Source organism: Schistocerca serialis, chromosome 6 (genome assembly GCF_023864345.2).
Source record: "Schistocerca serialis cubense isolate TAMUIC-IGC-003099 chromosome 6, iqSchSeri2.2, whole genome shotgun sequence".
Lineage (NCBI taxonomy): Eukaryota > Metazoa > Arthropoda > Insecta > Orthoptera > Acrididae > Schistocerca > Schistocerca serialis.
This window is the reverse complement of record NC_064643.1, coordinates 728,748,447-729,036,804: the sequence shown is the minus strand read 5'-3', so window position 1 is coordinate 729,036,804 and position 288,358 is coordinate 728,748,447. Positions and strand designations below refer to the sequence as shown.

The 288,358-nt window shown below is 41.4% G+C and overlaps 2 protein-coding genes across 4 annotated transcripts in view; both read right to left on the bottom strand.

Annotated features, from left to right (window-relative positions):
• Positions 1–21,433, bottom strand: part of LOC126483941 (S1 RNA-binding domain-containing protein 1) — a 265,993-nt gene extending 244,560 nt beyond the window's left edge. For both annotated transcript variants that reach the window (XM_050107228.1, XM_050107227.1), the window contains exon 1: positions 21,250–21,433. The gene's annotated coding sequence lies outside the window, so the exon portion shown is untranslated. The remainder of the gene's footprint in view (positions 1–21,249) is intronic.
• A 76,857-nt stretch (positions 21,434–98,290) lies between these two features.
• Positions 98,291–211,603, bottom strand: LOC126484178 (phosphorylated adapter RNA export protein). 2 transcript variants are annotated; one of them, XM_050107588.1, is made up of 6 exons: positions 211,249–211,603; positions 194,845–195,155; positions 166,299–166,603; positions 130,364–130,455; positions 120,933–121,107; positions 98,291–98,757 (listed from the first exon to the last, which is right to left on the bottom strand). In XM_050107588.1, exons 1-6 carry the CDS (start codon positions 211,285–211,287, stop codon positions 98,414–98,416), a joined length of 1,266 nt encoding a protein of 421 aa, XP_049963545.1. In that variant the 5' UTR covers positions 211,288–211,603; the 3' UTR covers positions 98,291–98,413. The 2 variants fall into 2 exon arrangements, with proteins under 2 accessions (XP_049963545.1, XP_049963544.1); XM_050107587.1 differs by lacking the exon at positions 211,249–211,603 and adding an exon at positions 210,172–210,439.
• Positions 211,604–288,358: the final 76,755 nt, after the last annotated feature.

Here is a 288,358-nt window from a genome sequence, read left to right as displayed (position 1 = left end):
CAGCAGAGATGGAGGCTTCCCAGTCTGCCTTCTTTAAAGCCCATCTGGGTAGGCGTCCGTGAGCATGACACTGGGGGAGAGACAGGAAGATGGGGAAGTGGTCACTACCACACAGGTCATCATGTGCTCTCCAGTGGACTGATGGGAGAAGTCCTGGGCTGCAGAAGGATAAATCAATGGCCGAGTAAGTGCCGTGAGCCACACTGAAATTTGTGGGGCCCCAGTATTTAAGAGGCGGAGGTCGAACTGAGACAGTAAAGTTTCAAAATCTCTGCCTCGGCCAGTAAGCACCCCACAAGGGGTTATGAGCATTAAAATCTCCCAAAAGTAGGAAAGGTGTAGGGAGTTGATCAATCAGTGCAGCCACTGTGTTCTGGGGTACAGCACCATCTGGAGGAAAATATATGTTGCAGACAGTTATTACCTGTGTCATCCTTAGCCTGACAGCCACAGCTTTAAGAGAGGTTTGAAGGGGCACAGGTTCACTAAATACCAATTTCAGGACAGACACAAATTCCACCTGACACTCGATTATAGTCGCTACAGTTCTTGTAATATCCCCTATAGCCACAAAGGGCACGGGTCCGCATTGCCAGGAACCAGGTTTCCTGGAGGGCAATGCAGGAATCTGGTGTAAAGCTTAACAATTGCCGTAGCTCAGCCAGGTGGTGGAAGTAACTGCAGGAATTCCACTGGAGGATGACATTATCATGAGGCAGGGAAGGCATGAAATGCTCATTGAGGCAGTTTACTCTTCAGGTTCACCTGTTGCCACCGACTTATTCCCTGAGCAGTATATATCCATTCTGTCTGAGGGTCCTGCAAGATCTAGGTCCTCAGCGGGCACCAGAATCTCCATCTTATCCCCAGACGCAGAGCTTGTAGGTAGTGGTGGTATGGGTGCCACAGCAAGGTCTAGGTTCTTGGGGGTCGTCTTCTTTTTGGTTTGCTCTCACTGCTCCTTTAGTTTTTCCAGCTGGGAGGGCTTCACTGAGTCAGTCTCAGGGACTGAGAAGGATTGTGAAAGCCTACGGTCCTGTGATTACTTCAACCACTAGTGGGTTTCTGCTTTGCCACTGGTAGGAACCTACGAAGAGAGTGACCCGAGGGACCCCTCCCTAGAGAGAGGAGCCGAAGAATACGTACGCTTCACCGACTGAGAAGTGGGGACTGATGTCACTGATGGTTGTGGAGATGTTGCTCCCGAAGTAGGTGCCGCAGGAGCCCCCCCTCACCATCAAGGGGGCAGGTGGAGTCTGACGGTTCTGAGAGCCAACTGCATGTGGCGGAATGGAAGGTGCTAGAACTGTTGTCATAGCAGTGGCGTAAGTGGATGTCATATGCACGGGACGTATGCCTCTCATACTTGCTCTTAGCCTCAGTGTAGGTCAGTCGGTTCAGGGTCTTGTATTCCATCATTTTCCTCTCTTTCTGTAAAATCCTGCAGTCTTGCGAGCATGGTGAATCATAGTCGACACAGATGGGAGGCGGGGCACATGGAGTATTGGGATGTGATGGACGTCCACAATCTCAACATGTGCCGCTGGAAGGAAAACGGAAACGCACATGGCTGAACTTCCAGCACCGAATTGGGGAGGGATATGTGGCTTGACATCACAGCAGTACACCATCACCTTGACCTTCTCGGGTAATGTGTCACCCTCTAAGGCCAAGATGAAGGCACCTGTGGCAACCTGGTTATCCGTCAAACCCAATGGGCATGCTGCACGAAATGAACACCTTGCCAACTAAATTGGCGTGCGGCTTGTCGTCAGACTGCAAAAGCAGGTCCCTGTGGAATATAATATCCTGGACCATATTTAAGCTCTTATGAGGCATGATGGTAACAGAAACATCCTCCAACTTGTCACAAGCGAGTAATGCCCGTGACTGGGCAGAGGATGCTGTTTTTATCAAGACTGACCCTGACCCCATTTTGGACACACCTCCCCAAACTTGTCCTCTAAATGCCCCACAAAAAACTGAGGCTTCATTGAGATGAAAGATTCCTCATCAACTCTCGTACATACGAGGTACCAGGGTGAAATAGCTTCGCTGTCATCCTTAGCCTGGCGTTCCTCCCATGGCGTGGTCAGGTAGAGGGGTCATATTTCTTGACACTGAAGATGGATCTCGATCGCTTATAGACTGGTGGACCACCAGCAAGAGACGATGTACTACGCTTCATCAAGTGTCATCTGCCCTGATGCCACCCACTCTGACCAGAGGCCTTCTCCACAGGTGCCACCCAGGTGGGGAGTTAACAGCGCAGGCATCAGCAGAGCGATCCCTGTGTAGTCAAGGGGCTACAACCAACAGGGTACATGGCGGCCCCACCACAATGGATTGGCTACCATGCTGGATATCAGATGCAAACAAGCCCATTATCATTGTCTGCGCAGAAAACAATATTGCACAGCGGATGGAAGAAAATGCACTCAGGAGGGTGACCTCGCCCAACAGCTGGAGAATGAGCGAAAGTGCAAATCCACATCGACGAAGGATGCGAAAGGTCTCAGCACACGATGGATATGATGCACCATGTAATGCGCCCTTCCCTAATTGGCTCGCTCTTTGGGAAAATTTTGAAAAATGGTGGTCAAACCTTCCAGGGGACCATCACATAAAGGCCGAAATGTGTGAGACTACTGTTAGTTGCCTCTCTCGGGGACTATTCTAACCCCCAGACCTGCAGGGGGGTGTACAGTGTGGTAAATATGTGGTAACATCATGAGACACACAGGCCTTCCTTAAGTCAAAGAAAACAACAGTGATGTGTTGGCAGCAGGCAGCAGGCAGAAGCGTGAGTCGTGCAGGCTCCAGGTGTAGTAAGTGCTTAAATTTGTATTAGCTCTGCCTACAACCACAATGGCTACTGGGCATAAAGCCCTTATCCCAAGAGAGCAACACAGCCACCTGTTCACCATTCATTCAACCAACTTACACAGAACATTTGAAAGGTAGACGGATCAATAGGTGGCCATGTAACACACGGTTTTACCAGACAGCACAATTGGGACAGTTGTGCTTTCAGTTCACTAGGTGGAAATACACCCATACACCAGATACAAATGAATACCAAGCGGGCAAGTGCTCTACCAGCAAAGGTCCCGAGTTCGAGTCTCGGTTGGGCACACAGTTTTAATCTGCCAGGAAGTTTCATATCAGCGCACACTCCGCTGCAGAGTGAAAATCTCATTCTGGAAACATCCCCCAGGCTGTGGCTAAGCCATGTCTCCGCTATATCCTTTCTTTCAGGAGTGCTAGTTCTGCAAGGTTCGCAGGAGAGCTTCTGTAAAGTTTGGAAGGTAGGAGACGAGGTACTGGCAGAAGTGAAGCTGTGAGTACCGGGCGTGAGTCGTGCTTCGGTAGCTCAGGTGGTAGAGCACTTGCCCGCGAAAGGCAAAGGTCCCGAGTTCGAGTCTCGGTCGGGCACACAGTTTTAATCTGCCAGGAAGTTTCATATCAGCACACACTCCGCTGCAGAGTGAAAATCTCATTCTGAATACCAAAGTATTTGGGGTCAGTAATCCACATTTAGATGTTGTTGGCATGTCTCTCGGCTTCACTTTCAAAGCCACTGACCCGCAATGCATCTATTCCTAGCAGCTTATCGTCAGCTCAATCCCTGCATTCAAGCTGGTTTCCATGGTATGCACCTCAGTCCCCAGAGGTCATAGAAGATAGAAACAGAGGTCGCTCCACACATGCACCTACTGCTGTATCCACCACAACTTCGATAGCCAACAGAAAAGTTGTAGCCTTCTGCTGCATGAGCATTTCTGTCCACGTAGAGCCGGCTCGAGTCAGTTCAGTATTTGCCAGCCAGAAACTGATATACCATCAGCATTTGGACACCACTTCAGACCGGACGTCGCCATCGCCACCCAGATGGCAGCACTCCTGCGACCTATGCTTTGAAGCATTGAACCTTGGTGTTCTTTGCCGTGGACAAGTTGTGCCACTCATGAGATAGAAATATGAATATGTACTTTGTTTTTAAGATAGCCTTTTCATTGGTCAAGAGAATATAACCTATGCTCTCAAGAATCTATTTTCATTTCACTGGAGAACAATTATTTCTGATAAACTTTTCCTTCACATTAATAAGAAGAGTTCTGAAGAATGTTTATTTTCTTTTTTTGTACTGCATCAGAAAGAGAACATTTGTGTGGGAAGTTTATTTGTTCAAAAAAACAAAGTTTAATGATATCTACTTGCGATCTTGAGGAAGTATTCTGAGTGAGAAATACTTCAGTTGTAGCATTAGATTTTGAATTCCATCAGCTGCCAATGCTATGTCGTGGCCCACGTCTAGAGGGTTACGGTTCCAGATGTTAAGTAGCGAAGGATAGATTCTTATGCTCTACCTGTCTTTTGTGTAGTGGTAGTTGTTGGATGAAGTGCTTGAGCGAAATTTGTCACAAAGTATTCTGTGAGAACAATAGAGGCAGAATGAATGTTGCTTTCTACGAAGATAATAGAAATAATGGTTGCTGACTCCTGACCACAGAAACAATGCAACTTGGCTTACACCTGTGAAGAATAGGTGTGGATATCTATGGTAGCAGTATACCTTTACCAAATTCTTTTTTCTGGTGTTTTATAAGGTAGCAAGTACAGGCATGCAGCCTTTTAAAGAATATAAAGTTTCCTCCTTATGGGTGACACCTACGTCTTTGAAGTGCCCACTTGCAATGTTTGATCACTTTATCATTTTCCCCTGGCCACCATGGGACTGGTTTCCAAGGGGATGTTCCCAAAGAAAGGGGAATCATCAATTCTGCAGCTTTAAGTATTGAAGAAGTTGGGTCCTGTATTAAGTTGTTGATATCCCCTTGTAGGCACTGGAATGCAGGCGGCACTGAAATTGGTGTGTTTATTCACGGCTATTGACTGTTGTGTTTAGCTTGTGTGGTGATGTTTTGACTGCTTGGACAATGTCTCTTCTGGACTTATTACTCCATGCAGTTACACCTAACACTGCTGCCTTAACACTCCCTTATTAGACTGGTGTGGAGATTCAGCCTTGCAACTCTTGGGATTTACCTCAGAGCCCAGCTATGCTGTGCCCTGTTCTTTCTTGGCATCGAACTTCTTTCTTCCATGCAGATTTCTATAAATGAAGTGGCTATAAAAAAAATAAATAAATAAATAAATAAATAAAAAATAAAAAAAACACTGCTTCTCTACTTAAATAAAGTGTAGATTGCTTCCAATTAACTCTCTATATTGTCACAAACTTTCACGTGGAAAGTTACCATTCCCAGAACCAACTAATAACTGCTGTCTCAAAGACATCTCGTTAACATTCTGTGAAGAACTTAAAACAACAATCTCTTATATACATCATATTTGTCGTCTTTGTTGCCGGAGATCTTCCATGGTACCAGAGCTCCTTGATTCCTCCTTGCTCCAAGGAGATTACAAATGCTCTACAGCAAGTAGACTCTGCACCTGTTGAGTAACACTTTCCAATAATAAGTGGCCCGATCTTTACATATTAATAGTGATCATGCACTTCTTTACTCTGAGCTCTATATTTGACGTACATGATATACACCCTTCAATGAATGGAATGGATCACTACAAAAGCATGTCAGTCAGCTTTCTCGAGGGCCATCACTGAGGGCAGTTGGTTGGGGACTGTGAGAGGATCACGACAAATGGGAAATGACTTCTCTCTTCGAGTTTGTCATATATTCTGCATTAGTTCGACAGGAGAAGGCTGGGGGGGGGGGGGGGGGGGGGGTGGATGTACAGACTGAGATATTGATGGCTTATATGTTGCATATGCCACGCTGAAATGAACTGCTGTGCCACTGTTTAGTAAATATGGGTAAACAGGGTGTATACGCGGACAAGGAAAAAAAATTTTCGGATTTCCCGGTTAAAAATACACTTTCTCCCGGTTGGAGACATAGTTATTCGCTGTTAATTGACAATATATTTTCTCTCGGAACTGTATAACTTATCAATCCTTTGAATGGTTATACATGGACGTAGAATTTCCCGGCGCTTTAGAAAACGAAACACCTTTTGGGTAGATGTTTGATGTGCAGTAAAGTGTACGCTGCATATTTTCGTATTACGAAAGTATAAATTCAAATTCCACCAAACACCGTATGTTACTTTCCGAAGCATTGAAATCGAGATTGCGATGCGTATTTGTAAGCCAGTCATAGCTCATGTTGTGGTGTCACCGCCAGACACCACACTTGTTAGGTGGTAGCCTTTAAATCGGCCGCGGTCTGTCAGTATACGTCGGACCCGCGTGTCGCCACTATCAGTGATTGCAGACCGAGCGCCGCCACACGGCAGGTCTAGAGAGACTTCCTAGCACTCGCCCCAGTTGTACAGCCGACTTTGCTAGCGATGGTTCACTGACAAATTACGCCCTCATTTGCCGAGACGATAGTTAGCATAGCCTTCAGCTACGTCATTTGCTACGACCTAGCAAAGCGCCATTACCAGTTACTATTGATGCTGTAAAACATGTACCGTCAAGAGCGATGTTCACCATTTACAGATTAAAATTAAGTATTCCAACAGCTACGTCCTTTTTTGCTAAAGTCTCACCTCCTTGTCCTGTTCCAGACCTCACGCCAGCCTGCGTGAGCTAAAACACGTTCCTTTCGGCTGCCTCTCATAGTGGGTTGGCTCTCCTGCCAATCCACAACACATGTCACGTGATCTCATCAGCCAATGACAGCGGATATTCAGAGCTTCGGACACATGGTGTAGTCAGCCAATAGCAACATCACTGTTGTTGTTGTGGTCTTCAGTCCTGAGACTGGTTTGATGCAGCTCTCCATGCTATTCTATCCTGTGCAAGCTTCTTCATCTCCCAGTACCTACTGCAACCTACATGCTTCTGAATCTGCTTAGTATATTCATCTCATGGTATCCCTCTACGATTTTTACCCTCCACGGTGCCCTCCAATGCTAAATTTGTGATCCCTTGATGCCTCAAAACATGTCCTACCAACCGATCCCTTCTTCTAGCCAAGTTGTGCCACAAACTTCTCTTCTCCCCAATCCTATTCAATACCTCCTCATTAGTTACGTGATCTACCCACCTTATCTTCAGCATTCTTCTGTAGCACCACATTTCGAAAGCTTCTATTCTCCTCTTGTCCAAACTAGTTATCGTCCATGTTTCACTTCCATACATGGCTACACTCCATACAAATACTTTCAGAAATGACTTCCTGACACTTAAATCTATACTCGATGTTAACAAATTTATCTTCTTCAGAAAAGCTTTCCTTGCCATTGCCAGTCTACATTTTATATCCTCTCTACTCCGACCCTCATCAGTTATTTTACTCCCTAAATAGCAAAACTCCTTAACTACTTTAAGTGTCTCATTTCCTAATCTAATTCCCTCAGCATCATCCGACTTAATTTGACTACCTTCCATTATCCTCGTTTTGCTTTTGTTGATGTTCAACTTATATCCTCCTTTCAAGACACTGTCCATTCCGTTCAGCTGCTCTTCCAAGTCCATTACTGTCTCTGACAGAATTACAATGTCATCGGCGAACCTCAAAGTTTTTACTTCTTCTCCATGAATTTTAATACCTACTCCGAATTTTTCTTTTGTTTCCTTTACTGCTTGCTCAATATACAGATTGAATAACATCGGGGAGAGGCTACAACCCTGTCTCACTACTTTCCGAACCACTGCTTCCCTTTCATGCCCCTCGACTCTTGTAACTGCCATCTGGTTTCTGTACAAATTGTAAATAGCCTTTCGCTCCCTGTATTTTACCCCTGCCACCTTCAGAATTTGAAATAGAGTATTCCAGTTAACATTGTCAAAAGCTTTCTCTAAGTCTACAAATGCTAGAAACGTAGGTTTGCCTTTTCTTAATCTTTCTTCTAAGATAAGTCGTAAGGTCAGTATTGCCTCACGTGTTCCAACATTTCTACGGAATCCAAACTGATCTTCCCCGAGGTCGGCTTCTACCAGTTTTTCCATTCGTCTGTAAAGAATTCGCGTTAGTATTTTGCAGCTGTGACTTATTAAACTGATAGTTCAGTAATTTTCACATCTGTCAACACCTGCTTTCTTTGGGATTGGAATTATTATATTCTTCTTCAAGTCTGAGGGTATTTCGCCGGTCTCATACATCGTGCTCACCAGATGGTAGAGTTTTGTCATGACTGGCTCTCCCGAGGCCATCAGTAGTTCTAATGGAATGTTGTCTACACCCGGGGCCTTGTTTCGACTAAGGTCTTTCAGTGCTCTGTCAAACTCTTCACGCAGTATCTTATCTCCCATTTCATCTTCATCTACATCCTCTTCCATTTCCATAATATTGTCCCCAAGTACATCGCCCTTGTATAAACCCTCTATATACTCCTTCCACCTTTCTGCCTTCCCTTCTTTGCTTAGAACTGGGTTTCCATCTGAGCTCTTGATATTCATACAAGTGGTTCTCTTCTCTCCAAGGGTCTCTTTAATTTTCCTGTAGGCAGTATCTATCTTACCCCTAGTGAGACAAGCCTCTACATCCTTACATTTGTCCTCTAGCCATCCCTGCTTAGCCATTTTGCACTTCCTGTCGATATCATTTTTGAGATGTTTGTATTCCTTTTTGCCTGCTTAATTTACTGCATTTTTATATTTTCTCCTTTCATCAATTAAATACAATATTTCTTCTGTTACCCAAGGATTTCTATTAGCCCTCGTCTTTTTACCTACTTGATCGTCTGCTGCCTTCACTACTTCATCCCTCAGAGCTACCCATTCTTCTTCTATTGTATTTCTTTCCCCCATTCCTGTTAATTATTCCCTTATGCTCTCCCTGAAACTCTCTACAACCTCTGGTTCTCTCAGTTTATCCAGGTCCCATCTCCTTAAATTCCCACCTTTTTGCAGTTTCTTCAGTTTCAATCTGCAGTTCATAACCAATAGATTGTGGTCAGAATCCACATCTGCCCCAGGAAATGTCTTACAATTTAAAACCTGGTTCCTAAATCTCTGTCTTACCATTATATAATCTATCTGATACCTTTTAGTATCTCCAGAATTCTTCCAGGTATACAACCTTCCTTTATAATTCTTGAACCAAGTGTTAGCTATGATTAAGTTATGCTCTTTGCAAAATTCTACAAAGCGGCTTCCTCTTTCATTCCTTCCCCCCAATCCATATTCACCTACTATGTTTCCTTCTCTCCCTTTTCCAATTGACGAATTCCAGTCACCCATGACTATTAAATTTTCGTCTCCCTTCACTACCTGAATAATTTTTTTATCTCGTCATACATTTCATCTATTTCTTCATCATCTGCAGAGCTAGTTGTCATATAAACTTGTACTACTGTAGTAGGCATGGGCTTTGTGTCTATCTTGGCCACAATAATGCGTTCACTATGCTGTTTGTAGTAGCTAACCCGCACCTATCCATTTCGCTTTTTAAATTTTCTAACCTACCTGCCCGATTAAGGGATCTGACATTCCACGCTCCAATCCCTAGAACGCCAGTTTTCTTTCTCCTGATAACAACGTCCTCCTGAGTAGTCCCCGCCCGGAGATCCGAATGGGGGACTATTTTACCTCCGGAATATTTTACCCAAGAGGACGCCATCATCATTTAATCATACAGTAAAGCTGCATGTCCTCGGGAAAAATGTTAAGTAGCAAGAAAAACAAAGCTTCCACATATAATACTGCTCTCTAAGGCCAATACGCTGTAAGAGAAGCTAAGCTTTCACATATAATGTTGGCCTTTTATGCACGTATTACATTTTAAGATGTATCACACAAATGTGCTAGTAAATTTTTTAATAACGACATAAATGTGTGATCTTCTGGGCTCATCATCAAAGAGCTGAGTTTTAAATGAGTCCCAGATCCCCAGTGAAGTAGGCATCGACCTGATGTTAAGCTTTTCAATGTGGTTTCGGGATGTAAATTTCCTTGGGTACCAGTACTTTGTTATCTCATATCTGGTTCTTTGTTATGGCATAATGCCATACGTGCTAGAAGATGAAAACGTACACTTGAAATGCTCCGAACAGTTGAAACTAGCCAATAGTTTGAAATTAAAACCCTTTGTTTCAAATATATTGACTGTCTCAGCAGAAAAGATTAATAAAAGAAAATTTCTTCAGCAAACTGACAAAAATAACTTCATTGTTCTGCATGGCAATTAATGCTTGACTGTCAGAAAGGTGGAAATAAAATAAAATCTGCAACTAATAACGTATTTTAGCCTTCCATAATTATGTGAATGTATTTTAATTCACATGATAGCACCAAGCCAAAGAAATCAATTTCTTTTTTTTCATTTGACGTGAGTGCAGTAGACAAAGCGGAAGCAGCAAAATCACTAAATGTAAACACGGGTCACATGGAGACTAACCGCTTCCCTATTATAACTCAGACTGCTCTGTGCATCAGACCCGTATCTACGATATTTCCGAACCGGGGCAATAGTAGATAGTGGCATCCCTCGAGTGTTTGGAATAGGACGTCAAAAACTTAAAAAAGAAATCGAATTTTCAAAAGTACGTTCATTTTGTAGCGCACATCATTCTGAAGACTCTAATACATAAAACATACGTGTCCGAGGAATTGTGAGACATGTTACCTGATCTTAAGTGTGCCAAAGTGCAGAGCCAGACCTCTTCACACAGCATTCTTCTATCGCACGTCACTGTATTTCGGTCTGTGGAATTGAAACGTTTATATTTTGTACTGGAAGACACCAAACTATATTCAGGACAGTGGAAATTAAAATGTCCTATGGTGCCTCTCCTGCTTCCAGTCGACTGGTTTGACATCCTACCCCTCTCTCTTATTATTATTATTATTATTTTTAAACTCTTCAGAAAATTTGTGCTCTTTATTCCCTATTAGCCAACAACTTGCTGCTTTGTGTGACATAAAATTAAGCATAGGATACATAAAACTAGTAAAGAGAAGAGACAAGCAAGACAGTACACATTTCCTCAACCCTTAGCTCCCAGAACTTTTTTCTCTCTAATCTTGCTACAGCTTTACATGGCGCGCTTTCCTTTCTGCAAAAGAATCTGTTACCTCATCAAAGTTCGTCAAACAGTTCGGTACATGAAAAATCGAAATGTCGTTGTCTGCTACTGAAAAAGTTGTTAATAGAAATAGTACTAACGACTGGTGTGGTTTCTCGATCTGATTACGTCTGTTGTCTCTGTCTGGTAGACAAAAGAAAATAGGCTCAAATGGCTCTGAGCACTATGCGACTTAACTTCCGAGGTCATCAGTCGCCTAGAACTTGGAACTAATTAAACCTAACTAACCTAAGGACATCACACACATCCATGCCCGAGGCAGGATTCGAACCCGCGACCGTAGCGGTCGCTCGGCTCCAGACTGTAGTGCCTAGAACCGCACGGCCACTCTGGCCGGCAGAGAATAGGCCTTTCTACTATTGCAGCAACTGTAACACACACCAAATAAACGAGACTGTTTTGGCAGAAATGGTCATTTTTAGAAACACGGCAGATTATAATTCACAAAGTACCAACATCAAATGCCTACCACAAGCAAAAAGCTTCACGTTAGGAAATAGTTTTACACGTCATTCATAGGCTCCAGTTTCTCAAGCATGAGATCGAAAAGTGGTAGTGCGAAATTTTTATAGAAATTTGGAATCGTCTTATTCTTCGATAATTTGTGTGATGTCCCCGTTTCTTCTCCTTCCTCGTTCTAACAAACAATGTTGTCATCACTAATTCTGTATCTATTCCTTCCAATGTCAAAGCTTATTCGGCGGTTAACTTCACTAACTCTGCCAGAATCACCAGTTTAGTTATCTCATGTTTAATCTCCAGTTAGGCATTGTTACGTGTTCGTACAACGTGTTTTCCGTGCTACTTCCAGAATAGACCTTAAATCGGCTGCTAGCCGGAGACTGTACAACTGGCCCTTGCTAGTATAGCGATCTGGTCAAAAATTTTCTGTCAAAATTTCATTTTCTTGGATACACCGAGAAGATAATACGTAATCTTTCTTACCTGTTATTCCTGTTAGTCGTTTATTCGCACTTCGGTAGTCTGAATCTATGGATTTCGCTGGTAGTCGTAACAACGCTCATCATTTGCAAACCCTATCAACCACATAATCAGACAGTGGTTGGCTTTCTTTTGTTCGGCTATACTCTCCTCAGCTCGTATAGACACTTTTGTCTGCAGGAAACTTTATTTATAGACGTGATGAGGATTCCACCGACAGAGACATCACGTACACTATGCACGCATTAACAAATCAACATACGATTCATGCTGAAATCATATTTAGAATGTGCTCAACAACGTTCAAAAACCGACAGGGACATGTTTCAAAGTCATACGAATAAAAGATAGACCAATGTGCGCTGGATGCTAGGTGCTTTGTGAAACAAGGTTTATATGAATTTGCCCCCCCCCCCCCCTCCCCCCCCGCACTCCTATATCCAGGCCGCTTGTTGGTCGCACCAGTAGAATTTTTCCTGGTAGCACCTAGCTGCCCCCCCCCCCCCCCCCACCCTTTTTTTTTTCTGCGACTACTTACACAGCCAACAGCCACGTTTCTGTAGCCAGAAGCGGAAGAAGATACTACTCAACTGCGCATGCATATGCTCATCGGAGACAGGAGGCAATTTGTTGTTACGAAGCATTGCATAGTCTTCCTAAAGCCTTTGACACATTTCGCTGTTGGCAGACGCTTGTATGAGCACTGTGTTTTGTTACTGTATATGGCGCATTTCCTTTGCAATTTAAGTTTTATTTTAGTTTTTTTTTCTCTCGTTCATGTTTTATGGCTGCAGTATTATTCTGCAGTAGCAGAATACAGTAATATCCTTTGTTAGAGGATTGGTTCTTATCAGTCAAAATTATGAACATTTAACTGAGAACAAAAACAATGAAAAATTCCCGGATTTTTCCCGGTTTTCTGCCAGGTGAAAAAATTCCCGGGTTTTTCCCGGATCTCCCGGTTGTCTCAGGTCGTAGACACCATGGTAAAGTATGTTACTACTTGATCCATTCAAGTACCTCGGTAACAGGTTGTGTAGCTACCCCACAATGTGTTGTAGGTACTGGAATCACCTTCTAGGAGAAAAGGTGGAGGCAGGTGACATCAGGTGAACAATCTACTGGAATGTCAGATCCCTGTCTGTAGAAAGATAGGTGTTGTTGTTGTTGTTGTTGTTGTTGTTGCTGCTGCAGCAGCAGCAGCTGTGGTCTTCAAGGGCCCTACACATGCACCAACCAACCGACGGACATAAAAATTGGTCACGTATAGGCATTTTGACTGACCATCAAACTTGTCTTGTCGGGATGTCGGGCGGGTAGGACCATCCAACAGTCGTCCCTCCCAACACTCCACCCAACAAACTGTGTCTTGTGTAGCTCTGTAGTTTCAGCTGCCTGACAAAAGTTTGTCTTTTTCAGTGCATGCGGGATTAAACGCAGGCATTCATGCAAGGAGTACAGCAATATGGATGCAAAAAATGAAGTACTTTTTAAATCAATCCATAATGGCACTACGGAATTAATGCCATTAACTGCCAGTGGGCATTGATTTATATCAATGCTTATGTGGTATCAACACGATGGGTGTCCAGCATGTAATGCTGGGATTTGCTGCCTGGTTTTCTGCTCACTAGATAGATGCACTGACCTCTACACCATCCGGACACAGTGGCAATCACAACTGCGTGGATACCCTAACATGCTTCCTGTCACACGCAAATACTCAACTTATACCAAACACTTCTAATGTAGTGCCCCTGCTCATTAACCTCATTACTCACAGCACCTTACCAATTCCCATAAAATTTTTAGCCTGGTGTGCATCTGCACTGAAGGGATCATTGTCTGTCGGCACCTTGGTGTGTCCCATTTATCTTGACCTCCCTAAATAACTGATTGTCGAGATGCAAATTACAAAATGTTTCAAGCAAATGTTCTTTGGACATCACGGGGACATCAATCAGCACGATTGCCTTCATTGCAGTTTTGTTATTTTACAAAGATATGAACAATTGTATGACTTTTTAAATGGCACCCTATATTTTTTATTCGGTAATTCATTTACTCTCCTAAAGACCTATTCAAAAATGTATCACAGTGTACCATTACTGAAACACAACGTTATTAATAACATAACACCACATTGATTTTGAGCCCGGGATCACAAACTCGTCCACTTGCTGGAGTTGTCAGAAAACAAGTAAAAACATAACACAAAATTAACTCTGACTCTCCTGTACCACTGCCCAGGAGGAGAACATTCAAAGGTGCTCAAAGAGGTGACCCTGGACACCAATACACTGGAGCACTCGTTCAATGAAAGAATTATTTACTGCTTCCAGTGTTGCCTGCTGAATTGAATTACAAGCAAGTGCGATACGTTCCTGCACGTCCTCTGGAGTTGTTGGAATAACACGGCAGACAACGTTCAAAGAAAAAAAGTCCAGAGGATTTAAATCAGGAGACCTAGCAGACCAAGTAACTATTCCTCCTCGACCAATCCATCTGGCAGGATACCTTTGGTTCAGAACACATGTGAACGCAAGGCATTACATGCTGGACACCCATCGTGTTGATACCACATAAGCATTCTGGTTCTTAGCAGCACTTCATCCAGAGGAGGAGGAAGAATTCGTCTGAGGAAGTTGGGAAGTTGGCATTTGCTGTGCTGTTTAGACTACCATTGATGAATAAGGGCCAATAATTGTAGTACCAATCATCCCACACCAGACTAACTCTCCACCTGTGTAAGCCATCATGAGTTGTCGCTGGACCACTAATGCATGGTCCTTGTATTTACCCGTCCTTTGTCTGAGAAGGAACATTCATCGGTAAATAGAACATTGGAGAAGAAGTTTGGGTTGGTGAGGATTTGCTGCTGTGCCCACTGACACAACTGTACACAATTTTGGAAACCATTTCCATGCAATTCTTGATGTAGGTGTACATGGTAAGGGTGGAACTGATAACATGTAAGAATACGACACTCACTAGTTTTAGGAATACCAATCGCATGTTCAAGCTGTCATGTGCTCACATGTGGAGTCATAGCAACAGAAGTGAGAACAGTAACTTTGGCAGCTTCGTGTGTGGGAGTGCTACAACAATTGCGTTGTCGCTGCTTGAAACTTCGCGTTTCCGGAAGCGTCACAACAAGACAAGAAAACATCCATTGAGAAGGTGGGTTCTTGTCAGGATATCGCTCTCTGTACAGTTCCGCTGCCTGCATAGCATTTCGCCTACTTTCAACAACAACATAAAAGAAACGTTATGTTGATGCAGTTTATAGGAAGGGCAGCCTTTACTTATGCATACTCTACACAACAGTATTTAAAAGGACTTAACTACTGTGCTAAATGCACCCGTACATAAGAAAACAGTATCGCAATTACTGTTCTGCTAACTTACATTCCCCATAGATGAGTAGCATTTCTACTTTCTCTTCGCCGGTGTACATTCTACTAACACAACTCTTCAACTGACAACGGCTGATGGAATCACGGGTGTGCATTCTACTTATGTTTACATTTGTCCTCCGTTAATGTCAGCACATGGATGTGTTCCATTACCCCAAGTACCTGCACTACGCGCTGGGAGCATCAACATCACTGTTGTGTTATGTAATTAATAACGTTGTGTTTCACTGATTGGTACACTGTGATACATTTTTGAATACGTCTTTAAGAGAGAAAATGAACTGTTGAATAAAAAATACACGGTGCCATTTAAAAAAGTCATACCACTGCTCGTATCATTGTAAAAAACAAAGCTACAATGAAGGCAATCATGCTGATTGATGTCCCCTGATGACTAAAGAACATTTGCTTGAGACATTTTGTAATTTTCATCTGGACAAACAGTTATTTATGGTGGTCAAGATAAATGGGACAATATATATATGCTGTCTGTTCTTTCAGACATGTCCAACCTGAGTTTGAATCCTGGTCTGGCACAAATTTTCAACATGACATTGTGATACAAATCAATTACCAATGGCAGATGTCATTAATTCCTTTGTGTCTTGATTCACAGTAGCTGCAGTATCAAAATGGTGTCTTTCTTTCTTCTTCAATTTTGAAACGAGTTTCTTAAACTTACAGATCAGCCTTCATCCTGTGCATATAAATAAATTAATAATGATCACATGAACATCTTTTGTTTTATTTATTTTGCTTTATCATAATGTATTTCCTCAGTTAACTATAAATCACGCTGCAAGTTTCAGGAATCATTTCAATTAATAACTGAAGGGACACATCACCAATTCTTAGACAATTACAAAAACCATCAGTTCCCAGGAGCTTAAGTGGCAGAACATGGGCACATTTCATTTCTTGCATTAGCCACTTCTTCGCCCAAAGCTTTCTCCCCCCCCCCTTTTTTTTTTACCCCTAAAACAGTCAAGGCAAACCTATGTTTTTGTTTCTGTGTAAAACCAAGTGGGCTCTCGTAGAGCATAAACAATGAACTTCGGATAAACAAATCACAACAAGATGACAGCACTTTAGTCACTGAGAGCAATCAGTTGGGATGTGTGTAGGCTGCTACGAAATTGGTTGGTCAATCAATAAGTTGGTGTGTGTAGAGGCCTTCAGTCCTACAACTGGTTTGATGCAGCTCTCCACTCATGTTACTGCATCCAGGGCAAGCCTCTTAAGTCGCTGGATATTACTGCAACCTAAAAGCTATTTTAGCCTGCATAATGTAGTCATCTCTCTTGTTAAAGGATTGTAAATAATATTACAAGTTCACATTTGTTTCTGTTACATGTGTGCAAGTATCTTTGATGTATTTGTTCTTTGTATTAGAGATGTGTGAAGTTTAAAAAAATATGTAGTTCTTCTGTTGTTGATCTTACGTTAAGTTCTGGCACTTAAATAAATCTTTGTGCAATCATTTAGAGGTTGGATATATTTATATTTTTATTCTAACATGGTAGCAGAGGAGCATGGTTCCGATTAGCATTGATTTGATATATAATTGAGACGTGTTTAATAGTGTCAGAATCGATTAATTCAAGCAGGTGGCTTGTGACACGATCACCCTTTCTGCAGACAGTTCACGAAGTTATTCGACATGTTTGTAAGCGTAAACAGAAAATAAGGACAAAACATCATAACTGAAGAAAATCAACAGGTTGAAAAATTAAATGGCGAAGAAAATTGGGCTACCTGGCGTATTCTCATGAGGGCTGTCTTGGAATGTGATGCTCTTTACAATGTTGTATGTGGATTTTTGTGAAACCGGAAACAAATGTTGAAGATTATGTAACGAAATTAAGTGCTTGGATGAAAGCGAATTCAAAAGCGAAGAAACGTCTCGTTTTGTCACTGGAAATAAAACCACTACTTCGAGTAGCTACATGTGAAACTGCAAAACATGTTTGGGATAAATTACACCAGATTTATGATATTCATTCTGCTGAAAATATCGACTTGTTACGACATAAGTTTCACAATATCGAATTGGAATGGTCAGGCGGTATACAAGGACGAAGTACAAGTCTTATGTCTATGCTAAATAAACCGATAGAGGAAGCTGATGTGTGTGCATGTTTGCTTCAGACACTGCCAAAAGAATTTGATCACATTTACGTAACTTGGCGTGATCTACCACAAGCTGACAAAATGTGGCATAAACTACAGAAAAGGTGTTTGAATTATGAGTTGCGAATTTAAGACAGAGAAGAAACAAATGTAGCTGCTGCAATGTTTTCAAGAACCAAGGGAAGTGTATCTACACAGCAATGAAGCAAAATTAAATTGGGTAATGTGAAAAAGGTGCAAAATTCAAGCAACCACGATGTGAAGAAATGTTTCACATGTGGTAAGATTGGACACATATAGAAAGACTGCAAAACGGGTATAGCGGGTTTTAAATGCAAAAGCAAAGGTCATATCTCCCGGAACTGTCCTAGTGGTGGTGGTTATTCTGCAATGTTACCAGCTGTGAAAACACTGTCACGGGAAATTCCAGAAGAAACTTTGTTGAAAGTATGTAATTTACCTACAAATGTAGATGTATCAGAATGTGACAAGTGGTATATTGATAGTGGCGTGACACATCACATTACAAACCATCAAGAGTGGTATGTTTTATACATTCCTTTTGATGTACCACAGAAAATGTAAGGTGGTAAAAATAATGTGCATATCAAAGCATTTGGGAGTGGTCATATTGATGTTGAAACTTTTAATGGAAGAGAGTGGACTAAACGATATGATGTATGGTATTGTCCAGATGGTGCTTGTAATTTATTTTCTGTTAAAAAGGCCAGAGAAAAAGGTATTGATAGAAGTATCAAAAATGTGGTCATTTTATAGAGACAATATTGCAATTGTGATTGCTCTATCTAAAACCAATAATGAACTTTATCGTTTGGCAGTGAAAGTGATTAAGCAAGGAAAGTCCTGTGTAGTAAAGGAAGCTCCTGATACTCTTCAATTGTGGCATGAAAGATTTGGGCATCAGAACAAACAACATGTACAATCATTTTTGACTGCTCATGATATCGATGTAAGGTTAGACAATGAATTATGTGAAGGTTGTATGCTAGGTAAACATCGTAGGCTAGTGTTTGGTTCACAAGTTGACAAGTCAAGTAGCCCACATGAATTAATCTTCGCTGATGTCTGTGGTCCAATGGAAGAAAACGATTTAGCTGGCCATTCATATTTTATTGTTTTTCAAGATGACTTCTCAAGCTTCAGTGTGACATATCTTTTGCGGAAAAAGGATGAGGTAAAGGAGAAGTTGCCAATATTTATTGAGCTGGTGAAAACACAAGCTCAATGTACCATTAAAGAACTGTGGCCTAATGGTGGCAAGGAGTTTGACAATAATGATGTGAGAAGATATGCTGAGTTAATTGGATTGAAACATTCTTTGACTGTGCCATATACACCACAGCAAAATGGAGTTGCTGAGCGTGAAAACAGGATTATCTGTGATATGGCACGTTCATGGCTTCAGTCAGCAAAGCATATTCGAAAAGCTTTATGAGGAGAAGCTGGGCAAACAAAGGTTTAAGGAAAGACACCAATAGAATTACTTTGAGAAGGAAGAGTCAGTTTAATCATCTAAAAGTATTTGGGAGAGAATGTTTTGTCTGGATTCCAGGACAGAAACAGAGAAAGTTTACTGCCAAATCTCTGAAAGGTTATATAGTTGGCTATCGTGTATACCTTCCTGAGAGGCATTCAGTTATTGTTCTGTTGTTGATTTTACATTAAATTCTGGCACTTAAATAAATCTTTGTGCAATCATTTAGAGGTTGAATAATATCTCTATACAATTTTTATCCTCCACACTTCCCTCCAATACTAAGTTGATGATTCCTTGACATCTCAAAATGTGTCCAGTCAATCAAATCCTTTTTTTTAAAAACCTGTTGTGTCTTAAGTTTGTTTTCTCCCCAATTTTATTCTTAGTCATCTAATCTACTCATCTAATTTATAGTGTTCTTCTGTAGCATCTCATATCAAAGCTACTACTCCCGCCTTGTAAGAACAGCTTATCTTACACATTTCACTTCTGTACAAGACTACACTCCAGACAAATACCTTCAGGAAAGAACTCCTGATACCTACATTTATATTCAAACTTAACAAATTTGTCTACTTCAGAAATGCTTTTCTTTCCATTTTCAGCCTGCATCATATATCATCTGTGCTTTGGCCACCATCAGTTACTTTACTGCCCAAATATCAAGACACATCTGCTACTTTTACTGTCTCATTAACTAATCTACTTCTCTCAGTAGTGCCTGATTTAATTAGAATACATTCCATGACAATGTTGATTGGAATACTCTCTTTCAAATTCTGAAGGTGGCAGGTGTAAAATATAGGGAGCGAAAGGCTATTAACAATTTGTACAGAAATCAAATGGCACTTATAAGAGTTGAGGGGCATGAAAGGGAAGCAGTGGTTGGGAAGGGAGTGAAACAGGGTTGTAGCCTATCCCCGATGTTATTCAATCTGTATATTGAGCAAGCAATAAAGGAAACAAAAGAAAAGTTCGGAATAGGAATTAAAATCCATAGAGAAGAAATAAAAACTTTGAGGTTAGTCGATGACATTGTAATTCTGTCAGAGACAGCAAAAGACTTGGAAGAGAAGTTGAACAGAATGGACAGTGTCTTGAAAGGAGGGTATAAGATGATCATCAACAAAAGCAAAACGAGGATAATGGAATGTAGTCGAATTAAGTCGGATGATGCTGAGGGAATCAGATTAGGAAATGAGACACTTAAAGTAGTAAAGGAGTTTTGTTATTTGGGGAGCAAAATAACTGATGATGGTCGAAGTAGGGAGGATACAAAATGTAGACTGGCAATGGCAAGGAAAGCGTTTCTCAAGAAGAGAAATTTGTTAACATCGAGTATAGATTTAAATGTCAGGAAGTCGTTTCTGAAAGTATTTGTATGGAGTGTAGCCATGTATGGAAGTGAAACATGGACGATAAATAGTCTAGACAAGAAGAGAATAGAAGCTTTCGAAATGTGGTGCTACAGAAGAATGCTGAAGATTAGATGGGTAGATCACATAACTAATGAGGAGGTATTGAATAGAATTGGGGAGAAGAGGAGCTTGTGGCACAACTTGACTATTGACTATTGAGGAGGGATGATGTCACTTTACAATATTTTATACGAACATTTAAATTCCCAACTAAAACCATATATTTGTTGACGACAATGATAATAAAACGAGACTATGTGAAATTGTTTGTGAATGTGGTATTTTAATTGCAATCAAATAATAAAATTGAACCACAACCAAACATATGTCGTAATAATGGTACATATTGTGCATTCATCAACTGTTGCATACAAAGCGACCTTTATCACTAAATATGTAGTTTTCTGTTGATAAAATATTGTACAGTCCGTTATGCGTTAGCAAGATAGTTTATTTTAATCAACAACAAAACAATTTATGTACCTATAAAGGAAAATTTCATGTGCCCCAATTCAGTGCACTCATTCTATAATCTTCGAAGAAAAGGGAATGTGAAGTTAAAACAGTTTAAGCAAACCAGAACCTTTTTTTAAACGGGATAAATCGGTTTGTTGATGCTGTAATGCGAGTGATGCAAACCATGTATTTTATTTAATGAACGTCTGCGACATAGCACCTAAGTGAGGCATACTGTAAAAATAATGCTGCAATTCTGAACGCACCACATTTTTTTTCGCCTAGATTTTGTATAATAAATTCCACGATTAATACAAAAGTTACTTACAATTACCGGCTTTTCTTTCTTGTTCGCTTTCTTAGGCATTGCAGAAGACCTATGGAAGTTGTCACACAATACATTTCGCCATGTCCTTAAACCTTTGCATAATGCATAACAGTTTAACATAAATAAACTGTCTTGATTTCTAATTACCCACGACACAAACTTTTTTGTCTGTTGGAGACACACAAATTCGATACGTAAGATCTTTGGTAAACAAAGTAAATAACTACTTTGACTAAATTATCAGTGATCTCTGGCAGGTGGAAACAACGCTGCAGTAAAAAAATATCTTCCGTGCCCGTGACAGTTGTTAATTGTTATAGTAGTGTTGTTTACGTATTAGCATTTGGATTCTTGGAAATGGAAAACGTCTGTGGATTTACTGATACATTTGTCAACGTATGTCATAGGAGAACCACTACTGCAGACGCTTTTATAACGGAAGAATTACGAAATAAAAGTTATATGTTCCATTTCCGATTACGGATTTCTAAATTATAATATTTATACTTGATGATCAAAAGATGACGTGCAAAATTTTAGATGTTGTGATGGTTAGTTGAAACCTTAAGTTCAAAAAATAACCGAAAGTTACGTTTTGCAATTGTTTCAGGAACAAGTGCTTGAAATTATAAAACTTCACTTTAAAGATGATAAAACAAAAGTTAGGGAAGAAACTGCATGTATGGTTTCTGAAATAATACACAAGTTCGTAATTGAGGGTCTCCTAAGGGCAAAATACGTTGCCTGGCTTGATGGAGAAAGTGAAATAACGTACGATCATGTGAAAGCAATTCTCCCTACACTGGTATGTTGTTGACTTATTAAATACTTTGAAATATTTTCGTTTTATACTGTGTAAATCAAATTTCTTTCAGTTACTAGATTTCAGCTAAAAGCGAGGGCTAAGATCCATGGATGCAAGTGCTTAAAGATGCCGAGGAATAGATAACTATATTACATTTCTGATCGTGGCATGCATCACTCAATTGCCAAATAAACCATTTTTCAGAATAACATTGGATACGGGTCGCGTTTCGTGTCTCATGACGTGTACAAATATAATGAAACGTTGAAAGGCCCAGCTACGGAAATTGAATCTGTTCAAAACAGCAAACATTGAATGAGTAAAATAATTAATACGAATATGTAAAAATATAATGAATATGTGTAAATAGTAATTTGTGTAATTGATACAATTTTTTTCACTTTCTTTTAATACAAAAATGAGAAGTTGTAGAAATGTAGTCCTTACATTAAAAAGAGTCTTGTACTAGTAGTTATTTTCTCTTTTTTAAAATATTTCCTGTCTTTGAAATTTCCATTTTTATATCACTTTGTTTTGTAGGCTGTTAAATATATAGGTACCACTTTGTGAGTAAACGGTATTTATATGAATAAGATTGTCTTGTATCATATATTCATAGCTAATAATGATTGTTTCAATCCAGTTATTTATTTCTTGTATCATTAAGTTTTTAATGGTATGCAACTTGTATGTGGGCTATACTACTGTGCTTTGGAACAAAGAACTAGTTTTCTTGTATAATGTAAATTACTCAAAGTCACTGCAAAGTTTCAGAACGGCTGTTTTTATCAGTTTTGTGCAAGGACCAGTCATTTTGTCTTCATGTACACTCTGCTAACCAGGCCACAGCTGAAGCTGCTTTTACAACTGTTGGTGACAATCCAGCCAGGATAACATACTGTGACTTTGCTAACAAGAAATCCTCACTCTAGTCACAAATATTGTTTACCCCACATTACTGCACTTACTTTAATAAGTATATAGTAATAAGTATTTAGACTTATGCTGTTTCGAAGTCAACAAACACTACTACAATCTGATTGGCGTGAACCATGGGTGTCAAGAACAAACTGCCAGTTGGGCTTAACATGATAACTCAATAACTGTGGCTTCTAACAGAAATGCTTCTCAGTACAAAATTAAACTACACTAAATTTCATACAATAAAAGATCCTATTCACTATTTTCTCTAAGGCTAACAGTTTTTGTGTTGCAGAAAGTAAAAAAAATGCAGGTTCTTTAATATAGGCCTAGTGGTTTAATGTTATAAAATTACTGTTATGTTTATTTTTAAACGAAGGGTTAAGAAGTATGTTCCTCCCTCATAGGTCTGCAAATGAAGATAGCACATTCTCTCCCTCCCTCCCTCCCTCCCTCCCTCCCCCCCGCTCCCCCTCCCCCTCCCTCCCTCCCTCCCTCCCCCCCCCGCTCCCTCTCCCCCTCCCTCCCTCCCTCCCTCCTCCCTTCTCTCACCCTCTCCCTCTCACCCCCCCCCCCCCCCCCAATTATGTCCAAAGAGGTAACTACAGGGTGTCTCACAAAGTTATATCAACATTTCCACTGGCACCTTATGAATCACTCATGACACAGTCTGTAAAAAAAAATGCCTGGGTGGTGTTTATTTTCCACAAAGTGAGTTAACACAACATGAAATATAGATACAAGTTGCTAATATATCAACACAAGAAATGTGTACGGACTGACACTCTATGTAAATCTCTGCAAACTGTTCTACACTACTAGAGGGGACATCGATTCTTAGTCATCCTGTATGACAGCATTGATGGTCTTCCGGGAAAGGAAACTTCCTTCAGCATGAATGCTGCCTGCTCTTCAGTTTATATATTTTACCTTCCCAGCATTTTCTGTCCAGTTCTCTTATGTTAATAAACAAAATAACTTCACCAAACACGTGTTAATATTGTGGAGTTATTTTCAGTTTATTAAATGAGTACTTATTTGCAGTTGTTATGTGAGATATCATGTAAAAAGCACAACAGCTGCAGCTGTCTACTACACTGATGAGTTTGCTGCAAGTGTAACATGCTGTCAATTTGTATTCAACAGTACCAGTTTCATTACCTGCACTATAAATAAATTGGCTCCCTCTTCAACAGAAGTAGGTCATTAAGGTGTTGCAGAACTTTCATCGTAAGTCAAGCAGTGAATTACAGCAAATCACTGCAGTGGTCTTGAACATGACCAGTTTCACTCCATCAGACATTCACATCCATCTTGGAAGAGGTACGTGGCCCCATTCACTGCAGCCCACTCTACAAGTGCCAGGAATTTCTGAATAAAGGAGATTTATGCAGTCTACCAGTAACACAGTTAATGGTGAGAGAAGTGCAGTAGTCATTCATTAATTAACCACCAAGTGACTACAACACAACTCCACTACTTTACAATCCATTAGCAATGATACCGAGCAAGGTGGCGCAGCGGTTAGCACACTGGACTCGCATTCGGGAGGACGACGGTTCAATCCCGTCTCCGGCCATCCTGATTTACGTTTTCCGTGATTTCCCTAAATCGTTTCAGGCAAATGCCGGGATGGTTCCTTTGAAAGGGCACGGCCGATTTCCTTCCCAATCCTTCCCTAACCCGAGCTTGCACTCCGTCTCTAATGACCTCGTTGTCGATGGGACGTTAAACACTAACCACCACCACCGTTAGCAATGATAGACAGCAGCAAGGTTCCATGTTTACCAGTCAAATTCCTTTTCTACCAACACTACAAAGGTCACTGATAACACCACACTTACAAATTAAACACTTCTCAAATAATTACTTATTAATTAAACTAAAAGTAACTCAGTGTACATGGTGTAGCTAAATTCCCTTTACAGACAGTGAGGACTTTTAGTGGCGCCCAAAATGGCTAAGTTTAGCAGAAAGACTCGTGTCTGGAAACATGCAAAATACCACAAAATGCATTCAAATCTCCTCCATTTTCCCCCCTGCAGGTTTGGGGCTTAGAATAGGCCCGCGGTATTCCTGCCTGTCGTAAGAGGTGACTAAAAGGAGTCTCAAACATATAGGCCTATATGTGATGATCCCCTCTTGGGTTTGACCTCCATATTTCCAAATTTTTCCAAAGAGCGTGCCAGTTGGGGAAGGGCGCCTTACATGGTGCATTGTGTCCATCGTGCATTGAGACCTTGCCTTCCCGCTCTTTCTCCATCTCTTGGGTGAGGATACATTCCTGGGTGCGATTTCCACCATGCACTGTGCAGTGTTGCTTTTTGCGGAGACGATGACCATGGACTTCCTTTCACCTAATATCCAGCACGGTAGCCAGTCCATTGTGGTGGGGCTGCCATATACGCTGTTGGTTGTATCCCCCCGACAACACAGGTGGCCCTTGCTGAGGCTGCGTGGCGCCCGTGGGGGAGGGCCCTTGGTCGGAGTGGGTGGCATCAGGGCAGATGACCCCTAATGAAGCGTGGTACATCATCTCTTGCTGGTGGCCAGCAGTCTCTAAGCGTTCTCGGGCTGAATTCAACAATCAGAAATACGATCCCAAATCGTTCCCCTCCCTGGCCACACTGCTCAGGATGGCAGTGACACTTATTCACCCCGGTTCCTAGTTTGTACAAGAGCTGATGGGGAGTCTATCATGTCAACAAAGCCTCAATTCTTCATAGAGCATTTAGAGGACAAGTTTGAGGAGGCGGAGGGCTTGTCCAAAAGTGCTCTGGGTCAGTACTGATAAAAACTGCATCCTCTGCCCAGTCACAAAGGTTACTTGCTTGTGACAAGAGTTTAAATATGGTCCAGGTTATTATTTTCCATGGGGACCTTCTTTTGCAGTCTGATGACAAGCTGCGCACCAGTTTAGAGCATTAAGGTGTTCATTTCGTCCGACGCGTTCATTGGGGTCCAAAGGATAGTGAGATTGCTACCAGTGCCTTCATCTTGGTCTTCGAGGGTGATACATTACGGGAGAAGATCAAGGTGATAGTCTACCACTGTGATGTCAAGCCCTATATCGCTCCCCCGGTGCGGTGCTTCAAGTGCTGGAAGTTCGGCCATATGTCTTCCCGCTGTACTTCCAGCCTCACATGTCGAGATTGTGGATGCCCATCACATCCCAATACTCCATCTGCCCCACCTCCCATCTGTGTCAACTGCAGAGAGCATCATTCACCTTGTTCACCAGATTACAGGATCTTACAGAAAGAGCGGAAAATCATGGAATATAAGACCCTGGACTGACTGATCTATACTGAGGCTAAGAGGAAATATGAACTACTCCATCCCGTGCGAATGACTTCCTCATATGTCGGCACTACGACAACTGTGATAGCCCCATCAGTTCAATAAATTCCAGTCAGCTCGCCAAAATGTACAATTCCACATGCCCCCATGTCCATGGGGGGCACTACCCACCCTGTTGCTCCTGCGCCACCTACCTCAGGAACAACACCTCCCCACCCATCGGGGATATCTGTCTCCACTTCTAAGTCAGAGAAGCGTCCTACTTCTTCGACTCCTATCGCTCGCAAGGGGTCTCTTGGGTTCCTTCCTTCCCAGGTTTCCACAAGAGGGAAGGATGACGCCCGGCAGTGGCATAAGCGCCCACAGGCTGCTGGTCATAGGACTTGGCGATCCTCCTCCGTCCTGGAGACTGAATCGGTGAAGCCCTCCCAGCCCGTGAAACCCAAGGAGCAGCGAGGGTAGTGCAGGAAGAAGACCTCTAAGATGAAGGAATTTGCAGTGGCACCCACCCCACCGCAACCTACAAGCTCTACGTCTGAGGGCGAGGTAGAGATTCTGGCATGCGCTAGGACGCAATGGATGTCACTCGGTGGTAGCAGGTGACTCAGCAGCGTAATCTTGCCTCCTGGTCCCTTCATACCTTTCTCGGCCATGGACAATGTCATCCTCCAGTGGAACTGCAGCGGTTTTTTCCACCATCTTGCTGAGCTCCGACAACTTCTCAGCCTTCACCCTTTCTTCTGCAGTGTTCTTCAGGAAACTTGGTTTCCGGCGGTGCGAACCCCCGCCCTCTGTTGCTATCGGGGTCATTATAGGAACCGGGCAGCTTATGAGAGGGTATCTGGTGGCGTCTGCATCTACATCCTTCATTCCCTTTACAGCGAGTCTGTCCCTCTACAAACACCTCTAGAGGCTGTCGCTGTTCGGGTGTGGATGCCTCAGGCTGTTACTGTCTGCAGTCTCTATCTTCCACCGGATCGTGATGTCACGCTGCATGTCCTGGCTGCGCTGATAGCCCAATTGCCACCACCTTTTCTTTTACTGGGCGACTTCAACGCCGATAAACCTCTGTAGGGTGGATCAGTGGCAACAGGCAGAGGCAGCATCGTTGAGCAAGTATTGGCACAGCTCGACCTTTCTCTTTCAAATATTGGTGCCTTCACACATTTCAGTGTGGCGCATGACACATACTCAGCCATCGACCTTTCAATCTGTAGCCCTAGCCTATTACCATCTGTCCAATGGAGTGTGCATGACGACTTGTGCGGTAGTGACCACTTTCCAATCTTTCTGTCACTGCCACGGCGTCATTCTTCTGGGCGCCCCTGCAGATGGGCTATAAATAAGGCTAACTGGGACTTGTTCACCTCTATTGCCACTATTGAGCCGCTTTCCAATGACGCCATTGATGCAGTAGTTTACTCGGTCACCACCGGCATTGTTACTGCCGCAGAATCTGCCATTCCTTGTTCTTCTGGCTCCCCTCAGTGGAGGACTGTGCCTTGGTGGTCGTCTGAGATTGCTGAGGCGATTAAAGATCGCAGGCGGGCACTCCAGCGTCACAAGCGGCATCCCTCGTTGGAACACTTCATCGCCTTTAAACGGCTCCGTGCATGAGCCCACTGCCTCATTCACCAATGCAAGCAGGAGTGCTGGGAAAGGTATGTCTCCACCATTGACCTCTGTACCTCTCCAGTGCAGGTTTGGCCCAAGATAGGCAACTCTATGGCTATCAGATCCCTGTCGGCGTACCTGCGCATTCACTGAATGGAGCAGTGTGTACTGACTGACACAATTGCAAACCGCTTAGCGGAGCATTTTGCTCAGAATTCCGCTTCTGCGAATTACCTACTGGCCTTTCGCTCCCTGAAAGAGCGGTTGGAACGTCGGAGCCTTTCATTTCACACGCGCCACCCTGAATCGTACAATGCTCCGTTCAGCGAGTGGGAATTCCAAAGTGCCCTAGCCACTTGCCCTGATACGGCTCCCGGGCCAGATCGCATCCACTGTCACATGCTCAAACACCTCTCGGAGGACTGCCAGTGACACCTCCTAGACCTTTTCAACCGTATCTGGGCTGAGGGTGAATTCCCGTCGCAATGGCGGGAAAGCGTCATAATGCCCATGTTGAGACCTGGCAAGAACCCACTGGAGGTGGACAGCTACTGCCCCATTAGCCTCAACAATGTTCTTTGCAAGTTGCTCGAACGCATGGTGAGCCGGAGGTTGAGTTGGCTACTTGAGTCTCGGGGCCTTCTGGCTCCATCTCAGGGTGAGTTCCGTAAGGGCCGCTCTGCCATCGATAATCAGGTGTGCCTGGAGTCTGCCATTCATGCAGCCTTTGCCCGCCATCAGCATCTGGTCACCGTCTTTTTTGACATGCGAAAGGCATACGATACGACATGGCGACATCACATCCTCTCTACGCTTCATGGTTGGGGTCTTCGGAGTCCGCTCCCGATTTTCATACAAAATTTTCTGTCGCTTTGTTCCTTCCGTGTGCAAGTTGTGGCCTCCCATAGTTCCTCCCGAGTTCAGAAGAATGGGGTACCGCAAGGATCTGCCTTAAGTGTCTGCCTCTTTTTGATTGCAATTAATGGGCTTACTGCGGCGGTGGGATCGTCTGTCTCATCTTTCTTGTATGCTGACAACTTCTGCCTATACTATAGCTCCACCGGCATTGCAGCTGCTGAATGGCAGCTGCAGGGCGCTATCCGAAAGGCGCAGTCTTGGGGTGTAGCGCATGGCTTCCAGTTTCCGGCTGCCAAGACCTGCGTTATGCATTTCTGCCAGCGACGCACTGTTCACCCTGAGCCACAGCTTTATCTTGACGGCAAACGTCTTGCTGTGGTGGAGACGCATCAGTTTTTGGGAATGGTTTTCGATACCCAGTTGGCTGCCTCATATTCGGCAGCTTGAACAAACATGCTGGCGCCATCTTAACGCTCTTCGTTCCTTGAGTCACACCAGCTGGGGTGCCGATCGGTCTACCCTTCTGTGCCTATACCAGGCATTAATTCAGTCCCGTCTAGATTATGGGAGCCTAGCTTACGGCTCGGCATCCCCTTCTGCATTCCGGTTGCTGGACCCCCATCCTTCACAGCAGGATCCGACTCGCCACTGGAGCTTTCCGAACAAGCCCTGTCAACAGCATACTTGTGGAGGCAGGTGTCCCTCCATTGTGGTTCCGGTGCCAATGATTAGTGTCCGCTTATGCTACACACATTTGTTGCTTGCCCGGGCATCCCAGTTATTGTCTCCTGTTCCCTCAGTCAGTTGTCCACCTTCTGGAACGGCAGCTCTGGTTAGGGTATACGATCGCGGTTCGCGTCAGAGCTCCTCTCTCTGGGCTTGAGGTTTTCCGTCTTCCACCTCTTTTCTGGGCCCCTCTGCCCCCGTGGTGTGTGCCCCACCCGTGCCTTCGGCTCGATTTGGCACAGGGCCCAAAGGACTCAGTCCCCCCTGAGGCCCTCCACCGCCGCTTTCTTTCATTCCTTGCCGCGTTTCAAGGCTCGACATTGTCTATACTGACAGTTTGATGGTTGTTGGCCATGTCGTTTATGCTCTTACTCTAGGAGATCATTATAAACAACACTCATTGCCGGCTCGCTGCAGTGTTTTCACTGCCAAGCTGGTCGCCATCTCTCACGCCCTAGAGTATATACGTTCCTGCTCAGGTGAGTCCTTCATTATCTGTAATGACTCCCTGAGCGGTTTACAAGCTATCGACCAGAGTTTCCTTCACTCTCATCTGGTGATGGCTATCCGGGAGTCCCTCCATACTCTTGCCCGTTCCGGCCGCTCTGTGGTCTTTGTGTGGACCCCGGGTCATTTAGGCATCCTAGGAAATGAATGTGTTGACACACTGGCCAAACAGGCTGTCGGTGCACCAGCCTTGGAGATTTGCGTTTCGGAGAGTGACCTCAGGTCAGTTTTGTGGCAGAAGGTACTTTGCAACTGGGGTGAAGAATGGCACGCCCTTCCTTCACCCAACAAACTTCAGGTCATCAAGGAGGCTACTGGGGGCGTGGTGCTCCTCCTTGCGGGTCTCTCGCAAGGACTCTGTTGTCCTCTGCAGGCTGTGCATTTGCCACACCTGGATAACGCACAACTATTTATTGCTCCTTGAGGACCCCACCTTTATGTCGCCGCAGGTCAGCTTTGACTGTGGTCCACATCTTGTTGGACTGCCCTCTTTTAACTCCGCTCAGGCAGATGTTTGCGCTGCCTGATACGCTTCCTGCACTTTTATCAGATGACATTGTGATGGCAGATTTAGTTTTGAGTTTTATTCATGCAGGGGTTTTTTTATCACTTGGTCTAAGTGTTTGTCCTTTTTTGTGTTGAGTCTGGCCTTTAGCCTACGATTTTAGACTAGGGTTTTTAGTTTGTTTCTTGGTTATTGGCTTTTCCGTTTTTGTTTCTATGGTCGGCCAACCACTGTCACACTCGGTGTGATTTTAATTCCTTTTGTCTGGTCTCTGTCTGTGTCTTTCTTGTCCTGTGTCGTCTCTTGCCATCTCCATTGTTTGTTTTTATTCCTTGTGGGGTTTCGAGTTCCTGGAAAAACGGACCGATGGCCTTAGTAGTCTGGTCCCTTCAATCCCACTAACCAACCAACCATCTCCTCCATTTTTGGCGTCACTCATTAGTGTATTATGTGTGACATTCACCGATCGACTGAAGACCCACACCCACTACTGCTTTGTTTATATAACATTAGTTGACTTTATCTGCTATAGTGCTTGTGGTCTTTGTTCAGACTGTACAATAGTTGCCCGTGAAAGGCAAAGGTCCTGAGTTCGAGTCTCTGTCCGGCACACAGTTTTAATCTGCCAAGAAGTTTCATATCAGCGCACACTCCGCTGCAGAGTGAAAATCTCATTCTGTACAATAGTTATCATCACTACAGTACAAAATGTGAGCTGTAGGTCCATTTCATTTTTAGTGTGTTGTTGACCATGGTGAACTTCACCTTTGCGGAATATGCCAACATGATGTCATCATATGGCAAAGCTTAGTGCAATGAGAATGCTGCTGATCAGTGGTATGCGGAGCATTGTCCACACCACTAGATTTCTTCAAACTCCCTCTCTGCTATGGTGTGCCAGCGAACCTCGGAGATGGGTACATTCAGCACCAACTGTGGTCAGAGTTGAGAAAAACCAGGATTTTTTTTAAGTGAAAAAAAGTCATTTGGTGAAATTCTGGTTTTTGGGATCTTTTCCACATTGACAAATATAGCAATTTAAATTATTGTGATTGATTTATTCAAAACAGTGACCAATTCTTGTACTACTTTATTAGAGGGAAAAAACTGATAAATTAAACATGTAAAAACTAGCAAATTAAATTCTTGTGTTGGCAGCCAGAGCACTGCACAATTATCACAACCTATTGTTTAAGCACATGGTTGTAAAGACCATGTAGTTTTGAAAATTTTTCTTTGTTCCAATTGCACCAAAACAGATTGTGGAAGAGAATGGAGCTGAAAACAGCAAAAGAAAAAACTTACAAATAGGATTTATTGCTTTTTTTGAAAACCCTCATTTGTTGCCATCCAGCACTACATCCATTTAGAGGAATTTCTCCACCTGTTGACTCGTTCAGTCAAAATTAAGAAAAGTTTTAATTACTTCCAGTAAATATTGTAGCACGTTTTAATCTGTGTAGGTCTAACTATGTAACTTTGAGTATTAATTAAATTTTCATAGTTAAATATAGCTGGGTTTTATTGCTGTTTTTGGCATTTTGAATGGTTGTTTAAAAAAAAATGGGTCAGGTTAAATTACAGCAACACAGACTATGGTACTTTGCAGCAGCGCCACACACCCGAGTAAAGGCTGTACCCCATGTAGTTGAAGAGGTTGCGGGGGTGAGATCCAGAAACGTAGCAGGTAGACTGAATGTGGATCATCATACTATCTGGCAAGTTCAGTACCTGTACCACGTGGGAGGTACAGGCAGTGCAGTTACAGCGTATTGTGTCAAATCCATCTTCTCCAGGTGGTTTTTGCACTATTGTGGGGTCATGCCCGACTTCCCACAGTGAATCCTTTTTGTGGGTGAAGCCTAGTTCACCAGCGAAGGTGTTCTCAAATCACAGAATAGTCATGTGGGCTGGTAAAAGCCCCCTTGCTGATCCTAGTTGCACCCCTGATGTGCCATGTCAGTTTGTAAAAACCTTTTTGAAGCACATTATAGAGCAAGACTTCCTAACCCCTCCATGCAAACTCTGAGTGATAGCTGGAGAGTAACAAGCCAATATAGCGAATAGACAATGTGAAATCTTAGACACTACGTCAGGTCAGGGGCTGGCAAGGCCTAAGGGGAAAGGTGAGCAAAATGCTAGAACTGAGGGGGGGGGGGGGGGCAGTAATTGTTTAGCTATCATGTCGGCTACCGTGTTGGTAAATCGTGTTATTAGGATCTGATAGGTTTGCTGCTACAGGGACTGTAGCACCTGCAAGAAGTTCTTGTAACTTGCAACTTTCTAAATATATCGAGGATAGTGCAACAGAGGCCTGTTACTGCAACAGAAATTGGTGCAGGATGGCAACATTGTAAGGAGACAGCCCAGACGTCTCCTGACTGAGTGCAGTGATGTGCTGATACCAGTCAGCACTGGCAGCAGCAGACAGGGGGTATCTCTGCATGTTCCAGGGTTTGAGGCCAGGCCGGGGCCCCTAATTTCATAGCAGCAGCAACAAATATCATGGTTAGTGCGGTTTGGGAGGGACAATGGCTGACCCACTGCAGTTGGTTCCTGTCAGCATCCAGGGCCAGGGGCTGGCCCTCACAGCAGTGGCAGCAAGAGATGCGGTTGGTGCAGTCCGGGGGGTACAGTACTGATGCGCCATTGCACAGCAGAATGCAGCCAACACAACTCGTCCCAACGTAATTCAACAATGAGGTACATTAAGAATGTAATTTGTGAGAAAAAAATTGTATAGATTAATTGGTGTGGTTAAAGTTACTTCTAGTAGTGATACAGGATAATTGGAAGTGATAAGATACGTGCTAAGGAAGCTTTGTTTATTATAGAGAAATTTTTCGATGGTAACAAGGCTTGAAGGAATTTATTCAAAATTTTGATTGTCTATTTGAGATAGTAAAGCTGGAGGATCATAAAATTTTGCTTATTTTATAAAAGTGAAAATTACCAGAGAAGCAAGGCCAAGATAACAAGGAAAAGGACCGGTACTTGGAATGAAGTGAAACTTGTTCTAGAAGAGAGTATTTCTAGTAAGAAAATAATTATTACAATTATAAGGTGTCCCAAGACAGGCAAGGGGAACATGGGCAAATAGGATTGATGAAATGTAAAAGGGATTCAGAGAAACTATCAGTAGAGTGACCAGCAGGGGAAGTCTGAAGGGAGTGATTGAATTGGTTTATTCCCTGAGCAGGGTGTGCCTTACAAGGACTCAGTAATGACAAGATCCAGACAGTTTTTAGAAGCTGAGATGATGAAACTGGGCTAACAGCAGCAGTAGAACTCGCTTTTTAAGAAGGTGCATTACTCTCTATAAGAGGCAGGGGAATAATACTGTGAACAAGAATAGGGCACACAAATGAGATGATGAAAGCCCTTAGAGATTTAAAAAAAAATAAAGTGCTTTGCATGTGGAATGCTAGGAGACACTGCTGGTAAATGCAGAAAGAATGAGGCAGATATGAGTAATGAGAACCAAAGAATTGAACAATGCATAATTAAACTGTAGTACCAAAAAGAAAGAATTGTTGGCTGTAATACCATATTTACCTTATTATAAGACTAGGCTTTTTTCCAGATTCATCATTCGAAGAATACAGGATCATCTTATATTTGCATATTATGCAATTGCTGCTGATGTCAACTTTTTTACATTATTGGATAGATTAATATGGGGATCATCTTACATTTACAGATGAAGCTTTGACTATTAAGGTTTCATACACATTTATTTTGAACAATCCTGAAGGGTAGGGCGTAGAAATTAGGCTCGAGATTTCCCGATACACCAAAGTGCTCGATATAGTATCGACCTTGCTCGACCAGTCACACGACGTGGTGCTGGCGCAAGGGATGCATATAGCAAGGGCTATATACTAGCCACTACAAAAGCCTAAAGCTGTGCTTAAAAATTGAGAATTTTGTGAAATACCAGAGGAAATAACATTAAATTCTATCAACTTACAAACTTCTGTTTTATTTGAACAAGTTTGTAATACAATTTCTCATACATATGAATACCTTACACACACATCTATGCTGCTTTTTAAGTAAAGGTGAAAATCTCATCCTTCAGAAACCATTACTTGATTCTGAACCCAAGGCAATGTTTTATTTGTTAACAAGAAACTTGAATGATTTGCCACTTGGGTTGCAAATTAAAAATTTGGTCACTGTTCACATATTAGAATAACACAAAAAAGTTAAGAGCATTTAATCAGCTTTGGACCAAGCTGATGAGATTAAACAAGAAAGAAAATTAATTCAGAATTAAATGTCTATAAAAACAAAATAAATCACATTAAATTGACTGCGGTTGTTATCGCATGAATGAATTACAGCAGAAAGACCCATTTCGGATATAGTATTAAGAGATGTAAGTAAATGGTGGGTTCGAAAATTGGACTGAATTGTGGTTGCAATCTTTTATTTAGTATGTGTTTGTTGTTATATATGACCTGCACCCAGGAAGATATTACCGTCCACGTTTCATTGTTGCTCAAGAACAGCACTACGAAAAGTTGGATGGAGCACAGTGAAACAAGCTTAACAAGGATCGAGCAGAAATTACATTGTGTTGCCAATCAAGGGAAGCTTTTTAGGAACATCTAAACCATTTAAACTGCAGTTTGTCAGTATCCATTTGCATTTGGAATTGACTTCGAATTGGCTTTAAAATTGGACAAATAATAAACAACAGCATACATTTCTGCAGGATATGCTAACAGTCTAGATTGGGGGCAGCAATGTTGTCGACACTCACTGTGAGGTAGGTAGGAACAATTGGGTACGTGCCTGCTGCTGGTTCTACACCGCCAATGAGAGAGCAGTGGGCAGACGATATGTTTGGAAGCAAGAAACACTGTAACATTCTCTCGTCAGTATAGTAGCAAAATTCAGTATGTTTTCAGGGGAAAAATAGCTCTGTTCTCATATCCCTCTAGAATCACTACCTCATAAATCGCAACATATTCAAAAGAAACAGAGAAATATTTGTGACAATGAGGATATAAATTTTACAGCTGTTCTGAGGATGACAACAACAACGATGATGAAAAATTGTGATACCATAGATGAGCAGTCTAAGTAAATGGAAAGGGCAGTGAAGGCTGGACATCTGGCGACAGCAACCACAGAGTTTCACAAGAAAAATGTTGACAGATTGATTCAGAACGACCTTCGTATCACTCAGAGAGAAATTGCAAGAACAATCAGCATTTCAAAAAAACGTGTGGGACAGATTATTGCTTTGCTTGGCTATCGGAAGATCTGTGCACTATGGTACCCTGGATTCTGATTCCCGAAATGAAAGCGCACAGACTTGAAATATGCCAAGAACTCCCCTCGCATTACGAGAATGAAGATGGTGCCTTTCTCCATTAAATTGTGACAGGAGATGAAACTTGGTTTACCATTACGACCTGGAGATGAAATGTGAGTCTATGGAATATCGACACACAGACTCGCCCCAGAAAAAGAAATTCAAGACACAGCCCTCAGCTAGAAAAATCATAGCCACAGTGTTCTGGGACGCAGATGGTACTATCCATGTTGATTTCCTTGATCGTGGAACAATAATAAACTCACAGCATTATATCACAATGCTGCGAACTCTGAAACGACGGCTAAAAAGGGTCCGAAAGGAAAAGGGAAATGTTTTCCTGCAGCATGATAATGCCAAACCACACACTTAACGTGCCACCACACCAGAACTACAGAGACTGAATCTCACCACCGTACGACATCCTCCACACAGTTCATATTTATCAGCGTCTGACTTCCATCTGTTCCTGACAATGAAAGATGATCTGCTGGGACATCATTGTGCTTCTGATGTAGATGTTGAGAGAACTGTGAGGCCGTGGTTGCGAAAACACAGTGTCAACTTCTTCGGTGACGGCTTCAGAAAACTTGTTCATCATTGGCAGAAATGCATCCAATTGGCTGGTGATTATGTGGAAAAGTGAATATTGGTAATTAAAGATCACATCCTAAGGACAATTTCTGCATTTGATTTATTAAAATATTCCCATCCAAACCCAATTAACGAAGAGGGAGGCATTACTTTTCATTGAACCCTCATATTACTAAAGTATGGAATTCCATCAGCTCTTTTAACATACTGAAGTTTGAACTTTTTGAGTGATATTTTCAAAAGAGTGTGTAAATTGATTGTTTAGATACAAACTACAATTTATCACTCAGAATCCAATGGTACACTGGAAAGAAGTCATAATACACCTGTCAAATTTATCTAGAACACACTGAAACAGAGGGCAAAGTTCTTGGGACAAGTGGGTACCATATCCAGCTTTTGTGTTTAATACTACACCAAACAGCAGCACAGGGTACACACCATGTTAACTACTATATAGAAGAAAAGCAAACATACCAGCAATACTGCAGGAGGAATCAATGGGGGTAAGTTATGATTATGAATCATAAGTGAATAAAGTAAGAGCAAGAATGCAGGAAGCACACAGAGTAGCAAGAGATTTGATAGTAAAGAATAAAAAAACAAATAACGAACAACATGATAAGAAGCAGAACACAAAGGAATTTATGCTCAGTGACAAAGTATTGCTCTTCAATAAGTCAGATACAGAAAGCTAGTGTCACAGTGGCAAGGGTCATATGAATTAGGGTTTTACTCCAAATGTAATGATAAAGAATAAAAGAAACAAAAGCATGTGCAAACAGATTAAAACATTAGAAGCTTATAAATGGCTGAAGCAATTTCACATATTTGCTCTAGCTACATTGTTTGACATATTGTAATAGGGCTTTGCCCACACAGAAAAACTTAAACAAGTTTTTTTGTATATTACAAGTGTTCCATGTGTGTCCCCATACCGATTCTGGAGATATCTGGTTCTTTCCATATTCAATGCAGCATGTCCATATCAATTTGTTCAAAAGTACTGTTGATGTGAGCTCACTGTTCTGGTAAGTTTGTTGGTAAAGGCGGCATAAACACAATCTTTCACATAACTCCACACAAAAAAATTGCATGGGGTTAGGTCGGGAAAGAGCGGAGGTCATGACATGAATTGCTGATCATCAACCCCACCACGACCAATCCATCGGTTTCTCAACAGGGTAGCCACAAGTTCTGGAAATCAGAGAATTTCAGACGTGTCAGGGGCAAGAAAGAAACAACATGGGAAACACCGTTTTTTTGTCTCAGTAGATGAACGGTTTGTTTATTGAGATGTCGTGCATTGTCAATGGCTGGGTGCAGCTGAGTACGTGCATTGATTCCCTACTCCCTCATTCTTACTGCTTCTCCCCTTCCCACCCCTCCCCTCAGCTTGCAGTCAGTGCTGCCACCACTTCTTGCCCCTAGCCTAGCAGTTGCAGATGAGAGGCAGGGAGGCCTGATGAGAGGTTTGTTTGGATCTGATTCTCAGAGAGTATAGACAACGCAGATGGAGACGGCAGTCATGTGCGCCTGAGCTGTGTCTGAGTGATGTGTGAATATGTGTCCTCTCATTTTCTGGCATAGGCTGTGGCTGAAAATTAAGTTGTGAGAATGTGATTGTCTTTTCTACGTGCCTGTCTGCAGCTCACCGATCATCTTCATGGTGAGTTGCTACCTATTCTCAATAGTATTGATTCTCAAGAGTATTTGCACAAGTTATCTGTTGCTTGGATTGATCACCACAGTTTCATTTCATCAACATGATGTCTGTTACTCGTGAACAGGTGGCAACACGAGTGGATTTCCGGGATGGGCCAAAACAGCAGGCTGTTTCTGTGAGTATCTCTAATGGCTCGGGCCTGCCGATCTGAAGCCCATTGTTTCCCAGTAATGTGCAGGCCCTGCCTGTTGGATGTAGTCTCACCAATCCGTTCACAGGCCATGTCTGTTTGTGTGTGGTGTAATGTGGTGGATTTTCATCACAGACCTAGGACTACAGTGCTCCTCAGCAGGCCAGAGGCCCTGAGCAATGGATTTCAGGAATTATTGTCTCACCGCAAATCCATTGTACAGTGCAGCATTTTATAGACATTTTATTTATCCTCGTACCTTTCGGAACTTTGAAAGTACTTCAAAGATTAGAAAGTCTGGACGAGAAGAAGAAGAAAATTGTGGCAGCCATTGGCGGTTTGTACACTATGTACTCATACACCATGTGATCAAAAGTATCTGGACACCTGGCTGAAAATGACTTACAAGTTTGTGGGCGCCCTCCATCGGTAATGCTGGAATTCAGTATGGTGTTGGCCCACCCTTAGCCTTGATGACAGCTTCCACTCTCGCAGGCATACATTTAGTCAGGTGCTGAAAGGTTTCTTGGGGAATGGCAGCCCATTCTTCACGGAGTGCTACACTGAGGAGCGGTATCGCTGTCGGTCAGTGAGGCCTGGCACAAAGTCGGTGTTGCAAAACATTCCACAGGTGTTTGTGCAGGCCAGTCCATTACAGGGATGTTATTCTCCTGTAACCACTCCACTACAGGCCGTGCATTACGAACAGGTGCTCAATCGTGTTGAAAGATGCAATCGCCACCCCTGAATTGCTCTTCAACAGTGGGAAGCAAGAAGGGCCTAAAACATCAATGTAGACCTGTGATGTGATAGTACCATGCAAAACAACAAGGGGTGCAAGCCCCCTCTATGAAAAACACAACCACTCCATAGCACCACCACCTCCAAATTTTACTATTGGCACTACACATGCTGGCAGATGACATTCACCGGGCATTTGCCATACCCACACCCTCCCATCGGATTGCCACATTGTGTACAGTGATTCGTCACTCCACACAATGTTTTCCCACTGTTCAATCGTCCAATGTTTATGCTCCTTACACCAAATGAGGCGTCGTTTGGCATTTACTGGCATGATGTGCGGCTTATGAGCAGCTGCTCAACCATGAAACCCAAGTTTTCTCACCTTCCGCCTAACTGTCATAGTACTTGCAGTAGATCCTGATGCAGTTTGGAATTCCTGTGTGATGATCTGGATAGATGTTTGCCTATTACACATTACGACCCTCTTCAACTGTCGGTAATCTCTGTCAGTCAACAGACAAGGTCGTCCTGCATGCTTTTGTGCCATATGTGTCCATTAACATTTCCACTTTACTATCACATTGGAAACAGTGGACCTAGGGAGTGTGGAAATCTCACATACAGACGTATGACACAAGTCACACCCAGTCACCTGACCATGTTCGAAGCCCATGAGTTCCGCGTAGCGCCCCATTCTGCTCTCTCACGATGTCTAATGACTACTGAGGTCACTGATATCGAGTACCTGGCAGGAGGCGGCAGTGCAGTGCACCTAATATGAAAAATGTAAGTTTTTCGGGGTGTCTGGATACTTTTGATCACATAGTGTATATTTTTCAAAAGAAAAATCACACATTACCTTTAAAATGAAGTGATCATGTGGCATAGATGACCAGGAGGCTCCATCCAGGGTAGTTCGGCATTCAGGTTGCAATTATTCGTTCAGGTGATGCCACATTGGCTGAATTGCGTGTCGGTGATCGTGAAATGATTATGAGGACAACACAACACCAAGTCCAACATCAATGGAGAAAATCAACACGGTCGGGAATAACGCCCGGGCCCACTGCATGGTAGGCAAACATGTTACCACTCAGCTAAGCAGGCGGACACGCAATACTACTAAAATGGTAGACATAACACAGTGGGTATTAACTGACAACAATGAACATAGTAGAACCAACATTTTATTGGTGGTCACCTAAAGTGTTGGTTTATGTAAGTCTTACACACGCCTTTAAAGAGGCCTACATTTCTCAGAGGTTATTTCTGAAATCAGTGAAGGTTTTTAAATCTGTCTTGTGACTCCAAGGAAAGCAGATTTTTGTCACTAAATGTGTTTCGTTTTATTGAAATAAAATACCATCAGTAGTCTTAATGAAACACATATACCATTTGGCTTGCTTCCTCCATCTAAATACTGTTCATTACAATAGATGCTGATGTTAGTACTTAAGATTTTTGCTCAGTCGCGTAGAAATATGGAAGTCCGTACATTTTTTTGTCAACTTAAGTCTTTAGTCACACTTGAGGTCTCAGAATTTGTCAGAGAAAAATGCTAAAACTTGTCTGGAAATCAAGGAAATATCAGGGTATTTCACTTGAGGAAACATGTGGCAACACTGCTCAATTTCCTGTTTAAGAATTCGCAAAAATCATGATGGAAATCTATGCTCAGCTCTCTGCTTGCTATGTTCATTGACTTGCCGGCAAACAGTCAACTATTTCTTCGCTCACTGCAGGCCAACCCATCAATTTCCCCTTGCAGGGGCATCCAGAAGCTATAAACTGTGCATACCATTGCCAAATTGAGTTAGCAGTTGGTGGACCTTTCTTGACTTTCGTTCTGAAGTATCGCTGCCCTATTACTGCAGACTGATATGAAGGCATTTCTGGCACAACTTTCAATTTCTTGGTGCCTCTAGCCATCGTGTCTAAGTGCTCACTGATGCATTCTTGTGGGAAAAATCTGAAGTGCAGCTGCAACAATACAAAACTTTTTTAAAGTTTTTCTTTATGAGTGTTGAGTCTTGTGACAATATGTCAATATATCAGTCACTATGGTGAATTTATGAAATTGCCTTAATCATTTATAATAAACTTGTACTTTTAATTTACTACAGTTATTACAGCACTACATACAGGTTCCAAATCAGAACGAACGACCACAGATTTCAAAGTAACTAACATAGATAAGTCTTCAGGAATGTATTACGATAATTTATGGGAAGCTGAAACTTACAATACCTCTTTGAGAATTGTAAATTTAGATGGGGTAACAGATAGTTTTCAGGAGGTTGAAAGATAAGAAAAATTAGCAGTGCAGAGATGTGAAGGCAAACGGAAAGAACTGAATGTAGGATTAAATAGTGTCACCTATTAGACTAACAAGTTAACACAACATATAAAGAAAGTCACAAGCATACAGAAATTGAAAATTGGTGCAGCAGCTAACAAGGCACGAAAACAGAAGAAAGTGAGGTGTGATTAACTTTGTTGAGCAGGCAAATATAATGGGACATCATCCTCTAGCATTACTTTTCCTCAACAGTTGTTGTCGATACCAGTATTATTTTTCGAATTTTGGACAGGTCAGTATTATCTCAGTTGTTTTTCTGAAAACTTTCATATAATTTTATACACAATATGTTGTATTTCAAGCTAAAATTTATAAAAAGGAATTACTTTATAAAATATTTTAGTTTTGATGTTATAATCGATAAGTACTAGTTCTGAATGTACAGTTAAAATTATTTTTTTAGAAACATTTGAAATTATGAATTGTTTGCACACTTAAAATTTCTATTATTAATTATGCAATCCTGTACTGTTTACTATGTTTATTTCTGGATTCATTTATGAAATAATAATCGAAATTAATAATGCAAAGGAAACTAATAGAAATTCATGTGTTAAGAACAATTGTAAACACTTTGGAATATTGTTATTTCCACAGTGTGGGAGTCATAAGTATGCCACTGATGTGATCGGACATATTTTTGTGTGAACAATGTAATTTCGGCTTTGTTGATGTGAAAAATCGAAAGACTGTATGATAAACTAAAAAGTGAGAAAATATATTTACATAGAAATGAAAATTCTGCAATAACAATTTTCAAATTTATTTAGTTCAATACAATCATGAGGACCTAAAATGTGAGATTTTCAGCTTCATGAAACAGACCCCTAGACAAGAAGAACTGGAGCCATATCAACATGACAAGCTAAGTAAACTTGAACGTTTATTGTAATCTTCGCTCCCCTCAAATCCTCATAAAAGACTTTAATGTGGACAATAGATGGAAGTAGGAATGAGGGGATAGATTATACAAGTAAAATATTATTTGGTACATTAGATGAAGCTAATGCTATGCAATATAAGGAACACACAGACACTGCAAAGAAACTCAGGAGGACTTAAGGTTAACCAAGGAACAAGTGGTAGTAGTAGGAGCAACAATGTCTGGAGTGTACAGAACAAAGTGCAATAAAGGAAAATGAAAACATCTTAGAGGAAACAGAAGTGGGATTTAAAAGCACAGCAACATTTTTAACAATATGTGAAAAGGTGGTGCAACTCTCAGATGTAATTAGGGCCATAGAAGCAGGATATGAACAAACGCTAAATGCAGTTCTTAATGAACAGAAGGGCATACTGCAGCCATGCATAATAAATCCCATTCAATTTGTGAAATTTCTCAATTAAATAAGAGATGAGTTAAAAGATGTGAAGTGTCTTGTTTCTATAGCAGAATCATCAAGATACTTCTTGTTAAAGACGGTTGATGTAGATGTATTCACAGCTGGAAGCATATTAGTTTATGTAATAACTGTTTTCTTTAGTTGATAATAATTTGTATAAGATGTTTCCATTATCAAAAAGACTCCTCATTCATGTTTGTACTGTTGTTGGGTGGGCAGCCGGGTGTAGATGTTTTCATTACATGATATACCTTGCTGTCATCTTTAGGTGATACCTGTAGAATAAGCATCTTTGCTACATTTCACTTCCTTAATACTCTTAGTACCCTCCACCCCTTCCTCCACTGCTGGTTGCACGCTGTGACAAGTGGAATGGTGTGGGGGATGGTGCCACTAGATGCTGGGCATGAACTCTGGTCCCTCAGTACTCCTGTGGCCTGCATCAGATGCATAAGTTGCTCTCAGCCAACACAGGCCACAGAGTTCACACCCAGATCTGGCAGTGCTGCTCCTCCCCCCCCCCCCCCCCCCCTCACCCCCAACACTCCATGCACCATGCACCACAGCGTCCAACTGACAATGGAGGAAGAGGTGGGGGTGATTATAGTATAAAGGTGGAACGTAGCAAAGATGACGCTGTCAAAATGTTGTGTTATGGAAATCACTGCAGCCAGTTGGACACCCAACATGAGTACAAACAGTTGATTTGCCGAGAAAGCCTAAAATCACACTGGAAAGTGCATACTTATCCAGTCTGATAAAGAATTTTTGTTAATTTATAAAGCAAAGAGATTTGATCAGAAAGAATGTGAAGCAGAATTGCTTGAGACCGTACACAAACTTCCAAAAAATTGTGTAAGTAGAATAGTATTTTTAAATCAGAGTATTTGGACACAAATAATAATGAGTGGTTATATGTAGCTCCAAAATAGGAAGTTCTGACAAACATTATGCGGAAAGCAGGCTCCGGTGGGCGTATTGTTGAAAGGAATTGGAAAGGTAAGATTTTACAGTAAATGTAAGTGATATGAAACAAGAGTGTTCAGACACTATACACATAAATATGAGTAAGAACAATATAATACCACAAGTAGATTTAGAATTTGACTGTTGTATAGTAAATAATGAAAAGGCAAACATTTCCTTTTTGAATTTAGAATTATCTTTAGATCATGATGTCACAATACTTGATGATTTGAAAGTTGCAGGGAATAGATTAGATGATCTAGAAGTAATGGTCGATGAACAACAGGAGATGAGTCATTCCAGATACTTAACGCATTTTTCTGTTGTGACTAATGTAAGCATAACATTTATTATACTGGTTATATTAACATGCTGTTCTGAACACTGTAAATGGTGTAGGTACTGGTGTAGAATTCTGTGGTACTTTGATGAAGATGACTATGATGATGATTATAATTGTTGTGGGAAAATGAGAATTAGACTACCATAGTAAACCAGGGTCCAGACAATACATTTCAATGATCTCCAAACATAGGCACATTGAAGGTAGTAATCTATGAAAAGAGTCCTAAAGACCAAGACAAAACAGTAGCTTTTAGAAGTAGTCATTGTGTTCAAAAGAAAAAAAATTGTAAATGAGTGAATACTGTAAAGCAATATACTATTTTCAGAAAAATAAAGTAATGCTTGAATAGTGTAACCCAATATAATCATAGCAGGCTGAGATGAAGTCATGTATTCTCTTCCACAAAATTATAATGGAATGTAATTGTTGTACCTATGGGAACTATATAGAAGACAAAATAAGATTTGAATGTATTTGTAGTACCCATGTAAAATATGTACAAGACAAGAAAAATACAAAAAAAAAGGGGTCGAAAATGACAACCAAAGAAATTGATACCACTCTGAAGAATAACACCAATTTTCCCAAGGGAGGGGGGGGGGGGGGGGAGATGTAACCTCCTTAGATAAAAGATAAATCCTGTGAACAATATTGAAAGTTAGTTAATGATGGAACTTTGGGTGTGGCAGAAGAAACCCTAAGGGGCACACGTGGTGGGCTACAGGGTCCAATTTGGAAAGCTTATAGAGAGAAGTCACTTGCCTGGGCTACAGGAACACAGGAGGGTTACTCAGGTGGTCTATAGAGATAAAGGATATTTGATAGAATTCATAAGACAAAGGCCTTAGACAGTAAAGATAAATTACGTGACAGAATTGATGAAGCATGATCCTTAGGCAACAAGTGCAAGACAGAGAGTGCCAGCTGTAGAAGAAAAAGAGAGAGGAATTTGTGGTAGGAGGTATAATATGTCAAGAGAAGCCAATGGAAGGCTTAAGACAAATTCAATGGCCATATGGGGGAGGATTTCCTATCCTCCACACACAGCCTCTGAAAGATAACTAAAGAATAACAGACCAATATAGCCAACAGGCAATGTGAAGCCTTGAACACTACTGTAAGTCAGGAACTGGTGGAGGTTTAATTGGGAAGTTGAACAAAATACTAGGACAATGGGTTCAACAGACAGTAGCAGACAGATCCAGTGGAAAGAGGCATGAGAAGGGATTGCAGGCAGAGGCAGCCAGTGTTTTAGGCTGATGTTGCAGGACCGGGATTATCAAGTTTCGGGGCTCTGTTGATCTTAGATTCTGACAACGATTTCAGTTATCAGTTGGAAAAGTGATAGACAGTAACTGTCTCTGTGCAAGGACTCGACTTTAGCAAGGAGGCAACTCATAGATGAAGACCAATTTTTACTAAAGATTTTGGAATAAACTTCAAGGTTAATTATTTCTTTTGAGTGCCTGTTTTCCTCTTCATCCTCCCATCTCCTACATCCACATCAGGGAACTTATGTCAATCATCTCCCTCTCAATTTGGTCAACCAACTGAATTTGCTATAGCATGACCCATGTCACTCGGTCCCTGACAAAACCCACTCTCAAGATGTAGAAATGTGATTTAGGAGGAGATGGGATCAGGCAAAGCATCTGCCAGTCAAGTTTGTCATACAACTGTAGAAGAAAGTCCAACTGGGGAAGTGAACACCAGCTTTGCTGTGGGTCAACTACTAATATGATGAGTCAATGAAAGATGTAGTAACTGAAAAGAAAATAAGTCAGAGCAAGCTAGAAGGAGAAATGAAGACAGGGCAAAGTACAATAGAAACAAACCAAAGCCAAATTGAACATAAAATTGTAAAAAGTCAGAGAAAATTCAAATAAGCCATAGCTGAATTTGAGGCTGGCTTAAAGGATTAACTGAATAATCTGAGACAGGAAGCAGAAGGAAAAATCAGAGCTGTCATTAAGATGGCGAATAGGCTGTTGATAAATAGACTTCAGGTGTCGTAGATCAAGTACAAGCTAAAATATCTGAAAAAATTTAATTGTGAATGTAGTGTGAAAGAAGTTGTCAAAAAACAAGACAACACCAAAGCTAAAGCACAAACCTTACAAGAACAAACTACAGCGGTAAAAGAAAAGAGAATTAAGATGAGTCAGTAATTATAGAATGGTTCAAGGAATGTTGTTATGTGTGGAGTGCCACATAAAAACTTTGAACGGCATTGTGAGAAAGCATAATTTGCTAATCTGCAGTTTGAAAGAGATCAGTAAACACTATGGATTTCATACATGGACTGCAAAGGAACATACCCACATTGATGTCAGGTCAAGAAAATAGAAGCAGCTTGCATCAACGAGCATATGAAGCTCAAAATCCATGTCAAACCTTTAGAGAATTTTTCAAGAAGTTTTGGTCCCATGTGATTCTACAAATGCTGTGAGAGAACTTATGTAGAACCCAGATTATAGCAGGAGCACCATTTCAGCCTACTGCCATAGAATGATAAACAAACTTCCCCACACACAGATGTTTTCAAATGATCAGTTGAAGGTTTTGGAACTGTGAAGGGCACTACCAAAAGCAGTACAAAGATTAGTGGGAGGAGGACCATGAAATAACTTTGATAATTATATAAGGAGAGTGGAATGGGTGGAAACTAACTTCAGTAATAATAGAGAACCTGAACCACATACAAATGTTTCAGCAAGAAACAATGTGCATGGAAGACTCGACAGAGGTGACTGGAAGACAAAACAATGGAGTAAGCAACAGAACAATGGAGGAAGAACACCACAGGAAAAGAAACAATGAACGACATAATCCAGAAAATGAAGGAGCACACATGGGGTGGTCTGTACAAATGCAAATAGTCAGTCAGGACCAGTAAATCAGTACCTGCCAAGAAGACTACCAAAATTTATGTCCAATCAGGAAACCAGCAATGAAACAGGAACTATAGATACTGTTGAGAAAATGGTTTAAGAAGTTTCAAGGAATCATCGGAAGTAATCCTGTGAGGTAAAGCAAGCAGCAGGTGCACTGATAGAAGTGATGTCACACTGAACAATGTGGCATGAGAGGAATATTATTAGGGTTGTCACAATTCTGGAAATCAGGGAATTTCAAAAGTATTAGGGAAATTTTAAAAAACACTGTAAAAATCTCGTTTTTGTCTCAGTATCATTAAATTGTTCATTTACTGAGATATCATGCTTTGTCACAGGCTGGGCGCAGTTGAGTAGGTGCGTCACTTCCCCAGTCAGTGCTGCCACCACTACTTGCTGCTAGCCTAGCAGCTGCCAATGAGGGGCATGAGGAATGGTTTGTTTGGATCTGATTCTCAGAGATTGTTGACCCAGTGGCTGGAGACAATGGTCATGCATGCATGAGTTGTGTCTGAGTGGTTGTGTGAATGTGTGTGCGCTCTCACTTTCTGACAAATGCTATGGCCAAAAATTTAGTTGTGACAGTGTGATTGTCTTTTCTATACGCCTGTCTGTGGCTCAGAGATCATCTTTATGGTGACGTGTTGCCTACCCTCCATGGTATTGATTCTCGGAGTATTTGCACAAGTTGTCAGTTGCATGGATGATCACCGTGGTCTCATTTTATCAAGATAAGATCCTGTTGCATCAACTATTCTAACTGTAGTGCTCGTTTCATTCTCACTGGTCTCTCTTCTCGTTGTTGTAAACATTGCTATGGGAAATCGTCACATATACAAATACAAAATAAATAACATATTTGCCATTGTGGCGCCAATGAAATCGACACCAACGTAGATATCCATTCATGTTTGGACTCTAAGCATTATCTTTGGCTGTTCCGCCATGTTCAGTTCAGTTCTTTGTGATCCTTGTATGTGTTAAGGTTAATAAATGAACTATTGCTAAATGGGTGTGATTATTGGTGCAACAAACCCGGTAATCCTCCTCACTGGTGACCCCGAGTTGTAACGTCTTCCGTTTTTGCCGTTTTACTGTGTCCGCGACCCCCGCGTCGGTTATTTTTGCGTGTATTACATTGACACAGCATTCGAACAATGACTTCGGCCCAGCGCCTAACGCTGGATTTTATGATCAACATGCATCGTGTTGCGGGCGATGTACAACCGCCACGACTGCAACACGATGCCTCTCACTCAATGATTCTGCCGATTTTGCCAGGCGTTTTCAAGCCTGCAACAATAAATGAGGTTAAGAGTGCGCATGACTCCGGCTATCAAATGCCTTTGTTCCCGCCACATGTGCCCTCCCTCACTGACTGTGTAGTTACCTCTTACGGATCTCCATGCAGTGCGGGACCAATGCCGATTTCTGCAAATGCTTCGTCGGACAACCTACTAACGCCAGGACAACGATTTGCCATGCCACAATCCATGCAGTACCACACGGATACCTGCCATGTGGCCGGAACTGCTTCGTTCACAGGTCTACCTCAGCATCCCACCATGCCCGCGCCTGCCTCAGTTCATCATCAGCACATGCCTTCCTACTTCGATACCTCGGCCTGCAACAGGAACAATAACTTGTCGCTATTTTGTCGAAAGTCGACATGTTGAGAAACGTGGCTGTTGTACTTAAGGTTTATAATTTATATAAAAAACAGCCACCAACCACAATAACTTGTTATCTGTACCTGACCTCCACCTCCGTCCCGCTGCTATGCCTCAGTGTTTTGTGCCACAACATTCACCTTATCTGCACACCGTTTTGAGTGGAGTGACTATGAAAAGTCAACATTCACACATTCCGTCCCACGTTCGATATCATTTCCCACACTGTGCTTCTGGACAGCCCGCATCTCCGCAGCCTCCCTGCAACACAGGTGGCCCCGGCTCTGATCATACGTCGAGCTTTCCGCAAACTAACACGCGTTCTCAAACTTTGAACTTTTTCTCATCTGTTGCCTCCGCGCCGGCTCCACTCGAGCTTCCGCTACCGTTCTCGGCACATCTCGGTGCCTCATCTGCTTCAGTCTTGCGCGAAGTGTCAAACCGAACACACCCGCAACGTGTTGAGCTTCCGCAACTGCAATCGACACATTACGGTGTCTCACCCGCGTCAGTTTTCCGCGTCGCGACGGATCGCACTCAACCACAATGTGTTACCTTCACGCTGCCACCCAAACAGCCGTCGTTGTCACATCCCCCGGAGGCACACTCTCCTGGAATACTACAGCAACAGCAGCTTGATTCAGGCAGTGCCCTGACGAACTCAACTCAACCTGTTCTTCCGAACAGTCTACGAAGCCTACTGACACTGCCGCCATTTAATCCCGACAGAGCAACAACCTGGTTCAAAATTGTGGACAAAGTGTTCGACCATTACAAACTCGACGAGTCAACCAGGTTTCTGTGCCTCATCACCCACCTGCACGACCAGGAGGACTTGATTGCTGACCTGGTCAACACCCCGGACTCATCTACCCGGTACACTCTAACCAAAAAGACAGTTTTACGTCGGCTTGCACGCTCAACTGAGGCAGCAAAATAGCACAAGCTCCATGTCGAGCAACTAGGCAACGACAAACCTTCCCAGCTCTGGAGACGGCTACGTGACCTGGTCAAAACCTTCTTGAAGACTGGGACTACCTGTGCTCTTTTCCAATCATTTGGAACCTTCCGTTCCTCTAGAGACTTGCGGTACACGGCTGTTAGAAGGGGGGCAAGTTCTTTTGCGTACTCTGTGTAGAATCGAATTGGTATCCCGTCAGGTCCAGTGGACTTTCCTCTGTTGAGTGATTCCAGTTGCTTTTCTATTCCTTGGACACTTATTTCGATGTCAGCCATTTTTTTGTTTGTGCGAGGATTTAGAGAAGGGACTGCAGTACTGTCTTCCTCTGTGAAACAGCTTTGGAAAAAGATGTTTAGTATTTCAGCTTTACACGTGTCATCCTCTGTTTCAATGCCATCGTCATCCCGGAGTGTCTGGATACGCTGTTTCGAGTCACTTACTGATTTAACGTAAGACCAGAACTTCCTAGGATTTTCTGTCAAGTCGGTACATAGAATTTTACTTTCGAATTCACTGAACGCTTCACGCATAGCCCTCCTTACGCTAACTTTGACATCGTTTAGCTTCTGTTTGTCTGAGAGGTTTTGGCTGCGTTTAAACTTGGAGTGAAGCTCTCTTTGCTTTCGCAGTAGTTTCCTAACTTTGTTGTTGTACCACGGTGGGTTTTTCCCATCCCTCACAGTTTTACTCGGCACGTACCTGTGTAAAACGCATTTTACGATTGCCTTGAACTTTTTCCATAAACACTCAACATTGTCAGTGTCGGAACAGAAATTTTCGTTTTGATCTGTTAGGTAGTCTGAAATCTGCCTTCTATTACTCTTGCTAAACAGATAAACCTTCCTCCCTTTATTTATATTCCTATTAACTTCCATATTCAGGGATGCTGCAACGGCCTTATGATCACTGATTCCCTGTTCTGCACATACAGAGTCGAAAAGTTCAGGTCTGTTTGTTATCAGTAGGTCCAAGATGTTATCTCCACGAGTCGGTTATCTGTTTAATTGCTCGAGGTAATTTTTGGATAGTGCACTCAGTATAATGTCACTCGATGCTCTGTCCCTACCACCCGTCCTAAACATCTGAGTGTCCCAGTCTAAATCTGGTAAATTGAAATCTCCACCTAAGACTATAACATGCTGAGAAAATTTATGTGAAATGTATTCCAAATTTTCTCTCAGTTGTTCTGCCACTAATGCTGCTGAGTCGGGAGGTCGGTTAAAGGAGCCAATTATTAACCTAGCTCGGTTGTTGAGTGTAACCTCCACCCATAATAATTCACAGGAACTATCCACTTCTACTTCACTACAGGATAAACTACTACTAACAGCGACGAACACTCCACCACCGGTTGCATGCAATCTATCCTTTCTAAACACCGCCTGTACCTTTGTAAAAATTTCGGCAGAATTTATCTCTGGCTTCAGCCAGCTTTCTGTACCTATAACGATTTCAGCTTCGGTGCTTTCTATCAGCGCTTGAAGTTCCAGTACTTTACCAACGCAGCTTCGACAGTTTACAATTACAATACCGATTGCTGCTTGGTCCCCGCATGTCCTGACTTTGCCCCGCACCCGTTGAGGCTGTTGCCCTTTCTGTACTTGCCCAAGGCCATCTAACCTAAAAAACCGCCCAGCCCACGCCACACAACCCCTGCTACCCGTGTAGCCGCTTGTTGCGTGTAGTGGACTCCTGACCTATCCAGCGGAATCCGAAACCCCACCACCCTATGGCGCAAGTCGAGGAATCTCGTGGACAGCACCTCAAACTATGCAACTGCGGCTCCTGCACGCCACTGTGCAACTGCCACTGAAAACACAAACAGTGCACTCATGCCAAGCATTTCGTCCGCCACCGTGGTGCCACAGGCTGTGCCCTAGGACAATGGACTCACTAACGGCTCACAAGCTCTACCGAGCTCGCCTGACCACGGTGCCACTGCTTCGGGCCGGCGGCCATCTTGTCACGTTGACTCCTGGGACACTTTGCCGCCTTGGCTCCCGTCGGATCTGCCGAGTGGCTCCAAACACCACGACCACGCCTTGCCTGCCACACACTGTAAACAAACCGCCGCCGGCTACATTTCTGTCGTCACCAACGGCATGGTTCACAAGCTTCGCCTCACGGCAGGTCCCCTGATCCCCAGCAAACCACGCCGACTCTGTCTCGAGTGCCTCTCCGACGTTAAAAATCAGATTTCTGAACTACTAAGCTCTGGCGTCATTGAGCCCTCTGCCAGTAGCTGGTCTACGCCAATACATATGACACCCAAGAAAGACGGGGCCTGGCACATGTGCGGAGACTACCGTCGACTAAATGCATGAACAATTATGGACACCTACCCCATACTCAACATTGCTGACTTTACCAGTTCCCTCACAAGGTGCGACCACATTCTCTATCATTGATTGCAAACGGGCCTACCACCAGATTCCCATGGCACCTGAAGACATTGAGAAGACAGCAAGCACCACCCCAATCGGGTTATTTCAGTTTCGATTCATGCCTTTCGGTGTGAATAACGCAACCCAGCTCTGGCAATGCTTCATCAACAAAGTGCTATTCGACCTAAAATTCTTCTTTGCATATCTTGATGACATTCTTGTGTTCAGCTCCTCCGTATGAACACTCTCGCGGCAATAGACATCGAGACCAACCAGGACAAATTGGAGCTATATCAACCTGCTGTCACTTTTCTTGGTTTTCGGGTCTCTGCCGACGGCATTTCACCGCCACCTGAGAAAGTACAAACAATACTAAACCAACGCAGACCTTCGTCATTCAAAGAGCTCTGGCGCTTTCTGGGGACGGTTAATTATTATCGCCGACATCTACCTCGGGCTGCGGAGATTCAGGCTCCACTTTTGGACGCCTTGGCAGGCACCAACACTTCTGGATCTCGGCCCGTTCCATGGACCGCTGCTGTGACTGACTCTTTCACTTCCCTCAAAAATCTTCTTGCCGAGGCCTGCACCATCGCGCATCCTCATCCCAATGCGCAGCTTTTCGTAACCACAGATGTGAGCGATACTGCCATCAGCACTGTCCTTAGCCAGACAATCGACGGCCAAACTTCGCCTCTGCAGTTCTTCTCGTTCAAGCTCACCAGTGCACAATGGAAATATTCTGCATTTGACAGGGAGTTGCTCGCGGTCTACGAAGCAATCAAGCATTTTAAGACTGACGCTGACGGACGCCCTTTCTAAGTTTTAACAGACCGCAAACCCCTGGCTGCGGCCATTACAAACCTTCCTGCTGACCCATCTCCTCGCCGCTTCAGATACATGGACTTCATATCTCAGTTCACCACCAATGTCAAACACATAAAGGGTGCTGAGAATATAGTTGCTGATTTTCTTTCATGAGTTGAAGCCGTCCATTCGCTGTTAGACCTCTCTGAACTGCCTAACCTCCAACCCGCTGACGAGGAAACACAAAACCTGATTTCAGAGTCTACTTCTTCACTACACTTCGTCCGCACCACCTTCCCTGGAAATTCTGGTGAGATCTGGTGTGACGACAGTACAGGCACGTTACGCCCCCTCATCCCAACCACACTCTGTCGAGCTGTCTTCAACGCATTGCATAATTTAGCCCACCCCGGTGTTCGTGCGTCCGCCCACCTTGTAGCAGAGCGCTTTGTGCGGAGAAATGTCAACAAGGACTGCCAGCAATGGGCACACTCCTGCATCGCGTGCCAATGCTGCAAAGTGCACAACCACACTTCAGCCCCCCTCGGCACTTTTTCGATCCCTCCTGGGTGTTTCTAGCATATTCACATTGACATTGTCGGCCCTCTCTGCCCCCTCTAACGGCTTTCGTTATGTTCTCTCTTCTATCGACCGAACAACTCACTGGGTCGAGGCTGTCCCCCTCCCTAATATTACAGCAGAAACTGTTGCTCGAGCTTTCGTTGAGTCATGGGTTCACGTTTCAGATGTCCAGCTATCATCGTGACTGAGCAGGGCAGACAGTTTGAGTTGGCCCTGTTCAACAGGATTTGTAACATTTACGGCATCCGGCACATCGGTACCACAGCATATCACCCGCAAAGTAATGGGCTAGTCGAGCGCTGGTACCGCACTTTCAAGGCGGCTTTTCAATGCCACGACACTCTATGGACGGAGGCCCTTCCCCTTGCGATTTATAAGGAAGACCTCAAAGGCACAGTAGCCGAGTTCGTATATGGCCAGAACATTGTTCTCCCTGGCGAACTTGTGAGCCCTTCCGCTTCTCTCCCTCAGTCTGACTTACCTTCCTTCATGGAACGCGTCAGACGCCACTTCATCAACCTCCATATCCCTCCGCCTGCCAGCCATTCCCGCGCTAAGGTTCACATCCCGAAATCTCTGGACAATTGTGAGTACGTCATGCTCCGAGATGACACCAACATCAATATGCATTCATCTTTGGACTCTAACCATTATCTTTGGCTATTCTGCCATGTTCAGTTCAGTTCAGTTCAGTTCTTTGTGATCCTTGTATGTGTTAAGGTTAATAAATGAACTATCGCTAAATGGGTGTGATTATTGGTGCAACCAACCCAGTAGTCCTCCTCACCATAAACCACTTCCTCTTTTGGGTCTTCTTTTAGAAAACAGTCTCCAGCCTTCGATTGACACGTGTAGCTGACACGTTCTCACATGCTGGCTCTACTTGTTTTTTCCCATGGTTTTTCATTTTATTGTTTCACTATAAGTTCCAGCATGTAGCTTTCCAAAATGCTTCCATCTTCACCCTCTTCTAGTTTGACCAGAAAATAAATTTTTGTGAATATTCATACTAATTTTTTCTTCGCAAATAACAATCTGTGTTCGCATGCATCAATTGACTTAGTTTGCTGTGTATCAACAAAATTCTGCTTTTTTCAGATTTATGTCAGTCCTAATCACAAAGATGGCTGTTGCCAATTCTTTCCATTTTGGCTCTGGTCCTATGCTGTTTTCTCTTGTAAAAAGGAAAATAGTATTCTGACTTGTATTGTAACAACAACAACAACGCTGTACTATTATACAAATAATATTTTTTTGTGATTTTCGATAAATTAGTGTAATCGATGTTCCGATTTTTTTTTTTTTTTTTTTTTTTTTTTTTTTTTTTTTTTTTTTTTTTTCATGCCATTATGTTAAAGAAACTGTAAACAATTTTCAATGTGAATATTAATGTTTATGTCAAATGTCAAGCAATATTGTAATAGAATTGAAATGTAACAAATGTTGAGACTGTTGTAAGATATTTAAAATTGTAACTGTGCATCTGGTCCATACGTAGGCAATGTGTTAGAATATGTAGAATGCAAAACCTCTGGTGAATACCCTGTCTGTAGGGGAGCGGTAAAAGGTGGATGACAGGCGAGCGCGGGAAAACGCACACGGGCGCTGCATGGCATAACGGGCTCAGCAGTAGTAGTCGGAGTTGGGCGTTGGCCTGAGCAACACGTTCTGGTTCGAGGAGGCTCTCCTGGAAGACGTAGTTTCATTGAGCCTCGGATATGCCATTCCGACGCCTATACAGCATGGCAAAATTCCATAGGCACTAAATGGAAAAGTATTGCGACGCTATGAAGAAGTAAAGTGCCGATACATCAAGAGCCATTGCTGTGGTTGTATGTGTGCTCCGTGCCTCGCCATCTCGCCGCCCGCCGCATCGATACGAACAGGTTGAAACTTTTAGTACTGTATTCGTGTGGACCAGTGTTACTTTTGTTCCATACTGTTCAATAACAACTTAAATTTTACCAGAACTGTCCTATCATTTAATTATCCTCACAACTAACCTAGCCAGGGTCCTTTCCAAATGTTGTGCAATCTGAGTGTCCCGAAATGAAGAATTAAAGTTTATGTTAATAATAATTACCTGCAGACCTAGCTATGTTAGAATGATGTTTAAAGAACTTTGTTGTTAATGAACTAATAGACGAATAACAAAGGTCTGACAAAGTTGGAAGATAATTTTGAAATTGGTTTAGTAATGGAGTTTAATTATTTCGAGACAGATATAATGGTATTTAAATGAGCAGGAAATAAGATGAAAAGAGTAGTAACTAATATATTGGAAATCTTGAGCACATGACGATTTCAGTAATCAAATTTTTTAATACAGTGATCATAACTGTTTCAGGGTCCCCTCCCCCCCCTCTTTTTTATTCATTTGAATTCTGAAGTGTTCTATTCTGATTTGATCAGCAAAGTTAAAGTCAATATAAAAAACCAAAATTTATCAGTGTTTTACCTTTATCAAAATTGACATTGTGTGTGTGATTCGAAAGTGCTATTTCTAGGGTAACCTATGCCCGATTTTAATCAGATCAATAGACAGTACGAAGTTTTGTAGTAAACATTATAGTGTAGTGTTATGTATTTATGGTTTATCCCTATCAGTACAGAAAGTGAAATTATCAGTTCAATAGATTTTCTGGTTCTAAAATTTACCATGTTATGCTGTGTTACTACGCGTTGTTTTGCTTGAACGTACATCAACTTGTACAGGGAAGAAACGCAGTTAATGCCTAATTAGGCTGGCGACCGTATTATTAACAAATTGGTAGCATCTTCTGTGTTGTTTCTTGTCTGTCCTGACGTGTAGTTGCATTTCGGACTTGCTTGAAGTATCATTGTTATTACAGAGTGGGTGTAAGTCTGATTTGCCTCCATTCAGGTACACGCAGTCAATTTTTATACAAAAATCCTTTCTCATAAGGTGAAGCCCATCAACTTACCATAGTACAGGCTTTGTGTGCACAAAGCGCAGCGTTACAGTATTTCTTCATTCATCACAGCTACTGTCTTTGTCTGTTTCTTTTCTTCTCTCTTCATTACATACTCTGCTTGTCTAATAGCTGATTACAGTGACTGAACTTCCCTCCATTGCTACCATTCTGTTGTCCATTTTCTGTCTCTTCCTTGTTTCTTTCCTTTCTTTTCCCCATCATACTTAATGTTTTCTAAAATGTTGAAATTCACTGAATCATAATGCCACATATTTATACATGGGTTGCCATAAAGGTCAAGTTCCATACAATCTGCCTCTCACATCACATTGCTGCATCACCCATGTCTGTGTTGACCATCAAGTTCTGCATAATCACGGTTGCCACAAGTTTCCCCAAGTGAAATTCCCTGATATTTCCCTGATTTCCAGACAAGTTTTAGCACTTTTCCCTGACAAATTTTGAGATCTCAAGGATAAGTAAAGACATAAGTTGACAAAAAATTTAAGGACTTCTGTTTTTCTATGTGTTTGAGCAAAACCGTTAAGTACTATCATCAGCAAATTTATTTAACTGTTTTTACATGGAGAAAACAAGCCTCATGGTATGTGTGTTTCATTTAGACCACTAATGTTATTTTATTTCAATAAAGCTAAACACATTTGATGGCAAAAATATGCATTTTGTTGGAGTTGCAAGGCAGATTTAAAATACTTTCACTGCTTTCAGAAATAAACTCAGAAAAAGTAGACATCTTGAAAGAGATGTATAAGGTGGGGAAGAGCTGTGTAAACCGACACTGTAGGTGACCACCAATAAAATGTTGCTCCTACTATATTCATTATTGTCCGTTATTACCCAATGTGTTATCTCTATTATTCTACAGGTATTGTGTGATTTTTCTTTCAAGCAATACACAAGTACATAGCGTACAAACTGCCAGTGACTGTCACGATTTTCTTCTTCTTATCATCCATACTTTTTAATATACAAACTACTTTTGAAGTGCCAATATGTACTAAAATAAATAAAATATCTATAAAATGCTGCACTGTACAATATACTTGCGATGATATAATTTCAATTCCTGAAATCCGTCGCCCATGGCCTCTGGCCTGCCAAGGAGCACCACAGTCATGGGTTCATGGACAAACCACAAAAATCTGCTACATCACGCCACACACAGACAGACCCGGTCCGCGGACCCATCAGTGAGACTAGATCCAACAGGCAAAGCCTGCACATTAGTCAGAAGCTATGAGCTTGAGATCGACAGGCCCCATTCATTAGAGATACCCACAGAAATGGCCTGCAGTTTTGCCCCATCATGGAAGTCCACTCATGTCCACACATGTCACAGACACCATGTTGATAAAATGAGACCACAGTGATCACCCATGCAACTGATAACTTGTGCAAATACTCATGAGAATCAATACTAAGGAAGGTAGGTAGCACTTCACCATAAAGATGATTGCTGAGCCACAACTAAATTTTTGGCCATAGCATTTGTCAGAAAATTAGAGCGCACACACATTCACACAACCACTCAGACACAACTCACACACGCATGACCGTTGTCAACAATCTTTGAGAATCAGATCCAAACAAACCATTTCTCATTGGCAGCTGCTAGGCTAGCAGCAGGTAGCAGTGGCAGCACTGACAGCAAGCTGAGGGGAGGGGTGGGAAGGGGAGAAGCAGTAAGAATGAGAGAGTAGCGAAGAAGCGCACGTACTCAGCTGTGCCCAGCCAGTGACAAAGCATGACATCTCAGTAAATGAACAATTTTCCCAGTGTTTTTTTTTTTTTTTTAATTTTCCTGGTACTTTTGAAATTCCCTGATTTCCAGAATTGTGACAACCCTAATAATATTCCTCTCGTGCCACATTGTTCATTGTGACATCACTTCTATCAGTGCAGCTGCTGCTTACTTTACCTCACAGGATTACTTCCGATGATTCCTTAAAACTTCTTAAACCATTTTCTCAACAATATCTATAGTTCCTGTTTCATTGCTGGTTTCCTGATTGGACATAAATTTTGGTAGTCTTCTTGGCAGGTACTGATTTACTGGTCCTGACTATCTATTTGCATTTGTATAGACCACCCCATATGTGCTCCTTCATTTTCTGGATTATGTCGTTCATTGTTTCTTCTCCTGTGGTATTCTTTCTCCATTGTTCTGTTGCTTACTCCATTGTTTTGTCTTCCAGTCACCTCTGTTGAGTCTTCCACACACATTGTTTCTTGTTGAAACATTTGTATGTGGTTCAGGTTCTCTCTTCTTATTGAAGTTAGTTTCCACCCATTCCACTCTCCGTATATAAGTATCAAAGCTATTTCATGTCATCCTCAAACTAATCTTTGTACTGCTTTTGGCAGTGCCCTTCACAGTTCCAAAACCTTCAGCTCACCATTTGAAAACGTGTGTGTGGGGAAGTTTGTTTATCATTCTGTGGCAGTAGGCTGAATAGCTGCCCTGGTAAATTTGGGATCTACAGTAGTTCTCTCACAGCATTTGCAGATCCACATGGGACCAAAACTTCTTGAAAAATTCTCTAAAGGTTTGACACGGATTTTGAGCTTCATATGCTCATTGATGCAAGCTGCTTCTATTTTCTTGACCTGACATCAATGTGGGTATGTTCCTTTGTAGTCCACATATGAATTCCATAGCGTTTACTGATCTCTTTCAAACTGCAGATTAGTAAATTCTTTCACTCTATATTCACAGTTAAATCTTTTCAGATATTTTATCTTGCACCTGATCTGCAACACACATTTCTTCCTTTACCCTCTCCCTATCCATCTCCTCCCTTTCCCTGCCCCTTCCTCCTTCTGCTCTCAACCAACTGGTGTCTTCCTGCACTAGCTTCTTATGCATCTCTTCCTTCCCCTTCCTCTGTATGCCCATTCCTGGCCCCCATCTGCCCCTTCTCTCTGTCCATCCCATCTTCCGTCCATCTCAACCATCCCCCACCCGTGACCATCAGAACATGTTAGCCCCCATGAAACAGGTCAATAAAGCAGGCAGATACTTCTCCCACAATATGCATGGCAGTTTACTCGTGAGGATTTTGAGCACCGTTATTTACCTCTGACATGTAGGTTGCCCCATAAAGGAGTCAATAAGGCAAGTCAATATTACTGCGAAACAACACACCTGTCATGCAGGAAGACTACATATCGGGGGACTAGAAAAACAATTTCTCACTTCTGACATGTAGGCTGCCCAGTGGAGCAGGTTGATAAGGTGGGCTGATATTGTTTCCACACAATACACAGGACGGCCTACATGGCAGGGGCTCAAAAAACATGATTTCCCCGTATCTCCGCTTTTGCTGGAGCTAGGAGGTTATAAATCCCACAGTGCAGTGGAGTTCCAGGTGTTTGAGAGGAGATCCTGTATGTACAGACATAAGTCTACTTTATTATATATCAGCCTTTCTCATATGGTTTAACCCACATACTTGTTCGACATATGTACTGCACACATTTCTTCCTCCCCCGTCTTGGACCATCCCCCCACTCTGCCCATCACCTCATCCCTCACAGTCCATCTCCTCCTCATACTCTCTCTGACCAATCTCCTCCTCACCCCTATTTCCTCCTCCCCTCCTTCTGTCTCTCTCTTCTTTCCCTTATGTCTGGCCATCTCTTGCTGCCCCCCCCCCCCTTCTGACCATTTCCAACCTCTCCATCTCTTCCTCCCCCTCCCCCTTCCCTCTCTGTCCACATCCTCCTGTTTCTCTCTCCCTATCCATCTCCTCCTACCTCCTTTCACCACGTCAACTTCTTCCCGCCTCGTGCTATGCATCTCCTCCTTCCCCTCTTCCCGTATCCCTGCCCCCTCTCTGTGTCCATTCCCTCCTCTATATACCTCTGGCTTCCCCAACAATAACCGTCTGCATGTATAGCCCTGAAAAATGGTTCAATAAAGAAGGCTGGTACCATTGCCACAACACACCTGTCGTGCCAGGAAGCCTATACATTCTTTTGCTTCTGATGTACAGGCTGCCCTGCTAAGCAGGTCAATAAGGCAGGCCCATACTACTCCAGCACAACACACCTATTACACTGGGCAGCCTACCTGTCAGGGGCTGGAAAACAGTTTCTTGCCCCTGACATGTAGGCCAGACTGCAAAGCAGGCCGATACTATTCCCACACAACATGTCTGTCATGCAGGACAGCCTACATAGCAGGGGCTTAAAACATGCATTCTATATCACTGTACAGCTAGTGTTATAAACCTCCCTAAATTGGTCCTCTCAGGGCAAGTGGTTTGTGTGTCAGATTTGGCCCACTTCAGTCCAGGGGCCTTATACATAGATATACATATGCTCAGCTTTATTCATAGATATATACAGTGTATCCTTCTCTTTAGATTTTCCGTACGGTTAAAAAGAGAGAGAGAGAGATTTCAGTTTATTGTAGACAAATCATGAAAGACAGAAATATATTGTGCATGTCACTGAATAGAGGAATGCTCAAAGCTTTATGTTTGCATTGAACACCATACACTCAACATGAGGATCATGTATTGCTCAAGAAACAATGAAATGGTGTCTATTGCATTCCACACACGAATCAACAGTTCTCTGTTCACTGAATTGACAGCTTCATAAATTTGATTTCTCAGCTCTTGCAGACTAGCTGCTATAGGTGGGACAAAGACTATGTGTTTTATGTAGGCTAACCCTACCCCCAAGAAAAAATCACAAGTCTGGTGTTCTAGTAGGCCAAAAGTAATCGAGATTTTGTTGTACACTCTTACAATAAGATGATGTGGGACAGTGGTGTTAATCTAACATACACCTCAGTTGCCATCATGCAGAAAAATGAAATCATTGGACTCTTTGTGAAGTAAAGGAAACAACCAATTTTGCAGCATTTCCAGATATGACATTGCTGTTAGTTTCCTCTGCAAAAAAAGAAACCTCCATAAACTTTGTGGACAGAAGTGGAATAGAACACATTTAGTTTTGGTGAGTCTCTTTCTCATTCAGTGATGATGCCAGGATTTTGTGACACTCAGATTCTTAAATTGTGGCAGTTTATTTAACCTGATACATGAAATGTCAATTCAGCCAGAAAGATGGGTCACTCAGAAAGTGTCATCCGCCACATCCTGGAGAACTGAAATACAAAACTCTTACCTTCTGTTATGATCGCAGGGACATAATTGCTGCAGCAACTGCAGTTTGTAAGGCTCATATGCAGGCATTTTTTTCAGAACACATGACACCATTGTTTGAGAAAAGCTGAAGTTCCAGGCCTGCCCGTCTTGTGGACTTCCAAGGGCTCTAAGTAAATGCATCCTGAATACACCCAATACTTTCATCATATGTGTGTGGCCAACCAGTGCTCTCCCCTTCGCATATGCAAGAATTTTGTATGGCGGTCATAAGTCTGCTTGTGCAGAGGTGGCCTCTTGCTGAATCGAAGATGGAATCCACAATGTGTTTGAACAATGGATTGACGTCATGCAAATTCCAATACACAAAATGATCCCTCTTGTGATGTAGTCGCAATGTTGCTACTAACAAACAACAAGCTGTGTCAAAACTTTGAAGTTTGCTCAATCCAGTGTGATGTGATTCTGTCTTTTATAGTTTGTCTGTAATAAACTATAGAAATCTTTTTTTAAAAAAAATCACCTGCTATATTGAATAGACCTCCTCGTCTCCCTCTCTGTGTCCACCGCATTCTCCCACCTCTATCTCCTCCTCCCCACTCTCTCTATATCTTTACCTCCTCCTCCCCTTGTCTTTTTCCATTTCCTCCACCGCACTCTCTGTTCATGTCTTCCTCCCCCCCTCTCTCTGAGCATATCATTCTCCTCCCTCTTTCCAACTCCCCTCCCCCTCTTCCTTTACCACCTGCCCACTACTGCCTATACCTTCCACCTGCCTCATCCATTCACCCCTCTGCCCATTTCCTCTTCCCCTAGCTCTGTCCATCTCCTCCTCTATCCAACATGATCTGTCCCCAGTCGTGATCACTGGCACATGTAGCCCATGCAATACAGTTCAATGAAGCAGGCCGACAGTACTCCCACAACACACCTGTCATGCAATGCAGGGTGCACATCAGGAGCTTGAAAATCATTTATTTGCCCGACTTACAGGCCACCATGAAAAGTAGATCGATAAAGGAGATCAATAATACGAGGGCTATCCACAAAGTACATTACGTTTTGGAATTAAAAATAAATAAAGCATTGTAAATTTTTTTTATTATATACAGATGAAAGCCACACTTAAATACTACTTTTCTACATAGTTGCCATTTAAATTAAGGCACTTATCGTAGCGATGGACGAACTTGGAAATTCCTTCATCGTAAAATTCAGCCGCCTGCGCCTTCAACCACGTGGTTACCTCTTCTTGAAGCTGTGCGTCGTCATCAAAACGCTGCGTAGCCAATCACTTCTTCATTGCTGGGAATAAGTGGAAGTCGCTCGGTGCCAGGTCGGCAGATGTACGGCAGATGAGGAAACAACTCCCACTTAAAAGATTCGAGAACTTCACGAGTGGCATTTGCCATGTGGGCCCGGGCATTGTTGTGAATCAGCTAGATCTTTGAGCCCAACTTTCCCCTGCACTTGTTTTGTATTGCTCTTCTGAGGTTGTGCAGAGTTTGGCAATACCTTTGAGAGTTTATTGTAGTGCCTCTTTCCAGGAAATCCACAAAAATCATACCTTTTCTGTCCTGAAAGATAGTCGCCATCACCTTCCTTGCCGACATTGTCTGCATGCATTTCTTGGCTTTTTGGGGGGAATTTGGGTACCCCCACTGCATTGACTGCAATTTTGTCTCGCAGTTCACATGCTTAACCCATTTTTCGTCACTAGTAACGATGCGATCGAGTAATGAGTCGCCATCTTTCTCGTAAGCATCCAAAAACTTTAACGCTGCAGCCATTCGCTGATTTTTGTGAATCTCTGTCAAGATTTTTGGTATCCATCTTGCACAAAACTTGTGGTAACCAAGCTTTTCGGTAATGATTTCGTGCAACAAACTTCGTGAAATTTGTGGAAAACTCATAGAGAGTTACGTTATTGTGAAATTACGGTTTTCACGGACCGCAGCATCGACTTTTTCGACAAGTTCGGCAGTCACTATGCTGGGTCTTCCACTTGGCTCTTCGTCATGAACATTAGTTTGGCCATTTTTAAATTTTATGACCCATTGACGCACTCCACCTTCAGTGATTATGTTGTCCCCATACACTTCACAAAGCTGCCGATAGATTTCTATTGGTGTACAGTTTTTTGCAGTCAGAAACCTTATTACAGCATGCACTTCACACTTCGCGGCATTTTCAATTAACGCTGACATTTCAAACTGTCACAGTAACTCAACGGAGTACTGCACGAACCTCTCACTAGCACGGCAGGATGCCGACTGAGCGGCGGAATGCCATGACACCAAGATGGCTGTGCTAGCCCCGCCCCTAATGGACACAAACGAAAAGATAATGTACTTTGTGGATAGCCCTCGTACTCCAAACAAAACCTGCCTGTCATTCAGAACAGCGTACATGTTGGGGCCCGGGAAACGTTTCTTGTCCCTAAAATGTATGCTGCCCTGCAAAGCACATTGATGTGACAGGTCCACACAACATGTTGGTTGTGCAAAGCAGCCTGTATATTAGAGGCTTTGGGGGGGGGGGGAGGGAGGGGGGGGAGTTTCTGCCCATATCTCAGGTTCCATCAGAGCTAGGAGGTTAAAAACCCCACCCTGATGATACTCCTGGGGCCTGCTGTTTCTGTGCTAAATTTGATTGAAATCAGTCCAGGGGTTTGGGAGGAGATCCCAGACACACACACTTATATATATATATATAACAGGTATGGTTACAGACTAACATTCCCCATGGCTTTACCCACGTGTGCATTTGAGACATATATTGCATACATCTCCCCCTCCCTGCTGTGTTTACCTGTTTCCCCTCAGCTCTGTCCACTTCATTCTCCCACCTCTATATGTCCATCCCTTCCTCCCCCTCTCTTTGTCTATCTCCTCTTTCTCCTCCCTCTGTCCACATCTACCTCACCCTCTTCCTTTTCCCCAACCCACTACCACTCTCACCTTCTACCCCCCTCCTGCTCCTCCCACTCACTCTGTCCATCTCCTCATTTCTCTCTCTGTATAACTTCCCCTCCCCCTCTCTGTACATCTCCTTCTCCCCTTCAGCCTGTCTATTCCCTTATCACCCTCCTTGCTGTCCATCATTTTCTCTATCCATGTCAGCCTTCCCCCAGAAGGCTGCTGCAAAATAGGTTGATAAAGCAGATCAATACTACTCTTGTAACATGTCTACTTTGCAGGACAGACTACATGTAAAGTGCTTGAAAACAGTTTTTTGTCCCTCATGTGTAGGCTGCCGTGCACAGCAGGTCAATAATGTAGGTAGATTCTACTCCAACATAAAAAACACACTTTTGTAGTGCGGCCGACATGTTGAGGGCTGGAAAACCATTTCTGGCCTGAGATGTCTAGGCTGGGGGAAAAGGAGAAGAAGAAGAAGGTTTTTGACAGTACCTCTGCTCCTGGTGGAGCTACGAGATTATAATCCCCACAGTGCTAATGACGCCAAATTTGGTTGAAATCAATCAATAGGTTTTGGAGGAAAAACACACACACACACACACACACACACACACACACACACACACACACACACACACACACACACACAGCATGTGTGGTATGCCCAGTTCAGTTGAATACAATCTGTGTTGTAAAATGGAAGGATGAGAAAGCTGATAAATGAGAGCTGAACTCTGAGTTGGAAATGGTAGTACGTTAGAGTTTGAAGTTCTTAGTACAGGGAGTGTAGTGAAAATGTGCAGCAGTAATCTGAAGTGTAGGTGAATTGTGCATTAAACAAAATGTATGTCAGTGCTGTGCAACATGAAATTCACTTGGAAACTCTCACATACTTTAAACTGTCAAAAGGTTGGCACATAATGGTGGTGCTGTACAATAGTTTGATGAAACCTACCTGGCACCTTCAGTTATTTATTGTACACAAGGATGGTGGATGGTTAAAGAAAATCAGATTACAGAAATGAGAACTGGATAGTGGGTAAATGTGTTTTCCTTGTGAAGATCTGCAGGCAATAAACAACAAAATATTCAGAAAAGCTTTAATGACAGACAATGCATACATGAAATTCAGGAAGCTCCACAGCTGATGGACACTGCTGCATGAAGTATGAGCAGGAGAAGTGTGAAGAAACTGTTAATATCAAACATTAATACTCTTGTTATAAAAGTAAGTAATGTGCTGTGGCTGTCAGATAAACTGTGTACGTGGTTATTTACTATATTATGTGAATGTTCGAAGTAACAACTTAATCAGAATGATCAGAGAATTGTGAAAGTACAGTTTGAAGTTTTAAATGATGTGAATTTGGTAATAAAAGTGTATGTCCTCAAACATATAGGGTGACAATTATTGAACTATATGAAATATAATCATCATAACTTCTGAACAGTTTGCATTAGTATGTTCAAACTGCATGGTTGCCTGCAGGGCATGATGGGATCTAGTATGTACTTGTATGGTTTGGTTTAGTGACAAAGCCCACTTTCATTTGGATGGGTCCATCAATAAGCGAAATTGGCACATTTGGGCGACTGAGAATCTGTATTTAGCAATTGAGAAGTCTCTTCACCCTCCAGTGGGTGACTGTGTGGTGTGCAATGTCCAGTCGTGAAATAACCGGAGTGACTTTCCTTGATGGCACGGTGACTACCGAATGGTACATGAAGGTTTTGGAAGATCATTTCATCCCCATTATCCAAAGTGGCAAAATGTGGTTCATGCAAGACGGAGCTCAACAGGCAGGAGAGTGTTTGATGTCCTGGAGGAGCACTTTGGGGACTGCATTCTGTTTCTGGGGTACCCAGGGGCCACTGGCATGGGTCTCAATTAGCCGCCATATTCTCCAGATCTGAACACACACGACTCCTTTTCATGGGGCTATATTAAAGACAAGGTGTACAGCAATAACCCCAAAACTGTTGCTGAGCTGAAAACAACCATGCAGGAGGTCATCAACAGCAATGATGTTCCGACACTTCAGCACGTCATGCAGAATTTCACAATTTGCGCCACATCAGTGCCAGTGATGGCAGGCTTATAACCTAAATCTTAATATCTGGACTGGTGTTTGCGTGTTGAATAAAGTGTGCGCACACTGTAGTTTCAAACTAATTAACCTTTTTTGTGTGTGTGTGAGTGGGGGGGGGGGGGGGGGAGGGAGTTGCGTTCAATAACTGTTACCCTCTATATAGCCAATCAGGCATGTGATCTTTGTCATTTTAATATTGTTTCTTCTTCAAAATCACAGAGCAAATCCCACGTAGCAGTTTCCTGGAATCATTTAAAATCTTATTTTGCACTAAATTTGTGGTTGGACTACTTTCAAGAGCAAGAGGTTAGTGACTTTAGTTTTTGAGACAATTTTTTGTAAAGTGGTTGCTAATGGGTGCCATTTGCAGTTAACAATGGCATTCAGCTAGTACGACAAGAGGAGCAGAACAAACAGCAAATCACTGCAGTAACTGGTGTTGTGAGCAAAGTAAGAAGACACATTGTTGATCACAATTTGAAAACAATAATGAAAACATTATGGATGAAAAGCAAACTGTCATGGTACAGTCACAAACTATGCTGTTGATGTTGCTAGTGGAAGTTACTATTAATGTATTAGAAACCACAAGCTGACTGTAAGCTAACAGAAATGTTGGGTAGTTTGTTAACTATCAGAGAGACATGACAGTGGGAGGTGTTATAAGTGCCAGCAAAAAAATGATCCTGTCACAGCACAAAAAATGTGAATATTATCCTCTTTAAAATAATCTGAGAGAAAAGTGGGGAACCAGTTGCCTCAGTTGTCATTCTACCTTCCATTCCTAACACAACATTCTACATCCTTTTACCCACTCTCGGTACTGAAGCCCTCAAAGTCAGCATCTTCCTCTCACTGTTACTGTCTATATATGTCTCTTTCTGGCACTCTTCTGTTTCTCCTATTGGCATTTTCTTCTGTCTGTCTCTCCCAATGTCACCAGTACAGATTTAGAAATAGCTGCTAATCAAATTTTCACTGACATTAATAAGTGGTTTAAAGCTAATTCTTTGTCATTACACTTTGAGAAGACCCACTACATGCAGTTCAGAACTTGTAAGAGATTTCCTTCCAGCATGAGTATAACGTATGAAGATATGCAGATCAAAGAGGTTGACAGTGTTAAATTTCTGGGATTACAACTCAATAATAAATTCAGTTGGGAAGGGCATACCACAGGATTGCTTAAGCACCTAAACAAGTCTGTATTTGCCGTGATAATGATGTCAGATATAGGAGATATAAATATAAAAAAACTTCCATACTTTGCTTACTTTCATTCTATTATGTCGTATGGGATCATATTCGGGGGCAACTCATCAAACTGAGCAAAAGTTTTTAGGCTGCAAAAACATGTGATAAGAATCATCTGTGGTGTAAATTCGAGAACATCTTGTAGAAACCTGTTCAAGGAAATTGAAACAATGGAAAATCCAGGATTGAATGTAACAATACCAGAGAAGTAAAGTTGCTACTCACCATATAGCGGAGATGCTGAGTCGCGATAGGCACAACAAAAAGATACACACAATTATAGCTTTCGGCCATTAAGGCCTTTGTCAGCAGTAGACACACATACACACACACACACACACGCACATGCACACACACTCGCGCACGCACGCACACACACACACACACACACACACACACACACACACACAAACACAACTTGCACACACGTCTGCAGTCTCAGAGAAACTACCAGAGTTTCAGCTCTCTGAGACTGCAGACGTGTGTGCAAGCTGTGTTTTGAGTGTGAGTGTGTGTGTGTGTGTGTGTGTGTGTGTGTGTGTGTGTACTGCTGACAAAGGCCTTAATGGCCGACAGCTATAACTGTGTGAATCTTTTATGGTTGTGCCTACCGCGACTCAGCATCTCCGCTATATGGTGAGTAGCAATTTTCCTTCTATGGTATTGTTCAAGGAACGTTGTATTCTAACCACTACTTCTCAGTATATTTATTCCTTAATGAAATTTGTTGCAAGTAATACATCTCTATTTCCAACCAATAGCTCAGTACACAGTATAAATACTAGGATGAAGAAGAATCTACATAAAGGCCTAAAATCACTTACCTCGGACCAAAAAGGGGTCCAATATTCAGGAACACACATTTTTAATAAATTGCCAGCAACCATTAAAAACTTGGTTTCAGATAAAGCACAGTTTAAACAGAGTTTGAAAGACTTTTTGAAAGGCAACTCCTACTACTCCATAGATGAATATCTTAACAGAGACTGTTAAGTCAGCTTAAGTAGAAACATCTGTTAGATTTCAGTTTTGACAATACTTGGTCACAACAGTCAAGATTAGGTATTTTGCATGTGATAAATTCATTAATAGTGCATAACAGTGTTTCATTCTGACAGTGTATTAATTCTGTAAATATTAGCTGTCCCCGTTTACTGCATTGTATTAACTTATTTTTGACCATCTCCTGACAAATGATCAGGGTAGTAAGTATTATATTCAAATGTTTTATGTCATACTTTCTGACATGTTCCACACCCATGAGAATCATCTCGTTTTTTGGGTCTATGGACCAAAAACTGAATATAATCTAATCTAACCATCTTCATCACTTTCTATCACTGTTTCTTACCACTGTCTCCTTTTCTGTCACTTTCAATGTCTCTCTGTCCCACTGCCATTGTCTTTGTCCCATGCTTTTTCTCCACAATTGGCCCTGTCTCTTTCTTTTTCATTTACAGACTGCTGTCTTTGTCTTCAACCAGTATTGTCTCCTCTCCACACGTGTCCTTGGAGATGGTTTGCCTGGGCTTTTGACCCCAAGTCTGGAAAACTTTAACATGTGGCTATAGGGATTTGAGGAAAATGGGCAAATTTTTTCATGTTGTAGTTAACAGGCCTGGGGAAGTGGGGCGGGGCGGGGCGGGGCGGGGCGGGGCGGGGCAGGGTGGGGGGGGGGGGGGGCTGTTGCATTCAGATCTGCCAAGCCTTCATATGGACTCCACTCATCTCTCTTTTTCATTTCCACTATCTCCTCTCTCTTCCCACTGCTACAATCTCCATCCATCTTTCTTTCTCTTTTACTGTCACTGTATCTCACTGACCACCACTAGCTCCTTCTCTTTGGCTCACACTGTTATTGTCTTCATTCATCCCCCTTTCTCTTTCACTGCCACTATCACTCTCTCTCACCATCACTACCTCCCCTGTCATTCTCTCTCTTCCACCATCATTCTCTCTGCTACTCTCTTTCAACACAAGAAAACGTGAATATGTTCTCATGCCAAAATGTTTGGTGAGGAAGGCAGATTGAGGATTGAGGCAGCAAGTTCCCCATTTTTCTGTAAGTCTTTTAAAGTGGAACATATTAAGTCTTTCTTGTACTCAATCAGGAGCATTTTTCAGAGGGTCCCCTTCTTTTCCCTGTTACAGCAGGGTGTACTGGTTGTATAAAAGGAATCCTATATGTCACTAAAGTTTTGACAGTTTAATTATTTTATAAACTTCAATCCATTTACATACTTTGGCATATAAATGACAAATCAAGTATGCATATAAACCGTCTCCCATACAATGCAAGGTCACTTTACACTGCTTTACATATAAATGCACAACATTCTTAAGGTACACTTATAATCCATCAAAAGATGTGGCATTTGATTTGCAAGTAAAAGAAATTTCATGTGGCAAGGTAACTTTTTGTAAGGCACTTATGCCCAGGTGGCACCATCAAATAATTTCCATTTCAAGACAGCCTATATACATGTGAAGCACCCATTATACACAGACAGTGTGCCATAAGTTTCAGTGGTGAAAAAATGGTGACTATAAACATAGTTTGGTGATCTTAGAACCCTTGCCATGTGCTCGCTACACGAGTTGAAACTACTTACGCATCAGACTGGGTGTTACATGCATAATCACTCTTACTTCGAACTGGATCTCGGTAACAGATAACGATATCGAAAAAGTTCAAAGGTTCTCACAGATTATCATCTTAAAAACATATGGTAAATATTTCGATGTTCTGCTGTGAATAGAAATCAAAGAAGTGGCAATCACCATAGCTATACTTTTAGTACCCAAAAATCACGATTTTTTGGTACTTCTGGTACCCAAAAATCTTGGTTTTTCGTTTTTGTCTTAGGAACCACCCATGAGCAAATAGTGCTATAAGCTGTCTTAAGGCCCATCCTAGACCACATCTAATACAAAAAAACCAACCGACTTGCTCAATTTGCCTGGGCTGGAGGAAATGGTAGTGTTTTAATTTTGACATTAGACTGTAGGATAGCTACAGTATGTATGTTCTTCCGATATATATGCAAATGGTTGCTTGGCCAATGACATTCCAAAACACTTGACCCTATCTCCATGATCATTTGATCCTGAGATATGATGCCCTAACATTAGAATTTTTTGCATGGTTCAAAAATGAACATAGTGGTGTATACCATGCACTGTCTTGTATGGATCAATAAATAGCATAATCCTTTGGTCAGGTACAAAAAGAACATAAAGATTTCTCGCATGCAGAAATTGGTCAGCCCACTATACAGATATAGTTGAATTGACATATTGCAACCGTACTTCTTTATCTTTGAGGAAGTCGCAAGTCCAAGTTTATTACTACTTTTCAATAAATTCTATCCATCGCAGATTTGATCAAAGACTTTTTCCTCACTCGAAGGCATAATTGTCAATTATTTTGTTTGAGCAGTAGCTGCCAGGTAGCAATGGACTTTAATACTTGTCTTGTAGTAATGGATGGAGAAAGCAAGTAATTTACATAAATTTTGCCTCACTCTTGTCTGCCATGTGTGGAACAATAAACTGTTAGGGTTGATTTACAAATGTCATCAAAACCATGATATTTTATTGTGCAATGGTCAATTCCCTGTGATACAGTTTGACATGTACTGCACGTCACATATTCACCCGTTGCAGGTGAAAATCTTACTAAATGTTATTTTGAATCAGACAGGGTTCACTTTCTTTATCTGTCACGGGGATAACTATGGAATGTGGAAAGCAACCCTGGTTAAAACTGGTGACTTATTACAACAACCAACACTGCATATGAGAGGAGCATGAATTGATATCATTCCAATAGTAAAATCGTACAGTCCCTTACTTGCATGGTAACCATTCACAAACAAAATTACACAGGGGAAAAGCAGTGTGAGTGACTTCAGAGGGAATGATGTGAAAATTGATAACCTATTCAGAAAAAGGAGAACAATCCTGGATTGGCATAAACATAATCACACACAGCATAGTGACTAAAACAGAGGGCCTTCTCCACCACTACTGAACCACATAGGTCAGAGAGATTGAGCTACAACGTGTCTAAAGCCAATGTCAGAACCTACCCACTAAAAACAATACATTCTGTAACTGTCAGTATATTTGTAGAACATTACGCAAATTTAGGTTCATTCTGTGTAGAATCACTTATGCAACTCAATGAGAAAGCCTGTGCTCACAATATTTTTTTGTTTGTTCACATGTTGAAACGTAGCAGGCTTAGTGGTATATTGGAAAATATTTATTAATCCCACCTTACTACCACTGTAACTGGAAGAATGATTTTCTGTAAACAAAATCTAAATCTGAAAGTCTTTGTATGTTCATCTCTGCAGAAGATGGTGGTTGGGATGTTGGGTGGTCAATTTGAAGTAAACAGCAGTACACTTTAAGCCGTAAATTTTGAACTCTTATTATGCTATTGGTTTCAATGTTACATTACATTGTCACCACTCTCCTTGATAAAAGTAGACTGGATAAAACCCAATTGTGTGTAGACATTGTAGGAGTTACAATAAGATAACCTGTGTCTAGAGATCTCTGATATAAACTTCATGATCCATCCAGGCATCTACCTACAACTGTTCAAACAGTTGTTACTAGATACATGGTGTAATCATGTCATTTATATCACAGACTGTGGATACCGGTTATCTTATTGTGGCGTCTGCAATGACTACATGCAATTGGATTTTATTGAGTCTACCTTTGTCGTGAGTCCTGGTGACAATGTGATGTAACACTGAAACCAGTAACATATTAACGAGTTCAGAATTTACAGCTGTTTACTTTAATCCTGATGATGATGATCGTATGGCATTGTTGGCAGGGAGGCCCCATGCAGGGAAGTTCGGCCCCCATATTGCAAGTTCTTTTTAGTTGACACCACTTCGGCGACTTGCGAGTCAACGATGATGATGAAATGATGATGAAGGACACACAACACCCAGTCATCATGAGGCAGAGAAAATGCCAAGCCCCGCCGGGAATCGAACCCGGGACCCTGTGTGCAGGAAGCGAGAATGTTACCTCAAGACCACGAGCTGCGGGCACTTTAATCCTGAAACGGTTAGATGTCAGTGCCGTATCACTAGACTGCATAGGTGCCATGCTATTAATTATTCAGGACACGTCGCATCCCAAAAGTGGTCTCACATTTGTAAGATGCTGCATGTGCCTCAGACCCTGATACTTTAGTGCCTTGTTGATTTGGCACTGAATGATAGTCATGCTCTCCCACTCTCGCTACTGCACATTGTAATTATTGAAAAGCAATCTTATTAAACTGAGGTGGCTTGGGATGTAGAAGGTTAGTCACAATAAAAAAAAAATTTAACTACAATAAAGCATCAAATTTAATCAGTAGGCACACTGTACTCTTAGGATCTGTATCTTACATTAGCAAGTGAAGTTACACTGAAGAGCCAAAGAAACTGGTACACTTGCCTAATATCATGTAGGGCCCCCGTGAGCACTCAGAACTGCCGCAACATGACATGGCACGGATTCGACTAATATCTGAAGTAGCGCTGGAGGGAACTGACAACATGAATCCTGCAGGGCTGTCCACAGAACTGTAAGAGTACGAGGGATGGAGATATCTTCTGAATAGCACATTACAAGGCATTGCAGATATGCTAAATAATGTTTGCATCTGGGCAGTTTGCGGCCAGCGGAAGTGTTTAAACTCAGAAGAGTGTTCCTGGAGCCACGTTGTAGCAATTCTGCACGTTGTAGCAATTCTGAATGTGTGGGGTGTCACACTGTCCTGCTAGAATTTCCCAAGTCCTTTGGAATGCACAATGGACATGAATGGATGCAGGTGATCAGACAGGATGCTTACGTACGTGCCACCTGTCTGAGTCGTGTCTAGACGTATCCAATAGATGTGCCCTACACCATTACAGAGCCTCCACCAGCTTGAAGAGTCCCCTGCTGACATGCAGGGTCCATGGATTCATGAGGTTGTCTCAATACCCATACACATACATCCACTCGACACAATTTGAAACAAGACTTGTCCAACCAGGCATTAACAGTCCAATGTCAGTGTTGACAGGTCCAGGTGAGGCATAAAGCTTTGAGTCATGCAGTCATTACGGGTACACGAGTGGGCCTTCGGCTCTAAAAGCCCATATTGATGATGTTTCATTCAATGGTTCACACGCTGACACTTGTTGATGGCCCAGCATTGAAATCTGCAGCAATTTGCAGAAGGGTTGCACTTCTGTCACACCGAATGGTTCTCTTCAGTCGTCATTGGTCCCGGTCTAGCAGGATTTTTTTCTGGGCGCAGTGATGTCAGAGATTTGATGTTTTACCAGATTTCTGATATTCATGGTACATTCATGAAATGGTTGTGCAGGAAAATCCCCATTTCATTGCTACCTTGGAGATGCTTTCATCGCTCATGTGCTGACTATAACGCCACATTCAAACTCACTTAAATCTTGATATCCTGTCATTGTAGCATCGGTAACTGATCTAACAACGGAATCAGACACTTGTTATCAGATACAGGCATTGCTGACCACAGCGCCATATTCTGCCTGTTTATATATCTCTTTATTTGAATATGCATGCCAATACTAGTTTCTTGGTGCATCACAGTAATTACAGTAGTGTCCGACACTTACTGGTTTAGATGAGAGTACACAAAAGACATCTGTACCTAGTGAATCCCTTCCCTTACATGATACTTCTGACAATCATATTAATTGTTGTCCTTCCATGAATCAGGTACTCTTCGGAGAGAGAAATTAGTCATATTTTAGATATTTACAGAACCCAAGAAAACTACTGCAAGGAGTTAGGAAAGTTATGTGGACTGAGCAAAAAAATATGGAAATACCATGTTAAATGCATCACTGAACATAAATGTAGATGCTAGCCAAGCCTGCAGATTGCACTACTGCATTTGACCATAAACAGCACATGTGCAATTTCCTCAATATGTTTCAAGTGTCAGTCATGGTCAGTACAGAGTTCTATGTAACTGCGAATTCTTGATGTCGGTGCTAAGTTAATTCGAACCTGGGCAAATTGTTGGTGCTCGTATGGTGGGTACTTCCATAATCAAGGTAGCCAAAGTGTTTGGTGTTTCTACAGGCACCGCATAGAAAATTTATACCACATACAGGGATAGTGGAGAAACATCTGCTAAGTCACAACACAGATGAAAGTGCGTATTGAATGATGCTCACTGAAAAGCTTGTGGAAAAAAAAAAAAAAAAACAGGCAACAGTGGTAAAAGTCACTGCAGAACTGAAAGTTGCATTTGCATATCCTGTCTGCACCAAAACAACATGAAGAGAGCTCCAGAAACAGGAAACTGCACGGCAAGCTGGAATTCCAAAACCACTCATGAGTGATGCAAATGCCCGTAATTGGAAAACGTGGTGTTGAAGGCACAAAAGCTGATCTTTTTAACAGTGGGAGAACGTCATTTGGTCAGATGAGTTTTGTTTCACACTGTTTCAAACTCCTGGCCAAGTTAATGTCCCAAGAGCAAGACACGGTGGGGGGTTCATCAATGATTTGGGCAGCTGTAATGTGATACTCCATGGACCCCAATGGTTACTCTGCAAGGTCGCATTATTGCCAAGGACAATATGATCATTCTGACTAATCAGGTCCACCACATAGCACAATATTTGTTCCCTAATGATGATGCTGTGTTCCAAGACAGGAAGGCCCCTGTTTACACAACTTGCACCGTCCAAGACTGGTTTTATGAGGATGAATTGCTGCATCATCCCTGGCCACCACAGTTACCAGATCTCAATATTGTTGAGCCTCTGTGGTCTATGTTGTGCATGATTGCTGTCCACCTCCATAAACCATTACCTAACAATGGTGTAAGATTTCCATGAAAACCATACAGGACCAGTATTTAACCATTCGGGATGACGAAAAGCTATTTTGAATGTCAAAGGGTTTTCTACATCGTATTATAAAAATAACATTATTCAGCACTCAGGTCATATCATTTCACTAATTATTTCAGTTAGTATTGTAAATAACAGTGATTGTAATTTGTCCTAAAGTGATTTTTATTTAAATTTTGTGAAATGTGCTTATGTGATAAGTTTCTGAACTCACAGTCCATATGGAAAAGTCCACTAAATTGTGTTAACAATTTTCGCTATGACAGAGGGAAATTGATATTTGCTTATGAAAAACAAGACATCACACAATGAATGAAACTATGGATATTTTGGCTATAACACTAGTGCTCAAAATAAAACCTGGACATCATATCTGCAACACTTGTGCCAACAATCTCTGGAATTAGATTACGCACTATTTAGCAGGGAATTTCAAAGGAAAAGAAACTGGTAGTGACTCAACCTAATACTCCGTTTCCCACATGTCAAATTCCACTCATAGAAGGGCTAGGTGTGCCCGAATCACCAATAGAATACAATGTTCATTCTGAAGAAAAGGAGAAGATCCTTCTTTTGAGCCAGATTATAAGTCATCCTGAAAAAACCAAAATCAGTTGAGTAGTCACATAAGAGATGTGGATCTTTCAAAAAATAAAACTGAACATGTAGTATCACACCTTCAAGATTGGAGCGTCCTACAACAAAATGTAAATATTTCAATTTATTGGATTATGGAGAAAAATTCATACCCTGTGATTCTTAGGTTGTTGCACTTTTATTAAGGATGAAATTAGATTATACTAAATGTTATTTCATTTGTGAGAGGGACAGAAAGGCTCATGCATCTCACTATAACAAAACTGACTGGCTTTGATGAAATTCACTACATTCAAGTAAAAGGCTATTATGCATGGGCCATTACTAACAAAAATCTCTTGTGGATTCCAGGAAATACTTGTTTTGACAAGCAGATGACATTGTTTCTGAGCTGTTAAACCCTCATTTCCTACCTTCTTTTCAGAAACAAAAGGAGTACTCTGCTGAGAAAACTTATATTACAGTGAGACAGAATGATTAGCCAGTACTTTCCAATGTATCCTCCTTGCCTGCCTGTGACAGTGTCAAAAATGTCCAACCAAAAATTTTATGATGGATGGTTTTCAAGTTTAAGAATTTGAACACACACAACTTTACAATACAGAAAAATGTGCTGTATGTAAAATTGACATCTGAATCCCCTCAATAAGCAACATAACAAAAACATCTCACATAAATTTTAATGTTTAAACAACTAAAGATGCCTATCCAATTTTGAATGTACCAAGACAATCATAATACAAACAACATTTGTTATATTGTCATGTAGAATAAGGTGTAATTAGGTGAATGACAAACACTAACTTCACTTAACAAAGGTTTATTTAGCACTTGCACATACAAGAGCGTGGAGCGAACTGCCTCTGGCCAGTATATACAGTATATATACAGTTACAGAACATTCCAGTACAATGATTCTTGACATTTGTGGATACTTCTAGAATGTACTCGAACCAAATATAGAAATTAAAATTTTACAGTTCAGGTGAGTTTTGAACTCACAACCCTCCAAACAACAGTCCAGTATCATAACCCCTACACCACAGTGACAGTGCTACTCAGCTTCTGCGGCATTGCTCCCTCCTTAAGAGAGCAGCGTCTCTCAGTGTTATGTCCTCCTAGTCCGGGCACGAGTCATCTGTCCTGCATACTTCGACTCCCGATGACTGATGTTCACCGTGGTGGTGATCTTCTTAGAACTTTCTTTGCCGCTACACTCTTCATCACCTTTTTGCTTGTTGCCTGTCGCTGAAGCTTCAAATTTACCCTGGGTTGCAGGATCCTTATAGGGCTTCATTCAAAGGACATGGACCGTATCTCTGATCTTTCGTCGTCTTGTGTTGGGGTCGAAATCTTCAACTTCATAAGTAACATCAGACAACTGTTTTACAACCTTATAAGGTCCAAAGTAGCGCCTGAGGAGCTTCTCAGAGAGACCAACCTTCGGAAAAGGAGTGAAGATCCACACAAGGTCACCAGGCTGGTAGACAACAGGGCGGTGGCTCGCGCCATACCTTCGGCGATCGTTTTCTTGAGCCTGCATCGTGCGGAGTCGAGCTAACTGCCGAGCTTCCTCAGCTCTGGTTAACACCTGGCTGATGTTGTCATTGTCCACGTCATCAGGATGTAACGGAAACACAGTGTCCATCGTCATAGTCGCCTCATGCCCATGCACCACGAAAAACGGCGTAAATCCTTGGTGTCTTGTTTGGCGGTGTTGTAGGCAAATGTCATGAAAGGTAGCACCTCATCCCAGTTGCTCTGTTCAACATTGATGAACATTGATAGCATGTCGGCCAAGGTCTTATTAAGGCATTCAGCAAGCCCGTTAGTTTGTGAATAGTAGGCAGTCGTCACGTGATGAGGAGTAATGTTGCACCGACGGTTTATCTCTGTCACAAGATTCGATTGAAAAACTTCCCTTGATCTGTAATTAACGACCTTGGAGCACCGTGATTTAATACGAGGTGCATTCAAGTTCTAAGGCCTCCGATTTTTTTTCTAATTAGCTACTCACCCAAAATCGATGAAACTGGCGTTACTTCTCGACTTAATCACCCTGCAGATGTACAAATTTTTCACAATGCTGACGCCATGATTCCATGGCAGCGGCGAAGGCTTCTTTAGGAGTCTATTTTGACCACTGGAAAATCGCTGAGGTAATAGCAGCACGGCTGGTGAATGTGCGGCCACGGAGAGTGTCTTTCATTGTTGGAAAAAGCCAAAAGTCACTAGGAGCCAGGTCAGGTGAGTAGGGAGCATGAGGAATCACTTCAAAGTTGTTATCACGAAGAAACTATTGCGTAACGTTAGCTCAATGTGCGGGTGCGTTGTCTTGGTGAAACAGCACACGCGCAGCCCTTCTCGGACGTTTTTGTTGCAGTGCAGGAAGGAATTTGTTCTTCAAAACATTTTTGTAGGATGCACCTGTTACCGTAGTGCCCTTTGGAACGCAATGGGTAACGATTACGCCCTCGCTGTCCCAGAACATGGACACCATCATTTTTTCAGCACTGGCGGTTACCCGAAATTTTTTTGGTGGCGGTGAATCCGTGTGCTTCCATTGAGCTGACTGGCGCTTTGTTTCTGGATTGAAAAATGGCATCCACGTCTCATCCATTGTCACAACCGACGAAAAGAAAGTCCCATTCATGCTGTCGTTGCACGTCAACATTGCTTGGCAACATGCCACACGGGCAGCCATGTGGTCATCTGTCAGCATTCGTGGCACCCACCTGGATGACACTTTTCGCATTTTCAGGTCGTCATGCAGGATTGTGGGCACAGAACCCACAGAAATGCCAACTCTGGGGGCGATCTGTTCAACAGTCATTCGGCGATCCCCCAAAACAATTCTCTCCATTTTCTCGATCATGTCGTCAGACTGGCTTGTGCGAGCCCGAGATTGTTTCGGTTTGTTGTCACACGATGTTCTGCCTTCATTAAACTGTCACACCCACGAACGCACTTTCGACACATCCATAACTCCATCACCACATGTCTCCTTCAACTGTTGATGAATTTCAATTGGTTTCACACCACGCAAATTCAGAAAACGAATGATTGCACACTGTTCAAGTAAGGAAAACGTCGCCATTTTAAGTATTTAAAACAGTTCTCATTCTTGCCACTGGCGGTAAAATTCCATCTGCCGTACGGTGCTGCCATCTCTGGGACATATTGACAATGAACGCGGCCTCATTTTAAAACAATGCGCATGTTTCTATCTCTTTCCAGTCCGGAGAAAAAAAATCGGAGGCCTTAGAACTTGAATGCACCTCGTACAAATGTCTTCCACTACAAATTTCGCTACCTCGAAGGCTTCGGCTGTTTGCAAGGCTTTTGTAATGGCATAGCATGTCAGATAATCAGTGCAAACAATAACCCATCTGTTGCCACTAGAAGACGTTTGAAATCATCTAAGGAGGTCAATCCCAACATGCTGGAAAGGTGTTTCAGCTGGTGAAATTGGTATGAGTCGACCAGGTGGTTTCTGAGGAACTGCCTTTCTCCTCTGGCACTCTCGACAGTGCGACACATAGTGACGGACACTCCTAAATAAATGGGCCAGAAAAATCTCTTGCGGATTCTATCGTATACCTTAATAAATCCTAAATGTCCGGCCGTAGGTGTGTCATGGAATTTATGTGGAGTATCTAAGCGCATGTGTTTAGGAATCACTGGTAGCCACGTCTTTCCAAACGGATCTAAGTTTTTCTAGCAAAGTAATCCATTAACTACTTTAAACTGTCCTTTCACATCCTCTGACCGATTTAAGGCAAGCATAATTTGAGATAACATGGTGTCCTCCTCCTGATCAGCAGAGAGATCCTGGAGTGCAGCGAGACAGTCACTATCTTCATCAAAGTCTTGATGGTCTTGCACAGGGTTTCTTGAGAGACAGTCAGCATCTTGATGTTTTCTTCCACTTTTGTACAATATGGTAATGTCATACTCTTGAAGACATAGTGCCCACCTGGTGAGTCATCCTGTTGGATCCTTAAGACTTGTCAACCAGCAAAGTGAATGATGGTCTGTAACAACTGCGAATGGCCTTCCATAGAGATACTGTTGAAATTTGCACATGACCCAGATCACAGCAAGACATTCCCTTTCTGTAGTTGGGTAGTTTCTCTCAGCTTTTGTAAGTGTCCTAGAAGCATAGGCTATAACCTTCTCTTTTCCATCCGAAATTTGTACCAGAACAGCACCGATCGCATACCCACTGGCATCTGTGTGTAGTTCTGTAGGTGCTCTCTCATCATACACACCACGTACAGGGTCAGTTGTAAGAGCTTTTTGCAGCACATCTAAAGAACCTCGTTGAGCACCACCCCAGATAAATTTAGCAATGGATTTTAACAGCTCTTGGAGAGGCCTGGCTTTGTTACAAAAGTCTTTGATAAAACGACAGTAATAAGAACATAATCCGAGGAAGCTTCTCACATCTCTTAACACTTTTAGGAATAGAAAATTCCGTTATAGATCTTACCTTTTCTGGGTCTGGCTGCACACCTTCATTTGACACAAGGTGTCAAAGTACTTTGATTTCTTTTACTCCAAAGAGACACTTTCTTGGACCAAGTTCCAGTCCACCTTGTTGGAGACACTTAAGAACGGCCCACAGTCTTTTTACATGTTCATCAAATGTCTCAGAGAACACTATAATGTCATCTAAATAACAAAGACACATCATCCATTTCAGGTGACTTAGAAGATTATCCATCATCCGTTCAAAAGTTGCTGGTGCATTACACAAACCAAACGGCATTAGCTTAAACTCATACAGGCCCTCAGGGGTGATGAATGCAGTTTTCTCACGATCAGCCTCATCTACTTTGATTTGCCAGTACCCCGAGTACATGTCCATGGTTGAGAAAAACTTTGCCCCCTTGAGACAATCTAGTGTATCATCAATTCGTGAAAGGGGTAAATGTCCTTTTTAGTTATCTTATTAAGCTTCCTGTAATCAACACAAAAGTGCCAACTGCCATCCTTCTTCCTGACGAGAATCACTGATGATGACCATGGGCTCTGCAAAGGCTAGATGATGTCATTCCTCATCATTTTCTCTACCTCATCGCGAATTATTCAATGTTCCGTTGCTGATACATGGTATGCTCTCTGGCTTATAGGTTGATGGTCTCCAGTGCTAATCCGGTGCTCCACCGTCGATTTGTCTAATTTGTTCTTCACCTGTGGAATGAAGCATTCAGAGAACTCTTGAAGAATGGCAAGTAGCTTCTTCTGTTATTCCTAAAAGAGATCTGGTGATAGTTGAGCTAGAAGATCTTGTCTCGTAGCGGTTGCGCCAATTTTCGCCCACAGACTCGGCATTGCAGGTGTCTATGACGCTCAGCTGTTTGGCAATTAACGGCTCAGCATTTGCTATGCTCATGTGTCTTGGAAGGATCTGCGGTTCTCGGCGACAGTTAACTATCCACAATTCACGGAATCTGTTCTTAAACGAGACGACAGAGGCTGGTATGACCAAGTTATTCTTCAGTGGTATGTTTCTCTTACATTCCACTACAAGATCCATAGGCTGATGCTTGGCATGACACATGACAGTTACCTTTCTAGTGCTGACTACGGTAATGATCACTTCATCCAGCACACACAGTCATCACACACTCGGATGCGCATCTTCCTGTCCACAGTATGCATCTCATCTCATCTAGCATAATATTCAAGTGATCACAATCTATAATAAAGCTTTCAGAAAGTCTCATCTGAGAATAACGTCATGACTACAATCTTGTAAGATGATGAATTCTAAGGGCTGTGTGTGGCCACTTACACCCACACGAATGACACAGCTTCCTGTAGGTTTTACATATTTCCCATTAGCCACCTTCAACAGACATGTTTTATTGTCGACGAATACGATTTTCTGCAACTGGGCGACGGTACTTCTACAAAATGACTGAATGTGATATTCCAGAGTCCACAAGAGCTTGGGCTGGTCGGCCATCCATTAGGACATCAACGTAATTTCCTATCATTTTTGTAGTGATCGACGGCAGAGGATTTTTCTCTTTAGCGGCCTCACCTCCAAGGCAGGTCGCACCCTTTAGTTTTCCAGGTTGCGGCGGCTAGGTGATTGGCTGGAGCTTCTAAACGGCTTGATCGGCTTGCTGAGGAGCGTACTCTCCACCAGCTAGCTTGGGGCGATATTGACATACGTCGTCCTGCAACCACATCTTCTTGTTCATCTTCGTCATCCCGGAGTTGGCGTTGGCTAAGATCGATCTGCTGTATTCTGGCACAGGCGTCATCAAATATCCGCCGCCTTTCTCGACAATAGCGCACCATATGTCCTGGTCGTCCGCAGTGGAAACATATACTGGTTGGTTATCCTGGGTCTTCCAGAGGTCAGTCTTCCTTGGTGCCCATACAGGTTCCTCATGCGGCATTGTAGGAATGTAACTTCGACTGGGTCTCAACTTTTTCACTGTTTTAAAGGGAAATGAAGGACGAGAGATTGGGTTCAATGTCTGTTCCACTTCCTCCCTTATGACCTCTTAAAGCGTCTCAGTTTTTTGCGCGCCATGCAATCCAAGTGCCTTCTGAACTTCCTCTCTCACTATCTGACAAAGAACGCTTGTGAAATCAGTTCCTTCCTCCATCACAGACATCGATATGACATTTGGAAGCCATTCAGACTTCTTGCATGTAATTCTTTTTTTATGGATTGTCTCGATATACTGGCATAATTTTATGAAGTCATCTGCTGTTGAAACCTGAATGTAGGATGCTGTCATTTCTCCTGGACGCTGGGTCCTGTCTTTAATTTATATTCAGCCTTGCAATTCATTTTTCATTGTGTGTCGCCGAAATACTTTCCAGCTTCTGAACTTCTCCTCGTTGTTCTCATACCATTGCTTGGCAGTGCCCTTCAAAGTAGAAAAATACATTAGCCGAACACACGGTGTCATCTCATTTGTTAAATTTGGCTATATGCTAGTATACCTTCAGCCACTTTTTTGGATCTTGGCCATCGTCACCAGAGAACCCGGAAGGATGTCTCATATGGTGGCACACAGTTGCTGTCATCGTAACGTCCTCTTCTCCTTCTGTCTTGGATAGATTGTGATCTGTTGGATATGGCTCAAACCCGGGTTTCTCGTCTCATAAACGGTGGCTCTGTCGTGGGCTGATGGGAGCCTCTGTGTCATCGATAATGTGCGCTATCACAAATTCTAATACCCGGTGCCTCCACCAGAATAATGTCACATGGAAGAAGGTGTAATTAGATGAATGACGAACACTAACTTTGCTTAACGAAGGTTTGTTCAACACTTGCACATACAAGAGTGCAGAGCAAACTGCCTCCGGCCAGAACACATACAGTATATATACAGTTACAGAACATTCCAGTACAATGATTCTTGACATATGTGGATACTTCTAGAATGTACTCGAACCGAATATGGAAATTAAAATTTTACAGTTCATGTGAGTTTTGAAATCAACGACCCTCTATGCAACAGTTTACTATCATAACCACTACACCACAGTTCTACTTAGCTTCTGCGACATTGCTCCCTCCTTAAGAGAACAGCGTCTCTGTATTACGTCCTCTTAGTCCGGGAACAAGTCATCGTAACCACTACACCACAGTGACGGTGCTACTCAGCTTCTGCGACAATACTGATTGGATGTAAAAACCATGGAGGATATGCAGTACAGATATGATGAGAATAGAAGCTTTTGAAATGTAGTGCTACAGAACAATGCTGAAGATTAGATGGGTAAATCAGATAACAATGAAGCAGTACTGTATCAAATCAGGGATAAAAGAAATTAATGCCACAACTTGACTAAATGAACAAATTGATTGATAGGACAAATTCTGAGGTATCGTTGAATAATTAATTTCGTAATGGAGGGAAGTGAGGTATAAGCAATTACAGGGAGACAAACAGAGACTTGGCACTCTTCAAGCAGATTAAGTGGCTGTAGGAAGAAATGTCTTGCACATGATTGACTAGTGGGGAGAGCTGCATCAAACCTGTCTTCAGGCCTGAAGACCAAATCGACAATATTTCTGTACCTACATGGTCTATGGCCCACATTGAGAAGTTTTCGTGTTGTCCTCCAGTGTGCTTTCCACAGTAATTCCAAAGTGATGGAATGCTCTCCTCATCTTTCAAGTGGCCAGAGTGAATTAATAAAAATTAGAATGATTCCATGATTACATTTTTCACTCTTTTGGTAAATTGCAGGCTCTTTTGAAACTTTGTAACAGATAAAATTCTGTGCCACATTCAGATTTGAAGCCAGAATTTCACCTTACTGACTGAGTTATCCAGCCATGATATCTGAGCTGCTCTCACAGCTTCAATCCTGCAGGACCTCTCTCCTCTACTGTTCCAACTCTCAGGAAGTGCTATCCCAGCACAGTAGGCAAGGGACCATCCGCAAAAATTCTAGATAACAAGAGATGTACTGGCAGAAGTAGAACTGTGAAGGTAGGTTGTGAGTCATGAGTGGATAGCTTAGTCAGAGAGGTTGCAAGCTTGAATACTGGTCTGTCACACAGTTTTAATTATTTATGTTGACTATACTCATTTCCTTAATTGCATTTTGAAATAAGAGTTGGATCCCCTCTCTTGTTGATGCATTTCTCTTAGCCATGAAAAACTCAATCCTTTCTTCCCATGTTTATCACTTGGTTAAAGAATGAAATTAATATGAAAGCCCATTATTGGATATTTCATGTTGTTTTGGATTTCAAATTACGTGCTGCATGAAGTCACAGTTTTAGGACTTCTTGCTTCCTGAGCTCCAGCGGTTGTAAGAATGTTCCCGAAGTAAATAACACACAAAAACATGCCATCAAAAATTTATGCAGTAAATTTGTGCACAGTTTAATGTGGTATTGCTAATATCACCACCTATTTTCTTTATTTTCTAATAAAATGATTTTTTGTTTTGTTTTAGAGACATTCTGGAAAAGATTTTTAAAACTGAACTTGATGATCCTACTGTCAAACATTACAACCTCTTATATTTAAGGTTTGATAGATTTTTGTTGTTTATGATACTGTAATTTTCCACATTTTCAAAATTTTTACTTTGTCTCTATATTTCATCACAGCGAAGAACTTATTATTGCAAATGAATAAAGAACAACAAGCTACTCCCACCTATAGATGACTGTACAAATATACTATTTCAAGTGTGAGAGACACATATTTTCACTCCCAAAAATAGATTGCCTTATGCACAATGTGTTTTAATGTGACTTGAAGCCATCAACAATCATCCCAATACCACACTGCCAACAGTAATTAAAACACAGCATGATTTAGGCAGTGTGTCTCTGGAAATGACTCTGCACAGGTATGTCTAGTATCAGAACTACATTTTTACAATCATCTGTAGGTGAATGGTAGCCATGTCTCCTGTTTCAGTTAGTTCTATCTCAAATTTTCATTGTCACAATACATTCCCCTTTATGATTGTACATTAAAAATTTTTTTTTTGGAAATATAAAAAAATACGTCACCATCAAGAACAGGCTATGAAGGACTCTGCCCCCCCCCCCCCTCTACCCCCTACCAAACTGAACAACTTAGCCATATCTTTTGCCAGGACTCTGCTTATCATCATACCCGGGAATGAGGAACACATTACTCACGATCCTTCCTACCCCTTCCAAAACGGGGTTCTGCAGCCCACCCAATCTATGAAATATCCCAGTCCATCTTTATGACACACCTACTCCTAACCTCTTGCCATGCAGGTCTCACCCTTGTGGTAGGTGCAGAGGCAAGGCTTGTCTGATGCACCCATCCAGCACATCCTACTTCACTCCAATCACAAGCCAGTCCTATCCTATCTGAGGTAGGGCCACCTGTGACAGCAGTCATATCCTAGTCCATCCTATCGACAAACTTACTCTTAACCCCTTTCTCTGCTACAACTTCTATGTAACATTCTATGTGATCATGACCAACAACCAACTCAAATGAATGGCCAACACAAAACTATGACTGAGTGCAGAGTTTACAACATAGTGGCAGAATGTCTTGTTAAGCACTACATGCTCAATTTCAATGGCTACTTCACAGTCTGTGCTATCTAGAAGCCCCACCACCAGCACCTTAATGTAGACGAGTCGTCGTACCACACAGTTCAATCCTGTTCTAATCGTGGTCTCAACCTTCACTAACACCTGCCACACACCAACTTTAACCCATGATCCAACTCATCCTCACATTTGTCTCTTCACAGCCTTCCTCCCGCTCCTCTCTATGTCAAATCTAACCCATCCACGTCATTATGTAATTGGATGTCTCTATAGGCCCCCTGGCTCAGCAGCTGTTGTGGCTGAGCACCTGAAGGATAATTTGGAAAATATTTCGAGTAGATTTCCCCACCATGTTATAGTTTTGGGTGGAGATTTTAATTTGCCGGATATAGACTGGGAGACTCAAACGTTCATAATGGGTGGCAGGGACAAAGAATCCAGTGAAATTTTTTAAGTGCTTTATCTGAAAACTACCTTGAGCAGTTAAACAGAGAACTGACTCGTGGCGATAACATATTAGACCTTCTGGTGACAAACAGACCCAAACTATTTGAAACAGTTAACGCAGAACAGGGAATCAGCGATCATAAAGCGGTTACTGTATCGATGATTTCATCCGTAAATAGAAATATTAAAAAAGGTAGGAAGATTTTTCTGTTTAGCAAAAGTGACAAAAAGCAGACTACAGAGTACCTGACGGCTCAACACAAAAGTTTTGTCTCAAGTACAGATAGTGTTGAGGATCAGTGGACAAAGTTCAAAACCATCGTACAATATGCGTTAGATGAGTATGTGCCAAGCAAGATCGTAAGAGATGGAAAAGAGCCATCGTGGTACAACAACCAAGTTCGAAATCTGCTGCGGAAGCAAAGGGAACTTCACAGCAATCATAAACATAGCCAAAGCCTTGCAGACAAACAAAAATTACGCGAAGCGAAATGTAGTGTGAGGAGGGCTATGTGAGAGGCGTTCAATTAATTTGAAAGTAAAGTTCTATGTACTGACTTCGCAGACAATCCTAAGAAATTTTGGTCTTATGTCAAAGCGGTAGGTGGATCAAAACAAAATGTCCAGACACACTGTGACCAAAATGGTACTGAAACAGAGGATGACAGACTAAAGGCCGAAATATTACATGTCTTTTTCCAAAGCTGTTTTACAGAGGAAGACTGCACTGTAGTTCCTTCTCTAGATTGTCGCACAGATGACAAAATGGTAGATATCGAAATAGACGACAGAGGGATAGAGAAACAATTAAAATCGCTCAAAAGAGGAAAGGCCGCTGGACCTGATGGGATACCAGTTCGATTTTACACAGAGTATGTGAAGGAACTTGCCCCTCTTCCTGCAGCGGTGTACCGTAGTTCTCTACATGAGTGTAGCGTTCCAAAGGATTGCAAAAGGGCACAGGTCATCCCCTTTTTCAAGACGGGACGTCGAACAGATGTGCAGAACTATAGACCTACATCTCTAACGTCGATCAGTTGTAGAATTTTGGAACACGTATTATGTTCGAGTATACTGACTTTTCTGGAGACTAGAAATCTACTCTGTAGGAATACGCATGGGTTTCGAAAAAGACGGTCGTGCGAAACCCAGCTCGCGCTATTCGTCCACGAGACTCAGTGAGCCGTAGACACGGGTTCACAGGTAGATGCCGTGTTTCTTGACTTCCGCAAGGCGTTCTATACAGTTCCCCACAGTCGTTTAATGAACAAAGTAAGAGCATATGGACTATCAGACCAATTGTGTGATTGGGTTGAAGAGTTCCTAGATAACAGAACACAGCTTGTCATTCTCAATGGAGAGAAGTCTTCGGAAGTGAGAGTGATTTCAGGTGTGCCGCAGGGGAGTGTCGTAGGACCGTTGCTATTCACAATATACATAAATGAGCTTGTGGATGACATTGGAAGTTCACTGAGGCTTTTTGCAGATGATGCTGTGGTGTATCGAGAGGTTGTAACAATGGAAAATTGTACTGAAATGCAGGAGGATCTGCAGCGAATTGACGCATGGTGCAGGGAATGGCAATTGAATATCAATGTAGACAAGTGTAATGTGCTGCGCATACACAGAATGATTGATCCCTTATCATTTAGCTACGAAATAGCGGGTCAGCAACTGGAAGCAGTTAATTCCATAAATTATCTGGGAGTACGCATTAGGAGTGATTTAAAATGGAATGATCATATAAAGTTGATCGTCGGTAAAGCAGATGCCAGACTGAGATTCATTGGAAGAATCCTAAGGAAATGCAATCCGAAAACAAAGGAAGTAGGTTACAGTACGCTTGTTCACCCACTGGTTGAATACTGCTCAGCAGTGTGGGATCCATAGCAGATAGGGTTGATAGAAGAGATAGAGAAGGTCCAATGGAGAGCAGCGCACTTCGTTACAGGATCATTTAGTAATCGAAAAAGCGTTACGGAGATGATAGATAAACTCCAGTGGAAGACTCTGCAGGAGAGACGCTCAGTAGCTCGGTACGGGCTTTTGTTTAAGTTTCAAGAACATACCTCCACCGAGGAGTCAAGCAGTATATTGCTCCCCCCTACATATATCTCACGAAGAGACCATGAGGATAAAATCAGAGAGATTAGAGCCCACACAGAAGCATACCGACAATCCTTCTTTCCACAAACAATACGAGACTGGAATAGAAGGGAGAACCGATAGAGGTACTCAGGGTACCCTCCGCCACAAACCGTCAGGTGGCTTGCGGAGTATGGATGTAGACGTAGATTATGTGCTGCACACAACTACCTCTAACTGCTGCTAGAAGAGGTCACTGGTGCTACATTCCTATCCTGTGCATCTGCTGCCCCTCCCTTCTAGCTGTCAGCCAATCTTCCCCAACCCCCTCTCATACTCCTTTCTCCCATTCCCAACCCCACCGAACACAACCTCCCACCCGAGTCAAGCTGTAGTGGTAGAACATTGCAGCCAGCTGTGCATATGTACACATAGGTCAAACTGCAAGTCCCGCTATAACCTAGTAAACCATTGTGGCGTTCAACTTAATCTTCTGGTTGGGAACAATGTTACCCAATTTTTTCAAGTCACTGGAACCATCTGAAATAATGTGTGAAGCTGACCGACGATGATATACCTTCAAATAGAATGGTAGGTCTTCTAAGCTTTTTAAAAAACTATAAATTGCTATCTACATAGCAAAACCTATTGTGGAGTCAGTCACAACAAGGCAAGGTTATCAAAAATGGAATGGTATCAATATCTCCCAAACCCACACTAAAAGCAACTAACATTCTGTCTTCATTTTGAGATTCAGGCAAAGTGACAACAGATATTTCCCCCACAGCTGTTGAAGGCTAGACAATAATAGCTATTTGAACATACACAATCTTTCTAGGTTTAGGGAAAGAAGTTAAAACGTCTTGTTTCCATGTGTCAGAAAATATTAAATTAAAAAGATAGGAGGTTACATAAAGGACTTTGTTGTAGTGCAGTGAACTGTTATGCACTGCAGACAAATGCTGAATTCAAACCCCATTTGGAGGAGCAGTCATTGTGAACTTAATAACTTGCAGAACTAGAATATGACCCACCACTCTTACTCTGCAACAGTGGTGTCCTGGATTCTAGGTGGCAGTAATTTAAGTGAACTGCTTCACCACTGTACAGACAACGATTCCTTTGCTGGTCTGGAGAATTCCAGTCTTGATTATAATAGTAATAGGACACTTCCTAATACCTCCTATACATAATCTCACCTGACAAAATATTAGTCACTCCCTTAAAAACACATGATCACTCTGGAGCACTTCATAGAAGCAAAGTGGTGTGTGCCAGTTGGTTATATAGAATGAACGCAGTAAGATAGGTCAACATGGAGACATGACAGAATGGTAGAAAGGAAATATTGTGTTTGGATGTGCCTATGACCACACTGTGAATAAAGCTGTCCAATTTGTTGGTGCAGCAACACACGCTGATGTGTCTATAAGTAGTAATGTGCCACTCACAGCCATACAAGAAAATGTTAGAAAACTGGTTGTAAAAAGATTTAAATCAGACATACCCTGAAAATGAGTATCATGCCTGTACTCTAATGTTTCCTTAAGCCAATATCTAATTTTTCACTCTTCAACTATCTGTCTTTTCCTGTTCATGATTCTGGGTGGATGTATTGTGCACCTGTCTGACAACAATATATATTTGTGTAAAAGTTTTTACAATATATCTTCTGGAAAGGGAGGCTGTTTCTTTCATTTATAAATTGCTCATCTTAAAAATGATGCCTGGATACACCGTAGTCAGCAAACTTTGGAAAACAAGGCGATATTATTTGTGATTGTATTATACTGCTTTCTTTATCAAGGAGCTGGAAGGTTCATCTTTTATTCAAGAAAGATGAGGTAAATATCACTCTCTTCAATGGACAGTTAATATACAGGGTGTTACAAAAAGGTACGGCCAAACTTTCAGGTAACATTCCTCACACACAAATAAAGAAAAGATGTTACGTGGACATGTGTCTGGAAACGCTTAATTTCCATGTTCAGAGCTCATTTTAGTTTAGTCAGTATGTACTGTACTTCCTCGATTCACTGCCAGTTGGCCCAATTGAAGGAAGGTAATGTTGACTTCAGTGCTTGTGTTGACAAGTGACTCATTGCTCTACAGTACTAGCATCAAGCACATCAGTATGTAGCATCAACAGGTTAGTGTTCATCACGAACGTGGTTTTGCAGTCAGTGCAATGTTTACAAATGCGGAGTTGGCAGATGCCCATTTGATGTATGGATTAGCACGGGGCAATAGCCGTGGTGCGGTACGTTTGTATCGAGACAGATTTCCAGAACGAAGGTGTCCCGACAGGAAGACGTTCGAAGCAATTGATCGGCGTCTTAGGGAGCACGGAATGTTCCATTCCAGCCTATGACTGGCAACTGGGGAAGACCTAGAACGACGAGGACACCTGCAATTCTTCGTGCAGTTGACGATAATCCTAATGTCAGCGTCAGAGAAGTTGCTGCTGTACAAGGTGACATTGACCACGTCACTGTATGGAGAGTGCTATGGGAGAACCAGTTGTTTCCGTACCATGTACAGCGTGTGCAGGCACTATCAGCAGCTGATTGGCCTCCACGGGTACACTTCTGTGAATGGTTCATCCAACAATGTGTCAATCCTCATTTCAGTGCAAATGTTCTCTTTATGGATGAGGCTTCATTCCAATGTGATCAAATTGTAAATTTTCACAATCAACGTGTGTGGGCTGACAAGAATCCGCATGCAATTGTGAAATCATGTCATAAACACAGATTTTCTGTGAATATTTGGGCAGACATTGTTGGTGATGTCTTGATTGGGCCCCATGTTCTTCCACCTACGCTCAATGGAGCACGTTATCATGATTTCATATGGGATACTCTACCTGTGCTGCTAGAACATGTGCCTTTACAAGTACAATACGACATGTGGTTCATGCACGATGGAGCTCCTGCACATTTCAGTCGAAGTGTTCGTATGCTTCTCAACAACAGATTCGGTGACCGATCGATTGGTATGGGTGGACCAATTCCATGGCCTCCACGCTGTCCTGACCTCAACCCTCTCAACTTTCATTTATGGTGGCATTTGGAAGCTCTTGTCTACGCAACCACAGTAACAAATGTAGAGACTCTTCGTGCTCGTATTGTGGACGGCTGTGATACAATACGCCATTCTCCAGGGCTGCATCAGCGCATCTGGCATTCCATGCGACGGAGGGTGGATGCATGTATCCTCGCTAACGGAGGACATTTTGAACATTTCCAGTAACAAAGTGTTTGAAGTTACGCTGGTACGTTCTGTTGCTGTGTGTTTCCATTCCATGATTAATGTGATTTGAAGAGAAGTAATAAAATGAGCTCTAACATGGAAAGTAAGCGTTTCCGGACACATGTCCACATAACATATTTTCTTTCTTTGTGTGTGAGGAATGTTTCCTGAAAGTTGGGCCGTACCTTTTTGTAACATCCTGTATAAATCAATTTAGACTGCTACAGTGGTAATCATAGCAAAGGACTGTAGAGTTGCGAACTTAAGACGCATGAATTGCTGCTGCTGACAGTATCCACCAGCCAAACACTTTGAAACAATTCACATTATTTGCACCTTCTTATGGCAACTGTACTTAAACGCCAGTATAAGTGGCATGTACTGCAGACATGCCTATTATTATTATTATTATTATTATTATTATTATGTGCGATTGGACCCATACGGATCACGCAAAGCTTTTCCAATTCAATTTTTTAATTCTCCAAACTTCTCTCATTCTTTCCCCATGAATTCTCTTTCTTTCCTCTGTCCATTTTGTCCCCTGTCTCTTGCAAACTTCATTCTCGGGTTGTACTTTCCAACTATTGATTTTTTGCCTGTATACATTTCTATTTATAACTTCTGAAGAATTTATTTGTGCATTTGCTAGATCTGTTTTGGTTTCTTGTATCCAGGGTATGGTTTTCAATTTTTCAATGTATATTAAAAGTTTGTGGGAGAGTCTGGGTGTTGGGAGTCTGTGGATATGACCGTAAAATTTTAGTCTTCTTTTCCGGATGTCTGCGGCGAGGTTAGATAATTTTTCTGTAGTTTTCCGAGACTGTATCCTGTATCCATCTACCGTTCTTTTTGGGCCAAGAATCTTTCTGATAATTTTGCATTCCTCTTTCAGGATGCCTTCCAGGTCGCCTTTTCTATGGAGTGTGAGTGTTTCGCTGGCATATAGTGCTTCGGGCTTGATTACTGTATTGTAGTGTCGTATTTTTGAGTGAATGGAGAGACACTTTTTATTGTAGATGTTGTGGGTTTTCCAGTATGCTCTTTTCAGTTTTTGCAGTCGAACTTTTTGTGCAGTTTTCTCTCCCCCTGTGGGTTCTAGGACCTCGCCTAAGTATTTAAAGAATGGAACTCTCTCAATTTGTCCATATTTTGTAGTCAGTTTTTGAGTTTCAAATTTTGAGCAGATGAATTTGGTTTTTTGGAAGGAAATTTGTAGCCCAACTTTTTCGGCGCATTCTTTGAGAATGTCTATCTGTTTAATTGCTGTGGTCTCGTTTTCTGCTAGAATGGCCACGTCATCTGCAAATGCCAAGCATGAAATTTTAATACCATCTTTAGATCTTCCTAGTTATATAGGCTTCCAGTAATTTTGATTATTCAGTTCTTTTTCCCATTCTCGGATGACTTTGTCTAAGACAAGGTTGAAGAGGAGTGGAGACAAGCCGTCACCTTGTCTGACGCCGGTTTTGATCAGGAAGGGCTCTGATATTTCACCCAGGAATTTTATCTTAGAAGTTGTGTTTGTGAGCGTTTCTTTGATAAGGTTTAGGGTTTTCGGATCGAGTCCTAGCTCCTCAAGGATAATAAAGAGAGATTGCCTAACGATTGAATCATAAGCCTTTGCAAAATCAACAAAGGAACAAATGATCGGACTGTTTCTGACTGCTTTGTATTTTAGTGTTGTCTTCAAATTGAAAATTTGTTCTGCACAGGATCGGTGAGGGTGAAAGCCAGCTTGGTATTCACCAATACTGTGTTCGAGTTGTTCTTGTGTTCGTTGAAGAAGACAAGCTGAGAGGATTTTATAAGTGACTTGGAGAAGGGAGATTCCTTGATAGTTGTTTATATCTGCCATGTCTCCCTTTTTATGCAGTGGATGAATTAGGGCGCATTTCCAATCTTCTGGTAGTTTTTCTGTCTGCCAAATGTCTGTGATGATTTGAGTGAGTTCTTTGAGGGAATTTGGTCCAAGATTTTTAAGTAGTTCTGCAGTGATATTATCTTCTCCGGATGCCTTGTTGTTTTTCAGTCTATGAATATGTCTTTGGATCTCCTCTAGTGTAGGTGGTGGCTATTATTATTATTATTATTATTATTACAAAAAATTAAGGACTTTTGAAAAAATTCTTTTTTACAGGAGTTTTTTTTTATGCATTTAGCTTCTTAGCACTGTTACTTATAAGTCATTTTTAATTCCTAAATATATTTTGAACATGAGATTTCCATTCATGAAACATTCAGTGAGCTATGCTCCAAAAAGGTTTTGGTACGTTTAGTGTTCGAAGTCCCTGATCTACGAGATCACAATGGAAGAGATGAGACTTTGGGAACTGCAGACTATTTAGTTCCAAGTAGACACTGAGGCTATAAACTCAAGTAGGGACATGCATAATTCAGCCAAACAAATTAACTACGGCAGAGGAAGTATCCCAGGCGTTGTTCACTATAGACGGTTTTGGTTTCACAGTTCTCCATCCCAATGGCACACATTAAGGTTAACTTCTTCACATAGAAGCTTGTACCATTATCAAGGTCGGACACTGAAGTCGTAGTGAATGTTCTGTTAACAATATATGTAATACAGAGCTTAGCAATTGGTGCCATTTGCTATTCTGAGATGTAAAACTTGTAACCATTTCCTGTCATGTCTACATATTTATGAAATCTTGGCCAATTGCATCAAAAGAAAAATTCAAATGACAAGACTATAAAATTAAAAGGAGCTAATGACCAGTAATTACTTACCTACACGAGGCAAAATCCCCGTATATAGATAACCAGAAAGACTTAAAAATGGATTGTTTCCTTAATCGATGGAATTTCATTATTTACTCAATTAATTTTTGTTTCCGTCCTTTCCTCTCCCCTTTCTGCTAGCTATCAACTACACTAATTATTCCACCTTTCATTTTTCGTCCTCCTTGATCCACCTCTACTTCCCTCCCAGTCTTTTAAACATATAACTGGACTGAAACTTATCAACGTGTTATCCTATACAGTATGTATATGCCACAGGACAACCTGGAAATCCAGGAAAAATACAGAAATGTTTTCACCTGGGTAAAATCTGGGAAAAACCAGGGAATTTTTTAGAATCCCAGGAATTTTTCGCTGTTTTAGTTTTCTGTAAAATTTTTGTAATTTTGACTGGTAAGAACTGATATTCTAACAAAGAATAATACTTCAGCTCACTACTGCAGAATAATACTGTACCAATCAAACACAAACAAGATAATAACACCAAAATACAACTTTAGCTGCAAAGAAGCTGCATCATTTACAACAACAAAATACAGTGCACACGCAAGCGTCTGTTGACAGCAAAATGTGTCGGAGGTTTTAGGACGAAGACTATGCCATACTTCGTAACAATAAACTGCTTTCAATGGCTGACATTACAACTGTTTACATTTCTAACAGGTTGTGAGAAAATATTGCAAATGATGGTTTGAGAAGTGTTATTTTCAATGTAAATTTCCTTTTACACAAGATGAATTGCGTTATGTGTGAGAATGTGTGATGAATTTCTTACATTACAGAGTGTCTGACTCTCATTCAGAACTTATCACATTTTAAGGATCAGGCACTTAGAAAAATTTTGGGCCCAGAAGACCCATCCATTTATGCTTTGGGCCCAGAAGACCATCCATTTATGCCATTATTTAAAATTTTACTGGCACGTGTGTGTGTGTGTGTGTGTGTGTGTGTGTGTGTGTGTGTGTGTGTGTGTGTCTGATGTATCTAAATGTGTAAAATGCGCTAAAAGGGACCAAACTTCAAGGTTAGTTTTACATATTTATTTTAGTTCTTTTGTAGATTACAATTTATGCAGTAATGAGAGCAAAAAGCACAATTATCCTTCAAAAAGAAAGTGTGAGGTGAGTTATTGAGCAATTTCACACATAATTGGCTTTTCTATGGAAAACAAAAAAATGGTTCAAATGGCTCTGAGCACTATGGGACTCAACTGCTGAGGTCATTAGTCCCCTAGAACTTAGAACTAGTTAAACCTAACTAACCTAAGGACTTCACAAACATCCATGCCCGAGGCAGGATTCGAACCTGCGACCGTAGCGGTCTTGCGGTTCCAGACTGCAGCGCCTTTAACCGCACGGCTATGGAAAACACATATTCAGCCTGATAACCCACAAAATGTTCACTGCCCAGAAATTTATAATTGTGTTTGTCAGAAATATTCAGCTGTTGCAATTTAAGCTTTACTCTTAGGATTCTTCATAGCCACACCCCTCAGAAAAAACAGCAAAACATTTTTGACAACCAATGTTATATGTAAAGCTTAGCTTTTCTTGTAGCTATGCTTTATCTACTTTAATTTAAACCAGTAACTTTCCCCACCTGTGTGTTTGCACTGCTTAATAGTGATGTTACTATTGGCTGACTCCATCATGTGTCCTGTGCTCTGACTATCTGCTGTAACCGAACTGGCGAGATCACTTGATATGACCTGTGGCTGGCTGACAAAAACACATCGCAATCTCAATTTCTGTGCTTCAGAAGTTACTGTTGTGGAATTTGTATTTACACATTTTTTTTTTACAAAATACACATTGTATATGTTCCCACACTTCAAAGATCTTTCCTAAATGCGTAGTTTTTTTTTTGTCATGTGTTTCATTTCTTAAAGTGCCAGAAGTTCTAAGCTGGTGTATAAAACCTTTACCATTCAAAGAACTGATAATTTCTACAGCTCCAAGGGGAAGTGTATTGTCTCGTAACATAGAAAATATGTGCCTCCACCAGACAAAAAGTATATTTTCACCCAGGAAAAAGTTTATTTTTAACCAGGAAACTTTTCTGTCCCCTTATACACCCTGTTGTACCTCCAACTCTCTCTGACTCCTTCCCCTTCATGTCTATCTCTCATTTTCTTCATGACAGGTGGATTCCTCTCAGCTTGTTATCTGTCATTTGTCTCCCCATCCCAATATTCCACAACCTATCCCCTTTCTTCCATGAGGAAGGAACATATTCTTTATGAAATGTCTATCTTTACAACAACCCACTTACTTTAACATCCATACATAGAACAAAAGACAACGTCAAGTTCCATTCTACCAAAACTCTATCCCCACACTTTACTCCAGTCTTGGACACAAAAGCTATTATTAAATAAAGGAATTTTTTGGCAACAAAAGCATTATCTTTGGAGTATAAGGTCGAAACTTGTGCTGGCAGTTGAAGATTAAAGATTAACTTAGATATTTCACATTATGGATAATGTGTCCAAATTATATTAATTATGTTTCAAACATTGTAAATCATCATACAACTAAATACACCATTTGTACCTGCTGAGCCACCAATACATTGATTAATGATTTAAATTTGTTTGTAATAAAACAATAAAACTCTGATTCACTGGGGGCACTTGAAAGCTGCCCCCCTCCCCCTCCCGCACACGCACCTTCCGCCATCGTCAGTATTTTAACTGACTAGTAAACTGTAGATACAGGACAGGTTTTAGTCATAAATTCCAATAATTTGGGTAAAGAATCTTTCCAGTGATATAATGTAATTGATTTCTTACAATATGTCTATTAGCATCGCATAATTCATTTTTATTTTTTAGAGTATATGGAGGCTGATGGTACTACTATCCAAAATGAACTACTGCTTTTATAATAAAACTTTTTCTTTTTTGTCATATGATTTATTATTATTAAGTTTGAGGCCAAAAATTTCTCTCTGAGAATTTAGGTAACAACTCACAGAACAGTAGAGGTGTCAACAGGCACATAAATAAGACTGAAACCTTGCTAGCTTTCAGACAAATCAGTTCTAAAAAGAATTCGTCCAAAGCTAGCAAAGTTTTCAGTCATGTTTATGTGTCTGAAGATGACTCAACATCTCTAATATTTGGTGAGTGGTTATCTTTATTGCTAAATTGTTTAAATTCTTCTATGATTTTCCACTGCCATTTCTGTGAATTTAGTTTGATAATGAGGAGCTGTGCTCTCTACTGGATTCTTGAAATTGACTTCCAAATTGGTTTTGTCTTTTCTGAAATTATGGTTTGTTGTATTCCTGAACAGATACAACTATCTGAGCCCCATTCAGACACCTAGTGCTCATACTGCAACTTCATCACATCTGATAACCATAAGCTTCCAGATTCTGCGAGAAAACTACATTAAACAAATTTTGATATCTCTCTCTGAGCAAGATTTTCACAATTTTTTCTGTGAGAATTTAGATTTGGTTGCATACCCTATTCAGAAATTGGCTTCTGATTGCCAATGCTGACTGAAATCTGTAATTGAAGCAATAGTCATCATAATTTTTATAGCAACTTTATTTTAGTGAACAAGTAAAAATTTTTCATCAAAGAAAAAAGTTCAAGTTTGCACATTTAATTCTTCCATCAGTCATTTAGTACACTGAACTGCGTATTTGAGACCTAAAACAGGTCCATGGGGTTGCAAGACACATCCAGGAAGTCGTCATCATCGTAAGTGACAGTACAGCGGTTGCTTTCACAACCTCTGTTCTCAAACGATATCTGTGCAGTCCTATCCTCTCCGTCACTGCTGTTATCCCGTCCATCTGTTGCTGGTGATGGGGGAGGAGGAGGATTAGTGGTGTCTTCCTTGTCTGTAGCCTCTGCTTCACCCTCTTCCTTGTCTGTAGCCTCTGCTTCACCCTCTTCTCGTTCATCATCGTCATCGTCGTCATCATTTGCCTTCGCTGCAGCTAGTTCAGCTCTAGTTAGTAGTGTTGGAAGGTCCATATCTGACAATTTATCTGTAAATAAAGATGAAATCATGTTTTTAAATAGATAAATAATTGGGGGGGGTGGAGCGGGGGGGGGGGGGGGGGGGGGGGGGGAGGAGGAGACTGGTGAGCGACACAACCACACAAACTGGAGAAATATCCTTGTCAAGTAATTCTCTCCGAGTTATGTGTGTCTAATTTCATTAACTCATGCCTCTTTCACTCCTCCATTCCCACTATTTTCATCTATACCAACCATAGCTTACTCTACTGTTAAAATAATCTATTAGTGAGAACACAATTCAGTTGCTAATGTCACTTTTGCATAGCAGTAATCAACCAATTTCATTAGGTCTGTTTAAAAGTACAACAATGGATACAACTTGTTGGTGTTACACATAAGGAAGCAAAATAATTTACAATCTATGAAATATGATCTAATTTACAGTAGGGCAAACTATTGCAAACGCACTTCTTCATCAATGCATTTTTGGCCTCTAGACATGGATGTGTTTAGTATTCATAAAAAGAATACTTGCTGTTATCCTACATGAACAAATGTTTTAATTCACTGGATTAGTCATAAACACAATGTTTAAAAACAGGAATCTGGAGAAAAAAGAGAGAGAGAGAGAGAGAGAGAGAGAGAGAGAGAGAGAGAAAACATAAAAAGTGACCCATATGGAGAAGGCCTTTTTTCGCTAAGTTAAGGTTCCAGCAATATTTTTATTCAAGCATGAATGTTTCCGGCTATGATGGGATGTAAGTATAAAATCAATCCCATGGTCTTTTGCTTCCTTTTGTCCAACATCTGTGTTGAAAATTGCAATAGAATGAAACGGCATGTGATTTTGAGCATGCCAAAAATTTATTTAAATCCTCAAGTTCAGTTCATGAGGAATTCTAGTCTAACAAGAATATGTTCCCAAGAGTGTGACTTACTTTTTTTAAGCCACTTATATGGTGATGTAGGCTGTTGGTTGGTTGGTTGGATTAAAAGAGGGGAAATGGACCAAACTACGACATCATCAGTCCCTTGTTCCGAATAAAACAATGCCATAAGTGCGAGAATAAAACGAACGAGACTGACAACTCAAAACGGAATGAAAGGAAAAATCACAAGAACAATAAGGGGCAACAAACATGTAAATGGACAAAAAGGGACAAGAAAACCACAGAAACACAAGAAATGGGATGAAGAGATTAAAACAATAAAGCAGATTACCACGGCTGGCTGACCATGAGAACAAAAAGGAGAAGCCAGCCACTCTGCAACACATTAAAACCTCCACCCTAGAAGCATTAGGGTGGAGGACACTGAGGGACAGAGGACATGCACTAAAACTTAGATCAAATGATAAAACCCTCCCTCACAAATAAAACATAGAACTAAATCAGCTGATGAGCCATTGTCAGAGAAAATTAGCAGTGATGAGTCCAGTAACCCAATATTTTGTTGCTGGGCAGTCAAAGTGTGACAGTGCACCAGAATATGGGCCACTGTCAACTGGGTCAGGGTGTATATGTGGACAAAGAAAAAAAAATCCCGGATTTTTCCTGGATTTACCGGTTGAAAATACACTTTCTCCCGGGTGAAAATACACTTTTTCTGTGTTAAATGACAGTTCCCCAGCACTGTAAACCTTATCAATCCTTAGAATGTTTATGGTTTTCTACACAGACGTAGAATTTGCTGGCACTATAGAAAACAAAACCCGCGAGGGGGGGGGGAGGAGATGACGACGACACGTTTTGGAAAGATCTTTGATGTGCAGCAACATGTGCGCTGCATTTCTTCATTTTACGGAGGTATAAATTCAAATTCCACCAAATACTGCAGGCTACTTTCCGAAGCAATGAAATCGAGATTGCGATGCGCTTTTGTAAGCCAGTCATAGCTCACGTCACGTGATCTCGGCAGCTGATGACAGCACAGGACATGTAGTGTAATCAACCAATAGCAAGACCACTCCTAAGTAGTGCAAACACACAAAAAGAAAAGTTAATGGTTTAAATTAATATACATAGTTTTGCTAGAAGAAAAACAATGCTTTCACAAATAATATTGGTCTCTAAGATTAATAAGCTGCAAGAGAAGCTTTTAATAACGATATAAAAGTCTGATCTTCTGGGCTCGAAATTCTTCTAGATGGTCGTCCTCAAAGAGTTGATTTTTAAACGAGACTCAAACGCTCTGTGATTTAAGAAATTCATCGTACATTCTCGTTCATAGTTCATCTTGCGTAAAATGAAATTTACTTTGAAAGTAACACTTTTCAAACCACCATTCGCAATATTTTCCCATGACTTGTTAGAAATCGGTTCATTTCAGCAGTTGCCAGAGAACGTCAGATAACAGGCGTCACTGCGCCTGCGTAGCTACGATGACGCAGGAAGCCCATATGTTCGTACGTGTAAAATATTAAAAGATCTTGCATTATGTCATAAAAGAAACAAGACATCAAAGGATACTTCAGGAGCATCGGAATGTCGTGAACTATACTAAAATGCATAATTTGGCTTAAAGTGCACAATTGTATGACCAGATTCAGATGTAAATTTTCTTGAGTACCAGTACTGTATTATCTCAGGCCAGCTGGGATGGCCGAGCGGTTGTAGGCGCTACAGTCTGGAACCGTGCGACCGCTACGGTCACAGTTTCGAATCCTGCCTTGGGAATGGATGTGTGTGATGTCCTTAGGTTAGTTAGGTTTAAGTAGTTCTAAGTTCTAGGGTACTGAAGACCTCAAGTCCCATAGTGCTCAGAGCCATTTGAATTTGTATTATCTCATGTTGGGTTCTTTATTATGGCATAATGCCATACGAACTAGCAGATGGAAAACGTGCACTTGAAATACAGCGAACAGTTGAAACTAGACAACAGTGTGAAATTAAACACATTGTTTCAAATAAATTGACGGCCTCAGCGCAAAATATTAATAAAAGCCAAATCTCTTTAGCAAACCGACAAAAATAAATTCATTGCTCTGCAAGGTGATTAATGCTTGACTGTCAGAAAGGTGGAAATAAAACCTGAAACTAGCGACATATTTTAGCCTTCCGTAATTATGTGAACGTATTTTAATTGATTTGGTAGCTCCTGGCCACAGAAATCCGTTTTGTTTTCATTTAATGTGAGAGCAATAAACGAAGAGGAAACAGCAAAATCACTAAACGTAAACACAGGTCATGTGGAGATTACCCACCTCCCCACTACAACTCAGACTGCTCTGTGCAAATGCCCCGGATCTACGATATTTCCAAACCGGTGCAATTTAGGTAGTGGCGCCCAGCCACACATCTGTAGCCAGAAGCGGGAGAAGGTACTACTCATAGGCGACTCAACTGCACATGCGCAACAGCCCGCCCCCAATTCTCCAAATAAATCAAATGTAAACAGCTGTCAAGTCATGCTCATCGGATGCAATTTGTTGTTAGGAAGCACTACATATTCTCCCTAAAGCCTTTGACACACTTTGGTTGGCAGACGCTTGTATGAGCATTGTGTTTTGTTGTTGTATATGGCGCATTTTCTTTGCGACGTAAGTTTTATATTCGTTTCTCCCCCCCTCCCTCTCGTTCATGTTTTTTTGCTGTAGCATTATTCAGCAGAAGCGGGATACAGTAATATCCTTCGTTAGAGCATTGGTTCTTACCAGTCAAAATCACAAAAATTTAACTGGTAACTAAAGCAAGGAAAAATTCCCGGGTTTTTCCCAGTTTTCTCCCGGACGAAAAAATTCCCGGGTTTTTCCCGGATCTCCTGGGTCGTATACACCCTGTGGGTGCTCCACCGACGCTCAGGCAGGTCTTCACGGTACAGGAGGTAACCGTGGGTCGCCCAAGCATGGCCAATGCGGAGCTGGCAAAGGACAACTGATTCCCTGCGAGGCCCGCGTGGAAGAATTCCACACATTCGTAGTCTCCTTAATGACACGCTGTTTGTTTTGTGTACTGTTCTGCTATTCTGTCTCCCACAGCCGAAAAACCCTACGGCATAAGTCAGAACAAAGGTCAGGTTCAGGGATGCCCATCTCTAGAAGCGGTTTCCAAGTAGCTTGTTTGGCCAACCTGATGGCAAGTTCATTGCCTGGGATGCCGACATGTCCTGGGGTCCACACAAACACCACTGAATGACGGGACCGGTCCAGGGCATAGATGGACTCCTGGATGGACACTACCAAAGGATGGTGAGGGTAGCACTGGTCGATAGCTTGTAGGTTGCTCAAGGAGTCAGTACATAGAAGAAACGATTCCCCAGGGGATGAACAGATATACTGAAGTGCACAAGAGATGGCCACCAGCTCCGCAGTGAATACACTGCAGCCATCGGACAAAGAATGATGTTCAAAGTGTGTACACCACTTCAGAGCCCCGGAACACGTCAAGATTCGAGAGGAAGTGACAGCTGAGGCTCAGGTGACAGGTCCAGACGAATCTGCGGCTTAGGTGTACACCATGGAGGTGTATGCGGACGGACTCTGATGGGAGGTGGTAAAGGGAAGGGCTCCAATTCAGACAGAAGGGATCGCACGCGAACCGCAATCGTTAGCCGTGACCCGGGCCGCTGATGCGGGAGACGAACTGCCGCGGGTGGATAAAGGAGACAGTAATTCGGATGCTCAGGAGAACTACAAATGCGTACAATCTACCTGGCAAGCAGTTGTGCACGTCAAATATGCAATGGAGGGACTCCGGCCAACACCAGGACACTGATCACAGGACTCTTTCTAAAACCTCTCGTCGCTAGGCGAATGCCACAGTGGTGCACTGAGTTGAGTAAAAACAACGCTGAGGGTGCCGCCAAACCATAAACAGACTCCCATAGTCAAGGCGGGACTGAACAAGGGCTTTGTAGAGCTGCAGTAGAATAGAGTGAGCTGCACCCCAGTTGGTGTTGCTCAGGCAGCGGAGAGCATTGAGGTGCTGGCAGCACTTCCGCTTAAGCTAACGAAGGTGAGGTAGCCAAGTCAATTGGGTGTCAAAAACCAGTCCTAAGAATCAATATGTCTCCACTACTGTGATTGGATCGTCATGAAAGTAAAGTTCTGGTTCCAGATGAGCGGTACATCGACAGAACTGCTTGACACATGAATTAGCGGACGAAAACAAACTGGAAGTTGTGGGCGAGAGCCCATGACTGCGCCTTGTGGATGGCTCCCTGTACGCACCGCTCAGAAACACCACTACTGGTAGATCAGTATGAAATGCAGAAGTCGTCTGCATACAGAGAGGGTGAGACGGACGGCATACAGCTGCTGCTAGACCGTTAATGGCCACTAAAAATAGTGATACACTAAATACAGAGCCCTGCGGGACCCCATTCTTCTAGATATGGGGGCAACTATGGGAGGCAACAACTTGGACACGGAAAGTACGGAGTGACAGGAAATTCTGGATAAAAATCGTGAGTGAACATTCTGTTGGCGCCCACCTACATAGGGAGAAATGATCATCACAATAAAATAAGAGAAATCACGGCTTGCTCAGAAAAATTTAAGTGCTCGTTTCTCCCGAGCGCTGTTCGAGAGGGGAACGGTAGAGAGATAGCTTGAAGGTGGTTCACTGAACCCTTTGCCAGCATTTAATTGTGAATATCAGTGTAATCACGTAGAGGTAGACATAGCGGGCTTCGGAGACCCCACCTGTATAATGTGGCAAGGATATGACGTCATCAGGTGGTGTCATACGCTTCGTATAGATCAAAAAAGATGGCAACAAGGTGTTGGCTGTTCGGATGGCAGACTCGAGGGACACATGATTATTCAGTGCCCATGGCAGAAGCCACCCTGACATGGAGCCAGTAGACCACGTGACTCCAAGACCCAATCCAACTGCCGACACACCATACGTTCCAGCAGCTTACAAACAACGTTGGTAAGGCTGATGGGCCAATAGCTATCCACATCAAGCAAGTTTTTACCAGGTCTGAGCACTAGAACGATGGTGCTCTCCCACCAATGTGATGGGAAGACACCATCGTACCAGATCCGGCTGAAGATGACAAGGAGATGGTGCTTGTAGTCAGATGAGAGATGTTTAATCATCTGACTGTGGATCCAATCCGGCCAGGAGCCTGGTCAGGGCAATGTGCAAGTGTGCTGAGGAGCTCCCACTCGGTAAATGGAACATTCTAGGGTTCACTGTAGCATGTAGTGAACAATAGGATTTTCCCTTCCATCCCCCGTTTGAAGGTGCGAGAGGATGGGCGTGTAGTTCTCCAATGCAGAGGCTCGAGCACAGTACTCAACAAAGTACTCGGCAATCCCATTTGCTTCGGTACATAGTGTGCCATTGATGGTAATGCCTGGGATACCTGTTGGGGTCTGGTACCCAAAAAGATATCTGATCTTTGTCCAGACTTGGGAAGGTGATGTACGGCACCCAATGGTCGACACGTACCTCTCCTAACACTCCTGTTTCCGTCGTTTTATAAGCTGACATACATGGGCACAGAGCCGCTTAAAGGCTATCAGATGCTCTAGGGAAGGGTGTCGCTTATGTCGCTGTAGAGCTCGCTGACGCTCTGTAACTGCCTCAGCGACTTCTGGCGACCACCAAAGGACTGTCTTTTGCCGGGGTACCATAAAGAGCAAGGGATTGTGTTTTCTGCCGCAGAAACGATTGTAGTAGTCACCTGCTCAACTATCACATCAATGTTACTATGTGGGGGAGAGTCAATGGTGACAGTAGAGGTGAAAGTTTCCCAGTCTGCCTTGTTTAAAGCCCATCTGGGCAGGTGTCCGTGGGTCTGACACTGGGGCAGTGACAGGAAGATGGGGATGTGGTCACTACCACCAGGTCATCATGTGCTCTTTTGTGGATAGATGGGAGAAGTCTTGGGCTGCAAATTGATAAATCAATGGCTGAGTAACTACCTCGAGCCACACTGAAATGTGTGGTGGCCCCAGCATTTAAGAGGTCGAACTGAGACAGTTAAGTTTCGACAGCTCTGCCTCGGCCAGTAAGCACGGAGTCACCCCACAAGGGGTTATGGGCATTAAAATCTCCCAAAAGTAGTAAAGGTTTTGGGAGTTGATCAATCATTGCAGCTAATATATACATTGCAAACAGATATTTCATGCGTCGTCCATATTCTGAGAGCCACAGCTTCAAGAGGGGTTTGAAGGGGCACAGTTTCACTACACGCTACAGACTGAGTTTAGGACATAAACGCAAACTCCACCTGACACTTGATTATAGTCGCTACGGTTCCTGTAATATCCCTTATAGCCGAGGAGGGCAAGGGTCCACATTGTCAAGGGCCAGGTTTCCCGGAGGGCAATGCAGAAAGCAGGTGTACAGCTTAACAGTTGCCATAGCTCAGCCAGGCGGTGGAAAAAAAAAGGCTACAATTCCACTGGAGGATGATCTCATCGTGACACTGGGAAGGCATGGAACAATCAATGAGGCAGTTTAAGCCTCAGTCTCACCTGTTGCCTCCGACTTTTGCATGAACAGTCTATATCCATTGTGTCTGAGGGTCCAGCGAGATCCAGGTCCTCAGTGGATGCCAGAATCTCCCATCCCCCATCCTCAGATGCAGAGCTTGCAGGTTGCGCTGGTGTGGGTGCCACCTCAAGTTCCTTGTTCTTGGGGGTCTTCTTTTCTTGATTTCTTGTGCTGTTCTTTGGGTCTCCCTGGCTGGGACGACTTCATTGAGTCTGCCTCCGGAACTGAGGATGATCGTGAAGCCCTACACCCAGTTGCTTTTGGGCTTTTCACTGGCAGGTGTCACCTTTCCCACTAGCAGAAATCTGGGAAGGGAGCGAAGCAAGAGACCCCTTCCTAGCGAGAGGAGCCGAAGAAGCCTTACGCTTTTCTGGCTCAGAAGTGGGGACTGAAATCCCCGATTTGGAGGGGGGGCGGGGGGGGGGGGGGTGTAGCTCCCAAAGTAGGTGGTATAGGAGCAACAGGGAGGGAAGTGCCCGCCACCATCAAGTGGGCAGGTGTTGTCTCCCGCTTCCGAGAGGCGACAGGAATTCGAGGAAGTGATGGGGCGACAACTGTTCTCATAGCGACGGCATATGAAGAGGTCACAGCTACAGGATGTAGGCGCCCAAATTTCATCTTAGCCACATTGTAGGTCAAGTCGGTCTAGCGTCTTGTATTCCACGATTTGCCTCTCTTTCTGTAAACTCCTGCAGTCTGGCAAGCAAGGTGCATGATTCTCTCCGCAGTTGACACAGGGGAGGCGGGGCACATGGAGTATTGGTAGGCGATGGACGTCCACAATCGCGACAGGTGGGGCTGGAAGTACAGCGGAAGACATATGGCTGAACTTCCAGCTCTTAAAGCACCACATTGGGGGAGGGATATGTGGCTTGCCGTCACAGTGGTAGACCACCACTTTGTGACCTTCTCGGGCAATACATCACCCTCAAAGGCCAAGATGAAGGCACCGGTGGCAGCCTGGTTATCCCTTGGACCCCGATGGACGCACCGGATGAAATGAACACCTCACCACTCTAAATTGGCGTGTGGCTCGTCGTCAGACTGCAAAAGGAGGTCCCTGTTGAATATAATACCCTGGACCATATTTAAGCTCTTATGAGGTGTGATGGTAACAGAAACACCCCCAACTTGCCACAAGCCAGTAATGCCCATGACTGGGCAGAGGATGCTGTTTTCATCAAAACTGACCCAGAGCGCATTTTGAACAGGCCCTCTGCCTCCCCAAACTTGTCCTCCAAATGCTCCACAAAAAACTGGGGCTTCATGGACATGAAAGATTCCCCATCAAATCTCATACATACGAGGTACTGGGGTGAATAAGCTTCACTGCCATCCTTAGCCTGGCATTCCTCCCATGGTGTGGCCAGGGAGGGGAATGACTTGGGGTCATATTTCGTAGCATTAAAGTTAGACTTTGCCCGCTTAGAGACTGCTGGCAGCGGACCACCAGCAAGAGGTGACATACTACACGCCCTGATGCCACCAACTCCGACCAGGGGCCCTCCCCACAGGTGCCACCCAGCCACAGCAAAGGCCACTTGGCAGGATGGCCATTGCTGGGAGTCCCGATGCCCCAGGGTGACGGGCACCTACTCCTTGGTATACGTCGGAAGTTAACGGCACAGGCATCAGCAGAACGACCTCTATCTTGTCAGGGGGCTACAACCAACAGGGTACATGGCGGCCCCACCACAACAGACTGGCTACTGTGGTGGATCTCAGGTGCAAAGATGTCCATGGCCATCATTGACACAAAGCGACACTGCATAGTGCATGGTAGAAAATGCACCCATAAAGGTGTCCTCGACCAAGAGATGCACGATGGACACAATGCACCATGTAAGGCGCCCTTCCTCAATTGGCTCGCTCTTTGGGAAAATTTTGAAAAATGGAGGTCAAATCTGACAGGGGACCATCACACAAAGGCTGAAACGTGTGAGACTCCTTTTAGTTGCCTCTTACAACAGGTAGGAATACCTCGGGCCTATTCTAACCCCTGGACCACAGGGGGGATGTAGGTTGAGGCTCGAGGTATCGCATCCTGTAGACGTTCACTCTAGTGTAGGATGACCAGATTTTCCATGTGATAAAATGGGACAATTGCAAAAAATTGGGATTAAAAAATGGGACAAAACTGGATACTTGAACAAAATGAAAGTATTCTGTAGGTATGACTGCGTCATCTGACTAAAAAAATAAAAACTAACATTTAAAACATAAAAAGGCATATATTTTAACAAGACACTTCAAAACATGCTTGTAATGGCACTTCATCATATGAAAATTCATTGTTTTTCTAAGAACTGATTATAATTCAAAATACTGAGAAACTGATAGAATGATTTCTAACAAATGAACACTAATGTAGATATCAAAAAGCCCAGAGACCGTTTAGCTACTGGTCAGGAACACTGCTACTAGCTTTGCAACTATTACAAGATCCAGTATATTTCAAAAGCTTTGAAATGGTTAATAGCAGATTGTAGAATGTCTTGCAATTAAGGCCTTGATAATATGTCATAACTATTACAACTGCTTCAATAGTTTCAGTGGTAAAACAGTTTTCGTATCAAACTAAAGGGAATTCACAACTGAAAATACTCTTTCCACAACTGCATTTGTGTCTGGTACAGCTAGAGCAAAATTCACAAGCATCTCTATATTTTTACATGAAGTACTTGTACTTTTAAGTGTATGGAAAACATCAAATCATCTCTTATCTGTTTCCAAAGTCACTTTTTCTCATTCCTCAAGTTTCTTGGATACCACGTTGTGCACACATTCTATCTCATCAAACAATACATCTTTATCTAGCTGAAGACGGGGAAGAGCAATTTGGATTCTGGAGAAATGTAGGAAAACGCAAAGCAATACTGACCCTACAACTTCTCATAGAAGCTAGGTTAAGGAAAGGAAAAACCTACATTTCTAGCATTTGTAGACTTAGAGAAAGCTTATGTCAATGTTAACTGGAATATTCTCTTTCAAATTCTGAAGGTGACAGGGGTAAAATACAGGGAGCAAAAGGCTATTTACTGTTTGCACAGATACCTGATGGCAGTTGTAAGAGTTGAGTGGCATGAAAGGGAAGCAGTGGTTGAGAGAGCATTAAAGCATATCCCCATGTTATTTTTCCTTTTCCAAGTTTGAAGAAATAACTGATGTTTGAAATTTACTAAATTTCTTGTAACCAGTTTCTTCTTTAAGCAGCTCTAACTCCTCAGCTGATTCTGTAACTGAAATTATGGTTCTTTCCAACTTTTGGATTGAAACTGAAACCATTTTCAAATGGCTTTGAGTGAAATTAAGCCAAAGATGTAACTTTGAGTGCTCAAAAAACTGTTTCAGCAATGTAGGACAACTATCCTGCAAAGGTTTTTTTATTTACATCTTTATCAAAATATCTCCATTATTTTTATCACATTAGTTGGTTTTAATATGACCTTTTTTCTTAATCTTTGTCATATCTTTTAATAATGCTGTAACTTTTTAAAAAATTTCCTCTCAATTTTACTATCTTTTCATTTGGGATCTTCACCCATGTGATTTTTATTTACCTGTCCAGTTATTTAAATATTTGGATATACTGATCTATCAGTTTTTAAAAAAACACACAATTACGCAATCCTATTCATACTGGCTGTGAAATGGTGTAAAAAAATTAGTTTTCATTACAAGACAAACACTTTTTGGACAGTCAATGTTGGACACACAGGTAAATCTCATTATATGTGATAACAGTTATATTCCATGGAATTGCCGCACATACTGAATTTGCGTGAACTGACAGTACTTTTATACGTAAAATACTCACATAAAATAGCAGAGTTTCTTAGTATTTTTACTAAAAATAACCATTGGTCATCTCTCTAGAACACAAATTCAATACAAAATTTATACACTTCAAAATCCATCTATGTCCTAAATAGGCTTTGGATCACTGATATTGGAAGAATCTGATAGTGCTATAGTCAATTTCTGCGGCTGATTTCCTTACACACAAAAAGTTACAGCTGGAATGTGCTCACTAAGCACCTGACATTCATTTGAAGTGCCACAACTTTTAGCAAAGAAATGTTTGTTTTCTTTGACAGTTGATTATACAACCTTTGTAACATTTAAGATAATGTTCCAACTCCTCTTTTCACTACTGCACTCCTCACTTCTTTAGGTGTCATTGCAGTGTCAATTATTTTGAAGGCCTGAGTCGTTTTATTCATTGCCAGATTTCTAACAAGCTGAACTTATTTGACTTCTGTTTCCTCTTTATTACCTGCTCTATCTGAAAACGTTCATATCTTCATTTCTCAGATCCTGAGAATGGGGATTTAGGAGGTCACACACATTCCCTTCATCGACATCAGTGAATCCAGTCTGCCATGCCATTTACAAAATTTCTCTTGTTGCAATGGTGGTTACATTGATCACTTCCATCTTCTAACAATGACACAGCATTTGGCCACAGTTCCCTCCATAAACCATTCAAACACTTCTGGAGTGATGTCATTCCATGCATCTCTAATAACATCAATGGATATCTTAATAATAAACTGTGGCCAGAAAATTTTGATGGTAAATTTGCCATTCAAATCACAATTTTCTATGAGACTTGAGAAAGTCTTGTGGAGATTAGAACGCCTATTAATGTAGAAATAATTCCCTCGTCCATGGATTGCACAACAGATGTAGCATCCCATGGCAGAAATATGAATTCATTGTTTTTATTTTAATTAATAATGGAAAGTGGGTGGCTAGGAAAGTTCTCAAGCAGGAGAATTCTGGATCAGATTCTTTCTGTTTTACAGTAGGCCTTCAATTTTCTATTCAGTTCATTAGCAAAATATTCACTGAAAATGGCAGAAGTCAGCACCCCCCCCCCCCTTTTTTCCCTTTCTTTCCATCCCAAATGATCTTCCAAGTGTGCTCTTATCACAACCTTCGAATGTTGTAGGATTTTGAGAGTGGTACATCATAAATGGTCTTACTTTGCAATCCCCTGCAGCATGACCTCTGAAAAAGTTTCATCAGTTCTTGGCAGCCTTAAAGTAAGGTGGTATTTTTTCTCCAATAGAAGTAAATTTGCAGCTAGGCATTTGTTTCCAAAATAATCCGTTTTGTCAAACTTGAAAACCTGTTTCACACTATAGCCTTGTTCTGTTACATTTCTTTAAAACTCTTTTTAAATTCTTCGCCTTTAGCTGCCTCTCCTGTCGTTTTAATGTTGTGTAAGCTGGAATGATGCTTGAAGCGATCAACCCAGCGGGAGCTGGCCTAGAAAGGAGCTAGACTGTCCTATTCTTCCATTAAATGTGCATACAATCTCTTGGCTTTAGCTCGAATAGCAGCTCCAGAGAGAGGCATAGGCTGCTGGTTGTTGTGTTCAGTCCAACGGCTTAGTATTTTTCCATTCTTTCCATAGCCTTCGATTCAGATTTGGTCACTCTAGCCACACTTACATTAGCTGAATATTTGGCAGTTTTTCAAACTGATTCCATAGTGCCTCGCATAGTTCTCACAGTTCCAAAGCACACTAAATGTCAACAATACGCTCATCTTTCTCATCCCGATCCAAAAATTCTAACTTTGTTTCTAATGAATACAATCTTCGTACATGCTTCTTTCCCTTAACAGGGCATACTTTCTTTCCTCGCACCTGAAGTGCAACTTCACAGCTCTACTGACTTGAACTGACAAGTTATGTCAAAACTCGACTGAAGATGCACATTAAGATGCACTAATGCATTACTGCTCCCATGCAACATTAACAGACAGCAGGATTGGACTTAAAACTGAAATTGCACACAAGCGAAAATGCGGATAACGAATCCAAGTACATTTAAAATGTAACTTTTGTAACAACATAGACAAAATAATGGAGTTGAAGATTTGAACAAAAAGATTTACAAACAAGATAAAATTCAAGCAAAATGAATAATAGACATAATGACTGTGATGTTGCTGCTGTAGTGGTCTTCAGTCCTGAGACTGGTTTGATGCAGCTCTCCGGATTTCTACTAGCCCTAATCTTTTTACTTACTTGACCCTCTGCTTCCTTCACTAACACTTCATCCCTCAAAGCTACCCATTCTTCTTCTACTGTATTTCTTTCCCCCATTCTTGTCAATTGTTCCCTTATGCTCTCCCTGAAACTCTGTACAATCTCTGGGTTAGTCAGTTTATCCAGGTCCCATCTCCTTAAATTGCCACCTTTTTGCAGTTTCTTCACTTTTAATCTACAGTTCATAACCAATAGATTGTGGTCAGAGACCACATCCGCCCCTGGAAATGTCTTACAATTTAAAACCTGGTTCCTAAATCTCTGTCTTACTATTATATAATCTATCTGAAACCTGTAGTATCTCCAGGCTTCTTCCATGTATACAACCTTCGTTTATGGTTCTTGAACCAAGTGATAGCTATGATTAAGTTATGCTTTGTGCAAAATTCTACCAGGCAACTTCCTCTTTCATTTCTTACACCCAATCCATATTCACCTACTACGTTTCCTTCTCTTCCTTTTCCTACTATCAAATTCCAGTCACCCATGACTAATATTTTCATCTCCCTTCACTATTTGAAAAATTTATTTTCTCTCATCATACATTTCTTCAATTTCTTTGTCATCTGCAGAGCTTGTTGGCATATAAACTTGTACTACTGTAGTAGGCGTGGGCTTCGTGTCTATCTTGGCCACAATAAGACGTTCACTATACTGTTTGTAGTAGCTTACCCGCATTCCTATTTTCCTATTCATTATTAAACCTACTCCTGCATTACCCCTATTTGATTTTATATTTATAACCCTGTATTCACCTGACCAAAAGTCTTGTTCCTCCTGCCATCGAACTTCGCTAATTCCCACTATATCTAACTTTAACCTATCCATTTCCCTTTTTAAATTTTCTAATCTACCTGCCCGATTAAGGGATCTGACAGAGAGAGATAGAGAGACGAAGAGGGTGGGGGGAGTAGAAGGAAGTAAAAATGGGCAAATAAAGTTAATATGATGATTAAAATGATGCAGCAATGGATAAAATATGAAATATTATACACATCAACTCACCGATCACCAGGGTAAATATTGCAATGTATGATACTTGGGACTGTAACTTACATCACCATATAGGTGGTAGCAAAAAGATGATCTCACCCCTGGGGACCTCACCTTGTAAACTTGCATGGTTTGCCCTTGTTTGTTAACATCACAGCATGTGGTGGGATCCCTCTAACATCAAGGATTTTCCAGGGCTTGGATGCACCTCAACCACTATTGGTGCACCAAAATTTCAATAGTTTTGATGAGCTAATGGATTCTTTCTCAAAAGGAAAGCACTCCATGTAAAGCTGTACTAAGGTTAGTGAGAAAATCGTGTAAAGCTGTACTAAGGTTAGTGAGAAAATCAATGTTAGGATATAAGATTGAAAAATATGTACTGTCTTGCTTGTCTATTGTCTTTACTGGTTTTATGTATCCTATATTTAATTTTATTTCACACAAAACATCAAGTTATTAGCTAACAGGCAATTAAGAGTGCAAATTTTCTGAGGAGTTCCTGCTCTCTCGGTTACAAATAATCCCATCCAGTATTTATTGTGAGTTTTTTTAAACAGGGGCAGATTGTCAGACCGGCCAACTGGGAGCTGTTGGCCACGGTCAGCCGCCTTCAGGCTGCTGTCTCGAGGTGCAGCGACAGCGGAGGGTCTGGGGCGTTGCTTGAAATACCCCAGGTGTCGCTTGCTGCGTCCGCTGACTCAGCCGCTGAGGCACCTTCTAGTGTACCCGGCGCGTTGGGGCCGCCCTCACCTCAGGATGAGTGGCGGACTGCAACGCGTTCGTGTCGCTCGAGGCGGAGGGCCAATGTGGAGGCTGGCCGGCTGGCATCGCCCGTTCATCCTGTCAGTGAGCAGGTGGCCGCTCCTTCAGCAGGGCCCGAGCAGGCACACGGGGGCAAAGGTTTGCTGGTTATTGGGAGCTCCAACGTTAGGTGGGTGATGGAGCCCCTTAGGGAAATAGCGTACAGGGCTGGAAAGAAATCCAACGTGCACTCGGTTTGTCTGCCGGGGGGCCTCATCCAAGATGTGGAGGCAGCCTTGCCTGAGGCTATCGAGCGTACGAGGTGCTGTCGACATCAAGTAGTTGTTCACGTCGGCACCAAAGATGCCTGTCGCTTGGGTTCTGAGGCGATCCTCAGTTTGTACAGGCGGCTGGCAGATTTGGTGAAGACCGCTGGCCTCGCACGCGGGGTGCAAGCAGAGCTCTCTATTTGCAGCATCGTTCCCAGAGTTGATCGAGGTCCTTTGGTTTGGAGTTGAGTGGAGGGTCTCAACCAGAGGCTTCGTCAACTCTGTGACGGTCTTGGCTGCAGATTTCTAGACTTGAGCTATTGGGTGGGGAATTGTAGGATGCCCCTAGATAGGTCAGCGTTGCACTACACAAAGGAAGTGGCTACTCGGGTAGCAGAGTACTTGTGGCGTGCACATGGGGTTTTTTTAGGCTAGGCAGTAGTGCGAGGTGTACTGATGAACACTCACCAATCGACGTGCAGGCAGGGAAATCAGGACGTGCTCAGTGTAAAGACACTTCAGCTATCAAGATATTAGCAGTCAATTTTCAGAGTGTTCGGAATAAAGTTCCTGAATTTACTGGCCTCCAGGAAGCGTGTGGCGCGCTAGATATTCTCGGGACTGAGACCTGACTGAACCCTGAGATAGGAAGTTCTGAAATATTTAGTGAGGGTTGGAATGTGTATCGGAAAGACAGACTAGACACCGTAGGAGGTGATGTCTTCATTGCAGTTGACAAAAATATTGTGTCTACTGAGGTCGAAGTAGAGTGTGATTGTGAAGTTATCTGGACATGTTTAACAGGACTAGAGGAAAAAAAGTTAATTGTTGAGTGTTATTATAGGCCACCAGGTTCCACCGTGACAGTTCTAGAATCATTCAAAGGGAGTCTGCATTCTGTATCGCAGAAGAACCCAGATCATGCTACATTAGTCGGATGGGACAACAGCCTACCTAGTATAGACTGGGATGTCTATGGATTCATTACAGGTGGTACAGACAAGCCGTCGTGTGAATTACTTTTGAACACATTATCTGAAAACTGTCTTGAGCAGCTAAATCGACAGCCAACGCATAATGGAAATATTTTAGATCTAATAGCCACGAACAGACCAGACCTCATCGACAGTGTCAGTGTTGAGACAGGGATTAGTGATCATGATGTTTTCATTACGACTACGGTTATTAAAGTTACGAAAGTTAAAAAGTCGGTCAAGAAGGCTAGGAGAGTATTCTTACTAGAAAGAGCAGATAAGCAGCTGTTAGCATCCAACTTAGCAAATGAATCGACTTCATTTACTTCCGGTACGATGGACGTGGAAGAATTATGGGCAAATTTTAAACACATTGTAAATCACACATTGGACAAGTATGTGCCGAAAAAATGGGTTACGGACCGTGGTTTAACAGCGCAATTCGGAGAATGCTCAGGAAGCAAAGACAGTTGCACTCGCGGTACAAGAAAGATCGGAAGAATGGGGACAGGCAAAAGTTAGTAGGGATTCGTGCTGCTGTAAAAAGAGCGATGCACGAAGCATTCAACCACTACCGCCGTCATACCTTAGCAAAAGATCTTGCTGAAACCCAAGGAAATTCTGGTCTTACGTAAAATCGGTAAGGGGGTCGAAGGCTTCCATCCAGTCACTCACTGATCAGTCTGGCCTGGCAAAGGAAGACAGCAAAACGAAAGCTGAAATTTTAAATTTAGCATTTGAGAAATCTTTCACGCAGGAGGATCATACAAACATACCACCGTTTGAGTCTCATACAGATTCCCGTATGGAGGACATAGTGATAGACATCCCTGGGGTTGTGAAGCAGCTGAATGGGTTGAAAATAAATAAATCGCCAGGTCCTGATGGGGTTCCAATTTGGTTTTACAGAGAGTATTCTACTGCATTGGCTACGTACTTAGCTTGTATTTATCACGAATCTCTTGCCCAACGTAAAGTCCCGAGCGAGCAGAAAAAAGCGCAAGTGACGCCTGTATATAAGAAGGGTAGAAGGACGGATCCTCAAAATTACAGACCAATATCCTTAACATCGGTTTGTTGCAGGATTCTTCAACATATTCTCAGTTCGAATATAATGAATTTCCTTGAGACAGAGAAGTTGCTGTCCATGCATCAGCACGGCTTTAGAAAGCATCGCTCCTGAGAAACGCAACTCGCCCTTTTTCCACATGATATCTTGCGAACCATGGATGAAGGGTTATCAGACGGATGCCATATTCCTTGACTTCCGGAAAGCGTTTGACTCGGTGCCCCACTGCAGACTCCTAACTAAGGTGCGAGCATATGGGATTGGTTCCCAAGTATGTGATTGGCTCGAAGACTTCTTAAGTAATAGAACCCAGTACGTTGTCCTCAATGGCGAGTGTTCATCGGAGGTGAGGGTATCATCTGGAGTGCCCCAGGGAAGTGTGGTAGGTCAGCTGTTGTTTTCTATCTACATAAATGATCTTTTGGATTGGGTGGACAGCAATGTGCGGCTGTTTGCTGATGATGCTGTGGTGTACGGGAAGGTGTCGTCGTTGAGTGACTGTAGGAGGATACAAGATGACTTGGACAGGATTTGTGATTGGTGTAAAGAATGGCAGCTAACTCTAAATATAGATAAATGTAAATTAATGCAGATGAATAGGAGAAAGAATCCTGTAATGTTTGAATACTCCATTAGTAGTGTAGTGCTTGACACAGTCACGTCGATTAAATATTTGGGCGTAACATTGCAGAGCGGTATGAAGTGGGACAAGTATGTAATGGCAGTTGTGGGGAAGGTGAATAGTCGTCTTCGGTTCATTGGTAGAATTTTGGGAAGATGTGGTTCATCTGTAGAGGAGACCGCTTATAAAACACTAATACGACCTATTCTTGAGTACTGCTCAAGCGTTTGGGATCCCTATCAGGTCGGATTGAGGGAGGACATAGAAGCAATTCAGAGGCGGGCTGCTAGATTTGTTAATGGTAGGTTTGATCATCACTCAAGTGTTACGGAAATGCTTCAGGAACTCGGGTGGGAGTCTCTAGAGGAAAAGAGGTGTTCCTTTCGTGAATCGCTACTGAAGAAATTTAGAGAACCAGCATTTGAGGCTGACTGCAGTACAATTTTACTGCCGCAACTTACATTTAGCAGAAAGACCACAAAGATAAGATAAGAGAGATTAGGGCTCGTACAGAGGCATATAGGCAGTCATTTTTCCCTCGTTCTGTTTGGGAGTGGAACAGGGAGAGAAGATGCTAGTTGTCGTATGAGATACCCTTGCCATGCACCGTATGGTGGATTGTGGAGTATGTATGTAGATGTAGATGTAGAAATAGGTCTGTCTAATATTGCAGCAATTGTAGCACTCACCGCCACTGTCTTGGCACAAATGGTCATTTTCATAACACGACAGAATATAATCACGAAGTACCAATATCAAATGCCTATTGGGCCTACTACAAGCAAAAAGTTTCATGTTAGGAAATAGTTTCACATTTCATTCATACACTCTGACTTCTGAAGCATGAGATCGAAAAGTAGTAGTACAATTTTTTTTATATAAATTTGGAATTGTCATATTCTTCCATAATTTGTGTGATGTCCCCATTTCTTCTCCTTTCTCGTGCTAACAAACAATCTTGTCATCACTAATTCTCTAACTGTTCCTGCCAGGACTAAAACTTATTCTCCGGTTAACTTGACTAACCCTGCCAAAATCACTGGTGTAGTTCCCCCACGTTTATTCTCCGGTTAGGCGTTATTACCGTGTTGGTACAACGTGTTTACCGTGCTACTCCCAGAATAGAACTTTAGCGGCTTCTAGCCGGAGACTGCACAACTGGCCCTTACCAGTGTAGCGTTCTGAGAAAAAAAAATTTCTGCCAAAATTTCATTTTCTTGGTTACACTGAGAAGATAATAAATAATCTTTCTTACCTGTTATTCAACAGGGATGTGTTTCAAAATCATATGAATAATCAATACACCGACGTGCGCTGGATGCTAGGCAGTTTGTGAAACAAGGTCTTCCCCCACCCAACTGAAATTGCCGCCTGGGGCAGATATCCTGGTTTGTCCCTCGACCCCTATATCCAGGCCTGTTGCATATGCGTGAATCTGACAGCTTAGGCGCACCAGTAAAATTTTTTTTTTTCCGGGTAGCATCTGGGTGCTTGCCCCTATTGCTTATACAGCTAACTGCCACACTTCTTTAGCTAGAAGTGGGAGAAGGTACTACTCATACACGACTCAACTGTGCATGCGCTCGCTCACAACTGCTCAAACAAATCTAATGCGAACAGTTGTGACGTCACGCTCATCGGAGGCAATTTGTTGTTATGAAGCATTGCATAGTCTTCCTAAAGCCGCTGACACATTTTGCTGTTGGCAGACGCATGTGTGAGCACTTTGTTTTGTTGCTGTATATGATGCATTTCCTTGGCAACTTAGTTTTATTTTCATGTTTTATTGCTGCACTATTATTCTGCACTAGGGAGATACAGTAATATCCTTTGTTAGAGCATTGGTTCCTACCAGTCAATGTTACAAACATTTAACTGGAAACTAAAACAATGAAAAATTCCCGGAATTCTAAAAAATTCCCAGGTTTTTCCCGGTTTTCTCCCGGATGAAAAAATTCCTGTGTTTTTCCCAGATCTCCCGGGTCACATACATCCTGGTGTGATATATAAAAGTACAGAAGCATTTTCTGACAATTTCATTCCTGTAAACAGATTCAAAGTAGCAGTTATGGTTCCAAAGATACAACATTTGTTTTGTTGCAGGTAACTGAAAATGGCTTTGACCAAGGAGCAGAGAACTGAGCTCATTTTGATGACTGGAGAAAAGAGGTTCCTTGTCACAGCAGCAGATTTAACCAATCAGCACCCAGAAAGACCTGCAATTTCACACAACATTGTCAGGTGCTCAATTTCCAAATTCTGAGAAACTGGGACTGTGGCTGGCAAGGCACAGATTGGCTATCCAAAAAGTGCTACTGACAAGACAACCTCAACAATGGTTTTGGAACCTTTATGAAGAGGCCACACCGCAACCACCGCACATGAAGTTTGTCAGTAGAATGTGGAATCAGCCAGTCACTGAGCGTACGAATCATTCATGCTTATCAATGGCATACATTCAAGATTCAGCAACTCTAGCACCTACTGGAGGATGACCCAGGCAGACGTACACAGTTTTCACATGGGCCCTAAAGCAAGCTCAACAAGATCCCTGTTTTGTGCAAAGCATCTTGTTCAGTGATGAGGCAAACTTTTTTGACGGTAGAGAAGTCCATTGTCACAACCACAGATACAGGAGTGACAAGAATCCACCCTGGATGGAAATCTTCCAAGGTAGATGGCAATGTAAAGTTTATGGTGTGGAATGTGGGGTACTTGGGTAATTGGACCCATTTTCATTCACAAGAACCTAAATGCTCAACACTCCCTGAAAATGTTGCAACAAGAGGTGTTTCCCTTACTTCTAATGAAGATGGGAGCTTTCCCTCTCACTTCCAACAGGATGGGGCTCCACCACACTAGGGAGCAGTTGTTCGTCAGCGGTCAGATGGTCAATTTCCAGATCATTGGATTAGCCGACGTGGTTCTGTGTGAGCAAACACTGAAGAAGTGTGTGCCGGCATTTTTGCGGAAATCCTTCTGCTTGCGCATGATGATTGGATTCAGCACTTTCAAACGCGCGTTGACCGACACAATGTTGAACACACAAAATGACCGTCATTTAATTGAGAATAGTCCAGCCTGTAATTCCAACCAAAATCAGCACTTTCAAATGCACGTTGACCGACACAATGTTGAACACACAAAATGACCGTCATTTAATTGAGAACAGTCCAGCCTGTAATTCCAACCAAAATGTGTTGTAACTTTTGAACCATAACTGCTACTTTGAATTTGTTTACGGGAATGAACTTGTCAGGAAATGCTGATGTTATCTGATATGTCACACGACCCCATTTCCACTCAAAAAAATAAATTAATTAATTAAAAAATATAAAAAAAACCACTGAAGATGGCTAATTTCAAGATGGTGGCCATAGCTGGTATGTACCATAAAAGACCAATCACCTCACCCATACCTCACAGGAATATTCAAGTTTCCCCATTCCTGCAAGGTTTTTGACATAACCTGGTGTACTGTGACTATTGACTCACCCTGTACAAAGTGTACAGCCAACTGGTTGCAAAAGTTTAATGTAAAAACCTTGACCAGGTTTCAATATCACTAAGGGTATCTGCTTCAGAAGGAAGTCGCATATGTTACACAACATTAAAATTGATGATGAGATCATCATGTATGTTTATAATTTTAATGTCACGTAATTTATGTGACTTCCTTCTGAAGAAGATACCTTTGGTGATATTGAACGAAGTCGCATAAATTCCACCACATTAAAATTGATGATGAGCTCATCATATATGTTTGCAATTTTGATGTTACGGTGACTTCCTTATGAAGAAGCTACCCTTAGTAGTATCGAAATCTGGCCAAAGTTTTTATGTTGAACTTGTGCAACCAGTTATATACTTTATATATTGTTATCTAACTGAAGAAATAGACAATGCACTGGCCATTTTGGTTTCATTTGAATATTTTCATACTGCTATCTCATAATTTTCATCACATGAAACCAGAAAATATCTGATATTATCTATCTGAATATAATTATTTACAACATACCTGATGACAAGGTCTTCTTAATAAACTTCCGTTTCTTCCGAATCTTCTTAAGCTTCTTCCAAGGATCTTTACCATTATCCATGAGAATTTTTTGTTTCTTCTCCTGTGGTACACCATTGTCCATTTTCAGTAAGAACAAGTAACTTCCACCAGGTGTTCTCCTCCTCTGACCATTCTGAAATTGTTTTTATGATACCATTAATAATAATAATAATAATAATAATAATAATAATAATAATATTCCCCAGTTAAATTGCTGAATGCCAATTTACATAAGTGTTTGTTTTGTCAATGACATGTGGGTCTCTGAATCCACGTAGTTAGGGAAGCAGAAAACATTGTGTAGTTAGATTTAGATTTGAAAATTAAATATTCAGGAACTGGTGACAGTGACTCAAATTTGGCCTGCTGTGTGGTTTAACATTTCTGTCAACTTTCAAGAAATCAGTACCATGAAATTTTGTAACAGTACAAATGACTGTTAAGTTTTCTATGACATTTCAAATATATCCAAGGAAAACATGAGTGTTTTAGGCACAACTAACACCCTGACAAGGACAAAACATTTTCAGAAGCGTCTACTTACTAGGAACAGGAAAATTTCTTGCCTAATCTTCCTTAAATGCTGAAGCAGCCCCAATAATTTGGGAAAATCTGCCAACAGACCGTCAGCAGCTATGGAGTTCTTGAAAATGACAAATGTTGTCACAGAGACAGAACTGTTATTTGTCACACTGTTACATCACTTGGCAGGGTAGCAGTACCATAGGCATCCTCTTTGCCTGTATGTTTCTAACTGTCTTGAAAAGAGTGGAATGTTTGCACCATCCATTTTTAAAAGGCTGCTGGTTTTCTTGATTGGTAAAAGTACCACTTAATTACCAGGAAAGAAAACATCACTAATGTTAAACAGCTATGTTTATTGCCTCATTAAGTAATCATCATGTTGTCATGAAGCCCAGTCAATCTGCAGCCCTGCAGAAGGAACTCTCAGAGAAACTCGGGGTCCAAAAGTTCAGACACATTTATGTGTGCCTAACACTCAAGTATGGCAAAAGGTTATCTTCACTACTTAAATTGTTTTCTACTCCATCGAATATTATCATTTCACTTGTAACTCCACTATATGTAGCAACTGAATATCAGAACAATTGAGAAGAGTCACTATGTTTATATCTGGCTAGGATGCTACCAGCAAGTGAACCACAGAAACTCTAGCTGACAGATCACATGAGACCAGACAGCCAATCAATTTCAGCCTGAGAGGACATGAGCTTCCTCTCACTCTCTGCAAGACAACTGATCCAATGTTCTGATCGTAACAGATGCTTTCACAGACGATAAAATTACATTTATGGACATTTCCAGATAAAAAATTGGACAGCTCTTACTGTTGTTCAAGTCAGCTACACTTCTCTGTGAGATTGCTGAGTGAATTCACACTTGGGCACCACTACACTGGTATACTCAGGGTATTTTTTTATTATTTATTAATTTTCAAATTCACAGTTATTTCCAGATTAAAATAATGATTTTCCAGGTTGCCAGGTCACATGTTTTTACCTAAATGAGGTTAGCAAACATACTGTGCTAGAAATAACAAGTAACTTATTTTTAAAATATATGTCATAGAAACTGAACCATATCACGTTATGATGTACAACACTGAGTTTGAACAAATAAATGGTTCAAATGGCTCTGAGCACTATGGGACTTAACATCTATGGTCATCAGTCCCCTAGAACTTAGAACTACTTAAACCTAACTAACCTAAGGACAGCACACAACACCCAGCCATCACGAGGCAGAGAAAATCCCTGACCCCGCCGGGAATCGAACCCGGGAACCCGGGCGTGGGAAGCGAGAACGCTACCGCACGACCACGAGATGCGGGCTGAGTTTGAACAGTTGGAGGATACTGCTCATTATAATGTGACACAGTCGTATTCGAAGTGTATTCATTTAGACAACTCTGCTCGTTTAAGCTAGACTTCTGATGATCATCTGCTGGCTTAAACAATCAGTTTGTGACAGAAGCAATAAATGCTGGACACACTACAATACAGTCATTTCTCATGAACTAATGGCTGTAGAATGTTGCATTTCATCATGAAACAATACTTTCAGTTTCATCTAGAACTTTCTCCTTTAAGTTTTTTGAGGCAACAGAAACGTAAATTTGTTTTTGTTAGCAAAAATTATGTCGTCGTATGATTCCAAAATCAATATTTCGCAGCAAATCGTATGTTGCACATACTGTTTTTCTCAATTTGTCTACATGCCTAGACTATGAAGTGACAGATCAGTGCAGGGGTTATTTTTGAGGAAATGCTGTGGCGAGCCATCAATTAATGTGTGACATATAGCAGCTTGAATATTTATAAAAAAAGCAGAATCCTCACCCCTACAACACACACAAAAGGAGAAAGAGAGAGAGAGAGAGAGAGAGAGAGAGATGACTGACAATTTATTTCCAAAATTTGTAAATATACTGCATTTCATATGACACACTGTACTTTCATGAAATGGGCAGCTATTTTTCCTGTTTCAGATGTTTCCACTTATATTTTCCCAACAACGGTTTTAAAACATCTGTGTAGTTAAAAAAGTTTTGTTCTGCAAAACTCTAGTACCACATCAACGAATTTTAATGCCTCAAGTGTGTGTAAATAATACACTGACCTAATGGAGAATGTTGGAAGTTATGAGTTCTGGAATTCATAGAAGCTGAAATGGAAAATTGAAAACAACATTTCAGGAACGACAGACATGTAGGATTCAGCCTCCCAGAGTGCCCTCCCGTAGCAAATGTATTACCAGTACATCCTCAAAAGTGCATTTTAAACGAAAACATTATTTTGTTCTAATTAAGGCACTTAATTTTTTTGTTCTTACAGTTCTAAAAAGACACCAAAATAAACAGAGATGGTCTGCAAACCACATAACTGCAAGTTTGCCACACTTGTGTGACTTTCTTTTTATCAGTTTTAATACAAGTTGTACAACTTTGCATCCGCCATTTGCCGATAAGTGGCGACAACTGTAAGCAGAGGTTGAAAGAAACAGATCGCAGACGTCAGGCAATTAGCTTGGACCTTGGTCAACATAACCTCATTCAAATATTAGTCAATTTGTTTCTGCATCGTACAGTTGTTCTTGACTGAAAATGTGTTTGTTTCAGTATGAAGAAAACAGCAGCTGAGTGTTATCAAATGCTCTCAAGTACATATGGTAAGGACACTATCAGTGAAAGAACGTATCGTGAGTGGTTTCAATGCTTCAAGAACGGTGATTTTAGCATCGTTGACTGGCATAGTGGTGCAAGACAGAATGTTTTCGAAGATGAAGAATTTGAGACATTGCTTAGTGAAGACTCACGTCAAACTCAAGAAGAATTGGCATGATTAGTGGGAGTGACACAGAAAGTCATTTCAAAATGTCTCAAGGCTATGGACATGATTCAGCAACAAGGAACTTGGGTCCTGTGTGAGCTGAAACCAAGAGATGTTGAACGGTGTTTCTGGGTTCGTGAACAGTTGCTTCAGAGGCAAAAACAGAAGGGATTTCTGCATCACATTGTGACCGGGGATGAAAAATTTGTTCATTACGATAACCATAAACAAAAAACTCATGGTAATATACCGACCATGCTTCCACATCAACAACCAAACCGAATATTCACAGATCATTTACTGGATTTGGTGGGACCAGCTCAGCGTTGTGTACTACGAGGTGTTAAAACCGAGTGAAACAATCACAGGTGCTCGTTATCGAATGCAATTAATGCATTTGATCAGAGCATTACAAGACAAACGGCCACAATACAGCGAGAGGCACTATAAAGTGATTTTGCAGCATGACAACATTCGACCACACGTTGCAAAAGAGGTCAAAACGTACTTGAAAACGTTAATAGGAAGTCCTACCCCACCCACCGTATTCTCCAGACATTGCTCCCCCGGACTATCACCTGTTGATCAATGGTGCATGGCCTGGCTTGCCAACACTTCCGATCTCATGAAGAAGTCACAAATTGGATTGATTCGTGGATTGCTTCAAAAGATGAACAAGTTTTTCGAAGCGGGAATCATACACTGCCCGAAAGATGGGAGGAAGTGGTGGCCAGCAATGGAAAATACTTTGAATGATACATGTGTAACCAATGTGTTTCATTGAAGCCTCAAATCTTGGGGAAAAAATGGCGGAAGCAAAGTTGTACACTTTGAAACCACTTAAACATGAACATAAGCAAATATTGCTTTTGGCTCTATAAATAACAAGTTTTACAGACAAATAACTTGGAACATCTATAAAGTCTTATAATTTATATTGTATTATGAACAATAAGATCAAAGACCAACAAAAATATTTAGATGAGAACTACTTTTTCAAATTTAGCCATAATTTTGGCTGCTTCCACCAACTTTCTTCTTCTTCTTCTTCTTCTTCTTCTTCTTCTTCTTCTTACATTCTAACATCTTAATTTCTGACAAAATCTTGTTCTTGTTGTTTTTCAGTTTCACTTAGTTGTTTCTTTTTATCATCTTTATACAATGAACTTGCATTATGCATAGAAAGAATTAAACTTTTCTAATTTTGAAATTATCAACACCACAATCATCATGGATCACAGCATAAATAGGTCTTTGAGCAATAAGACTTTTTTTCATTTGATTCTCAACAATATGCCCAGAATTTATTGAAAAACCTCGGCCCACAACAGCATTTCTACGTGAAAATATTAAAATGATTTTGAGAAAATCTTCAAAGTTATAACATTCTTTTTGTGACAGTTTAATCGCTTTCATCCAAAATTCATCCAAACAAGTTTCCCTTCTTTCGAACATTCTCATTTTGTTTTGAATACAAGACCCGTTACAAATATTGAAAAATTCTTAATTAACACCATCTGCTTTTACGCCAGATAACCTTTCACCATAGGCGAGAATTTCAAGGCACAATGTCAACCTTTTTACAGCCATTTCTTGATTTAATGCTACTCAAGGGTCCAAACATGAAATGGCATGTGTAAGTGATCTTTCAAGTAGCTTTTGTATCATGGCAACAGCACAAAAACGCATTTCTTCTTTAAGCCTCAAGATGTCAGTCAGGTCCTTAACTTTCTTTAGGGCATCCTGTGTAGTAAAATCCTATGCAAAGAACTGAGCAATGATCACATTCTTCTTATCCTTCATGTCGATCTTTGTGAGGGATTTTTTTGTTTACCAAAATGTCTGGTCTGACAACTTGCTGCATCAAAGAGGTGGTAAGAGTGAACAATTCATTGTAAAAAAAATAAAAAAGAGCCCTTGGAAATCACGTAAATAACCTCTGAATGCACGTGCAGTCACAGAAAAAAAAAATTGGACCTAAGAATTTGTCTTTAACGGCTTCCGATATGGTCTTAAAACTCGCAGAATTAGAGAGGTTCTTGGTGTTGCATAAATATATTCATTGCAAAGACTTCCGTTTGTTTGTGGAAAGTTTATGCTTTTGGCTGTTAGCGTATCTGTCTAAAGCACTTTTCCCCACTGTCGAAATATTTATTGTTGCGTTGAACCAAGAACATAATGCATTCGTTAGTAATTTGGTGTCACGCCTAGCCTACGTACTGTGGTATCAAGTTGTGCTCTATTTAGGCATGGAGAAAAAACACTGCACTCTGAAAATGTCATGAACTTTTTCAACTGCGCGGACGATTCACACAATCTGTCTCCATTACTTCTGGTTTCTGTTGTGACCGTCCATCTCAGAAAGATGTAGACAGCACCAGTCTCGGAAGAGTTGTAACAATGGGTTCGTTTAAGCAACTGCCAGACAGCAACTTTCAAGCACTAAAAAACCGGTGTTAGTGCGATGACATAAAAACCCATGTTTGGCCTTTGCACTGCTTGAACATTTCTCGTCTCATTTCAAGTTAAGATTTCCGCACATAGTGGTGGATAAACAACTGATAGGTGGCGATGGAAACCACCAGAGTAGTAGTTAATTTGCTTGACTGAATAAGTATACAGGGTGTAAACATGAAATAGCCGAATGCGGGAACTGCAGTAGCTTCAAAACGACTGAAAAGTGTACCCCACTCTTAACTCACACAGTTACGAGCACGCGCGAATCTGGCAGCTTGGGAGTGTCACAAAAAATTTTTTGGGCAGATTCTGGCTGGTTAGCTGTCACTGTTTATACATCAAACAGCCATACTCCAGGCAGCCAGAAGTGGGAGAAGGCACTACATATACGCGATTTCAGCTCTGTGCATGCGCAACATGGTGTCTGGCAGCATGTCCTGTTTAAAAAATTGCTGCTGCATGAATAATTCAGAACTGAAGAAAACCCACCTCCCCACTGAATGCTTATGTTTTCGACGTTATGCTCACATCATTTTTGGCTAACAATCGGCATGTTAAATAATTGCTACCAAGACAACACGAAATTGTGTTTACAAGTAACATTGCCAATGTAAAGTCATCTACAGGAACTATCATTCATTATTACTTACAAAACATCAAAACCAACTCGTATGAAGTTTTAAGTTTGAATTATCAAAATGCTCGCAGCACATGTTTCCTGGAAGAGATTTCCCAACACAGAATCAGGCAAAAGAAAACTTACTTGTGAGGAACAGATCTGTCTAACATGAGTTTGTGTGGGTTATTTTATTGAAATGCGCGAATTTTAGTGTAGATAAATAAAGCCTGTCATTCGAGCTGCGATTTCGCACAAACAGACACTCCAATAACATCGTGTCTCTTGAACAGAGAGCCACGTTGGGAAAGAAATTAAATCAAATCATATGAATGAAGACACTGAGATAAAGATAGAAATACTCAGATAATGTCGGACTATGTAGCACAGTATTTGAATACTACTTAAAACAACCAAACAACCATAAATTGAGTTAAAAATATTTTTGTGCACAAAAATTAAATGATGAATATTATTAAAAAGTTGAGGTTTTTTGTGGAAATTCAAGATATTTTCAAGTTTTTTTCCCCCCCACAAATTCAAGGCTTTCCCCGGTTTTCAAGGTTGCAAGGTTAAGTGGCCACCCTGTATACTTATTCAGTCACGCAAATTAACTACTATTCTGGTGGTTTCCATCACCATCTATAACTACTGTCACATCTTTGTTCCTATATAGCACTTCAACTGTATCCGGTTTAACCTGCATGCACAATGAGCCAATTGTGTGAATTCCTTTCTTGTGGATCATGTCATTTCTTTTAATGTGAACTTTTGTTGCAAGCTGTAGTGTATTTATGCAACTGTAAAAAATAACTGCTGCCATAGAAAAGTGAGGCACAAAATCACTAAAATGTCGTGCCACAGATGTAAAATAAATGCTATTATAATGATAATGAAGAAGACGGGTTGCTATTCATCACATAGAGGTGTTGAGTGGCAGACAGGTACACAGGACGATGGGGGGGAAATACTGCTAGATATTATTAGCTGTTGTATTAAGCCCTTCATCACACGTACACAAAATAAAATGCACACACCTTCACACATGCTTCACTCTCACACACGTGACCACTGTTGTCTCCAAGCACAAAGGACAGACTGCGACTGGCAAGGAGAGGTCCCCAGCGGAATGACATAGGTTGTGATCCCATGTATCACATACTGCAGTCATTCAGCCTGGTGGGCCCTTATTTGTGGGTAATGAAGAAAAAAAAATTGGAATTTTGTGTGACACTCAATAGTGTTGCGTTACATAGTTTGGTTGCATGGTGTAATCGATAGGATAACAGCTTCACATGGAGGAGGTTATGGTTCGAATCTTGTCAGGGGCACAAAATTTTATTTTTAATTCTTTTCTAAATGACGTTGATTATCATTTTTATTCAATTAATTGATATACATGTAAGTTTTTAATTCCTTTCCTTTGTCACACAATTTTAATCATAATATCAACTTCTTTATTTGCTGTCATTTTTCTCCCTATCAATCTTTCTCCACTTGAAATCTTCATTCATGTGCTTTTAATTAATTTTATGTATTATTTTTTATTTAATTTCTATTGTTTCATCACTCTATTCTTTTGCCCACACTATTGTGCTCATTATATCTGTTTCTCATTTTGCTTGAATTTTGTTATACTTATAAACCTACCTGTCATTTAAATTTCCATCTGTATTATTTTGTCCACAGTGCAATAGATGTTTAGGTCACATTTAAAAGGTTTGTATGACAATAACCACGCAAAAAAATTGCACAACTGATAACAAAAATATATTTTCACACCGTTGCACAAATGTAAATAGATTATTTCATCTTTTGTTGAATGGCTGCAGTGTATGATACCTGGGATCTTCAAACAATGGAAAATCCAGGATGGAAGGTAACAATATTAAGAAAAGTATACTTGCTATTCACCATATAGCGGAGATGATGAGTCGCAATTAAGCACAGCAAAAAGATGTCACAATAAGCTTTTGGCCAACAAGCTCTATGTCATTTTTTTTTCTTTTTTTTGGCAAAGGTCTTGTTGGCTGAAAGCTTACTGTGTGACAGTCTTTTTGACGTGCCTATTCTGTGAGTCATCATCTCTGTTATATGGTGAGTAGCAACTATCTTTTTCCACATTGTTACGTACCTGGGATCTTAACGTACCTCACCGCATGGGAAGTGAGGTTACAGAAGAAGTGGATTGGGGACGGGGGGGGAGGGGAGACTGTAGAGGGGGGTAATGGGGAAGAAGATGCCAGTCTGCCTGTGGGAGAATGCAGGAGTGTGGTGGGGCCAGGAGAGTGGGCATATAGGACCAGCATAAGGAGGCTGTGCTGAGAGAGAGTGGGGATGGTAAGAACAAAGTGAAGAGGATAGAAGTAGAAAAGGGTGAAGGACTCCACAGGTATGCTAGTAGGATAGAAGGCAAGTGTAGGGGCAGGGGTGGGAGCAGACAAGGGGATAGGTAGGTGGAAGACAGGGACCAGTAAAGGCTGAGGTCAATGGGGTTACAGGAAGGAATTGTATGTTGCAGGGCGAGTTCCCACTTATGAAATTAAGAAAAGCTGGAAGAATCCAGATGGCACTTGCTTTGAAGCACTCACTAAAATGATTGACAGATTACACAAAATAACCACAGAAAGCTTATAATTTCAGGCTACTGTCGAGCCTTAATGAAATACTCAGATAATGTCAGACTATGTAGCACAGTATTTGAATACTACTTAAAACAACCATAAATTGATTTAAAAATATTTTTGTACACAGAAATGAAATGATGAATATTATTCAAAAGTTGAGGTTTCTTGCGGATATTCAAGATATTAATGAAAGGTAGGTATGCCAGGCATAAATAAACGGTAGGCCAACATTTTATTTGCTTGAAAGACAACAACATAAAAAAATTCAATGATTTATTTTCTTAAATATTGGTAAATGGTAGAGGAGTTTTAGAAGCAATGTATGTAACACCTACTCACCATTATCATCAGCCCACCAACTTCTTCTACTTTTCTTGTTTTCTCAAATAGGTCTATGGCTTTCTGTTTTCCTAGGACTTGAACAACTTTCACTGTAAAAAAGGCATAATAATTATTCAGAATTCCACTAACCCTAAGGGAATAACATTCAGACAAATCTTTTTAACATTATTTATGTGCCAGCAGTCCTCTGTCATATCATTAGCTCAGATATATGGGTACCAGCATTCTTGTGGCAATTATCCCCGCCTCCCCCAACTACCCACACTCATGCTCCTGCAAGCATGTATGTAAAATGAAACAGCTGTTTTACTGTCAAGGTAAAAGAAATGTGTAGATATACTGGATTGTTTTAGTATATCAGATATTTGTCCATGAGTAGTTTCTCGGCAGTAAATGCATTATCTCCTGACAATATAATGTAATTAGAGAATCTTAATAAAAATTTCAGCATTCTGAATATATTTACTGCTGAAACTTCCTGGCAGATTAAAACTGTATGCTGGACAGAGACACAACTTCAGGATCTTTGCCTTTCGCAGGCAAGTGCTCTACCATCTGAGTTACCCAAACATGACTCACGACCCGTCCTCACAGCTTTTAATTCTGCCAGTACCTTATCTCCTATCTTCCAAACTTCAGCTTTTAATTCTGCCAGTACCTCATCTCCTACCTTCTAAACTTCACAGAAGCTCTCCTACAGACCTTGAAGAACTAGCGCTCCTGGAAGAAAGAATACTTCAGAGACATGGCTTAGTATTAACTGTATGCCAGTTACATTTTGGGAGGAAGATACTGTGGCATAGGTCTTCCTCTCTTGTGTTGTTGGAGGGATACACAATTTCTCTTGCCGTATCTGCTGGTAGGCTCATGCTGGCTCTGTAACATAGGAAGCCAAAAGGAATGAAGTTTTCTCTTGCATAAAACTTTTCGTTCTGCCTGCAAGTTCTTGGTTTATAGCAGGTGGCAAATTAGGTGTTGAAAGGGATGCGGTAGGTAGCATAACAGCAACAACTTTTGCACAATTTGGCATCTTTTAATGTCGACTTAATGAATGCATTCATATTTTTTCCGTGCCTCTGCATACGAAATGCAGACCATTGCTTTATACTCTTGGATTTTATTTTCTGCTTTAAATACTGGGCAAACTGATGTAAGGATGTAAGGTTGCACGCCACATGTAGAACGTAAGGTCTCTGTGAAAGAGAACTCTTTGTACCAAGTTTTTACTAACAAGTCATCCGGTTTTTCACATGTCTTAAATGCTGGATACTGTGCAGCAGGGGAGGATTTAATCAGTAGTGACCAATTTCACATTCTTTCAAATATGTCTACTTTTCTAAATTTATCTTCTATTTGGTAATGAAAAATAATGGCTTGGTGCTGTAAAAGTATCTCCTTGTTTTCTAGCAGACACTAGATATTGAATGAATTGTCTCCAGTCATCTGGCTTGTCCCTTTTCCCATCGGGTAGCCAAGGTAGGGAAAGCAGTTGTCCACACTGAACTTGGATACCTAACAACTGAGTCTGCCGGATCAATATAATGTAGATACCTATTAGCTGAAACCTATTGCCGTTGGTGGGGAGGCTTGCGTACCTCAGCGATACAGATGGCCGTACCGTAGGTGCAACCACAACGGAGGGGTATCTGTTGAGAGGCCAGACAAACGTATGGTTCCTGAAGAGGGGGAGCAGCCTTTTCAGTAGTTGCAGGGGCAACAGTCTGGATGATTGACTGATCTGGCCTTGTAACAATAACCAAAACGGCCTTGCTGTGCTGGTACTGCGAACGGCTGAAAGCAAGGGGAAACTACAGCCGAATTTCTCCCGAGGGCATGCAGATTTACTGTATGGTTAAATGATGATGGTGTCCTCTTGGGTAAAATATTCTGGAGGTAAAATAGTTTCCCATTCGGATCTCTGGGCGGGGACTACTCAAGAGGACGTTGTTATCAGGAGAAAGAAAACTGTCATACTACGGATCGGAGTGTGGAATGTCAGATCCCTTAATCGAGCAGGTAGGTTAGAAAATTTAAAAAGGGAAATGGATAGATTAAAGTTAGATATAGTGGGAATTAGTGAAGTTCGGGGGCAGGAGGAACAAGACTTTTGGTCAGGTGAATACAGGGTTATAAATACAAAATCAAATAGAGGTAATGCAGGAGTAGGTATAATAATGAATAAAAAAATAGGAGTGTGGGTTAGCTACTACAAACAACATAGTGAACGCATTATTGTGGCCAAGATAGACACGAAGCCCACGCCTACTACAGTAGTACAAGTTTATATGCCAACTAGCTCTGCAGATGATGAAGAAATTGATGAAATGTATGATGAGATAAAAGAAATTATTCAGATAGTGAAGGGAGACGAAAATTTAATAGTAATGGAATTCGAGTGTAGGAAAAGGGAGAGAAGGAAACATAGTAGGTGAATATGGATTGGGGCTAAGAAATGAAAGAGGAAGCCGTCTGGTAGGATTTTGCACAGAGCATAACTTAATCATAGCAAACACTTGGTTCAAGAATCATAAAAGAAGGTTGTATACATGGAAGAATCCCAGAGATACTAAAAGGTATCAAACAGATTATATAATGGTAAGACAGAGATTTGTAAGACATTTCCAGGGGCAGATGTGGACTCTGACCACAATCTATTGGTTATGAACTGCAGATTAAAATTGAAGAAACTGCAAAAAGGTGGCAATTTAAGGAGATGGGACCTGGATAAGCTGACTAAACCAGAGGTTGTACAGAGTTTCAGGGAGAGCATAAGGGAACAATTGACAGGAATGTGGGAAAGAAATACAGTAGAAGAAGAATGGGTAGCTTTGAGGGATGAAGTAGCGAAGGCAGCAGAGGATCAAATAGGTAAAAAGACGAGGGCTAGTAGAAATCCTTGGGTAACAAAAGAAATATTGAATTTAATTGATGAAAGGAGAAAATATAAAAATGCAGTAAATGAAGCAGGCAAAAAGGAATACAAACGTCTCAAAAATGAGATCGACAGGAAGTGAAAAATGGCTAAGCAGGGATGGCTAGAAGACAAATATAAGGATGTAGAAGCTTATCTCACTAGGGGTAAGATAGATACTGCCTACAGGAAAATTAAAAAGACCTTTGGAGAAAAGAGAACCACTTGTATGAACATCAAGAGCTCAGATGGAAACCCAGTTCTAAGCAAAGAAGGGAAAGCAGAAAGGTGGAAGGAGTATATAGAGGGTCTATACAAGGGCGATGTACTTGAGGACAGTATTATGGAAATGGAAGAGGATGTAGATGAAGATGAAATGGGAGATATGATACTGCGTGAAGAGTTTGACAGAGCACTGAAAGACCTGAGTCGAAACAAGGCCCCAGGAGTAGACAACATTCCATTACAACTACTGACGGCGTTGGGAGAGCCAGTCCTGACAAAACTCTACCATCTGGTGAGCAAGATGTATGAGACAGGCGAAATACCCTCAGACTTCAAGAAGAATATGATAATTCCAATCCCAAAGAAAGCAGGTGTTGACAGATGTGAAAATTACCGAACTATCAGTTTAATAAGTCACGGCTGCAAAATACTAATGCGAATTCTTTACATTTGTAGACTTACAGAAAGCTTTTGACAATGTTGACTGGAATACTCTCTTCCAAATTCTAAAGCTGGCATGGGTAAAATACAGGGAGAGAAAGGCTATTTACAATTTGTACAGAAAGCAGATGGCAGTTATAAGAGTCTAGGGGCATGAAAGGGAAGCAGTGGTTGGGAAGGGAGTGAGACAGGGTTGTAGCCTCTCCCCAATGTAATTCAATCTGTATATTGAGCAAGCAGTAAAGAAAACAAAAGAAAAATTCGGAGTAAGCATTAAAATCCGCGGAGAAGAAATAAAAACTTTGAGGTTCGCCGATGACATTGTCATTCTGTCAGGGACAGCAAAGGACATGGAAGAGCAGCTGAACGGAATGGACAGTGTCTTGAAAGGACGGTATAAGATGAACATAAACAAAAGCAAAACTAGGATAATGGAATGTAGTCGAATGAAGTCGGCTGATGCTGAGGGAATTAGATTAGGAAATGAGACACTTAAAGTAGTAAAGGAGTTTTGCTATGGGGAGCAAAATAACTGATGATGGCCGAAGTAGGGAGGATATAAAATGTAGACTGGCAATGGCAAGGAAAGCGTTTCTGAAGAAGATAAATTTGTTAACATCGAGTATAGATTTAAGTGTCAGGAAGTTGTTTCTGAAAGTATTTGTATGGAGTGTAGCCATGTATGGAAGTGAAACGTGGACGATAAATAGTTTGGACAAGAAGAGAATAGAAGCTTTCGAAATGTGGTGCTACAGAAGAATGCTGAAGATTATATGGGTAGGTCACATAACTAATGAGGAAGTATTGAATAGGATTGGGGAGAAGAGAAGTTTGTGGCACAACTTGACGAGAAGAAGGGACCGGTTGGTAGGACATGTTCTGAGGCATCAAGGGATCACAAATTTAGCATTGGAGGGCAGCGTGGAGGGTAAAAATCGTAGAGGGAGACCAAGAGATGAATACACCAAGCAGATTCAGAAGGATGTAGGTTGCAGTAGGTACTGGGACATGAAGAAACTTGCACAGGATAGGGTAGCATCGAGAGCTGGATCAAACCAGTTTCAGGACTGAAGACCACAACAACAACATTAGCTGAAACTGCCAGATCAGTCTAGCTACTATGTTGACAAAGTCTGATACATTTCATGTGTGAAACGTCCACCTTGATGCCACCTAATCCATTCAAGGGCTCTCCCCATGAGCACCTCCCAGCTGCAGCTAAGGTCATCTGACAAGATGGCCGTTGTGGGAAGTCCTGATGCATTAACAACATAGCCACCTACTCTTAGGTATGCAGAGTTTGTTAATTTCCACTGTGTGGCCACAATCACATTGGAAACCTTGTCACATGAATCACCTGAGTACCAAAGACAGCTCTGCCACTGCACGGCCTTTTTATACCTTGTGTATGCAATACTACTGCCATCTGTATACATGCATATAGGTATCCCATACCTTTTGTCACCTCAGTGTAGTAATATGGAACATAAAGCTGCACAAGCTTACCTTTATAAATTTCTTAATTCTTATTCTGGTTATTCATCTTACAATGTAGTACAGTAACACTTAGCTTCCAGACTGGAAAATGTGTACATTTCTGATATTGCACAAAATGTTATTCTTCAATTTATTCCATTCATGAACATTCTTTTGCCTCTATTTTTTCCACTATCATCATTACTAGTTGCTACAATTACCTGACACAGTCAGAGTGGAAATGGCGATCTGTAAATTTGACTAGTGCAGATTCTGTAAAAACCTTTATTTTGCCAGATTGGAATATAGAGAACACTGATTATTACCTTCAATGGCTTAAACAGTCATTTTCAGTTTTGCAAATTGTTAGATGGTTACAAGTCAGAAATATTTCAGAATGCAATAGCACTCACCAGAAATGATTATGCAAAAGCTGTTAAGAGTACATATCAGAATACACATATGGTGTTTAAATTGAGAGTATAAATAAGACACTGTCACTATCCAAAGCCAACGGCATAGAACTACATGCAACAAATTTACAGCAAGAAACATACCTCACAGTCTTGTTAACAGTATGTGAATGTGAAACATAGCACAAACACCACTGCTGTATATGACATGAGGCACAGTCATCACGCCAAGCCACAATGTCAGTCACTGTTAACTAGATCAATGTAGCAAACAGACTGACTGATACTGTGTACCTGGGCATACAGGTCAATGAAAATGACACTAGATGACAGAACAGTATAATGACATGGATTAAAATAATTGAAAAGAGAGATATCAAAATTGTAATTTTTTAAAATAGTCAGAATTTTAAAATTTTTCATCTGTATAACAAAAATAAATATAAATGGTTCAAATGGCTCTGAGCACTATGGGACTTAACAAATATGGTCATCAGTCCCCTAGAACTTAGAACTACTTAAACCCAACTAACCTAAGGACATCACACAACACCCAGTCATCACGAGGCAGAGAAAATCCCTGACCCCGCCGGGAATCGAACCCGGAAACCCGGGCAATAAATATAAAACATGATAAAATAAATCTGCATAGAAGCTGTCTTAGATATGGTGTAATATTTTGGCAAAACTAGCCCCAGAGAGAGGAATTAACATTAATAACATTTTATTCTTTACATTTTCATTATAAAAGTACTATCTATTATATACCCAGAGCTAAATGAAATGAAATAGGACCACACAGCACAACACAAAACCAGAACACACACCAAACCATAAGACTTAGTCTCAGATTATAGTGGAGCAGTGCACCTGTGTACAGCAGAGCTGCGTGTCAGGCAGCTGTTACAGTGCTGTTTTGCGCCCAGGTATATTGGAGCAGGAAGTTGAGCGTAGTCGGCAGGCTCGCTTAACTGCGTGGACTGCAAATGTGCAGACTGGCTGATCCGCAATCTTTCTCAAACGATTTTACAGAAACTACTCTCATAGCTTTACTTGTTAGCTTTATGAAGAACAGTCTATCATTTGGTTAATGGTCATAGTTATTGTGACATTTCAAAATTAACTAACCTACTACACGAATTTCGAAAAGTGTGCATTGAAAAAGAAAGGTCACAGCGAATTTGCATTTGGTGCATGTTGGGTCATATGTTTCTGCATAAGAAATGTAGCTAACATACTGAATTATTCTTCAAACTACAAAGGACATCACTATCTTATCACCTATCTCGAGAAAATTGATCGTATCTAAAGTGCTTCGTTCCAAACACGAGTGCCAACAAAAAGTCAGAATGAAATATTTGTAACATTCCTCGTATCTCATAAACTGTTTGAGGTATCAACACATGATATGGCAAATGATTAATGGGTGAAACTTCCGTTATCTAATAGAAACCAGAAGGAGTTTTAAAGACATGACTGTTACAAGTACTGTTGAGTAAACTATGAATGTGTTGTGGGATTGCCTCCAGCTCCTCAATATGCGAGTGCTTTTATCTAAATACTGTAAATGATTTATATAACATACAGAACTTTTCAATTGCAGTCGGTGATGTTGACGCAAAACACCGTTATCTAAAATTCCCAGAATATTCTGGAACAATGGTTTATGGTTAAAAAAGTTTTCATTCAATTGTAATCCTCAAGGGAAATTCATTATAATCAATGTTGGGGGCTACAGAAAGGAAGGGAAGGGAGTGTGGTAGATTTTATTCTTCTAGTGTATTTCACTTGATGCAAGAAGGGAGCTTAATATACCGCCAGACTCTCCACTACTGAATATACAAACTGGATAGCCTTTTATCAAACATTGCAATCAAAGTGTTTTAGATACATGGAATGAATACTTTTTCAGACCACAATGATTAACAGAATGTGCTTTTGGAATAATGAGTGTTAAGTGGAGCATATTTTGAAAGCAAAAAAAACTTCACCACAATTTGCTGCTGATATTGTGAAATGTACATGCTCTCCACAACATTGTCACTGATCTACAAGTCCTCAGTGTCGATGTACTGGCTGCTACAATGGCTGAAAACTGGGTTGTGGAAGTACAATTACTGTCTACTGTAAATGATGTAGCTGACAGTTGCATTTCACAGTCTTTTACTTTCACTTTTCACAATCCCCCCCCCCCCCCCCAATATACACATTTATATGACCAATAGACTGTTGTTTAACTTTCAATAAGCCTCATTTACAGGTTGCAGGCAAACATCCACATACTGCTACAACAGTTTACTGTTGAACAACTACAAGCAGTTAAAAGCTAACCACAATGTTCACAGTTCTTGAAGAATAAACAGGTACATATGGAAACAGACAATGTCATTGTAATTCTTCAAGCTTTCCCAGGGAGGTGTTGTCATGTTGCTTAACCGAGTTTCTGCCGGTTATTCACGTCTTTCCTGCATGATATTTCAACTGCACGACTCGCAGTCACCTTCAGGTGCTGTCTGATACTGATTCCATTGTGGAACGAATCTGGTATTTATGCCTATGTTGTGCTAGATGTCCCCTCAGCGGTCCGCGCCACATTTGGCATTCTGTCCGTGGTGTGCACCAACCAATAGCAACGGCTGTAGTATTTTCTTCTAGCCGCAACTGTTCCGAGCGCTGTGCGCGTACTTTGTGGTTATTATCCGTTGTCAATATATCTGAATTAAGTTCTGAATGGCGTCCAAGCTGTGCCAGACATTTTATATTCGGATTGTTGTCAATCAGACAGCACCTAAAGAAGACCGTGAGTCACGCAGTTGAAATATCGCGTAGGAAAGACGCAAATAACCGGCAGAAACCCGATTAATCAACAAGACAATGTCATTGTTTTTCCACATGGCCTATCGGTGTAACACTTACTTCACTGTTAATTCGATGCATTGTTGTTGTTCTAACCAACACAGGTTCCTTGTCTGAAACTCAGCTGTGGACTGACTATCTTGTGACCAAAAATTTGGCCCTTATATATCCTCACAATAATAGGTGCTGAACCTACACACTGTTCGAAGTTAAATTTTCAGAAATTACAATTAAAGCTTAACTCATTAAATTAACTGAATTTGGCAAATCAGTCATTCTGCAGCTTCTAGTGTACAATGTGCAAACATGCATCAGGATAGGGTGGGCCCTTCTTCCCCTCATATGCAAGGGGGATATTAACACTGTACCCCGGGGGTGGGGTGGGGGTTTCAACTGCAATCTAATGCAGATAGATGTAGGAATAAGATTCTGTAAACTGATAAAAGATACAGCCAGGAAACATGCTGTATGCCTAACATACTTTTTTTTGTTGGCTGGGATCAGCTCTCCTTCCACTTTTGCACTCAATTGTAGATTCTCTTACTGGCGACAATCTGATCTATCCGTAGCCATCTACAGGTATCTTCTGTCTCAGAGTGCTTGGAAGCAAACTCACACCATTACATAACAGTCAGTATGACGAGCTCAATTTTTTTAATTTTGCGCACCAAACTCTAGATGTATCAGTGCTTGTGAATGGACACAGAATGGCTTCTCCACTGGTAGATGAAAAGTGGTTTCAAATGCAGTTTACTGACATACTGACAAAATGTCATACATATATCGCACCAAACTCTAGATGTATCAGTGCTTGTGAATGGACACAGAATGGCTTCTCCACTGGTAGATGAAAAGTGGTTTCAAATGCAGTTTACTGACATACTGACAAAATGTCATACATATATCTCACTATGAAAAGCTGTTAGTGGTCAGCTTAGGGAGACACTGTATAATTGTTCCTGGTGACCAGCGATCAAACAGACATTACACCTGCAGTAATGATGATACATTGCCTGCATTATCATTCTTACTGCTATGTAAAATACAATGTGTTCTCCTCTGGAATATCTTGGTATCAAGCACCTACTCCTTTCACACACTTCCAAAGGTGTAACTTGCATCACTATGGAAGATGTTAATGCACAATGTATCTTTCATGGTTTCCTTGACACTCGTGTCCCGTTAGTTTGAAGTGTGTATTAGAATCCATGCCTGCTCACAAAAGATCTCATGCTTTAATTCCTTTCTGCCCTGGTGCCTAGCAGAATAATAAAAAAGTTTCTCATATTTATAGGAAAGAGAAGGAGTGATTCTTGGGTGGTCTAGACTTGTTTCTCTACTGAGTGAGTGCCCTGGATGACTGTGTGTGTTTTTAGTTGGAGAACATAACGAGTTTAATAACTTTAATGTATCTTTTCTGGTCCATTGCCTTCAAAGTAACACGTACCACTAACATCATATATGCTGGGTTCATCCAAAGGAAACTGCAGAGTAGTCAACGTTTGTAATGTTTCAACCTACTGATGATGTATGCCCACGAAAGTTTAACTGTTGCAGGAAGTTCATTGCTTCATTAAATGCTTTTCACAAACAGTAATTTTAAATTTTGTTTTTTTCACTTCCAATTATTCAATAATGAAAAAGGCTGGTGGAAGACAGCCTGACACCCAATATACTAAAACAATTCATACAAAAATATTAATTTGTTGCCAAATGGTTCTTCTACAGGATTGTGGCCTGAGATATTACGAAAGCTTTTCCTTTGACTCAAAAAATTGTCCAAAATAACATGTCCCAAACATTATTAATAATTATTAACATCAATGTGTAATAACTCGTTTCATCGAGTTCCATGGTTTTATATTACATACAGTCCAAGTTGGAGTGAATTTGTACGGATATTTCAAAAATTATTTAAATAATCTTCCAGTAAATGCATCAGGAGCAGCAGCAGCAGCAGCAGCAGTTCCTGTTTATACACAGGATTTTGTTTACTTTTTGTCCTCAAGTGCTTCAGTGAAGAGATGAACTGTATATGTATATTTAACTGTGTTGGCTGGTTATACTAACTTATTCTAAATTCCTGTGTACATTTTAGTGCATTTGGATAGTGCGAGCTGCGTTTGTGTGTAGTAAAAACCAGAAGTAGTAAGCAGTGCTCAGACTGCATCCAGAGACTGCCTGGGTTACTGTTATATTACTTGTGACATAAACAAACACTGATTAAAGATGGATAGGGACTGTGCCTGTTGTGTACAGGTAGTTGGGGAATTGGCCACTGTCATAACAGTTGGAAACTGTGTTGGCCACGGTCGACAGGCTTCAGGCAGCTGCCAACGGCTGCACTTACAGTGGGGCACCAGAGACAAATGCTTTAACACCTCTAGTGTCTGCAGCATTACCTGAATCCCTGATGTCACAGCACTTTCTGATCCACTCATCGTGACTGGTCGACACTTACGTCATATTGAATGGCGTATAGTGGTGAGATTGCGAATTGTAGGGTGGAAAGCGAAAATGGCTACTGGCCACACAGCTGTCACCTTATGCCTTAAAAACAGGTTTGACATATTACCCACATCTGAGCCAGCACACGACATCTTGTCTTCCTGAAAGGTGTAGATAAGCACAGTGTTGGACTGCTTGTCACTGGAAGCTTCAACACTGGGCAGTTGATTCGAGCCCCTTAGGGAAATAGCAGATTGGTATGGGAGGATGGCTGTATCCAAAATGTGGAGAAGCCTGCCAACAGTGATTAGGTACACTGGTGTAACCATCTGTAAATTGTGGCTCATAAACAATGCTTATCACCAGGATTCAGACGCCAGCCTCAGTTTCCATAGGCAACTGGCCGCATTGGTGAAGACAACTGGACATGCACACAAGGTGGAAGCAGAGTTAGTGGTTTGTAGCATTTTTCCTACAACCTATTGCAGTCCTACGGTTTGCAGTCAAGTGGACAGCTTAACAGAGGCTCAGATGATTCTGTGACAACCTGGGACCCAAATTTCTTGACCTCTAATATCTGTGAAACTGTGGTCTAGGGACAGTGTCTGTCTAATAACCAAAACATCCGGGATCCTGGATTCGAACCCAGCCACTGCTTAAATTTTGAATAAAAATAATTAGCAAGTTCAGCAGAAGACTTCACCTTCACTCTGCCAACAGCCTTGTTATAGCAGGCCAAGGAGCCTCTTACCCTTGAGGTGGGAAACAACCCAAAGAGCAAAAGAATCAGCAATGATCAATGGCATGAGGATACAAAAGACAATGGACACAACTGCACTGAAGACACACAAAGCATATCCACAGGACATGTGACCTGTAACTGAAGAAATGTCATGATGATCCTTCCACTGGCAAAAGATTCTGGGTTAGTTCGCCATTCAGATCTCAGGTAGGGACAGCCAAGGAGGAGGCAACCACGAGAAAAAATGGAATAACCAACAAAAGGATAACATTCTCCAAGTCTGAGCATGAAATGTCAGAGGAAGTTAGAACATAGTAGGAAAGCTAGGAAATCTGGAAATGGAAAAGCAAAGGCTCAACCTAAATATAGTGGTGGTCAGTGAAGTGAAATGGAAAGAAGATACAGATTTCTGGTCAGACACATATAATGTAAAATCAAAGGCAGCAGAAAATGGTATACTGGAAGTACAATTTGTTACTAGTAGGAAAGCAGGGCAGTGAGTGAGATACTGGGAACAGTTCAGTGATAGGGTTGTTCTTATCAAATTTGACAGCAAACCAATGCCAGCAATGATAGTTCAGGTGAACATGCTGACATCAAAAGCAGAAGATGAAGAGACAGAGAAAACATATGGGGATACTGGCCAGTTAATTCAGTGTGTAATGAGAGATGAAAATCTAATAACCATGGGGGATTGGAATGCAGTTGTAGGGGAAGGAAAAGAATAAGGGGGGGTGGGAGAATATGGGCTAGGCAGTAGAAATGAGGGAAGAGAAAGGCTAACTGAGTCCTATAATAAATTTCAGATGGTAATAGTGATAATCTGTTAAAAATCACAAGAGTAGGAGGTATACTTGGAGACAACCTGGAGACACGGGACGATTCCAACTACATTACATCATTATGGTCGAACAGAGATTCTGAAATCAGATATTGGGCTGTAAGGTACATCCAGGTGCAGATGTACACACAATTAGTATTGATGAGGGGTACATTAAGTTTAAGAGAATCAGAATTATCTGGAAGAATCAATGTGGACAAAGTGGGATACTGAAGTGTGGAAAGAAGTGGATACTGAAGCACTAAGGAATGACGAGACACATTTGAAGTTCGCTACGGATATGGATACTGCGATAAGGGGTATCACAGTAGACACTTTTTTCAGTTGAAGAGGAGTGGACCCCTCTAAAAGGGTCAATCACCAATATTGAACAGACCGACATAAGGTACAAGGACGGTAACTACTAAGAAACCTTGGACAACAGAAGAAATACTTCAATTGATCAATAAAAGAAGGAAGTACAGAAATGTTCAAGGGAAGACAGGAATACAGCAATATAAATCACTTAGGCATGAAATCAACAGGAAGTTCGGGGCAGTCAAGGCGAAATGCCTGTATGAAAAATGTGAAGAAATCAAAAAAGAAATGATCATGGAAAGGACTGACTCAGCATACAGAAAAGTCAACACAAGCATCAGTGAAATAAAAAGCAAGGGTGGTAACATTATGAGCGCAATAGGAATTAGATTGTTAGTTGCGGAAGCAAGAGCAGGTAGGTGGAAAGAGTACACTGAAGAACTCTACGAGTGGGAGGACTTGTCTGATGACTTGAAAGAAGAAACTGGAACTGATAAGGAAGATATAGGGGACCCAGTATTAGAGTCAGAATTTGAAAGAGCTCTAGAACATTAATGATCAAATGAAGTAGAACGGATAGATAACATTCATTTGGAATTTATACCATCACTGGTACTAATGGCAACCTTATAACTATCAAGTTGGTGTGTAAATCTTTGAGACTGCCAATGTACCATCAGAGTTTAGAAAAAAAGTCATCCACCCATTCTGTAGGTAGCAGGGGGAACTACAGCAGGCTGACAAGAATAACATACAGAAGAATAGAAAAGAAAACTGCAACTGTGTTAGATGATGATCAGCTGAGCTTTAGGAAAGGTAAAGGCACCAAGGGCAGTTTTAACTGTGTGCTTCACAATAGACTGACTGGAGAAAAATCAAGATAAGTTCATAGAATTTGTCGATCCAGAGAAAGCATAGAACAATGTGAAATAGTGTGAGATGCTGGAAATTCTGAGGGGGAGACAGGGGGACAAGTAAGCTACAGGGAGAGATGCGTGACATACAGTAAGTAAGAGAACCAAGAGGGGACACAATATGTTTGGAAGACCAAGAACGAAGTGCTCAGGTTAAAAATGGTGTATGATATACAAGAAGTCTTTTGCCCCCTACTGTTCTATCTACACAACCAAAGAAGCAACGAAAGAAAGGAAAGAAAGGTTCAGCAGTGGGATTAAAATTCAAGGTGATACGATAACATTGCTACACATCCTCAGTGAAAATGAACAATAATTACGAGATCTGCTGAATGGAATGAATAGTCTAATGAGTGTAGAATACAGATTGTGAATAAACTGATAAAAGACAAAAGTAATGAGAATTAGCAAAAATGAGGATAACAACAAACTAAACATAGAAGTAGCAAGAATGAGGATAACAACAAACTTAACATCAAAACCAGTGGTTACAAAACAGTTTAAGTTAAGGAATTTTGATACATTGGAAGCAAAATAACCCACGATGGACAAATCAAGGATGACATCAAAAACTGACTAACACAGGCAAAGAGGATATTTGTGGCCAAGGGAGTGTAGTGAACAGTGGGAAAACCAAAACAGAAGAGAATTGAAGCATTTGAGAATTGGTGCTATAGAAGAATGTTGAAAATCAGGTGGACTAATAAGGGATGAGTAGGTTCTCCACAGAAATGGTGAAGATAGGAATGTATGGAAAATACTTACAAGATGAAGGGTCTGGATGATGGTAGACATCCGTTGTCATCAGAGAATAACCTCCATAGTACTAGAGGGGACTGTAGGGGGTTAAAACTGTACAACTGAGGAAATAGGGTGCACGAGTTACTCTGAAATGAAGAGGCTGGAAGAGAAGAATTCGCGATGAGCCACATCAAACCAATCAGAAGACTGATGACTAAAAAACTACCAGGTGAAGAATTGTATGCCTCCTCTTCTTAAAAGGTCAACCAAGCACTAAATACAAGAACTGGTTACTGGAGTAACAGAGTATGTATGGCATGAACATCTGAGTTTGTTATGAGTAGAAATCCTTCCAATGGCCGGATAAGATACGTTCCGATTTCAGACAAGGCAGAATATTATCTTCATTAATGGATCAAATCAAGAGGATAGCATTCGATATGGCAGATTGGAGAAACAATATGTTACATAATTTTAATTTACTGCAAGAGCATGTATGGAACTGTCCCAGAGCTTGTCTTGCTTATTAATGGTAACAATGCCGATATAGTACTAGGGACAGGAAGCTGGCTGAGATAGTCACGGAATAATTCCGATTGGACTGTATACACAAAGATAGGTTGAACACTGGTCGTAGAGGCACATTATCAACAGGTGTCAATACGAAGCCTGAACACATGATAATTTGGGTGAAGATAAATGTTAAAGGTGGATCAAACATGGTCATCAAATACTTTTATAGACACCCCCCACCTCAGGGGAAGTAATGATGAAACATTTGACAGGAAACATGGAGAAGATTTTGTGTAAATTTTCTGGTCATGCTGGCACATAAACAGTGCTCTTGCTCACGTGCCGCAGCTCTTATCACCTAGTTGCACAATTCCCCCACTGTCATAATGTGCTGTACGCACGCGAGGAGGGTAAAGGCAGAAACTGTAAACACGCAGCATTTACTTGGCAATTCTGTCATACTGGATGTGACTTCGAGTTTCATATTTCTCAACAACATACTTGTAGATCACAAACGAAACAAATTTTAAGGATTATTTAGTTAGTTTTGGTAATAATAAAATTTTTACCTAACAAAATCTGTTGACATACAGACAAAGTCAGAACATTTCTGAACTTTTTGCACTACTCAGGTTGCCATATAATCCTGACTTATTTAGTTTCATAATCGAAAAAATCCTTTCACACACATGCTAATGGAAATATTTTGCTATGTTTGCAGCTTCATTATGGAGACATGGAAACTCTGCCCAAAGAAACCAAACAAAGATCTCCTGGACAGTTTTATGTAAAAATAAAAATAATAACAATAATAATAATAATAATAATAATAATAATAATAATAGTCTTTCAGACAGGAATTACGATGCAGATCAATCAGTTACATCAAAGGTTACAGTTACGCAAAGGGGCACATTCAACTGAAATGGCAGCAAATGATTCTGAAAACAGATGTAAGATTGTTAGTCCTCAAATCGTTTAGAAAACTACCCTTGTAATTCTTTAAAGACGACAATGAATTCCTCAAACCTTGTATTTTCTTTAACACCAGTGAGCTTAGGGAAATGGACGGTGTCTCTTATCAGAATTTGTTTCTACCACAATGCAATTTTTTTAAAAAAAGAATCCCTATCAAATCAGAAATAAACTGTTTTTTAACTTGCAATGTCTTATTGTGGGCAGCGGGCAGTCTAGTTTATGTTTCCACTCTCCTTTTTCCTTCACAAATTCAATAGCAGGTTTTAAATCAAAAAATCATTCCAGGTATTTTCTTTGATTTTACCAACTTTGCACTAGCATATAAAGTCTCGATACTCTTTGTTCAGTTCCGTCGGAAAATGTTGGAACTGACAGTGGAATAATGCTTGCAATTTTAAAAAATGTACTATTTGTACACTCTATTTCATCACTTGCTCCATGCCTGCAAATTTAGAACAAAGTGCACCTTGGGGTGCAAAATGAGGAATCTCGCAGGTTGTAATTTTTTGCTCTTTCATCATAAACTACATCTTCAAATTCTTTCTGGATGGTGGTGGTGTAATGTCATTCCATAGCAAATTTGTGGCATCCTTTGATTATTCAACTGTGCATGTATTGTGCTTAACTGAAAATTATTACCGTTCTCCCCTGTTATTCCCATTCATTTTTAAAGGCTTGTGACAATAGATCACTAGATCACCTCTTCTGGTGCAAACGGCAGCTGGACCTGTGAACTTCCATCATATCACGAACAAATAGTGAAGGGCAAACAGCGCTGACACCACGACTATTGTGCACTGAAGAATGTCATGCTGACCAAAAAATGTTGCATTAAAAATACCAAGTACTTCTGGGAAAGACCAAGCAAAGGCAAGCCTTGGCCTGCACTCGTACAGCACAAAGTGCTCGCGTACAATTTGCCACACTGTGGCCGACACTGTGTTATGCTGTCTCACGGGAATTTCAACTTACCAACTGTTGACTTGAAAACTCAACTGAAGGACGGTAGCAGGGACAAGGAATCATGTGCAATTGTTCTGAATGCCTCAACCACAAATTTTCTTGAACAGCTAATCAAAGGACTGACTTGTGAAAATAACATATTAGATTTACTGGTCACCAATAGGTCCAAACTTTTCAACTAAGTTAGCATAGACCAGGGAATCGGTGATCATTAGGCTGTTAACAGCATCAATGAATACAGCTGTAAATAGGAATGTAAAGAAAGGTACGAAGATATTTTTGGTTAGCCAGAAGGACAAGAAAAATATTTCAGATTACCTGAGTATTCAACATGAAAAATTAATTTTCAGGGCCAAAATTATGAGGCATTAATGAACAAAGTTCAAGAGTATTATAAAATATGCCTTAGACAGTATGTGAGGGATGGGAAAGATTCACCATGGCTTGACTGCAGTGTTTCAAAGCTGCTATGAAAGCAAAGAGAGTTTCACTGCAGTTTAAACAAAGCCAAGTCTAACAGACAAACAAAGACTGAACAATGCCAAAATTTGCATCAGGAAAGCCTTGTTTGAAGTGTTCAATGAATTAGTGTCATAACAACGCACCTACAAAATTAGCCATTTTGGTATGTCTGCTACACTGCCACCAACCTAATCAATGACAAAACATAGAAACTCCTACCTTTAACTGTTCTGTAAACAGAGTGTTGCGTATCTACAAATTCACTTTAATGTTTAATGTCACAATAGCATACTGCCATTTACATTATTTTGGCTTCCTCTGCAGAACTATAATACTGCAAGACAGTATATATCGCAGTGTATTCTTAGATGTATATAAAAAATATGGAGCAACCTGTACCCTAACATACCCACTTTTACATCTACAAACCACCGTGAAGTGCATGGTGGAATGTACATCTGACTGAACCATATATTAGGGTTTCTTGCCGTTCCATTCATAAATGGTGTGCAGTAAGAATGGCTGGCTGAATGCCTCTGTGCATGTTGTAATTATCCTAACCTTGTCCTCATGATCCCTATATGATTGGTAAGTAGGGGTTTGTAGTATATTCCCCAAGTCACCATTTAAGGCCGGGTCTTGAAACTTTTTTAGCTGACTTTCTCAGGGTAGTTTACAACTATCTTCAAAAGTCTGACAGTTCATTTTCTTCAGCATCTCTGTGACACTCTCATATGGATCAAACAAACCTGTGACCATTCATGCTGCCCTTCTCTGGTATGGATCCTACATACTTGAGCAATATCCTAGAATAGTTTGCACAAGTGATTTGTAAGCAGTCTCCTTTGGAGACTGACTGCATTTCCCCAGTATTCCAGCAATACACCAAAGTCTCTTACCTCCATTACCCACAACTGAGCCTATTCTGTGAGCATTTCATTTCATATTCCTACAAAGCGTTGCACCCAGGTACTTGTATGAGTTGGCCAATTACAACTGAGACTCACTGATATTGTAGTCATTGGACAATACATATTTTCATTTTGTGAAATGCACAATTTTACATTTCTCAAGATTAAAGCAAGTTGCCAATCTCTGCCACTTTGAAATCTTATCATGATCTGACTGAATATTTATGCAGTTTCTTTCAGACAGTACTACATTATAGATAACTGCACCATCTGCAAACAGTCTGAAGTTGCTATTAATATTGTCCCTAAAGTCATTAATATACAACAGGAACATCAAGTGTCCCAACACGCTTCCCTGGAGCACACCTGAAGTTACTTCTACATCTGATGATGACTCTCCATCCAAGACAACATGCTGTGTCCTCCCTACCCAAAAATTCACAATCCAGTCAAAAATTTCGCTTTATGTCCCATATGGCCATACTTTTGACAGTAAGTATATATGTGGTACTGAGTCAAATGTACTTCGAAAATCATGAAATACTGCATTTACCTAACTGTCTCAATCTAAAGATTTCGGTCTGATCATATACGAAAAGTGTGAATTGGGTATCACATGATCAATGTTTTTGGAATTCATGCTGGTTGTCATGAAGGAAGTGATTCTGTTCGAGATACCTTATTATGTTTGAGCTTGGAATATGTTTAAAGATTCTAAAACAAATCAAGGTCAAGGATACTGGCTGGTAGTTTTGTGGATCACTTCTACTATCCTTCTTGTAAATGAGTGTGACCTATGCGTTCTTCCAACCACTGGGCACTTTTTTTGTTTGAAAGATCTTTGACAAAGTACAGTTAGAAGGGGGATAACTGAGCCACAAATTCAGTATAGAATCTGATAGGGATTCCATCGGGTCCTGAAGCTTTTTTCAATTTTAACTATTTCAGCTGTTTCTCAACACTACTGACGCTAATACTTATTTCAATCATCCTTTCAGTGACACAAGGATTTAATTCGGGTAATTCTATCGGGTTTTTCTTTGTAAAAGAACATTTGAAAAGTGAGTTCAGCATTTCAGCTTTTGCTCTGCTGCCCTCAATATCACTTATTGTCTCATTCTTGAGTGACTGAACACAATCTTAGTGTCACTAATAACCTTTACATACCAATGCCACCAAAATATCTGTGGGTTTTGTTAGATATCATTGGACTATACTCTGCTACAGTAATTACTGAAGGCGTCACGCATTGCTCTCTTGACAGTCAGGCATGATTAATTCAGAATCTCTCTCTCTATAATCCTATGCTTTGTTTTACACCTATTATCCAGAAGTTTCTTTACAATGACTATATACCAATGTGGCTACCTTCCATTATGAACTGTTCTTCTGGGTACATACCTACCCAGTAGACAGCCAACTATTCTTTTAAACTTGAGCCATAATTCCTCTACATACTGCTCATCTACGATGAAAGTCTCAAGATACTACTGCTCTTTTATCTACAGGGTGTCGCAATCAAAAGAGGCCCACAAACAAATATTTGCTTAAATTACACTAAAAGGCTTTGCATAAAAATCAGGAAATGAAATGAAATGAACATGTCATACTTTGTTCATGGGGAAATAAAAGTGAATCACAAAATTTGCTGGAAGTGACCACTCTTGACTTGTAAACACAGTTGGAACACGACACTCGAATGCTGCTGCCAGAACCTCTGGTGTGACTGCCTGAATTTCATGCATGATGCTCTCTCGTAAACCTTTCAAGTTGTGTGGTTTGTTCCCGTACACACTGCCTTTTAGGCCACTTCAGATGAAAATGTCAGGCGGGGTTAAATCAGGTGACATTGGGGGCCACAGTCCTTTCACAATGACTCTGCCAGGGAAAAATGATTCAACCTCAGCCATGGTCATTTTGAAATTCCCAAAATGTTTCAATGTAAACGCACTTGTCACAGCAGACTCGAAAAAAATTGGACCAATGATGCAACACTGTGATATTGCAAAGACTACATCATCTTTGGTGAATGCAGGGGTTGCTCGACCAGTGCATGTCGATTTTCATTATGCCACAAATGTGTATTCTAAGACTTTACACAGCCTGAGATTGGAACCACGCCACATCACTGAATAATGTGCTCTGCAAAATTCCTGGCCTCCAAGCAATAAATTCTGAAACCAAAGACAAAATGTAATGCATTTGTCTTTGTCACTGATATTCAATTAACCTGTGTAGATACGTGTCGGCTTTTTTCGCAGCTCTGAAACATGCTCCTTGATATTCTACATTCCTGACATTAACATTGAACAGAATTTGCAGGAGAGACCAACAACTGTTGTTTCACGTCAGCCACTTTTTCTACCGATAATTCTCTCACAGTTGCTTGCCTTCAAAATTTAGATGCATCCTGTGTTTGGTATGTAGGCATTTGTCCATTTACATACACCCATTATTCCACATTTTCCAAACGAAGCACACACGTTTGATTTTGATGTTTGTTTTTCATATCTCCTTGTTGACATACGAATTGTACATTAGGTCATGCCTGTGATGTAGCATTGTAACTATTGTCTTTCAAGAAAAAATGGAAGATGAAAATGAATGTGTCGTGTGCATAGCTGGTGCCAACGATGTTGCAAGAAATGAGGCACAGCATTGCCTGTAAAAGTTCTTAGAAACTAACAGATCTTGAAATTTGTGCCAATTGTATTAAACATCCGTATAAATTTCTCACACACTTCTTTTGGGTCATTTGTTATATCATAATTTTCTTTTAGCATTATGCTGGTGTGTTCATGAGATTGCTGTTTCCCACATTCTTTCTACATTATTTTACAGGCTGTTTTACTGACAGAGATCGAGTCGCTTATTTGATAGGCTTATTTATGAACTTTAAGCGTAGTTAAGGAGTTTCTATAGTTTTTCTGAGCAGTTTGTATTTGGTTAAATAGTGTTGTAAATTAGTACCTCTAAGACTATGTTACTATCTTTCATGCACTCTCTCTGTTCAATGATTTCCATAGGGAAATTCTCAGCTTTATGATTAATAGCTCTGTTTATTTGTAAAGGACATATTTCAGTTAAAGTTTTATTGAATAGTTTAGAGACATTTTTGCATTTATCATTCACATTTGTTGGATTGTAAACTGGTTCAAATTTTTCATTGCCTAATATCCTCGTAAGTTTACTATAGTTAAATTTTCTCTTATAAATAAATGTATCACTTTATATTTAAAAACAAAGATGATGTGACTTACCAAACGAAAGCTCTGGCACGTCAATAGACACACAAACAAACACAAATATACACACAAAATTCTAGCTTTCGCAACCAACGGTTGCTTCGTCAGGAAAGATGGAAGGAGAGGGAAAGACGAAGGATGTAGGTTTTAAAGGAGAGGGTAAGGAGTCATTCCAATCCCGGGAGCGGAAAGACTTACCCTAGGGGGAAAAAAGGACGGGTATAGACTCGCACACACACACATATCCATCCACACATATACAGACACAAGCAGACATGTCTGCTTGTGTCTTTCCGCTCCCGGGATTGGAATGACTCCTCATCCTCTCCTTTAAAACCCACATCCTTTCGTCTTTCCCTCTCCTTCCCTCTTTCCTGACGAAGCAACCGTTGGTTGCGAACGCTAGAATTTTGTGTGTATATTTGTGTTTGTTTGTGTGTCTATCGACGTGCCAGAGCTTTCGTTTGGTAAGGCACATCATCTTTGTTTTTAGATATATTTTTCCCACGTGGAATGTTTTCCTCTATTATATTCAATGTATCACTTTAGATATATCTACATTCTCTACATCAATTTCCATAGTAAGGGCTCTGTGGTCAGATATGTCATTGTCTGCAGTGGTTATACACTGAAGAGTCACAAACTGGTACACCTGCCTAATATCGTGTAGGGGCCCGCGAGCATGCAGAAGCGCTGCAACACGACATGGCATGGACTCGACTAATGTCTGAAGTAGTGCTGGAGGGAACTGACACCATAAATCCTGCAGGGCTCTCCATAAATGCGTAAGAGTGAGAGGGGAAGTGTGTTCCTGGAGCCACTATGTAGCAATTCTAGACGTGAGAGGTGTTGCATTGTCCTGCTGAAATTGCCCAAGTCCGTCGCAATGCACAATGGACATGAATCAATGCTGGTCATCACACAGGACGATTACATATGACACTTACACATGTGTCACCTGCCAGAGTCGTATCTAGACATATCAGGGGTCCCATATCATGCCAACCGCACACGCCCCACACCATTTCAGAGCCTCCACCAGCTTGAACAGTCCGCTGCTGACATGCAGGGTCCATGGATTCATGAGGTTGTCTCTATGACCATACACATCCATCCCCTCAATACAATTGGAAATGAGACTCGTCCGACCAGGAAACATTTCTCCAGTCATCAACGTGCAACGTCGGTGTATAACTTTTCAAAATTGTATGAATGACCTACTGTATGAATGACTTAATGGATAATGTTGGAATTCCATGAAGCTTTTCGTGGATGATGATGTACACAGAGAAACCACAATGCTAGAGAACTGTATCAAAATGCAGGAAGACCTGCAGAAGATTTACATTTGGTGCAGAAATTGACAGTTGATCCTCAACACAAACAAATGTAACATTCTGCATATAATCAGGCAGAAAGACTCATTACTGTATGGTAACATGGTTCCAGAATAATCACTGGAAGTAGTCACTTCCATAAAACATCTAGGATGACATGTACATAAAACTAATGACAATTAAGGTAGATGCCAGACAGATTCATTGAGAGAATCTTCAGGAAGTGTAGTCCGCCCACAAAGGAATTAGCTTACAAAACACTTGTTCAATCAATATTTAGATATTGCTCATCAGTCTGCGACTGATACCAGGTATAACTGATAGAGGAAACAGAGACAATCCAAATAAGAACAGTGTCTTTTTTTACAGATTTGTTTATTAAGTGCAGAAGCATCACAGCGATGCTCTGTCAACTCTAGTGGGAAATGCTGCAACATAAGCTTCCTGCACCATGGTGGTGTTTACTAACAGAATTCTGAGAGTGTACATTCCTAGGAGAGCCAACCGACACACAGCTTCCTGTTAAGTGTGTCTCGCAAAAAGAATTTGATAATAAAATTAAAAAGATTTGGGTTCACATGGAGGCTTACTGACAATTGTTCTACGCGTAGGTCATTCACGACTGAATAGAAAATTATTGTTAAAACACATTTCCTTTACCACTTAGTAATTCATATGATTTTTCAAAAATAATGTGATTATGTACCGGTTTTTTTTCCATTTTTATATAAGCAATAAAATCTTTAAATTGAAATGTCTCAAATTTTGCATATCAGGTACCATCAAATACTATTAAATAACCAGGGAATTTGTTTTACTTTAAAGCTGCAAAAGTTTGTTAGTGGGGTTGAAATTTTTAGTGAATATGGAACTATGAAATTTTAAACAAATTGTTCTGGGGGAGGGGGGGTACTCTTAGCTAAACTAACTACATCATATCAGGCAGAAATCTTGAATTACACCTGAAATCTGTAATACAATTTTGATATTTACTAGGAATGATAGCAAAGAAAGCAAATGGACTATTCCACTTCGCCACATATTTCATCTGAAATTATTTGTTTACCGGGAACTTTTCCCTTGCCAAATTTCAAGAAGGGAACTAATATTTCATATTCTCAGTTTGTAAATTGTCCTGATATCCAGATCAGACTGGAAATTGTTAGAAATATATACTAAGCTCTGCCTGAGAGTTTGTATAACACAAAGTGGTGGATTCTATTAATGCCAAGCACATGGTACTTTTTTTTTTTAAGTACAATTCTTATAGTAAATAAAAATAATTTCATTTTTAAATGTATTTTCTTGTTATACAGAAGCCTACTCCTTAATCTACTTTCCTACATAACATTCACCAGGCGCGCAGGTGGAAAAGGAAAGTAATTTCCATACTTTTCCCGATTTTTCCCAATTAAAAATACTCTTTTTCCTGAGTGAAAATACACTTTTATTCCATGTTAAGTAACTGTATACTTCCCTCATAACAGTGAACTTTTCAATCCTTGGAATGGTCAAGGTTTTATACACCAGTGTAGAACTACCTGGCACTTAAAAAGAAAAAGGCATTTTGGAAAGATCTTTGAGGTGCAGCAACATGTACACTGAATATTTTCATGTTACGAAAGTACAAATTCGGATTCCACCAAAAGACAGCATGTTACTTTCTGAAGCATTGAAATCGAGATTACGATACACTTTTGTAAGCCAATCATAATTTATGTCATGTGATCTCGCCAGCCAACGACAACAGATATTCAGTACATAGGACACATGATGTAGTCAGTCAACAGCTACATCACTGTTAAGTAGCATGAACACACGTATAGGAAAAGTTAATGATTTAAATTAAAATGCATAGTGTAGCTACAAGAAAAACTAAGCTTTCACATATAATACTGGTAATTTTTAGCAAGAAGCAATGTGCCAGTACAATTTTAAATAAAATGTCTGGTCTTCTGGGCTCGAAATCCTTCTAAGTGACTGGTCCTCAAAGTGTTAAGTTTTGAACGAGAGTCAAAGACTCTGTGATTTAAGGAATTCATCGCACATTCTCACACATAACCCATCTTGTGTAAAAGGAAATTGGCTTTGAAAGTAATGGTTTTCAAATCACCAATTGTAATATTTTCCCATGACCTGTTAGGAACAGGTCATTTCACCAGTTGCCAGACAGCGCCAGGGAAACGGCGTTGCTGCGAATGCAACTACAATGGCTATGAAGCCCGTACGTTCATACATATATAAACATTAAGATATCTTCCATCAGCCCAATGAAAAAGGATACTTGGAATTCAGCGAACAGTTGAAACCAGCCAATTGTGTGGAATGAAACACTTCACTTCAAGTAAATTGATGGCCTCTGCATAAAAGATTAATGAAAACCAAATTTATTTAGCAAACCGACAAAAATAACTTCTTTGTTCTGCAAGACAATTAATGCGACTGCCAAAAATGTGGAAATAAAATGAAATCAGTAAACTGAAAATAGTAACATATTTTAGCCTTCCGTAATTCTGTATTTTATTTCACTTCATGACTCTACTTTGTTTTCATCTGACGTGGAGAGCTGTAAATGAAGCGGCTAGCAAAACCACTAAATGTAAACAAGGTTCACGTGGCGACTACTCCCTCCCACTACAACTCAGACTGCTCTGCTCATACACGAATCCGACAGCTTGGGTGTGCCAGGAAAATTTTTCTGGATAGCATCGGGCTGCTTGTTGCTACTGCTGATACAGCTAACAGCCACACTTCAAATAGCCAGTAGCAGGAGATGGTACTGCTCATATGAGACTCAACTGTGGATGTGCATGAGCCCGCTGGCAACTATCCCAAGGAACCTAACGTGAACAGTTATGACATCACACTCATCGGAAGCAGTTTGTTGTTATGAAGTATTCCATGTCTTCGCCCTAAAGCCTTTGACAAATTTTTCTATTGGCTGACGCTTGTGTGTGCACTGTGTTTTGTTGTTGTTAATGGTGCATTTCCTTTGGAACTTAAGTTTTATTTGGCGTTTTCCTCTCATTTATGTTTTATTGTTGCAGTATTAATCTGCAGTGGTGGGATACAGTAAAATTCTTTGTTAGAATATCAGTTCTTACGAGTATAAATCACAAAAGTTTAACTGTAAACTAAAACAATGAAAACTTCCCAGAATTCTAAAAAAATCCTAGGTTTTTCCCAGATGAAAGAATTCCTCGGTTTTCCCAGATTTCCCAGTTGTCCCAGGGCCTACACACCCAGAATTTACCAATACTAAAGCACTTATCATAAAGAACAACTAACTTCCCTTTCACATTCTCACTGAATTATTCTGTCAGATTTGCCAATCATTGATGAAGAATCATTCTGATGTAACTGTTGTTGTTATGGTGTTGTTATTTTCCTCCCAAATTTAGAAATAACTGGGTCCTAGATCACATGGTTATGCAGAGGATAATCATTTCTCTTCCAGCCATCATATATCCTAGCTCATATCTCAAGCTTGTTGCGACATCTGTTAACTGGAATTGTAGACAAGTTTGCCAGACTTTTGATTTGTGTTGCTTGAACAGTGTACTTAGTTAAGGTCTCAGAATTGGTTAAGTAACACTGAGGATGGGAAAATTCAAAGGCAACATCCACTGCCTACACCACAAATAGTGCCCACACCTTTTCAGACTGTTACGTTTGCTTGAATTTAATTTTCTTTAGCAGGGCCACTCCAAAGATTGTTGTTTCGATTCTAGTGCAAGACAAGCTATGCATGTTTCACCTCCATTATTATATTGGGAAAAGAAATTCAAAGCACTGGTTTTGTGCAACTCCCAAAGACATTCCCAGGGCTGGGATCGATTTTTGAAATAACCTATATGGTGTTGTAAATTTTGGTCTCACGTATTACTCCCTACAACTGTTCACCCTGGTGGGCCCTGGTTTGTGAGCAATTGATGGGCTTGGAGGGGGGGGGGGGGGGGGGCATTACAGAGTTTCTTGTGATTAACCAGGGCATTAAAAATAACACAAATTTCTTAGTGCACCATAGCCCAGCAATTACATTATTTGTGTGGTATGCTAAAATTGTTGCATTCAATCTTCTTGTTCTTTTTTTTTTGACATTGTTGTCAAAATGACCTCAATCATTATTTTTATTCAATTTGGTGGCTTAAATATGAATTTATTTCATTTCTAATCCTTCACTGTGTCGTCATCGTCATCATCATCATCATCATCATCATCATCATCATCATACTGACTTTCTTATTCTCTCTCATTTTACTTCTTTTTATTATTTTCTTATTTGGAATCTTTGTGCAAATGATTTTGAATATTTTAATGTTATTTACTTCCATTAATTTTCTTCTTTTTTGTACTTTTTTATTTTTGTCTCCATCTGCATCTATACTCTCAAAGCACCTTGAGGTACTTGAGAGAGATTTGTACTAGTTATTTGGGTTTCTTACCATTCCATTCACTTATGGAATGCAGGAAGAATGAATGATTGAATGCCTGTAATTATTATAGCTTGTCCTTATGATCCCTATGCGAACGACAAGTATGAGGTCATAGTATAATCCCAGAGTCATAATTTAAAGCGGATTTTAAAATTTTGTAAGTAGGTTTTCTTGGGACAGTTTACGTCTATCTTCAAGAGTCTGCCAGTTCAGTTTCTTCATCATCTACATCTACATTTATACTCCACAAGCCACCACACAGTGTGAGGCAGAGGGTACCCTGTACCACTACTTGTCATTTCCTTTCCTGTTACATTCACAAATAGAGCGAAGAAAAAAATGACTGTATGTGCGCCTCCTTATGAGCCCCAATTTCTTATTTATTCCTTATCTTCGTGGTCCTTACGTGCAATGTATGTTGGTAGCAGTAGAATTGTTTAGCAGTCAGCTTCAAATACCAGTTCTCTAAATTTTCTCCATACTGTTTCCCAAAGAAAACATTGCCTTCCTTCCAGGGATTCCCATTTTGAGTTCCCGAAGCATGCCCGTAACACTTACGTGTTGTTCGAACCTATTGGTACCAAATCTAGTATCTGGATTGCTTCAACGTCTTCCTCCAATCCGACCTGGTACAGATCCCAAACACTCAAGCAGTACTCAAGAAAAGGTTGCACCAATGTCATATATGCAGTCTCCTTTTACAGGTAAACCACTCTTTCCTAAAATTCTCCCAATAAACCGAAGTCAACCATTCACCTTCCCTACCACATTTCTCACGTACTCATTCCACCTCATATCATTTTGCAAGGTTATACCCAGATATTGAAATGACTTGATCAGGTCAAGCAGGATGTTAGTAATACTGTATCCAAACATTACAAGTTTGATCTCCCTACTCATCCGCATTAACTTATATTTTTCCAAATTTAGGGCTACCTGCCAACTGGGAAATTTGTCTTAGTCATCTTGTATTTTTCTACCGTTACTCAACTTCGACACGTTACCGTACACAACAACATCATCAGCACCTTAGCGCACACCATGACATCATCAACAAACAACAGCAGATTGCTGCCCACTCTGTCAGTCAAATCATTTATGTATATAGAGGACAACAGCAGTCCTCTCACACTTTCCTGGGGCACTCCGGACGATATCCTTGTCTCTGATGAATACTCATTACCGTGGACAACATACCGGGTTCTCTTACTTAAGAAGTCTTCGAGCCACTCACATCTCTGTGAACTTATTCCATTACGTTCATACCTATGTTAATAGCCTGCAATGGGGCACCGTGTCAAATGCTTTCTGGAAATCTAGAAATAGGGAATCTGCCTGTTGCCCTTCATTCATAGTTCTCGATATATCATCTGAGGAAAGAGCAAACTGAGTTTCACAGGAGCGATGCTTTCTAAAACCAAGACGATTCGTGCACATACGCTTCTCAGTCTCAAGAAAGTTTATTATATTCAAACTGAGAATAAGTTCAAGGATTCTGCAGCAAATAGAAGTTAGGGGTATCAGTCAGTAATTTTCCAGGTCCATTCTTTTACCTTTCTTATATACTGGAGTCACCTGTGCTTCGGACTTTGTTTGGGGTGAAAGATTTGTGATAAATGCAAGCTAGGTAAAGAGCCACTGTCATAGAGCATTCTTTTTCAAATCAAACTGGGATTCCAATTTGACCTAGTGATTTATTTGCTTTCAAATCTTTCAGTTGTTTTTCTACACCAGATACACTTATTACTATGTTGTCCATATGGGCGTCTGTCCAATGATCAAATGATGGTATGTTTGTACGATTCTCCAGTGTGAACGATTTCTTGAACATGAAATTTAAAACTTCAGCTTTCATTTTGCTTCAACTGCCACACCAGACTGGTCAACAAGGAGCTCAATGAAGTAGACCCTCTTAGCAATTTTACATACAACCAGAATTTTCACAAGTCCTCTGCCAGATGTTTTACTAAGGTGTGATGGAGGTAGTTGTATGCTTCACGGATATATCTTTCCACAGATGCACGAATCCTTAGTTTGTTTTCATTTATGATTTCCCTTTTGAACCAAGCATGTGACAGCCTGTGCTTCCTCTGCATCTGCCAAATTTAGTTATTAAACCATGGTGGAACTTTTCGATCCTTTATCCGCTTACTAGACACATAACTCTCCAGACCACGATTTACAATCTGCTTAAACTTTGCCCATAATTCCTCTACACCCATCTTACTGGAAATAAGTGATGCCAATTCACTGTCTAAGTGAGGTGTTAATACCTGTTTATATGCTCTATCCAGCAGAAACACTCACCTAGCCCTCTTGACTGATTTACTGACTTTCATAATCATAGTTGCTTCCCCATTTTATACTGACACTGTAGATAAGTTCCAGCCTATTTGTAGCTACAAGGTCTAAGATATTTCCATTGCATGTGGGCTCCTGAGATGCTCCAGACAATTGTCAGAAAACATGTTCAAAAGCATTTTGCTTGATTGTCTGTCTGTACCCCCCCCCCCCCCCCCCCTTGCAATGAATCCAGGCATCCCAGTCTATATTTGGCAGACTAAAGATTCTTCCGACGAGTACTGCATGATCTGGGTATTTACACGCTACTGACCATAGACGTTCTTTGAATGACTCTAGAACTGTCACAGCAGAAACGGGTGACTGGTAAAAACATCCAATAATTAACTTGGTTTCACCTACACCTGTTATACATGACCAGATGATTTCACTGTCACGCTCAACTTCTACCTCAATAAAGACAATATTTTTGTCAACTGCAATGAACAATCCCCTTCTTATGGCCTCTAATCTATCTATCTGATATACACTCCATAACTCACTAAATATTTGAGAGCGTTCCACTTCATGTTTCAGCCAGCTCTCAGTCCCAAGAATAATTTGAGTGCAAGAACTTTCCTGGAGGGGAGTAGATTTGGGAACTTTATCACGAGTACTTTGGACAGTTCACTAATAAAACTGTGACAGTTGAAGTGTCTTTATTCTGAACGCTGTTTGATTTCCCTTGCTGTGAATCAAATGGCGAGAGTTCATCAGAGCCCCTCAAACTACTGCCTAGCCTAAAAAACCCTCACGTGCACTTCACAGGTACTCTGCTACCCATATAGCTGTTTCCTTTGTGTAGTGCACCCCTGACCTACCAAGAGGAGTCCTACAAATCCCTACATGATAACGCAGATCCAGAAATCTGCAGTCGAGACTGCCACAGAGAAGACAAAGCCTTTGGTTGAAACCCTCCATTTGGCTCCAAACTAAAGGACCCTGATCAACTTTGGGAATGACACTGCAAACTGCGAGCTCTACTTGCACCCTGTGTGCGAGGCCAGCAGTCTTCACCACCTCCGCCAGCTGCCTGTACAAACCAAGGATCACTCGGTGTTGACGTGAGCCACAACATGCAGATGGCTGTTCGAGATACCTCATTATGTTTGGGATCAGAACATGTTCTAAGGTTCTACAACAAATCAATGTCAAGTTTATTACAATATTTTTATTCAAATTGTTAGTGATGGCTTGGTGGCTCAATGGTAAACTGCCAGTCTACAAATCCAAAGGTCTCAGGTTTGACCCATGGTCAATCCTAGGATTTTTACCTATGACTTATTGCTTTTTTCATCTCTGGCAATATCTGTTGATGCAAAAAATGTGAGCTGCACTGAGATTCAGAATTCACAAACTGAACTGTAAGTTCCCCCATAGCTAGTTCAAAGGTCAGAGAAAGGCAACAGCGTACCACCTCCAACAGGACCATGACTAGTAAAGCACACTGTGGTGTTAAAAATCATCTTCAGTTTGATGACTGCTTCACTCTTTACTATTTCTACTCCTCATTTTGCTTGAATTTCATTTTATTTATACCTTCATTTACATCATTTTCTCCTGGGTTTGAGAAGAACTTATGCTGTAAATGTATGTACGATTACCATCCGAAAAATGTACCTCTTGTTGTAACCGCAGGAAAAAGCTAAGTCTAATTACAGTTGTTCTCAGGCAGTACGCCAGAAATAGTACGTAGTAAGTGAACTAAAAATGTAGCGCTGGACGCAAGGTGTGGCAGAGGGGTCATAAAAGAAACACAACGCAGCTGGAGAACCGAGGCGGCAGTCCGAACTGCCTGCCGGGCAGCTGTGCGCGATAAAAAGCAGCTGTGCGCGATAAGAAAGAAAACAGGCACCAAGTTATAAAAATACAAAGAAGCTCCGTGCAGGGACCTGTAATAAGCACTCACTTAGAGTATCAACAGAAAGCACTTCTGGTTAGAGAGAGAAGTTTGGGAGTGGAGAGAGAAAGAAAGAGGGCCGCTGGTGGGGACTGCACTACTCATGAGGAGTCAATCAAGAGCTCAGGACACAGTGCGTGACCATATAGGGAGAGGACTCTCTATCCCTCCACCCAGCTTCTGAAGAAAAGTAATGAAATTAATACTTAAAGAATACCCAATAAGGACAAGTTGCACTTGACGCTACATCACGCCAAGCGCTGGCAGGATCGAAGGGGAAAAGTTAACAAAACTCGGGAGCACGCTGCTCTGGGTCTCTCTCTCGAGGTTAGGCTCCCGGAACAACAACAGTCAGTGTGGATAACAGCAGCCGACTTGGGCTGAGGAACAGGCTGTAGGCAGGCAGCTGGAGATAGACGCCAATGAATGTTTACACAGTGGTCGCGGGACTCTGATGTAGGGTGCTAGTGTGGGCAGAAGGTACTGAAGAGCTTCTATCAGGCAGTCGGGACGGTGAAAGTTAGTCACCGTCTCTGTAACAGACTTGGTCATCCTGTAGGTACAATCACTATGCAGTTAGGGCAATCTGTATTATTTCTGAATAAACTAGAACTTGTGTAACATTTGGGAGAGTTTACTTCTACCCACTTCCTAGCCTTGTACCTTCACACCAGGGATTTCAACATCTTAGCCAGATCAAAAGTCTCCCTCTCACTAAGGTCAACCGGCTAAATCCCTTTCACAAACTGTGTCGCTTAATCCCTTGCAAAACCCACGCTTGGGATGCGACAACCTTATAACAAAGAACAAATTTTCGATAAGCTTGCACAGACAAAACAAATAACTCATTTTATCTTTTATTGGTATTTTCAAATTAAATTATTATTACAATACATAAACAAAAATATTTAAAAGCGCATGGACAAAATTTAAAATGCAAAAAGAATAAAAGGACGTAAGAAAATGAACAGAAATTTAAAAAAAAAGTGCGATGATTAAAATGATGTGGCAAAGAATTAGAAATGAAACAAATGATATTGTAACCAATAAAAATAATATTCGAAGTTTTTCCAGTAGATATAAGTTTATTCAAACCCCACAACAGCGTGTGAACCCACGAACTTCTGCATACCAGCCAAGTGATTTTACTGCCAGGCCACAGCACCATTTTGAAGTCTGCTTTATTTGTAATATTCTAGCAAATCACAAGGAATTCCGACTTCATTTATTTTGCCGAGTTCTTGTAAAGGCGGGTCCACCAAGGTGACTGGCTGCAGGCTGTGATACCTATGAGCCTAATCTACACTATTATATAGTTTGCTTTGAAAGGCCGATCTCACGCTTGGGGACATCTCCTTATCAATCAGCAGCATATTCAGTAACCAGCATGAGCACAAACTTCTGGTAGTTTAAAACTAAAAATGCAGAATTGACCCAATTGATACTTCTGAAATTTTGTTACTCATGCACTAACTGCATTCACAAATTACTTAACTGTATCTATTATACTCATTGCTATTATTTCTCACTGTATACCTAGAATTTTCTTTATGCAACTGCACATGAATGATGTGATGCTAAAAGATATGCTGAATCCTCTGAGGTGATTACTTCAACTCAGTATACATGAAGCGCTTTGCTGTGTGTTAATTATTAGACACATATTGAAAACGGCTGATAAGTTGTCAGACAATGAAGTAATGGAATATTTAGAACATCTGCAGTGAGTTTCAGAGCAAGAGTCCAAAGGAAGTGAAATTGAAAGTCAAGCAGAAACTGTTATTGATGATTATAATCCAGGCACCACTAGAGTAAGTGAAATTAGTTGTTATGTGCCCTGAAAAATTACACCGATGGCTGTTACAGCGATAAGACAAACTCCTCCGTCAAAACAAACGTATCAGTCAGGATGGGATGACACTTGGTACAACACAGAAAGACAGGGAGGAAGATGAAGGTGTCAGTTACCTTCACCATTTTTTGGGGGAGCATTCAGAAATTGCAAAGGATGGAACATGATGGGATATTCTTGATTGTATCTTGAATGCAGCTGGAGGACTACACAAGCAAAATGTTTTCTATTAGACAGCAGAACCAATGCTACTGGTGAAGAAACAGGAAAATTCCCAGTACTGCTAGTTTTTGGCAGCTGTTCATAGATGACACAATTCTAAAACATACAAAACTGTGCTTGGAGACAGAAGGCCAGAGGCAACTTCAACAGTTGGTATTGTTCTCTTATGAGCTAAGTGCACTCATTGTAGTTTTGTATGGCAGTGGGTTTTATTGCATCACAGGAATCAAAATTGATAGCTTGTAGAAAATCTGAGACCACAGTTCTTTCAAAATACAATTGTAAGAGGTATAGTTAAGAGATCTTATGAAAATTCTTACGTTTTGATATCAGGGGACAAAGGTCAGCAATACTCAAAAAAAGACAACTGCTTTGCTATTAGAAGCTTGGAATCGTTAACAGAAAATTGTTCCATGCTTTACAGTCCGAGACAAAACATCACACAGCTCTTTCCCATCAGGCCAGACATTGATTTAAACAATCCATGTCCAGTAAGCCAGATAAATTTGGCATCAAATTTTGGTTATCAGTGGATGTAGGTACCAAATGCCTCTAAAAGGATTTCCGTACCTGGGAAAGTACGGATATTGATCAAAGAAGAGAGAGAGGAAAAAAGTTCTCGGTGTTCGGAAGTTGAGAATCATTGTACGTGGAAGCTGAGAATGATTCAAACACAAATATGGATAAATGCTCCCATTATGGCTCCTGTGAATAGCCAACAGATGCATGCCCATATTATTTATCACACCACTGCAACAGCTTTATTAAAAATGATACTTGCTTAAAAAGCATTGCATAATATACTGCTGTGAGGTGCAGACAATGCTGTGTGGAGCAGACAATGCTGAATCCGGTTACAGTAGTTCACTGTAGTTAAAATATTTAGGTTCTCCTCTCAGTACTGGGTGTGCAGATATGGAGGGCTGGACCATAATGGGTGAATGACTTACATCCAGCAAATGTAACATCCCTGTCTTGAGCTACATGTGTAGGTCTAGTCTCAAATTATCGACTTCAAATTACAGCTGTGGATGACTTCGTAAAGCCCTCTCCAGAGGCTATTTACTGCGTGGTGAAGCTCCCAGGACATGTATCTCTGATGGAACTGTCATTGTACTAACATCTCTAAATGTTCACTTGCTACAATATTATACAAGTTTGTTACTATTTTTTGTGTTACTTTTCTGTTTTATGTTGGTCTCACTTTTTCTTTAGTTTTGCAATATGCTAAATAAAATAACAACAACAATAACAGTCACTGGGAAAAGTTTCCAGCCATTGGATTGGTCTGTTTTGCACATAGGTCTTGCCATTTTCCTCTATAGTCATTGCTGCTTAGTCACCATCCTATTCCAGTCCTCTCATTTTCTCCCAATACTTTACACCACTCCTCTCGGCCAAACAAAACTAGGCCTGTAAAATGCAAAGCATGCCTCTATAAACAGGAAATTGTACCAAGCCAAGAACATTATCATCACAAAATATATAAAAATGCCAAAATCGAGGATCTTCGTTTTTCTTTATCTCACTACTGCAGGTAATTGCAATTACTTAAAAAAGTTTGCTGGCTCCCTCAAATAGAATGAGTCGTCATTTGATTAAGACCACTGTAACTAAATGGGACAGCTTTCACTTTATACTTTCACACAATATTGCTCTCTATTAATTGCACAGCTTCTGAAGACAGGGTTGAAATTATATCATGAATTGTGCCCTATTCTTGTCTTTGTCTGCCTACTTGAAGATGCACAGTTTTGTGTCATTTTTATCTTTTGCTACGTATCTTTGAAATATGTATGTATCTGGTGATGAAGTACTTTAAGGTATCTGTAAATTTCCAGTACTTGTAACTGTTTTGAATTCTGATACAGTCCGACTAGAAAGGTTCACAACTGATGCAAATGACTAAAATTTTGGTGATTTTTGGGCATCATTCTCTCTTTGGCTTGTAGGTTGGTGTATGGCATATGAAACTTGACCTTTTAATTATTTTTCTCCTGAATGAAGACTATTCTACTCTGAAATGGATGGCTTCCTACTATTGTCATTCTATAAAGACTTTTTGTCCCTTAGATTGCATCTGGTACTACAACACTAAAGTTGTAGGTGTACTGTTTCTTCTGTAGATAATTTGAGATGACAATGAGGTCAAAGCTGATTATAGCTTGATGAATGTCATTAGATTGTGACTGTGAAATTCACTTTGCAATAACTGACAATTATTGTTTCTACCCATACCAAAGCAAATGTACATACATAATGATCAATAATAACTAAAGAAGTGTGAGACAAAAATGATAACAACCAGCTGAGCAATGACATAATGTCACATTTATTTGCAGACTAAAAATTATTTTAAGTGCTTTCTGTTTAGTGGTAAGAAAATCACTTACATGAAGTGTGTTTTCTGCTGAAGAGAAACAGGATCCACAATAATAATAGCAAACTACTTGAGTAAGATAACTTACATATAAGCTCCTCCTTCTGCTCCCACAACTTGTCAGCAATGTCTTTCGCAAGCTCCTCTTCAGAATCATCTGGGCTGCAATTCAATGCAAGTAAATGCCTTGGTGCACAATGTTCATTATCATTATTGCTCCCACTCTCTCGTCGTCCTAACCGTTGTTTGATACTGCCTCTCTCATCAAACCTACGCTTGTTGCCGTACGTTGGTTCCAAGTGACCAGTGAGAACAGCTGAATCTTCAACTGTATCTACAGTGGTATCACTGTGGTGTCTGAATGCCAGCCTGTAGTCGTATGACTCTACATTCCTAAAAAAATAATATACACAATATCAAAAGGACAAAAATATCTAAAGGACACAATCTTCAACTTGTTACATACTAAAAAACAAGTGAATATAGTGTAAAACAGAAGAAGGGTGCCTATTTATCAATTTAACAACCAAGAAAATCTGCAACAGAATGACAGACACTCACACAAAAAACATTTTTCAAATCTCTAGCATTCTCAACATTTAAGCAGGCCATTTGTTGGGAAAAAAAGGACAAGTTAACAGAAAATATAAAATGACACAGATCATGAATATTATATAATAAGAATTGAAATTTAAAATGGTTAATTAGAAGGTAGTTCATAATAAATAAATACAGAAGTAAATTGAGAGTAAGAGCACACAAATATGCTTGCAAAAAATCACAACAACAGTCCTGTACAACTCTGATCAGAATGAAACGGAACATAGCAGTTTTCGATTTATATACCGAACAGCTGCAAGAAAACAATAACAAATGATGTTACACACAGCATTTTAAACCAGCAGTAAAGAACATCACTTCTCACAAAGGCAAACAGATCCACAATGAATCCTACAAGGTTCAATACTAGGACAAATTCTTTCTCATCTGTCAATGTAAATTCACATTCAACACTAGTGACAGTCCTAACTGAAACAAACAGCATTGAGCAAATTCCACTCGACGTTGAAGTCTCTAAAAAAGATTATATACTTGGTTCCACCTAAATGACTTAAAATTAAACATAAACAAATGGCTAATTATACTGTTTAATACTGCTAAGCATTCAAGAGCACATGAACTCAGGAAACAGTCCACAGAAAATTCTTACAGAAGTGACTTGAGAAAAATCTATCATGGGCCACACAAACAATTTAATACAGAGATGTAATAGTTTAACACTTGCACTTTTTGTACATTGCACCTCAACAAACATGTCTCCAAGAATTAGGTTATCTATATCTTTATATGGTTGCAACATGCAGTGTGTGTGTGTGTGTGTGTGTGTGTGTGTGTGTTTTACAAACATGAATAATGAAAAAGCAAGACACTCATTTGTCCATTGTTAAGAGATGAGAATTCTCCATTTTATGTTTTTGAGCTAATTTGTTTCATGCATAAAACTTGTAATTACTTCAAGAAAAAATATTTCTATGATTCACATGTAACCTCGAATAACAATAGTTTCATGTTCTTTGGTTGGTCAGTTGATTTGGGGGTGGGGACCAATTGGGGGTGGGGACCAATTAGCGAGGCCATCAGTCCCATCGGATTAGGAAGGATAAGAAGGGAAGTCGGTCATGATCTTTCTAGGAAACCACCCCGGCATTTGCCTGAAGCGATTTAGGGAAATCATGGAAAACCTAAGTCAGGATGGCCGGACAAGGGTTTAAACTGTCGTCCTCTTGAATGAGAGTCCAGTGTGCTAATAGATATCAAAGTTCTACGCTTAGACTCCAGAACACATGTACCCATGTCTGAATTTTATACACACACAATTTATAACAAAATAAAGGGAACAAATATCCACTGCATAATCATCTGAATGCTTACTATACTGTGTATTAACCATAACAATGCCAAAAGATATTTTCCGTACCACACATTCTAGGTGCGTGCGTGTGTGTGTGTGTGTGTGTGTGTGTGTGTGTGTGTGTGTGTGTGTGTACTTACACACCCCCCCCCCCCCTCCCCAAAAAAAATAAAATAAAAATCATCAAATTTTGTTGAATTGTATTAGCAACATACTTTTTGAAGAGGTACTAATATGTAAGAAGTGTCCAGAACCTGAAACTACTTTTTAGCACTCTCTTAGCAATAACAAGGCACTTTCAAAACTACTGACTTTATGACCAGCACACACCACAAAAAATTTAAGAAATGTAAACTTTATTCATTATTGTTGTTACTCTCAACAAACCTTTTAAATAGATATTGATGTGTAAGTAAGAAAGTATAAAGCATAACATTTATTGGGAAAAGTGACATCTACTATTGAGAATTGAATTTTTGTGTTAACTGTAACTGAAAAATTTAAGACAGTAAAAACAACAAATACTTTTCAATATTTTAAAATATAATGTAAATGACTATATTATAATATTTTTAAAAGGTTGGCATTGAGTACTCCCCCCCTCATACCGTGTAGATTAATACAAAAATACTGCTGGAACTTGTAGCAATTTCTGGATAATAATATAACATTAAACAGCAAGTAATATACTCATATCATATGCTGTACATCACCACTTTCATATAAACTGCAACAAGTGTTTCCAACAGATGGAATAGTTCCATAACATGATTACAAATTCTTGAAGCCCCGTGTATTGTTCTCAACAATTTCATCTGTATGTGATGGGATTCTGAAGTAATATAACTTTCAATATTATGTAAAAACATCTCTGTTAAGATTCTAGACTATTAACCACTTTAGACATGAAGTCTCTTTCTAGACTATTCTAAGACGAGACAGAAACTATACTGTAAATAAAATTTGGAGTCATTGTCTGTAGAAACATTACACAGTAAACAAATGCTTGAAAAGGGACAAGCAAGGCAATTTTTCTGATGAGTTTCTATAAGGGTAATCACAAAAGTAAGGTCTCCAAATTGCTGGGGCACAAGGAAACTGTTCGTGTGGCTGTTTTTTTCCCTTGCTCCCTCCACTGTCTTCAGAAACAACCACAGCACATCCACTGGAGCTTTCAATCGTGGCTCAGCAGCCAGTTGTAATGGAGCTCCCATTACTCACTACTGCCAGCTGTGAAGTTTGCTCAGTTTTTCGAGTTTTGAGTGCAAAAGGTGTTAAACCAATTGACATCCATCAACAGTTGATGGACGTGTATGGAGAGCCATGTATGGGTGTCACAAATGCCTGCAATTCCAGAACAATCGCCAATGTTGAACAAACTGTGCTTCAAAATCAGTGGACCACTCTCAATGACCTCTGCAATATTGTTCCTGAGGTTTCTCAAAGCATCATCCTCCAGACTCTGACTGAAGTGTTGAAATTTCAGGTGCATGCAGGATGCGCCCCAAGAATGCCGACAGATGACCACAAAAGGGCAACCAATGGGTTGAAACTTACCACCAATTTCCTCAACACTATGCAGATGAAAAAACAACTTTTTGGATTCAATGGTCATGAGTGATGAAACCAGAGCTTCCTACTTCACCCCTGAGACGAAACAACAATCACATGAGTGGTGAAATTCTGATTCAACCAAGCTGCGAAAATTCGTTGTTAGACATTAAAAAAACTCTGAAGGACGATTCATAACTGAAGAAGGGGAATGTTGAGCAAGGGCACAAGCCTTCTCCATGACAATTCTCATCCCCAAACCGTCCATCAAACTGTGGATCTTTTGCACCGGTTTGGATGGGACTTCTTCACCCACCCACCCACCCACCCAAAGTCTGGATTTAGCACCCAGTGACTACCACTTGCTTCCCATGTGGAAAGAACATTGGCTGGAAGGCGTTCAGTGACGATAACAAGGTGAAAGATGAGGTCAGGTGCTTTTACAATAGAATGGTAATGGGCCAGTATGATATGGATGTACAAAAACTGCTACAGCATTTTAAAAAATGCATCAATCGAAATGGTGATATTATGCAAAAATAGAAAAATGTTAAAGCTTTAAAACTATGTGCAAGTTGTTGTATCTTTATTTTTAAAAAAAATTGAAGACATTACCTTTGGGAGCACGCTTGCAAATAACCGAATGTGCAATGTTAAAGATTTTCCCTCTACGCTTCCTTTTAGATGTGTACACTTAACAACATGAAACAAACTTCTCAATTGTGATTATGCCTAAATAATTTCCCACAGTAGATGTTTCAGTCAGAAACAAACCACAACCACTTCAAGTGGCAGATACATCAAAACTGAAGGTAGCCCAAAAATTCAGTGGTAACAACTTCTGCCATTAGTACACTCAAGTAAGACAGTTCCAATACTGGGCTCCTGAGATACACAAGATCTAGGAAGAATAATTACAGATTATGTAAGAATTCATAATGAAATAGCACATGAAACTTTTGCATCTGATACCAATATTATGAAATTATTCCTTGCATTATTACACTATGTTTCCCCTTAACAAAAATGTTCTATAATCACATTAATTGCATAATAGCAAATACATTCCACTCCGCTGCCAGGCCCAAACATCTATGCACTGCTGTGTCACCTTCTGAACGGACAGAGAGAGAATGATTTTGGATTGGCATATTCTGTTCCAGGTAGATAATGAGAAGCTCGCTCTCTCCATGAGAAAGCATTGTTATAGACTACCTCTCTTTCTCCCGGTTCCTACATTGAAACACTTTCTCGCCAGTAACCCTACCAATCAGATTCAACCCGAAACCAGCACTGAACTCTGCCTGACTCGGTTCACTCCTCCATCCAACTGTGATCTATCTCTACTGCCCCCAAATCACCCAGTTAACATTCCCGAATTTCTTAACGTAAAAACCTTGCCTCTCCATCATTTCCCAAATCCCTCAATTTGCAACCTAACCTTATGTCTGCAGAAAGAACCACAATCCACCACCTAAAATCTGACCCTGACCTTATAATCCTATCTGCCGACAAACATTTTGAACCACAGGGTTTACCTGGCAGATTGACTTTGCCAGCTGTCAGATTCATCCACCTACAAAAACTCCCACTGTGATCCCATTCTAGAAATCCAACAGGATCTCCAGTCTCTCCTCAAATACTTACGTCCATCCAGAATGTCTTGCCTAGGCCTCTCTCTCTCCCCACCCTTACCTTCTACATATTTCCTTAAAACCATAAAACCAACCACCCAGGACACCCCAAGGTGGCCAGTTACTGTGGCCCCACTGAGAGAGAATCTCTGCTCTCGTAGACCAACGCTTTCAGCCTATTACCCACAACCTACCCTCCTATATAAAAGACACAAATCACTTCCTCCAACAACTCTCCACAGTTTTTGTTCCTTTATGACAAGGTGCCCCACTCGTCACTATTAATGCTACCTCTCGTTATACTAACATCCGTAATACCCGTCGTTTTGCCGCTATTGAACACTAGCCTCCCCAACACCCGATGGGTTCCAAGCCCACAACCTCCTGCCTGATCACCACGATCAACTATATCCTCACCCACAATTGCTTCACCTTTGAAGGCATCACCTAAAAACAAATATGCGGTACGTCAATGGGCACGTGCATGGCAACACCCTATGCCAACCTGTTCATGGATCATCTAGATTTTTTTTAAATTTGTGGTAAGATCCTATGGGACCAAATTGCTGAGTTCATCGGGTGGACCATCTAGAGAAATCCTTCGCAGCCACCCAGAATCCGTAACCCCTTACCTGGTTCTGATTCATTCACGACATCTTCGTGATCTGGACGAAGGTGAGGACAACCTATCCCCATTCCTCCAGAACCTCATACACATAAAGGCTGGCTAAATCAGTACCTCTGCCCTTACCAAACCTGCCAACCACCAGCAATACCTCCACTTCAGAAGCTGCCACGCATTCCATAACATCCCTTCCATACAACCCAGTCATCTGTGACCATCACACCTGTAGCGAAGAGAAGACCCTCTCCAAATTTACCAAGGTTGGTTGGTTGTATGAGTAAAGGGAGCAAACTACTAGTTCATCAGCTCCTTTTTACTCAAGCTGACAAGTCTACATGACTGTAGATCACAGATAGCCTACCTCACAAAACCCAGGGGAAGAAAATCCTAAGGTATACAAAAAGTCAACAAAGCTGAGATAAGAAACAAAAAGAAGAAAGGGAGACAAGAGGAAAAAAGGCAGGCATGCTGATCCAACTAGGGAACAACTGGAAGCCCCCCAAAAGCAATGTGCAATGACGGGACATACATTCCTCACTCCTGCCACTTACCAGCAGTACTCCACTCAGGAATTGCCTTGGAAAGACTAGCAACATGGACAGGGCATGAGAAGCACAGAGAGCAGGGCAGCTAGGTTGAGACAGTCCAGGAAAATGTGCACCACCGTCAAACGAAAAACACAATGACAGCGGGGTGGGTCCTTGCCACAGAGGAGATGACCAAGATTCAGACAAGTATGGTCCATGTAGAATCGGCAAAGGGCAGTACAGTCCTTGTGAGAGGCCTGCATGGAGGATCTCCACAGATTTGTAGTCTCCTTTATCACCTTAGTTTGTTAAGTGAAGTCGGAGTGAGCCATTCCGTATTCCAGATTCCTAAAACTTTACAACATAATACTGATCAGAGGTGTGTTTCTGGAATTCTAATCTCAATAGTCAGTTTAGTGGTAGACAGTATGGCCAGGATATCAAGGTCTGAGCAAAGGTCACTGAGCATCCACATTGTTTGAGGGCATACAGGGGATCCTGAATAGCAATGACCAAAGAATGGCGAGGGTAACATTGGTTGAGAGTTTAGAAACTGCTCAAGGAGACACAGCAGATGAGAAAGACCCACTAGTGCAGGAACGGATATGCTCAAGAGTATGAGAGATGGCTGCCATCTCCGCAGTGAACACTACAACCATCCAGCAAGGAGCCCAGTTCAGTATGTACCGTTGCAAGTATAAGCAAAGCCCAAGTGACTAGCAACCATAAAGCCATCAAAATAGACTACTTCTGAACCCCAGGATGCGCCAAGGGTGGAGAAAAAGTGGTGGCAGAGAGTCTCTAAAGGGACAGAGTCTTTCGGACCTTGTGATAGGTCTAGATGAAGCTGTAGCCGAGGCATGCGACACAGAGGTGTAAATGAGTGGGGCCAGAGAAGAGATGGCAGAGGAAGATGGATTTTCATGTTTGGAAAGAGGAGATGGTAGTTTATATGCTTAGGGGAGCTGTGAACAAGGGTAGCATAGCTGACAACCTGATGTTGGCACTAGATCTGCAATGGATCAACGAGTAAGCTGTTCACTCAAGGAAATTTTTAGACTGAAGTAAGCTAATAGGTATACCTCCTTAAAGGAAGTCAGTCTAACTAAGGCTTCACCTTCCGAGGATGTAATGTTTCCAAGTAGAGAAGGAATTAGCGTATTTCATCAAAATATAAGAGGTATTAGAGATAAAGTTAGTGAATTGCTTATAGATGTTGATTCTGAAATTACTGGTATATCAGAGCACTACTCAAACAATTTGACAATTCAGAGGCTTCCTTTACCAGGATACAGATTAGCTGGCTGTTTCTCAAGGCGTTCCTTGCAGGGTGAGGGAGTGGCTATGTACATAAAAAACAGTATTCCATTTGAGTCCACAGACGTATCACGACACTGCACTGAACAGATATTTGAATGTTGTTTGGATTCCGTAGAAATGTTGGAACACATTAAGGCAATACTGACCCTACAACTTATCTTAGAAAATAGATTAAGGAAAGGCAAACCTGTGTTGTGCACAGGCAGTTGAATTTAGTGAAACTAAACATCTACTTGTTGTTGTTTGTACGTCTCCTATCTCCGATTTCAGGCCATTTCTGCTCAAACTAGAGAGAGTGCTTGATTCACTTTGTTAGAAGTACCAGAAATTAGTTATATGTGGTGACTTCAATATTAATTTTGTATATGATGGTGCAAGGAAAAGGATGTTGATAGATCTCCTAAATTCATATGATCTGATGCCGACTGAGTTTTTTCCAACTAACAAGGGAACCTCCCCATCGCACCCCCCTCAGATTTAGTTATATGTTGGCACAGTGGATAGCCCTTGGAAAACTGAACACAGATCAATTGAGAAAACAGGAAGAAGTTGTGTGGAACTGTGAAAAAATAAGCAAAATATACAAACTGAGTAGTTCAAGGGAAGATAGGCAACATTAAGGAGGATAGGAACGCAGGAGCGCCGTGGTCTCGTGGTAACGCGAGCAACTGCGGAACAAAAGGTCCTAGGTTCAAATCTTCCATCGAGTGAAAAGTTTAATTTCAGTTTATGTGACAAACTCTTATGTTTTCATCACTTTTTTGGGAGTGATTATCACATCCACAAGAAAACCTAAATCGTGCAAGGTAGAAGAATCTTTTTACCCATTCGCCAAGTGTACAAGTTAGGTGGGTCGACAATATATTCCTGTCATGTGACGCACATGCCGTCACCAGTGTCGTATAGAATATATCAGATGTGTTTTCCTGTGGAGGAATCGGTTGACCTATGACCTTGCGACAAATGTTTTCTGTTCCCATTGGAGAGGCACGTCCTTTCGTCTACTAATCGCACGGTTTTGCGATGCGGTCGCAAAACACAGACACTAAACTTATTACAGTGAACAGATATGTCAATGAACGAACGGACAGATAATAACTATGCAAAAATAAAGGAAGTAAAATTTTCAGTCGAGGGAAGACTTGAACCAAGGACCTCTCGCTCTCCAGCTGCTCACGCTACCACGGGACCACGGCGCTCCTAATCTCACATAGTCCATTATGGTGCTTATTTAACCCATTGACTACTTAGTTTGTATATTTTGCTTATTTTTTCCCAGTTCCACACAACTTCTTCCTGTTTTCTCAACTGATCTGTGTTCAGTTTTTCAAGGCCTATCCACTGTGCCAACTTATAACTAAATCTGAGGGGGGTGCGATGGGGAGGTTCCCTTGTAAGGTGCAGGGAAACAGTAGCACAGCCAGAGACAATATTTTTATTCATTCTTCATTACTAGATGGGCATTCTGTTAGTAAAAGTGTGAATGGCCTTTCAGATCATGATGCACAAATTTTAACACTAAAAGGCTTTTGAAATCAAAGCAATGACATATTTAATTACAAACTATGTATGCCCCGGGAGTAGACAACATTCCATTAGAACTACTGATAGCCTTGGGAGAGCCAGCTCTGACAAAACTCTACGATCTGATGGGCAAGATGTATGAGACAGGCGAAATACCCTCAGACTTCAAGAAAAATATGATCATTCCAATCCCAAAGAAAGCAGGTGTTGACAGATGTGAAAATTACCGAACTATCAGTTTAATAAGCCACGACTGCAAAATACTAACACGAATTCTTTACAGACCAACGGAAAAACTGGTAGAAGCCGACCTCGGGGAAGATCAGTTTGGATTCCGTAGAAATGTTGGAACATGTAAGGCAATACTGACCCTATGACATATCTTAGAAAATAGATTAAGGAAAGGCAAACTTATGTTTCTAGCATTTGTAGACTTAGAGAAAGCTTTTGACAATGTTGACTGGCATACTCTCTTTCAAATTCTGAAGGTGTCAGGGGTAAAATATAGGGAGCGAAAGGCTATTTACAATTTGTACAGAAACCAGATGGCAGTTATAAGAGTTGAGGGGCATGAAAGGGAAGCAAAGGTTGGGAAGGGAGTGAGACAGGGTTGTAGCCTATCCCCAATGTTATTCAATCTGTATATTGAGCAAGCAGTAAAGGAATCAAAAGAAAAATTCAGAGTAGGAATTAAAATCCATGGAGAAGAAATAAAAACTTTGAGGTTCGACAATGATATTGTAATTCCGTCAGAGACAGCAAAGTATCTGGCAAGGTGTATACGCGGACAAGGAAAATAAATTCCCGGATTTTTTCCAGATCTCCCGGTTAACAATACATTTTCTCCCAGATGAAAATACACTTTTTCTGTGTTAAGTGACAGTATACTTTCCATCGAAACTATAAAACTTATCAATCCTTTGAAGGGATGTAGAATTTCTCGACACTTTAGAAATTGAAACTCAGGGGGAAAAAAGTATAAATTCGAGTTCCACCAACAGGAAAAGTTAATGGTTTAAGTTACTATATATAGTGTTGCTATAAGAAAAGAATAGCTTTCGCATATAATATTTGTTTCTAAGATTAGTAAGTTACAAGAGAAGCAGCTTTTACATATAATGTTGATCTGTTTAGCAGATGTTACACTTTAAGATATGTCATGCAAACACGCCAGTAAAATTTTACATACCGACATAAATCTCTCATCTTCTGGGCTCGAAATTCTTCTAAATGGCTCGTCATCAAAGAGGTGATTTTTAAATGAGAGCAAACGTTCTGTGATTTTGGAAATTCGTCGTACATTCTCACACATAGTTCATCTTGCGTAAAAGGAAATTTACTTTGAAAATAACGCTTTTCGAACCACAATTTGCAATATTTTCCTGCGACCTGTTAGAACGAGATTCATTTCAGCAGTTGCCATAGAGCGCCAGACAAGAGGCGTCACCGCGATTGCGCAGCTACGGTGACGTAGGAAGCCCATATGTTCGTAAGTGTGAAACATTAAAAGGTCTTTCTTACATTATGTCATAAGAAACAAGACATCAGAGGATACTACAAGAGCGTCGGAATTTCGTGAACCGTACTAAACTGCATAGTTCGCCTTAAAGCGCACATTCGTATGTTCAGATTCCCAATGGCGTACGCCTCGAGCTGATATTAAGCTTTTCGATATGGTTTTTCGGACGTAAAGTTTCTTGGAATACCAGTACTGTACTGTACTATCTCATGTTTCATTCTTTATTATGGCATATTGCCACATGTGCTAGAAGATGAAAATGTGCACTTGAAATGCAGCGAACAGTTGAAACTAGCCAATAGTGTGGAATTAAACACTCCGTTTCAAATAAATTTACTGCTTCAGCAGGAAAGCTTAATAAAAGCCAGATTTCTTTATCAAACTGACAAAAATATCTTTATTGTTCAGCAAGGCGATTAATGCCACTGCTCTGCTCACCAGAAAATTAAAAAACGACTTTTCAACAGTAAGTTCATTTTGTAACGCACATCTGTCTACAGAGTCTGATGCATAAAACATATATCCTCGAGGAAATGTAAGGCACGTTATTTTGAACTTAGTGTGCTGAAGTGCGGTGCCATGCCTCTTCAACAACATTCTGATACCACTCGTCACTGTATTTGCTTCACTGTATTTCGCTCTGTGGAACTCAAATGTGTATGTTTTGTAATGGATGCCATCAAACTATTTCAGAACAGTGGAAATTAAAATGTCCTGTAGTGCCTCTCCTGCTCCCAGTCGGCCAGTTTGACATCCTGCCCTTCTAAAAAATAATAAAGAATCGCAATTAATACTGGATGGGATTATTTGTAACCAAGAGAACAAGAACTCTTCACAAAATCTGGACTCTTTATTGCCTATTAGCTAATAACTTGCTCTTCTGTGTGACAAAATTAAGTATAGGGTACCTAAAACCAGTACAGACAAGAGACAGGCAAGACAGTACTCATTTCTTCAATCCTTAGGTCCTAGCGATTTTTCTCTCTAATCTTGCTGCAGGTTTAAATGGCGTGCTTTGCTTTCTGTGAAAGAATTATTACCTCATCAAAGTTCATCAAACTTTTTGCTACATGAAAAATTGAAATGTCATCGTTTAATAATGAAAAACCTGTTAATACAAATAGCATTCAAGACTGGTGTGGTTTCTCGATCTGTTTATGTCTATTTTGTCACTGTGTGCTGGATAAAACAAAATAGGCCTTTCCAATATTGCAGCAATTGTAACACACATCAAAAAGCGAGATTGTTTAGGCAATAATGATCATTTTTATAGTACGACAATATAATTCACGAAGTACCAATACGAAATACTTATCTGGCCTACTACAATCAAAAAGCTTTGTTAGGAAATAGTTTCACATTTCGTTCATACGCTCCAGTTTCTCATGCACGAGACCGGAAAGTAGTAGAACGAAATTTTTGAATAAATTTGGAATTGTCATATTCTTCCATAATTTGTGTGATGTCCCCGTTTCTTCTCCTTCCTCGTTCTAACAATCTTGCCAACACTAATTCTGTAACTATTCCTACCACTGTCAAAACTCATTCTCCGGTTAACTTTACTAACCCTGCCATAATCACCGGTTTAGTTATCCAGCGATTATTCTCCGGTTAGGCGTTATTACATGTTCGTACAATGCGTTTTCCGCACTACTCCCAGAATGGAAGTTAAGCGGCTGCTATCCGGGGACGACAACTGGCCCTTTCTAGTGTAGCGATCTGGCCAAAAATTTTCTGTCAGAATTTCACTTTCACACCGAGAAGATAATACATAATCTTTCTTAACTGTTATTCCTGTTAGTTGTTTATTTCCACTCTGGTAGTATGAAGCTATGGATTTCGCTAGTAATTATAACAGCACTGAACATTTGCAAACTGAATCAACCACATAAAAAAGTAGCAGTTGGCATTCACCGGTTCGGCTTTATTCCGCTCAGCTCGTATAGCCTCGTCTCATTCTGTCTGCAGGAAAGTCAATTTCTAGATGTGACGAGGATTCCCCTGGTAGAGACATCACGTACATTATGCATGCATTCAAAAATCAACTTATAATTCATTCAGAAATCAACTTAGAATGTGTTCAAAAACGTCCAAAAACCAGCACGGGTGCATTTCAAAATCATATGAACAATCGATAGACCGACGTGCGCTGGATGCTAGGTGCTTTGTGAAACAACGTTTTTTCCCTCTGGAATATAGATTTGTCCCCTCCCCCCAAAACCGCCACTCGGTTCTGATGGCCCGGTTTGAAGCCCCTCCGTCCAACACTAGATGCGAGCCTGCTGCGTACGTGTTATCTGGCAGCTTGGGCATGCTAGTAAAATTTTTACAGGTAGCCCATGTGGCTGGTTGCTGCTTACACAGCAATCAGCCACACTTCTGTAGCCAGAGGCGAGAGAAGGTATTACTCATACGCGACTCAACTGCACGTGGGCATGAGCCCGCTCATAGCTGCTTGAATGAATCTAATGTAAACAGTTGTGACGTCACGCTCATCGGAGGCTATTTGTTGTTATGAAGCTTTGCATAGTCTTCCTAAGGCCTTTGACACATTTTGCTGTTGGCAGACGCTTGTACGTGCACTGTGTTATTTTATATGGCGCATTTCCTTTGCAATGTAAGTTTTATTTTTTATTCCCCCCCCCCCCCCTCTCGTTCATGTTTTAATGCTGCAGTATTATTTTGCAGTAGCGCGATACAGTAATATCCTTTGTTAGAGTATCGGTTCTTACCAGTCAAAATTACAAAAATTTAACTGAAAACTAAAACAACAAAAAATTCCCGGAATACTAAAATATTCCCTGGTTTTTCCCGGTTTTCTCCTGGATGAAAAAATTCCCGGGGTTTTCCCGGTTTTCTCCTGGATGAAAAAATTCCCGGGTTTTTCCCGGATCTCCGGGGGCATATACACCCTGCCTGGAAGAGCAGCTGAACGGAATGGACAGTGTCTTGATAGGAGGATATAAGATGAACATCAACAAAAGCAAAACGAGGATAATGGAATGTAGTCGAATTAAATCGGGTGATGCTGAGGGTATTAGATTAGAAAATGAGACGCTTAAAGTAGTAAATGAGTTTTTCTATTTGGGGAGCAAAATAACTGCTGATGGTCGAAGTAGAGAAGATATAAAATGTAGACTTTCAATGGCAAGGAAACCGTTTCTGAAGGAGAGAAATTTGTTTACATCCAGTATAGATTTAAGCATCAGGAAGTCTTTTCTGGGAGTATTTGTATGGAGTGTGGCCATGTATGGAAGTGAAATGTGGACGATAAATAGTTTGGACAAGAAGAGAAGCAGCTTTCGAAGTGTGGTGCTACAGAAAAATGCTGAAGATTAGATGGGTAGATCACATAACTAATGAGGAGGTATTGAATAGAATTAGTGAGAAGAGAAATTTGTGGCACACCTTGACTAGAAGAAGGGATCGGTTGGTAGGACATGTTCTAGACATCAAGGGATCACCAATTTAGTACTGGAGGGCAGCATGGAGGGTAAAAATCGTAGAAGGAGACCAAGAGATGAATACACTAAGCGGATTCAGAAGGATGGGTTGCAGTAGGTACTGGGAGATGAAGAAGCTAGCACAGGATGGAGTAGCATGGAGAGCAAAATCAAACCAGTCTCTGGACTGAAGACAATAACAACAACAACAACAACAACAACAACATGTAGGAAAGGTAATCCAACAGCAATAGAGAGTGTTTTAAACCTTGTCAAGGAACAAGAAAGGCAGGATGTTTATAGTGCCGATAACATAGATGATAAATACAATGCTTTCCTTAACACATTTCTCAAGCTCTTTGAGAGTTGCTTTCCATTAGAACATTCTTAACGTGGTACTAGCAGCTATAGGCAGCCTGGGTGGCTGACTAGTAGGATAAGGATATCTTGTAGAACAAAGCAGGAATTATATCAAAATGTTATAAGTAATCACAATCAATCTACAGTAGCCCATTACAAACAGTATTGTAAGGTGCTTAAAAACGTTATTAGGAAGGCAAAGAGTATGTGGTATGCAAATAGAATAGCTAAGTCACAGGATAAAATTAAAACCATATGGTCAGTTGTGAAGGAAGTGTATGGTCAGCAGCCCAAGGTCAACAATATAAAGTCAGTTTGCAGTAAAAATATTTCTGTTACTGATAAATCAGATATATGTACAGTATTTAACAACCATTTTCTGAGCATTGCTGGTGAATTAAATAAAAATTTAGTTTCTACAGGAAATCATATAACTTTCTTGGCAAATGCCTTTCCGAGATTGATATCTGAAACACTCCTCTGTGATACAGACAAGAGGGAGATTGAGTCAATAGTTAAATCACTGAAGACTAAGGACTCTCATGGTTACGATGGAGTGTCTAGCAGAATATTAAAGTACTGTGCTGTACATGTTAGCCCTGTATTTAGCCATGTTTGTAATTTTTCCTTTAGGAATGGTCAGTTTCCTAAGTGATTAAAGAACTCAGTAGTAAAGCCGCTCTATAAAAAGGGAGAAAGGGATAATGTAGATAATTTTAGACCTATTTCTATGCCATCAGTGTTTGCAAAAGTTATTGAAGAGGCTGTGTATGTAAGGATAATTGATGATTTTATATCACACAATTTGTTATCAAACGTACAGTTCGGCTTTAGAAGTCATTTAACAACTGAAAATGCTATATTCTCTTTTCTCTGTGAGGTACTGGATGGGCTAAACAAAAGGTTTCAAACGCTAGGCGTATTTTTTATTTAATTAAGGCATTTGATTGTGTTGATCACAAAATACTGCTCCAGAAGTTGGACCATTACGGAATACGGCGAGTAGCTCACAATTGGTTCACCTCTTACTTTAGCAACAGGCAGCAAAAGGTCACAATGTTGATAGCGGCTGTGATGTGGGGTCTGACTGAGGTACTGTCAAGTGTGTGTGTGTGTGTGTGTGTGTGTGTGTGTGTGTGTGTGTGTGTGTGTGTGGAGGGGGGAGGGGGGGGCAGGGATCGGTGTTGGGACCACTCCTGTTCCTTATTTATATAAATTATGGTTAACTCCAAAATATTTCTGTTTGCTGATGACACTAGCTTGGTAGTAAAGGATGCTGTGTGCAACATTAGCTCAGTTTCAAATAATAAAGTATATGTCCTAAGTCCATGGCTTGTAGAAAATAAACTAGCACTAAATCACAGTAAGACTCAGTTTCTACAGTTTCTAACACACAATTCAACAAAAGCTGACGTTTTAATTTCACAGAACAGGCATATGATTAGTGAAACTGAACAGTTCAAATTTCTAGGTGTTCAGAAAGCCCATGTCCAGGATCTTGTTCAAAGACTTAATACTGACATTTTTACTATTCGAATGGTATCAGAAGTGACTGATCATTCAACACGAAAATTAGTCTACTTTGCTTCATTCACTTATGTCGTATGGTATTATATTTTGGGGTAACTCTCCCCATGCTAAAAGGATATTTTTGGCTCGGAAACGGGCGGTTCAGGCAATAAGTGGTGTAAGTTCGCGAACCTCTTGTCGACCCCTGTTCACGAGTCCGGGTATTTTAACATTGGCCTCTCAATATATATATTCCTTACTGTCATTTCTTGTTAACAATATTAGCTTATTCCCAAGAATAAGCAGCTTTCACTCAGTTAAAACTTGGCAGAAATCAAACCTGCATTTGGATCAGACTTCCTTAACTCTTGTGCAAAAAGGTGTGCAGTATACTGCTGCATTCATTTTCAATAAGCTACCACTCGAATTCAAAAATATTAGCAGTAATCCCACACTTTCAAATCGAAACTGGAGAGTTTCCTCATGGGTCACTCCTCTTATTCTGTCGAGGAGTTCCTTGAAAAATTAAGCTGATTCTTATTGTACTGTTGATTGCGTTTACTTAAACTTATAGACTGACTTTTTTTTGGTTTCATAAACATTTATTTTTATCTGTTATCACTTTTATAATTTCATGTACTGACACATTCCATAACCTTGAAGATTTGCTCCTCAATTTGGTCCTACAGAACTTGAAGTGTAAATAAATAAAAGTTCAAAAGGCTCCTGTCGCAAATTGAACCTTGCAGTGGTGTACCAGATCCAGTATCTGCAATGCTTACAGCGATACCGAACCATAATCAAGATGGTATTGTATCATGGCTTTGTAAATTTGAGGAAGGGAAGTGCAACCCCAACTGGTGTTAGAAGTGTTAAGGTGCATTCAGCACATTGAGTAGTTGATCATCGAGGTAAAGTTCTGGTTGTGGGTGAATGGTACGGCGTTGACAGAGGTGCATGACTCGAGTCTTGGCAGCTGAAAACCAAAATCCATGGATGAGGGCCCATGCCTGCAACTTTGGTATGGCACCTTGATGTTGACATTCAGTTACACCCACACTAGAGGAGCAATAGTAGAGGCCAAAGTCATCAGCATACAAGCAGGGTGATACTGAGGATCCCACAGCTGCTGCTATACCATTGATGGCTACCAGAAAGAGAGGAACACTCACTACACAGCCCTGTGGGACCCCGTTCTCTCTTGGATATGAGGGGCGAGGGGTGGAGGGGGGGGGGGGGGGGGTGTCCGTGGGAAGCACCGACTCAGACCCAGAACATAGGGTGCAACAGGAAGTTTTAAATAAAAATCGGGAGCAGATCCCACAGACTCCACTCATGTAAGGTAGCAAGGATGTGATGTAACAATGTAGTGTCATAAGCCTTTTGCAGGTCGAAGAAGACAGCTATAAGGTGTTGATGTCGAGGAAAAAACTGTACAGATGGCAAACTAGGTAAACCAGATTATCAGTAGTGGAATGGCCTTGGCAAATGCCACCATAGGATGCAGCCAGAAGAACCCGAGACTCAAGGAGCCTACAAAGCTGCCAGCTCACCATGCGTTCAACGAACATACAGAGAACATGGGTGAGACTTATTGGGCGCTAACTGTTCATGTCTAGAGGGTGCTTACCTGGTTTCAGTACTGGGACAATGATGCTTTCTCGTCATTGGAATGGGAACTTGCCCCTGCTTCAGGTGCGGTTAAAGGTGGCAAGGACATGACGTTGACAATCTACTTATAGGTGCTTGATCATTTGGGTTATAGATGTAGTCTGGCCCTTTGGCTGTATCAGGGCAGTGGGCTAGGACACTCACGAATTCCCACTTGCTGAATGGAGCATTACATGGCTCCAGATGGCGTATCATCAAAGATAATTGTTTTCACTCCCCCCACTGTTTTAGGGTATATAAGGCTGGTTGATGATTCTGAAATGATGAGGGTCAAGCACAATGTAGAGCAAAATGTTTGGCGATTGAGTCTGGGTCAAAGTAGACAGTGCAATTCTTCCAGGAATCAGCAGACACATCTGATTTTCACCCAAACCTGCGAATGGGAGGTACATGGTCCAATGGTTAAAACATACCATTCCTGACATTCTTGTTCCGGTCATTTTATTAGGTGCTGGGTCTGGGCATGGAGCCATTTGCAGACAATGAGGTGCTCCACTGATGGGTGCCACTTATGGTGCTGTAGAGCCCACCTGCACTTGTAATGGCCTCTGTGATTTCAAATGGCCACCAAGATAATGTCTTCTGTCGGTACAAGCCCAAAGAACACGAATCGCCAAATTAGCCGCTGAAATAATAACAGCAGTTGCATTTTGGATTTCCTCATTGATATCTCCATGCAGCGGGGAGCCAAGAGTGACAGCAGAGGTGAAAGCACCCCAGTCAACACTGCTGAGAGCCCATCTGGCTACGCGTCCTTCGGAGTGATGCTGAGGGTGGGACAGGAAGATGGGGAAGTGGTCACTACCATACAAGTCGTCATAGGTTCTCCAGTTCGTGGATGGGGGAAGACGAGAGCTGCAAATGGAATGGTCAATGACTGAGAAAGTTCCGTGTGCCACACTGAAATGTGTGGGGATACCAATACACAAGAGGCAAAGATCAAGTTGTGCCATTAAGTTTTTGAGATCTCGACCAAGACCAGTGAGCACTGTTCCACCCCAAAAAGGGGCTCTCAAATGGCTCTGAGCACAATGGGACTTAACATCTGAGGTCATCAGTCCCCTAGAACTTAGAACTACTTAAACCTAACTAACCTAAGGACATCACACACATCCATGCCTGAGGCAGGATTCAAACCTGCGACCGTAGCGGTCGCGCGGTTCCAGACTGAAGCGCCTTTAACCGCGTGGCCACACTGGCCGGCCCCAAAAAGGGTTATGGGTATCGAAATCACCCATGATTAGGTAAGATGAGGGGAGCTGAGAAGCCAATGCAAACAAAATGTTCTGAGACAAGTAACCGTTGGAAGGGTGTTAAAAATGGCAGATGGTAATATCCTCCGATTCCCTTAGCCGTACAGCCACAGCCTCCAAAGGTGAATTAACAGGCACAGTTCACTATATAGTGTGTCCAGAAGATAAGAGCAATCTCTGCCAAACACCCTGCCAAAGGTACGACAATTATTATAATATCCCAGGTATCCACAAAGGCTAGAATCCACATTGCTGGAAACAATGTCTCCTGAAGGGCAAATCAGAAGGCAGGAAAGTGTTACACGTCATAGCTCAACCAGGTAGTGGAAAAAACTGCTATAATTCCACCGAAGAATAATGCTATCAATGTATTGTGAGGCCATGAAGGGACCAATGAGGCAGGTTATGCCCTAGGGTTATCTGCTGACACGTGGGGTTATAGCATGAATACACAAAGGTTCCTGGTTCAGTTGTGTGGTATGAACTGGGGCCTCAGGGGCCGCCGGAATCTCCGCGTCAGCCACAGGGGCTGTAGAGACAGGTTATGCCCTAGGAGCACCTCTCTTGTCGTGTCCTGAAATGAGGAGTCTCTACCTACTATCCTCCCCACCCCTCCCACACTGATATTCTGCTGCCCACTGAACCAACACAATATCCTTGTGCATTCCTCTCCACTCTTACTCCCAACCCCATGCCTCTTGTCTTCTATCCCTGTAACAGACCAAGGTGCAAGATCTTGTCCCCCACGTCCTCCCACTACCACCTACTCCAGTCTGGTCACAAGCATCACCTATCTCATCAAAGGCAGATCTACCCGCGTAACCAGTCATGATCTAAAAGCTAAGCTGTAAACACTATGCTGTGTCCTATGTGGGCATGACAATCAACAAGCTGTCTGTCCACATGAATGGCCACTGACAAACTGTGGCCAAGAGACAGCTGGACTACCCAGTTGTTGAGTGCACTCCCCAACACAATCTTCTTCACTCAGGTTGCAATCATGAACATGAAAAAAAATTCTCGGATTTTTCCTGGACTTCCCAGTTAAAAATACACTTTTTCCTGGGTGAAAATACACTTTGTCTCGGGCAAAAATAGACTTTTTCACGGGTGAGAATACACTTTTACAGTGAATAAGTGACAATATACTTTCCCTCGGCACTGTGAAACTTACCAATTCTTTGAATGGTAAAGATTTTATACACCGGCATAGAACTTTCTGCCACTTTACAAAATGGAACCCATCAAAAAACATCTTTTGGAAAGATCTTTGATGCGTAGCAATATGTACACTACATATTTTCATATTACAGAAATATAAATACGAATTCCACAAATACAGCACGGTTGCTACCGAAGCATTTAAAGCAAGACTGCGATACACTTCTGTTCGCCATCATGTCACCTGCTCTCGCCAGCCAATGACAGCAGATATTCAGAGCACAGGATATGATGTAATCAGCCAATCACTGTTAAGTAGCGCAAACACACAAATATCAGACACGAAGTGGCCAGTGAAATAGAGAGGAAAAAGCACCAAACTTGACCCATGGCACTTAATGTATAACCACAGTTCCAACTCATCTCTAGTCAAGGAAAAGTTTTGTCCAATGGATAGTACCACTAGAAGGCTGACGCGAGACCCGCTGGCTATCTTTATGGTTGGACACTCTGCAAAGTACAAACCTGCACCCCAAAGAGGAAATCACAAAAGGGTAGCAAATACTGTATAGTACATGGAGAGCACTGAATAGATTAAGAACAGGTGTCGCAAAATGCAAAGTGAATATGGTTCAATGAGGCCACTCTGAAGATGATGTGTGTGTGTGTGTGTGTGTGTGTGTGTAAAAACACAGACAATGGGACATTTGCTCATGAGCCCACAGATGGAGTTCGTTTGCACAGCGGAAGATGTATTTTTGTGCAGTGACAAGGTCATTAAAGCTGCAGAGTTCTGAAAGAAAACAATTTAGATGTTCCTTCCAGGACATGTAAAGTAAAGTAAGTACACAAACAGGAAAAGTTAATGGTTTAAATTAATACACATGCAGTATAGTTACAACAAAAACCTAAGCTTTCACATATAATGGTGGTCATCATCATAATCCCCCCCCCCCCCCCCCCCACCCGAGAGTTTGGTTAAGCAGGATTCTAAGAGCACATCTTAAATTGCAGCAGCTCAATATTTCTGACAAGAAAAATTATATATTTCACTCGTATGCACCGAGCGTCTCGTAGGTTACCCGGCTTTATCAATGTACCGTTCAGCACTTTGACTTTTCCCTTAAAAAGGCAATTACGTGCTAAAATTGCTCAAAAACTCACTAAGCATTTTTTTCTGAAGGATAATTATATATTTTGCCATCTTTTTTGCATAATTTGTAATCTATGAAAGTACTAAAATAAATACAAAAAACTAACCTAGAAGCTTGGCCTTTTTTTAGCATGTTACCCCTTTTAGATATATCAAACACAAATGACCTAGTAAAATTTTAAATAAGGGCATCAATGGATTGTCTTCTGGGCCCAAAATTTTTCTAAGTGGCTGGCCCTCAAAGTGTTACATTTTGAATGAGATTCAGGCACTCCGTGATTTAAGAAATTCATCGCAGATTCTCACAAGTAACATAATTCACTTTGCATAAAAGGAAATTTACTTTGAAAATAATGCTTCTCAAATCACCATTCACAATGCTTTCCCATGACCATGACATCATGCTCATTGAAAACTGATTGTTGTTGCAAAGTACTGCATAGTCTTTGTCCTAAAGCCTTTGGCACATTTCGCTGTCGATACACGGTTATGTGGGCACCACGTTTTGTTGCTGTAAATGGCACATTTTCACTGCAACTGAAGTGTTATTTTGGTGTTATTCTCTTGTTTATGTTACACTGCTGCAGTATTATTCTGCAGTAGCGGGCTGAAGCAAAATTCTTAGTTGGAATATCTGTTCTTACCAAAACCACAAAAATTTAACTGAAAACACAAGCAATGAAAAATTCACGAAATTCCAAGTAGTTACTGAGTTTTTTCCTGGATTTTCCAGTTGTCCCTGGGTGTATACACCCTGTTCAGTTCAATGAAAGCTTCACAGCCTGCACCATCTGGATCATTCCTACCAGCACCAGCTTTTCTGAATTGCCCAAGTGGAAACTATCCCTGCGATATATCACACGTTCCCACAGTCCGGCCTCGCCAGCCAGAGACAGTGGTTGTATGTGTGTGTTAGTTGTGCTTGTGTGAATGTGTGTGTTGTCTAATTAAGAAAAAGGCCTTTTGGCCAAAAGCTCACTTGATTAGCAGTCTTTTTGTTGTGCGTATTGGCAACTCAACATCTCCACTATGTGGCGAGTAACAATTTATCCATTTCACAATATTGGCATTGTTTTATATATAGAGAGATATTTACTTCAAGTTATTGACAGTGATGGGATAGTTAATAAGTCTGCAAACCGAAACAAGGAAAAAGACTTCTGAATATTTTAAAATTTTGTCACTTCAATACAATTTTAATTATTTCTGTACAAATATCCAATTTAATACTTATCACACTAACTCAGCTCTCCAGCTTTCGCAAAACATGAATGAAGCTTATAAAACACCATGTAAAAGCGAAATGTAGGTTTTCAGCCCCTTGAGACACGGTGGACTTTTTTCTGCCACCTTAGTGACTGCCTCAGCTTCCATAGTAGAAAACTTGCACTGCTTTACTGTACCTCAAAATTCGCACTGCTACATACTAGTGAAGCAAGTGCGTGAAATTTTGGCAAAATATAACAAGGAACAATGTTACCAAAACTCGGACTGGATGTGTGTTGGATACTTCAACTGACTTTCTGCCATATCTGTGCACGTGTAAAATTGGTTTAGGAACAGTTTTTTGTTATGAAATATGCTACAGATATTTGAACCGTGTGCATTTATACTCAACTGTTGTAATTAATTATGTTACTTCCTTATAGAAGAATTGGCTTGACAGACTACAGAACGACATGTCCTCGGTGGGAGTTACCACATAAGAGACTCTGAAGACTGTGCAAGGTGAAGCTAATGCACAAATGATTGGATGCTGATTGAAGGGAGTTGAATAGAAGAAAGTATACCCATAGAATTTTAATATTTGACTGAAGATAAAAATGTAATACAGCATAATATATTTTTTCTCTAAAAATAATCACAGAAACAATTCAACATAGCTTTGTGTGGAGACACATAACATCTGGCCTTGAGATGCTTCCCCATTCACTGATTCACCAGTCTAAACATGGCTACACTGCCAATAGTAGGGCAATCCAGTGATTGTTTCTTTCCACTGCATGTGTCTATCTGTGCTATGCTATAGACTATGAAGTACAGTGCACTGTAAATGAACATACTGTAATATCTATAGCTGTAATTGTAACTTTTATAAAGAACATTACTGTAGTAGGTATTAGATGTTCGTGGCTTACCTGAAAAAACTGTTATTTGAAATGGCTTCCTTTCTTTTAGTTTGGTTAACCGGGTAGTAACTGCTGTGTCCTGTTACTAGTGTGTGTGTGTGTGAGTGTGCCAAGTGTAGTGTCGTCATGCATGTATACTTAAACCAAATGCCAACTGTATTAGCATTGCTGGCCACTAGAGACCGCCAGTACGAAACGTGCACACAGCACGGTCTCCACCTCACTAAATACTGTTAACTTGCACCTGTATATGTGTGGAGCAGTGTTGACTCACACTCATTGTGTTCTTTTAGTTCGTACCAGTCATATCAGTGTATTTGTGTATCGTTTATGTAGCACCTGCTGTATAATTCTTCTCTCTTGTTATGTGTGGAGTCACAAGAGGCTTATTTCCGTTACTGTTCAGAGGTTTATGAATAAAGCCGTACTCATGTTACTTGGACTGATTCTGTGTATTACTTGGTTACTACACGATTCGCAATGAGTTTGGAACACTTTCCACACATGCAGTCTTTAAGTGCAGTTTCATCTGGTTTAGCCATTACAGATGTTGTGCTGTAGCCCAGATTGAACAGCTTAATTCAGCAGTGACCACGTGTCAGGTTCTATTAAAAGAGGAGGGTAGAGTTCCGCCGGTCTATCTGTCCATTTTTCCTCCATATGATGATTCGGCCGAGTATTGAGAAGTTGACAAGAAAAGATTTAGGCAGTATTTTTTGGCTTTCAGTGTGATAGATTCAAATTTGTGCAAAGCCTTATTCCTTTCATTGATTCCAACTATGATGTATCAATTACTGTATCAGCTTGCCCCTCTGCAAGATCCAGCAGCTCTTACTTTTGATCAAATGTGCAGTTTATTAATTAAACACCACTGCAAACGAATTAATCTAATAGCTTTGCAAGTTGAATTTTACCGATGCCACAAGAAACCAAATCTGTCACACAGGGTCTGGGCAGCCGAACTTCACAGCCTTTGCCGTAAGTGTCAATTCATTATCGATGCCTACAATGACTATTCACAGTCTCTACAGTGCACAATGCAATTATCTGTTTAGTTCTGGACAAGGAAGTGTGCCAGTAGGATTTACTCTGTGAAAACCCCCGCTAGTAGAAGTTTTGCAAAAAGCACAATCTTTTGAAGTTTCTCAGGTAATGTGTGACCAAACTGAAGCATAGGAAGATGTGGAAGTAGTGTCACAAGATGCACCCACTAGGACGACAGATGGCTTGCATGAGGAAGTGGCAGTGTTGGTGGTAGGCATGCGGGCCCAGCATCGAAAACACCAAGGCCAGCACCAGCAGCTGTGATTGCACTGTGTCAGCATCAGTGTTCCCTGTTCCCATCTTGTCCTTTCTGTTTTGTCCAGCATAAACATTTGCCCTGGCCTCATACTGCGCTACCTGTAATGCTTGTCAGAGGAAAGGCCACACTGCTTCCACGTGTCATTTGCCGAAGATTGCTCAGAAAATGGCCACGGACATTAACTGTGTGACTCCAACGCTTGTGATTTCTCCTAAGTTGTTTATCAAGTTAAGTGTGCTCCAGCTATGGGTCCACACTGGTGCTGCTGTGACGTTATTGAATACTGAAACCTATGTGAGTTTTGGCTCACCACTGTTGACACCGGTCAGCAGAAGTGGTCAGTTACAACACTGTGCTGTTGGGACAATTGATAGCATATGCCTCTTGCAATTCGTTCCCACACATTTTTGGTGGTTGTTGATGCTGGTGTTAAGAACTTGTTCGGGATGGACACATTTCAGGAATTTGGATTTTCTATCACTGATGCAGTTCACCTTGTGTCCGATCAAGTACCGTATTCTCAATTGGAAACACTGTGTTAGGAGTTTTTGTACTTGTTTTTGGAAGGTATAGGGCATGCTGTGAATTTTCTGCTCATACTTCTTCGAAAGCCACGACTTAACCTTGTTTTTGTCGAGTGTATCCTATTCCTGTCACCCTGAAAGATTAAGTCAAAGCACAACTGGACAGACTTCAATCTCTACAGGTGGTGCAACATGTTACAGCTCGTGAATGGTTGTCCCTGCTGGTTGTATTTCGGAAGCTGTTTGGAAAACTTCACCTCTGTGTACTACTGTCAGCACGTGGTTGACTGCATATACGTGTCCTCTCCCATGCCAGAAAGAACTGTTGGCAAAAATATCGAGTGGCCGGCAATTTCCTAAAATTGATTCTTCTGAAGCAAATCTGCAGATGCCTGTGGACAAAGAGTTCTGGTTTTGAACATTTCTTTTGATCTTTATCAATATTTGCACCTTCCTTTCGGTGTAGCCAGTGCCTCTGCTATTTTCCAACAATTTTTAGAGCAATTTGACTACACCTATCCAGGGTTTCATTAGTTACCTGGATGATATTGTTGTCACGGGCTCCTCCATTGCCAATCACTTGAAAAATCTGTGTATTTTGTTTTCTGTCTTACAGTTTGCAGGCTCATGTTCCAAACTTGCAAAATCTCATTTTTCTGAACCTTCCATTTTTTATTTGGGGTTCGAGGTCTAGTGGGATGGGGTTCAACCTATGCCAGGCCATATCTCCGCTGTTAAGTTTATGCCTTGCCCCTCGTCTACGAAGAAGCATTCCTTGTTGCACAAGAACATACCTGTTTGCTGGATCCCGTATTGCGAACACGCTTTCTAAATGTTGAAATCCAAACTACCCTCAGCCCCTTGTTTAGCTACATTCTCTTTGGGTCAGCACACAGTTTTGGCGACTGATGTCTCACAGTACGGTCTTGCCACAGTCCTAGTGCACTGATATGCCATGGCTGTGAATGATCTGTTGCTTTCACCTCTAAATCTCTCACACTGGCCCAGCAGTGTTACTCCCAGGTGGAAAAAAAGAGACTCTTGACATAATCTGCACTCTCCAAAAATTTCATATTTATTGTATGGCTCCAAGTTTCATCTTATTACTGACTGTAGAGCCTTGGGTTCCTTGCTTACCCCTCACACTTCTTTGCCTTACAAGGCAGCAAACCACCTAAAACACTGGGCACTATTCTTGTCTTGCTACAACTACGAAAACTGTTTTTGACCTACACCTAAACATGCCAATCAGACGTCTTGCCCCGCCTTCCTGTGGATCCTGATCCCAATTTTGATCGTGAAGAACTGCTTTGCTTCCATCTTTATACCGTTAGGCTGCTGTTGCTGCCGAGCCAGTTGGTTCTTCCCCAAGTGGTTGGTTTGTTCAACAGGGCTGGTCAGATAAAACGCTGGGTCGGGCTTTGGATGCCCTGCGCAGCTATTTTTCCTTACTGTATCGCCTCTCTGTTTTTGACAGTGTTTTGCTGTTGTTCATGGAAGACCTCTCTCTCAGAGTAGCCATTCCCACAGCATTATGGCATGAGGTTCTATTCCTTTTCCACCAAAGCCATTGGGAAGTTTCATTCACTAAACTGTTAGCTAGGAGGCGTGTTTTGGCCAGGGATTGACGGTGAAACCATTCATTCTGTCGCAACTTGTGAGCAGTTTGCCCAACAATAAGCAGCTCCCAGGGTGTCTCTCTGTCCCCCTGGACTGCCCCGCACCAGTCATGGGTATGCATTCATGTAGACTTTGCGGGTCACTTTTTAAGTTCCTACTGGCTCTTGGTTGTGGATGCATTTTCCTTTTCTTTCCATTCTCTGGCGTGCATTGACATTGGATGAGGTAACATAACATATGCTTTTGAGGGTCGTTTTATAATGAGCGGTTGCCTTGTGCCTTCGCTTCTGATAATGGGCCTCAGTTCATTTCTCACGCATTTCAATTGTTTTGCTACAGTCATAGCATTCATCATGTTATGGCTCCGCCATTCCACCCTCAATCAAATAACCAGGCGGAACGACTAGTGTGTATATTCAAATCCCAAATGAAGAAGTTTGTTGTGGATTCTTCACTGAATGAAGCCTTTCTCCATTTTCTGAGCACCTATCACTTCACGCCTATGGGGGAGCAGAGTGTTGGTTCACAGCTGGCTGCCACGCACACTCCTCTTCCTTCTGCGGCCTGTGCTACATCTTCCGCGGTCAGGCAAGTGTGGACGTAAGGGTTTGGAAACCGGACCAAGTGCATACTGGCCACTCTTGTCCACCGCCAGGGACACCATCTTTGTGATGTCCATACAGTCGATGGGCTGGTGGCACACCTTGACCATCTGCACCCTCGCTCGCCACTGGAAGCTACCAGAAGGTACGGCTTCTGCTGATGCAGCCTGCCCCACCACCCTCTGCCTTGCGTCCATCGTTGCCTGCTTTGGAAGTGTCCCCATCCCATTGGCTGCCTCCTTCATGTGCAAATGTATTAGTGATTTACTTGCCACACATTAATTACTGCAAATCTGCATTAATGTTAGGTTATTACACTCAGAACAATCATTACTGTTATAGCACATCAATCAAGCGCAGTATGTGGCTTACCCATTATCTGTGCATAAATAATAGTAAATGAGACTTGATATGTCCATAAACAGTAGGTTATTGAATATCACACTGCAATTGAAGTGTTTTGGACTGTAAACCAGGTTTGGACTGCATCATTTGAAATTGCCCACTTTCGATAATCACTTTTCAGCAAGATTCAATGGAGGTGTATTAGCACAGGTAAACATGGTAATGTTACAGAATGAGATTTTCAGTCTGCAGCGGAGTGTGCGCTGATATGAAACTTCCTGGCAGATTAAAACTGTGCGCCCGACCGATACTCGAACTCTGACTCGGGCACACAGTTTTAATCTGCCAGGAAGTTTCATGGTAATGTTACAGCCTGAGTAAGTAAAAATAGTTTAAAGCAGAACGATGGCAGTAAATTACCGATATACTTTTTATCAGCTTCCTGTCTTTGTAAATGTACAACTTCATTTGCTCCACATCCCCGTAAGTTCTCCTTCATGATGCAATCTACATGGTGAATGTATGTGTGAAAACTCAGTATTTTATGTATTTCAGGATCTTTAGTTTTGCAACATATTAAAATCTGACCCTGGTAAATGTGAAACTTAAGTTTCTGTCTTCAGAGAACACATTTCCTTTATCTGTTATCTTTAATTAATATTTACAATGGTTACTTTTTATCACTCTTCCAAAATAATATTTTAGTTTTCACCATTAGAACAATGCCAACATTTCACGCAAAATAATAATATACACAATTATACAGCCAACTTTTGACTCACATCACACACGAGGAAACAAATCCTTAGGATACTTAATACTTGTCCTTACTGAACAATATGATTTACATTATGTAGGCACTGAAAATCACTTGCGCAATTCACAATCACTGAAACTTGTGTTGCAAAAAAAACTACCAATAATACAAAATGTTGTATTTGAAACATACCTGCTGCGGTCTATAATCTTGTTGGCAACATCAATATTTACAAGATCATCCGTAAGTGCCGACTCTTGCAACTCTGCACACCAAATATCATACTTCTTCTTTTTAATTTCTGGTTTCAGGCGTGTATCAACAGAAGTAGAGCGTTCAGTTTGCATTTTATGTCTTTTTGCACTGAAGCACGGGGAGTCACTGTCTTCACTTCCACTGTCTGAACCATCATCAGCACCATCGTCACTGTTTGCATCGTCCACATGGACACTAGGAGCAGCAGAGTAGCTTACTGGCCTCTCAAGCGGTATGTACTCCACGATCTGTGCAATTACAGGAAATTGCATTATATGAAATCTATTTCTAAAAATTTAGAGCAGCTCATACGCAAGAATTAACAACTGCACAAAAGTATTGTAAACAGTACCTCAAAATTTTCTAAAAGCGACCTTTTGCGATTTAAAAATTTCATTCATCTCTCAATAAATGGAGAAGTACTTTAACTTCTTTAAACACAAGTATTCCAGTTAAAGATTAACCACAACCATTATGAACATCATTAAAAATAAAAATTACTCTGAAGGATTAACCTCCATGACCTGGTAGATGTATTTTATTAACTAAAGCATTTGATACCGCTTCGTCAACTCACAGCCAAACCATCAACTTTCAGCCTAACCCACATCTCAGACTACATTACAGATTAGCCTGTCACCACAACCTACTATCAGTGGTCTAATCTCTTTTGGTATGTGCATGTATGACATCACACACCAAAAGATCATTACATTACAGGATGAAGCTGACACACGTTCACTTTACCCAATTTCTTTCAGTTAATAAAGGATCAGTGACTTATAGGTATGAATTCTTGTGGGCAATTGTGGCATACTCCTTCAATGGTAACATGCTGCTTTTCCAGTCACACACTTTTTATACATAGCAATACTGTAGTATTATGGACACCAAGTATGATGATGCAGAACACAATGGAAACTACTGCATTAAAGACACCACAAAGACACAAAACACATTTACAGGACACCCTCTCTATGATAGTCACTTCATTTGCAAAAACTTCCAGGTGAAAGTAGTCCTCCCCCCCCCCCCCCCCTCCTCCTCCACAGGTCATAGGCCTGCTTTTGATGTGGATGAAGAATAAAGAAGTTAACATTCTACTAATCGGGATGTTAAAATCCTGAATATTAAGGGAAACTGGAGACTCTAAAAAGAAGACTGTGTGCAGGCTTAAGTGAAAGATGGTACGGATTAGTGAAATGAAGTGGAGAGATGCCAGACATTTTTGGTCAGATAACAAAAGATGCTAACACAGAATCAGTGAATAGTGTAGTAGAAGTTGGCAACATTATGAGCAGAGTAATAGCACAGATATGTCTCTTAATTTTTCCAGGGTTTTGTGAAACACTTAGCAGTTGGTATACCTGAATAATTTTTCATACCTGACATTCAGTTAAGTTTAAGCAGCATTATTATTGTTAGTTAAGGTACTGAGATGATTCTGGATTTGCCTGGATTGGATTTTTATGTTTCAGGTGCTCCAGGGGTGCCATTTGGCAGCAAAAGACACTTTTTTGAAGAGTTTCAATCTTCACAAATAGTCCCTCAGAGTCTGAAGTGCTGTGCATTGCAACGTGGAGCTCCTCCCTGGCGAAGTTCCATTGTTTTTATCAACACAGATCTGAGAATGAATAACGGAGAAAAGAGAAGAGTCCGATGACATAAATTTGCCAAATGAGGTGTTCTTGTGAAACGAATTAAGTGTAATCTGAGTTGTAGACTGCGAGTTGTAGTGTGGCCAATAAACCAAACTGTATCCAGAGTACATAGCTTTTCTTCTTCATAAGAAAAGTAGCATTAAAGGAAAAACAGCTAGAAGAACTGGAAGTTTCGTCTGGTATAAGATAAAAGCACACTTCAAGACTGGGAAACCTTCACAACAGCCAGGCAGGAAATAGAGTCAGTTATTACGAGCAACACAGCAATTAGACTATTCATCTGAAGATTGATACTATGCCAACACCAACAATCATTGTACAAGTTTCCATAGGCACACCACAAGCTTATGACAAGGAAACAGAATATATATAAGAAAATACAGAGACTGAAGAATACGTGAAGGGCAATGAAAATTTGATATTCTTAGGTGACTAGAATACCACTGAAGGGAAGGGAATGGAAGTGTTATTGGGGGCTATGAACTGGGAGGTACGAACAAGAGGGGATAGAGACTTTTAGAGCTCCAACATGCATTAAAATTAGTTATACTGAACACATCTTCCAAGTTCATTAAATTTCAGGCATGCAGCAGCACATATAAAATTTCTTCCACTGATATTTCAGCCGCATATTGTCCGGCCATCCTCAGAGTAAGTCATAAGACTGATGACACGGTGCCAAGCGTAACCTTATATGCTCCACTGCAGCGGTACACACCTGCGAGTTACAGACGCTGATCGGCAGCAAATGGATATGCTTACTCATGCACTGCCTGTGGCGAAGGCGTTCAGACATTCAATTTGCTTATCGATGTACATTCGGCGGTGATGACACCATGAAGACTTCTCTGCAGTTTAATAATCCCAAGAGCCGGATTCCATGCTTTGTCCACATTAAAACCATTATCCCTATTTATTAAATTGTTAGCTAATCCAATCTCTATAACTTGAAGACAGAATCCCAAAAGGAAGAGGTGGATGTTAGAATCTTCACATCACTGTAGTCCACGGAATGCCCTGTATCCATACAATGTTCGGCCACAGCTGATTTGTCTGGTTGTGATAAGCATACATATCTTCAATGTCCCACGCATCTCTCATGAACGGAGCGTGACTTCTCACAATTTCCTCAAGGAATCTGATACACATCCGCCTTATGAAGCAATAAATCGTCCTTTACAGAGATGAGTAAAGCTGCAATTTTCGTGGGAGGCCAGAAGATCTCCTTAACACAGTGTTTCTCGAGAATTCAGCCTATCTTCGAGGAAAGAGTAGCCACACTGTGTTAAAGTGACCTTCCAGCCTACCATGAAAATTGCAGTGGAAGAAATTTTATTTGCACAGCTGCATGCCCGAAATTTAATGGATTATTCATTGCACCGCAAAAGGTTGAAAATGCACACTATCTTCCACAATTACAAGGGAAAAGGTATATTGGGAAAGACCAGAAGTCACAGGGAGATAACTAACTGGACTATATCGTGTTCCGACAATGATTTACAAATCAAATTTAGGATAACAACGAGGTGACAAAAGTCATGGGATACCTCCTAATATTGTGTCAAACTTCCTTTTGATCGGCATAGTGCAATGACTCGACACGCCATGGATTCAACAAGCTGCTCAAAGTCTCCTACAGAAAAACTGAGCCATACAACTTCTACAGCCATCCATAATTGCGAAAGTGTTGCTGATACAGGATTTTATGCATGACCTGACCTCTCGATTATGCCCACAGATGTTTGGTAGGATTCATGTTGAGTGATCTAGGTGGCCAAATCATTCACTTGAATTGTCCAGAATGTTCTTCAAGCCAAACGCGAACAACTGTGGCTAGGTGACAAGACACTGTTTGGGAATGTGAAATCCACGTAGCCAAACATAAGCACTTCCAGTCAATGGTCAGATCAGTTCAGTTGGATTGGTTGGTTAGTTGGTCTGCGGTACCAAGGAACCAAACTACAGGGTCATCAGTCCCTTTTTCCTGATACAAGCAAGGCTCAAGGTACAAAAACACCCTAAATACGTTTGAGAAAGTAAAATGGAGAAAAGGAATGGGGAACCACACCTAAAAAGAAAACAAATGGAACAAACAAAAAATGGGGAAAACATACACCACAAGAAAAAGTAGAAGGAGATATTAAAACAATAGAGCAGATGGTTTGGGCCGGCTGATCACAATTTAAAAAAAGGAGAATGAGCCAGACACTCTGCAACACATTAATCTGTCCACCACAAAAAGACACAGCAAGATGAAACGAGGATTACCCAGAAAGAAATACAACACTTTTTTTTCTCAACAGAAAACAATGCTATGAATTTGAAATGTTACGTATGTATCATTTGCATTCTCCTGAGTGAGCACGCCAAGTTTATGTTAAAAGCAACTTGCCATCATTGAATTTTTCACTGCAGAGAAAGAACCTGTGGGAAATATTCACAAACACTTGTGCAAAGTCTATGGAGCATCTGCTGTCGACATAAGTACAGTTAGTCACTAGGCACGGAGGATGAGGTTATCGGCAGGCAGTTCGGCAGAGCTCCACGATTTGCAGTGGTCGGGGAGACAATCCATGGCTGTCAGACCTGACCTAGCCCCCTCGGATGTCCACTTGTTTGGACTAACTGAAGGATGCCATTCGTGGAAGACATTTTGAGGATGATGAGGAGGTGATTCACACAGTGAAGCACTGGCTCCACCACCAGGACAAGGATTGGTACCAACAGGGCATACACATCATTGTTTCGCACTGGAGGAAGGCCATGGAACGAGATGGAGATTACGTGGAAAAATAGGGTTTGTAAATAAAACACCATTCTTTTGTGTGTGTAATTCTCTGTTCAATAAAGAATTGTTGAAGGAAAAAATGCGGTGAATTACTTTCTAGGCAACCCTCACAAGTCAGCTGCTGAGTCATCATCCCCTAACACCAGGAGTAGTGAGTCATGGAGATTAACAGTCCTTCACAGGGTGTCTAGGATGAGACAGTCCAGCAAAATGTGGACCACCATGAAACAGGAACCACAACAACAAAATGGTGGGTCCTTACGTCACTGGAGATGACCATGAGTCAGCCAAGTATGGTCGATGCGGAGTCGGCAAAGGACAGTGGAGGCCTTGCAAGAGACCTGCATGGAGAAGCTCCACAGATCTGTAATCTCCTTTATCAGTCATAGTTTGTTTGGTGAAGTCCGAGTTAGCCATTCCGTATTCCAGATTCCTAAAACTTTAGAGCATAATACCGATTGAAGGTCTGTTTCTGGAATATCGATCTCAAGAGTTGGTTTACTGGTAGCCAGTTTGGCCACACTATCGGCGAGTTCATTCCTCGGGATCCTGACGTGGCCTGGGATCCAGACAAAGGTCACTGAGCATCCCCACTGTTCGAGGGCATACAGGGAATCCTGAATAGCAATGATCAAGGGATGATGGAGGTAACACTGGTCGAGAGCTTGCAAGAACCCACCGGTGCAGGAATGGATAAGTCCAAGAGCACAAGGGGTGGTACCAACTTCACAGTGAAAACACAACAGCCATCCGGCAAAGAGCACAGTTCAGTATGCTCCATGTGAGTATAAGCAACGCCCATGGACCAGCAACCATCAAGCCATCAGTATAGACTACTTATGAACCACAGGATGTGACAAGGATGGAGAAAAATTGGTGAGAGAGGGCCTCGGGAGGGACTGAGCCTTTTGGACCTTGTGACAGATTAAGACAAAACTGTGGCTGAGGGATGCACCATGGAGGTGTACGTGAGTGGGCCAGGAGGAGATGTGGCAGAGGAATCACCTGGAGGTCACAGAGGTCGGACCGGATGCATATGACAATCATAATCCCTGATCTGGGCCACCTTCACTGGAGATGGATATCCCGTGTTTGGAAAGAGAATATGGTAGTTTGGATGTTTAGGGGAGCTGTGAACACATGTAGCATAACTGACAAGCCGTTGTCAGCGTCTGATCCAAAATAGAGGGACCTCAGCCTCAATGAGTAAGCTGTTTGAAAAGCTAGTTCGAACAGGGCTAGTTTGAAAAGTTCCTATCACAAGTCGAACTCTGCAGCGGTGTCCACTACCCGCAACACTGAGCGTGATGCTGAATTGTATGCCACACTCTCATAATCAAGATCAGACTACATCAGGGTTTTGTAAAGCTGCAGAAGAGTAATGCAATCTGCACCCCAGCTAGTGTTATTCAGGCACCAAAGTATATGAAGGTGCAGCAAGCACTCATGCTTAAGGTGGGGAAGATAAGGAATCCATGTTAACCGAGGGCTGAAGACCAGTCCTAAAAAGCAATAAGTCACCACCACATTGAGTAGTTGGTCACTGAGGTAAAGTTCTGGTTGTGGACGAATGGTATGACGCCGACAGAAGTGCGTGATCCGAGTCTTGACGGCTGAAAACCGAAAGTTATGGATGAGTGCCCATGCCTGCACTTTTCATATGACACCTTGCAGTCAACATTCAGTGACACCCACACACTAGGATCAATAGTAGAGGCAAAAGTCATCAGCATACATGGAGGGTGATACTGAGCACCCCACAGCTGCTGTTAGACCATTGATGGCTACTAGAAAGAGAGGGGCACTCACTAGAGAGCCCTGCAGGACCCCATTCTCTTGGATATGGAAAGGGGGGGGGGGGGGTTACTGTGGGAAGCACTGACTCGAACCCACAAAGTACGGTGCAACAAGAAGTTCTCGATAAAAATCGGGAGTGGATCCCAGAGACCCCACTCGTGTAAGGTAGCAAGGATGTGGTGTCATAAGCCTTTTGCAAGTTGAAGAACGTGTTGGTGTCGAGAAAAAGCTGTTTGCATAGCAGAATACAGGTAAACCAGATAATCAGTAGTGGAATGGCCTTGGCAAAAACCACCCTGGGACGGAGCCAGAAGACTTCAAGAAACAAGGAGCCAACACAGCTGCCTGCTCATCATGCATTAAAGTAACTTACAGAGAACATTGGTGAGACTTATTGGGCAACAACTGTTCATCTCTAGAGGGTGCTTACCCGGTTTCAGCCACTGTGATGGGAACTCGTCTTCGCCCCAGATGTAGTTAAAGATGGCAAGTATACGACACTGACAATCCACCAGGGGTGCTCGATCATTTGGTTGTGGATGCTGTCCGGCCCAGGTACTGTATCAGGGCAGTGGGCTAGGACACTGATGAATTCCCACTCGCTTAATGGAGTATTATATGGATCCACGTGGCATGTAATAAAAGATAATTGCTTTCGCTCCACCCGCTGGTTTAGGACACAAAAGGCTGTTTGATAATTTTCAGACACCGAGGCTCAAGCATAAGGCACAGCAAAATGTTCGCAACGGTGTGTGTGTCAGTGCAGACAGTGCCATTCTACCAGGTACTCCTACGGTGTCTGGTATCTGTAGACACATCTGATCTTCACCCAAACCTGCAAAGCAGACGTAGGCCTATGTGGTCCGATGGTTGAAACATACGTTCCCAGCATGCTTGCTTCAATCGTTTAATTAGGTGGTGGACCCTTCCATGGAGCCATTAAAAGGCAATGAGGTGCTCCATTGATGGGTCCCACTTACGGTGCTGGCCTCTGTGACTTTTGGTGACCACCAACGTAAAGTCTGCCATTGAGGCGGGCCTGAGGAACAAGGGATCACTAAATCAGCTGCTGAAAGAATGGCTGTAGTTGTATTTTGGACTGTCTCATTAATATCCCCATGCGGTGGAGAACCAACAGCAGCAACAACAGAGGCAAAAGCACCCCAGTCAACACTGTTGAGAGCCCATCTGGGCAGGCATCCAGGGGAGTGATGCTGAGGCAGGGACAGGGAGATCAGGAAGTGGTCAATACATGCAGGTCATTGCAAACTCTTCAGTGGGTGGATGGGAGAACAAAAGGGCTGCAAATAAAAGGTCAATGGCCGTGCACCACAATGAAGTGTGTAATATCCTGAAACGCCCTTACCCACACAGTCAAGGCCTTCAAAGGTATATCACCTGCCTCAAGATGACGGGGTGTTTGTGTTGTTCTCATCATTTCGTCAGCATTCATTAAAGGGCGAGATTGGACTGAGCAAAGGTTGGGAATTTGTATGGGCGCTGATAACCGCGCAGTTTAGTGCCCTACAAACCAAACATCATCATCATCCAAATGTGTATTAATTAAGAGGCACAAGTTCACTATATAAAGTGTCCAGAACATATGTGCAAACTCCACCCAAACACCCTGTCATAGGTAGCACGATTTTTATAACAACCCCAATATTCATGAAGGGCTGGAGTCCACGTCTTGTGAAAGGATGCAGAAGGTACGGGAAGTGTTTAAAAGCTGTCACAGTTCAGAAAGGTGGTGGAAAAACCGGTACAATTCCACTGGATAATAATGCTGTCGATGTACTGTGAGGCCATGAAGGGATCAAGGAGGTAGGTTATGGCCTAGGGTTATCTGCTGATGCAGGTTGAGGGCTTATGGCATCAATATACATAGGTTCTTGGATCAGTTGTGCGGTGTAAATTGGGGCCTCAGGACCACCGGAATCTCCATATCAGCCACAGGGATAGAAGAGGTGGGGTCTGATCGTCTGGGGGCCACCATAATGTCTGCCTTCTAGGAGGACTTTTTCTTGTCTTTCCTCTCCTTAGAGGACTTTCGACGATTGCAGGGGCTTTTCTGAATCAGTTTTAGGCAAAGATAATCGTAAGCCCTGTGACTGGCAGGCCACTGGCTCGTGTTTGGTTGTAGACCAGTGGAAACCTTGGAAGAATGTGTCCTGAGGGACCCCCTCCCTGCCAAGAGAAGCTGAAAGAAGGTGATTCGTCTCTGGCTGAGAGATGGGGACCAATGTCCCTGGTTAGTGTGAAGCCACTAATACCAAAGTAAATGTGGAGCAAGCAGCAAGAGGGGGGTCCGCCAACCATCAGGGAGGCAGACATGGTTGAGCGGCCCTGAGGGATCACCGTAGGAGGTGTAACACGCAGGAGTACCATCACCTAAGTGGGCGATATCACAGCTGTGGCATATGACACTGTTTCACTTGCTGGTTGCAACTGTTCGTAATACTTCTTGGCCTACTGGTTAGTTCAGTTTGTCCAGAGTCTTGTATTTCTATATTTTCTTTTCTCTCTAGAAAACAGTGCAGTCTAGTGAGCAGCGAGAATGGTGAATGGTCATTTCCACAGCTGACACAGATAGGGGGTGAAGCACAAGGAGTGTTGCATGCAGCACTCATTCACAATCTCTACAGGCGGGGCTAGCATTGCAATGCGAAAACATGTGCCCAAATTTCAAACACTTGAAGCATGGCAGAAGGGGGAGGGGGAGGAGGAGGGAAATGTATGGTTTCACATGCATCAGTATACAATCACCATGACCTTCTCAGGCAATGAATCACCCTCAAAGGCAAAGATGAAAGCACTGGTGACAACCCTATTGTCCTTTGGCTCTCTATGTACACAACGGACAAAGTGTACAGCCCGTCACTCCAAGTTGATTCATAGCTCTTCATCAAACTGCAAGAGCAAGTCTCGGTGGAAAATGATTCCCTGAACAAGATTTAGACCATAATGGGGAGAGACAGCTTGTTACAAGCAAGCAGCGCCCATGATTGGCAGGGGATCAATAACAGAACCCAGTAAGTAGTCCTCGATAACAAGTGTCTTATCAGGAGTGTTCGTCAGGAATGCCCCAGGGAAGTGTGAAAGGACCTATTTTGTGCTCAATATAAATAAATGATTTTGCGGACTGGATGGTTAGCAATCTGGGGTTGTTTGCTTATGATACCATGGTGTATGGTAAGGCGTCAAAGTTGAGTGACTGAAGGAAGATACATGACTTCCACAAAATTTTCAATTAATGTAATGAATGGCAGCTAGCTCTAAATATTAAAAATGCAAGTTAATGTGGATGAGTAGCAAGAACAAACAATTAATGTTTGGATACAGTATTACTACTGTCCTGTTTGATACAGTCAAGTCATTTAAATATTTGAGTGTAATGTTGCAAAGCAATTTGAGATAGAATGAGCATATGAGAACTGTGGTAGGGAAGGCAAATGGTCAACTTCGGTTTATTGGGAGAATTTTAGGAAAGTGTAATTCACCTGTAAAGGAGACCGCTTATAGAACACTGATGTGGCCTATTCTTGAGTGCTGCTCGAACGTACGGGATCTGTACCAGGGGAAGACATCATCAAAGCAATTCATAGGCAGGCTGCAAGATTTATTACTCGTAGGTTCAAACAACATATAAGTGTTACGGAGATGCTTCAGTAACTCAAATGGAAATCCCTGTAGGGAAGGCAACGTTCTTTCCGAGAAACACTATTGAGAAAATTTAGAGAACCGGCATTTGAAGCTAACTGCTGAACAATTTTACTGCCGCCAACATACATTGCGCATAAGGACCATGAAGATAAGGTACAATAAATCAGGGCTACTATGGAGGCATAGAGACAACTGTTTTTCCCACACTCTACTTGCCAGTGGAACAGGAAAGGAAATTACTAGCAGCAGTACAGGGTATCCTCTGCTATGCACTGTACAGTGTCTTGTGGACTATCTATGAAGATGCAGATATAGAGACGGTTGGAACTTCCTCAAACTTATCTTCTAAATTCTCCACAAAGAATAAGGGCTTTGCGGCCACGAAGGAATCACCATTACTCCTCGTGCAAAGCAAGCATTGCGGCGAGCATTTCTCTGCATTCTGCTTAGCCCTACGTCCCTCCCACAGCAATGTAAGGGAAGGGAACATTTTAGGATTGTATCTCTCTGCAATAAAAGATGACTTTCCTTCCATGGAGACTGCTGGAGCTGTATGGCCACCAGCGGTAGATAAATTCATCCGCTTCATTTGCAGCTCATCCACCATGGTGCCATCCACTCCTAAATCAGGCTCTCCAAACGGATACTGCCCAGCCTCATCATAGCTACCTGGCCAGTAATCTGTTGATCAGAGTCCCCATGCCCCAATCATGATGGTCATATATACCTTGGCACACATGGGGAGTTTTCAGCTCGACTACTAACATTGCAATCCCTGTGTGATCAGGAGGCTACCACCATGCAGGTACTTGGTGACCCCCCCCCCCTCCCCCACAAGTAGATGGCTATCATGCTCAGTTTTGGGTGTTCTGCTTTATTAAAGCAAAGGGTGCAAAGACAGAAAGGTGCAAAGGTAGGGCATACACCACACTGGGCAACCTTGCCTGCACAATCTGCATTTCTGATGAATTTTGAACATGGGGGCAGGTCAAACCTAACAATGGGGACCAATGTGTTTATTTAATGAAAAGTTGTAGTAAATGCCGGAAAAGGAAACTCAAATCCCAGTCATAAACCAGGTCCAAGCAGGGTAACCAGAGGAGAGGCACAGGGGGAAAGGGAAACAGCCTATAAACAGATTGGCATACGAATGTGCCACGCAAGTAAATTTCACACAATTGGCATACTTAGCTGGCCTGTAATTTTTTTCAACATTGTCTTGCACCTCTGGAAATTGGTAGTTTTACCAGCTTTTATTTGGGTCATTGGATGCATCAAAAGAAAGAAATCTTAGACAATCCAATTAAAATGCTACTTTTCTGTGTTAAACTGACAAGGAATTACCCCTAACAAAACATGAGCCATACAAATATACATTAAAATTCATTAGTCTACATAATGTGTTTTAAATGACATTCTGAACAATGATATGAAATACTTAAATATAGAAATGGAAATCCAATTCCAAAAGTCCATGCAGTTTTTCATTTGCAATCATATCTTAAGACTCAATTTTTTAAAAAAATTATCAGCCTGATACCAGCTCTGCCTGAAAGTATTTTGCATATTTAGGAACTCAGTGTTTGAACCATAAAAATTTAAGTTGCTTTTCTGGGTTCTTAGAGGTCAAGCAGAGTTATTAAATTTTTTTCCCATAAAAGTGTAGCCTTTATCTGGTATGAGGAAAAATTTGACTGGTGTGCTGAAAATAAACTAAGTTACACCTTTTTTCTGAAGTAAAGCAGCCTGGACATTGAGAAGTTTCAGCAAAAGCATTTATGTATGCTTTTTGGAAACTTTGGCATATTTTCCTCCAATAACTTTATGAAATATGTGAAAGAAATAATTTTACACTAATTATTACCATGGTTAAAATAACAAGTAAAAAACAGTTTCATTCAAATCAGAGGCAGTGGATGTTGGGCCTGGATGAAATTAGTTGAAATGACCATTATTTCATCACATAAGACATTTGTTGATTTTCAGTTCATTTCTGTGTCCATTGATAGAAAACACATTAAAATTTTTATTTCATTAGAAAGCCTACAATATTGGGAATTATTTCAGACCAAAATAAGGTTCCCAACAGGCTGGAGAAATGTGATATAAACATGTTTCAATGAACAGGTAATTTTCTCAGAAAGTGGAAAGCGACATACATTAAGACCCCAAGTTAAAAGAATATTGCTGTATATAAGTAGCATTCTGCATGTACGTCTTACAGAGGCCAGTTATCAGAACATCACTACATTGAAAATTCAATATAAAAAGAAGTTTTATTGCTAGATCAATAAAAATCTGCAGAAATTATTATGTTGTAAGTACAAGCAAATGTACAAAGTTCAATGAAAATCTGAAACAGCGGGTGACATGATCCTGGTGATTTGATTTGGGATGACCCATCCATTACAAATAAAAACAACAAGTAAAATGAAATCGCCATCCACAAACAACACACCACACGAACAATTCCAAACCTGAAACCTATCTACTGCCCACAGCTATCAACATCAAAATAACCCACTACCAAACTGCCACAAACTCTTCCCATATTATTATCACAAAAAATGCTCAAGGATTCCAACATCTTTAACACCACTCACAAACAATTGACAAACTAATGCACTGTGTCACCATGTAGTCACACAACCCAACACAGGTCAAAGCAGGTAAAGGGTTTTGAAAGTTAAAAGTAGACCTAAATTTGGAATAAACCAGGGAAAAAAAGACATAAAAAAGAAAAAAAATCCCCAATAATCATAGTTTCCATGTGATAGGCCATTCTTTGAGTATGATTTTGGAAAAAAGATTTTGGCGATTATCACGTTCACTTTAAGTGATATTCAATGCAATGCTGATATTTTTCTTGCCTTGATGTGACTGCTTATAGATATTATGTAACACTACTAACAATCTTTATGCTTTAGAGTATGTAACCACCAAACTTCACAGATTGAGTGATAAACGAAGCATATTAATTTATTTTCAAAATTTCAGTAAATGTCATTTCGCATAATCACAGTGTCAAAAATGTCAAACTACTCAAATCTGAAAACGGGGAGTGATACAAAATTTCGTAGGGGTAGGCCTGCTTATCTCTGCTGGAAGAACAAACAAATCAAGATTAATCAAAATCTTAAATGGTGGGTGTTCTGACTTGAAATATAAAATTGTTAATGTTTGATTAAGGCAAGTCTTTGATGGTTGGCTAAGAAGATACAAGTCGCTTGTTATTTTTCCACATACAAAATCAAAGTGGTTCACTCAATGAAGATCTTCACTCGGATACACGCTAACAAGGGAACCTCCCCATTGCACCCCCCTCAGATTTAGTTATAAATTGACACAGCGGATAAGCCTTGAACAACTGAACACAGATCAATCGAGAAAACAGGAAGAAGTTGTGTGGAATTATGAAAAAAACAAGCAAAATATACAAACTGAGTAGTCCATGCGCAAGATAGGCAACATCAAGGACAGCGTGAGCTCAGGAGTGCCGTGGTCCCACAGTTAGCGTGAGCAGCTGCGGAACGAGAGGTCCTTGGTTCAAGTATAACCTCAAGTGAAAAGTTTAATTTCTTTATTTTCGCAAAGTTATGATCTGTCCGATTGTTCATTGACATCTCTGTTCACTGTAACAAGTTTAGTGTCTGTGTTTTGCAACCGCACCGCAAAACCATGCGATTAGTAGACGAAAGGACGTGCCTCTCCAATGGGAATCAAAAACATTTGATCGCAAGGTCATAGGTCAACTGATACCTCAACAGGAAAACACGTCTGATATATTCTATACGACACTGGTGACGGTATGTGCGTCACATGACAGGAATATGTTGTCGACTCACCTAACTTCTACACTTGGCGAATGGGCAAAAAGATTCTTCTACCTTGCCCAACTTGGGTTTTCTTGTGGATGTGATAATCTCTCCCAAAAAAGTGATGAAAACATAAGAGTTTGTCACATAAACTGCAACAAATTATTGCAACAGTTTCACAGTCGCACAGTTTTCCCTGTGCTCTGTCAAAACGTACGTTTTTAACGTTTTCAAATTTTTCCGTGTGTAGACCGTCAAATCCTGCATATGTCCAAGCAAATCTGAACATGTCCTGGAATTTTGGAGAGCAAAATTGATTACGTGTGAGTGCCTGAACTTTGATAATTGTCTGAAAATAAAAAATTAAACTTTTCACTCCAGGGAAGACTTGAACCAAGGACCTCTCATTCTGCAGCTGCTCATGCTAACCACGGGACCACAGCACTCCTGAGCTCACACTATCCTTGATATTGCCTATCTTGCGCATGGACTACTCAGTTTGTATGTTTTATTTTTTTCATAGTTCCACACAACTTCTTCCTTTTTTCTCGATTGATCTGTGTTCAGTCTTTCAAGGCCTATCCACCGTGCCAACTTATAACTAAATCTGAGGGTGGTGCGATGGGGAGGTTCCCTTGTAAGAAATTAGTGAACACCACTCATGTTACTTTAGTCATTACACCCCCATACATTATTTGTATTGCTGTGGTATTAACAACCACTTTCAAAAGTCCACTCACCTACAGCCCATACCAGGTCCTACAAACAGGCCACTAAAACCACAAAAAGAAAAGGAAGTGATCCCAGAAATGAGCTGCAGTTTGTTCCTATAATTCTCCACCATTTGATGACAAACCTGCAGTGGCTCAAAAACTGGCTAATGGGAAAATAAAAATTTATGAAAGAGTGATAGGTGTTCTTCTGTTCCGTATTACCATAATGACTAAGACACAATAGCGACATTATTTGAGTTAATACTACTGTAATGGTGAGTAAAATAAGGCATCTTTGTGTTCAACCATTGTACCAGTGCAGTCTACACATGGTTCAATGCTAACATGTTGACAATTTGAATAAACCAAATTACAGAAAAATTTGGAAAATGAATCAAATTCATGACCTTAAATCCTTAAGATTGGGAATCAGTAAGATTACAAACTACAAATTTAACTATAAAATCATACCAAGACTTGCATGAAAAATACCATGTAATGAAATGTTCATAGTGACTCAATTCAGCATGTTTCGCTCTGACAGCCATTTCAAAAATTTGATTCAGAAAAGGTATTAACACTGGCATATTTTGGATAATTCCACTCCCTCAAAACCAATGGAAAAATATTCCAGGGCATAACTGACAGCCACCATAAAAGAAACTTGCTATTATACAGAAAATACCTACAGTATTTGAAATACATCACATAGCTCTACAAGGCACACACTGCAAAGTTCACTTTAAAAAGCTGTGAATACTGACAGCGCAAAAACAATGTGCATGATGATTATGAGCTTTAAGCTCTACAAACCTACAGTGACTTACCATAATAACAACTATGTCTCCCTCCATGAAAAGCAAATATGATCTCATGCTCAGAGACATGAGCTGCATTGGTGCCTTACTTTATAATGCACTGTTGGCATACATCCATGGAAATGGAAGAGAGTGGTTTTGGAGCAGAACCAATAGCAACTCTGCTTGTGGAACTTATTTTAAATGGATATGCCATCTTATACAAATACTAACTAGGCCTACTTATGATTATGCTAAGTATATTTTTACAATGATAACAGGGGTATGTCTGTGGTGTATTTAAAAATGAATGTTCCTAGTGCTAGTTTTCAGTTTTCTTTATAATAGGCATAACTGTATATGCGTCAGTTTGAAAATATGAATCCTTGACAAGGAAATTAATGAAGTAAGTCAGCAGATATTCTTTTGTTTTTATTTGGATCTGTCACAGAAAGATTCCATGTACCGGTAATGTAATCGCTTATGGTTTTTGTGCATAATTTAAGATTCTAATTCTAGTCTCCAAAAACATACACCATTAGGTCTTTTACAACAAAGCTAAGTGGAAGAAGAGCTGGGTTCAAATCCTCAGCTGATTATCCACACTTTGGTTTCTCTCGGATGAAGGTTGTGATAGTTTTATTTAAAAATCCACGATCGATTTTCTTTTTCGTCCTGTTCAAAAAGGTTAGTCACTTTACCTACAGATTAATTTGACGAGTAAATATCACTATGCCGTACTTGGTACGTCGTGTATCATTGATCTTATAGACTGAATCACTTGGATTATACGGAACTGGGATGTCTGATGTGTTAATACAACGAATGACGCACAATGCGGCATCTAACACTACAGTGGAGAATATAATACTGTGGCACCCCCTAAAGTACTTTTGACATAAAGTGAAAGTTCTCCTAAATAAATTCATCAAGTTTAGTACCCCACGGAAGAAATGATAAAACAGCGATAATATTTTTGATATGTAACAAATCTGATGTGTAACAACTATGTGTTTTACTGATTAAGAACATAGAAAATCAACACATATAACAACTGATCAAAGACTGTAATATTTTTGGTACGATAATACTGTAAACGCTTCTTACCTCGCCATCTTCCAGCTCACTGCCATCAGTATTGTCCATTTTCTAGCGTTGTCTACTATACCCGCTTCAGTTTATAAAATATTACGCGTACATGCATTGCAGTCCTACGCCTGTGCAAAATGCAACTGACAAATGTTTGACAGCAAGCTCCTACAATTACTGTAAGTTCAACTACAGCTTCCAGTAGCAAAACTCACTGACTATATAATACTACCCACGAAAATACGCTCAAGCAAAACTCATTACATGCAACAATGCATATTGTCAATTCTTCGTAACAACAATCATTACACCAAGTTAAACTTCCTTCCTTCACAGACCACACAACACACCAAGCATAGAGCACAGTAAAGTGAATGATTAGCTTTGAACATCGATACTCGAATCCTTCTGTAATACCACAGTTAATGATTTCTTTTTCCTCATGTTAACTGCCAGTTTGATTTATTTTTCTCCAGTCAACGACTAATTACTCATAACGTAACAGTTATGAAGCATATGGAACGTAGCTCGTTTCACACGAATAAATTTATTTCATCTATTAATATGTCCAAATTAGAAATACAAAATTACATCGCAAAACACAAGAGTTAGATTTAGGCGTAGATTGAAAGTGCGAAACTGGAATCATGTTATAGTCCCCATAGGCTTCCAAATGTGTTGAACATGCCTTAGGCACATTTACCAGCATTCTCTTTGAAAATTTTGAAGTCTACTGCACAAAAATTACAAAACGTAATAAAATTAACCTAAGGAGACAGGGTTATAAACTTTACACAAGTGTTTCACATCTCAATTGCAGAAATTAAGATTTTTAGTTGTGTTATAACAGGATTTAGAGATACACAGTCAATAAACAGCTCGTATTAGTCTCATGAAACAATAAGGAACAAAAAATATATGTTGTAACTCACTGAAACAAGGCATTTTTCCGGATAGCCTGAAATATACTATTGTTAAACCATTGTATAAAAAAGGGGATAGGGCTGGTGCTAACAACTATTGTCCAATCTCACTTCTGACAGTTTTATTTAAAATTCTTGAAAAAATAATGCATTCAAAAGTAGTTTCATATATCTGGAAAAATGAAGTACTAATAAAATCTCAATTTGGTTTTCAGAAAGGCTTTTTAGCGGAAAATGCTGTATATACTTCTACTAACCAAATATTAAATGCCCTGAATAACCTAACATCACTCATTGCAATTTTTTGTGATCTCTCAAGGACTTTTGACTGTGTGAATCATAAAATTCTTAAGTACTGTGGTATGAGTGTGACAGTGCACGAATGGTTTAATTCATATTTAACTGGAAGAATGCAGAAGGTTGAAAATGACAGTAGAGACAAAATGCAAAAATCAGCAGAGTCGTCTCACTGGGGAAATATCAAGAATAGTGCCCACAGGGTTAAGTCCTGGGTCCCTTATTGCTCTTAATACATATTAATGACTTGCCACTCTATATCCATGAAGATGAGAAGCTAGTTCTTTTTGCTGATGATACAAATATAGTAATCACACCCAAAGAACAATATTTAGCTGAGGAAATTGTAAATAATGTATTTCAGAAAATTATTAAGTGGTTCTTTGTAAATGGACTCTCACTAAAGTTTGAGAAAACACAGTATATAGAGTTCTGTACAGTAAACGACATAACACAATTAATAAATATAGACTTTGAACAGAAGTCTGTTGCTAAGGCAGAATATTCAAAATTTCTGTGTGCGTACACTAATGATAAATTGAATTGGTAGAAACACATAGATGATCTGCTGAAACGTTTAGGTTCAGCTTGTTATGCTATTAGGATTATTGGAAATTTTGATGATAAGCATATCAGTATATTCGCCTACCATGTCTGTTTTCATCCACTTAGAGACAGAGTATTCATTGCCTAAAGCATGTAATAAGAAAAATACCTGAAGCCCACCCAAAATCACCTTGCAGACAGTTATTTAAAGAACTCAGGGTATTCACAGTACCTTCGCAATAGATATATTCACATAGGAAATTTGTTATTTTAAATCATCCCAACACAAAAATAATAGCAAGTACCGTATCCACAACACTAGAAGAAAGGATGATCTACAATATTCTGGATTAAATCTGATTTTAGCACAGAGCACAGTGCATCAGGCTGCCACAAAAGTCATTGGTCACTGACTAAATAACACTAAAAGTCTGACGTATAGCTGTCTAGCATTTAAAAGCAAATGAAAAGAATTTATGAATGAGTACTCCTTCTACTCAATACGTGAATTTTTAGATATGAAGTAGTAATTGTAAAAAAAAAAAGAAAAAAAGAAAAACGTGTAGAGAAAACTCATATTAAACTGAAACTTTCCACATCATTACAAAATGTCGTATTCATGATCTGTGGAACAAGTATTACTGTAATGTAATGATTAGCCCAATGTAGGGCAAATAATGAGTACACTGAAAACTCTTGTAATAAATGTCGGCACCAAGGCTACTTTCAGTTTCTCTAATGTAGAATTAGGTTTTAGTAGAAACTGAAAAATACTGCAAAACATATTGATATTATGGCAAGCGGATTCAGTCACTTTGATTAACATATCAATTTACAAAGGACATTTCCCAAACTTCTGGTTGTCAGAAACCCACTTTTTACTTTTACTCTGATTCAGCCAATTATTTTCCACGAAGTTTTACAAATACAGGACAGCGTGTACCTGGATAGATGCAGAAGTGCACATTTCAATCTATTCATTCACCTGTTAAACCTTTACTGGGCGCAAGGGATCATTTATGTACACATGGATGATCCAACTTTCCATATCCTGACGGACGCCACCTGCCGTTGTTTACATTTTCAGTACCTTCACTGCAGTAGTCCATCAATGAACGCAAGAACATCCTGCAGAAGCCTGTTTAGGGAACTAGGGATACTAACTACTGCTTCCCAGTATATTTATTCCTTAATGAATCTGTCATTTAGAATATATAACTTTTTCAAACGAACATCCCAATGCATGGAATCAATACTAGAAATAAGAATAATCTTCACAAGGATTTAAAGTCACTTAGTCTTGTACAAAAAAAAGCACATTATCCGGGAGCAAACATTTTCAATAACTTGGCAGCAGCCGTAAAAAGCTTAACAACCAATGAAATTCAGTTTAAGAGAGGCCTAAAGGATTTATCTGTTGCCAACTCCTTCTACTCCATTGATGACTTTCCCAGTAAAACCAACAGATTTGTGTATATATATATATAAGCACAATATAACTTCTGCACCATTTCAGAGCAGTAATGTGTTCATCGTAAATAAGTATTATAGTAGTTGTATTACACGTTTATTACCTTATAAATAAATAAATAAAAAAACTTTTTAATTTGAAATTCAGTGCATTAGTATTTGTAAAATGACTCTTTCATATAGTGTTAATTAAAAAATGATGATCAATCCACTTGGGACCTGTGGAATGGTACATTAGCTTATTTGTTTTAGTTGTAAATATTTGTCATGTATTGTTGTTTTTCTGACATGTTCTACATCCTGGAGGACCTCCTCACTACTGATCAATTGGAATGAAAGTAAAACTAAAGTAAACTAAGGTAAATGTGTTTCTATCGCCCTGCCAGTAACTGTCTAGTTGTTGTGAGCCTCACAAGATATTTCTGACACCATGCGCCTGGGATTGCATCAACTGGTATGGAGGTAAGTTGCTTTTTGAACTGTAATTCTCAATGAATATTGGTATAAATGATACAATTATTAATGAAATACAATCAAATGAGTATTGCATACATTCTTTTCAATGTTTTACACATATTTAGTCTCATTGACAGCCTTGGAGACACTTCATTATCACTTTTGCCTATGTACCATTTCTGGTATTTTCCAATGACTTCATCCCACATGACTGAAGAAATAGGAGAGGGGTGATGCAGATGTAGATGTAGGAGGAATGGATACAGAACATGAGGACCATGAGGAGGAGAGTGACCATGCCTCTAACAGAGAAGAAGAAGGAAGTGAATCCAAGGTAGAGTTCTAGGAGGGCAGATATCTTTGTATGCAAAGACAAGTCTACAAAATGGAAAAAGGAAATATCAGTCAGAACAATGAGAACCCATAAGAAAGGAGTACCCCAAAAGTGAAGTGTCTGTCATCGATCTTTTTGCATTTTGTTTGATGAACATATAGTGACCTCAGTTGTAAATTGCACCAATATATACATGGAGTCGGTAAAAAAAATAGATATTCCAGAAAGTAGGATGCCAAACATATGACAAGAGAAGAATTACTAGCGCTTTTTGGACTATTTTGTTTGCCTGGAATTCACAAAGCCGTTCATGTGAATTATGAAGATTTATGGTAAGACATATAAATCTTTAGTCTTACAATGTCATGCAAACGATTTTTGTTTGTACTGAGGGCCACCATAGTTAACGACATACACACCCATGAAACTATAAGAAAAAATGAAAAATTTGCACTAGTTAGGGACTTTCTCACTGCTATAAATAATAGTTGTAAAATGCATTTAGCCCAAGTGAATATTGTACAGTTGATGAACAGCTTATACCTTCAGGGGAAATGCCCATTTAGGCAATTTTTGCTGCAAAACCCCAAAAGATATGGAATAAAGGTTTTCACAGTAGTAGATGCCAGAATGAATTATTTAGTAAACTTTGAAATTTATACAGGCACACAACTGGAGGGAGCTTTTCGTCAAGACAGTGCTGTATTGTCAGTTGTGAGCAGGCTGACTGAAGTTGTTGCAGATACCAAGAGGACTGTAACTTGTAACAGTGAGCATACGAGATATCAACTAGCTCAGCTTATCCTTACGAAAAAGTTAACAGTTGTGGGTAACCCACGAAAAAATAAGCGAGAAATTTCACCAGAATTTTAGCCTAGTAACCATAAAACAATGCATAGCAGTGTTTTTGGCTTCACAAAAGATGCGACTTCACTAAAGGTACGACTACGTTACTTCCAAATGTAAGACATTAATATTATCATCAGCAATACATCATGATACTACCATTGACACACAAACTGGTGTGAAAATGAAGCCCCAAATAACACCTTTTATGATGGTACCAGAGAAGGTGGTCAATGCATGTCATCAGTTGTCTGCAAATTTTCATGTTGCTAGACGAACAAGGGCCATCACCACATGTCTCCTTCAACTGTCGATGAATTTCAATCGGTTTCACACCACGCAAATTCAGAAAACGAATGATTGCACGCTGTTCAAGTAAGGAAAACGTCGCCATTTTAAGTATTTAAAACAGTTCTCATTCTCGCCGCTGGCGGTAAAATTCCATCTGCCGTACGGTGCTGCCATCTCTGGGACGTATTGACAATGAACGTGGTCTCATTTTAAAACAATGCGCATGTTTCTATCTCTTTCCAGTCCGGAGAAAAAAAATCGGAGGCCTTAGAACTTGACTGCACCTCGTAAAACGTGAAACCACTGTGACTTCAACTCTAAACTCATCGAGATATGCATCGTAACTCTGCCGATGAATCTTATCTTGTTTCCTCTGTTCACCTAGGGTTGTGAGGTTTTTTCCTACTCGGCACTGTGCCATAAAATTCAACATTTCAGTTACGAGTAGTAAGCTGCGTTCTGTAGGGTCCCCACTGTTGCTAGTCAGAAAGCAACATGGCAAACGCGTGACTCGTAATCGTCACTGAGAAAAAATTTCTCTAGTGCAAGAGAGTTGCGGAAAAAAGCCAAGAGAGGTGAATATTAACATCACTGCGGGTAAAATAAAACTCAGCGTCTACACCTAAACGACAACTCTGCAACTCACACTTAAGTGCCTCGCAGACGGTACATCGAATCACTTTCATATCTCTCCGTGCGAATTATGATTTCTCTGACCTTATTACGATGATCATCCCTATGTAGGTGGATATCAACAAAATATTTTCGCATTCAGGGGAGGTGAAAAGATATTGCAGCAATGAAGAACGGCGTTGTTTCAATGACTGCCACCGCAAACTCGCGCATCATATCCGTGATGCTCTCTCCCCTATTTCGCGAATGTGCAAAACGAGCTGCCCTTGTTTTAAACACTCGCGATGTACTCCATCAATCCTGTCTGGTAAAGATGCCATCCTGTACAGCAGAACTCTAGCAGAGGACGGCCAAGCTTAGTGTAGACAGTCTTTTTAGTGGATTTGTTGCATCTTCTAAGTCATCTGCCAGCAGAAAGTGATCTTGGATTCACCTTCCCCACACCATTATCTATGTCATCGTCCCAATTTACGTTGCTCATATTTGTTACCCCTTGGTATTTAACTGCACTAACAACCTCGTTAAAAATATTTTTGGAAATTTGTGGTATTGTCTTATGGGACTAAACTGCTGAGGTCATCGGTCCCTTAGCTTAAACATTACTTAATCTAACATAACTTACACTATGGACAACACACACACCCATGCCCGAGGAATGACTCGAACCTCCGACTGGGGGAGCCTTATCAACAAGGTTGAGGTTACGGATATGAAAGTAGCTAGGATGATTGCAGGTACTAGTAGATGGGAACAATGGCAGGAGGGTGTCCACAATGAGGAAATCAAATAAAAACTGGGAATGAACTCTATAGATGTAGCAGTCAGGGCGAACAGGCTTGGATGGTGGGGTCATGTTACATGCATGGGAGAAGCAAGGTTACCCAGGAGACTCATGGGTTCAGCAGTAGAGGGTAGGAGGAGTCGGGGCAGACCTAGGAGAAGGTACCTGGATTCGGTTAAGAATGATTTTGAAGTATTAGATTTAACATCAGAAGAGGCACCAATGTTAGCACTGAATAGGGGATCATGCAGGAATTTTATAAGGGGGCTATGACTCAGACTGAACGCTGAAAGGCATAATCAGTCTTAAATAATGATGATGATGATGAGGGAGACGAACAAAAAGGTGGCCACTAGCCACATTTTTCCATTCTCTGAATGTAATAGATATGAATGCACATTTGCTATATAACATTGGCCCAAAAGCTAATTACTTACTATGACGAAAATTCACGAGGAACTTGGGAGAATCATTCGTTGAAAAGCACATCGGAATGCGGCAATGTATAAGTAACATTCCCAAGCCCTTAAGAAAAAATAAAACTACAATTAGGAGAATAATATAAAATGGTCAGGAGTGGTCCCTAATGCTCCTGGACCTTCGCATTCGAGGTGCAAAATGCACCCCAGAAAAGATGACAAAAAACCTTCACACAAATGCTCAAGATGCAAGTCCTTTCTTTGCATAGTTCATGCAAACGTAATATGTGGAGACTGTATCAACGATTTACACTAAACTGTATTAGGAGTATTAATAGAAATTCTCCATATTATGTTTGTGTTACTGTTATTTTGTACTGTATTCAACAAAATCGTTCATGTTTGTTGTTTTCTAAATGAGTTATTTGTTTTCCCTCCTGGAAGAATATTTCAAAGACCATACAGAAACGATTATCATTACTAATTGCACCTAAAGTACATATTGTATATGGAGAAATAAATAACCCAAGGCACCCGTAATTGCACTTCCACCTGGCGCACCTAATATACACTGTAAGGATGTAGTCTATTCATAGTCAGGGCTAGTTACAACAAAATTTCTCATATTTAAGTTGATAGCAAACATACATATAAATTCAATCATTTCTCATCAGTATGCATATATAATTTTACTTTTTCATATTAAGATATTCTTCAATGTTATAAAAGCTATTCGTTAATAAGGTTTTCGTAGCTTTACTTTGAATTCATGAAATTCTTTAATTTTTTTATTGCAGTGGAAATAAATTAAAAAGTATTTTGGATTGATAATGTACACTGTTTTTGTAAAAGGATTTTTTTGGATGTGTCTATGAAAATTATCTCTGTGTCTTGTTTTACAATTATGAACATGATTCCCCAACATTGAAAATTCCTGGTGAGATTTCAGAAACCACTGGCATTCATACATGTATAAGCTAGGAAGTATCATTATTTTAAAGAATTTAGATATAGAGGGGTCCAAAAAAACGTATCCACTGTTTAAAAGTCCATAACTGGCAAACTAATTAATGTAGTTGGCTCATCTTTGGTACTGTAATAGTTCGTAGTTCCGGCAATCGTCACACAAGCGTTGTATTGCGTTGTTTTGTTTTGTCAAATGACAGTCGCCAGATAGTCAGTGTTTTGTTCTTAGTTGCACCTAATTACTCGAGTAAACATGGCTGGTGCAAGGCTTACATTCGATGAAAGGAAGTCAGTTTTGAAGTGGTATTTTAAGTACGAAAATAATAATGACGTTCAACGGCAATGACGAAATGAGTATCAAACAGAGCCACCGACACGTTTAACGATTCGTCGCATTCGAGACAAATTTGAAGCTGAAGGCTGTGTTAAGGATGTACACAAACAACGATCTGGCCGACTTGTAACAGTAACAAGTCCAGCTAACTCCCGTCATGTGTTACAACAATTCACTCGCTTACCACATAAGTCTGTGAGACAGTGTGCCTGTGAAACTGGAGTGAGTCGCTCAAATGTTTGGCGAATTTTGAAAACAGCAAAGTGGAAGTGCTACGTCCCACGATTGCTAAACGCAATGAACGAGGACGACCCATATTGTAGAATGGAGTAGTGCAAGTGGTTTACTAACATGGGGCGCAACGATGAAGAGTTTGTAGAGATGATAGTGTGGTCTGATTAGGCACAGTTCAAACTCAATGGTACAGTAAATCGCCACAATTGCATCTACTGGGCCACCGAAAATCCGAACGTCCATGTAGACAAAGCCGTGAATTTGCTAGGAGTAAATGTGTGGTGTGGCTTGTCTTACCAGGGCTTGATTGGGCCATTCTTCTTTGACAGCACAGTTGCCTACCATGCGAGACTTGTATGGAGACGGAAGAGTTTATTTTCAACAAGATGGTGCCCCAGCCCACTACGAAAATCATGTTAGGGCATATCTCGATGAAAATCTACCAGGAAGATGGATAGGCCGTAGAGGTGCTGTGGAGTGTCCACCACGTTCCCCAGACCTAACTCCCCTGGACTTTTACCTGTGGCGAACACTAAAGGACGTCGTTTATCGACAAAAGCCACGCAGATTGGATGAACACGTTGCAGTCAGTAGTTCGTGCTGCAGTTGGGCGACATCGTTTGTGCGTGGATGTTAATGGTGACCATTTCGAACACCTACAGTGATACCTTTAAGTTGGACTTTAAGCTACACTTTCACCAAAAATGAGACAACTCCATCAATTAGTTTGCAAGTTATTGACTTTTAAACAGTGGATACATTTTTTGGACCCCTCTGTATTTCACTGCATGGCTATCAATGGGGAACTCCTTTCATTATTCTGATAGCCCTTGAAGCTTTGAAGTTTGTTTTACCTTATCTGCACTTCCCCTGAAGATCTCACAATATCTTAGCAAGTTGTTGACATGAGTATAATAGTCACACAATGGCACCTGACCTGTATATAAGCTGCTTAGAATCCTGGTGGTGGAAGAAATTTTCACTGCCAGTATTTGGCTGATAAGGGGGAACAGGTGGTGGCATAAAGTTCCTGATCACCAGAGTTTGAACTACTGTTCTGATTTAAATACCAGTCCTTTGAACAGTGTGTCATGAAGTGAGGGGATGTGATACTGTTGATGGTGATCCATCCATTGGGTGGGGGCGTTATGCATGGTGGCCTCCTTGGTGCTACTTGCAAAGAATAGGCTATGTGCCAGCACTAGGTTTCGCTCTCTCCTTCTCACATCATCATAACAACATAAACATTACACACACACACACACACACACACACACACACACACACACACACACACACACACAAGATACATATAGTTTATTAGTATTATTATTATTATTTATTTTATGGCCTTCATTGGACCACTCTAGTCAAAAATACAAAGTAGTAAACAAGTTGTTACACAGGGATACAATAACTTAATATGATATTTAGGTAATATAATTATTAGAGTCTATTCTTATATGAAAGGTGTTTTGCTCTTCTGTCTGCCCAATATTTCTTCATTCTTTTCGATATTTTCTTTCTTTCTTCATCTGAGACCACTCTTCCTGTACTCCTTTTCTTGATTTTCATTTGTAGTCTGGTTTGTGGGTCTTGCGGTATTCTGGTTTTCTCTGTCTTGTCTTTTAGGTCATCTACTGTAATTTGAAGTTCTTTTATATCTTCTTTAAGTTATGTGATCCATTTAATGTCGTTCTTGCTATTCCACAATTTTTGTATTATTTTTTTACTAATTCTGTTTTCTGGAGCTCTCACCAGATGTCAAAAGAATGAGATGCGTTTCTTCCTGATTGTGCTCATGACTGGTTCTATTTTCTTATATACTGTTTCATTTGATGCTTTTCTCCAATGTCCATTTATTTTATACTGTTTATTTATATATGTCCTAATTATTCTTCTTTGTATTTTTAGTATTCTGTCAATTTCTGCTGTATTAGTTGTTTTGAAGATAGTTTCAGCTGCATACGTTATTTATGGTTGTGTAACTGTTTTATAGTGTTTTAATTTTGCATCTATAGATAGGCTTTTTTGTTGTATGTAGTTTTGGTAATGTGATTTGCGTAGTTCAGTTTTTTTATTCTACTCTGCCATGATGGCTTCTCATTTAGATTATATGTTATTATTTTTTTTTTTTTTTACTTTATTGTTATTTTAAAACCTGTACAATTCAGGTAGGCTGGCAGCGGCACACTACGCCGCTCTTCAGCCATAGCGTTTTACAAGAGTATAAAACATGGTGAATGACAATGAACAAAGTGACGGGCAAAAGAGAGAGGTCACAGAGACATAAAAAAAAAACACGGAGTCGTTCACATGTGACGATAACAACACGGAAAACACGTCGGCACGGCGCACAAAACACTGGTGAGTCCGACGGCACAAGTGAACGTAGGAGTGGGATGGCGGACACCAAAAACACTATATGACGTCAACAAATTTGATTTCCTTTTCTCCTATTGTAATTTTGTTTGCAAGTGGTGGATCAGTTTGCATAACCTCCGTTTTTTCAAATGATATTCTAAGGCTTACTTTCTCTGCCATTTCTTGTAGTGATATCACTTGTTGCCTGGCTTCTTGAATGGTGTTAGCTAGGAGAGCAAGATCATCAGCGAATCCCAAGCAGTTTAAGCTAATATCATTTTTTGCACTTCCAATTCTTATCATCTTTGGATTGTCCTTGTACCATTCTCTCATTATGTATTCCAGTGCACAGTTGAACAGTAATGTTGATAGGCAGTCACCTTGTCTTAAGCCTGTTTTTATGAGGAATGGTTCCGAAATTTCTCCTCTAAACTTCACTTTTGATTTGGTGTTGATTAGAGTGATTTGTATTATTTTAATTAGTTTTGGATGGAGTCCTAGATTTCTCAAAAATTTTAATACTGAAGGTCTGTGGAGACAGTCATATGCCTTCTTAAAATCTACAAATGTTATTGCCAGAGGTTTGTTCCGTTTCTTGTAGTATGTTATAATCAATTTTAAACTAATTATTTGCTCTGCACAGCTTCTCCATGGTCTGAAACCTCCCTGATATTCCCCTAACTCCTGTTCTAATTGCTCCTTCATTCTTTCATATAGGATCTTGGATAGAATTTTGTATGTGCAATCTAGGAGAGAGATTCCTCTGTAGTTGTCTGGGTTGCTTTTACCTCCCTTTTTGTGTAGTGGGTGGATGATAGCTGTGGCCCAATGTTCGGGAAATCGTTCTGTTACCCAAATTTTTGTTAGAGCCATGTGTAAGGAGGTCTTGACTGTGTCACTTGCATATTTCCACATTTCAACAAAAACCTGATCTTCTCCATATGCCTTATAATTTTTTTGTGCTTTAAGAATTTTTTCTACTTCTTGGAAAGTTGGAGGGTCTAGTTTGTTAGGTTTGGTTTTTATTGGTGTATTTATGTTGATTTGTAAGGATTTTTGGGTTCCGCACAATTCAGAAGTTTGTTAAATGCTTTTGCCAGGATTTCTGCATTTTCCTTGTTACTGTGAGTTATTCTTCCGTCTTCATCTTTCAGTATTAGTGTAGGGGTCAAATATTGTTGTAGTTGTTTCCCAAAGATTTTATAGTAGTTCCTGAAGTTGGTTTTGTGGTAATTACCTTCTATAGAGTTTATAATATCTTTATGAAATCCTCTCTTGATTCTTCTAATATTTTGTGTGAATTTTTTTCTTTCATTTTTTAGGTTGATGGCATTTTCTTCAGATTTATGTGTTTGAAACTTTAACCATGCTTGGTGTCTATCTTCATGGAATTTGTCACATTCTGACGTCCACCATGCATGTTTCCTTCGTGGGTTCACAGGAGCTAGATTTTCTGCTTCTTTTTTAACAATCGGCACTAGTTGTTTTAGATCATCTGTTAATTTGATGGTTTGTGTTATTTGTTGGTACTTATTATTTTTAATTAGCCAATGTGTGTCAAACCTCCTTTTTATTTTATTAGTTTTTCTGGTCCTCTTCTTTAATAGAGTGAATTTGATTTTAATTTTAACCATATAATGGTCTGAGCCTGTGTCTACTCGTCTCAGTACTTTAACATTGTGGATCTCCTTATGAAAATTATTGTCCATACAGACATGATCTAGCTGCCACTCGCCCTTCCTCCAGTCTGGATGTTTCCATGTTTTAAGTTTACTTGGCTTCCTCTTAAAGTATGTTGATTTAGAAATAAGGTTGGTCGTAAATTTATGTGGACTCCATTTTCCAATTATATCTTTATATTTCCTTTCTTTTCCCAACTGAGCATTGAAATCTCCCAATAAGATTTTTACATTCTTTTTATTTACTCTGTTCACAATTTGTTCTAGAAGGTCCCAAAATTTATCTACCTCTACCTTTGCTTTTGTTAGACAGTTTTTTTCATTTGTTGGAGCATGAGCATTTATTATTGTATAGGTTTTATTCATTGTTTTAAAGCCTAGAGCCGCAATTCTTGTTGATACTGCGTGGAAATCCATTACTGAATCTATTATTTTTATGTTTACTAAAAACCTGGTTCCAAACTGGGGACATTGTTTCATTGCCCTCCATCCTGGTTTCCCATTATAAATTCTGTATCCTTGTGATTCGAATGGGTCCTCTGTGGTGCTTCTCATTTCTTGGATCCCTGTTATTATTTATTTAGTTCATCTGTGAGCTCCTTGAGTTTTCCAGTCTGAAGTAGTGAGTTTATGTTGTGTGTTGCTATATAATTTATTTGCTCATGTTTAATCTTCTTTTTGTGTTTTATTGTGCATTTGGATGGTTGCAAACGCTCCAATTCGTTGCTGTCTTCTAGTTAACTACCCACCGAATCCGATGTAGCCTTTTCCTGCCTTTTTGAGCAGGATGGTGGAATTCTTTTCCTAAAAGACCTTTCCATTTTTGACTTTCGAAGGTTGTCAACCTTAGTTGGAGCAAGCTCCGATTTACAACTACGGTTATTAACCGCAGAGGGCGTGTTTGGTCCGCGAGAGCTATTTTATTTCACTCATGTCCACCAGTAAACCGGTGAGGACTTCCCTATCCGCCACCTGGGACGCACCACGTAGGAGTATCACTTCTCCTCCTACTATGACAGCATAGTAGGTTCGTGGAAAATACATATAGTATATGTTGTTGTTGTTGTTGTGGTCTTCAGTCCTGAGACTGGTTTGATGCAGCTCTCCATGCTACTCTATCCTGTGCAAGCTTTTTCATCTCCCAGTACCTACTGCAACCTACATCCTTCTGAATCTGCTTAGTGTATTCATCTCTTAGTCTCCCTCTACGATTTTTACCCTCCACGCTGCCCTCCAATACTAAATTTGTGATCCCTTGATTCCTCAGAACGTGTCCTACCAACCGATCCCTTCTTCTGGTCAAGTTGTGCACAAACTTCTCTTCTCCCTAATCCTATTCAATACTTCCTCATTAGTTATGTGCTCTACGCATCTAATCTTCAGCATTCTTCTGTAGCACCACATTTCGAAAGCTTCTATTCTCTTCTAGTCCAGACTATTTATCGTCTATGCTTCACTTACATACATGGCTACACTCCATACAAATACTTTCAGAAACGACTTCCTGACACTTAAATCTATACTCGATGTTAACAAATTTCTCTTCTTCAGAAACGTTTTCCTTGCCATTACCAGTCTACATTTTATATCTTCTCTACTTCGACCATCATCAGTTATTTTGCTCCCCAAATAGCAAAACTCCTTTACTACTTTAAGTGTCTCATTTCCTAATCTAATTCCCTCAGCATCGCCCGACTTAATTCGAACACATTCCATTATCCTCGTTTTGCTTTTGTTGATGTTCATCTTATATCCTCCTTACAAGACACCGTCCATTCCGTTCAACTGCTCTTCCAAGTCCTTTGCTGTCTCTGATATAATTACAATGTCATCAGCGAACCTCAAAGTTTTTATTTCTTCTCCATGGATTTTAATACCTACTCCGAATTTTTCTTTCGTTTCCTTTACTGCTTGCTCAATATACAGACTGAACAACATCGGGGAGAGGCTACAACCCTGTCTTACTCCCTTCCCAACCACTGCTTCCCTTTCATGTCCCTCGACTCTTGTAACTGCCATCTGCTTTCTGTACAAATTGTAAATAGCCTTTCGCTCCCTGTATTGTACCCCTGCCACCTTTAGAATTTGAAAGAGAGTATTCCAGTCAACATTGTCAAAAGCTTTCTCTAAGTCTACAAATGCTAGAAACGTAGGTCTGCCTTTCCTTAATCTTTTTTTCTAAGATAAGTCGTAAGGTCAGTATTGCCTTACATGTTCCAGTGTTTCTACGGAATCCAAACTGATCTTCCCCGAGGTTGGCTTCTACTAGTTTTTCCATTCGTCTGTAAAGAATTCGTGTTAGTATTTTGCATCTGTGACTTATTAAACTGATAGTTCGGTAATTTTCACATCTGTCAACACCTGCTTTCTTTGGGATTGGAATTATTATATTCTTCTTGAAGTCTGAGGGTACTTCGCCTGTTTCATACATCTTGCTCACCAGATGGTAGAGTTTTGTCAGGACTGGCTCTCCCAAGGCCGTCAGTAGTTCCAATGGAATGTTGTCTACTCCGGGGGCCTTGTTTCGACTCAGGTCTTTCAGTGCTCTGTCAAACTCTTCACACAGTATCATATCTCCCATTTCATCTTCATCTACATCCTCTTCCATTTCCATAATATTGTCCTCAAGTACATCACCCATGTATAAACCCTCTGTATACTCCTTCCACCTTTCTGCTTTCCCTTCTTGGCTTAGAAATGGGTTTCCATCTGAGCTCTTGATATTCATACAAGTCGTTCTCTTATCTCCAAAGGTCTCTTTAATTTTCCTGTAGGCAGTATCTATCTTACCCCTAGTGAGATAGGCCTCTACATCCTTACATTTGTCCTCTAGCCATCCCTGCTTAGCCATTTTGCACTTCCTGTCGATCTCATTTTTGAGGCGTTTGTATTCCTTTTTGTCTGCTTCATTTACTCCATTTTTATATTTTCTCCTTTCATCAATTAAATTCAATATTTCTTTTGTTACCCAAGGATTTCTACTAGCCCTCGTCTTTTTACCTACTTGATCCTCTGCTGCCTTCGCTACTTCATCCCTTAAAGCTACCCATTCTTTTTCTACTGTATTTCTTTCCCCCATTCCTGTCAATTGTTCCCTTATGCTCTCCCTGAAACTCTGTACAACCTCTGGTTCTTTCAGTTTATCCAGGTCCCATCTCCTTAAATTCCCACCTTTTTGCAGTTTCTTCAGTTTTAATCTACAGGTCATAACCAATAGATTGTGGTCAGAGTCCACATCTGCCCCTGGAAATGTTTTACAATTTAAAACCTGTTTCCTAAACCTCTGTCTTACCATAATATAATCTATCTGATACGTTTTAGTATCTCCAGTGTTCTTCCATGTTTACAACCTTCTTTCATGATTCTTAAACCAAGTGTTAGTTATGATTAAGTTGTGCTCTGTGCAAAATTCTACCAGGCGGCTTCCTCTTTCATTTCTTAGCCCCAATCCATATTCACCTACTATGTTTCCTTCTCTCCCTTTTCCTACACTCGAATTCCAGTCACCCATGACTATTAAATTTTCGTCTCTCTTCACAATCTGAATAATTTCTTTTATTTCATCATACATTTCTTCAATTTCTTCGTCATCTGCAGAGCCAGTTGGCATATAAACTTGTAGTACTATAGTAGGTGTGGGCTTCGTATCTATCTTGGCCGCAATAATGCGTTCACTATGCTGTTTGTAGTAGCTTACCCACATTCCTATTTTCCTATTCATTATTAAACCTACTCCTGCGTTACCCCTATTTGATTTTGTGTTTATAACCCTGTAGTCACCTGACCAGAAGTCTTGTTCCTCCGACCACCGAACTTCACCTAATTTCCACTGTATGTAACTTCAACCTATCCATTTCCCTTTTTAAATTTTCTAACCTACCTGCCCGATTAAGGGATCTGACATTCCACGCTCCGATCCGTAGAACGCCAGTTTTCTTTCTCCTGATAACGACATCCTCTTGAGTAGTCCCCGCCCGAAGATCCGAATGGGGGACTATTTTACCTCCGGAATATTTTACCCAAGAGGACACCATCATCATTTAATCATACAGTAAAGCTGCATGCCCTTGGGAAAAATTACGGCTGTAGTTTCCCTTTGCTTTCAGCCGTTTGCAGTACCAGCACAGCAAATCCGTTTTGGTTATTGTTACAAGGCCAGATCAGTCAATCATCCAGACTGTTGCCCTTGCAACTACTGAAAAGGCTGCTGCCCCTCTTCAGGAACCACACGTTTGTCTGGCCTCTCAACAGATACCCCTCCATTGTGGTTGCACCTACAGTACGGCTATCTGTATCGCTGAGGCACGCAAGCCTCCCCACCAATGGCAAGGTCCATGGTTCATGGGGGGGATATAGTATATAGAATTACAAATATTGTGATATAGCATTTTGTAACTAAATAAACAAGAAAATAGATACACACACCATAATGATTCAATGCTGTAATGATCCAAAAACATTCTTAGGACATAATAGCATTCACTCATATTCTTCTTTAAAACTTGTAATTTAATTACTTCTACCACCTCAAGTACTCATTCATCCACATGCCTAGAAATTTTGAGCATGGAGATTGTGCAATAGCACAGTTTCCTAACTCAGCTTTTATGCTGCTTCTAGGTTTACTTCTAATATTACTGAAGTTCATCCATAGAGTTTTTTCCTTATTTATGATTAAAGCGCTATCCCTAAACCATTTTGTTGCCTAATTTATTGGCTTATAGACAGTCTACAGTAGATCACCATTTCGTGCATCCTTATATAAAAATGCTTGCATCATTGGCATCCATCACTGTATCTACAACCCTTGGACGATTTGACAAATTAAGCATATATATGTGTGGAGACTCGATTAACAAGAGGAATTGTTGTTGTAAGTCATTCAGATAATCGAAAATCTGGATAACTGAATGTATGAAGAAAAGCGATTTTTGTCTTTTTAACTCCAGTTATCTTACAGGTCTTTGGTCACAGTGTCATTTTTTAAAATAAATACATAATGTTAGGATATAAAATGTAGACTGGCAATGGCAAGGAAAGCGTTTCTGAAGAAGAGAAATTTGTTAACATCAAGTATAGATGTAAGTGTCAGGAAGTCATTTCTGAAAGCATTTGTATGGAGTGTTGCCATGTATGGAAGTGAAACGTGGACAATAAATAGTTTGAACAAGAAGAGAATAGAAGCTTTCGAAATGTGCTGCTACGGAAGAATGCTGAAGATTAGATGGGTAGATCACATAACTGATGAGGAAGTATTGAATAGGATTGGGGAGAAGACAACATTCCATTTGAACTACTGACAGCTTTGGGGAGCCAGTCCTGACAAAATTCTACCATCTGGTGGGCAAGATGTATGAGACAGGCGAAATTCCTTCAGACTTCAAGAAGAATATAATAATTCCAATCGAAAAGAAAGCAGGTGTTGACACATGTGTAAATTACCGAGCTATCAGTTTAATAAGTCACTGCTGCAAAATACTAACGCGAATTCTTTGAAGAAGAAGGGAAAAACTAGTAGAAGCCGACCTCAGGGAAGATCAGTTTGGATTCCATAGAAATGTTGGAACATGTGAGGCAATACTGACCCTACGACTCATCTTAGAAGCTAGATTAAGGAAGGGCAAACCTACGAATCTAGCATTTGCAGACTTAGAGAAAGCTTTTGACAATGTTGACTGGAATACTCTCTTTCAAATTCTAAAAGTGGCAGGGGTAAAATACAGGGAGCGAAAGGCTATTAACAATTTGTACAGAAAGCAGATGGCAGTTATAAGAGTCGAGGGGCATGAAACGGAAGCAGTGGTTGGGAAGGGAGTGAGACAGAGTTGTAGCCTATCCCCGATGTTATTCATTCTGTATACTGAGCAAGCAGTGAAGGAAACGAAAGAAAAATTCGGAGTAGGTATTAAAATTCATGGAGAAGAAATAAAAACTTTGAGGTTCGCCGATGACATTGTAATTCTCTCAGAGACAGCAAAGGACTTGGAAGAGTAGTTGAACGGAATGGATAGTATCTTGAAAGGAGAATATAAGATGAACATCAACAAAAGCAAAACGAGGATAATGGAATGTAGTCGAATTAAGTCGGGTGATGCTGAGGAAATTAGATTAGGAAATGAGACACTTAAAGTAGTAAAGGAGTTTTGCTATTTGGTGAGCAAAACAACTGATGATGGTCGAAGTAGAGAGGATATAAAATGTAGACTGGCAATGGCAAGGAAAGCGTTTCTGAAGAAGAGAAATTTGTTAACATTGAGTATAGATGTAAGTGTCAGGAAGTCATTTCTGAAAGTATTTGTATGGAGTGTAGCCATGTATGGAAGTGAAACATGGATGATAAATAGTTTGGACAAGAAGAGAATAGAAGCTTTTGAAATGTGGTGCTACAGAAGAATGCTGAAGAGTAGATGGGTAGATCACATAACTAATGAGGAAGTATTGAATAGTATTGGGGAGAAGAGAAGTTTGTGGCGCAACTTGACTAGAAGTAGGGATCGGTTGGTAGGACATGTTCTGAGGCATCAAGGGATCACCAGTTTAGTATTGGAGGGCAGCGTGGAGGGTAAAAATCATAGAGGGAGACCAAGAGATGCATACACTAAGCAGATTCAGAAGGATGTAGGTTACAGTAGCTACTGGGAGATGAAGAAGTTGCACAGGATAGAGTAGCATGGAGAGCTGCATCAAACCAGTCTCAGGACTGAAGACCACAACAACAACAATGTTAGGTGTTCTTTCAAACAACAAAAACAATTTAAATGTATTAAAATACACAAAAATCATCATTTATTAACACATTGGAGCCTAACGGCTCGCCAATCCAGTTAATACGCAGGTCCTGAGGAAATTTGTTACAATTTACAATTTTTGTATATTTACTAATCCACTTACCTCTTTAGGCAGTATATCAGCTTATCTTTCCATCTTTCCTCTTAATGAATATGTATACGTTTAGCACAAATAAATCATACACTTATTTGTAGAAATTACTCTAAAGTCACCATTTTTTGGAATTTTTATTTTTCCCCAAAGTGAACAAAATTTTCGTCAGTTGTAGGGAATGGTAGGCTATTGATTTAATACTACTGTCAGCAGGAAATACTAAATGCTTCATTTATGGGTGAAGTGTTTTATTGTGAAATGTTTTTTTTCTCACTTTTATAAATTAGAGGACTTTACTCAGGTATGAAATCTTTCAAAACACTCAAGAACACAAAGACCTCTGTTACATGGCCTACAGTAGTATCTGGTCTCTTTTCTCACTATCTTTCCTGTAGCTTTCCCTTATTCCCAACAAATCTTGCATCTTCTAGTTGGGTTTGTTTTCCTTTCTGTGGGTGGCAGTTTCTCAGGAAAATGACGATTTATGAGTCTGTTTGCACTTGCAATTTCAGATGCTGAATGTATGTCTTTATTTAGTTCTGCTCCTCCTTTTTGAACCAATTGCTTTGCTAATTTACAGATAAAATCTGCTAATGCACACTTTTTGATATTTTGATGTGGATAATGTCAGCATTCACAACTGCCCTCATAAAAATATGGAAGAAAATATTTTTAAATCATTTTGCAGTCTTTCGCTGGAAGGGATAGTAAGTCATCAGCTGGTCTCGTCTTTCAACACCTGTTTTAGACAAGTTGTAGTCTAGTACAACGTCTGGCTTTATTGCCTCAACGTATCCACTCCTGGATTTTACACTGAAATGCGAAGCAGTCATCTTATGCTGTGTTCACAACATGTGTACATCATGTTTGCCTTTCCATTTCAAGCAGAAGAGGTGTCCTTTGTCATGAAATGTCATTTCTCCTTTCTTTAGTTTTTGATTTATTAGGTCTCTCGGCAAACCTATCTTGTTCTTCATCACAGTTCTAACTACCAATGTGTTTCTTTCCCAAAGTTCTTCAAGGAGTGCAAGACTTGTATAAAATCTGTCCATGTATACCACATGTCATTTCCCAAAGTAAGAGGAACATAGCCTCCTCCAGTATAAACTTGAGCATTGCACATATAACCTGTTTGAGCATCTCTTACAACATACTGTTTTATCCCACATTTCTCTGGTGTGTCTTTCATATAAACACGGAATCCAATTCTTCCTTGAAAAGGACATATTGCTTCATCCACGGTCAGATTTCGTAATGGTTAAAAGACTTTTCTACAACTTTCTGTGAAAAAGTGCCAAGCAGGTCATCTTTTATGCAGAGGGTTATGGCCTGGTTCCTGTTACTGTAGCAGATAGGTTCAAAAAAGGCGATTCGTTTCGAAATATGGGCGTGCCACGAATATGATTCACTAATGTCTGTAAATCATAAAAAGACATCTCCACAGGTTCCAACACAGGTGTGTGGTTGAATGGAAAGACCTGATTCCAAATTGCAGACAGGATTTCTACCAGAAAGTGTACCACTATAGTCCGTGAATAGTCAGCGTATTGGTCATAGAATTTTGCACATTTCTTATGACCTCAATCTAGCATTGCGTTCGTCAGATAGCACATCACCTATTGTATGTGCTCTTTCTCAATCAAACATCGTCCTCAGTCGCCTATAGTCCAGTGGATATATTGCAGAACCTGTGGCATGGCATCGAAGTAGAATGCATTACAAATACTGGAAAAAAAAATCTAGCACCGGCAAGAGAGAGTTGCAAATACCGTCTTAATAGCACGTTCCTTAGCCGAATCACTTTTTAAATTCGGCGATTTTATTACGAGCTTATACTGGCCGTGACGTGCATCCACGTTTTCGGTCTGTCAATACACATCCTGCAATCGCGGTCTATATTCAATGTCGCGGTATTTGTCTGGAGGACCACTTCTTTCGGAAGCAATACCACATCTCGATTTATAAAGATTTGATAGTTTTTAACATGGATATCGTTAGCGATACTTATTGGCGCCAGTGGAACCAAGATCGCTTTTTATGCACGGTGACAGCAACATAGCCGTTGCGATTGTGTTTTTTAATAGTTGGCCGCTTATAAGGCGAATACGCCTCTTTCCCTGAGACATACTGGTACCACTCGCAAGAAAAACAATTGGGTCATGTTCATCCGTCACGGATTTTCGCTCAATAAGGAGAAGGCATTCAGTTATTGACGAGGTATTACACGTAGTTGGAGATGAGTTTTAGATTCGCTGTGATGAGCAGGCTTATAAAGTATGTGTACTGTTGTCAGTGTTCTGATACGTTAAAAGCAGTGCCTTGTTTGTTTTAAATACTCTCCTATGGGAATTTGGGAAAGATCCCTCTACAAATAAATTTAGCGAACAGGCTATATTTATTTAATTCAAACTCGCTATCACCTCTCAGCAAAAGGCAACCAACTTTCACCACATCAAGTGGAACTTGTTCATGACTCACAGTGAGCCATGACTTTTCCTTTATTCAGATGGTAAGACCTTGATTTAGTTATCAGCAGTTCCATTAAGTGCAGTGGTCGCAAAAGGTCTGCGAGAACAAACTCGGCACCAACAGAGAAAAGCGTGAGATCCACACGACCTTATGGAGAACGATTAGGCAAAGCATTTACTGATTAATTAATTTGTTACTCATAAGGGTTAATAGGGGTTGCAAGCTGCTCTTATGTGGGAGGGGAGTTTCATTGAATTGATGAAAGCAGATAGATATTAGTATGACATCTTTATTACAAGCTCATACAGATACTACTGAACTTAATTTTACACGGAGGAAGAAAAGATCGATTCAGTAGTCGGCCCTCTCCACAATGGCGAAGAAAGAGAAGTGGCGGGAAGAGGAATAAGGGTTCTGATCGTTGTAACTAAAAGAATACGCTACCATTTCTACAAGAGAATGGAATTGCCATCGTGCACTCGCCATTACCGTAAGCTAAACAGAGTAAGGGATAAAAACCAGAATAAGAAAGTGCTAAAGTGGCCTCTCTTCCGAAAAGCAGGTAACTCACGTGAATATCCTTCATTCGTTTAAGAGATGAAAATAAAATCACTGCAAGAATAAGAAGTGGCTATGAAATTAGCAGTTCACAAGACCAACCGCTCGCCACGTGATCTCTTGTTCTAGCACAACGGAGCATGAGTCCATTTCGCGAAGTTACAACCTAGAAACTTAAATCCACACGCTTATCCCAATAAAAGGACTAAAGAAGAGATGCTTAAAGCGATACTGCTACTTTAAGGACTAGAATCCTCTTACTGATATGGCCCGTAGTTCACCTCGCGCTCGTAATGGACAAAGGTCAGACGCCAAGTCCAGCATTACTCACGAATTATCGACTTTATGAAACAAAATTTATGGAGAAACAAAAAGAAAATAGTTCTCTCTCTCCAACGAATCTCTGCTGCTATAAGTACGTTGTAACCAAGTAAGGTGGCATTCACTGAGTACACACATGCATACCGATATCAGCATCGTCACCTCAAACGTCCACCAGCGAGCAGAAACAGGACAGAACTGACTGAGGTTCCACGTCTCCATAGGATATCTGGGTGCGTTTGGTCGTGAGAAATGCTGCGCTCCTAACCCGGCCAATGAGAGGCCATGGGACTGCCGCGAAATACGATACCATTATGTGTAGCTGCCCAAACACAAGAAAATGGCTCATGATGCAGCATTAAAATGAAGTGAGAAGTTAAGCTCCAGCGTTGGTACCACAACTTGTGAGACTAGGGAGGGGGACAACTTTGGCCACTGCATAGGATTCAAACTGGTCCCACATGCTCAATACAGCAACGATCAAAAAGGGAAAAGGGAAGCCATCAAAATGGTTAAAATGGCTCTGGGCACTGTGGGACTTAACATCGGAGGTCATCAGTCCCCTAGAACTTAGAACTACTTAAACCTAACCAACCTAAGGACATCACATACATCCATGCCTGAGGCAGGGTTCGAACCTGCGACCATAGCAGTCGCGGTTCGGAACTGAAGCGCCTAGAACCGCTTTACCACTGCGGCCGGTGGAAGCCATCATGACCACTCCACAAAGACTGGTAAATTCGGTTCGAAGAATATCCTGTTCCCATTCTCTCTCACTGACCAGCGTAATTTTGCTATAGAAAATTGTCTGGTCATGTAGACATCTCATTGTAATTACAAAATGATGAAAGAATTGCGAAACGAATGAAACATGAAAGATGTGCACGGTGAATGAGAATGACACGTATGTCTTTCGCTGTGCGAAGAAAATGGCTTTGTCCTGTCATGAGAAAGGTATGAATTTGAAATGGAAACTTGTGATAGCCGTAAGGGAAATAAAAAAAAATTTTTTTACATGTAAAATTATGTCCAGACATAAGAAGGATACACATTTAAATATTTCCAGAGCCACAGTTGTCAGAAGAGGTATTTACGAAACTTCACTCATTGTCGAATATCATCAGACTGAGACTACAATCGTGATATTTAGTTGTAAGTACAGTGATAAAATAATGTGGCTGGTTTCTTAGGACGATTCTGCGTGAGTGCGGGGCGCGTGATGGTGGTGGCAGTCGGTCGGAACGATTGACTTTTCTGGCTTACGGCAGGAGTCGTCCAAACTGGATAGGCTGGTTGGGATACAGGATCGAAGCTGACCTAACCGTGTTGCCCTCTAGACGGCTGAATAGCAAACTAATGCTCAGTACGTGTTGGGCAGCCTTTGTGATTGCGTGTGTTCTCCTTGGAAATTGGAGAAGATTCAATATGGGCTTGTGTTTACGCTGGACAATTATTCCGTCCCATGTAAATTGTCCAGTTGACTGCTTCTACATATTTCCTGTCTTCATTTGGTTGAGAGAACATCGATTGTGGCGTGTGTTGTGTGCTTCTAGGTGGTGAAAGGTAGGTGGAAGAGATGTTTACTGGTTCTCTAGGCATTAGAAACATCTTAGTTGACTTTGTAAAGTAGAAGGACGATTTGTAATCTGTTGGGTCATTGACATCCGTATTCTTTTAAAAAATACCAGCGGAACTACCAGTTTCCTCTATTTTCGAGTTTTTATGTAAAGATCATCACAGAAGAGGTAAGCTTCTACTTAGTGGTTTGTAGCACATTCCACTTTCTTGCACCTCTCCAAAGTTCCGGGTTCCTGGAGATATAATTTCCACTCTTTATCTTCGGAATTGTACTGTGGAAGCGATCGGTAACATACAGCTATGTCCTTGATATCGAGAACTTCGAGTAAATGGTATGACATTCTGGAAAACCGTGTGAAAATACATATGTTCTTGTAATCCCAGAGCCTGGAGATGAATGTAGAAAGCACCACAGGAAGCAAGCAAGCATGTCGGGGCCAGCTGTAGGACATCGAAAATTCACCGAAAATGCCAGCCATTTCTCTCGTCTCTAGCACAGTGCTTCAAATTCTGTTTGTGTAATTGTTCTGATTCTCCCCTCTGTGCTTAGACAGCAAAGTTTGCTTCGAGAAGTGAGGAAAATAACATCCCTGACTCCAGCAGCAGAAAGTATAAACCAAGCCAACTCACCATTCCAGGAAAGTGATGAACACCACAGCAGTGTAGGATACAGAAATTTTTCTCATTCTGGCAGAGCCTTCTAATTTTCTGGGCCTGGGTTCGATTCCTGGCTGGGTCGGAGAATTTTCTCCGCCCAGGGACTGGGTGTTGTGCTGTCCTCATCATTATCCTGTCATCCTCATCGACTGCAGGTGGCCGAAGTGGCGTCAAATTGAAAGACGAGCACCCGGCGAACAGTCTGCCCGATGGGGGGCCCTAGCCGTAGGATTAAATAAAATAATTAGTGACTTCAAACAAGTAACTAAACTCGAAAAGTAGTGAGTATCCTGTTTATAATTACAGAGATATTTATTTAAACTTCCAAATATCGTCTTTTTATTATGTAAAATCGGATATTGCAGCTGATATCAGTTTCAGGAGCTGTTTCACACAGAAGTAGGAGGGGAAAGGCCGACAGTGCCCTCTGTTGACGGTGTTGTGCACTGGGTCATTGGATTCCACACCTCATGGTGAATGCACTGGATGGAGCTACTCTCTATGACAACTCAAATTGTTCAAATAAACAATACATAAAGACAAACATCCATCCTATACAGCAGCCAGCACAGTCTGAGTTCTTTACCCACCAATTTCCAGATGGGGATTCGAGGGCAAGGAGGGGAGAGGATGGGGGGGGGGGGGGAAGGGTAGGAGGGTTGGGGTAAGTTAGTGGTGGCAGCCCAATAGACCTTTTTTCCCATCAAAATTTAAACTTCCCATCCTGACATCAATGCGAGTTGTCACATCTAGGGCCGCCATCTTAGATTCACCATCTTAAATAAATTTAGTAACAATTGTCCTACTAATTGTATTGCAAATTACACAACGATACGCAATGACAAAACAGGTTGAATGTTCGGTCTGCGGCATTGCGGGTTATGATTGTGGCGTAAATGTTTGATCACTGTCTCTCGTCGTATTGTGCACTACACAAGTTCCACCTACCTCAGTATGACGTCTGATCACCAACCCATTTCTCTGTATACGTTGATACTGTCCAGATGGTGTTAAAAGCAGCGTTGAAGAAAAACACCATCAATACTTACGTTTGCAAAATCCGCGTAAACTCTGGTAGCAAACTATCGTGTAATATCTCATAACAATTTTCGTGTGGAGGGCGATTGCTTCACCTCCTTAGAAAAATGGCAAAATTCTGCAATGAGTTCTTTTATTTCTTTAGGCTCAAAATAAACACTTGCCATCAGCCTGTATTTAATTAATGAATAATATCACTGTCCTCAGCTCACAGTTAATACAACACAGTATACACACAAGGCACCCAGAAAAGTACTTGAGTCCGACCCAAATTACTATGCGATTTACAGCCATTAGGGGAGACCGGGGCACATTGGCCATATTTTGTTTTAAATTTATATTAATTTTTAAATTTATGAAATTATTGCTAAATATTTAGAGCAGTCTTACTGAATCTGGATCACAATTATTAACCTTGAAAATATGAGTTAAAAAGTTTAAAAAATTAATTACTGGACATATGTCAAGTGGGCCAATCTGCCCCTACCTCGGGGTGAGTTGGCCCAGAGGCTGGGGCACATTGACCGATGTAATATTTTGATAAGTTTAACTAATATAACTTTAGGATACCAAAATAAAACGAATAGTTATCAAGAAACATACTTTAATGTACATCAAATCAAGTTGAATATTGAGTTAAATGCTGAACATTTTATTATAACAATGGGAAAGCTTTAAATTATTAGGAATTATAGTGTCTTAATACAAACCAATCAGCTTTAATCACTGTCCACATCTAAAGGATCAGCACAGTTATAACACTCATAAAATAGTCCACGGATTTCATTTTCCACGCATGTCTGATGAGCCCAACGCTTGCAGTTTGTGCACTGAATCCATTGTGCTCCAGATTGATTGTTTGAAAAAGGCTTGATAACCTTAGGCACAGTGAATCTTCACCTTCCTCATCGTCATCATCTTCTTCATCATCATCATCTTCTATTGGCTTCTTCTTGCGTTTTAGGCCTACTGCAGTTGATTTACTTAATTTCATTCTACCATTGCTCCTACTTTATTTTTGAAAAAGTGCTTTTTTAGCTTGTGATTTAAGTTTTCTTTCCAATGCTTTCGCCTTCTTTTCTTTTGCACCTTTTTGTTCTTCCTCAAGGGCTTTTTTTACTGGAGTGTCTGTCACTATGGCAGAAACTCTTTCCTTTTCCCTGCTCCCATACTTTTAACGGTCTTATGTTTATCTCAGCTCGAGTTAATGGGCTGCTTTCAGTATTTGGGTCTGGCCTATCTGAAGTGTAGGAAGGCATAAAATCACTGTCAGTAAAAATACTTTTCTTAAAGGGATTGATCCCAGTTACCTTGAATTCACTGGTTATGTTATTAGGAGTTGCAGCATTTGGAAGTGCTATTGGCACTATAGATGGGATGTCGTAAATAGTCATAGGCCATTTATTATTGGCAACCCATGCATCACATGCTGAGTTCACAAACTTTTTAAAAGGCCCATAAACACCTGTCTAGAGGCTGCAGCTTGTGGCTACAATGTGCCAGAAAAGATAGAAAGGTGATTCCATTATCTTTACAATAATCAAGAACTTTAGAGTCCAGATGTGAACTGTGATTATCAATCAAAACCAAGCAAGGGCGTTCTTTTGAGCAGCAGCGTGCATAACAAAATGTTTCATATATTTTGCAAAGTTTGTCTCCGTCATTCATCCCGAAGGATGAGCTGCTCCCTCACACCCAGTCAGGCCGTAAAGGATAATATGAGGCTTGAAGTTGACCCTTAGGAAGATGAAGAATGGAGGCACACTATTACCCAATGCACTAACTGCAAAAGCGATCGTAACAAGTGACCCTCTCTCAGCCGATGTCACTCGCCCTGTTTGGCGAAAACCTCTTCGAGCGACTACACGATCAGGACGCTGGACGGTAGTTACTCCAGTTTTGTCAGTGTTCCAGATGTCCGCAGGGGTCACTTTTAATCTTTTTAAAACTATGTCGAGATTATTAAAAAACAGTTATACATTATGCTTGTTGAAACTGGTGCACTGGGCTAAACTAGTTGCTTGAGGAGTCCGAATGGAGAGTTGAGGGTGCCTATTCAAGAATCCTGTGAACCAATCACTTCCCACCATTTCGGTCTCAGTCCACGTTTGGGGTATTTTATTGCTGCATGCAATAGCATATCTATAAGCAAACCGCCTGAGTTCTTTCGGGGAAAGACCATAATATATGTCACTTTCCTTCATGAGTATTGTTCAAGCATATCTTCTTGTTCGGAGTTAAATATCCGAAAATAAACAACTCTCTTAAGTTACCCATAGAGGCACAGTTCTTCTTTTCATGCGTGTGCGTATGTGTGAGTGTGTGTGTTTGTGTGTGTGTGAGAGAGAGAGACAAATCAGTAGGCCTACAGTGCACAAGACGATGTAGAGATAGACACAATAACAATGGCAGGGATAGAGGAAAAACATTAGAAATTGAAAAATAGCTTTGCAAATAAGAATAATTTTAGTTAACAACATTTCATACCTGAAATCTTTTATGATTGCCAAATTTATCCTAAGGCTTCTTTTTGTCATTAAGTATTTGTAGGATTCCTCCAGGCTGAGGGTTTTGGTCCATTTGCATGGGCTGAGGTTCAGTTTCGGTTTCCTGAAGTTCAATTGACTGTGTAGGCTGACATGAGGTCTACTTGTACTTAGCACAGTACCTCCCCAAAGTTTTTCTTGGAATCCCAAATACCTTGCTAGTAGCCCTCACAGATCTTCCCTTTACTTTTACTTCTAAAACTGCTTTTAGCATCATATCTTCAGAAACCATTCCTCTTTCACTTTTTCTTTTATAATTTCGCACCATTTTTATGTTCCTTTAGAGAAAACAAATGGTTTAAACTAAGGCCGTTACTCTGATGTTCTAAAAACAAAGAAATGAACCAGATTCTGACTACTCAAATCGCTATTTAAAATTATAAAAAAATTTAAAGGGTGGTGTTTTCTTTTTAAAACGCTTTTTATCTCGTGAATATGACCATCTTTTCACCTCTGAAACGTATCAAAATATGTTTAACTTCGAGAATTATGTTAATAATTTCATAAACTCGACGATTTACAAATATCATTATCATTAAAAATAACGAATCTTTCATCGAGTTTAAAAAATATATAGGACGTGGCAGGTCGACCCGGGTGGCCATCATGCCCCGTCGTCTCTGGGCCAACCTGCCCCATCGTCACATTTACAATAAATTTTATTCGTCACAAAACCCACTGAAGCAATTTAGATTGTATGCCATATAGAAATAATCCTTAAACTACGATGTTTAATTGCACTACTCACCTCTTGCGCCTAGAGTAAGCAAACTTTACATAACACACATTTACCCGACGAGTAGAATTTTACTCACATATACACAAAAACAGTTAATCAACACAACTTGCCCAAAACTGCTCCGCCGGCCATATTGCTCCTGTAGAGGGAGCGGGACAGTGCTAACAACCTGCTGATTGATTCCCAGCATGATCTAGCGTCTATTGTATGAACCAACTCGACTGGGCCATCCTGCCCCTACGACCAAAGTGCCCGGGTCTCCCCTACTCTGCTACAGTATACGAGTTTCACAGTCGGTCCTTTTTCAGTGGATTTCTAATAAAGAAATTGCTCACAAAATATTCCATAGACGAAAATGAAATATTCCACGCGGAATTTTACAAAGGCCGAAAGTTCACAGGCGTTTATATCTATAACAAATCACTTCACCAAGCTCAAATTTTCACAATCTGTCCGTAAATGCAACTGTTTTCACGTCACTACAATCCGGACGCGAGAAATTAATAACTTCTTTATTTTACTAATAATGTAGATGGACACGTCCAACATGACCTGCACGTCCAATAGCTAGCCAGCGACTCCCCCACTGCCGTTCCTTCCAGGGCCTATAACTACTTGCATGAGCGCGGGAAATGCTTAACTCTGATTGGTTGTTCAAAATGGCTAGCTAACAAAAACAATCCTTTGAGTTCTATCTTGTGCCAAAACTGTCCTACGCCAATCAATAGTCACAGATGGATTTACGTCACTTCATCATGCAAATATTAATAAAATTCCTATCAAAACCAAACGAAAAGAAAACAAATCACGAAATAACTTTAGAAAATCATTATTCTGCAAACGGCTATTCTGGCTGCCTTCTTACAAAAGCAAGTATCCTTGGACATACGCCATCATCAAGGTAGGCAAATTACAGCTTTCACTGGAACTTCTTGCTTCACACTATCCCATGACATAGTTACGTAGTGTTTAACAGCAGATAATATTGAATTTTTTCGTATGTCCCACATACACTCTCTCACTCACTCTCATTTACTCACACAACAATACATTAAATAAATACTTGTGTTTTCTAAATTTTATATTACGAAAATGAAAAATTGTTAACGTTTTTAATTATGAAAATCCAAACAAGTTGACCTAACATTTTGTGAACTTCAGTGATGATTCCAAATGATAATAAAAGACAATATATTATGAATCCTAACTGACTTTAATCTTACAAGTGTCGGTTTGGGGTGTTTTAGGTAATTTTCTCTAACTCTGAAATTACGCAATCTAGAAAGCTGAGATTGTTACACAATCTTCCTTTTAATAACAAAGGGCAGTATATTGATTTTTAGCTAAATTGAATAATATTTAATATAGTTTATTTAGATTCTACGGGGCTTGAATATTTTGTCGCTCGGATTGACACAGGTACCGCTTCCCATGGCTAGGCTAGCGACAGGTGCGAATGAGTCACGCTAAGATACAAGGGGCTGTTTCTATCGCCGCCAATGGTTCCAAAACTATGAGCCGTACTGCAAAATAGTTCAATAAATGCTATTGCGTATTGACTTGCGACGGTACAGGTCATGTGCTGTTGGCTCGTCTGTTCCAGCTGCACCTCTCTGAGAACAAATCATATGAATTAATAAATATCCTGGAATGAACATTTTAAAATATAATTGAAAGGCAGGACAATTTTGACATTATACTATATTAAGAAAACTTATAAAAGGTTTTTGTAGCAATCTTTACAAGGCTGCAGCAGAATAGCTGCAGTACCTTACCAAGGTGACATATGAAAGACGACTCTAACAAGATTATTCGAAACATCAGGTGAATAAAAACACTGGACGAACGAAATTAGTGCAGCATTTACACTTATTTTGTAAATGTGACCAATAAAGCAAAAAAGCCAGTCAATTCAGAATATGCAAGTTAACATCTCACGTTCGGGCTCACATGCTGTTCCTCTTTGTCGAAATGTCTTGTGTGGTGTCACCGCCAGACACCACACTTGCTAGGTGGTAGCTTTTAAATCGGCCGCGGTCCGCTAGTATACGACGGACCCGCGTGTCGCCACTGTCAGTAATTGCATACCGAGCGCCACCACACGGCAGGTCTAGAGAGACTTACTAGCACTCGCCCCAGTTGTACAGCCGACGTTGCTAGCCATGGTTCACTGACAATCACGCTCTCATTTGCCAAGACGATAGTTAGCATAGACTTCAGCCAAGTCATTTGCTACGGCCTAGCAAGGCGCCATCACCAAGTATATTGAAATGGAGATTATATCTGTACAAGAGCGATGTACACCAATTGTGGATTAAAGTTAAGTATTCCAGCAGCTACGTACTTTTCTTCATAGCATTCATTACGTATCCTGTTTCAGACCTCACGACAGTTTGCGTGAGCTTTTAACAGCGTGCATTTCGGCCTCCTCAAGAAACACGGTGTTGGCATTTATGTCAACACCTCATCTTGGCTCAAACTTGTCTAGATGTTGAACCGCACCTGTCGCATTACACGACCTAGACACCTGTATCCCTGTAACTGTACATTCTTAGTGGAAATCACAGGTATTAGTACATGATTTTTGAAATAACTACTTATGATAAGTTTTATATTTCATCTGCGGTACCATTTAATTTCATGGAGAAAATAATGAATGATTTTGAACGCTGTCAGCGTTCTCAAAATGTTGCCTTTTGGATTTGCCTTGGCAATAATGCGATAGTTTAGAAGGAAACTGGTCCCAGTAAGATCAGACCATTTCCTACATTTCCATTGCTGTATATGCTGTCTGTCTCCGTGTTTCTATCTTTGTCTTTTAGAACTGTTTTAAACAACTCCTAGTACCCTGCAAAACTCTCTGGAACACAGATTTACTGACTGGAATACAGATTTACAGACTACAATACTAATGTTGTTGCATTTCAGATGATAAAAATATGTTTCTGGTCAGACTTAATTTCATGAGATGTTCTAGATATTTTTTCTTTTCAGTTAAACTTAAAATCGATGTAACTTGGGTGTTCTTTTCACCTACAGCCCAATACTTTCCACAGATATCTGCTTACTCTTCTAGGTTTACTTTTACAAAACATTTCTTTGTGTTAAATTTCTTAATGATTTCAAATTTCTGAGAACTGAGTTTCTTACCAGCTTACAGCGAAACATAACATTGTCCAGCAATTATCTTATTTAACCTATTTCACCCACTTCCCTTTCTGACTGTTACGTTTCCTTCCAATAGGGTAGTTCTAGGTTCTCTGTACTGCATGTATTATAACAGTCACTTCTCACTTTTTTTATGATTTCTGTTAACGTTCAATGTGATGTTATAATAAGTAAATTGCACATTAAAGATATTTCATCAATAGTAAATAAGTATCAGCACAGCACACACAAACCACAGGTTCGAGCGGCGTGAAAGTTGTTTGTCTACTGTCTACAATGATCTACGGAACAAAAATTCGGCAGTGAAAAGTTCCTAGAAGGCGCTCTCTGTCGGACAGTAGTAATATTCTGTCGTCATAAAGAAACTTTCTAGTACAGATTCAATATTTCCAAGGAATGGAAAAACGACTTAATGGACTTAAAAATCATTTTGAAAAATAAGGAAACCACAGAACAGTTTCCAGAATAAGATTTTCACTCTGCAGCGGAGTGTGCGCTGATATGAAACTTCCTGGCAGATTAAAACTGTGTACCCGACCGAGACTCGAACTCGAGACCCTTGCCTTTCACGGGCAAGTGCTCTACCAACTGAGCTACTGAAGCACGACTCATGCCCGCTACTCACAGCTTTACTTCTGCCAGTACCTCGTCTCCTACCTTCCAAACTTTACAGAAGCTCTCCTGCGAACCTTGCAGAACTAGCTAGCACTCCCGAAAGAAAGGATATTGCGGAGACATGGCTTAGCCACAGCCTGGGGGAGGTTTCCAGAATGAGATTTTCACTCTGCAGCGGAGTGTGCGCTGATATGAAACTTCCTGGCAGATTAAAACTTTGTGCCCAACCGAGACTTTGGTGTATCATGTCTGAGATCAGTAACTCTGATAATAAAATTAAAGCAATTTGGAATATTATTGAAAGAGAAACAGGGCAACCAAGAGCACAGGAAGACTTTAGTGCCATAAAACTGAATGACAAGTGTACTAACAAACAATCAGAAATTGAAAATATTTTCAATAATCATTTTTTAAGTGTTGTGGAGAAAATAGGATCTAGATCTTCACTAGAAGATGCAAGGCTACTAATAGAAGAGGCCATACCTGTGCAGTTTGAAACAACTGTAATTCCACCAAACTCTCCCTCTGAAATCAGTAAAATAATAAACTCACTGAAGAGTAAAAGCTCTTACGGAATTTATGGCATTTCCATCGAGGTACTTAAAGCTTGTTCCTCACAGATAAGTAGGATTCTCAGCCACGTATGTAATAGCTCTTTGGAGCAGGGTGTTTTCCCCAATAGACTGAAATATGCCATTGTAAAACCATTGCATAAAAAGGGGGATACGTCGGATGTCAACAACTACCGCCCAATCTCTCTTCTGACAGCTCTATCAAAAATTTTTGAGAAAGTAATGTATTCAAGAGTAGCCTCCCACATTTGTAAAAATAAAGTACTAACAAAATGTCAGTTTGGTTTTCAGAAAGGCTTTTCAACAGAAAATGCTATATACACTTTCACTGATCAAATGTTAAATGCTCTGAATAACTGGACATCACCCATTGGTATTTTTTGTGATCTCTCAAAGGCCTTTGATTATGTAAATCATGGAATTCTTTTAGATAAGCTAAATCATTATGGTTTGAGTGGGGCAGTGCACAAATGGTTTAATTCATACTTAACTGGAAGAATGCAGAAAGATGAAATAAGTGGTTCATGTAATGTTAAAACAACAGCTGATTCCTCAAACTGGGGGGCTATCAACTACAGGGTCCCACAGGGTTCGGTCTTAGGTCGTTTACTGTTCTTGATATACATTAATGACTTACCATTCCACATTGATGAAGATGCAAAGTTAGTTCTTTTTGCTGATGATACAAGTAAAGTAATAACATCCAAAAACCAAGAACTAAGTGATGTAATTGTAAATGATGTTTTTCACAAAATTATTAAGTGGTTCTCTGCAAATGGACTCTTTAAATTTTGATAAAACACAGTATATACAGTTCCGTACAGTAAATGGCACAACTCCAGTAATAAATATAGACTTTGAACAGAAGTCTGTAGCTAAGGTAAAATTTTCAAAATTTTTAGGTGTGTCCATTGATGAGAGGTTAAACTGGAAGCAACACATTGATGGTCTGCTGAAACGTCTGAGTTCAGCTACGTATGCTGTTAGGGTTATTGCAAATTTTGGTGATAAGAATCTCAGTAAATTAGCTTACTATGCCTACTTTCATTCACTGCTTTCATATAGCATCATATTCTGGGGTAATTCATCGTTGATCAGAAAAGTATTCATTGCTCAAAAACGTGTAATCAGAATAATTGCTGGAGCCCACCCACGGTCATCATGCAGACATCTATTTAAGGATCTAGGGATCCTCACAGTAACCTCAGAGTATATATATTCACTTATGAAATTTGTTGTTAATAATCCAACCCAGTTGAAAAGTAATAGCAGTGTGCATAGCTATAACACCAGGAGAAAGGATGATCTTCACTATGCAGGGTTAAATCTGACTTTGGCACAGAAAGGGGTAAATTATGCTGCCACAAAAGTCTTTGGTCACCTACCAAACAGCATCAAAAGCCTGAAAGATAGCCAACTAACATTTAAAAATAAATTAAAAGAATTTCTAAATGACAACTCCTTCTACTCATTGGCTGAATTTTTAGATATAAATTAAGGAAAAAAAACTTAAACATTAGTGTCATGCAATATTTTGTGTAATGTAATATCTTGTACAGACATCTTTTATTAACCTGACACTTTCCACATCACTACGAAGTGTCGTATTCATGATAGATGGAACAAGTATTAATCTAATCTAGTCTAATCTAATCTCTGCAATGTGCTCTTAAAATCACATATTGTTCTCAGAGATAAACTATACTGTCTTTATCCAAGTTTTTCTTTTTTTATGTTCTAAGTTATAATATTGTTTCCACCTGGTCTCATACGAAGCATATTACTGTGTATCAGCTTATCCCTTTTAAACTGTGAAGGGCATTTCAAGTTTTATTATTTGCCTGCTGTTTGTCGATTTTGTTAATTGTCTGCAGGTGTAATATTTGGTCTAATCTACTTCTGAATGTTTTATTTTAATACTTCTGATGCAAATGATTTCAGTGTTCCAGCATTTTCAAATATCTATCTGAGAAAAGTGTTAAAATAAATCAGTTGGAAACAGATTAAAGAAAACATTATTAACAATCAATTGTGGAATATTGAACAGAAACAAATAAGCGTCTACGCGATTATCTGCAGTTTTTCACATGTCTGCGGAGTTGGACAGCTTCCCTGTTTAAATGCAGCGGTGAAGTGTTGCGCGTTGGTTACATTCGCTAAGTATTGCAGGCGAACTATGCTGCCGTATAAAACGTAACGTTATTATTGTACCTATCACAGCTGAATATATGCGGGAAATAAAATCTAATGAGGTAATAGCAAATGCGGAAGGAAACGTATCGCGGTGTCTACATTAGATTTCTCTTATAGTGAACAGCCTATAGCAGGGGAAGAGAGGGAGGTACCACGCAGGCTTTAACGTAACTTTTGCTCGTCAGATTGCTCGTGTTTCAAAATACAACCACCAGGGAGCAGTCGAATGATTTCAGTGGTCAGGGGAAAACTAGTGGTTTCACGAAGTACTTTTTGCGGCATAACCAAAGTTACGCCACTTGAATGACGCCATTGGAAAACTAGATGTTCACACATGGAACAGTAGTATCACTGCACTGTGATACTAGCCGTGGCGTCACTTTAGGCGCGTGTGTGAACCCGTCTTAAAGTCGAGTAACATCTATACGAGCCGCCGCCTTCTTGCCATACTTGAGTCTGCGAAAACAGCGCGCTGGCTCTGTTGTGGTTTCAGGTTGTACGTGACGATTCGCCAATAACAGGTAAAGTTCTCAAATTACGTCTAAAACCTTTTGGCCTCTATTATATGTGTGTTTGCTAAACCAGAATACACTTTTCGTATTTACGTCTGCTGTTATCAGCAAATTTTTACCGCAAGCATAGTTGTCCGCTTCCTTGACTTTTTTCAATATACTGTTCTGCCTGGTCAAAGTTGTGTGCGTACATATTTTTGAGAATCCATTCATTGTTTCTATATCGAAACGCAACAGAAACCGAAAGCTCGTACACATTTCCGAGATTTTGCAGATCATTGTACCTTGTTTATACCTACAGTAACTGCTTTCGCATTTGCTGATCGAAATGTAACTGAAGCCTGGGGGAAAATGTGAGTTTCTCATTTTTCAGATATGCCTCCTGGATACGCAACAGATCAACTCCCATTTATTCTGCCCTTTTTCTAAGTTCAGCCATTACAAAGGAACATCTGGTTTTCATTGCATTAATCTTTAGAATTTTTAAGACCATTGTAACAATCTTATTGTGAGTTCCCGAGACGAAGACAGTGTTTATGTTCCTTGCATGTTGCATCTCTGCCATGAAGCTCGATGCTGCCTCTGTAATATTACTTCTAGCTGAGGCAGCCATTACTGCATATAAGGCAGCTGGTTTTTCTTGTTCCAGCCTTTGGTTTCTCTCTTTAAGCAATTTGATTTTGGTCTCAAGGGCTGATATTGATTTTCTATCCATAAATTTGCCTTTCCGTTCACGAATGTTGGTGCCACTACACATTTAACTTGTCCTTGAATTCCTCCAGGCCGGCCGGAGTGGCCGTGCGGTTCTCGGCGCTACAGTCTGAAACCGAGCGACCGCTACGGTCGCAGGTTCGACCCTGCCTCGGACATGTATGTGTGTGATGTCCTTAGGTTAGTTAGGTTTAATTAGTTCTAAGTTCTAGGTGACCGATGACCTCAGAAGATAAGTCGCATAGTGCTCAGAGCCATTTCAGCCAATTCCTCCAGGGTTTCTTTCGGTATTTTTCTGTTCGCGGCTGTGTTTGAAACATACTTTCTGATAAGCTGAATTGTGTTTTCCAGTTTGGGGAGTTGTGAGTCTTATAACTGGTAGCAACCCATTTCATTACCAGGAGTGCTATGTTTGGATATAACTATAACTTACTGCAAGTACGTACACAACAATGTCATCAAATTGCAAAAGAAAAACGAAATAGAAGGAACCGTCACCTCTTTTGAAATTGGACTTTACGTAAGGCAGTTGTGTCTCCTTTAAGAGAAAATGAATTGTCTAGCACTATGTGCACTTCAGATATTCGAATTATTTTCATGCTTGCTTCTAACACAAATGATCGATTATGTTATAGCTGCATATTGCAGTTTAAGGCAATCTTATCAGAAATATCTTTGGCATAATTTACTGAAGAGTGGGTCGATTGTGCCGCTGCCAGCCCACAGCTCACCCCCTACCCATATTGGTCGGGGGGGAGAGGGGGAGGGAGATGAAATAGCAACAAGGTAATGGAGCTAAAGTTCACCGCTGTGCCATTTGTCTGTTGGACGTGCTCGGCGTGATGTCAGCGAGTAATGAGTGTGTCCGACTTTCACTGTGGAGGACGAGAAAATGGTACAGTGACGTGCAGTGTGGTTTTAAAATGCGGAAGATGTGTCACAAAGTGAAATTCATGTCCAAATGTCTGCCGTATATGGCAAACACAGAGCATTTAACATTTGATCAGTGAAAGCGTACATAGCATTTTCTGTTGAAAAGCCTTTCTGAAAACCAAACTGACATTTTGTTAGTACTTTATTTTTACAAATGTGGGAGGCTACTCTTGAATACATTACTTTCTCAAAAATTTTTGATATGGCTGTCAGAAGGGAGATTGGGCGGTAGTTGTGACTTCGACGGGATCCGGCTGCATACCCGGAAATTATTAGAAGAAAAAAAAAATGGGCGGTAGTTGTTGGCATCCGACGTATCCCCCTTTTTATGCAATGGTTTTACAATGGCACATTTCAGTCTATCGGGGAAAACACCCTGCTCCAAAGAGCTATTACATACGTGGCTGAGAATCCTACTTATCTGTGGGGAACAAGCTTTAAGTACCTCGCTGGAAATGCCATAAATTCCGTAAGAGTTTTTACTTTTCAGTGAGTTTATTATTTTACTGATTTCAGAGGGAGAGGTTGGTGGAATTACAGTTGTTTCAAACTGCACAGGTAAGGCCTCTTCTATTAGTAGCCTTGCCTCTTCTAGTGAAGATCTAAATCCTATTTTCTCCACAACACTTAAAAAATGATTATTGAAAATACACTCCTGGAAATTGAAATAAGAACACCGTGAATTCATTGTCCCAGGAAGGGGAAACTTTATTGACACATTCCTGGGGTCAGATACATCACATGATCAGACTGACAGAACCACAGGCACATAGACACAGGCAACAGAGCATGCACAATGTCGGCACTAGTGCAGTGTATATCCACCTTTCGCAGCAATGCAGGCTGCTATTCCCCATGGAGACGATCGTAGAGATGCTGGATGTAGTCCTGTGGAACGGCTTGCCATGCCATTTCCACCTGGCGCCTCAGTTGGACCAGCGTTCGTGCTGGACTTGCAGACCGCGTGAGACGACGCTTCATCCAGTCCCAAACATGCTCAATGGGGGACAGATCCGGAGATCTTGCTGGCCAGGGTAGTTGACTTACACCTTCTAGAGCACGCTGGGTGGCACGGGATACATGCGGACGTGCATTGTCCTGTTGGAACAGCAAGTTCCCTTGCCAGTCTAGGAATGGTAGAACGATGGGTTCGATGACGGTTTGGATGTACCGTGCACTATTCAGTGTCCCCTCGACGATCACCAGTGGTGTACGGCCAGTGTAGGAGATCGCTCCCCACACCATGATGCCGGGTGTTGGCCCTGTGTGCCTCGGTCGTATGCAGTCCTGATTGTGGCGCTCACCTGCACGGCGCCAAACACGCATACGACCATCATTGGCACCAAGGCAGAAGCGACTCTCATTGCTGAAGACGACACGTCTCCATTCGTCCCTCCATTCACGCCTGTCGCGACACCACTGGAGGCGGGCTGCACGATGTTGGGGCGTGAGCGGAAGACGGCCTAACGGCGTGCGGGACCGTAGCCCAGCTTCATGGAGACGGTTGCGAATGGTCCTCGCCGATACGCCAGGAGCAACAGTGTCCCTAATTTGCTGGGAAGTGGCGGTGCGGTCCCCTACGGCACTGCGTAGGATCCTACGGTCTTGGCGTGCATCCGTGCGTCGCTGCGGTCCGGTCCCAGGTCGACGGGCACGTGCACCTTCCGCCGACCACTGGCGACAACATCGATGTACTGTGGAGACCTCACGCCCCACGTGTTGAGCAATTCGGCGGTACGTCCACCCGGCCTCCCGCATGCCCACTATACGCCCTCGCTCAAAGTCCGTCAACTGCACATACGGTTCACGTCCACGCTGTCGCGGCATGCTACCAGTGTTAAAGACTGCGATGGAGCTCCGTATGCCACGGCAAACTGGCTGACACTGACTGCGGCGGTGCACAAATGCTGCGCAGCTAGCGCCATTCGACGGCCAACACCGCGGTTCCTGGTGTGTCCGCTGTGCCGTGCGTGTGATCATTGCTTGTACAGCCCTCTCGCAGTGTCTGGAGCAAGTATGGTGGGTCTGACACACCGGTGTCAATGTGTTCTTTTTTCCATTTCCAGGAGTGTATTTTCAATTTCTGATTGTTTGTTAGTACACTTGTCATTCAGTTTTATGGCACTAAAGTCTTCCTGTGCTCTCGGTTGCCCTGTTTCCCTTTCACGTGCACGTGTGCACGTGTGTTTAGGTGGAATAAACGATTTCGAAAATGTCGGGTGTCACTGAGAGACAGCAGTCGGCCTGGACAGCCTGGTCGTGTCGTTACCCCTTCTGCCACTGCTGCGGTGGATGCTGCCGTCAGAAATGACCGACAGCGGACTGGGAAGGACATGCTGCTCGTTTTGGGCATCAATTACCACGGTACCGCTCACGCTATCATAACAGAGCATTTAAAGCTCCGCAAAATCTGAGCGCAATGGGATTCTCACAGCCTGGCGGAGGAGCAGAATTCGAACAGACATCAATGCAGCACCTGGAACGGCATCACGATGAAGAATATCATTTCCTATCCCGTATTGTCGCAGGAGATAAAACATGGCGTCATCGTTTTGAGCCAGAGAGCAGGCGTCAGAACCACCGATGGAAGCACATGGATTCACTCCCACCGGAAAAATCCAGAGCCATGCGCGCCATCTCCGCGGAAGTCATGACGACTTTCTTAGACTGCAAGGGCACACCGCTCATCGATGTTCTGCAACACGGCGCCACAATTAACGCACAGCGGTACTTGGACGTTTTGAAAAAAATTGAAGCTCGCCATCAAGTAAAAACTCCGAGGAATATTGACGGACGGCATCATTCCGTTGCAGGTTAATATCCACTCACATGTTGTCGAAACTGTTCCGACTACGCAGCAGAAGTTTCGCTGGGGAGCCGCTACGCATCGTCCATACATTCTCGATCTCTCCCAATGCAATTTCATTCATTTCGAAGCCTTGAAGAAAGGCGTTCGTGGCCGTCGACTTGCTTCGGACGAAGAGATGCAGGCCTGGTTGCCATGAACACTGGACTCGCATTCGGGAGGACGACGGTTCAATCCCGTCTCCAGCCATCCTGATTTAGGTTTTCCGTGATTTCCCTAAATCGTTTCAGGCAAATGCCGGGATGGTTCCTTTGAAAGGGCACGGCCGATTTCCTTCCCCATCCTTCGCTAACCCGAGCTTGCGCTCCGTCTCTAATGACCTCGCTGTCGACGGGACGTTAAACAACACTAACCTAACCTAACCTAACCTGGTTGCCACGAAGGCATATATCGTGTTGTCTCACAGGATAGATGCAGGATGTTCGGAAAATTCCCTTTACTGACTTCTAGGACTTGTAGAGGGAAGTGTGCACACAATCTTGTGAATAGGAACCCATTTTCGTTCTACGACAGTTTCAATTCAGATGTGTAACACGTCCACGTATGCTGAGGGAAAGACAAGTCTCGTGCTTGCTTGTCCTCGTATACATCGGGATAGACAGGATGACGTGCAACCGAATGTCTGTCTGGAAATGTGGTTTCAGTGCGATGGCGCACCGCCTTACACCTCACGTGCGATTCAGAGACATGTCAACAAATGATATGATGGAATACGGATTAGCCGTGGTGGTTCAACTCCGAAGCCACCGTGATCTCTGGATTTAACTCCAATGGACTACTTCTCCTGGGGTAGTACGCAAAGTTTAGTGTACGAGACTCCTGTTGAGGCAGAGGAAGATCTGCTTCTACGAGTTCTGGACGCTGCAGTACAAATTCAAGAGACATCAGGTGGGGTGGACAGTGAGTACCATAACATCCTTCTTAGGTACAATCTCTGTCACAACATTGGTGGTCACCACACCAAGCCGCTCTTGTAATGAATCGTTATTGTTATGTAAGTACAGTATGTTGCGTTCTTTTTTGTTTTGGAATAATGTAAACTTGTAATTTTAGGTGTTAATACAAACAGATTTGCTTAAATGATAAATGGATGTTACATTATGTTTCCTTTCGAATTGTCACTTCATACACTCCTGGAAATGGAAAAAAGAACACATTGACACTGGTGTGTCAGACCCACCATACTTGCTCCGGACACTGCGAGAGGGCTGTACAAGCAATGATCACACGCACGGCACAGCGGACACAACAGGAACCGCGGTGTTGGCCGTCGAATGGCGCTAGCTGCGCAGCATTTGTGCACCGCCGCAGTCAGTGTCAGCCAGTTTGCCGTGGCATACGGAGCTCCATCGCAGTCTTTAACACTGGTAGCATGCTGCGACAGCGTGGATGTGAACCGTATGTGCAGTTGACGGACTTTGAGCGAGGGCGTATAGTGGGCATGCGGGAGGCCGGGTGGACGTACCGCCGAATTGCTCAACACGTGGGGCGTGAGGTCTCCACAGTACATCGATGTTGTCGCCAGTGGTCGGCGGAAGGTGCACGTGCCCGTCGACCTGGGACCGGACCGCAGCGACGCACGGATGCACGCCAAGACCGTAGGATCCTACGCAGTGCCGTAGGGGACCGCACCGCCACTTCCCAGCAAATTAGGGACACTGTTGCTCCTGGGGTATCGGCGAGGACCATTCGCAACCGTCTCCATGAAGCTGGGCTACGGTCCCGCACACCGTTAGGCCGTCTTCCGCTCACGCCCCAACATCGTGCAGCCCGCCTCCAGTGGTGTCGCGACAGGCGTGAATGGAGGGACGAATGGAGACGTGTCGTCTTCAGCGATGAGAGTCGCTTCTGCCTTGGTGCCAATGATGGTCGTATGCGTGTTTGGCGCCGTGCAGGTGAGCGCCACAATCAGGACTGCATACGACCGAGGCACACAGGGCCAACACCCGGCATCATGGTGTGGGGAGCGATCTCCTACACTGGCCGTACACCACTGGTGATCGTCGAGGGGACACTGAATAGTGCACGGTACATCCAAACCGTCATCGAACCCATCGTTCTACCATTCCTAGACCGGCAAGGGAACTTGCTGTTCCAACAGGACAATGCACGTCCGCATGTATCCCGTGCCACCCAACGTGCTCTAGAAGGTGTAAGTCAACTACCCTGGCCAGCAAGATCTCCGGATCTGTCCCCCATTGAGCATGTTTGGGACTGGATGAAGCGTCGTCTCACGCGGTCTGCACGTCCAGCACGAACGCTGGTCCAACTGAGGCGCCAGGTGGAAATGGCATGGCAAGCCGTTCCACAGGACTACATCCAGCATCTCTACGATCGTCTCCATGGGAGAATAGCAGCCTGCATTGCTGCGAAAGGTGGATATACACTGTACTAGTGCCGACATTGTGCATGCTCTGTTGCCTGTGTCTATGTGCCTGTGGTTCTGTCAGTGTGATCATGTGATGTATCTGACCCCAGGAATGTGTCAATAAAGTTTCCCCGTCCTGGGACAATGAATTCACGGTGTTCTTATTTCAATTTCCAGGAGTGTACTTGCATTGTGTCACGCCAAATTCAAGTCCTCAAGCATAAGTGGGTGACTTAAGCATCTAGACTGAAACCACCGCAGAACGGAAACTGTACGTTTCCAGACATGGCTTCCTGTTCAACATATTATGTACTCACTCTCCTCTACAAGTCCTACAAGTAATGGGAATTTACGAACGCCCTTATATTAACGTTTACGGAATTAATTTTGAAATAGTAAACAATTTACTTATTTTTCCCCATAAGTCTCGTTTTCATTTGACTGCCCGTTAGATGCACACGTTGTCGTCATAGCCAAGCGGGGTAGCCGCGCGGTCTTGGGGATGTGTGTGTTGTCCATAGAGTAAGTTAGTTTAAGATAGATTAAATAGTCTGTAGGCTTAGGGACCGATGACCTCTGCAGTTTTGTCCCATAAGACCTTACCACAAATTTCGAAAATTTGTCATCATAATTACGAGAAACATTCTCAGGCGGTGGCCGGGTCTGCCTCGCACGCTAACCTCTGCATTTTTCTATTTTTCTTTGTCCTCCTCCCAGCTACCCTCCGCCACCGCCCCCTTATAGAGCTCTCCTTTCCTCAGAATACTCTGCTACACTCCTTTAAGCCTACTATCCTTTGGTCTCCCTCTTGGTTTTTTGCCTCTGAGTCTCAACCCATGCATCATCATTGGTATTCTGTCATACGTAATTCTGGAAATAAATAACAGCACCAGTTGCAATTTTACATTTTAAACGCCACGATCTTTGTCACCCATTGTGTCCATTTTAAACTGGTTATGAATTTTGCGTCGTGGAGGTCCACAGATGCAGATGGGACACCATTATTTCACTCAAAGCTCTCGGCATTTCTCATAAATTCTATTGCTCCCTCTCACTATGACTTCCATATCGTCTCTTCCATTTTTTGTTGTTGTTGTTGTTTCTCTTCGTATCCAAGATATTTGAAGCTGTCAACCTTTTTCAGCTGTTCCCCTGGCGCACTCCTCTTTCTCTTCGTAGTCACCATCGTCGACTCATTCTTCCTCACATGTCTTCCTCTCGACACACACTTTGTAAATTACTGAATTTAAAATTGCCAAGCTAAAAATTAAGACACTGACCTACGTTCTTCTTCGGCAAGCTCGTCATCTACTTGCCACTTGTTTTAGTGACACTCATTCTTCCCAACACTTAAAATTCTTCTCCTAATGTTAAATTCTTCTCGAAAATGTGCCTTCGGATTTATGTGACAAACAACACTAGATTAAGAACATTGGATTCACCTGTTGTTCTCTGGTTTGTAGTCGTTTTTAAACTTCTGGCGTTCTTCTTCGAAGTAAAGAAAAAATTGTTGTAATTTTGCTTGTTTCACTTTAAGAAATGGCCCGTCATCCTAGTACAACTACTCTCTTTTGTCTTCAGCTTCATGTGACACTTAGGATATAATATGTCGCCGACATATTATCATTATTGCCAAGTTGTTACGAGTCCAGATTTAAACTGGAGCATGACGTTTGCAGATAAACTGAAAGTTAGGTGTATGTTAGGAAAGATGGCCAGAATACTCGTATAGGCAAGGGCAAATAAGCCCTGATATTTGTAGATATAGTGTCCCAGGAGGAATGGACAAAATTCAGCGATTTGATAGGAACGATCATTCGAAACAATAAAGACTAGTAAAATGGGATCTAAATTGCATACCTTAAGAGCTATGAGCACTTTATCTTCGACGCTGTGAGGCAAATCTTTTCTGCTGTAAGCTTTTTGCTTTCCATATTTTGAGAAGTGGTAGTACAGGCGAAAACAGACAAATATTGCCCAGTAAACATGGACTCTAAAGCGCTTACCCTAGGAGCTATGAATGCTTCTTCATTTTCGCTACTGTGGAATACATCTCTTCTGCTGGAACCATACGTAGGGGGTTGCAGTATATTCCTAGAGTGATCATTTAAAACCGGTTCTTGAAACTTTGTAAGCAGACTTTCACGGGATGTCTTGCGTCAGCCAACATTTCTGTGACACTGTCCCACGAGCCAAACAAACCTGTGACCACTCGTGCTGTCCTTCTCTGTATACGTTCAATATCGCTTTTAGTCCTGTGTGTGTGTAGGTTCAAATGGTTCAAATGGCTCTGAGCACTATGGGTCTCAACATCTGAGGTCATCAGTCCTCTAGAACTTAGAACTACTTAAACCTAACTAAACTAAGGACATCACACACATCCATGCCCGAGGCAGGATTCGAACCTGCGACCGTAGCGGTCGCGCGGCTCCAGACTGTAGCGCCAGAACCGCTCGGCCACTCCGGCCGGCTGTGTGTGTAGGGAGACGGTGTGGGTGTGTGTGTGTGTGTGTGTGTGTGTGTGTGTGTGTGTGTGTGTGTGTGTGTGTGTTTCACACACTAGAGCAGTATTCTAGGATAGGTCACACGAGTGATTTCTAAGCAATCTCCTACGTAGTCTGACTGCATTTCCCCAGTATTCTACCAATAAAAGGAAGCCTGTCATCTGCTTTGCCTAGTACTGAACCTATGTGATCGTCCCATTTCATATCCCTTCAAACTGTTACACCCGGATTGACCGATTCCAGCTGTGACTCGCTGATATTGTAGTTCAAATGGTTCAAATGGCTCTGAGCACTATGGGACTCAACTGCTGAGGTCATTAGTACCCTAGAACTTAGAATTAGTTAAACCTAACTAACCTAAGGACATCACAAACATCCATGCCCGAGGCAGGATTCGAGCCTGCGACCGTAGCGGTCTTGCGGTTCCAGACTGCAGCGCCTTTAACCGCACGGCCACTTCGGCCGGCGATATTGTAGTCATAGGTTACTACGTTTATTCGTTTTGCGAAGCACACTACTTTACATTTTCGAGTATTTAAAATAAGTTGCTAATCTTTCCACCACTTTGAACGCTCATCTAGATCTGACCCAATACCTCTGCAGCTTTTTCAGGCAGTACTTAATTACAGAAAACTGCATCATTTTTGAAAAGTCTGAGATTACTATTGATATTGTGTGTCAGATCATTAATATACAACATGCACAGAAGAGTGGAAACAAACCTCCGTGGGACATACCCAAAGTTACATCTGTCGATACCTCTCCATCCGAGATAACATGCTGCGTCTTCTCAAAAAAGAAAAAAAAAAAAGAAAAGAAAAAAGCGTATATGTGGTACTGAGTCAAATGCTTTTCTGAAATCGAGAAGTACTGCATGTGTCTGACTGGTTTGAACCATGGCTTTTAGGATGTCACGTGAAAAAAAGTGCGAGTTGTGTTTCACATGATCGAATTTTTCGGAATTCATGCTGGTTGGAATGGATGAGGCCGTTTTGTTTGAGACATATCATTACGTCTGAGGTGAGAATACGTTCTGAGGGTCTACAACAAGTCACGAATATACCGCGATGATTATCATTATTGTTGTTCCCTTTCGAAGTAGGTTGGTTCCTTGTAACGATAGAAGTATTTGCTGGAAGATTAGAAACAAAATGAGTCCAATGCAGTATGATCAGACATGCATTCTGCCACCTTAGCTATTTGCGCCTAACGCAGCTACTCAATAGGCCCGTAAAAGTTTGATCCCTATTTTATGGGAACGCTTTAGAAGTGCTTTGTTTTGAAGGAGCGTTTATTGATACTGTCATAAAAGCAAAGAAGAGGAATGGCAAAGGAAAATTTGGTGAATGAGTACGTGCCAAGACATAGGAACGTCATCATTACTTCATCAGAGTCTGGCAAACCTTACAGCAATATAATAAAGAAAATTTTGAATGATGTGATACGGTCTTACGTTCAGAAGAGCAAATTTCTTCTGTTAACTGACTTGTGGCGAGAAAGAGCAAAAATGATTCAAATGGCTCTGAGCACTATGGGACTTAACATCTATGGTCATCAGTCCCCTAGAACTTAGAACTACTTAAACCTAACTAACCTAAGGACAGCACACAACACCCAGTCATCACGAGAAAAAACAAACCCACAATTGTACGACAAGGTTTTTCAAGACGAAAAAGGCTTGTCATCGTTCAGTATTAAAGTGATTCCCCTCCCCTAATGCGACGTTTATCGTTAGGTACAGATTTCATCAAGAAGGTTCTCTTATCTCACCGAGAAAGAAGAAAAAACCACATCCTGATAAGACTGCCTCAAAATACATTCCACTGTCAGTATTTTTGGTGCAATGACGCGTTACGCGTAGTTTGCTGCAGCATTTTGCGATGAGAGAACCTTTTAGGCATGTAAACTAGTTTATATTTCTATGTCTTTGTTGTTGTCTTCATTCCGAAAACTCGTTTGATGCAGCTCCCCATGCTGCTGTATCTTGTGCTAGTATCTTCATCTCCAAATAGCTACTGCAGCCTACATCCTTCTGAATCTGCTTACTATATTCATCACTTGGTCGCCCTGTAAGATTTTTACCCCCGCCCCCCACACTTCCGTCCAATAATAATCCGACGTTCCCTCGATCTCTCAGAACGTGTCCTATCAATCGATCCCTGCTTTGAGTCCAGTTGTGCCACAAATTTCTTGTCTGTCCAATTCTGTTCAGTACTTGCTCATTAGCTGTGATCAATCCATCTAATCTTCTACATTCTTCTGTAGCACCACATTTCAAAAGCTTCTATTCTCTTTTCGTCTAAATTGTTTATCGTCCATTTTTGACTTCCATACATAGGTTAAAGAACCGCAAAGATAAGTTTAGACCCTTTGTAGACCTAGAGAAAGCTTTTGACAATGTTGACTGGAATACTCTCTTTAAAATTATGAATGTAGCATGGGTAAAATACAGGGAGCGAAAGGCTATTTAAAACTTCTTCAGAAACAGACTGAGCTATAAGAGTCGAGGGACATGAAACGGAAGCAGTGGTTGAGAAGGGAGTCAGACAGAGCTGTAACCTGTCTCCGACGTTATTCAATCTGTACAGTGAGCGAGCAGTAAAGGAAAGCAAAGAAAAATTTCGAGTAGGAAATAAAGTCCAAGGAGAAGAAATGAAAACTTTGATGTATGCAGGAGACATTGTCACTCAGTCAGAGACAGCAAAGGACTTGGAAAAGCAGTTGAACATAATGGAGAGTGTCTTGAAAGGAGGCTATAAGATGAACATCAACAAAAGCAAAACAAAGGTAGTGAAATGTTGTAGAATTAAATCAGGTGATAGTGAGGAAATTAGGAAACGAGACACTGTAAGTCGTAGATGAGTTTTGCTACATGGGCAGCAAAATAACTCCTGATAGCCGAAGCAGAGAAGATATAAAACGTAGACTGGAAATGTCAAGAAAAGCGTTTCTGAAGAAATTAAATTTTGTAACATCAGATATAAAATTAAGTGTTAGGAGGTCTTTTGTGAAAGAATTTGTGTGGAGTGTACCCACGTACGGAAGTGAAACTTGGACAATAAAAAGTTTACACAAGAAGAGAATAGAAGCTTTTGAAATGTGGTGCTACAGAAGGATGATGAAGATTAAATGGGTACAACACGTAACTAATGAGCGAGCACTGAACAGAAATGATCAGAAGATAAATTCTGGGATAACTCGACTAAAAGAAGGGATCGGCTGATAGGACACATTCTGAGATATCAAGGATCACCAGTTTAGTATTGGAGGGAAGCGTGGGGGTAAAAATGGCAGAGAGAGACCAAGAGATGAACACAGAGAGAAAATGCAGAAGGATGTAGATTGCAGTGGTTATTAGGAGATAAAGAGGCCTGCACAAGATAAAATAGTATGGAGAGCTGCGTCAAACCAGTCTTCGGACTGAAGACAACACCAGCAACAACAACAACAACAACATGGCTACACTCCATAGAAATAACTTCAGAGAAGACTTCCTAACATTTAAATCTATATTCGATGTCAACAAATTCACTCCTTAAGAAACGCTTTTCTTACCACTGCCAGTCTACATTATATATCCTCTCTAATTCAGCCTACATCCGTTAATTAACTGGCCAAATAGCAAAGCTCATTTACTACTTTAAGCGTCTCGTTTCGTAACCTATTTACCTCAGCTTCACCTGGTTTAATATGACTATATTTCATTACCCTTGTTTTTATTTTGCTCATGTTCATCTTATATCGACCTTTCAAGACACTGTCCCTTCCGTTCAACTCCTCTTCCAAGCCCTCCGCAGCCTCTAAAAAACTTACTGTTATCGTCAAACATCAAAGATTTTATTTCTTCTCCCTGAACTTTAATTCCTTCTCCAAATTTTACTTTGGTTTCCTTTATTGTTTGCTGAATACACAGATTGAATAACATAGGGGATAGGCTACAACACGGTCCCACTCCACTCTCAATCATACTTATAACTGCTGCTTGGTTTCTGAACAAGTTGTAAATAACCTTTCGCTCCTTGTATTTTACCTCTGCTACCTTCAGAATTTCAGAGAAAGTATTCCAGTCAACATTGTCAAAAGTTTTCTGTAAGTCTACAAATGCTGTAAACGTGGGTTTGCCTTTAGTTAACCTATGTCCTGAGATAAGTCATAGTGTCAGTATTGCCTCGCGTATGCCCCAATTTCTCGGGAGTCCTAACTGCTGTTCCCCAAGAGCGGATTCAAGCAGTTTTTCCATTCTTCTGTGAAGAATTCGTGTTAGTATTTTGTAACGATGACTTATTAAACTGATAGTTTGGTAATATTCACACCTGTCAGCACCAGATTTCTTTGCAATTGGAATGATTACATTTTTCTTGAAGTCTGAGGGTATTTCGCCTGTCTCATACATCTTGCACACCAGATGGAAGAGTTTTGCCATGGCTTCCTCTCCCAAAGTTATCAGTAGTCCTGACGGCCTTATTTAGACTTAGATGTTTCAGTGCTCTGTCAAATTCTTCTTGCAGTAACATATCTCCCATCTCATCTTCATCTACGTACTCTTCCATTCATATAATATTACCTATTAATCCTTAGCTGCCTTTACTATTTCATCTCTCAAAACTACCCATTCATCTTCTACTGTATTCCTTTTCATAGTAGCTTACCCGCATTCCTGTTTTCTTGTTCATTATTAAATCTGTTCGTGTATTACCCCTATTTGATTTTTCATTAATTTCCATGTATTCACATGACCAGAAGTAATGTCCCTGCTGCAACCAAACTTCAATAATTTCCACTATATCTAACTTCAATCCATCCATTTCTCCTTCCAAAATTTTCTGACCTACCTACCCGATGGAGGCATCCAACGTTCCACACTCCTATTCGTAGAATGCCAGTTTTGTTTCTCCTGATGAAGACATTCTCCTGAGTAGGCCCCTATTGGAGATTCGAATGGGATACTATTTTACCTCCGGAATATTTTACTCAAGAGGATGCCATCACCATCGAACCATACGGTAGAGCTGCATGCGCTTCTGCTGTAGTTTCCCCTTGCCTTCAGCCGTTCGCAGGACCAGCACAGCAAGCCCATTTTGGTTGATGGTATAATCATCCAGACTGTTGCCCTTGCAACTACTGAAAAGGCTGCTGCCCCTCTTCAGGAATCACACGATTGTCTGACCTCTCAACAGATACCCCTCCAATATGGTTGCTGTATCGCTGAGGCTTGTAAGTCACCCCACAAACGGCAAGGTCCATGGGTCATGGGGGAGCGGGTGGTTTTCTATTGAAGCTTTAAAACCACCATGTATTTATAAAATTGCAGCGTTAATAATCTGTGCAACATGCCAAAAAATGACTACTTCCTCCGTTTTTACGATGAATATCACCCTAGTACATGTAAGTCATCAACTGCAAAAGTATCTAATTTTATACATGAAGGTCTCGTATACGCCTTGCAATCCATTAATCGAAATTTACTTGCAATCCCAAATTTTATTTGACCTTTCCTCTTCATGCCTTTTATGGATACAGTGATAAAGACAACATTCAGCATTATTATTGAGCATTTTCGGTTCATTTGCAGTTTAAGTGCCGAGCGGTTCTAGGCGCTTCAGTCTGGAACCGCGCGACCGCTACGGTCGCAGGTTCGAATCCCGCCTCGGACATGGATGTGTGTGATGTCATTGGGTTAGTTAGGTTTAAGTAATTCTAAGTTCTAGGGGACTGATGACCTCCGCTGTTAAGTCCCATAGTGCTCAGAGCCATTTGAACCATTTTTTTGCAGTGTAAGTGACGTAAACATTGAAAAAAAAAAAGTTTCCACATAGTGGCTCGACCTCATGCCTCTCTGATTATTGTTCTAAACTCTTCCCGCAGCGTTAACCGCTGGCTGTGAACTACGTAAACATACACCGAGGTGACAAAGTCATGAGATACCTCCTAATACCGTGTCGGACCTCCATTTGCCCGGTGTGGCATGGACTCAACAAGCAGTGGAAGACCCCTGGAGAAACACTGACCCATGCTGCCTCTGTAACCCTCCATAATTGTGAAAGTGTTGCAGGTGCAGGATTTTGTCCACGACTGTCTTCTCGATTGTGCCCTATAAAGCTTGGATGGATTCATGTCGGTTGATGTGGGTGGCCAAATCATTCGCTCGAATTTTTTAGATTGTTCTTCAGAATAGTCTTCAAACCAATCGCAAACAATTGTGGACCGCTGACATGGCGCACTGTTATCCAGAAAAATTCCATTCTTGAATGACTACAAATGGTCTCGAAGTAGCTGAACATAGCCATTTCCAGTCAATCACTGGTCCAGTTGGACTGGAGGACCCAGCCCATTACGGAGCCGCCATCAGCCTGCACAGAGCCTTGTTGACAACCTGGGCCCATGGCTTCGTGGGGTCTGCGCCACACTCGAACCCTACCATCAGCTCTTACCAACTGAAATAGGGACTCATCTAATCAGGCCATGGTTTTCCAGTCGTATAGGGTCCAACCAATATGGCCAAGAGGCCAGGTCTGGCGCTGCAGGCGATGTCGTGCTGTTACAAAGGCACTCGAGGCGTTGGTCGTCTGCTGCCAAATTTCGCCGCACTGTCCTAAGGGATACGTTTGTCGTAGTCCAACATTGACTTCTGCGGTTATTTCAGCGTTGCTTGTCTGTCAGCACTGAGAACTCTACGCAAACGCCGCCGCTCTCGTGGGTTAATGAAAATCGTTTGCCAATACGTTGTCTGTGGTGAGAGATAACACCTGAAATTTGGTGTTCTCGACACCCTTTTGACACTAGGGATGTCGGAATATTGAATCGCGTTCCATGTATGTTAGTTACCGTCGTGCGGCCATAATCACGAGGTACACTACTGGCCATTAAAATTGCTACACTACGAAGATGACGTGCTACAGACGCGAAATGTAACCGACAAGGAGAAGATGCTGTGATATGCAAATGTTTAGCTTTTCAGAGCATTCACACAACGTTGGCGCCGGTGCCGACACATACAACGTGCTGACACGAGGAAAGTTTCCAACCGATTTCTCATACACAAACAGCAGTTGACCGGCGTTGGCTGGTGAAACGTTGTTGTGTTACCTCGTGTAAGGAGGAGAAATGGGTACCATCACGTTTCCGACTTTTATAAAGGTCGGATTTCTAGCCTATCGTGATTGCGGTTTATCGTATCCTGACATTGCTGCCCGCGTTGGTCGAGATCCAATGACTGTTACCGGAATATGGAATCAGTGGGTCCAGGAGGGTAATACGGAACGCCGTGCTGGATCGCAATCTTATCCGCATGACTGTAACGGATCGTGCAGCCACGTCTCGATCCCTGAGTCAACAGATGGGGACGTTTGCAAGACAACAACCGTCTGCACGAACAGTTGGACGACGTTTGCAGCAGCATGGACTGTCAGCTCGGAGACTATGGCTGCGGTTACCCTTGACGCTGCATCACAGACAGGAGCGCCTGCGATGGTGTACTCGACGACGAACCTGGGTGCACGAATGGCAAAACGTCATTTTTTCGGATGAATCCAGGTTCTGTTTACAGCATCAAGATGGTCGCATCCGTGTTTGGCGACATCGTGGTGAACGCACATTGGAAGCGTGTATTCGTCATCGCCATACTGGCGTATCACCCGGCGTGATGGTATGGGGTGCCATTGGTTACACGCCTCGGTCACCTCTTGTTGGCATTGATGGCACTTTGAACAGTGGACGTTATATTTCAGATGTGTTACGTCCCGTGGCTGTACCCTTCATTCGATCCCTGCAAAACCCTACATTTCAGCAGGATAATGCACGGCCGCGTGTTGTAGGTCCTGTACGGGCCTTTCTGGATACAGAAAATGTTCGACTGCTGCCCTGGCCAGCACATTCTCCAGATCTCTCACCAATTGAAAACGTCTGGTCAATGGTGGCCGAGCAACTGGCTCGTCACAATACGCCAGTCACTACTCTTGAGGAACTGTGGTATCGTGTTGAAGCTGCATGGGCAGTTGTACCTGTACACGCTGTCCAAGCTCTGTTTGACTCAATGTCCAGGCGTATCAAGGCCGTCATTACGGCCAGAGGTGGTTGTTCTGGGTACTGATTTCTCAGGATCTATGCACCCAGATTGCGTGAAAATGTAATCACATGTCGGTCTAGTATAATATCTTTTTCCAATGAATACCCATTTATCATCTGCATTTCTTTTTGGTGTAGCAATTTTAATGGCCAGTTGCGTAAATCTTTTCACATGAATTACCAGAATACAGATGATAGCTCCGTTGATGCACCGCCCTTTTATACCTTGTGTAAACGATACTAATGCCATCTTTATACAAGCATATCGCTATGCAGTGACTTCGGTCACCTCGTGTAGATCACTTATGCCTCACCCAGCCCACACGAAAAATATTTTTTTCGAAACGCTTGAGCGTCTGGAACTCCTGCCTCCATCACTTTCATTTTCACCAAGCCCTGCTTGGACGAGAACAACATACAGGAGTACCAAGCTGGCTTTCGACCAAACAGATCGACAATAGATCACATTTTCACACTAAGACAATTGTTTGAAAAACATTGGGAATATGATAAAGATATCTACAGCCTGTCCATCGATTTTCAACGTGCGTATGACCGCATCCACAGGAATAGCCTATACAATGCAATGCGGGACTTCAGAATCCCCGAAAAGCTAGTGAGAATGGTGCAAGCTTGTATGGAAGGGTCAAAGGCAGCAGTACGTTTCCGAGGAGCCACAACAGAAACAGTCGAGATTGAGACAGGCCTCAGACAAGGGGATGCTCTCTCATGTGTTCTGTTAAATGTCATCTTAGAGAAAGTAATAAAAGAGTGTAGGCAACAGGAGTGGGCTGGTGTAGAGATGGACGGTAACTTCAATTGTCTCGCATATGCAGATGACATAGTACTATTTAGCGAATCAAAGCACGAGTTGAAAGAAATGTACCAGAAAATGGTCGGCCGGTGTCGCCGAGCGGTTCTAGGCGCTACAGTCTGGAACCACGCGACCGCTACGGTCGCAGGTTCGAATCCTGCCTCGGGCATGGATTTGTGTGATATCCTTAGGTTAGGTTTAAGTAGTTCTAAGTTCTAGGGGACTGACGACCTCAGATGTTAAGTCTCATAGTGCTCAGAGCCATTTTTGAACCAGAAAATGGACAATAATGCACAGAAGGTAGGGCTCAAAGCAAATCGAGACAAAACAGAGTTCATGCAACTAGGAAGAAGACAAGAGCAGGTAGAATTTCTTGAGATAGTTGGCAAGAGGTTCAAGAGAGTAGACCAGTTCATACACCTGGGATCTTGGTTTACCACGAACAACAACATAAAAATGGACATCAAGGAAAGAATAGCAGTGGGAACGAAATGCATGCATTCGCTCAGAGAGACGCTTGGTTCTAAATCGATCTCAGTGAACACTAAGATGAAAACCTACAACACAGTGATATGCCCAGCAGTAATGTACGGTTCAGAAACATGGAGCATGACTAAGCGAGAAACGGAAAAACTATTAATATTTGAAAGAAGAGTAATGAGGAAGATATGGGGAATAGTTTTAGGAGGAAAAATGGTGAAATCTACCTTCTGATGATATCCTACAGAAGATAAAGAGCAAAAGAATACAATGGATTGGTCATGTAGCCTGTATGCCAGATGGAAGACAGGCGAAGATGACACTAGCGGGGAAACCAAACACCAAAGGCCCCATTGGACGACCAAGGCAGCGCTGGATGGATGACCTGGCGAAGGACCGACCAGCGCTGGGAACTGAAGACACCTGGAGGGTCCAGGCACAAAACAGGAAGAAATGGAGGAAGTTTGTGGAAGCAGCGTGTGGTCTGCAGGGCCTGTGACTGCTGAATATCTATCTATCTATCTACCCACTTGGACGAAATCGGCGATGAGGACTGTGGTGTCTGTACTGTAAGACCTTCGGTACGCACACCATCAGATTATTTGACTCGTCGCTCTAACGAAGTAGGCGAGTGTCAGCAATACGTTTCGTGGTCTTATCGTGGCATGTTTATCTTCTGCCGTTAGGTCAGACGATAGAAATGCCACTTGCACGCTTAGAGAGCAGATTGACGGTGACCATCTTTAAACAGAACTTGATTAATTTTCGCGCACATTTATTAAAATAATAACAAGCATAAAATTACTTAACTTGATTCTGGATGCTATTTACAATTGACAATCTGACGTTTCTTTGGTCTTGGTACGGTAATCTTGTTCTCACATATCTCTGATACTTGGCAAAGTGTCTACTCATTTATCTTTATGGCTATGTACAGGAATATGATAATCTTATTAGGGGCAGACTGAAACTTGACTATAAACTAATGCAGACTAGTGTAGACTGACTAATCGGAGGTCTGTACACTCGTTATAATACCTGGAGCGTTCAGGTATCACTGTGCGAGTGTGATCTGCGAGGAGAAAAGGTTCTACGTTAGCAGCAATCTCATTGGTTGCGTTACATATTAATACGCGGATCGGCGGAAGCAGAATTTGGTCCGTCTCTAAGGCAGCGCCATCTCGTAGTGCGGAGACGGACGAGCGCTGCGCCTGCGCTGTTGTGCTTAGCGGGGCGCGCTCTAGTGGGAAAGTTGCGTACGCGCTGACTACGCGGAACTATGTACGCAACGAGGACTAAGGCACGGTCCCTTTGTAAGTATGCATTAGATAAGCAAAATCGCGGGCCCCTGTGGGTGTACGCTTCCCTCGTAACTTAGACGCTCGGCGATTGCGAAAGCGTTCGGGTCACCAGGTCACCTTCGCGGCCTCCACGGCCGCACTGCGTCCGGAATTCCTGTGCAGAGGCCAATTCTCGTGACCCGCGACTTTAATAAAGGCAGAAATGCAGCAGTAATGCGTGCACAGCGTTGTGACGCGACAAAGGAGGCGAGCCATTTAGCATTCCCTTTCAGCCTTCTGCCCCGTCCGCCGGCGCCGCAGTGTGTTTCGCCAGACCTGCGGCACTGCGCGGTGTAGCAGACCCAGAAGGCGCGATGCGAGCGCTACCCCTCGGCCTGTTCGCTGCTGCGTGCCTGCTCGCACCCCAGCCGTGTTCGGCGCGGCTGGACCCTCTTGCTGCGAGTATGGCCTCGGACTTCTTCAGGCAAAGGAACGCACACACTGTGGTCACCTACACGTGTAGCGAGTACGGTCAGTAGCAACACTCGGCGTACTACACTAAGAAGAATTGTTGTTGTGGTCTTCAGTCCTGAGACTGGTTTGATGCAGCTCTCCGTGCTACCCTATCCTGTGCAAGCTTCTTCATCTCCCAGTACCTACTGCAGCCTACATCCTTCTGAATCTGCTTAGTGTATTCATCTCTTGGTCTCCCTCTGCGATTTTTACCCTCCACACTGCCCTCCAGTACTAAATTGGTGATCCCATGATGCCTCAGAACATGTCCTACCAACTGGTCCCTTCTTCTAGTCAAGTTGTGCCACAAGCTCCTCTTCTCCCCAATTCTGTTCAATACGCCCTCATTAGTTATGTGATCCACCCATCTAATCTTCAGCATTCTTCTGTAGCACCACATTTCGAAAGCTCCTATTCTCTTCTTGTCCAAACTATTTATCGTCCATGTTTCACATCCATACATGGCTACATTCCATACAAATACTTTTAAGAAACGACTTCCTGACACTTAAATCTATACTCGATGTTAACAAATTTCTCTTCTTCAGAAACGATTTCCTTGCCATTGCCAGTCTACATTTTATATCCTCTCTACTTCGACCATCATCAGTTATTTTGCTCCCCAAACAGCAAAACTCCTTTACTACTTTGAGTGTGTCATTTCCTAATCTAATTCCGTCAGCATCGCCCGATTTAATTCGACTACATTCCTTTATCCTCGTTTTGCTTTTGTTGATGTTCGTCTTATATCCTCCTTTCAAGACACTGTCCATTCCGTTCAACTGCTCTTCCAAGTCCTGTGCTCTCTCTGACAGAATTACAATGTCATCGGCGAAGCTCAAAGTTTTTATTTCTGCTCCATGGATTTTAATACCCACTCCGAATTTTTCTTTCGTTTCCTTTACTGCTTGCTCAATATAAAGATTGAATAACATCGAGGAGAGGCTACAACCCTGTCTCACTCCCTTCCCAACCACTGCTTCCCTTTCGTGTCCCTCGACTCTTATTACTGCAATCTAGTTTCCGTAAAAATTGTAAATAGTCTTTCGCTCCCTCTATTTTACCCCTGCCACCTATAGAATTTGAAAGAGAGTATTGCAGTCAACATTGGTAAAAGCTTTCTTTAAGTGTAGGAAGAATACACGATTATATTTGTAGGTGATTTGGGAGTATACAGGGTGCGAAATTTACGAGAAGCCTTCAATAAGTAATGCAAGACTCTTTTTCTGAAAGTAGTTTGGTTTTGTTCAGGATTTCAATACACCATATTATACCCCTCTCCTTTGGCTACAAAACCCTACTTTTCAACATAATCTCTGTTCAGTTCGACGATCTTACACCAATTTACTGCTAGGGCCCGTATGCCCGCATGAAACCATTCTACTGGTTGGCGTCGGAGGCAACGTTTGGCTGCATCAGTAACCCCCGTCATCCATGTACTGCTTCCCACAGAGTGCATCCTTAACTGGGCCAAATACATGGAAATCAGAAGGTGCGAGATTCGGGCTCCAGGGCAGGTGAGGAAGAATATACCAATGAAGTTTCGTTAGGTCCTCTCGGATGTGCAGATTTGTATGAGGCCTTGCGTTGTCATGGGGAAGGAAAAGTTCGTTTGCATTTTTGTGGCGACGAATATCCTGAAGTTCAAATGGTTCAAATGGCTCTGAGCACTATGGGATTTAACTTCTGAGGTCATCAGTCCCCTAGAACTTAGAACTACTCAAACGTAACTAACCCAAGGACAACACACACATCCATGCCCGAGGCAGAATTCAAACCTGCGACCGCAGCGGTCGCGCGGTTCCGGACTGTTGCGCCTAGAACCGTTCGGCCACCCTGGCCAGCCATCCTGAAGTCATTTCTTCAGTCTCCTGAGGGTAGCATAATACATTTCAGAGTTAATTGTTGCACAATGAGGGAGGACATCAAACAGAATAACAGCTTCAGATTCCCATAAGACCATCGCCACGACTCCATCGGCTGGGGGTCCGGCTGTGAAGTTTTTCTTCCGAGAAGAGGTAGTGTGGCGTCACTCAATGAACTGCCATTTTTCCCGGTGAAGAAATGAACCCACGATTCATCACCTGTGACGATGACGGCCCGGCACACAGTTTTAATCTGCCAGGAAGTTTCATATCAGCGCACACTCCGCTGCAGAGTGAAAATCTCATTCTGGAAACATCCCCCAGGCTGTGGCTAAGCCATGTATCCGCAATATCCTTTCTTTCAGGAGTGCTAGCTAGTTCTGCAAGGTTCGCAGGAGAGCTTCTGTTAAGTTTGGAAGGTAGGAGACGAGATACTGGCAGAAGTAAAGCTGTGAGGACCGGGCGTGAGTCGCGCTTCGGTAGCTCAGATGGTAGAGCACTTGCCCGCGAAAGGCAAAGTTCCCGAGTTCGAGTCTCGGTCGGGCACACAGTTTTAATCTGCCAGGAAGTTTCATATCATCGCACACTCCGCTGCAGAGTGAAAATCTCATTCTGGAAACATCCCCCAGGCTGTGGCTAAGCCATGTGTCCGCAATATCCTTTCTTTCAGGAGCGCTAGCTAGTTCTGCAAGGTTCGCAGGAGAGCTTCTGTTAAGTTTGGAAGATAGGACACGAGATACTGGCAGAAGTAAAGCTGTGAGGACGGGGCGTGCTTGGGTAGCTCAGATGGTAGAGCACTTGCCCGCGAAAGGCAAAGTTCCCGAGTTCGAGTCTCGGTCGGGCACACAGTTTTAATCTGCCAGGAAGTTTCATATCAGCGGACACTCCGCTGCAGAGCGAAAATCTCATTCTGCCTGTGACGATGCTCGACAAAAGACTGTCATGATCAGTCTCGCAACACGAAGCAGTTCAGCACTGATGGTCCTTCGTTATTCTTTATGATCTTCTGTTACACGGCGAGGAACTCATCAGGCACACACATTTGAGTGCCCCACCTGGTGGACGGGTGTGTCAGCACTACCAACAGAGACTTCAAGTTGAACGGCTAGGTGTTTGTTTCATAGCGATCCATCAATCACCTTCAATGAGAGTGTCCGCACGTTCCGTCATTGCAAAGGTCACAGCTGTATCTACCCGGCCGGCACGCGGGAGATAAAGGTTTGCGCGAACTCGTTGCGATGATGAAAGATGTCTCGCCCAAACGATTCACCGTGCTTTTGTTCACTGCCAGGTCTCCGTAGAAATTCTGCAAAGGCTTATGAATATCTGCGGTCTTTTGGTTTTCCACCGAAAGAAACTCAATGCAGCTCTTTGCTTGGAAAGCACCTCCATTACAGACGCCATTTTGAGGGCTACACATAGCGCCACCACCTATCGGAACTTCAAGAAACTATAGGGGCTGAAACGGGAATATTCCACGATGTCCCACAACAAATTCCACATTCTTTTCAAGCGAAACTGAAAAGATGCTTTGCATTAAATACTGAACGCCCCTCGTACCACACAGACATGCCACCTCTGGCAACATCAACGATTTTATTTCTCGATGCAATAATTTACCAACAGCCGTATGTATTGTAGAAATTTATTGTATGAACTTCTTATGTGCTACCAGTTTCGGCATTACATTGATGCCATCTTCAGGCCCCATACGTCATAGTCGTAAAATCGCTATACACGGAAGGAGCAGTATAAGTGGATCCGTGAATCAAAACGTTATGCAACACCAAGAGCTGTTGCATAAGGATTTGATTCACGGATCCAGTTATATGGCTCCTTCCGTGTATAGCGATTCTACAACTACGACGTGTGGGGCCTGAAGATGGCATCAATGTAATGCCGAAACTGGTAGCACATAAGAAGTTCATAAAATAAATTTCTACAATACATACGGCCGTTGGTAAATTATTACATCAAGAAATACATGCCAGCCGTTGTCCCATCGTCCATAATGGATCAATGAAGATTAAACGATTTTAAACCTAGTGCTCGAATCAAACGTGAACTTGGATGACAGATACGGGTACGTGATTTGGTATTGCTTCGTGACAATTATGAAGAGTGGGGCGTTCCAGTCTTACGGCAACCCGTGAGTAGATATTTCCAGTTGTGCGAGATGTGGAGTACATGCTGGCCAGGATAAGTGTCCAACACTCTCTGTATTGAGTTAGGGCGCGACAGCACAGACATGTCGTCCCGCATTACCTTGTTGAAAGATTACGTCACGGACACTTCGAAGATCACAGCGACCGGCCTTAATAAGACGTCACAATCGTAACATCTGCTGGCCCCATATGACCATGACGAATACAGTGTTGGAGCATTCCTTCTCCTCAGAGCCATCATAGACGAATACGTCCACCGTGTTGTACGCAGGCGCGAGATACACCTGAAGGCACGTACGCACTAGGCCAACGAAGGCCAGCGAACGAAAGCCGACAGCTTCGTTGGGCGATATTTATTTAGCGTGTACGGGCGGCAAAACGGTGCGAACGAAGTGGTTTGTCTTGGTTGCAGTTCGATCTACTGGCGGTAACATCAAACCATTGGCGGTGGGTTGGCGTTGGGACCCCTTTCTAATGTGGACGGTGGTTAGAATGTTTGTTGGTTCAGGAACGATTCGCTGTGGCTCTAGTTGTTGTTGTTGTTGTGGTCTTCAGTCCTGAGACTGGTTTGATGCAGCTCTCCATGCTACTCTATCCTGTGCAAGCTGCTTCATCTCCCAGTACCTACTGCAACCTACATCCTTCTGAATCTGCTTAGTGTATTCATCTCTTGGTCTCCCCCTATGATTTTTACCCTCCACGCTGCCCTCCAATATTAAATTGGTGATCCCTTGATGCCTCAGAACATGTCCTACCAACCGATCCCTTCTTCTGGTCAAGTTGTGCCACAAACTTCTCTTCTCCCCAATCCTATTCAATACATCCTCATTAGTTATGTGATCTACCCATCTAATCTTCAGCATTCTTCTGTAGCACCACATTTCAAAAGCTTCTATTCTCTTCTTGTCCAAACTATTTACCATCCATGTTTCACTTCCATACATGGCTACACTCCATACAAATACTTTCAGAAATAACTTCCTGACACATAAATCTATACTCGATGTTAACAAATTTCTCTTCTTCAGAAAAGCTTTCCTTGCCATTGCCAGTCTACATTTTATATCCTCTATACTTCGTCCATCATCAGTTATTTTGCTCCCCAAACAGCAAAACTCCTTTACTATTTTAAGTGTCTCATTTCCTAATCTAATACCCTCAGCATCACCCGACTTAACTCGACTACATTCCATTATCCTCGTTTTGCTTTTGTTGATGTTCATCTTATATCCTCCCTTCAAGACACCATCCATTCCGTTCAACTGCTCTTCCAAGTCCTGTGCTCTCTCTGACAGAATTACAATGTCATCGGCGAAGCTCAAAGTTTTTATTTCTTTTCCATGGATTTTAATACCTACTCCAAATTTTTCTTTTGTTTCCTTTACTGCTTGCTCAATATAGAGATTGAATAACATCGGGGAGAGGCTACAACCCTGTCTTACTCCCTTCCCAACCACTGCTTCCCTTTCATGTCCCTCAACTCTTATAACTGCCATCTGGTGTCTGTACAAGTTGTAAATAGCCTTTCGCTCCCTGTATTTTACCCCTGCCACCTTTAGTATTTGAAAGAGAGTATTCCAGTCAACATTGTCAAAAGCTTTCTCTAAGTCTACAAATGCTAGAAACGTAGGTTTGCCTTTCCTTAATCTTCCTTCTAAGATAAGTCGTAAGGTCAGTATTGCCTCACGTGTTCCAGTATTTCTACGGAATCCAAACTGATCTTCCCCGAGGTCGGCTCTAGAACGGGTGTGAATTTAACATTTTCAGGGCAGCCTCAAGTCCCACTAATTACGTCTTATTGACGGATTTCGCACTGTAATTTAACGAGAGGATCATCAGAAGCTCTGCAATTTACAGTTTCAAGTACATTAACTGCTTCCGAACAGGCCATGAAGGCCCAACGGTACTGATGGGCCGCCATTTCATCCCCCGTTCATAGGAATCATTGGATGCGGACATGGAGGGGCATGTGGTCAGCACACCGCTCTCCCAGCCGTACGTCAGTTTCCGAGACCGGAGCCGCTACTTCTCAATCAAGTAGCTCCTCAGTTTGCCTCACAAGGGCTGAGGGCACCCCGCTTGCCAACGGCGCTCGGCAGACTGGATGGTCACCCATCCAAGTGCTAGCCTGGCCCGACAGCTCTTAACTTGGGTGATCTGACGGGAACCGGTATTACCACTGCGGCAAGGCCATTGGCACTCAAGTACAGTAGGTGACAGTTAAATAAAAAAGAGCGAAAACATTCAGTACGGGGTACTGAATGTGGCTTGTGGCTGTCCTGAAAAACTTAATTTCAACAGTCGACGCTTCCCCTGCAGGCAATGCCTGCTCCCGCTAATGGTGAGCATTTATTGTGTTTAAAAATACTGTAGTGGAATATGCAGAGAGCATGAAAACTGATGGAGTTTTTTCGTGAACGGGAATGTTTATGGACCCTAAAAACTGCGATTATAAAAACAAACTGAAAAGATTAGCTGCTTGGAATGCGGACTTTCTTGAATAAACATTCATTTTGATGTTCTCATGATTTTCCTAGGAGGAGGAGGAGGGCATTAGTGTTAAACGTCCCGTCGACAAGGAGGTCATTAGAGACGGAGCACAAGCTCGGATGAGGGAAGGAAGGAGAAGGAAAGCGGCCGTTCGATTTTGAAGAAACCCCCCGGATATTTGCCTTCAGCGATTTAACCTAGATCAGGATGGCCGGGCGCGGGTTTGAACCGCCGTCCTCCCGAATAGGAGTCCAGTGTGCTAGCCGCTGCGCTACTCCTCTTGGTGATTTTGCTAAGAATTTTTCAGTACCGTTTGTTATGCGATTTAATTCTATCATAAATTGTATTCCTTAATGCCAAGCGGTCTTTCCGTAGTTTCACGTATGCTGATTCCATTTGTAATCCAACGTGCATTTATCCTGCTTTCACGGGTTAATTTATTAAAGAAACAGTTTACAAAGTATCCTATGACTGTGTTACAATATTCGTCAAATTTTTCATTGACCCAAGAGGTCTTGTATTGATATGTTTGCAATTTTTATTTCCCAAATACGGTTCCTCTTGAAATCTTCAATTCCTTTTTCATGTATTACCCTTGTAGCTTTCAATTCTTTCTAATTATTCCGTGCATGCTGATTTTAAGAGTCAACAGTTGCCCATCGTGGTCTGGAAGCCCGCAGTTTATGGTTATTTTTGTGGGATATCCACAACTCTTGCTAAAATTTTTCATAATGAATAAATCCGCTCCAGTTGTACTTAACATATCCTTTATTTGGATAACGTCGTCCGCATGACCCGGGTTTCACGATATAAATCCCATCTTCAGGCGCTACAAGAAGCGACGAAAGCTAAGAGGGATTCTTCATAAACATAATTAACATTAAAAGATCTCATACAAATGTGAACATCGGGTGATACCTATTCATGTAAAAAATCCAGCAAATTTGTCAAGTAATATGTAAGATCCCGAGCGGGAGAGGCACGAAAAGGTTCTCTGAATTAACCATCATGGCACCGAATAACACGAATGTAATTGCAAATAAGCATCCATCACTAGCCCGATGTAACATATGAATCAACTGCGAACGGTTAGACACGTGGCATGGGCTTAAGAAATTCAAATGAAGGCAAAAAAGGCGCAAAATACCAGTTGCCAACCTCAGAAGTGGCTTACCATGTAAGTGCCCAGAGCGCCGCATATCGTGGAAGCCCCAGCAAGAGCCGGCCGGCGTGGCCGAACGGTTCTAGACGCTTCAGTCTGGAACCGCGCGACCGATACGGTCGCAGGTTCGAATCCTGCCTCGGGCATGGATGTGTGTGCTGTCCTTAGGTTAGTTAGGTTTAAGTAGTTCTAAGTTCTAGGAGACTGATGACCTCAGATGTTAAGTCCCATAGTGCTCAGAGCCATTTGAACCCCAGCAAGACAGGTCAGACTGCCGCGCCAACCGAAATGAGACTCCTGTGTACACATATACGTAAGCTGTTACATTCACGTTTTTTTTCGGTTAGGCTCCGTTTATTAGGTGTGGTACTGCTTGATTCAGACAAGGCCGGCTGCTGTGGCCGAGCAGTCCTAGGCGCTTCAGTCCGGAACCTCGCTGCTGCTACGGTCCCAGGTTCGAATCCTGCCTCGGGCATGGATGTGTGTGATGTCCTTAGGTTGGTTAGGTTTAAGTAGTTCTAAGTTCTAGGGCACTGATGACATCCGATGTTAAGTCCCATAGTGCTTAGAGCCATTTGAAACTTTTTTTTTTTTCAGAGAAGCTTTGCATGCCACAGCCGCGCGGGATCTCGCACGCTACTTGATAAATTTGCTGGATTGTTTACGTGACTAATGCGACTTTCTCGTACGCAATGAAAGTATAACCTGATGTTCTTGATCGGGCCCTTCTAATGTTAATTAATTTTACGAAGAGTCCCTATGAGCTTTCCATTTTTTTTTTTTTTTTTTTCGCCTGAAGATGGGATTTACATCCTGAAATCCGGGTCGTGTGTACGATTTCATTCAAGTAAAGGATTTATCAAGTACAACTGTATCAGATTCTTTCACCACGAAAAGAAATCTTCGTTTGATTGTGAATATATATTATTGCTCCTGTTTCTACCGTCTCTTAAACTTTAATCTATTGATGGTGTGTATCTGGGTCCCAACATTCAGAAACTGTTTACCGGGCCGTACCACAAACCCGTGACAGCCTCGTCCGCGGAAACTGCTGTTTGTTTACCGTGGCACATGCGAGGGAACCTTGCATTCTGAGCCATAGCTCCAGCGTGCCACTAATTCTGCTCATCACTCGCAACCTTGAAGTGGATGTCCCGACCGGATTTGAGGCGTGAACCTATCCGGACGTTCATCGTAACTGCTGTCTCGGGCGTCAGCTGTTTGTTTCCCCTGTCCTTTTCCAGACAGCAGGCGCCTGTCGCACCATCTGCTCGCGAGGCACCGGGCGTGGCTGATGCTGTCGCCTGACCCTCGGAACATACCGTATGGCAGCTCTGTCTTCCTGGACTACGGCTGCGAGCGAAACCAAGTCCTTCTTGCACAGGTCAGTGTTCGCATACAATAATTTACGGATATGAAAAGGAGGTGTGTGTATGTGTGTGTGTGTGTGTGTGTGTGTGTGTGTGTGTGTTTGTGGCGTAGCTCTGTAATATCTGGAGCAATTTGAACTGAACTTTGCACCCGTATGACTTAGTACCAGAAGACAATTACTGTACGAGTGAGACATACCTTGCACCCATATTTGTAGGGGTTGGGTTGAAGGTAGGAAATAGTTAATATAAGCCTAACTCCGGAACTCCTGCAGTAATTTCAGTTAAACATAGTACATGTACGACATACTATCTTGGGCAAAAATTTTATTAAAGTATGACACACCAACAAATTTAGACTGTGAAGAATATGGCATGTAACAATAATCTAAAACGAACTATATTACTAACGAAGCCATAGTTTTAGCGGTTGCTAGGCTGCTTGTTGACAGTCTCAATGCCATTTGAAACTTTCGGGTGGAATGGCGGTAGGAACGGTCCACACGCAATGTGTATCTCTGGAATGTGAGGTGCATTTTGTACTGTATCTTGCACATTAAGAAAGTAACAATTTAAAATCTTGATCATATGACGAATATCCAGAAATATGTTTATCTAATCATTTAAATTAATCTGCATGTACAACTCTGAATAAAAGTAGGTCTATCTGGGAAAACAGTTGAAGTCTACCATTTTTTTATTTTTTTGTGGTACTGCTTCTCTCTCTCTTCACGTTGTAATTGAAACGTCCCCTTAGAAAAATTAAACATGACTTTGCTTAAACTGACACACAATATTTTTAGCGCAACGCAATCTGACTTTCAAAAATCCCTACAAAAGAATGGCCCTGACTAACAATAACCTATACCTTTCACAAATCACTTACCTCACAAAAATCTTCGTTACTCGAACTACTGCAATACAGCGAGCACTACTACTGCCAGCTAAATAAAAGATTCAAACTACGGAAGGCACTAACTACTGATAGGCATACTTAGCAAATGAAAGATTTTGATAGAGAACAAACAATGTATTTACCTTAATAGTGTTGAAAAATCATAATATACATAGCAGTTCATGACATCCAGTCTTACAAATTTCAAAACGTCGCCCTTTCTCTCCCCACATCCACCACTGCTGGCGGCTCACCTCCAACTGCGCAACGCTACGCGCTGTTGACAGCCAACAGCCCAACACTACAATAGCGAATATTACAACAATGCCACCCAGCCACAGACTGCACACAGCACAGCCAGTGATTTTCATACAGAGCGCTACGTGGCGTTACCAATATAAAAACCTAAACAGCCTACTTACATAATAAGATGTGGCTTTTCCACGCTTAAAATTTGCAGAATAATTTGCAGAATATACAAATAGTGAATGAAAAGGGGGTTTATTTTATTGAATTTCTTCCAGCTATGAGTGATAAACTACTCGGAGCAGAAGTTCGATTCACGGGACACGGATCTTAGCACTTAGAAAACTTGCCCAGCAGCCGTCAGTTCTGGTGTTATTCGAGCGTGGAACAATCCAGAAAAATTTGCGTTAATGTTTTCCACACTATTTTAACCCGATATGCCACGACCTTTTTCAATCAAAATGAGCAGACGTGTTATTCCGAAATAAATACAATATGTGATCAAAAGTGTCCGGACAGCTGGCTGAAAATGACTTACAACTTCGTGGCGCCCTCCATCGGTAATGCTGGAATACAGTATGGTGTTGGCCCACCATCAGCCTTGATGACAGCTTCCACTCTCGCAGGCATACTTTCAGTCAGGTGCTGGAAGCTTTCTTGGGGAATGGCAGCCCGTTCTTCACGGGGTGCTGCACTGAGGAGAAGTATTGATGTTGGTTGGTGAGGCGTGGCACGAAGTCGGCGTTCCGAAACATCTGAAAGGTGTTCTATGGGATTCATGTCAGGACTCTGTGCAGGCCAGTCCATTACAGGGATGTTATTGTGGTGTAACCACTCCGCCATAGGCCGTCCATTATAAACCCGTGCTCGACCACCGAGCGAGGTGGCGCAGTGGCTAGCACACTGGACTCGCATTCGGGAGGACGACGGTTCAATCCCGCGTCCGGCCATCCTGATTTACGTTTTCCGTGATTTCCCTAAATCGCTCCAGGCAAATGCCGGGATGGTTCCTTTGAAAGGGCACGGCCGGCTTCCTTCCCGTCCTTCCCTAATCCGATGAGACCGATGACCTCGCTGTCTGGTCTCCTCCCCCAAACAATCCAATCCAGGTGCTCGACCGTATTAAAAGATGCATTCGCCATCCCCGAATTGCTCTTCAACAGTGGGAAGCAAGAAGGTGCTTAAAACATTAATGTAGGCCTGTGCTGTGATAGTGCCACGCAAAACATAAACGGGTGCGAGCCCCCTCCATGAAAAACACGACCACACCATAAGACCACCGCCTCCGAATTTTACTGTTGGACTAGACACACTGGCAGACGGCGTTCACCGGGCATTCCCCATGCCCACACCCTGCCATCGGATCACCACATTGTGTACCGTGATTCGTCACTCCACGCAACGCTTTTCCACTGTTCAATCGTCCTATGTTTTGGCTCCTTACACGAAGCGAGGCGTCGTTTGGCATTTGGCGGCGTGATGTGTGGCTTATGAGCAACCGCTCGACCATGGAAACCAAGTGTTCTCACCTCCCGCCTCACTGTCATAGTACTTGCAGTGGATCTTGATGCAGTTTGGAATTCCTGTGTGATAGTCTGGATAGATGTGTGCCTATTACACATTACGACCCTCTTCAACTGTCGGCGGTCTCTGTCAGTCAACAGACGAGGTCGGCCTGTACGCTTTTGTGCTGTACGTGTCCCTTCACGTTTCCACTTCACTATCACATCGGTAACAGTGGACCTAGGGATGTTTAGGAGTGTGAATATCTTGCATACAGACGTAGACACAAGTGACACCCAATCACCTGACCACGTTCGAAGTCCGTGAGTTCCGCGGAGCGGCCCATTCTGCTCTCTCACGATGTCTAATGACTACTGAGGTTGGTGATGTGGAGTACCTGGCAGTGTAAAACATGGCTAGCACCAACTACAAACAGGTTTGTGAAAACTGTTTCATGCGCAAATAATCGAAAACGACCGAAATTAGTGCTGAATGCATACTCGTTTGGGCTACTAGGCTACTTGATGATAGTAACAATGGCATTAAGTCCACGTTTGGTCGAAAACATTCAATAACTGCAGAATGGATTTGTGATCGCGATGTTTCTCCCACGAACAAATTTATGTTGCTTGTTCAAGACTGGGATTAGTCAAGAAGTTATTTATTCTTGTACCTGAAAACTAAACTAAAAAATCAATAGTTAATAAAGTTTTTTGAAATTAATATTGTAATGAATTTATCTTATGTTACCGTCGAATGCATAGTTTTAGAGCTGCAGGACTGATAGTGACAAATCCAATGACATTTCTGCCAAGGAACAGATGACATGTGAGGAATAATTGTGAAACTTGTGGAGTAATTTGCATATTGTATTGCGAGGGTTGTTTATATTTTAAGTTACCACTTTGTGATCTTCAGCTCGGAATAGACTGCGAACCTCCGACTTGTTAAATATTGTGCTTATCTATAGGAAAGTTTATTTTTATTAAAAACCAGTACTTGGCAACTCCGATCTTTTAAGGCTTTTATTGTGCCTTCAAATACAGCACATGTTAGATGATAAGTATTCAAAAATGGTTCAAATGGCTCTGAACACTGTGGTACTCAACTGCTGAGGTCATAAGTCCCCTAGAACTTAGAACTACTTAAACCTAACTAACCTAAGGACATCACACACATCCATGCCCGAGGCAGGATTCGAACCTGCGCCCGTAGCGGTCGCGCGGTTCCAGACTGTAGCGCCTAGAACAGCTCGGCCACTCCGGCCGGCGATGAGAAGTATCTTGTTACAGGAAACCTTCTGGGTAATGAATAACAAGCGGTGTTTTTCAGGACATTCGTGCATACATTATTGATCTAAACTTCTGGTCGTCGGTATTCCTTGGCAGCACGCCTGCTGTAGAAGACTGTTCGCCGCTTTTGACTATTTTGCCTGTCAAGACTCCAAATATGTCTTGAAACTGCACGAAGACCAGGCGGAACACCTCATACAAATAATAAAATACGCAAAACAGGACTTGTCCTCTAATAGATCCTCTTGCATAATAATTAAAACTTTATATTCTGAGCGCTTATTCTGGATAACAAAAAATGCATATAATTCTACTAATAAGGCTTGTTCATTTATATCCAAAATTAATACGAGATTCACTTCCACTCAACGAAATTATTTATTTCCAAACTTTGGCTGCAAAATATCTGGAAAATCTCGTACCCTCGCAGTATTTTTACTTTTAAAACCATGTAAATAAATTAACTTTATTTTTACACTAAAGGCAAATTTCTTTCCTTTTCCGACCTAGTGTAAGACTTGGAAACATAATTGTAGACCTACAGACAATGTCTGATAATCAACTGGTATACAGCGTTATGCATAATTACCTTAGCCGGCCGGGGTGGTCGTACGGTTCTAGGCGCTACAGTCTGGATCCGCGTGACCGCGGTCGCAGGTTCGCAGGTTCGAATCCTGCCTCGGGCATGGATGTGTGTGATGTCCTTAGGTTAGTTAGGTTTAAGTAGTTCTAAGTTCTAGGGGACTTATGACCTCAGCAGTTGAGTCCCATAGTGCTCAGAGCCATTTGAACCATTTTTGAATACTTCTCATCTGACATGTGCTGTATTTGAAGGCGCAATAAAAGCCTTAAAAGATCGGAGTTGCCAAGTACTGGTTTTTAATAAAAATAAACTTTCCTATAGATAAGCACAATATTTAACAAGTCGGAGGTTCGCAGTCTATTCCGAGCTGAAGATCACAAAGTGGTAACTTAAAATATAAACAACCCTCGCAATACAATATGCAAATTACTCCACAAGTTTCACGATTATTCTTCACATGTCATCTGTTCCTTGGCAGAAATGACATTGGATTTGTCACTATCAGTCCTGCAGCTCTAAAACTATGCATTCGACGGTAACATAAGATAAATTCATTACAATATTAATTTCAAAAAACTTTATTAACTATTGATTTTTTAGTTTAGTTTTCAGGTACAAGAATAAATAACTTCTTGACTAATCCCAGTCTTGAACAAGCAACATAAATTTGTTCGTGGGAGAAACATCGCGATCACAAATCCATTCTGCAGTTATTGAATGTTTTCGACCAAACGTGGACTTAATGCCATCGTTACTATCATCAAGTAGCCTAGTAACCCAAACGAGTATGCATTCAGCAATAATTTCGGTCGTTTTCGATTATTTCCGCACGAAACAGTTTTCACAAACCTGTTTGTAGTTGGTGCTAGCTATGTTTTACACTGCCAGGTACTCCACATCACCAACCTCAGTAGTCATTAGACATCGTGAGAGAGCAGAATGGGCCGCTCCGCGGAACTCACGGACTTCGAACGTGGTCAGGTGATTGGGTGTCACTTGTGTCTACGTCTGTATGCAAGATATTCACACTCCTAAACATCCCTAGGTCCACTGTTACCGATGTGATAGTGAAGTGGAAACGTGAAGGGACACGTACAGCACAAAAGCGTACAGGCCGACCTCGTCTGTTGACTGACAGAGACCGCCGACAGTTGAAGAGGGTCGTAATGTGTAATAGGCACACATCTATCCAGACTATCACACAGGAATTCCAAACTGCATCAAGATCCACTGCAAGTACTATGACAGTGAGGCGGGAGGTGAGAACACTTGGTTTCCATGGTCGAGCGGTTGCTCATAAGCCACACATCACGCCGCCAAATGCCAAACGACGCCTCGCTTCGTGTAAGGAGCCAAAACATAGGACGATTGAACAGTGGAAAAGCGTTGCGTGGAGTGACGAATCACGGTACACAATGTGGTGATCCGATGGCAGGGTGTGGGCATGGGGAATGCCCGGTGAACGCCGTCTGCCAGTGTGTCTAGTCCAACAGTAAAATTCGGAGGCGGTGGTCTTATGGTGTGGTCGTGTTTTTCATGGAGGGGGCTCGCACCCGTTTATGTTTTGCGTGGCACTATCACAGCACAGGCCTACATTAATGTTTTAAGCACCTTCTTGCTTCCCACTGTTGAAGAGCAATTCGGGGATGGCGAATGCATCTTTTAATACGGTCGAGCACCTGGATTGGATTGTTTGGGGGAGGAGACCAGACAGCGAGGTCATCGGTCTCATCGGATTAGGGAAGGACGGGAAGGAAGCCGGCCGTGCCCTTTCAAAGGAACCATCCCGGCATTTGCCTGGAGCGATTTAGGGAAATCACGGAAAACGTAAATCAGGATGGCCGGACGCGGGATTGAACCGTCGTCCTCCCGAATGCGAGTCCAGTGTGCTAGCCACTGCGCCACCTCGCTCGGTGGTCGAGCACGGGTTTATAATGGACGGTCTTTGGCGGAGTGGTTACACCACAATAACATCCCTGTAATGGACTGGCCTGCACAGAGTCCTGACATGAATCCCATAGAACACCTTTCAGATGTTTCGGAACGCCGACTTCGTGCCACGCCTCACCAACCAACATCAATACTTCTCCTCAGTGCAGCACCCCGTGAAGAACGGGCTGCCATTCCCCAAGAAAGCTTCCAGCACCTGACTGAAAGTATGCCTGCGAGAGTGGAAGCTGTCATCAAGGCTGATGGTGGGCCAACACCATACTGTATTCCAGCATTACCGATGGAGGGCGCCACGAACTTGTAAGTCATTTTCAGCCAGCTGTCCGGACACTTTTGATCACATATTGTATTTATTTCGGAATAACACGTCTGCTCATTTTGATTGAAAAAGGTCGTGGCATATCGGGTTAAAATAGTGTGGAAAACATTAACGCAAATTTTTCTGGATTTTTCCACGCTCGAACAACACCAGAACTGACGGCTGCTGGGCAAGTTTTCTAACAAGGGAACCTCCCCATCGAACCCCCCTCAGATTTAATTATAAGTTGGCACAGTGGATAGGCCTTGAAAAACTGAACACAGATAAATCGAGAAAACAGGAAGGAGTTGTGTGGATCTATGAAAAAATAAGCAAAATATACAAACTGAGTAGTCCATGGGCAAGAAAGGCAACAACAAGGATAATGTGAGCATAGGTGCGCCGTGGTCTCGTGGTTAGCGTGAGCAGCTGCGGAACGAGAGGTTCTTGGTTCAAGTCTTCCCTTGAGTGATAAGTTTACTTTCTTCATTTTCGTAAAGTTATGATCTGTCCGTTCGTTCATTGACGTCTCTGTTCATTATAATAAGTTTAGTGCCTGTGTTTTGCGACCGCACCGCATAACCGTGCGATTAGTCGACGAAAGGACGTGCCTCTTCAATGGGAACCGAAAACATTTGATCGCAAGGTCACAGGTCAACCGATTCCTCCACAGGAAAACACGTCTCATATATTCTATACGACACTGGTGACGGCATGTGCGTCACATGACAGGAATATGTTGTCGACTCACCTAACTTGTAAACTTGGCGAATGGGTAAAAAGATTCTTCTACCTTTCCCGATTTAGGTTTTCTTGTGGATGTGATAACCACTCCCAAAAAAGTGATGAAAACATAAGAGTTTGTGACATAAACTGAGAACAAAAATTAAAACTTCCACTCGATGGAAGACTTGAACCAAGGACCTCTCGTTCTGCCTCTGCTCACGCTAACCACAAGACCACGGCGCTCCTGAGCTCACACTCTCCGTGATGTTGCCTGTTTTCCGCATGGACTACTCAGTTTATATATTTTGCTTATTTTTTCATAGTTCCACACAACTTCTTCCTGTTTTCTCGATTTATCTGTGTTCAGTTTTTCAAGGTCTAACCACTGTGCCAACGTAGAATTAAATCTGAGGGGGGTGCGATGGGGAGGTTCCCTTGTAAGTGCTAAGATCCGTGTCCCGTGAATCGAACTTCTGCTCCGAGCAGTTTATCACTCATAGCTGGAAGAAATTCAATAAAATAAACCCCCTTTTCATTCACTATTTGTATATTCTGCAAATTATTCTCGTACCCTCGCAGTATTTTTACTTTTAAAACCATGTAAATAAATTAACTTTATTTTTACACTATAGGCAAATTTTTTTCCTTTTCCGACCAGGTGTAAGACTTGGAAACATAATTGTAGACCTACAGACAATGTCTGATAATCAACTGGTATACAGCGTTATGCACAATTACCTTAGCCGGCCGGGGTGGTCGTGCGGTTCTAGGCGCTACAGTCTGGAACCGCGTGACCGCTACGGTCGCAGGTTCGAATCCTGCCTCGGGCGGCCGAAGTGGCCGTGCGGTTAAAGGCGCTGCAGTCTGGAACCGCAAGACCGCTACGGTCGCAGGTTCGAATCCGGCCTCGGGCATGGATGTTTGTATGTCCTTAGGTTAGTTAGGTTTAACTAGTTCTAAGTTCTAGGGGACTAATGACCTCAGCAGTTGAGTCCCATAGTGCTCAGAGCCATTTGAACCTGCCTCGGGCATGGATGTGTGTGATGTCCATAGGTTATTTAGGTTTAAGTAGTTCTAAGTTCTAGGGGACTGATGACCTTAGAAGTTCCATAGTGCTCAGAGCCATTTGAACCATAATTACCTATGTGGTTTAAGTAGACAGATGCTCGGAATCTTAAAGACAAACAGAAAGTAGACTGATCCATGGAAAGAGCATCTCTGTAAGTTCTTAACTCATGTTACAGGTGCTCGGTGTGAACACTGCTTGTGACGCAGCAAACGCCAAAATGATATCTCAACTCCTGACATGCACGTCCCATTACATCAAAGTCGATATCAAAGACCGCATTAATTATCCCTCCTTGCAACTCTTCCAAATTGACAGTGGACAATGTAACACCCGACAACAACAGCTACAAACAAATTTCATCGCTAACTTTCGTCAGGAAGGAAGATCAGAATTTAATTTCCCGTTGACGACCAGATGGAAGACTCAGATTACCTAGGAGAGGGAAGGAAATCGGCTGTGTTTTTTTTTTCCTTCTTTTTTTATAGAGCACATCCACATATTCACCTTAAGCGATTTAGTGATAACAACGGAAAATCTTATATGCATGGACGGAGGGAGATTTGAATCGCCGCCTTCCCAAAAGAGATTTCAGCGTGCCGAACACTCGCTATGAGGTCTATATTGAAACTCCTTTATTTAAATGAGTGTGGCTGAACTTAAATTGCTGAAAGACTGAGAAGATGAAACTTCTACGTTATTTTATTCTGAAACAGCTGAGTAAACCTGAGCGTACTGAACCTACTTTTTCTTTACTTTTTCCTATCATGTCAACACTGACCCGTAATATTCTAGCGCAACGTAATCTGCCAAAAAAAAATTACAACCTGACTTCAAATAATTAATTCCAAAGAATGGCCCTGACTGAAAAAGAAATCCTAACAATAACCTATACATTTCATTAAGCACTTACCTCACAAAAATCTTCATTACGCGAACTACTGCAATACAGCGAGCGTCAATACTGCTAGCTATATAAAAGATTCTAACTACTAAAGCCACTAACTACTTATTGGCATGTGGTCAGCAAAGGAAAGATTTTGTTGCAATCCAAGTAATGTATTTTTTTACCTTAATAAAGTGACATCCAGCTCAGACACGAATATAAATCGTCATTGACATCTAGTACAAAGGTATATAATCATGAATAATGTTCAATCTACAAGTAGAACATGATGCACAGATCGTTAGCCTACGCTAACACTCCAGACCTCTACCCTCCTCAAATGCTAACTTCTCACATCTAACATCCATTACTGCTCGCGACTAACTTCCAACTGCCCTACAGTACTGGCGATTAACTTCCAACAACGAGTCCGACCAGCCACAGAGTCTCTTACAAAGTAAGCGCAGTCAGAGATCCAATGCAAAGCGCTACACAGCGCTGCCAACACAGAAGCAGCCCACTTACAATATACAGGATGACAATTACTGAACTATATGAAATAAAATCGTCATAATTTCTAAACGGTTTGCATTAGGACGTTCAAACTTCACGATTGGACGCGAGGCATGATGGGAATTAATATGCTCTGTAGGTTTGGTTTAGCGACGAAGCCCGCTTTCATTTGGATAGGTTCGTCAATAAGCAAAACTGGCACATTTGGGGATTGAGAATCCTCATTTCGCGATCGACAATTCTCTTCACCCTCAACGGGTGACTGTGTGGTTCGCAATGTACTGTCACGGAAGAATTGGTGCGATATTCCTTGATGGGACGGTGACTACCGAAAGGTACGTGAAGGTTTTGGAAGATAATCTCATCCCCATTATCCAAAGTGACCCTGATTTCGACAAGATGTGGTTCATGCAATACGGAGCTCGACCCCATCGAAGCCGGAGATGATTGATGTCCTGGAGGAGTACTTTTGGGACCACATTCTGGGTCTGGGGTACCCAGAAGCCGCTGGCATGGGCCTCGATTGGCCGCCATATTCTCCGGATTTGAAAACATGCGACTCCTTTTTGTGGGCTATATTAAAGACAAAGTGTACAGAAATAACCCCAAAACCATTGCTTAACTGAAAACAGCCATTCTGGAGGTCATCGACAGAATCGATATTGCGACACTTCAACGGGTCATGCAGAATTTCGTTATTCGTCTGCGCCATATCATCGCCAATGATGGCAGGCATGTCGAACATGTCATAACCTAAATCCGAATATCTGTAGCGACGTTTACATGTTGAGTAAAATGAGTACACGCCGTAGTTTGTGGCTAATTGACGGTCTTTTCTGATATAGTTCAATAATTGTCACCATATAAGTAAGGCTTGTGAAAGGATCTCGTCTTTAATGATGTGTAGAGTGTGTGTTGAATCTGCTTGATGTTGCAGGATGTAAAAAAAATCAATATGCTACCGTCTAATCTGGTGAATGTAATCTGCGGGCCCGTTCTTTTACCCTTCTTACATATAGGAGTCACTCGCGCTTTTTCCCAGTCGTTTGGGACTTTGCGCTGGGCGAGAGATTCACGATAATTGCAAGTAAGTACGGGGCTAATGCCTTACGGTACTCTTTGCAAAACCGAATTGGGATTCCATCCGGACCTGGCGACTTATTT

What these genes read in the sequence shown, in the direction of transcription:
- LOC126484178 (XM_050107587.1), bottom strand. Translation starts at nt 210,240, where the DNA reads ATGCAGCTCATGTCTCTGAGCATGAGATCATATTTGCTTTTCATGGAG. An exon ending in AAGATTATAGACCGCAGCAG is followed by an intron (nt 166,604 to 194,844) that starts GTATGTTTCAAA and finishes TTATTTTTTTAG; the next exon opens with GAATGTAGAGTCATACGACT. An exon ending in TTGGTGGGCTGATGATAATG is followed by an intron (nt 121,108 to 130,363) that starts GTGAGTAGGTGT and finishes AAACAATTTCAG; the next exon opens with AATGGTCAGAGGAGGAGAAC.